The sequence below is a fragment of the Coenobita brevimanus genome, chromosome 70, assembly GCF_032717465.1.
Source record: "Coenobita brevimanus isolate Jiangsu-jjx chromosome 70, ASM3271746v2, whole genome shotgun sequence".
NCBI classification, from domain to species: Eukaryota; Metazoa; Arthropoda; class Malacostraca; order Decapoda; family Coenobitidae; genus Coenobita; species Coenobita brevimanus.
Window position 1 is genome coordinate 45,408,874 of NC_137023.1, and position 221,640 is coordinate 45,630,513.

The window sequence follows — 221,640 nt, forward strand, 5'->3', positions numbered from 1 at the left end:
TTAGTTTTAGTTGTACACAGCATTATTGTCTTCCTTTAATTCCTGTGACCGTGTGTGTGTGTGTGTGTGTGTGTGTGTGTGTAGGAACTTATATAGTGTACAAAAAGAGAAAAAACTACTGTCCTCGCAATTTTATCTAAGGAAGATAATTTCCGACTCGCGAACCGCAACGAATATCACATCGACTATAGTGTGTCTTGGATGGTAATTTTTCAGTTATGGGAAGGTACGGGAGTATATATACTCAGGATTGTTGCGTGAGGTTTTCGACATGGCAAGAAATGTTGGCCACAAAAGCTGAGAAAGAGTGAGAGTGTGTGTGGGGGGGTGGGGGGTGGGGGGAGTAGGTAATAAGCACGCGGCTGGTGTATCCTAACTCTGCAGGGGACTGTACTGTAGTGGCTCTTTAAAAAAAAACTGTCAACGTTGAAATAAAGGAGGAAGAAACTTCTCCACTGAAAACATTTTAGGACCGTTCCACAGTCGTTTGTCTGCATCTCAGTGAAAGGAATCTCCAACATGATAAGCTTCAAATGGAAACCTTTCTCATAATAGGCTACTCAGTCTGATGGTCAGTGTGCTCACCAAATATCATAGCCGAAGAAACATGAAACGGAAACAAACGAATGAAGGGTTCGTTGGCTTGCATTATAACAAAACGGGGCGACTGTGCAAGCGACCTTTAACCACTTCAGTTATATAACGTAGGTTATTTTCATTTCATTCACGTTATCAATAGGCGAATTAATTCATAGTTGGGAGGACTGCTTGCTGTGCGGGGACTATTGAAGGCTATACATAACCTTTTTAGTTCGAAACGTCTGTCTTATGCTGAATAGAATCGTCTCAGGATTGCAAGAATTGAATAGAAAATACAATATCGGAAACAAGGCGTTGACGGCTGCAATACGGTGACGTATTTTTTATTTTTTTCTTACTACCACCATGTGCTTTAATTTTGCCTTAGAAAAACTTCAACCAGTTCTCCTTGGTTGAATAAAACCTTTTGGAGGTAGCAAGAATAAAGGTAACTACCACGTCAATGACAAAACGGGGTTAATTCTTAGACGAATAGAGGCCACTTCAGAGATTAATAGAACTGCTTGGTGGTAACGAGAATACACACACACACACACACACACACACACACACACATACGAGTATATACGTGTATATGCACAGTGTGCCCCCCCAAAAAAAAAAAAAATGTATGCACAGTGTAATGGGAATATATGGACACCTTAATAAGCTCTGCTTCATTCCTAAACATCCCTCTGAGTCATAAGAGATGTGCAAGTAAAATGCTGCCGGCGGAAAGAGGTACTGAAGTGATATTGGAATTTGAGAACGTGTGCAAACGCCAGTGGCAGTGGAGATGTGATGTCTGGACGCGACATACCATTTCACGCGTCCGTGGTAACTTTGAGTTGGACTGCAGTACCAATTTCCGTTGTCACAGTGTTAGAGATAAATCTCCCACGTGGCAAAATGGAAATTCAAGGGTGACTTAGAACTTATTATGGAGTAAATAGCACACTGAAGTGTGCATTCACTTTCCTGTGACGCTCCGAGAGAGAGAGAGAGAGAGAGAGAGAGAGAGAGAGAGAGAGAGAGAGAGAGCAGATATGGTTAGGGTAATATTGCTTTTTTTTGGGGGGGTTTCCCTAATCGCTGGGTTTTACTGTCTGGAGGCGATTAAAGTTTAGTGAGACGTTGATAACTTGTTGTTGTTGTTGTTGTTGCTGTTCCCAGCTGTCTAGCCAAGCAGATCCATCTACCACAAACAAGCAGCCGTCTTCCTGTAGCAGATAGAGCCTCGTAAGAGTTGGAACAACGTTCTTCCACATGGAGAGGTGCAGGGACAATGGAGGAGGCATAGAACCCAAGAGGATGAACTATGTATAAGAGTTTTTTATGAGTAGTAGTCTCAGCCCGGACTATAACTATTAGGGAAAATGTCGTCGGGTCCCCCGCCTGGAGGTGTTGTACAAGGCCTACTACTAGGTCTTAACCCCACCTCATTCCCATGATAGTACCTCCCGGGATGACGGTAATCACCCACCCACTAGCTTTTTTGTGGGCTAACGGGTGCTATATCTCGCCTAAGGGTGACCCGGGACTATGAAGGGCAGGGGCGTCCATCTCCCTGAGCCGGGCACAAGCTCCGACCTCATACCCCAGCAGTGCTGGTGTAGAGCTTGTAGCTACACACACACACACACACACACACACACACACACACACACACACACACACACACGCAGGCACGCGCGCGCGCGCGATATTTCTTTTATTTCGTGCTGGGGTAAAAAGATACTAACTGGGTATGAACATGAAGCAGAAATGCGGTTAAAGATGTAAATCAGTGGTTCCCAACCTGGAGGCCATAGTACTGACTTTCTTCGGGGAGCCATAGAGGCAAAGCAAGATGGTTCCTGGAATTTAGAAGCGATTCATTTGCTCAGGATATATCCATAGAAAATCTTGGAGTTTTGGATGAGATTTCTTTACTACTCTGTTATAGCATACTTGCTATTCGGTTATGAAATTTTCCATTACCTAACTCTATGAAGTGGTCTTTTTCTTTTTCAAGAAACTGAACATCAAATCAAAGAAGCGTACGTAGTTTGATGTTGTCGTGTTGTGTCATTACTATGACAGACACAGATACCTCATTGGTAGGAATAATGCAATTTAAACCTTCTGCCATGTGTAAGTAAACATTTTTTTTTTTTTAGTGTTGATTCAGGTTTATGCAATACGTCCATAACTTTGATAACCCGAGTTGTTATAATCTCATATCCAACATGCGTTTTAGAGCGGCAATTGACCATTTACTTCTTCGCATACAGATGAGGGTCACATAGTTTTACCATATTCTGTCCAGGGAGACACAAAACGGAAAAAGTTGGGAGCCACTGATATAAATGAACTGGTTTTAAGTAAGATTCTTCGGTTCCACGAGATCACATCTCGCCAGTACAGAATTTGACAGTAAAGTTTTCCAGGTTCGTACAAGGGCTGATGCTACACTGCCATGGAAGATAGTTATTCTGTTACTATCAAGTTGGAGATAAAAATATGATTTAGCATCAAGGTCAAGCGGCTGTTAACAGTTATTACTGAATCGGCTTAATCACACACTGTTTCAGCCATGATTCATATAAAACGCATACAAACACTTATATACATACATACATCTATATCTATCTATCTATAGGGGAGAGAGAGAGAGAGAGAGAGAGAGAGAGAGAGAGAGAGAGAGAGAGAGAGAGAGAGAGAGAGAGAGAGAGAGACCTGCGTGGCTCTGCCTCGGGAACTGACACGTCTTAGCTGTGGCAAGGGGTGTGAGGGGCGGAGTTGTATCTATAAAGGATCTAAATCAATTTTTACAAATAAACAAAAAATGCCCAATCCAGCGACATATCACAAACCATTTTATTTTATTATATTTTCCATTCTATTAACTCTTGTTTAATTGTGAAGTGTTAGGTCGCTGCAGGAGTGAAAATGAAAATATAAAAGGTAATTTTATAAACAAACTGAAGAGTGTTTATGAGACCCATTTTTTTCGAGACAGAGTGAAGAACTACTGATCGTAACTGTACAGTGACGGGGAAGAAACGTCACGCAACCTGATATTTAAGGCGTGTCATGGCAAGAGGGGTTGTTACTGATGAGGGACAGAAACACTCGGAGGTCCTTTTATTGAGGTCACCACTTTCTGGATGAGCCTCATCTCCCCAATGCCTGTAACTGTGAAGAAGGTTGGGTAATATTAAATGGAGAAAAGATACACACACACACACACACACACACACACACACACACACACACACACACACACACACACACACACACACACACACACACACACACACACACACACACACTGCTCGGTACCTAAAAATGACGAAACAAAAATGTAGTAGATGTTTTAGGTGTAGAAGCAGTTATGGAGAAAACTTTCATGGACTTATCAAGGCCGGTAATAATAAAGGAAAATGGGTGATTAATTATTTGAGAAAGAATAATAATAGAACAAAAACTGTGTAAATTGGTGCCTTGAGAGAGAGAGAGAGAGAGAGAGAGAGAGAGAGAGAGAGAGAGAGACGACGACGACGACGACGACGACGAAGTATAACCAACTGGATGAGGTACAGTTACACGATGAGAGAAGCGTTACCTCATTCCCTAGGCCTGTGATTGTAAATAATATTGGATAATAGGAAAATGAGAAAGGATATGTTCAGAATAATGACTTTATGCATAACTGGTGTCTGAACATGACTGATTAAATCAACTGCGTGTGGATTTGACGAGGAATGAAAGCATTTAAGAAGAAAATGCAACAGATTTAACAAGAAGCGGTGCCAAGGCACAGCAAACCCGTCCCCCACAGTCATTTTTGGTGCTGATGTATAAACACAACAGGATATCTAGTCAAAGATTTCACATATCAGATTTGGAGTATATCAGGTGAAAATTGACGATTTTATGCCCATTTGAAATTTTAGGCGTGACCCACCTGATATTCACCCCCTACCGCTAACTGGGGAGTGACCCCTCGGATGTAATGAGGTATGTTGAAGGATGTAGATTTGAAAAATGCACCTTTAGGTTTTGGTTTCAGGTCGATATGACGAATCTGAAAGGAGTTATGGTGAAAAAACTTTTTTTTTCTTACATTTTTTGACCCAGTTTGGCCCAGAATTTAATCAAGTGATCAAAAGGTCATAGCCCATCATCCCTGTAATTTTAGTCAAAATCGCAGCAGTAGTTTTCGCATGAAGTTGTTAACTGACAGACAAACAAACAGGCAGACAAACCGAGTGAAAACAATACCCGTCCCCGAGCCCCTTCGGGGCGGGGACGTGGTAACTAGGCCTTTGTTTGTTAAAGAATGCTAGGTAAAGTTGGAGTGAGAAAGGATATCATCATTCATCATCTACTTCAATATTATCCTACAAGGAGCGCAGGAGACCTGGACTAGGCTATTCAGTCCAGACATTTGAGGCCAGAATGATCAGCTGCTTGCCTCAGCGGAATTACGTGACCGAAAAAACCCAGGCACTCTTCGTAAATAGACCAGTACGAATTACATGCCACCTCCAACTGGAGGGTTGTAACCCACTAGATCACGGGACGTCTAAGAATTGCATGAGGGTAACGGGACAAATGCACTACATTGGTAATCATCACTAAGGCCCACTCTTGATCTCCCTACGTGTAAAAGAGAAGTAACCCCTAGAGGGGAAAGTGCTCAAGTAGGACAGGGGGGAGAAATTATGTAAACGGTATAAAAACCAAAAGAGCATCGGTGCATGAAAAAAATATAGACCTAATGGATTTTATGAGCTACATAAGCATACAGTATATGGAGAAAAATGTAATGAATTTAACAGGGCCTGTAATTGCAAAAGCTGCTGGGTAATAAGGATATCGATAGCCTGTAAACTTGATGGATTAGCCGGTGCCTAAAAATGAAAGAGAATATAAACTCTAATGGATGTAAGAAGGTGCGAGGAGGAAGAGATGGAAGAAAAAGGAAAAAAAGTCCTCACCCTCCAGGATGTTAATAACTGTCAATCCAGTATTAAGTTCACAAGAGGTCGTTCTTTCTTTCCAGAACTTTAGGCAGCCCTCACTGTATGAAAGGGACGCTTCAAAATACCACAACTTTTTCATACTACTGATACTGTAAATTGGGCAAACTGGTAAGTCAGCCTTACAGGTAGCAATACAACATTAACAGGCATTTTCTTTTTTACTCTTGTTTCTTTTTCTTCATTCTTTGTTTATTTTTCTTCTTTGTTTCTTTTTCTTTTCTTTTCTACTTATTTTGCAACATGCAGTTCGCTTAATAGGCAAAAATAAGTAAAATAGGGCAAATTTTAACAAGAATTTACTGCATAAGCGATGCTGGAACAGGACACCTTTACGCAGTGGCAACGATATAATCGGGAAGTGGAGCAGCCCGGTCATACAAACGGCCCTCAGTCCCATCCCTGTCCACCAAAAGGGCGAAGGTGGACTGCAGAAGGGCAACTTCGGCTTGCAGTTCACCGGGTTCACGTTCAGATAAGCATGGGAATAAAAACTACTGCTACTACTATTGCAACTACAACTAAAAACTATTTACAACAACAATAACACCACCAACACCACCAACAACAAAAACAACAACAACAACTACTACTGCTACTACTACTACTTCTTCTGTATCAGAAGGGGGAAGATTCACATCAGAAGACAACTACAGTATGTCGCTCACTGACTGAGATGAAGGGAACAGTCTGAAGCATACCATACACAGCAAAATATAATGGATTAAGTTTACGCAAGACTGCACGGACATGAAAAATGCAAAAAAATCTAAATACAATTATCTCAGTCCCTGACTGATGAGTCCCCGGTGCATATGGAAGGGAGTTTTCTTCATCACAGACAGAAATATTACCATGCCCGCCCCTATCCTTCCAAATATCGGGGTATTAACTGAGGTAACCTTATTAGTTTTGCTGTCTCTCAATCTCTGCTGACTAACTCCAGTCTAACTCCAGTTCCTCCCTGTCCATTGCAGTGTTGCATCACAATCTCCTCCATGACACGGTTACAACAAACACTGCTTACGTGAGCTCCCACAAATCAAACATTCCTTCTCTAGGAAAAAGTTGCCGTTCCAACCTGTCAACGAAAGCAGAGCTATCAACAGCGAAATGGATCCTTCCTACATTCACTCATTATTCAAGCTATCAGTGTAGTTATAATTCATGACTCAAACCTTCAACGTGCTCGCAGAACCAGCAGTTCGAGTGCCTGTAATCCCAATAATTCAACATCCAGGCCTACAGATTGCATATAACCTCAGTGAAGCGCTATTCAAACCTTCACAGCGCCAACAGTCGTAATAATTCATCATTCAGAGCTTTTTCGGAGTGTGAACGAACCTAGTAAATCATTATCCAAGTCTTCAGTGTGTCTACAGGAGTACGTAAAATCCCAGTGTTCATCTTTCAAGCTTTCTGTGTGTCAACAAACACCGTGCATCACTGCTGAAGCTTTCGGAGTGCCTACAATCCCAGTAAATGAGCATTCAAATTTTGTGTGCCTGCAGCCACAGTAAGTCACCACACAAGCCTGTATAGTCTACACTACTGGTCAGTCGCTTACTTATAAACCTAATAATTCATTAACCAAACCTTCGCAAGGTTTACAATCATAGTAAATCAACATTCAAACCTACTTAGTGCCAACAGTCGTATACAGTAACCATCCAAACACTAACAGTGCCAACAAACCAAATAACTTGTGAGGGTAAGTGAATGCTGACGGTGTCGAGACAGCCTGGTACAGCTTGACACCACAGCTTCACCTCACCTCACCCTCTCCTCTGGCCCCCTGGCGTTGATCACTGCCACGAAGAGGTTGTTCTCCCCTCCTGCCACCTCCCACTCACTACCTCTCTCCTGTCTCTGTAAATGATCAGAAAAGACTAGGTTTCGGATTCACAAAAAAATCGTAATTAAAATTTGTATTTAATGGAATAAATGACATGAATGGTGTCTGCAGTCTCCTCGTCTTTCCTGAAATAACAAATCATGGTTAAGACAGGAATCTGATCACTGGAGTGTTTGTGAAGCTTAGTCCACATTAAGTACTATATCTTTACTTTTGCCTACTATTAGCATCATAAGATGAAAATTTAATGTAAGAGTTTGAAGAAGAGCCTGAAAGATGATTGCTAGAAGGTGTAGGAGTAGCCTACCGTGTCCAGATTATGTGATGCTGTGATACATTAGTGACAAAAGCCTAAATAACAAAGAGCGATTAGCAGTGACAATGGAACTGCTGAGTAATATATATATGAGTTGCGTATACTGGAGAGGATAAGGTAAATAAATCTGTAAAGATTGAGGGGCTAGAAAAGCTAATGATGGAAGGAAGAGAGTGTGCTTGGATGGTTTAGTTACACAGACAAAATCGTGTAGGGACAATGGTGGTTGTTGTTGTTGCTCTACTCCTGTCTGGCCGAGCAGACTCATAGACCACAAGTAAGCAGCCGCCTTCCTGTGGGAGCCAGCGCCTCATTAGGGTAAGAACAGGGTTCTTCCACATGGCGAAGTGCAGGGACAGTGGAGGAGGCATAGTCCCCAAGAAGATGGATTGTGCATAAGAGATATACTCGTATATGAGTAGTAATCTGAAGCCCAGACTTTTACTATGTAAATGTGGTTGAGTTCCCTGTCTAGAAGCGTTGTGCATGGACTGCTACCGGGCCTTGGCCGCACGCCACCTGCATGGTAGTACCTCCCTCGACGATGGTAACCATCCACCTACTACCTTTTCTGATCCAAGGATGACCCGGGACTATGTAGAGCAGAAGCGTCTATCTTCTCTGAGCCAGACTTACGTTGCGCCTGCATACCCCATGACCATGGTGCTGAAAGGGCATTCGTGAGCTTAGTGGGGAAGGTGTGGAAGGGGATAAAATGGTTTAATATGGTAAGTGAATGTGTGACTAAGTGAGATATGAAAGATTAAATAAACGATCTGACGAGAGCCAAGAATGGCTGGATAAATTTTGTACGGAAATGCACCTGATAGGGGTTGCATTCTTCCTTTACCGTTACAGCCGACGGAATTATTTTATCCCAAAACAACGAGACAGACAATCAAATGAAACCCTTCGCGTGGAAGACATATGTTTACGGGATTGAATTCAGAATTTCAGAGGTTTACTTGATGAAAGAACAGATGTATGGTCCAGTTCATTGGATACTTTGTTGAAAGCTCCCCTGACTTTACACTCCTTTTTCTGTATATAGGCCTATCTTACCCATTCCATTTCACTGTGCAACCTATAGGTAGTGGTGGTAGGTGGTGGGGACCATCATCCACTCATCTGATGTAATGCTGCCTACTTCTTCCTTTACCTTTATCATTTTTTTTTTGTGTCTGACCTCCTCCCTTCCTCCTTCTCCATTTCCTTCCTATCACTTTTATTACTTTTCTTTTCACTTCAAGTGGCTCTACACTGAGTGACATGCCAAATGGTTTCCTGTAACCAAGAAAACCATTTACAGCGCTGGGTAGTAACAACATAACCAAATAACGGGGTGATATGGAGCCTACCAAGGTGCCTCTGTTAACTGAGAGGAGACGGCAAATGCGGCGCCCATCCAGGAATCAAACTTTCACATTTTTCCGAGCGCCTTCCTGTGGTGAAACTCTGTTAATGGTAAGGAAGCACCGCTTCACTGCATGAAACACCCGTACAGGGGCGGTAGCTTGCCTGCGATTGATGGGTTTATTCGGCCAGACGGATCGGGGCTGAAAAAAGGCAACAACCTATAGGTAGTTCTGGTTTTCTCGTTTCTTTATACTATTTCTGGGTCTTGCCCACCCCATTTATCCGTGGAATTAGGGTTAAGATGGCGGCAATCATCACAATTATTGCATTAACACGAACAACCCTGCACAAAGTAAACCCTTGTACTACGACAGCATTTTTACCTGCGCCAAGGAAGTTATGTTTTACTCCACGTTGGTCTGTATGTTTGTCTGTCTGTTTGCAGGACTGCTAAAAAAAGTTATGAGCGGATTTCGATGTAGTTTTGTGGAAGGGTGGGACATGGGCTAAGGAAGAAATGATTAAATTTTGGGGCGGATCCGGATCCGGAGAATCCCGCACAATATCTCCAAAAGTTCTAAATGAATTTCAATGAAATTTTGTGGAGAGGTGGGCCATGGACCAAGCAAGAAATGATTAAATTTTGGGGGCGGATCTGGATCTGGATCCTATTTAATGGTAGTGGCATCGGCGGAGGTATGCGCTGTCTGAACGCATTCTAGTTACTATTCCGACTTCCACCAGACATTTTTTTTTTTTTTGTTAGAAGCTCTCGCAATGAAGAGATCAGAAATGGTCCCCGCTGACCCATTTAATATAACAGATTCAGTTAAATTCCTACAATACCCGGACGACTTTATCTACAGCCTAAGAACAACCTCTTGTAGCGAAGAGGCTAAATGTCTGGATTCACAAATAAACGTGCAATCAATTCCCTTCCGTAACTGAGCATTTTTTTCTGGGAACAGATGTTGTAAGGTTTCACCTATTTTTTTCCTCTCGGGAGACAGAAATCAGATTTACGGCAGAGAATTGATCATAGGTTTGTTTGTGAATCCAGGCCGGTGACGGTGGGAAGTGCCGTGTCACCAGGAATGGTCGTGGAGCAAGACGGTGCCGGTCCGTTACGTGGATAGCGGGAGGTGGTTGGTACTGTCCCCGCCTGGCACTGTTGCCTCGAGCCTCCCTCCATCACACCAACTTCCTCCCTCCCTCCCTCTAGTTCTGCCTCACGCCTCCCCCCCCCCTCAAAACACACACACACACACACACACACACACACACACACACACAGAAAGCTGAACCAATTTTCTTATTTATTATCAAGACAAAACACCTATAAACTCACTAGATTTTGCCGTAAATTCTATAAAGCATCAGCTGACCACGAAAAATTACCTAGGTTTTGTCTAAATATGAAAACGTATATTGAAAAATCTGTTTTCATATTCAAATCATCAAAGCTAAACACAAGAAATCTCCAAATTCTCTCTTAATTTGTAAAGACTACAAAAGAATCACAAAAAAATTCTCTGGATCTTCTTCACATGACAGTAACTTACATTTTCTCTCTGACTCCGTGCCAAGAAGTCGTTTCTAAGCTGAATGAAGTTTGGTAAAACAAAGGAAAAATCGTTGTGATGGAAAAGAGGATGTACTCAGTGGCGTAGATGTCCTCCGGAGAATTTTGGGGAGAAATTTGCTACATACTACAATTTGGAGAGAGAGAGAGAGAGAGAGAGAGAGAGAGAGAGAGAGAGAGAGAGAGAGAGAGAGAGAGAGAGAAATGAAAGATGTTAGGCTCAAAGCCTAATGGCGTTAAAGATACACAAAGGAGGTCGAGTAGTACAGGTACTGTAGTAAGGCACTGCCATGAAGTTAGGGAACTAACGGAAGCTAGGGAAGTCAAAAGAAGGCTAAAAAGAACAATGAGGGAAGGGAAGGATTAACACAGTGAAGACAGCTTTACACAAAACAGGAAGGAATGAAGGTGTGGAAGTAGGCTATAATGAAGATATAAACAGATTAGAAACAAGTGTAATGAAACTGACTCACATTCAAGTGAGATATATCATTAAATTTAGGAAGACGCAGTAAACAAATTACAGAACAAGCAAGGCAGTTCCTCAAATTTTGGTACAGTACCAATGCCTTACGGATTCTTTTTTTACGTATAGTTGATGTGAAGAGTAAAACCCTGAATACTGACATAATATTCTGTAGGTGAATATTCGAGATTCTCAGAGTTTAAGCCCGGTACTGGCGTGAAGAATGTGGGAGAGAGTAAAACACTGTAAACGAATTCGTTACTGCTGTTCCTTCCAGTCTCTAAAACAAATGTTGTCGAATCAGAGACAGTAGGTTAATAATGACATTCGTGTGTTTCAGGTACAATCTTACATGAACTTCGTTGTGACCAGTTCAACCAGAAAGTTCGTGTTTTGTGATTCTCGTCCCATGAAATTTGTATATTGTAGCAATGCAACAGCAAATCGTATACGGCTTGTTTTAACTTTATCAAAGTATTCTGAAGGGATACGCTGCTAGATGGTCACACGGTCAGAAAACACTTATCATGCAAGCAGAAAAATGGGATGGGGGATTCAAAACAGATGATCTTTAAGAGTAAACTTGCAGTCACAAAATTTGACAGGATACTGTTCAGGCTCACAGCGTTAGTACTCAAGATCAAGAGGCTAACAATCAAAATGAGTTAGTCAGCATTCATGATCTTAGGGTTTGAACACAGCCATAGGGCTAGCACTCGGGTTAATGAAGCTACGGACAACCAATATGGAGCTAAGTACGGGTGAAATCTCGGAGTGCCAGTCAAGTGATGTCGGCGACCATGGAGCACCAACTATCCCTCTCCTCCGCCATCCTAATCAAGTCCGCCACTCTCCATTCTCAACCAATATAATCTAATACTGTCCATAAACTTCATTCTCTCCCTTCCCCTTGCTCTTGTTCCTTCCACGCTTGTTCCTTCCCTCAAGCCCCTTAGCTCTAAGTACGTGGTCAACAAACTTCAGCTGCCTCCTTATGCATTTCATAATATCTCTTCCCATTCCTGTCCTTCACAATACTTCCTCATTTGTCACTTGAGCTGTCCATGGAATTCTTAACATTCTTCGTAAAAAACACATTTCCACAGCTTCTGCCCTCTTCTTCATGTTCTTCTTTACAGTCCATGTTTTGCATCCATACATCGAAGCACGGAGATAGTTGAGTAAGGATATTAAAATGTTTTTATATGGTGGAACTTAACAGTACGCAAACCTGTTCTTGGACGATCGCTTAATCAGATATTAGGGGAATTTGGGGGTCTTCACCCCTCATGAAAAACGCTCTAAAATCTACCTACAGCCAGACGCCAAAATCCCGTAATTGGCGGCCGTTTGCCTTCTGAGTTAGTGGTTTTACGGGGATGGGAACTAACCCTCCGCCAACCCACTTCCTGCACATAGGGAATACGAGTGGACTGGTTATGTAGTTACCACCCAGCGTTGCAAATGGTTTCCTGGCTTAGAAAACATTGTCAATCAATGTAAAGCCACCTGAAAAGGAAAGCATAATAAAAATTGACAGGAAAGATGAGAGAAATAGGAAGAGAGGAGGGCAGAAAGAGAAAAAGAATAGTAAAGGTGAAGGAAGAGGTAGGCAGCACAACATCAAGTGAGTGGATGATGGTCGCCACCATCTATCACAAATTTATAAAATCCTGGAGACGACTGTTTATAACACCTTAGCCCTTCACTATGATGATGCCCTTTCTGCTTTATCCTTGCCACGGCCAGACGATTTTGATTCTTTCGTAATGACAATGTTAAGGGAGACCATTCAAATAATTCACGTGCGAGGTGTTTCCTAAGCTAGAAAAAAGAAAAAAAGTTTATGTAGCAACCACGGTGCTCTCACAACCTTCCAGCTGAGGAAATGCCTTCTGCTAAAGCCCTGTCTTCTACCAGTCGCTCCAGGCCATCCACCAACATCTCTAGTCTCTCCTGAAGAATGCAATGAATGAGTCTGCCGCTCACCACCGACGATCCCGACTTTCAACTGCGGGCAAAAATCGACCAAATCCCCCGTGAACTGCTGAGGCTATCCCTGTCAATGCCTTACTGCCTTCTGAAGAAAAGAGTGCACTAATAATGAGAAGACTTACTGTCTCCTGACAGAATTTGAGCGAGCTTACACCTAGGTCTGCTTCGCGCTTCCCCAGGCACGAAGTGTTCGAGGCATGTAACACAACACCACTGCATCAGAGGCGCAGAGTGATTGCCTTGAAGATCACCCTGACACCACAGGACTAGCTCAAAATATCACGGCTGACCTGCTGCCCTCCAGTTTCATGAAATGCAATGATGTTTCACCTGCCACTCCCACGACCCGGACGCATATTTCCGTTCTGTATGCTTAGCCTACTCGTCTCACCACCTGGAACCTTCAGCCAGGAACGACACTCGCCCCGTCGTTTCAAAATTAACCGTAGTTTTTTTCTCGAAAATATGCTCAATGTGTTTCCCAGGCAAAATGACCTCTACTGAGTTATCTAATCTAACCTAACCAAACCTAACCTATCCCACTAGGGCTGCTTGGCTGAGGTGGCTGGCTGTGGTATCGAGACGAATGCCTATACAGAACGGAAATATGCGACCCGGACAGGGTATGATGCATCTGCCACTACCCTTGTCTGTTATTACATCCGTGCTCCGGAAGCGAAAGTGGGAGCTATGTTTTGATCGACCTCTGTCTGTCTGTCTGTCTCTGTGCTTGTGTGTGTGTGTGTGTGTGTGTGTGTGTGTGTGTGTGTGTGTGTGTGTGTGTGTGTGTGTGTGTGTGTGTGTGTGTGTGTGTGTGTGTGTGTGTGTGTGTGTGTGTGTGTGTGTGTGTGTGTGTGTGTGTGTGTGTAAAAACTTAGTTCTGACCCTATTTTAAACAAACTTGGTAGAAAAGCTGAGGGTCAGGCAGGCGGAATAGCTCGCTGTCACTTGGAGGGAAACAGAAGCTGTACTAAGGTTGGGCAAGTATTACACTGGTCTTGTAGTGAAGAGGAATTACATTATAAAGGCCGAGTCTGATGATTACTGAAATCACTGCAGTCTTATTAAATCTCTCTTCTTACTCTCACTGTGTCACTGTTTGCTCGGATCTTGATTAGCACATATTACTAGGCCTTGGACTTATATTCTATTGGATATCACCTGCCCGATATTCTAGTCACTACCACACTGTCACTGCACTGTTCACTGTCACTCAATGTCGGTGGGGTGGCAGCGTGGTTAGTGGGGCGGCGGGAGGACTCGCAGCCCAACTCCTGATGGGAGCTGAGTCCCGCCTGTGGCCACTGTATCCAGCGGCCATGGAATCACTCGTACGGGCGTCCTCTCTCGTCTGGGGCTAGGGGCGGCGAAGGGCCTTGCATTGTCAAGGCTCGGGGTTGGAGTGCGGCCCTCAGGGCTGGGGCCGAACAGCTCCCTGAAATGCACACTCAGGCGCCTGATGGAGGATGAGGGTTGTCGGCACCTGGGTGGTGAGCGGTTGCCCGGGGGTCCTGGGGGCGGCTGTGGGGCCCAGTAACTGTGGCCTCCTGCCGTTGGGGATGCCGTCAGGAGTGAGCTGCGACGTCTTTCGTTGTCAGAGTCCGTCAGGTAGGGTCCCTCCAGAGTTGGCTGGGCAGAGTACAACCCTGGGGATAGCACAGTGCCTCTCTGCAGGTCCTCGGGACTGAGACCCTCTTTCTGGAGAATATCACGTCATGGGGGTGTGGCAGCACCTGATGTAGGAGCGGCTGCTGGTCGCCTCCTGCCATAGGGCCCGGCTACTGGCCATCTCAAGGGCACCTTCGGAATGCCTAACGGCTGTCTCAAGACGAAGGCGGGAGCGGCTACTGGCCGTCTCCTGAAGGAGGGATGAGCAGCTACCAGCTGTCTCAATATGAAGGTGGGAGTGGCTACCAGCCGTCCCCTGAAGAAGGGTTAGCGGCCGCAGGCCATCTCGAGAAGGGCGCGGCTACAGGCTGTCGTTGGGGTGCTGCCTGGAGCTAGAGTAAATAGCTCCACCCCGATCCTGTCGAGGGTCAGCTTGCCCGCAAGGTAGTCTCCTTTTTCTGCTATGGCAGTGACGGGCGAGTTCTAGGTCATAGAGGCGCATGGCCTGGGTGAACTTATGTTTCTGTCACCCGGGGTTGGGTCGTGCTCTGCCTGCCCCTCCGTAAGCTCCTCCTGGGGGTGTTGTGTTGCCCTCAGTCGCTATTTCCGGCATTTTAGGAAGTATCTCACAAGACCAGTACTGAGGTGAGGGCGGTTTATACTTGCTAACTCCGTGCACTCCGTTCCTGACTTTCCCACCATGCCTCTTCTCTCTCCTCCTTCTGCCTTGTCTCTCCCATTTCCCCTGTATATGACTGGTTGGGTCATGGGTGAGGGCACGTCTTTCCACACCTGTGAAGTTTTCCATCAGGCACCACACTGTGCTGTGTGCGAAATTCCCTAGCCAGAATGTGCATTGCTGTTTCCTCTAGATCTCTCAAGCATAGGCACGATTTTCTTCCAACCTCTATATTACATATTAACAATATATACGTCACTATGGTCCATCTATTTTATGAAGAGCGTTTGGGCGTTGTCCTTCTTGGGGAGTCCCCGTCCCACAGCGCTGCCATACTTTGTACTGGGCAACTTAATCGGATTAGAAACAAGGCGCTAATGACAGCTCTCCCTCCCAGCACACCACTCTCTCCTCTCTCTCTCTCTCTGCATATAGAAATTACATTTTTTATAGATTTATTTCTATAAAAAGTCTATATATTTCTATGAATTTTTAGAATTTGAGGAAAAGCCTCCAGACTGACTGTCTGTCTGTCTTGTTGTGCTCTTATTCATTCCCTTTCTCCATGACCTTTCCCTCTACTCTCTGTTTCTGTCTGTCTGTCTGTTTCTCTCTCTCTCTAACATTATTTTTTATTATGACTGATTTTCTCCTTAAAAGTGTGAGGTTTATTTGTGGTATATAATTTCGATTTATTTTCCACACCACCTTTGAGGCTGATGAAAAGCCTCCTGTCTTGCTGCGCTCCTATTCAATTTCCACCACATTCCCTCCCTCCGTCTTGTCTTTTCTCCGGTATAACTTTAGAAGTAACCAACGTTACCAATTTTCATTATATTACGTCCCTGAACTATTCTAACTAAGACTTACCCTTTAAGCCTAGTTTCAGTTGGGGGAGCAAATTTTGTAGGGATAGTGATATAGTGACTTAGGTTAGGCTGTCGCTTAGTAACGGATGAATGTTGCGCCATATTGGCTGGTGCAGGCGTGTGCATTCGGTCTGTCAGGCTCTAGATCAGGCCTAGGTTAGGTTAGGTTAGGTTAGGTTAGTTTAGTTTGGGTTAGTTTAATGCAAAATAGTGTATTTTTAATTAATCTTGATCTTGATTTTGGGGGATAAACCCACTTTTGGAAATCTTACTCAAAATTCCAAAAGGGGGATTTTCCCCCAAAAATGAGGGTCAAAACTAATTAAAGCACAGTATTTTCCATTGGAAACCATAAAAAAAATAATAAAAGAAAACGTTGGTTACTTCTAAAAATTTACCTTTTCTCCCTTATCTCCGGCCTCTCCAACCTCCCTCCCTCACTGTCCGCCTATTCCCCTTATCTCCATTCCCTTTCCCTCCTCTCTCTCTCTCTCTCTCTCTGGATTTACCTGAGGTGGCGCCCGGGAGTAGGAGGGAGGCCTTTCGGAAAGTCCTCCTGCAGGAGGCACTGGATCACTCTCGGGGGCGTCGTGACCCGGGCGCGTGTCTGGTCTGGGGTGCAGGAAGGCCCTTCCTTGCTAGGGCCTCGACCTGGTAGGTGACCCTCGGGACTAGGGCTGAACAGGGCCAGGAGTTGGGCCTGCCGCCTCTCACTCTGGATGGAGGGCTGATGGCGAGTGGGGCCGGAGCAGTCCCGCCTTGGGGTCCGCGGGCTGGCCCTGGGAGACTTGGAACTGCAGCCGCCCTTAGGTTGGGGCGCCGTCAGAGGTTGGCTGTGGCACCTCACCTGGGGGGCGTCCATCAGGAACCGGCGTTGTCCAGGGGCTGGGTGCAGGGCGCGGACCTCGCCTTCAGCGACAGGACCTCGCCACCACTCCTGGAACGGCAGTGCCTCTGGGGAACCACATCTGGAGGGAGAGAGAGATGGGCGTCCCACGCAGCCCAGAGATGGGGGGCGGGCCGCGCAAGGGACCTTCCCCTCCGGGGAAACCCCGAGAGCTGAGAACGAAGGGTGTATGATGGCCGTCCCTTCCCCGACGCAGACGATGGCCGTTGTTGTGGCTCCACAGCCCTCTGGGGTAGCAGCAGAACGACATACGGTGGCCATTCCCTTCCCGGTATGGACGATGGCCGTTACCGCGGTGCTACTCCTGAAGGAGGAGAAGGTGGACGAGGGACGTACGATGGCCGTTCCCTCCCCGGAACGGACGATGGCCATTACCGCGGCTCCACCTCTCCTGCCTTCTTCTGTCGGTGAGCGCTTAATAGCTAACTCACTGACTCCAGGGCTACTCCTGTAGGAGGAGGAAGTGGATGAGGGACGTATGATGGCCGTTCCCTCCCCGACGCGGACGATGGCCGTCATCGCGGTCCCACTCCTCCTTCCTGTGCCAGTTGGCGAGTGCTCAATAGCTAACTTGCCGAGGTGGTCACCAGATGTGGCTACAGCAGAAGGACGTACGATGGCCGTTCCTTCCCCAGTACGGATGATGGCCGTTACCGCGGCGCTGCGGGGGGAAACAGCTGAGGGACGTATGACGGCCATTCCCTCCCCGGTACGGACGATGGCCATTACCGCGGCGCTGCCTGGGACTGTATCTGGGGCAGTCCCACCCCAATCCTAACGAGGGCTGGTCTGGTTGAGAAGTGGTGCTGCACTCCTGCAACGTCGTGGTTGGGTAGGTTGAGGGGAAGAGGGACACAAGGTCAGGGCGCCCCGGCGCCCGTCTTGTTCTGGGCCGGTCCGGCACTCACCTGGCCCGCCGTGGTGTTCTCCTCGGGTGGGGGTAGGGCTGCGGCTCCGTAGCGGTGTGGGGGGTCCGGCGGTGGAGGCGAGCATATTAGTTACAGTGTTTGAATGTAACTGTCACATAACTGTAGTTTTGATTGTAGTAATATTGAAATTGTTACATAATTGCAGTAATACTGTAGTTAATTGTAGTAACTGCAGATGTAATTGTAGAAACTGTAGTAATAGTGAACAATTACACTGTTACATTGTAAATTGTGTGCACATGCATATAATTACGCAAAAGTAACAGAATAAAAAAGTACAGCAGTCAATCGTATTATGACTCGGTCATATAATATTATAACACATGCTGTAGTAATGTTCCACAATATGTATAGGCTTAGTTATGTTGCAGTTATTATTGAACATATGTCACCCCATATTTTGTTATTTTATATAAAAATAAATATACAGTATATACAATACTAACAATATGTAGCCTACACCCACTTGGTGTTCGTTTGTTCCTATGGTGGACAATGTATGTGTCAGCAGTGTGTGGAAATCATTGTCCTCACGATTGTGTGAAAGAGGTAGTTCCTTCTAGTTAACTTCATTAATGTAAGCCATTTTTTTTCTCTCTCTCACTCTCTTCTGGATTCTCCTTGTAATTTAATTTTTCTGGTCCCACTAGATAGCTTTTTAATAACTGCTTAACACGTACTTTATGTATGTGCCAAATGTATAAAGGGTAACAATCATTGGGAATAAATGAATGCTATAATAAATAAGTATATACGGTATATAATTGGTATTGTTGGCGCAAGTACTTAGTGACTGACTTAATGCAGATAACTGAAGTAGGTATATGCACGTAAGTTGTAACTACAAAGCACGTTTTATATTGAAATAGCAACAACAGAGGGTATCACAACACCCCCAGGAGGCGACAACGGAGGGGTAAGTAGGGCGCGCGCGACGTCCGTGCAATATGGACGTATGTCCCATACAGTTGCGCGCCCCTATTCCACGGAGTGCACCCGGCGCGAACATTTCAGTCCGGGTGCATTACCCTCCAACCGATCCAGCCTTCGCCAGGATCAGGGTGGAGCTAATAACATAGTTCCAGGCAGCACCCCAGTGATGGCCGGTAGCCGCACACCAAAAGCAATGGCCTGTAGCCTTATACCTGCAACAGCCTGTAACCGTGCAACCGTGATGGCTGGTAGCCACACAACCAAAGCAGCGGCCTGTAGCCGTGCAATAGTGATGGCCAGTAGCCAGCAGCTGCTCATAGTGCTGCCCACCCCCCTGCAGAACCTGTGACAACCGGTTGCCACACACAGGGAGAGAATAGTACGCCCTCTCTCCTTCTGCAGTTGCCTTCAGGGGCACGACATCGGTGACAGCCAGCAGCCACACCAGTAGACAGGGGACGGCCTGTAGCTGCCCTTCATGCGGGACTTCAGCGACGGTCGGTAACCACTTCGTCTGCGGTCCCATCAGGAAGTCGGGCCCCAGTGATGGCTGATTGCCGCACCGATGGGAAAGGGACGGCCTGTAGCCGCCCTCCTCCCGTTGCCCAAGGAACCTCGGTGACGACCAGTAGCTGCGCCAGGGAGGAACGCCCTAAAAGCCCTCGCCCCCTGCGACTTCACAACCTCAGGGAGACTCCTGCTTGAGCCGCCCCACCAGTGGCAGAGTAAGTCCCACCCCCAACTCCCCAGACTGAGGCAGCCTCCAGAAGAAGAATCTTCTGATAGAGGACTGGTGGAGAGGACCCGTCCTGACCCCGGGGCTGCACCCCATCCAGCCAGCGCTAGAGGAAAACCAGCACCTGTCGGACTCCTGCCACCAGCAACGCCACAGCCCTACCCTGACGGCGAAGCAGCGGGAGCGAGACTGTGGCAGACAGGCTCTCCACAGCGCCCCTAGTACCCCGGGGCATGACCATTCCAGTCCCAAGGAGAAGCGATGCCCTTCCCACACCGGGTGCCTGCAGGAGCGCCTACAGAAGATATTTGGCTTCAGTCCCGAGGGCCAAACCCCTGTACTCAGCCCCTCCAGTGCGAGGCCCTTCACCACACCTGACCATAGCCAGTTCCGGAGGACGACACCTCCACGAGTAGTCCCATGGCCCCTCGACGAGAAGACACCTGAGGGGACGCCGCCGCCACTGGGCCGCCACCTGTGAGCCGCTGACCCCCCCCCTTGTCGGTCCGCTTTCTTGCCCCACATCCCTACAGTGTGACTGTGACTTCCATGCCAGCGAGTTGAAAGTGAAAGTGACTATCAGTGTATAGAATACAGTGACAGTGTTCAGTTACCTTAACTCTACAGAATGTGATACGAGACATAAAAAGTGTTCCACCACCCTACTCCATTCAGTTGTAATGCAGGATATGTGTACATGTATAATTATCATAAGTTCATGCAGCCCTAGAACAAAGTGTAATCCCAATTTCACTTTAAGTATAGTGGCTGTCCGTCTATTCCCGAGACTGTTGGTATCCTGATTGATACCTGTAACAGATACCTGCCAGTTCCAGCTTTTGCCTTTGGATCGAGTCTCGTGGATTGTAAAATGCGTGACTTACAACTTAGTGCCCCCCAGATGGAAACAGAAGAGGAATACCGTAGTGCCCCCGACAACGAGGCAAGTGATATACAGCCCAGTGTGCCCGGGAACGTACCGACACCCCCACACGGACCCCATGGAGTAGCCGCCACCAGTCGGAGCAATCCACAGCAACAACGACATATGTCAGACCAGGCCATGCGCCCCTATGTCACGCAGACGTCGTGCCATCGTAGGAGAAAGACATTACCTTCAGGGAGTGGGATTGTTGAATCAGCTAGGGGTGGAGTTGTTCTCAGCACTCCAGACAGCGCCCCTCAGGAGACGGCCTACTGCCGCTCCCGCCCTTGCCAGACGGCCTACTGCCGCTCCCGCCCTCGCCAGACGGCCTACTGCCGCTCCCGCCCTCGCCAGACGGCCTACTGCCGCTCCCGCCCTTGCCAGATGGCCTACTGCCACTCCGAAGGTGCCCCTGTAGAGACGGCCTACTGCCGCTCCTCCCTCTTGCAGAAGGAGACGGCTTACTGCCACTCCCCTCTCCGGCTGAAGGAGACGGCCTACTGCCGCTCCCGCCTTCGTCAGACGGTCAACTGCCACTCCGAAGGCGGTGCCCTTGAGACGGCCTACTGCCGCTCCTCCCTCCAGCAGAAGGAGACGGCCTACTGCCGCTCCCGCCTTCGTCAGACAGCCCACTGCCGCTCCGAAGGTGTACAGAGGTGCGCTGACTCCCCCACTCAGGCCATGGCCAATTCCCGGACCCCACGGACGAAAGGAGGCAGGGAGTGAGTCATCACCCCGGCAGGAGACAAGAGTCCGGACCTCCTGTACCAGAGCAGCCCAGTCAGGCCTCACAGCCTCCCCTGGCCTCCGCTCCCTACGCCTGGCTCTGGAGCAGACTCACCTGACGGACCCCAGTGTAAGCCAGTGCCGCAGTCCTTCCCTGTCGGCGCCCCTAGACTCTGGAGACCGCAGTCCGCAGTCTCTCCCGACCCTTGCCAGGACGCCCGGGCGTGATCTCCCTACGCCCCCACGACGACGTAAGACTCCCACCTCTGGCCGAGACTTACACCAGAGGTTCCTGGAGCTATTCGGCCCCAGCCCTGAGGGCCATACCCCTGAGCCCAGCACGGGCCCCTTCGCCACCTGTAGCCCGGGACGCGAGAGGACGCCCCTACTATCCCGTGCCCCCTCGGCACGCCTCCCCTTGGCGGTGTCCCTAGCCCGGCAGAATTGCCGCCGGCGTGTTCCTCCCCCGCCCCCACGATGAGTGACTCATAATAAGTGTGGTGATGTCCCAGAAATAGTGCAAGTGATTCAGTTTAAGTGTGACTTTGCCGAACCTAGTGTAATATCATTCAGTGACTTAATATAGTGAATAACGGGGCAAGTAAGATCACACTGAAGGAGTAAAGGACGAGTGTTTAAACCAAGATCTGATGAACTAGACTTACGAGTGACGTCCTTTATATAAAACTAGTAAGACTGTGCCGCCTGGAAATTCCTCTGTAATAATACACCCCTACTACTGTAGGCTCTAAAGAAATAATACGAGAAAGTGTTAGTAATATTCCCCCACTCACGTTACCCGTAAATTCTATATGACACTTCCCCGCCCCAGTACCTAGTGTGAGTGTAAACCAGAAATAGAATCAATTGCCCAAGTCCCTTTGCTATTGGAAAAACATGTAATTCAAATTGTTAATACTTAACCATCCCCAGTATTACCATAACTCTGTCCTGGCCCGCCGCAAGTCACTCCCCCTTCCCCCCCCCCCCCCTCTGTGAGACTCACTACCCGCGCCGCACGCGCGCCTATATTCACTGTACCCTGAATACACTAGACTTAATTGTGTTGGCATTAGTATCAGATAAGCAAGTATCCTGCGAGATACACATATCTTAGATAAAGTTTTACTTCTTTGCTATATATTGTGTTGTAATATCTGCTGACTTTATCCTGTGTCTGACTGTGGTTATATACGTGTAAAGGTTATTGCCTGAAGTTTTTGTGTCTTGCCTCTATTGCACTAAGCTCCGGTCTCGAAAGAGGACCCCGCTCCACGTTAGGTGTTCTAGGAACGAGGAGTCGAGTCTATTTTCACCTAGCATTACAGATTGTCTAGCTTCCCTGTATCTAGAATTTGGTAATATACATGTAAGGTTGTTGCCTTGTGTTTTTATGCCCTGTTCCTCTCACACTGTCTAAGCTCCGGTCTAGAAAGGGAACCCAGCTATACCTTTGGTGTTAGAACGGGAAGCCGACCTAAAAACACCTAGCATAACATATATGTTTGTGCAGAATGTTTGCCTGTCACTGTTTATCACTGTGTATTGTATATAAATGAAGTAAACACTCAACTCACTGATTTTAACCGTGGTGGGAATGGTAAGCGTGATGGTGATGGTTGTGTCAAACAAGGTTTGACTGACATGTTATGGTGTTTTCCAGTAGGGGTACCATCAGATATGATATTCAACTTATGAGTCTCATTTATTTAACACACTGAAGTTCTTTCTCACCTTACTACTGCAAGCAGCACCATTCGTAGCATACTTGCACTGTTACTTGGCAACTGCTGTGATGATGATAAGGTTAATCAACTTGGAGAATGCATGGGAGACATTCAAAGGCACGGGACACATAGGCGAGCAAGATCGTGCCTCAAAGGGTTGGTGCGAACTGCGAAGGCCGCCACCTGAGCAGAGACTTGAGATGGGGTTCTGCGCATGTAAACATTGGGCGGCCATGCTGGCATGTGTGTATCACTACATCTGCACTACATCTGCACGAGATTCTTGGAGGTGGCCGTCGCACTTATCACTCTAGTGCAAATTCATGATCACATTTAACTTGTTCGTCAGAAAAAGGGTCAAGCCTTTAAATTATTGTTACAGCAGTCTGTCACATAATAAACTGATGTACAAGACTTTACTATTGCTGAGCTTTGAAGACATCTTGTATAACAGCTTATAATTGATACGATATGATGAATGATAAGAACCTTCACAAAAACCTTTAACCCTTTAACCGCGGGCATCGTTTTGCCCCGACTGGCCTCTCCCGCGGGGGTTCCAGCCAAATGTAAACAAACCTTTAAACCTTAATAACTCTGCACAGAATAAAGCTAGAGGAAAAAATAAGGTACCATTAGAAAGTACTAACCTTCAGCTTTGTAGTGATGTAGGTTTCATGACTTTGTGGACTTTCACAGGACGGGCAGTACCGTTAGAAGTGAGCGGTGTAAAATCACTATTTTACGCCCCACACACCAGTACCAAATGCCAACCACTCTCTGATAATAGTACTATAAATATATATGAACACTGCACATACGATAAACACCCACTCTGTGTTCACTGAGGTAGGTAAAAGGCACTGTAATTGCCCGCACGTCACTGTGGCATCACACGCTCACTGACGTTTGGTTAGCGGCGATGTTTTCAATTTTTCTAACTTCTATTACTATTTTACATATAATCTGGGCAATATACATTATATTTACACTGCACTTATTACTATATTGCGTCACTGTCGCATCACAGAATTACAGCAGTGCCGCAGATTTTCTTATTACCATATATCACTTATGTACTGGCCATATTTACATAATTTTCTAGGTAAAATATCTCTTATTACTATATTATACAATTATTGGTAAAGCACGTCACTGTCGCATCACAGAATCACAGCAGTGCCGCAGATTTTCCTCTTACCATATCACTTATTATACTGGTCAATATTTACATTGTTTTCTAGGCAAAATATCCCTTATCACTACATTATCCCTTATACAATTATTGGTAAAGCACGTCACTGTCGCATCACTGGATATCACTGTCACTGTCAGTATTTACTCAGAGAGTGGTACTCGGCAAAGCACGGAGTCACACAGAGAGAGACTTGGCATTCCTGGCACTGGTGTGTGCTCATTTTTCTCGCCCGAGGCCTCCGTGTGGTGTTAGGACACACTCTGCAGCGGCCCTGTGACAACTTGCCGCCTGCGGTGAGAGGCAGTTTCACAAGCTGGTGCCGGCTCGTGACGGTCAGGTTGTGTGTCAGAGTGTCGCCTCGGGACCAATGCCGTCACCTGACCAAATCGTGCAAGTAGCTGCTGCACGACAGTCTTGGAGAACTGTCTCAGGGATGGTTGCCTTATGCCCCCGACTTGTGTCTTGTAGAGGAGAAAGGCGTTGAGCATGCACATATCGAGCGTGTGGAGGCAAGCCTTCCTGTACCATCGGGTGTTTCTCCTGAGACAGTCTATCTCGCCAATCATCATGTCCGACCACAGAGTTATACATATAGAGCGCGCGTCCCTGTGTTGTGGTATGGGCGATAAGTGAAGCCAGCGGGCCCGGCGCGGCGGCCATCTTAGGATGCCCACTCTACCGAGTCCCGACCTTCCCGTACAGCTCATCATAATTCACAAATACTAACCTTTCCCGAGTGTTTTTTGCATTATATCCTGATGTAAATAGATAGAGCAGTTATCAGTATAATTACTTTAGCTATTTTAAGCCTTTTCTCCATTACTCTTGCGCTCTGAATGAAGTGAGAAGAAAAGTTATTCCCGGTCCCCTTACCTTGTCTCTACGCACCATTTTACTTTGGATACACAAAAATTAACGATTAGAAGCGAACATATACCAATTTATTAATAGCATTACATTAATTGAGTGGATGGTGAGTGCCCTCACTTACTGGTTCTTAAATAATACTAACTTAGTGTTTTCCTAACATAACAGCCTCTTACTTTAGCAGTGGTTGCTTTTGCAAGATGATGCAAACGTATCTTGCAATATGCAAGCACCACTGCTTTAATAAGAGAAAAAATGTGATTATTATCAGGTGAACATTCAAACATATGGGAGTTATGTGTTTTAAATGCAGTGCTACCAGTCTCTTTCAATACAGAATATGCAACTAGAGAGGAAATTCTGGGAATGTTACGTAGCTCTTTGTCATGACTTTTCAACATTTTCTGAAATATTTTCTCTGTGGATCTGCAGACAGACACAGCACTCATAGAGGGCTTTATCAAGCCGCCTTTGTCCTTAACCAGTATCAATGCACAACTTTTATCATTGTTCTTAATTTCTGTTGCTGTAAGTGCAGACAAGCAGTCTGGACATGAAATATTTCTCTTTACCATTTTAACTGCATATCCGGCAATGTAACCTACTGCAGCTTCCTTATAATCTGACACATCTGTAAAGTTTGGACAGTCTACATAATCATGATCTTCTTGGGCAGGACCGCGAGGAATGATATCATATCTTCTTGCCATCATAATATCTTCAGTTTTATCCTCTAAAGTTTTCTTCATGACACTGCTAGATGTTGCAGATGTGAGCACTTCAGTGAGGTCTTGTGCAGAGACATTCCCGTTTGACGTTTTTATTTCATGCCTCAGAAGGAGTCTCTTGTATGCTGCCATGAGGTTTAACGCAGAAGGGTTATTTCGAAAGCCACCAGATGCTCGAATTGCACAGAAAAAGAGTTCTAAGTTATCCTGTGACAGCTTATAAGTTAGAAAGTACTGGAGTGGCTTATTTACACCTACAAACTGTTTATAAAGTGCCTGAGCACTCTTAATGGCAGCCAAAAAAACAATGAAAGGTGTCTTTCTAGAAGTTTTGTACATGAGGATGTCATCAGAATTAGTGATAGTCATTAGATAAGCAAATGCTTGATCTAAGAATGACATTGAAACTACTTCTGTCTCAGGTTGAAGTGCTGCTTTCATTCCTCTAGCAAATTTGTTTCTCGAGTTCAGTACATCAAAAAGTTTATCAGCCATTTGCAGAAATTTAACTGTACCCTGACAATCCTTAAACTGTGGGAGATGTAATGAATCCCGACAGAAGATTAATGCATCTGCTACACTAGAACTCAGTGTTTGCGCAGCAAGTTTTACTTTCATCTTTTGAGTGTACCATGAAAGATGGATATCCCTGAGTTTATTTCCTAAATGAAGGCCCTCCTCTTCTTGAAGTTGATGCAGTGCTTGAATATATTTCCATTCTATTTTATTTCCTGATCACAGAGAAACGAGAACATCTTACCTGTTTTGAATTGAGCGTGAGACTGGGCATCCCAATATGGCCGCTGAGCCACTTCCGGTTGCGTCACTTTCAAACCAGGGTGGCGCACTCTATATGTATAACTCTGTGTGTCCGACTTATAAACAAGTCTCATGTTGATATATAGTCAATGACGGCATCGGGCTTCATGATTGGCTCTCCCGTCCTGTAGCTGACCTTCCCAGTTCTCTGCAATTCCCCCTTGTGGATGGTGCTGAGTATATTCACGACCTTCTTGTCGTGCCACCTGATCGCCAGAAGCTTGTCAGACTTCTTCAGGTGCACATCTCCCTTGGATGAGGATGATGCTTCAGGGAAACTTGGCCACTCTTTCCTGTGGCTCCGTACAGTGCCAACAGTGCCGATGCCGTGTTCAGCCAGGTATTTGGCGAGTTTCGGTGCTGTGCAGTAATTGTCCGTGTACAGCACATGATTCCCACCAAAATACCTCTCCATCAGCAATTTTACTACGGAGCCAGAGAAGCCAAGGGGGTCTTTCCTGTCCACGTCCATTGTGCTTGCAGAGTAGATAACGAAATCAAGGATATACCCCGTATCACAGCACAAAGAACTTTATCCCAAAGCGGTGGCGTTTGCTGGGGATGTACTACATGAATTTGAGACGTCCTCTGAACAATACCAGGGATTCATCTATGACGACTTTTTGCATAGGACGGAAAAATAAATCGATCCCTAATCTTGTTGAGGAAATCCCTCACTTTCCACAAAGGGTCAGTTTGGGACGGGTTTTCATTGTCAACGAAGTGCAGGTATCCTAGCAGCTGTCGGAAGCGATCTCGTGACATGTATTTGCCGAATGTTGGGATTGAAGTGATGTCATCAACCAGCCAGTACTCCTCCAACTCATGTCTCTTGATATGGGGCATCAAGAACATGAGAGCAAAGAACACATACAGCTCTCTGATCCCTACAGGCAACCAAGACACTTGCTTTGGTGAGCCAATAGGTCCCAGCCCTTCTGTTGCACACTGAGCTGCATACCTATTAGTCTCATCGCTGACAAATTGCACGATTTCGTCATCCATGAAGGCCAGGAAGTAGTCCACAAAGTCATCTCCTTCGCTGCATGGGAAGGCAGACTGTATTCCCGCGTTTGTCATGTCAAACGGCGGATTGTGTGGCTGAAAATCAGCACCGTCAGACCAAACAAATGCATCCACTTTCCCGGTGCGTGGTTCAGTGGCAGTGGCAGGTCGCATTCCACTCTCTTCCCGGTGTAAAGGAGTTGAGGTGGAGGCAATGGGTGAGGCAGGAGGTGAGCGGGAGGGGGGTGAGTGGAGGGGTGGTGAGGGGGAGGGAGCTGGGCGGGTGGCAGGCGGGGGGGTTACTGACCTGGTGTGTGGTGAAACCTGACCTCCCTTTCTTCCCCGCTTATCACCCCGCTTTGCCCTCCGGCTGCCACACATCCCCTTTGTTCTAGGCCGGCCTGCCCGGCCTGCCTTCCCTCGCTGTGCAGGCTCTGGGAATTCATATTCCTCAGATGATGTTGACTGAGGAGAGGGCACGGCAGATGATGATGATGTGAGGGCAATAGGGCTAGGGGAACGGGAAAGTGGTGGGAAATGCTTGCTAGGGCTGGGTGTAGGAGACTTAAGTTTCCGCTTCACTCCCTTCCCACGTGCTACACCCATTTTCCCCAAGGGCGTCTTCCCTTTTCCAGAGTAAGTTGTGGGCGGTGGAGGGGAGACAACATGCTCAATTTCATCAATGTCACTGCCCAATTGTTCAACCATAAACGGTTCCCCAGCAATAACTGCATAGTCATCACTGCTTGCGGTAAGTGTATCACTCTCACTGCCACAATCCAGAGTTGTACTTACAGTTTTATCCAGCTCTGTCCTAATTTCTGGGGTGCTCAACCCCTTCTGCCTCGCCGTCGGGAGTTCCTTCTTCGGTGTAGAGGCCGAAGGCACACTAGCACTAGGAATTTCCGAGGAGGAAGCAAGCGATGATGACTCGGGACGGAGCGCCATTGTCACGCACAGAGCTTGACAGATACTGACTGATGCCTGTCAGGGCAGGGGTGGGGGGGGCCCCCAGGGGGTGGGAGGAGGGAGGTGTGGGAGGGCTGGTGTGAAAGAACTCGACAGCTACTCTTGCATGAAACAATTTGCGCACAGAAAAAACGCGCGGTGTTCAAAATATTCACGAACATTCCAGAATGACACCCACGGTTTGGTCCAGTTTTTTCAATGTCATTCTGGAATGACACCCACAGTGAAAGGGTTAAACTGCTAGTGACATAAACACGTACGCTATTTGTAATGCTGTGGAAGAACAAACTGTCTAATAAGTCATCTGATCCTGTGTTGCCCCATAAGCATAGGAGCCTGAGGCTTGTGAAAGTGACCATCCTCACTCATCCCTGAGTGGCATTATGTGAGCAATAAACCCCAACCATCCTTTGGATATAAACCAACAAGGCTCAATTCGGTTGGAGTGCCTTAATTATCCACTAAACCACCAGGTGCCATAGTTTGGTTATATGGTTACCACCCAGCACAGTAAATGGTTTTCTGGTGTACAAGAAACTATTTGGCTTGTCACTCAGTGTAGAGTTGCCTGTGGACAGAAGGAAGAGGAAAGAAAGAAGGAATGAAGGACATAAGAGGAAGGAAGAGAGGAAAGGGCAGCCATGCAAGAGCAGCACTACATCAAGTGAGTGGATGGTGAGTGCCCCCACCTACCACTGTAAAAACTTTTTAGTAAGCAACAAAGACATTCATAAATAAGGGTCAAATAATAAAACTCTTTAGTTCCAACCAACTTTTACTCTCAAAACCTTTCCACACAACAGCATCAGCATCAAGCAAGTGTACCTTTGTCAATTCTTCCTACAATCACATTCCTATGACTGACTAACCAAGGTGACTGGCAGCAATAGTAACAATAATAATGTAATAATAATAATAATAAAAAAGCGTGCTGAAACATAACTGTTTTCTTTAAATAGTATGATTACATAACATATTTAGAATGATTTTAATATAAAAATGAAGTTGTGAATGAAATACAGTATAACATTAAAGTTGTGAATAATAAGAACTTATATGCAATAAAAAAAGGTATAAGTAATTCATAACCTATGGAATTTCAGTTCAATATTTCCAATGAAATAAAACAATAATTCAGTCTCCAGTCACTTAAATTTTCCAGACTAGTATTTCCACCTCTACATTCCATTCACCAGCATTAGCTATTAAGAGCATTCCTTTTTTCACTCATTACTTTCTTGGCTAACCAGACATTTTCTTCCAGGATATATATACCACAGTGCTTCATTTTTTAATACTATTTTGCAGGAAGAAAGCCATACGGCATCAACAAGTTTCAAATCTTTTGAAAACCAGTCATGTGAAACCTCGAGTCAATGCTGCTTCCACCACTCCTGAACTAGGTTTTGAAAATGATGCTGCAGGCTAATCATCACACAAAATATCTAATTTGGGTATTGATATAGAGCCAAGCCCTGAAGTTTCTTGTGAGTACCTGGGCACATTAAAAAATATCCACAATTAACAAAAACATAATATGATTAATTTAAAAAGGCTATCTACTTCACCTTTAAACAATTGAATTAGCCAATTATGCAATGTTTAATTTAAATTGTATCAATGCATGCAAAACAAAAAATAATGGCACTCTGCAACTGACAAAATAATTCAATAGTACTGGTGACTCTTGTTACTATGATAACAAAGAGTTAGTGCTGAACTTATGCCACCCTGCCTTGCAATGTACTGTTACTCACACAAACACTTCAGGGTCCCAACTGTAGGCTACATATGACATGAAATCACACAACAGAATATCTCCCAACAAGTTTGTCTGAAACCCTTGGAAAAGTTAGTACAGTATTATAACTGGATCATAAATTTTGCTTCTCAAAAATCACTATATATATATTCAAACTTGCTTGGGTTAATAAATATTTCTGCATTGATACAACAATCAGTTTTCACTTAAGATCTGGTGGAAGCAGAACAGGAAATGCTTTTGGGCAATTTGTTAACTTTACTAGTTAAACAAAGATTTCCTAGCATCATTTCCTACACATTATAATACCTTTACCACTTAACAACTTACAGTCCTCTAAGTGCACACAAGACATATAACTGCTTCAGCTGAGGAATAACTAGGAAATTTTTGGCTAGATTAAATTAAACATCTGGATAATCAGGAAGGATCTCTCCCTCAATATAAGAAATGTTACCATAACTGTACTTATAATAATGCCATTCTTAAGTATATACATATGTGGTATGCAAGATCCATCTCAAATTTCATACCTTTAGCAATGCATGATCTATTAAGAAATTCCTTTGTTGTGCATTTCCTGTTCTTCTCTCACACAATCTCACCAATAAATGTTTGTTTTAAGCATAACATCAAGGAGGGGCCCATTCAATAACTGCAAGAAAGAGTTATTCAGCACTACCTATGAAAGGTAGTTTAATATTTACCATAGCACATGTAAATAAAGTCTAACGTACGGTACTTAAAAAGCATTTATATACCTGTAATATGATCAGGACTCCTAGTGTCTTGGGAGGTGCATTAATAATGATGAATGACCATCAGCAAAATATCTTCAGCAATATTATCCCCACTTAAATACATGCTGAACACCATTTCAAGTGTTAAATACCCCCAAAGTATAAACTGAAGTTTTTTTTATATGTAATAATAAAAAAAAATAAAAATAAAAATAAATAAATAAATAACTACAATGTCGATAAACACTCCCAAATAAAGAATACTGTAGAAAATTTATTTTATGAAGAATAATGGTCAATATTTTATTCCATCAAGGGTCATAATTGTTGAGCATTTCAACACTGAGTAGAGAACATACACATAATCTATTTGAAACACCCGGCAAAAAGTATTGCCTTTACTAGTTCTACTTATTATATTTCCTAATGCTATGATGCATGTAGCTATTAAATTTTCATTTGCATGTATATAAAGTACATGTAAGCACCCTGGCATTGATGGCTCAGGGTAAAAACCATAGTTGGGGAAGACAGTGCTAACATCAACCTTCCACCTAAACAATATCTTTATGCACTGCACTGCATACGTAACACTAACGTCACTATCTCTTATTCACTGAACAAACCCTTTTCCAATCCTAAAATGTGTTCATACACTTAGTCGTCCTAATCTTGCACTGTTATTGATACAATAGTTATAAATCATGACATACACAATCTTGTTAGCATTTTGTGTGATTCTTATAGGTTCTCTGATGTTCACAATGTCTTCCTGCCAACTAGGATCATTTAGCTATATTTCCTCCATGTTACTATGGAATCATTTACTTGCTTAATATGACCTCACTCCAATCTGTATGGGTTGTGGGGCTTTTTATACTGTTAAGAAGCAAATGGTAAAGTGCATAATAAGACCGTGAGAGTTCCAGTAGCCGAACATGACACCAAGTTATGACACAAACATGGGCCCCTCACTGAAAACACAGACATGCTGCATGATAATATGACAAAACACAAAGGGCTACTTCCTTTGTTAAATCTGGGAAGTAACTGTCCTTTGTAAATTAGAGTGCCGTTTTCTTTAACAGAAAATTTCATTAATCAAAATTACAACAGGAACCAGAAAATCCTCGAGGGCTTTGTCTGCAACAATACAAAAGCCCAAAAACCTACAATACCTAAATCTTGTGTATCATATTCTGATATACATATATAATAATATTCTAATCATCTTTACCAAGTACAGTATTAACAATAGCTTCAGCTTTTTTTCAACATTTGATATTATGTGAAAACTGTAAATTACACAGAACACTAGTTACCTGGGCTTACATCCAATTCGAGTCCATAAGTACAGCTTCACAGCAAAAGGTGTTTCTAACAGCAAGTGTTTTTTTATTTAAAAAAAAAAAAAAAAAAAAAAAGACATGGGTTACCTGTTAAGCTGCAGGTATGTGATATACTAATATGGTTAAGAGCATCAAGAGGCACAGAATGTACCAAATTTCTGAAAGATGTGTTAAGCATTCATCATGTTCATACAAAGGCCATGGCACAATGAGTACAAGAGTTAAGAATGAGGCTACAGGGAAATTTAACACTGAATAGGGAGCACAACTCTGCACCCCATTTCAATACTTCATAGTTACAAGAAGTATCAGCATTAATAATGTAAAATTGTTATATAAATTCTCAAATGAATTACCAGAGCTTTACTATTTTGTGCCAAGAACCCGGTTAATCTCAAGTATACTTAACTTGGATACGCGTGTACAAGAGTGCACAACTTTCCAAAATATATACTGTATTGTTTAACATTTTAAACTTCAAAAAATTACTTGCACAAACTTAATAATATCTTCTATCTTACAAGTGGAGGTATATTTTGAGGGTTCAAGCACATAACTACAAAATTAAAGCAATATGAATGTATGCATGTAACTGCTCTGATTGTGCTAATGGTATTATTTAAAGCAGGGTAGATACTTAAGCCTTGTTTAACCAAGTCTTGGGACAAACTGAGGATGCTCTGGTTACCTTCAAACATCAACAAGTGATAATGAACAACATCTCTAAAGCATCCAGTACACAAATAGATATAACATTGGCTGGATACAATACCAATTTTTATTATCAACCACTCTAACAATTTATAGGTCCTTACAAAGGTATCCGTGCTCCAAACAAGAGCTTGTATACTGCTTTATGAGCCATGGCTAAATCAGGCTATCAAAAGACCATGGAACTGCTTATTACTCTTTGTTGCAACCATATCATACCAAGCATTGTCCACCACCTAAATGCATTCAATTTTAGCAAATCCTGAAACTGACACTTTCTAGTATAGGGATTTAGTTAAGTCCTGCAAAGCTCTCCAAAACTTGTGAAAATGCTAAAGGGGAAATTTCTTTTAATTACACTGTAACACTTGAATCCCTTCATAAAGCTTTCATTTTATATATGTATACTGCACATCCAAATGCCAGGTTGACTGTGGTAGTAGTCATGTCACTTCCAAAAAATGTCGCACAATCTTTGCCAAATACCATCATCTCATACTCTTTATATATCTTTTTATTTTAAACTCTCTCTCTCTCTCTCTTTCACCACTTTAACAATATAACAGTCATATAAAAATAAAAACTTTTCTTTCATATATACTTCATGTCTAACAGCAGGGGAGGGGGTAGCTGGCACTGTCACGTGGCAAGGACGTGCATGGGTGTCTACAGCTGCCCACCTTGTACTTTCTGGGAGTACATTTGGGATGGATCCAATGATTACAAATACTCAGTAACAAATGGGAGGGGGGATATGAGAAGCCGAGTGCTTTCAGCTTTTGTGATATTTCTGCATGCATGTCCTGAGGATTGTAATCATCTGGCTGCATCCTCATAGAACATCTCTAACATCACAGATCTGACAGGTGTAAATATTTCATCTCAAACTGGGAGCCATGAAGCTATTCTCTGTTTGCATGAAGATGTTACAGAAATGTCCACACAAGGGGAGTCAGTGCATAAGCTCATACTGTCAAGGAAGCAGAGAAAATCAGTGAAATGCTGGCAAACATAAGACAACTGGAAGACTTGACTGATTACAATTTACCAATAAATTATCATTTTTCTTTTCTGTGTCTGTCCTTCTCTCTTTCTATTTCTCTCATCTAGTCTGTCACTTTTTATTACTCTTCCTTGTGTCTGCCCTCCTCTCTTTCTATTTCTCCCATCTTTTCTGTCACTTTTTATCAATCCTCTTTCCTTTTCAGGTCACTTTACATTGAATGACAAGGCGAATGGTTTCCTGTAAGCCAGAAAACCATTTACAATACTGTGTAATAACCATATAACTAACCCATAAAACAACTATCTCAAAGACAAATGACCACTCTTTATGGGATTATGGCATCTAGCTGTAGAAAGATAGATAGATAGATTACTAGCACATACTTAATGTGCACACCAAAAAAAAAAAAAAAAAAAAAAAAAATCAGTCTGACATGCCAAGAATTATGAATTATGTACAAACTACAATCCACTTCATACCATACTACTCTTACCTTAGTTTCACTGATGCCAAACTTATCAAAAAGAAAATGAATGCTTCCATTTACAACAGCATAAACAATGTTTTTCTGACTGCCTCCAAGACATTACTAAGCTCATCACGGATGACTGTGCAGACTCTTTATTTAAAAAAAAAAAAAAAGTAAGGTCATGGTAGACTTGGAGCAGGTGTGTGGGGCAGCTGAATGATATTTGTAGCAGCGGTACAGTAGTGGCAGTGGCAGTGGCACCAGGACTGCCCAGCAGGCAGTAAAAACAGGCAGTTTGTTGTCCTTGGCAACTGATACAGCTACTTCAAACTAAGGGAATTTGTGGCTTTTTCCAAACCCTTTACACACAATTTTAAATGTAAAATTGTGCAAACTTTCTTTACATCAGTTCAAAATAATACAGTATTATAGTGTTGCTGAGGACATGGGTCTTTAATTAAAACTTCATATCAAACCATAACAAGAGGTTTAAGGTACTTACATTTTATTCATGATGTTGTTAGAAACGATGCTAAAACTGGTGAAGCCAAAGACTCTCTTGCTGAAGTAGCTACCTCTCTCTTGGCAGCAGCCAATGATGTCTACTCCTCAACCAAAGACATCTCCCAGCTTGTTAAAATGCCTTACACCCTGTAGGTGAAGATGTCTACTGGTTATGTCATCTACAGGTACAGGACATCTATGGCCATAGATGCTCTGTCAATGACACCAAGGGAGAATATGAAAATAATGCAAATGGGGAGTTATATTATCTTCGAGACAAGTTACCTATGGGGGAAAAAAAAAAAGGGGGGGGGGGGGATTCCTCTAATGATGTAAAGACATCTTTGCTGCAGAGAAATCTATGTGATATTTCAGTGCCAGGATGTCTATTCAAGGATGGAGACATTGACCCCCGAGTCTGGACTCTTCAAGCCACTAGAGGAGTGACCATTGGCAGGGGTATAGGGAGCCAGCCCTTCCCCTCCATCTTGTCGTGCATATCCATTCCCAGGCATCACCAACAGTTCCTTGACTCCCACACTGCCTCTGAAAAATAAGACACCACCACTGTATCAGAATCCTCTCAATAACAAGATATCTCTGATGCAGCTTCACATCATGCATTCCTATCTTCGAGATGCTAAGGGATTGCCTATACTAAGAGGACTCTGGCTGGTGTTGTATGCTGGGTAAAATGACAAGTGCAGTAAGTTAATCATCAAACACTATCAATCAATCAATCAATCTTTTACATTAACATCTTGACCAGGGACCCAAACTCAACCACAATAATTTAATTCTATCACACATTTTCTAGATCTTCAGGCAAAGGATGAAGAGTTATAAGGAGTGAAGATGTGTGGAAACACAAATTTCTTATATGTAACATGGTACTGAAGAGCGAGTGGTAAAGAAGAGAACCTATGCACATTTTTTTTTTTTTTTTTTTTTTTTTTTTTTTTTTTTAAGTGATGAGTTTTCATGAATTGTGATATCAAGGACCTGGTACCAAAGCTCAAGGAATTTTTCATGAAAAATAAAGTGAGATTAGTAAGCAGTGAAACAAGGCATACTTTTCTCTTCAGAAAATATTCTTCGATGGTCAAAATTCGAAGATCTTGACTTAGCAGTGCACAATTGGTTTTGCTTAAACAGATCTAAACGAACATCTATTTCCAGTCCTCTTATACAAGAAAAGGCAAAAAAGAGATTTGCAGTAAAATAAATACCCAGACAGAAGTCCACTGTGATTTTCCTGAAGGATGGTTAAATCTTTTGCTGGTCCAAAAAAGAAAAAGCCAAGCAAGGGTCTATGCAAAACATGGACCAAGTAACTATGCTGTTATGTGCTAATGCAGCAGGCATTCACAGGGTGAAGTTATTCTTGGTGGGTAAGTATGGTAACCCTCGCAGTTGATTTCTACAGTATGTATTGTACATCACACCAGGTATGTGTGGTACTGGTATGGATTTCTACCTAACAGACCAACTCTTAATGTACATCATATAAATTCATCTCAGAAATCATCTGCACTGGTTGAGAAGAGGAAATCTAATTGATAAGAATGAAGGTTTATTTTGTTGGGCAAAATTACTGTGCTTGCAATTCCTATGTCTTTATTCCATTTCTGGCAGAACAGCTGAGAGGCAAATGAAGGGTGGAGTGACTGCAATCAGGTGGCAAAAAAATACATGGATGGACTGTGACTGCATGAGCACGGGAATCATGATAATTCTACAGAAAATATCATCTGATCACAAATAAATATTCAAGAATAATATCTTTGGCTTATCCTTCCATGTTTTCATGTGTAAGATTAAGGAATAATATTTAACAGAATGGACTTACCTTGTGCATTCTGCACCACTATAAGATGCTACAAGCACATGTATCATGTCGATGGGGTGTGTTTTGGAGGAGGTAATGCTTCAATTATCTATTAGTGTGGCCCACGATATGAGTAGTGTGTACTGCATATACTACAATGATATAGCCCTTAAGCCTATGCAGATTTATATCCAAGTGGTGGTTGGAGTTCATTGCTCATGTAATGCCACTCAGGGATGAGTGAGGCTGGTCACTATCATCTTAAATGTCAGGACCAACTTGCCTAGTCCAAGGCTCCTATGCACCTCACAGGGTAACACTGGATTAGCTGATGAATGAATGAATGAATGAGAACTATATATGTCAGAAAATTAAGAAAAATCAATTACTAAGAAGGTAAATTCCCTCAGTTTCCCAGTTAACTAAGACTGTACTGTATCTTGCAGCAAAAAGAATACATTACGACATGCATCATTATGCTGAAGGGACAAAATACAACCTTCATAGTCAGATCAAACTCATTCATTCATTCATTCACTGCCAGACGCCATGTATCCCAAACAGGGTGGCCAAGGGCTTAGAGTTAATTGTTTTACAGGGAGGGGCACTAATCCTCCACCAACCCCACTTGACACGTACGGAGAATGTTATGCCAACAGCATCTGGTGTTCCCAGGCGGTCACCCATCCAAGTACTAACCAGACCCAACGTTGCTTAATTTTGCTGATCGGACGGGAAGCGGTGTACTCAACGTGGTATGGCCGTTACAATTCAGACAAATATTTACTGATTACCAATACTACTGTAAAAGGATATACTGTACTGTACATCAAAACTGAATTCTGTTCAATAAAACAAATGTAACTACAGTGTATTCTCCCCTTGCCTTCATTTTGAAGTTTCACAATGATACAAACATAACCCCCCCCACTGTGTGTGTGTGTGCATGTGTGTGTGTGTGTGTGTGTGTGTGTGTGTGTGTGTGTGTGTGTGTGTGTGTGTGCATGCATGTGCATGTGTGTGTTAGTTTATGAGTTATGGGGCAGGAATGATAGGGACCTCACCTACTGTTTCCTGGTGTCTCCACAGTCACTCCCCTCCCTTTCGTGGCTGGGCGCACCTCCCGCTTCTTGATTGTTCGACGCTTAGCCTGCAAATGAAAGGAGAGCCCGTATCACAATATAATATTTTACAATGCAAGACTAGAAAGCAAATTAAGTGACAGGCATGAAAAAAAATATTGGAAATATGGTGCAAATGAAGATTTAAAATCTGTCATGCATATTCATTTATTTTCTTTATAGTCCTTTAGTAAGTGTGTATATCTGGCGTGAGACAAACTTGGAAGTCCACTGCATTTAGGTGTGAGGAAACTGTCATGATAGCAAACTGACTCCTTACTGTCCACTGAACTTGAGAAACAGGTAAATGTATATATATTACTATTCAGCATCAAGAGTACTCAAACTATGTTTATGAACTTCTTTTTTCATATGATGTTTTCTCATTTTTCTTTTCAATAATTTTTTCCTTTCTTCTCCTAGTAATATGACTACTTGGATAAGTTACTTTCTTTCTACTTTTATGCTTTATCCTGTTGTTGACTTTCATCTTGCCTACCCAAACTATGATGATTTAACCTAACCTAAGATGCCACGGTTGGTGCCTCTGTGGTACAGTGGTAAAGTGTGCTTTTTCGTACACTGGAGAATGAGAGTTCGCGCCCTGCCAAGGTAATAAACTTTGGGAGCGTTCTTCTGGCCACGTACTGCTTTGGCGGACATGAGGGGTGCTGTGGCTGAAACAGTGTCGCATACTATACTATAAAGTATGCTTGCACCTAGTCGGCTTGCGTGGGTCGATGACAATTGGTTCACAGACTAAACACACACATCCGAAGCCACTCCAACACTATGTTCACACTTACAAGCACTTCACACCCTATATACAATCTCTACCAGACAGCCTAAGCCACTTGGTTGAGATACATTGGCTGTATCATCCCCACTTCGGTCGGGATGGGCCGGTCCTGCAGTGGACACTCAAACACCTGATGATGATGATGATGATGATGATGATGATGATGATGCCATGGTTAGGTCTAACTTATATTAAGTTTGGTAGATTGTGGTATTGGTTACTGTGTAAAAGGAAGACATACATGGAAGCGTTAAAAAACTGAGAAAACTTTAAAAGCCAATTAACATGTAACAAGTCATAGGAAAATGGAAAATATAATGTTAATTTTTTTTTTTTTTTTTTTTTTACTCAGCTACAGATTGGACTGTGTATTCCATAAAGCCTGGCAGCAATTTTTTTTTTTTTTTCCATCTCAGGGAAAAAACTTGAATGGCTATTACATATGGCCTGGCAGCCCTCCTATGTGCCACACATCTTCATATGTCTCTACATTGGTACTGATACCTATCATCCATACTGAATACAGTACATTCTAGGGCTGTTTCATTCAAATGGTGTAATGAAACAGTTTCAGCAAATTTTTGCACATCATATCAGTGGGTCTTGTGAAACATCAATAAAGTCTGTTTTAACAAAATTCAAACAATAAAACTGTTCCCTCCTGCCTGAGACTGATATCATGTCCTTTCTGACAGCAGCCAACTTCTCTAAGTATATGCAAGTACTATGATGTAAAGCCAAGTAGTTGGAGGGAGGAGGGGGGGGATTTCGGTGAGATAAAAGAGTACAACATGGAACTTGGGTAGGCTGACAGTGACCAAAATGCTTTTTCATACATACAACAAAATGATGTCTCAACTGTACCCAAACATCACAGTATTAGTGACCCAATTATGAAAATGTTGGAAGGGGAAAAAATCTTTAGGTATATCCTCATTAAAAAGAAAGAAAAAAAAAAAGTACAACCAAACTGACAGAACAGCCTCTATGCAGTACCTATACAGTTCCCATCCATTGGAAAAAAATACAGGGGAATTTCTCACAAACAACAAACATACAGGCTGGGTTGGAAATCACAGATTTAAAAAAAAAAAAAAAAAAAAAAAAAAAAAAAAAAAAAAATCAATATCTTTTATTGAAACTGCATTTTTAACAATTTAAATTGGAATTTTTTAACATGTCATTTATTTTCCAACCCTGTTTGTGCCTCTGGGAATTCTGTCAAAAAGAGTACCATACCGGAATTTTTTTCCTCTCACTTGCTGCAATGTGTCCAATAGATATGATTATACATCACTGTTCAAGTAAACAGACTTACAAAATCGAAAATAACACTGCGAATGGGAAGTGGGAGTAAGGAAGTGCACCACAGGCTAGCACTTCTTGGTATGGGGGAGGTTACTCACACTGTCAGATACTGAAGAAAGTCGCCAACTTGTCTTTTATATTTTGTCAAATTAGGATCATAATCATTAGACTGAATCATGTTACTATGTGTTCAAAGAAGAGTTTAGTTCATATGTTAACACTGAGCATAATCATAATCATTGTTATTATCAAACAGCCTTCTTTCCTCTGTTTTTTAATGTTTGCCTTGTAACAAAAGGCAATCACTGGTGCATGACTTGATCAAGGTCAGTACAGGAAGAGTACAGGCCAAGCAGACTTGATGCATCTGTACAATTCACATCCATCACATTCTCTGTCCTTTTCATTTTTAATGTATTTATATAAAAGAAAATCCATTTTGATTTAAATCATGATATTCTTCACTCAGATTTAAATTGATTTAAATCACAATTTAAATCATTTAAATCATAACAACTCTGCACACAGGTACCCAAAGTCTACATGGTAAATCTGCAAAGTCCTTTATTTTCCCATTAGAAACATTGCCATCTAAGGCTGGGCACACTTACTTTACATATTTAGCCCCTAAAGTGCTAACAGGATCGACCGATCCTTTTTCAGGATTACGCAAGGTACCAAATGTGATCGATAGGGGGGCTTTTGGGAAAAACTGCGAACACTAGGCTTCCGCCTGACTGTGATGTATATCAATGCAAGCCAATGAGAACAAAGTCTTCAGTAGGAAGGAGGGAGGACCCGGGCCTGTACCCATGGTGGGGGGTAAGGAGGTGGGGTAGGGTGGGGGGGGGTTTGATTCCCTCACTGCTCTCTTGCCGCCTTCCTCTATCCCAATACCTTTGTTTCCTCTCCTGCTCCCTCCCTCCCCCTCCCCCACCATCCTCAATCATGGTTCCCCCTTCCCCTTTTCCCCCCCTCCCTATCTCCCAGGGGAGGGTTATATCCCCCCTACCAACACTCCACACCCCTGTACTCCCTCTCTGCCTGTCCTCTTTGTCGTTGGTGTCTGTCTCCCACCTCTATACCCTCGTACCACCCCTCCAGGCCTCTCCCCACCCCATCCCCATCCCCTGTAGTGTGCTGTCTGCTTACAACTCACCCCCACCCCTGCCTGGAGTATAATACGTCATTGTTACTATTCATGTCGTGTGTTTTCATTCAATACCAGATTACTGTTTGTGTAACTGTACACATCGATGCACGAAACACAGAATGTATGTTTTTTTATGAATCACTATGTACAGTATAAACTGTATCGTTTCCTGTAAAAATTAGTAATGCTTGTTTTTTATAATAATAAATTGTGTCAAGTGGGGTTGGTGGAGGATTAGTGCCCCTCCCTGTAAAACAATTAACTCTAAGCCCTTGACCACCCCATTTGGGATACATGGCGTCTGTCAATGGATGGATGGATGGTTTATCTTTCTCTTACACCATTATCATTATTTTGCATGTTTTAGCTTTTTTTCCTCCTTGAAGTTCTTACAGCTACTTGATTTGACAACTCTGAGGGGAGGAGATGGGGGGTGAAGGGGTGAAGGGGAGTGGATGCTGGAGTGTGTGAGTAACACCAAGAAAAAAGATTTTGCATGCTTTTTTTTTTTTTTTTTTTTTTACTACACAGCTATGAGGGAAGGGGATGGGGGGACGGAAGGTGGGGAGGGGAGAAGTGTTGGGGGGAAAGGGTGTTGGAAGTGAGCGAGGAACACCGACATAATTGTTTTGCATGTGAAAAAAAAAAAAAAAATGAGCTGGAATATTCTGAAGAGGGAAGTAGAGGGGTACAGGGGTAGGGAGTAAGGGGGGTAGAGATGGGGGGTGATAGGAGTGGGTGAGGAAGGTCATTGGAGGGGAGGAATGAGGGGGGGAATGGAGTGAGAGTACACAGAAAACTGGAGTTGCCCCACCCGGAAGGCTAACTTATTTCAACTTTGAAAGCCTATAGCTCATGAACTAGTTGGTCTAAAATGCTCTGTTTGTGGCATAAGGTGCATAAATTCAAGCTCTAAACCTTGGGCATAACACATTTTACTTCTGTAAGAGCTAAAAAATCGGCTCCATATACAGATTTTCATGCCAGTATGGTCGATCGAATTGCGTATCCTAGGGATTAAGGCAAATGATTAGGCTACTTAGTCTGGACATTTAAGGCAAATGATTGGTTGATTTCTTGTGAGTGGTATTATGACGGCAATAATCCGTAATAAGCCCTTGAATGCAAACCCACTAAGCCACAATCGGTTGGAATACCTTGACCCGCTATATCGTTACCACCCAATGTGGTAGAAAGATTCCTGGGCTTCAAGACACCATTTGGCTTGTTACTCAGTGTAGTCACTTGAAGGTAGCATCACATAAAGTGAATGGGTGATGGGCAACCCCCCCTACCTCCACCTACATGGCTTGCATTATACACACCAAAGAAGGTGAAAGACAAGTACAATAAAAGTCCTGTAATCCGAAAGACAGGGGACTGAGTGTCTTCCGAACTATTAGTTTTTCAGACTATCGGAAGGGACCTTTGAAAACATTAGAAATATGTACATGATCATTAAATAAACACTTAAAATGATACGGGTTATTGTTTTACTCACCGGAAATGAATACAAGTGTAAATGAACAGTTTCACGCTGGTACAACCAAGTCCACGGGCAAGTCCAAGCCAGATAAATCTTAGATAAAGCCCAGAAAAATTCGGCAGAGAGAAGAAGAAAAAAAAAAAATGCCATGAAAAATTCGATGTATTGAGATTCAGATTACTGGTGGTCGGATTGGGGGACTTTTACTGTACTAGGAAGACAGAAGTTAATAACTGAGGGCAAATCTCCAGAACATAGAATGGATAGTTTTGGCAGAGATATGAGCATAAGAGGACTGATACTCAGTTTGTATTCCATCATATGTTTTCAAGAAGATGGGTTCTGTACAAAAATTCCAGGGAGGTTAAGCCTTTTTTTTTTTTTTTTTTTTTTTTTTTTTTAATGCTTCAGGAAATTAAAAGATAATTTTGCTTTTGTACATGGACAGTAAATCCTTTTTCTAATGTTTCAAGATGGTAGACAGTAATTTGCTTTTGCACACCAACAGTAATTCTGAGTGAAACTTCTGCTGCTCAATGCAGTAGTACATGTTTCTTCTTAATGCTTGTCAATCTAATAAGCAATTAAAAATTCCATTCCAAAAATCTCCCCCCAAACTGATAAGAGATAATTTACACTACATATGACCATTCAGTTTATAAAGGCTCCAACAAGCTTGCAAGCGTTACCCTAGTAAGTATGACTACTGTATACAGTAATTTTCATTCATTCATTCATTGCCAGACGCCATGTATCCCAGACGGGGTGGCCAAGGGCTTAGAGTTAATTGTTTTACAGGGAGGGGCACTAATCCTCCACCAACCCCACTTGACGTAGGGATGCCAACAGCATCTGGCGTTCCCAGGCGGTCACCCATCCAAGTACTAACCAGACCCAACGTTGCTTAACTTCACTGATCGAACGGGAAGCGGTGTACTCAACGTGGTATGGCCGTTGGCTATACAGTAATGTATACATAAAACTGATGTTACTTGTTGAGGACACCACTTATACAATGTGTCATCAGGCATTAGTCAGAGAGATGGACAGACTTATGACACTACTACTACATCTCTACTACAATTGCAACTAATATTCCAGCACCTGAATGTATTATATGCAAATTATTTGAGCTGTACTTACCAAGACAGTAGGTCTGCCACGAGTGCCTCTGGCCAGCCTGTTGCCACCTATGCTTCCTCCAAGCTCCCTACTACCACCACTACCATACTACACCATGGAAAGAAGAGGTTATTTCTCAGTTTCATTTAAAGAAAAAAATAATGAAAATAATACAATATTACTGAAACCAATCTATGATAGGGAGAGATTATATCAGAGACATACAATACTGAATCTACATACCATGTACTGTACTACAAACTACAATCATGTTTTATTTAAAGTTGTCCATTTTATTAGTTTAAACTACCATTTAAGTTCATTAATTGTCAAGCTTCAATACCTCCAATGTTAGTATGTGACAGACCTACTTTATGGCAGGGAAGAAAAAATAAAATTCTTTCAGAATACAGTCAACCCTTGGCTATCACGGGTTTTGCTATCGCGTTTCATGGCTATCACGGACAGGTGAAATGCAACACGATTACCTTTATCGCGACTTCAAATACTGCTATCGCGGACGATGGTCGGCCAGAAACATTCAAATCGCGCGGGCTCCGCCCATGCGTATACTCGCACCGTGATTGGCGCGGCATCACAGGCTACCCGAGCGCTGATTGGCCCAAGACATGGTTACAGCTACCCATCCTTCCCGCCAAGGTTCAGAGAGAGTCAGCGTTACCAGTCGACAGCAGCTATAGCCGTGAAGACCTATTGTTCAACCACAATGGCCACCAATACCCCATCCAACCCTCCTACCATTGGTGCACGTAACGTGGCTAACCCAGGACGGCAAGTGAGGAAGAGAAAGAACCTGCCTTATGCTCAGGGTCCCTTCCAGACTCCTGATGAAGCTGATCAATTCCTAGACGAGATAGAGCGTCGGAGGGGTGGCCAGTCAGGCCCTATCACACGGTACCTCATACCAGGAACGGCCGAGGAAGATTTAAGTGGAACAAAACTTGGACGCTATCACACATGTTCCTCGTATCCTCGGCAAAGGACATGCTTCTCACACTGTTGCCAGAGCCCCGTCTCGCGACTGTGGACAGTGATCGCTGTCGCTGACTCGATAAAGAATAAGGAGAAGCAACTTTTGCTTACAAACTGGTACACACGCGGAACTGCCTCAATTTCTCTATAAGGGCGAATTCAGCTGCCCTTGTCCAGGAAATCGATGATAAAGCCATCAGTACGTTGTTGTTGTGGTGGTGTTTTCAGGTGGCGACTGGTTCGTCTACTCTACCTGCAGTGGAGTCCTCAGTTGTAAACACGTGATAGTTTATCGACATCACAGTTTCCTCGGTGTAGGAAATATTAACTCTTTATAAGGCCTTCAAAAAGATTGATATTTATTATAAAATACAGTATTAATAAGTATTCAGTGTTAGGCTAAATGTTTAATAATGTAGTATGATATATTCTCTGTCGAGTAGCCTGGGTTTTGGTCACACTGTTTTGCCCGTCGTATCGTCGGCAGGAATCCACACAGACGGGTTCCAAATGCCCGTGGTATCGTTGGCAATTTTACCACGTTACCGTTCCGATTTACCATCGTATCCTCGGCAAACCTCGTATGAGGTGCCGTGTCCCCAGCCTCGGAACCCCTTCAACCCACCCAAGCCCCTCATCCTCTCCAAAAATGTTAAGTAAAATGGCTTATTACAGTTAATTCTGTTTTATTTATAACCTTTATGTACTGTACTGTTGTTAATTTGCAGCATTGGTTTGTAATCCCAGGTATTTTAGTGAAGGAGATGTGAAAATAGGGTAAGGTTGGGGTAAAGTTGGAGGTCGGGGAACCAATCAGAATTTTTCCCATTAGTTCTTAAGTATGGCTATCGCGATTTTGGCTATGGCAGGTCGCCTAGGGTACCAATTACTCGTGATAGCCAAGGGTTGACTGTACTGTACATAAAAAATGTCTCATTTAAAGCTGTCAGTTTTATTATGGTGAACTAATATTTAAATTCATTTAATATCATGCTTCACTTTCCCCACTGTTAATAATGTGACTGAACTACTTTATGGCAGGCAAGGTAAATAATAATTCTTTCAGAATACAAATAAAATGACTCATATAATGTTGCCAGTCTTACTACTGTAAACTGAACTAACACTTAAATTTCTTTAACGTCATGCATCAATTCCCCCCACTGTATAAGTCCTTTCAGAATACATATCAAATTAAAGGTGGATTCAAACATACCATATCAAAAGAATCCTGTCAAGTCAAAGAAAACTCAAGAACATGAAATCAAATTATCTATCTATCTATTGCCAGACGCCTCAATCCCGTACAGGGTGGCCACAAACAAATCGCATCCACATCGCCCCATCCCCAGCCATTTCAGTGCCCTGCCCCCATCTCATACTCCCCTCCCTCATATACCTCTCCACTCCATCCCTCCATCTCATCCTCGGCCTCCCCCTCCCTCTCCCCCCCCTCCACCTCACTCACATACAATCTCCTCATCAGTCTCTCACCCTCCATCCTCTCCACATGGCCAAACCGCCTCAGTGTGTTCCTCCTAACGCTTCGTATCACATCCACATCCACACCACAATGCTCCTTTATATCCTCATTTGTCAGCCTCTCTCTCCATGTGACTCCACAGGCTCCTCTTAAATAACTCATTTCCACTGCTCTCACTCTTGACTTGTGTCCTTACCATTAAAATCAAGCATTAATACAGTACTGCACAGTACAATATAGTACTTGAAACTCTGCTGATGCCACTTGTTTAGGACTTATCAACAAGACAGTTCATGAACAAACAGTACATTATACCCACTGTTACCATGAATGGGAGTGTTATAGCCATATCCACCCTCAATACTAAACACGAATGGTGTACCATCCTTCAATATTGATAAGTCTCCAATGAAGTGGTAAATACTGCCAAGATTCACTAAACATTTCTTTCCTATGTGATAAATTGTTATAATGCAGAACTAAAAGGTAGACCCAGTTTTGCAATAACAATGGTGAAATGATGGTGAATTTGCTAGAATGATATTTGTGATGGCCACTTGCAAGAATCCCATGCAGATGCCGAGAAACAAGCAAGCTGACAGACAGATGTTTGACCCAAGATGGCCACCCTGTTTATATATGCAGAACCCCCATCTCAAGACTCAATGCAGGCAGCCTCCTTCACACCACCCATTTGGAGACCCTATCTCGTTCGTCCGCTCGCACGTGTCCTGCTACTGTGATCACCTTCCTTACATTCTCCTAAATATCTAACCTTCTCACTTGTGTAAGTCTGTCAAAACACCATCACTATCCCAAATATCAGTGCAACTGCACAACGAACGATGCTGTGTCATAATATGTCGAGATATAACTTTGTGAGTGTGTGAAATAACTGAAACTTGTAACTCAGAAATCACATCTGGTGCTGCTCCTTGTGGAAAGCATGGTGCTGCTGATGTTGCTGGGGGCAAGGCTATAAGGCCAAGGCATAGCCTTTCCTTTTATGTGAAAGTTGACACTGTTGTGTGCCATACAGAGGGACAGGGAGCGATCAAGACCACCGAGGCCTTACAGCTTCCCTGGTCCATGGTCTCAAAGGTAATAAAAAAATCGGTTGCTCTCCTAGCGTCATGCTTACATGCCTACCCTAATCACTAATGACTAACCAGAACAAGGGAGCCTATAATGGAGGAGACGGAGTACCTCCTAGCTTTGTGGGTTAATGAACTGAACAAGTAAAGCAGTCCCTGCATCCAAGTTTATCTGCATTAAGGCTCCTGATCTGTGGATGGATTTAAGAGACAAGCAAGGAACTGAGGCCATGGAGGAGTCCAAGGCCATCACGGGTTGACTTGAGTGGTTTAAGGCCTGTCCTGGCTTTAGACATGTGACCATGCATTGCAAGGCTGCTAGTCCTGACCATGTGGAGGCTGACACTTTCCCTGTGAAGTCGAAGGCAATCATAGAGGAGTGGGACACTCTCCAAAACGAGTCCTCAACTTTCATAAAACAAGCCTGTTTTGGAAATCTATCTCCTGGAAGACTTACAGTATATAAGCAAGGAAGAATGATATAGGCCAGGGTTTACAGCAGCCAAGGACCACCTCACTCTCCTCCTCAGAGTGAATGCGGAGGGGCCCTGAAGGTCAAACCCCTCCTCATGTATCACAGGGAGAACCCTCGAGTACTGGCAGGAGATGCAAAGTAAAACCTTGGGGTTACCTGAAAGAGTAACTCCAGGGCATGGCTGACCTTCACACACTGCTCTTACAAGGCAGGATACCTGTCCCCTCACTTCTGTGACTATGCTAGCTGGAGCAATTTTCCAACCGTTTCCTCCTGCTGGTTGATAATGTCCAGAGCCACCCTGAGAGCATGGAAAACTAGGTGGAAAATATCAAAGTGGTGTATCTGCCCCACAATGCGTTTTTGTTGTTCCAGCCAGTGTGTTGTCACCACATTCATGGTCTACTATCTCTACTGCACCATGAAGCAAATGGTGAGGGCAAGTGACTCAGGGACAAGTGATGTAATGAGGTGACTCTGGAAGAATATCAAGCAAAGCATCGACTACATCATGATGGTGTGGGAGGTGCCGTGAAGTACACTTAATGCCCATCATGTGAAAAGTATGGCCAGAATGTGTCCACTCCTTCACGGGGTTCCCAGTGGTGGAGAACACCCATTGTGAAATCCTCAACCTGGCCTTGTAATGATACACCAGGCAATTTCGTAAATCCCAACATGGACTCAAACGTGGCAAGGAGTGATGTGGCAACCTACAGCATCAAGCAGCACTTGAGGACATACAGGGAGCTTGTGACACTAAGAAATTGGCAACATGGCGACCACCATGAACTCCTTTTCCCCCTTTGCACCAGCACTGAAGAGGGGCAAAGGCCATCAGTGAATGGTGTGCAAATGCAACTTCCTGCCTCAGCAACATCCATCATGTCTGCTTCATCTTCACTGCCGCTTGGCACACCTATATGCTGTCCCACCACCATGCTCCCCCACCCACACCAGTGCAGCTATCTTTTTTTTTTCTTTCATTCTTTTTTCAATGCAAGAAAGAAGGAACCAAAGGCCAGAAGCCTGCAAATTGTTACCTCCAAGAAAAAACAAAAATAAAGTTGAAAGACAAATTCAAGATCTGCTCGTTTTGAGATACCTGGACACACTGCATTTGAAAGACTGGAGATCATAGGCAGTAGGAAATATAGATAGTGGGAGACATTTCAAGAGCTGACCTGTTGCATACATGATGGACTGGGAGTAATGGTTAACTCTTGCATTAGAGAGCTGGACAGAAAAGGGATGGAAGTTTGCTGCTAGATGGGTACATACTGCAGTAGTGGAGGGATGCAAGCAAACAGTTCAGTGGTGCAGTGAACAATGAAGTTGCAATACAAAAGAGATAAAAAGGAAACAGTGCAGCAAAGAGACAGGTTCAAAGGAGTAAGAGGAGGAGAGTTAATGAGATGAAAAGCCTTTGACTTCATCTTGCTGAGAAGAACTGTAAGTGGGAAGCCTCCCCACATGTGAGTTAAACTATACTCATGGGCAAATAAAACCTGTGTATAAAGTCAACAACTGTGCAGAGGTAAACAAGGCACAGAATCAGCTTAGCACACCTAATCTCTTGGAAGTAGATTTTATAAGAGAGGTGATATAACCTTCCAAAGATAAATCCCGATAGAATGAAACCCCAAGTATGTTTAATGATGATGAAGGATTAAGTTTGATATAGTACCGTCAAAAATTAAAGGATCCTCCTGCAGCAGATCTGTCAGGCTGATAGATGTAGGAATTGATTTCTTGATACATTAAAAACATGATTAATTTTACCCAAATCAGAGATATGAGCAAAGTCAGACATTAGAAGGTTAGAACCCCTTTGAGGGAGTTTGGAAGGGGTACTACATCAGTTTGTTTATGTCACTTTTAGACACCGCCTTGGCTGCGATGTGCCAGAAAATTGAGCTAACTGTATTTTAAAAGACAATGAACATTCATTCTAAAATAGAAACAATACCGAATGAGAGGAACTGTCATGCTCAGCATTTTCTGGCAAAAAATTTTTCTAATCTCTACCTACAGTACATATCCAACATGGCTAACATTATTGAGGTCAGTGTATCTTGTTTCGTTTCATTTTTGAAGGGTCCAACATGCTTGCATACGTGCACCTTGGTTACCTAATGGTGGCTCTCCATGCTACACAATCCATGGCAGCCTCCCTGTTCAGTACCTTAACTCTGAGGTCACATGACCTCGTCCCACGTCTTTCTCGGTCTACCCCTTGCAACCCCATCCCCAATATTAACACTTCTCACCTTCTGCACCCAATTATCATCCCCCATCCTCTCCACATGCCCAAACCATCTCATGCTACCTCTCCTCATCACAACACCAATACACTCCAGTCCCATCCTACCTCTCAACTCTTCCATCGTAAACCGAGCCCCTCCAGGCCTTGCATGCAGGGACGCACAGCACATCCACCTAATCATTGTCATTTCTGTACATTTGAGCCTGTGAAAATCCTCTTCCTTTACTGCCCAGGTCTCATTACCATACAGCATCACACTCCAAACACATGCTACATACAAAGACCCCTTAGCACGTAGGGAGAGTCCTCCAAATGTCAGGAGAGGCAACAGCTCCCTGAACTTCTTCCAACCATTTCTCACCCAAGCCACAGAGCTAGCTCCAGCCCCACCTCCAGCATGTAACATGTCTCCCAAATAACAAAACTATTCCACACACTCAAGAGGCTCCCCAGCAAGTTCAATCCTTTCACGCCTGACAATCTCCACCTGCTCTCCCCAACATGCCGCAAACATAAAATCAGCATTACCTCGCAGTCTACCTCTCATACTACTACATCTCTTGTGCCCCCATTTATCACAAACACTGCACAAGATGGAATTACTTCCCACACCCTTGTGGCAAACTGCACATGGCCACTCTCCCTCTTCTTTGACTGTACCGCCACCTACCCTAGATATCATCACTTTTGTTTTAACTGCGTTTACCCTTAAGCCCTTGTGCCCCGTACCATCTCTCCACTTCCTAAATCTTTCCTCCGCCTCCCTTTCATTTTCTGCAATCAACACCAAATCATCAGCATGCAACATCTCCCACGGGAGTCCGTTTCTGAAGTCATGTGAAAGGGCTTCAAGTACATGATAAATAACATAGGACTCAAAACTGACCCCTGACACACACCAACATTCACAGAAAACTCATCACTCTAATCTCCATTCACTCTTACTTAGGTGCGAGCACCCACATTCATGGCCATAACCACACTAACCAGCCACTCCTCCAACCCAAGCTTTCTCATTGCCCTCTTCACCACCTCTCTAGAGACTCTGTCAAAGGCTTTTTCCAAATCAACAAAAACAAAATACAGATCCCTTTTCTTCACAATACATTTTTCCTGAAGCTGTCGAACAATGAATATGGCATCAGTGGTCCCCCTGCCTGGCATAAACCCAAACAGCATCTCATCAATACTCACTCTATCTCTAATCATACCTTCTAGAACTCCCTCCATTACCTTCATTATCTGATCTAAAAGCTTTATACCTCTATAATTTCCTCTTTGCAGGGCATCACCCTATCCTTTGTACACATTTACAATTACACTCTTCAGCCAATCATCTGAGACAACACTCATACATAATCATATTTATCACATCAATGACTAACCTCACCCCTATATCTCCTGAGGCCTTCAACATTTCGGCAGTCAACCCAGATACACCTGCTGCCTTCCCCACCTGCATCCTGCCTATTGCCTCACTCACAGTAGCAGCATCAATCAAAGGCCAAGGGCCAAACACTGGATCTGCTGGCTCCAAACCTTCCCTGTCCCAGTCAAACTCCTCATTCAACAACTGGCTATAATGCTCTCTCCACACATATTTAATATCCCCACTGTTCACCACTCCCCTTCCTTCATCATTCTTCACACACTGCTCATCTATAATATCCCAATTATCCCTCTTCATCTGATTTGCCACCTTAAATATCACATTTTTTCCTTTCCCCATGATTCAGGTTATCAAGTAAAAGCCTCTGTGACTCAGACTTCATCCTGTAAACCTCTCTTCTAGCCCTATGCTTGGCAGCCAAATATTCCTCCTTGTTACCACCCTTCTTCCATTCCCGGAAAAGCCTTCTTTTCTCCTTCACTGCAGCTTCTACACCCTCATCCCACCACCAAGTTACTTTATGTCTTGGTGGGTCTCTTGTCCATCCGCATATTACATCAGCAACTCTCATGAGGTTGTTCTTGAGGGCTCTGTACTGTTCATTAAAGCCTCAGTCTATGGCTCCCTGTTCAGCCACCACTCTCCTCATCTCGCTATAGAAGGCATCCCATACTGCTTGGCCTTCCAGCTTCCATATTTTCCTCCTAGGTACGTGAGTCCTCTTTTTCATCACTCGTTCTTTAAGCACCATATCACAAATCAACAGTTTGTGCTGCTGCACACACGCCTCACTTCCTCTAACTTTAATATCCCTCACTAACCTCCTATCAGCCTTCCTGACCAGAAAATAATCTATCTGAGTGCTATTTCCCCCAGACTCGTACGTAATTAACCTATTCTCTCTTTTCCTAAAATGTGCGTTGCACACAATCGTGTTCGTTGCCTCCCCAAACTCAAGTATCCTTTCCCCTTCAACAATCCTTACCATACGCACATCCCCCATGTACTCCTTCATAACCTTGAGATGCTTCACCTACATGACCATTTAAGTCCCCTCCCAAAACTACAATAAAGTATGACAGACAGGATCACATTAGTACCTTCATACAATCCCCTGATTACAATTATTACTAGAATGCCAGATTTTGAATGATGTAACTATAAAATGACTATGGTGTATGAGATCTTAAATGAATTCCCAGGAGATGTTAGCTCTGAAAAAGAAAAATCCTGGAAAGATGGCAAGATTAGTATGACTGTGATATACTACCATAAAGTCAAGGCCAAATGGTTATGTTGCCTGGTAAAAAAAAAAAAAAAAAAAAAAAAAAAAAAAAAAAACCTCTATGGAAGTGAAGTTTGAGCTCTGGTGGAAGGACACACGCTTAATGAAGGTGAGAATGAATTATCTAAAAGGAATGTGTGAAGTTATGTGGACAGATACACAGACAAATGAAATAAGAAAGTTTGGTATTGTTGTGGTACGGAATTTGTTGGAAAGCATTAAAAGTACCGAGATGGTCTGCCTAAGTGAATAGGGGTTAGTACCTACGAGAGTGTATGTGACTAAGGTAGAGGGGTAAGGATAGGGAGAGAGAAAGATGATATGGTAGAAGGAGAGGTGTAGATGAATGAGAAGTGAGATGGAGGAAATGAGAGGTTGACACGTAGGCAATTTGTTTATGACCACCCCCTTTGGGATTACAGTTTGGCTACAGACAGACAACTAGGTAAATAGACAGTCCATCATCATCATCTAATCCTGTGTTGCCCCATGAGATGTGTAGGAGCCCAGGGCTAGGCAGTAACTCAATCGGTAGAGAGGTGGTCTGCAGTCCTAATGGACCCAGGTTCAAATCCTGGCTGGGGTAGGGAACAGTGTAAGGATTTGAATTTCATTAAATCAGGCTTTACTGATCTACCAGAGGATCTGCCGACATGTCATAAAAATATCTCCGCTAATACCAATACACCAGTCCTGTATGAGTCAGTCCTAGCATGTATACAATATGAAGGGTGGGTGTTAGTGCCGAAGTGGTGAAAGGTAGAGGTGTATGGTATGTAGGAGGACTGCTGGGCCTTGATAGCAGGCTGTGAAGCCTATGCCCAGAGTTGGGGGGGGGGGGAGTTGGTCCTGACATTTAAGATGAGAATGACCAGCTTCACTCATCCCTGAATGGCATTATGTGACCAATAAACCTCAATCACTCCTTGGGTATAGACACGCACAGGCTCAATCCGACTGGAACGCCCTAATTATCCACTAAACCACCCGGTGCCATAACATGGTTAAATGTTTACCACCCAGCATAGTAAATGGTTTCCTGGGTTACAGGAAACCATTTGGCCTGTCACTCAGTGCAGATCATAAGGCAGCACTACCTTGAGTGAGTGGATGATGGGGGCCCCCATCTACCACAGACAGGTGGAAAGTCATAAAAGCTAATACCCAAAAGAGGTACAGTAAGCCCCCGCGTTTGGCGATCCAATTAGTCTGGCGAAACTACCGCCAAATGCGAATTTCGCCAAACGCGAGTTCTTTTTACCATATAAATTGCCTATAAAGTGCCTCAATCAGTCTTTGGTCATTGCCAAAGTCCCCCTTTTGACCCCTAAAACACCATCTTTCGAGCTGAAATAAAATCTTTTGCCTTCACATATTAATACACATGTAGAAAACAGACCAATAAACAATAAATAAAGCTAATAAGACATGATATAAAGGTTGTAACTAACCGTAAATAGAGTGAAGATAGGCTTGCTTGGCTGGGGATGTCGGAGTGGCAGTGGGGGCAGCTTAGTTGCTACCACCACTTTCCTCATCACTCTCCCCCTCCTCCCCCATAACCCCCTTAGCAACCATTTGTCTCGCTTGATCATCCACTCCATCGAAGCCAGAAAAGTCAGCATCCAGCTTAAAGAGGGCAGCGAAGCTTGGCTGGGGAGGTTGGGGTGGCTGGGGAGGTTGCGGCTGTTCTTGTGGCTGTTCTTGTGGCACATCGAGTGGGGGGGACCGCCAGGGGACCGCCAAGTTCGAATTCAAATCGCCAAGCGCGCATTCGGTGGTCCGTGGCTACCCTACCGCCAAAAGTGAGTTTCGCCAAGTTGAAATTCGCCAAACGCGGGGACTTACTGTACTCTACTTTATCATCATCATCATTCGGACCTCCTTTCCCACCCCAAGGCAAGGTGAAGAGTAGCAACATCCAGACAGCCCAAATTTGCCCAATCCAATGGGTCACACTTCCATTCACTCACCATTCAAGACCCTGGAATCCTGGCTCTATCTGATAAATAAATTGGAAAATGTAGTTCTTCACTGTTCATGACATTAATGAATTAATTTCTGCATAATGATTCCTCTCTGAATATTACAGTACTGTACAGTAATGCATTAATTTTATAACATTCAAATTGAAAAAATGCACTTTGGGGGCAGCCATCAAATATTCCTGTGACTGCACATTTGTGACTAAAAAACGCACTTTTGCAATCTCCGGCAGCAAAAGTTTTGGATTCTCACCATGGTAATGCCAGAGCCAACACACAGTTTCAGCCTGATTCCCACATGTATTCTATGTGACTTCAAGTTGACTGTTACACTCTCACATTCTTGATTAGTTACTGACAGAAATATGCCACTTTGTGCTTCAAGTGGAGCCATAGGTGGACCGGGTGATAATGGAAATGGTGTAAGAAGGCATGCACCTGGAACAGTACACAGTAAAAGAAAGGCCAAATGTGACTACCGCAAGGGGGTGAAAAAACGTAAATATAATGACAAGTTAAAATATAAAATAGAGGCAGAAATGGAGAGAAGTGCTTGCAACTTTGAATTATGCAAAATGTAAAGTCATGGCCCGCAGTGCGAACACTCGTAAAGCGAGAATCCCAAATTACAAGCTTAAGAAAATTATACCATTTACTACTGTTACGAGCATAAGGACTGTGAGAATACGTACAAGTACTGTACTCAAATTTCACATTTCACGGGCCACTGCTAGCCAGCCACATGGGAAACTAAGCCTAATGGGCGGAGTTTACTGGAGAGGATAGCATGCGCGATTCTCCCGCGTCCCGAGTCACTTTCAGTTCCACTTGTGGGTGTGAGTGTACCTGTACTATATCAGTGCTGTCCAGTATCACGATGCCTCCAATGCATCCCATAAGCATCCCTAGTGTTGCCCCTGCTAGGCATCCCAGAGAGTCTATTCTGATCTCCAAGAAACTGGAGATTATTAAGAGGCACGACAGCGGTCAGAAAGTGGCGGAGATATGTGCTTCATTCAAGCTGTCTTCCTCCACTGTGTGTACAATATTGAAAAATATGAGTACAGTGCAGGCTTTGGCTGTGAGTTCTTCTGTGCCTGTTAGTAAGTTCCAGACTTGCACTTGTGACTGTGTCAAATAAAAGATGGAAAAATTGTTGCCAGTCTGGTTGGAAGACCAGAGTCAGGCCCACGTGTCTTTATCTCGAGCCATTATCTAGCAAAAGGGGGAGGCGGTGGCAGAATCGGTAGAGAGGCAGCCTGCAGTCCTCATGGACCCAGGTTTGCATCCCGGCTGCGACAGGGAACAGTTTAAGGATTTGAATTTCTTAAAAAGCAGACTTTTCTGATCTACCAGATGACCCGCCGACATGTCATAAAAGTACCCCCGCTAATACCAGTACACCAGTCCTGTATGAGACAACCCTAGCATGTATTCAATATGGATGGTGGGTGTTAACACTGAAGTGGTGACATGTGGAGATGTAGGAGGACTACTGGGCCCCAGGGAGAACTACTGGGACTTGGGAATAGACCCTGAAGCCTTTGCCAAGAGTCAGACATGTAAAAAAAAAAAAAAGGGGGGGGGGGAGGGGGGGGGCCGGTGTTGTTGTGGGAAAATTGCAAGCAGGAATATGATGAGCGTGTGGCTAGGGGTGAAAGTAAAAGTGAGGGTGATGCGGCAAGTGGTGACGGGAGCTTGGGGGGTGATGGTGCGTGTGCTACTCCGGCCCATTTTAGGGCTATGCCTGCTAGTGACAACTTCCAAGAAAGTGATGGATGGTTTAATCATTTCAAGGGCCATGCAAATTCCATATCTGTATTCAAGGCAAGGCTGCGAGTGCGCACGAAACTGCGGCAGAAAACTTCCCCGAGGAGCTGAGAAAAATCATTGAAGAGGGTGGCTATGATGCAAGGCAGGTATTTAACATGGACGAGACTGGCCTCTTCTGGAAGATGCCTTCCCAGCCTTATATCTCCTGGGATGAAAGAAGAGCGCCAGAATTTAAGGTCAGCAAGGATTGCTTGACTCTGTCAGTGGCAACGCAGCAGGAGGTGTCAAGCTCAAGCCTCTCCTGGTTTATCATTTCGCACAATCACAGGCACTAAAAGGAGTTGAGATGGTGAAGCTTCCAGTTGTTTGGCGGGCTAGCATGAGAACATGCATGACAAGGATTATTTCCCAGGAGTACATTGCTGACTTCTCCCCGTCCTTCGTGGAGAAATACTGCAGGGTACACAACCTCTCCAGCAAGTGTCTGCTGGTCCTCAACAACGCACGGGGCACCCGACGATCATCAATCACGTTTGCCCTTATGTGAAGCTTGTGTTTCTGCCACCGAACACCACCTCCTTACTGCAGCCTATGGACCAGGGTGTAATTGCCATCTTCAAGGCATATTACATAAGGAGGTGTCAGAAGCAGCTGGTGGTACCTATCGAGGATGGGAAGAAGACGGTAAAGGAGTTCTGGAAAGACTACAACATCAAGGATGCCATTGGCAACATCACAGACTTATGGGCGAAGGTTACAGAGGCCAACACGAACGGAGTCTGGAAGGCGCTTTGGCCAGAATGCGTGCACTCTTTCAGGGGCTTCGCCAAGAAGGAAGTCCCTAAGGTCTGTAGTGAGATCGTAGTGCTCGCACAGGACGCAGGATTCGCCACGGTTAACGAGAGGGACGTTGAGGAGCTTCTTGAGTCACACACACAGACGCTCTCGGATGAGGATCTGTTCCAGCTCGACAAACACCATGAACAGGAGAGCCAGGAGGAAGAAGTCTCCAAGCTGAAGGCGCTGACCACCAGGTTCCTGGCAGAAATAATAGACTTGATGAAGGGCTGCACAGATAAGGTTGTTCAGCAAGACCCTTTGTTGGATCATGCACTTGACTTCAAGGCAGGGGTTGCATCTGTTCTGTCCCCATACGAGCAGCTGTACTGTCAGAAGAAAGTGCAGGCAGCACAGACCACACTGGACTGCTACTTTGTCAAGCTGTCCTCTCCTTGCCCCTCCACTAGCACAGCAGCAGTAGATCCAGGCCCCAGCACCAGCAAGGCAGTTGCCAGGACTGTTCGCCGCCCTAAAACCTCCACCCTCCAAGACATCAGCCAAGAAGCCTGCAGCGCCACAAACACCACCATGCACCACACAGCCACCCGCGGTGCATTCACTGCGCCAGCACCCACTGAATCAGCTGCACCCTCTACCTCATCTTTGTCAGTACTTGAAGAGGATCAGAATCCAACCTTCGAGGGGTGTGACCTCCTCCTCACGTCACCAACCTTGGAGGCATCGGAGGAGGAGGTGGAGGTGTAATATGCCCTGCACCGTCCACCAATGCAGCCTCTCAGGCCTCAGAGAGAGAGTACAAGCCAGCCAGAGCGGTGGTTCTGCAAGGTAAGCGCAGCTGGCACCCAACCCCCACCCGCACAACAACAACATTTGGACAAAAGTTCTCAAATGTGGTGCTTTTCATTCAAACTTTTGATGACATGCAGGATACTGTATTGACTGATGCTTTTTAATAATTCAGGTGTATTGACCCTTTATTCTTGTTTAAGGGTTGTGTGGAGGGTCACTCGGATGGTCACAGAACCAATCCCTATTTTTTCCCATACGTTCTTTTATTCGCAGAGCAAGTGGTATTCTCAGTCCCCATTAGTTTGTAATATCGAGCCATTCCTAATGTGCCACAGTCGACTGGACGTAGTATGAGAAAACAGCTGACTAAACTTATAGCCAATCTAGCCATTGCAATGAAGGTCAGTATTTTGAACTAGGCACTGGAGGTTGACGAGTGAAAACAGTGACCAAGTACAGCTCAGTTATGCTATTGGTAGAACATTATTTGCTTCAGTGGTTGAATAGGAGGACCTAGGAAAGCATTAAAGTGATAGGGCCTGAAATTTAAGACCTTGCCCCTCTATTTTAAGATGCAGTTGCAAAGAAATGTAACACTGCGTCACCCCCCCGAGTTCACTGCTTCATGAAGTTGGCTACACAGGTTCAAAGGCAGGGCCAAAGTCAAGCATGTGTTCTACCATAGGGAGGCACAGTCAGCTGATTTGGAAGCCAAGGCCTCCTTCCCAGCTGTAGCCGAAAAAAATTACTGAGGACGCCAATTACTCCTTGGCCCAGGTCTATAACTGTGACAAGACTGGAGTCTATTGGAAGTGATCCCCCTGCCCAATATATATCGACCAAGTCTGAAAAGCAGGACAGGGGTGTCATGATGGTGAAGGACAGATTTACAGCCCTCCTGACCACCAACGCTACAGGAACCCACAGGATGCGCCCTTTTATCCTGTACTACTTGAGGCAGCGATGAGCCTACTAGCACACTGACATGAAGAGCCTAAGGGGGCACATTTGAAAATCCAACTCCAAGGTCTACTTGACCTCCATCATGTCCCTGGAATGGTTTGACAACCACTCTATCCCTGATGCAAAAGTGTTCTGTGAAGAGAACAACCTGGTCTTCTGTGTCTTATTGTTTATAGAAAATGCTCCATGCCATGCCCACTTCCTCGCTGGGTGGGATCTGGCAGCACAGGTGGTGTTTCTGCCTCCAAACACCACTTCAGAGATCAAGCCTCTGGATCAGGAGGTGACTGCCAACACCAAACTAATTTTTTACCAAGACATCCACAACTGGCTTAGGCCGGCCATGGACACGCTACAGGAGCTCCTAGAAATCCAGGGCTCTGAGTCACCTAAGCTTATGACCTCCACGGTGTCTGATTTGGACAGTGAGAGTGACACTGACGACCCTGTCCCTTCTTCCTCCACCATGTTTTTTTGGAAGAAACTTAGCATCCACCAGGCAGTTGAGACATCAGCGAGGGCATGGGAGCCACTCTCTCTGCCCACCTTTACCTACGCATGGAAGTTGCTGTTGCCAAATCTCGTTGCCAGTCTGCCTGGCCGGAACGAGCAACAGCAGCTCTTAGAAGAAACGGTGGAGACAATACAGCAGATCCCAGTTCCCAGGTTTGCCAACGTAACACAGCAGGAAATTGAGGACCTGATCAGACACGCACCTCCACAGGAATCCGCAGAAGAAATGCTTGATAAAGATACGGAGATGGAGCAACATACTGTCCAGAAGCCACAAGGGGAGGTGAAAAGAGCCTCAACCACTTCATTTCTGTCCCACATATTCCACATTAGTATTGCCCGTGAGTCAACTGCTGAGGAGATTGGGTCTTTCTATTTCACCCACAAAGAGAATGCGATCAAGAACATAAAATAAATAATCTCTCTTATTGGTGAAGCGTTCAACAAATGAATCCAGAAAGGTCAACAGGCGTTAATAACTCGATACCTAAAACTAAGGCCCCACGAGGCTTGGGAAGTGGAGGTCCCAGTCTGAGCTGAGGGGTCCTCTGGACATGGCACCCGCCCAGATCCTGAAATTATGGCCAACCTCATGCTCAATGAGGAATTCTCAGGCTTTGTGGAGGAGCAAGAGAGGCAAGCTTCAGAGGCATCAAAGAATGCAACAAGAAAGAACTATTGGTGATGGAGACAAGTGTTGGAGGCAGTGGTGGGGCCCACTAGCCCTATTCAAGGCCTTGGATACCAGCTAGCATTGAGTCCATTAAGCCCTTCAACCTTGTCTTTCTGATGAGTGGTATGTTTGAATGGAGGGAGTGTCTGTGTTACACATGTAAGTAATATTGTTAAATCACATTGTATACAAGTGTATTTTATGATGTTTTTATGTTTTATTGCTAATTTAGTGTTAGTTTATGACAATGTGTTAATAGCAACACATCACATAACTTTAGGACGTATTTAAAGTTGGAAATACGCTAGGGGGAGTGAAATTTCTTACCGGCACGGTCCCTGCTAGCTTATTTCCCATAATGTCAATGCCCCAACTTTGGTGGAATCAACTTTGAAGGCACTTTTCACGGTCCCTACTAGGCATGAAAGCAAGTACCTTACTAACTTGAACACCATCAACTACACTGTGGCACATTAGGATCATGTCAGTAACTGTCACCATAATTACAGTATTACAACACTGGTACCAATAAAATTTTAACAGAAAATTGCACAGCAAAATGCCTGCAAAAGACAACTGGGGATGTCATCTACTGATAAGTAGTTTGCTAATATGCGTACTTTTTTTTTTATTATGTCTAACACTTTAGATACTACTAGTACAGTACTTTAGTGAGTAGGTAAGAGTTAGAAACAGTTGAGAATAAGAGTACTGTAATGAAAACTGGACTCAGAAATATGTGGGTTATAGAGATTGAAGAGGATGACAACACAAGACATTCTTGACAGTAGGAGCAACAATGTTTAATTAGCACAGGGCAAGTGTGAGTATGCTAAATCTGTGTGTCATATAGAGAGAGAAGATACAATACAGAAAGTACTGTACGTGTGACTGGGTATAAGAGAGGGAAGAGGCATGAACAGTAAATGTAATTTGACCTGGTAAGTGAATGCGTGAGAAGCAATACAAGGGTGTTAAATCTTTTTCAGCTTGGCATTAGATGATAAAAATTCTGCCTTTTAGATGCTACTGGAGCAGCTTAACCCCTTCTTCACCGGAAATGTGTTTTGATGTATCCCCTTACGTCATTTGCAAATACCTGTGAGACACCGGAACCGCAACTGTGGTTCACTGGTACATCCTCTAATGAATGGCAGCATATGGGCCTAAGGGTAGCCCGGTAAGGCTGTTTCTAAGGACCATGTGACAGCAACAGCTCTGTGTTTTGACAACAAAGACTGTGACGAAGTTCTGAAGAGGTAACCTCTTTTAGACCAACCATTATTTTATTTATAATTTCTACTATAGACATCGTACTATATTTTCCGCTAACATATGGCAAAATTTACACCCCTTGGCCTGCCTGACAGCGCCAGTTACCATGCACCTTACCACGAGAGAGGGTGTACAGGTTATTTTTCTCTCATGGTGTCTCTGGCGGATTCCGATAGTGATGAGCTTATTCCTCATGAGGATACTTATGTAAATGTATCAGATGATAATGCAACAGTGTCTGTGTCAGTAGATGACAATGATGATGGCTATGATCCTGAAAATCATAGCAAGGTTGATGTGAGTGAGGAGGAGGAGGAAATTAGTAGCGAGCTTAGTGATGCCACCCTCTCGGCAACATGTGGGTCAAGGTTGCCATCACCGTCATATGTCCACACACTTCATGCTTTTGTCTGATCCATTTGGAGATCCTAGACCTAATGTCTTGCCTACTGTGGAAGAGGATTTTGTGGATGTGCATCCAAGAATTGTTGCAAATCATGCATCACATTCAATAACTGCACTTGACTGATTCCAGCTGTTTATGAGTAAAGATGTAATGAACTCACTATGTGTGTGGACAAATACTTGTGCGGCACATTTTTTCAAAGACAATCCCACAAAGAATCCAAAGAACTTTATGGGGAAAAAACGGACAGATGTGACAGTTGATAAATTGTATGTGTTTTCTGCCTTACAACTAACCATGGGATTGAACAAATTACCTCACTTGTCTCCTTACTGGAGCTCATCTTTGTTGTGTCGAGGTCCACCTGTTTTTACCACAGCTATGATGAGCCGCAACAGGTTTTCTCAGATCCTCAGATTTCTTAGGTTTTCACATCCTGATGATGCTGTTCCCAGAAAGCTTACATCAAGGCTTGGAATGTTCTAGATGCTGCATGAGAAATGTATGGAATATTTTTCTGCTGGGGAAAATTTTGCAGTGGATGAACCTCTCATTCTGTACAAAGGACGTCTGCATTTCTGCCAGTATATCAAAACCAAGAGGAAGCATTTTGGCCTGAGACTGTTTGCACACTGCCACAGTTCTCCAAATGTCCAAGGTTAAACGTGGAATATTTGTCTCTACACAACTGGCCTCTATGACGAAATGTTGCAGGATCCTGAGCTTGCAGTTCTCAGCAAGTCTGAATGTGTCCCTGTTTATCTGATGAAGTCTCTGCTCAATAAAGGGCGGCATGTAGTACTAGATAACTGATACAGTTCTCTTCATCTTGCTAAATTTTTACTGAGTATAAAGACACTAACCACTGGGACAATTTGTCCAAACAGATAGGTACCAAAGAACATCTCATCCCAGCAACTTCAAACGTCTCAGGCTATATTTGGAAGAATGTAGGATATTCTTGTCATCAAGCACCGTGATCGTAAAGTTGTGCATGTTATCATAACTAAGCATGAAGCTGGTTATGTGGAGCACACACGTCATCTGAGAGGTGGAAAAGTAGAGATGGTCAAGAAGCCCTTACTTATTCAGAGGTACAACAAGCAGATGGGGGCTGTAGATTCTGTGGATCAAGTACTTGAACCCTACAATCCCACAAGGAAATCCCTTGCATGGTTAAAAAAACTAGGATTACACATGGTAACTAGAATGGTACTGAATGCTCGCATCGTATGCCAAAATCTACATGCATGTACTAGAAGTATTGAGTACTATGACTTCCTGAAATGTGTTATTCATGAAATTTTGTACGAATACAGTCTGGGTTATGTTGCCTTGCTCACTGCAAAGAAAGAAAGAATACCTCCTAAGAAACAACAAAAAAGAACAAGATACACCCCACCTACAGGTACACAACCTAGCACCTCTGATGCTGCACAGCCACAGCTAACTCATGGAATCATGCCCATACCTGCTACTGCAACACGTCGTCGGCCACAATGAAGATGCAGAGTATGTACTGCTGAAAGGTAAACAAAGTGGGCAAGGAAATACTGCCCTGCCTGCAATGAACAGCCTGGCTTTTGTTCTCCCGAACATTTCCAGGTCTGGCACAGCCAGTAGCCAACATGCACTCCTTCCTACCTTCTTTCTCTTCATCTTCATTCTCTTGTTTTTCACTTTATTTTCCTTTTTTCTCACTTTCATAGTTTACTTTTCACCCACTTTATTTTGCTTGTTATTATGGATTTGCTTTTGGTTTATTTTGTTATTATACTTTATATCCTCTTCCTTCTCCATTTTCTATTCTTTTATTCCTATCTTTCGCATATGGCCTGGCTTCACCTGTTTGCGTCTGCCTCGGAGCGCACCACAACACATAGATACTTTATCAACATAATTAGACCATTATTTATCATCCAAAATCAACTGAACTTACAAGGTAAATAAATAAGCCATCCATCTGTGCATGATATTTTTTTCAATCCAATTTGTACAGTAGTTACCTGGGTAACAGTGCTTTAGCATAAGATGTGTAAACTTATATAATGAGTTACTTCATAAATATATTTTTACAATAGCAACATCATGCTGGGTTTATGTGATCATCTGTATACAAACAAATCACAAAGAGTGAATAGTTTTGACGTGGCAAAAAACATACACTATGGGAGGGGGAGCTGTCAGGTCGGTATGGGGGGGTAAACGTAGTGTTTACATTGGGAGGAGGGGTTGGTAAAGAAGGGTTTAATTCTTTGGGATACATATAGGTAGCACCTACATCAGAAAATTTTCTTTCCCACAAACAATAAAACATAGGTGTCACTTCACTAACTAAGCAAAACATAATCCCATAGCAAAATCCCATACTCAGAGAATACTTTAAGCCACTCACCGGGTGCCGAGGTCCACGGGAACGATTATCTCCCCCACTGGAGCCATAGTTCGGACCCCAAGATCCCACTACCACCCCTGCCACCTGCAGCTGTCCACCTCGAGAAAACATCCGCCCACCACCACCTGTTGGCACCAGTCATTTGCAATACATCTTAAATATACATATGTATACGAGGTCTGTTCAGAAAGTATCCAACCGTAGGCTCTACAAAAGTAAACAGCTAGCCTGTTGAGCTAGGACTAGTGCTGTAACCGATATATTGCCAATATTTGCATTTTTTTCCAACACCAAACTGATACTGATATATGCTGTCAATATCATGATACTGGATAAGATAGTGTTTGGAAACTCCCTGTACTGTTGTTTGCAGATGATACTGTGTTGTTGAGTGAAGACGAAGGGGAGCTGCAAGGCTTGGTGGATGAGTTTGAGAGAGTGTGTAAGAAACGGAACCTAAAGGCGAATGTAGGGAAGAGTAAAGTGATGGTCTTTGAGAGAGGTGAAGTTAGTGAATGTACAGCGAGGTTAGATGGTGAGGAATTGGAAAATGTGAGTACGTTTAAGTATTTGGGTAGTGTGATGAGTAAGGATGGAGGTTTGGAGGGTGAAGTGCTTGAAAGGGTACAGCAGGGAAGAAAGGTTGCTGGTTCCTTGAAAGCAGTGATAAGAAACAGGGAAGTGAGCATGGAAGTCAAAAAGTTACTACATGACAGTATTGTGATACCAACTCTAACGTACGGAAGTGAAGCTTGGACATTGTTGGAAGGACACAAGTCAAGAGTGAGAGCAGTGGAAATGAGTTATTTAAGAGGAGCCTGTGGAGTCACGTGGAGAGACAGGCTGACGAATGAGGATATAAAGGAGCGTTGTGGTGTGGATGTGGATGTGATAGGAAGCGTTATGAGGAACACACTGAGGTGGTTTGGCCATGTGGAGAGGATGGAGGGTGAGAGACTGACGAAGAGAGTGTATGTGAGTGAGGTGGAGGGGGGAAGAGGGAGGGGGAGGCTGAGGATGAGATGGAGGGATGGGGTGGAGAGGTATATGAGAGAGGGGGGTGTGAGTTGGGAGCAGGGCAGTGAAATGGCAGGGGACAGGGCGACTTGGAGGCGATTTGTTTGTGGCCACCCCAAACGGGATTGAGGCATCTGGCAATAGATAGATAGATAGATAGATAGGATATGGATGGAAGAAACATTAAAATGACTTTTATTGAATATTCTGGTCACTGTTTTGCCTAATTGTGTGTGAAAGAATGTTGTTACCTTGACACTATTTTGCTACTTAAAAGTCTTACTGAAACCCACTAAAGGTTCACAGTAAATAAAATGTGGGTGAGTGGGAAAGGAGAGAAAGAAAAAAAGAAGGCCGAAAACAACGAGATAAGCGTGTGGCATACTATGTGCTGGTGGTAGGTGTGGTGGCAGTGGGTTTATGTACATAAATAATGTACACTCACTACTAAATTAAGCACAAACTGCCCGCAACCATTAGTTATTATATTCTATGCTTTATATAAAATGTAATATTTAGTCACTCTTCTCACTGTAATTTAAAAAAGATGAGATCTGCTGAATATAATAAGAAGGCAGTACAGTAGATGGGATCAACAAGAGGACAGTAACCCTGAGACAAGGGGATGAACGACTTTTGGCTACTTGATTTAAGCTCGGCTTATACAGTGAAACAATCTTTTTTAGTTGATAGAAAAACATTTCATATAGATCTGGCCTAGAATTCTTCATTACTTCGTTATATGTACAAGGTTTGCAATTTGGTACTCGCGTGTGCAGTGTGTGTATGTACAAGTACAGTAATACCCCAATACAGTATACAATACCCGTAGATGAGATACCCCGGCTTAGCGATGGGGGAACATATACTGTACAACCATGCCCCGATACCCGATGGCAATGCCCTGGTTTAACAATGGGCCTTCTGATGTCGCATCCACAGACGACGGGTAGAAATTTTGAATCACATGCGTTCCCGTGGCTAGCAGGGCCCCCCTGCCTCCCAGGATGTGCAGAAATGCTCACGCAGGCCCCACAGCCATCGCTTACCCTGCGCTCACCCGTATCGCTCTTCTCGCACCAGCCATCTCAAAGTGAGGATCTCCCTTACTCTCACCTACCATGCGCTGTGTTGCGCCACCAACGTTACACAAGCTGCTATCGTAATGCACTGTAACCATGTTCGAGCAGTGCTGTGAGTAAAGCAAAGATACTAATCGTGTGTGGTGTGATATTGTGCGATTTTTGGACCAAATAAGTGTCATAATGTCTGGTAAGGGTGCTGCATGTGGTGGGGCTAGTGGCAGTGCTAGTGGAGGCCCTAGTTGTGGTGGTAAGAGGCCTGCTAGTGGTGGTGCTGGTGATGTTCCCACAAAGAGTGTGCAAGACTGTGTCACTAGAGGTGAAATTGGAAATTCTTAAGTGCCACGACAGAGGCGAAGGTGCGTGTGCTATCACATTGGCTCTCCACCTGGCCCAGTCGACTGTCTCCATCATCATAAAGAAGAAGGAGGCCATTAAGGCTGTTGCTGGGGAGGTTGCAACCTTATCCACCTCCTGTATCACCCGCCAGCAAGAGCCTGCGATGGAGGAGCTGGAGCAGATGCTGCGCATGTGGGTGGAGGATCAGAATCTGCACAAGGCACCCATGAGCCAGGCAATTATATGCACTAAGGCTCTCTTGCTATGGGATGAGCTAAAGGTCAGGCGTGATCTTGGTAAAAGCGAGATCTTCATGGCGAGCCATGGGGGGTTTGACCGGTTCAAGAGGTGAGCAAACCTCCACCACGTGAAGATGTACGGTGAGGCAGCGAGTACAGACACAGTGGCGGCAGCGTTTCCTGATGAACTGAAATGCATCATCGTGGAGGGTGGCTACAGTGAGAAGTAGGTTTTGAATTTTGATGAGACTGGGCTCTTTTGGAAGAGAATGCCCTCAAAGACATATCTTGCAACGGAGGAAATGTCTATGCCAGGAGTCAAGCCCTCGAAGGACTGGCTGACACTGCTGCTGGGGGGCAACATCAAGGGTGACCTCAAGTTGAAGCCGCTCCTTGTCTACCACTCCGTGAACCCCAGGGCTCTGGTGGGGTATGTTAAAGAGAACCTTGGGGTCATCTGGAAGTCGAACAAGAAAGCCTGGCTGACTTAACATATCTGTTTGTCATATTTCCATTCGTACCTCTCTCATGTGCTAAAGAGTTATGCTTTGCGTGAAAATTTGGCGAACAGTTATGTCGTGGTGGTGGACGATGCGCCTAGCCACCCTCTCGCGATGAAGGAATGGGCAAGCAATATTGTGATGGTGTTCCTGCCCCCCAACACCATGTCCTTGTTGCAGTCGATGGACCAAGGGGTGATCGCTGCCTTTAAGGCTTATTACCTATGTCACACTATGCAGCAGATGGTATGGGCCTGTGATAGTGATGACAGGACAACAGCGCAGCAGTTTTGGAAGGGCTATAACATACGCCACATCCTAGAGAATGTCACTGAATCATGGAGTCAGGTTAGCAAAGAGACCATGAACAGTGTGGGGTGGAAGCTGTGGCCAGAGTGCATGCACTCCTTCACCAGCTTCCCCGAGGGTGTACAAGCTCTGCCTGTCCAGCTTGTGTGGCAGGACATAGTGGAATTGTTGCATGAGGTGGGCTTCGGGGAGGTTGACGAGGATGATGTGGAGAAGGTTCTTGAGAGCCTCAGGGAGGAGCTCAGCAATGAGGAGCTCCTCAGTATGATGATCCAACAGGCACACCAGGAGGCAAAGGAGGAGGAGGAGGTCGTCCCTGAGGTCCAAGCTCTGAATATCAAAATCTTAAAGTTGTTAATGAAGCTGGAGGAGATAACTGACATTATGCGGAAAAATGACCCCCTCCCAGGACAAAGCAGGGACAGAGCTAATCGACCTGAGGAGGGGATGAAAGTCTACAGGACGATGCTGGAAGTGAAGAAGAGGGCAGCCAGGCAGACTATGATCAGAGCCTTCTTCAAGCAGACTCTCACCATGCCAGCAAGTCACACAGGATCTGGCCCTCCATGAGCACAGCATCTCCCCAGCCTTCAACCAGCAGAGCATCTTCTCAACCTTCAACCAGCAGCGAAACACCAAGTGACAAAATGCAACACAAAATCCTCTTCCACGGAGCTAACACAGGCAGTATGTCTCACAACACGAGGCAAGCTGAGGAGGATGTGGTGTGGGTAAGAGTGGGCTGAGTGGGGGAGGGAAGTAGGGAGGTTCTGATTGGATGGGTGGCTGGGAGAGCGAGAAAGGAGAAGTGTGGTTGGCGGGTGATGATGTCATGTATTGTGACACACCGCGTCACAGCCTGTCCGGTTCAAACTACCAAGTTATGCTATCAGTACCCGCGTTAGAATGTTTATTTCCTTCCACAAAATTGTGTCATGTTAGAGCAATATTGCGTTACAGCAAACCGCGTAAGGGGAAGACTGATCGTATACACACACACACAAAAACAGTATGTATGTGTGTGTGTGTATATATATATATACAGTATATATATATATATATATATATATATATATATATATATATATATATATATATATATATATATATATATATATATACATTATATATATATATATATATATATATATATATATATATATATATATATATATATACACAGACATACATATATATACAGTGGTCCCTCAACATCCACGGGGGTTACGTAACAGACACCCGCGTATGTTAAAAATCCATGGATATCTGCTGCCCCCCTTAAGAACACCCCTGGACCTCCCTTAACCCTTTGGCTGCAGCGGCTGTGATGACAACGTACTGATGTGCTCATTGTGGAGAAATAGGAAAAAATTTGTGTGTTTTCAACTTGTGTTGTAATCCACTTACAGTTAATCTTGAGAGCTAACATTTTTGTCAGACGAATGTCAATCTTTCTACTATCGTTTGCAACAAACTGCATGTCCGAAGGCACTCCAAGAACAGAGAATGATTTGAGAGAATACAAGGTGTGTTTTGACTGTCTGATGGAAGAAATAGCCCAAGGAGGTGGAAATTTCCACTAAACCACAAGATTTTTTCCATACAAAACAGGGTTACAGCCACATTACCTCATCACAGTAATTGCAATAATAATAAAAATAAAACAATTCTAGCCAATCTCCTATGATTTTGTTATGATAATCCAGTGTTTACGTTTGACTATAGCAAAACAGTAACGATCTGAGGAAAATCATTGCAAACTTAACCAAACTTCATGAAGGACTTTTATTACCACTTTTATAAAGCTTACTGATATATGTCATGAGTCACTTCAAAGCATCGCTGCACAGTTTGCAAACGCAAAAATGTTCGCTAGGAAATGCGCTTAGCATCATGACTTCTCTGATTATCGCAAAAACATTACTAAATCACTTGTATTTTATCACAGTAATTAACAATATAATATAAAATAACACTTTCAGCCACTCTCGTATGATTTCAGTGCGATTTGGGTGTGTATTGCTTCGTATTATTTACAAGAGAGAGAGAGAGGGGGGGGAAGGGCAGCAAACTGGTTTAGACCAGCTCATCGAGGGGTATGAGAGCAAGGGCAGCAAACCAGTTTAGACCAGCTCATCGAGGGGTACGAAAGCGAGGGCAGCAAACCAGTTTAGACCAGCTCATCGAGGGTACATGGAAGAAAAGAAATACTGTACTCCTAGCCTGTCCTAACTGTTCCCCTGATGAATTCTATCTATCTATCTATTGCCAGACGCCATAATCCTGTATGGGGTGGCCATTTGACTTTGAGTTACAGTACAGTATTTGTTTTACAGGGAGAGGCACTAACCCTCCACCAACCCACTTGTTGACATGTAGGGAGCATGTACGATTTGGTTATATGGTTACCACCCAACGTTGTAAATGGTTTCTTGGCTTACAGGAAACCATTTGGCTTGTCACTCAATGTAAAGCCGCCTGTAATTATATATATATACTGTATATATATATATATATATATACAGTACACACACACACACAGTAATAAATGAAGCCGAAATGAGGAAAATCAACTATAATGGGGAAAACAATATACAGTATTACTAATGTACTCTTATCTAATATACTATAGCAGTAGGCATGTGTGTGTGTGTGTGTGTGTGTGTGTGTGTGTGTGTGTGTGTGTGTGTGTGTGTGTGTGTGTGTGTGTGTGTGTGTGTTTTAGGTAACCGAAACTACACACTCAAATCGCACCAAAACTGGAACAAAAATTGTAAAAAATTCACTAATGTGAAAAAACTTGGTCCCATCATAACTCAAAAACTTTCACTATATTTAATGGGCGATCAAAGTTTGACCAAAAAACACCGCTCCCAGTGTAAGTGTGTGAAATTAGGGTTGCGTTTACCGTAGGGTTTTTGATGGCTCTATATCGATGTCGCCTTGACGGCTGATAGTGACGATGTTAGACTAGAACAGCACATAAACATGACTCAGATTACCTGAAATGATCGCAACACATAAGCGAAGCTCGAGGAAATGAGTGAGAAGCACGAGGAAACGAGTGCGAAGCATTAGAAAGTGAGGATGCACTGTGAGAGCCCTCCGCAGGAGCAAGTGTGAGAGGGCCAGAAGGGCCCAAGAGCACTTGTGTTATCAATGAAACAAAAAATATATAAAGGAATCAATCCCCTGATCTTTAGACAAATGCAGAAATACGAAGTTTTTTTTCCCATTATATACTTAATGTTTTCCAAGGATATTATATGCTATACTGACTAACAAATGGAATTCTGTGGGTATAAATAAACACATACTGCAACAGTAAACCTGTGGTTATTTTACCAAAGCAATGACTGATGTGATATCGGTAGTGCATTACTTTAAATTTACTGTAACCAAAGACTTTTAATGGCCATTTCCCCCAATAAAATAACACTGTCCATGGAGGTACCTCTTCCTCGACCTCGTCCATTGTAGGGGCCATAGAGTGGGTAGTGGTGATGAGGATGAGGATGAGGTGGAACCACCTTTGGGTGGTGGTGGTTGTTGCTTATCCCAGTCATGGAAGGGACAGGAGGATGAGCAAACTCCACTCTGAGACCTTCCAGTACAGCCTGCCGACACCGCTCCACCTTTGCCACCAATTCAATTTCCCCTTCACACACCTATCAGGAGAAAAAGGATGACACAGAATTAAGCAAGTCTGAACTACTCTCAGAGACTGGCATTTCATGAAGTTCTAAGAAATTTTTGAATGATCATAAGCTAGACAACAATAATGAGACCATTAAGCAGCTTTGACAAGAAAATCACAATCTGTATAATTATTAAGCCTTTCTGACCTACATGAACTGAATTCTGGTCTTTAAGCACACCAGACAATTAACCCCTCTGTGGCCGAGCCGGTGGAATTCGTCAGGACCCACATGCCAACCTGGGCACTGATTTTTCAAGTTTCGATAATCACTTTTTTTCCCTAGCCACATTGAAGAGAAACATCTGGCGTACCTGGGAAAGCAATATTTTAGCTTCCTAGACCCTTCTTGTGCTTCATAATGAAGTGTGAAATATTTTGCCAGGTGACTTCATACTTGTCAGTGAAAATTAAGCAGAAGAGTGAAAACACTTTACACTATGAAATATCCAAACTTTCATGCCCCCCAAAATTTCAGTGGTGCTGAAATGGTTTGAAATGACTATATATGTGTATTACGAACAAAATCAGTACATAACATGGGAGGTTTCATTAACAAAAATAATTATGATTTTTTTTTTTCACATCTCTTGATGCTCATTGTGTTTATGCAAGTATCGACTTATTTCTGTTGTTCGGGAAGTTTAGTTTGTGCCCAAGAGAGGCGAAAGATATTTTTAGACTCTACCCAGACAAGGGTCCTCCTTTGAGCGCACAGGCCAAATGCACTGTCTAAAAATTCGATATTGATCTCGATTAGCACCATGCATGAGGGAATTAGTGTGAAGGGAAGGGATGGTTTTAAATTCACATATTCACTGAGAGAACACCTCATATGTTGCTGAAATGCTTGTGCAAAACAAGAAATACGTAAAATGAACAAATTCAGAATATATGTCTACTGTACTTAAAAATAAAAATATTGAAATTATGAATGTCTTCTCTCTTTTTTTTTTTTTAGGTTTATAATGTTTATGCCTGTATGAAGATAGTAAGGCTAGGGAACTGACAAGAGATCGAGCTGGCTGGATGAAGGTTGTGAGGGGAAGTGCACGATCAGAGACGTGGCACCCCTTTTTAACGTGGCAGTGGCCGGACTGACTCAATTGGATACGTTTATGTGAAGCTACAAAATGTGGTGAATGTTTTTGGTGTATCTGATAGAGCCAGGATTCCGAGGGCTTGAATGATGAGTGAATGGAAGCGTGGTCCACTGGATTGGGCAAATTTGGGCTGTCTGGACACTGTCACTCCTCACCCTGCCCTAGGGTGGGAAAGGAGGTCTGGATGATGATGATGATGGATTATTTAAACTATGGGTGGTCTAATTCATGTGGAGAGAGAATAAGGATGCTATTTTTAGTATGTGTCAAGATAATGAGTACTGCTGTGTGGGTACAGGCTGAACCATCTCAGATGAGGTTTGATATGACCCAAGATGAGCATCTCGGAAGAGGGAATTAATGTGAGAGGAAGGGAAAGTTTTACATCCATACATTCACCACAGGAATACCTCATATGCTGCTGAAATGCTTATGCCAAACAATAAATATGTAAAATAAACAAATTCAGCACATAATATATGTCTACCTATCTATCTATAGCCCAAAATGCCCTAATCCCGCAGAAGGTGGCCACAGACAAAACGCCTCCAAGTCGCTCTGTCACCCACCATTTGACTGCCCTCCCCCCATCTCACCCCCCCCCTCTCTCATGTACTTCTCAACTCCATCCCTCCACCTCATCCTCGTCTCCTTCTCCCTCCATTTCACCTACATACACCTTCTTAGTCAGTCTTTCATTTTCCATTCTCTCCACATATCCAAACCACCTCAGTGTATTTCTCCTAATTTTCTCAATCACATCCACCCCACAATGTTCTTTCACTTCTTCATTTGTCAACCTGTCCCTCCATGTCATGTCACATGCTCCTCTCAGGTAACTCATTTCCACTGCTCTCACTTTTGACTTGTTCCACCCTAGTAAGGTCCATGCCTCGTCAGGGCAGGGATCACAATACTATCATGCAGTGACTTCTTAACTACCATACTCACCTTGTTATTTCTCATCACTGCTTAGAAACAAAAGTATGTATCCTAATTATGAAAAGCTTCCCCCTTTTTTATAACATTTATTCCTCCCCTCCCTTCCCAGGCCAAAGGCAAACACTGATATGCAGTCACTGTCTTGGAAACAAGACTTCTTTTTTTTTCCCTGCTTTCTTATTCTTACATTAATATTTGAGGAAAGCAAAATAACTGACATCCACTCATGACTGATTCATGAGATTTACTGATTGTCTGAGTGGTTTAGAGGCTAGAATAGGTCTGTGTCAACATCTCCTAGACCTTCATTCCCTCCCCAAAACTGTTCGCAGTTTTTTACAGGTTGCACTACATTGACGCCGCCGGCCATGCTCCGATAAAATACCGTTTAATGCCGACGGCCACGAAGGGGTTAATGTCATATGTGGAAATTATCAGAAAGCAAATAACCTCTACTAAAGATCTGGCACAATTCGCCCTGATGAGCTTGGCATGAAAAAGTTTGCCGTCAAAGAAGAGCCAAGGGCAGCACATAAGCCATGGGACAGGAGCTCCACACGCATCATTGGCAAACAGTGCTGTCTCCACACCCATCATGAAAAGTGCTGCTAGCTGAGAACCTCTTGCTGTTACTAGGGGCAGCTGCAAAGTAAGAAGAAAGAAACAAGTGACAGTAAACTACCACCTTGACAGGGGAGTGAGCTGTTTGGAGAAATTTTGTACATTTGAAGCATATATAACAGGTTTGGCATCCCCACCCCTCCCATTTTTTAATTTGAAAGTTGTTGGGCTGACTCTGTATGATAAGTAATTATGATGGTATGGGTAAAAAAATATATGTCTAAGAGGTGGAGTCAGGATTCTGGAAGGGTTGAGTGGTGAGTCAATGAGTATGTCCCCCATTTTATGGGGCAGGGTGTTGATTAGTTCTCTAACTAACATATTTCTTCCTTTTCCTTGTCTTCTGGACCCTGACCCAACCAACCAATAGGTAGGGAGAGGGGAGGTGGAAGGTTTGAAGATGATCTGATGAATTAAAGATGAATTAAAATGTCAAAAATACAGCAAGGATAATTAGGATGGAGGTTGTTGTTGTTGAGTAAGCCCAGTTTATCCAGCCAAGTAGACCCATCAAGTGCAGGTAAGCAACTGCCTTTGCAGGGTTATCCCATGCAGTGATCCAATGCTCTCTTGCAGTAGACAGCGCTTTCCCACAGAAAGGTGCAGAGAGGAATGTGGAGGTTTGTTTTCTGGACAGATGCTGCATATGAATCTCTTCACCTAGGTAACAGTGGCACCTTAGGAGGTTCGACATCACCCCATTTTCTGGTTATGTGGTTACCACCCACTATTGTAAATAGTGTTTTGGGTTACAAGAAATCATTAGGCTTGTCACTCAGTGTATTGCCCACTGAAGTGGAAAGATAAGTAATAAAAAGTGACAGGAAGGATGGGAGAAAATGGGAAGAATGGAGGGCAGACAAAGAAAATTAATGATACAGAAGGAAGCAAGTAGCACTATATCATGTGAGTGGATGGTGGGCATCCCCACCAACTACTCAGGATGAAGAGCAGTTGGATATGAGCCGGAAGAGACAAATTCATCATGGGGGGAGGGGGAGTAAACTGTTTTTATATATGACAGTCTATGTGTGTGTAAATAGTGGAACTAAAGGGATTGTTTTCTCTCTCTCTTTCTCTCTCTCTCTCTCTCTCTCTCTCTCTCTCTCTCACACACACACACAAATCAAACATTTTTCTGAACCAGGTGTCAAATCCTCATTTAATGGTTTATCAGGGACTATCTATCTGAAATTATTATAGTTCATCAGACTGACCGATAACCTACATAAAATTGGCAGCGTAATAGCCAGGGTCCTATGCCGCTAGCTGTTCATCAGATGGTTGCTGGTGGTAGTAGCCATCATCCACTCACCTGATGTAGTGTTACCTACTTCTTCCTTCCTCTTTCTCATTCTATCTCCTTGTCTGCCCTTCACTCTTCCTACTTCTCCCATTCTTTCCAATCACTTTTTATTACTTTCTTTCCACTCCAGGTGGCTCTACACTAAGTGACAAGCATAATGGTTTCCTGTAACCCAGGAAACTATTTACAATCCTGGGTGCTATCACTTAATGAAATTATGAGGTGAAGTGGAGCCTACTATGGGCCCCTGTTAAATGGGTGGGGAGACGCAACTGTGGCATCCATTCAGGAATCAAACCTCCACATTATTCCTCGTGCCTCTCTGTGGTAAAATGTTCTCAGCTGCAGGGTACATTGGTTCACTGCAAAGGACAGCCTTGCTGGGGCAGTTGCTTGCCTACAATTGATCAATCTGCTTGGCCAGACAGACTGGAATTGATAAACAACAATAACAGTTCATTAGATCCATTACTCAATGGCTTTGTAACAAACAGTTGAGGATGATTCTAAGACAACACAAAATGGGAATCACTATCAAAACTGCAGTTTTAATACTTTAATTACATTTTTTCTACTAAAAACAAAATCAAATGCATACTCACCTGTAAATCTTGTAAGTAATGTGCATTTGTGAGATCAGGAGAGAAGGCTGTTACAAGGAACGCATCTAACTCTTGCTTTCTTAACACTGGTCCACTTGGACTGCTCATAATGTACCTAAGAAAAATTAAATAGATAAATATATAAACAAATAAACAAAAATACCAATTCAAATCTCTTAAATCAGCTAAATACAATAAAGGAAATGCAAAATATGAACATAGCAGTTACTTTACGTTTACAGCCAATGTAAACTGTACCTCATATGACACTTATGGTTTGGTCTATGCAGACCTTCAGTGTGCCTTATATCAGGTCTGCAGCTCGGCAGGAGTTAATGTATTGGAAAACCATATATTAAGGGGGTATACCAGATGTATCACTTACATTTTGGGGAATGACCACTTATACTGGAAAGTTGGGTAGTAGCAAATGAAAGAGGTTAGCAGTATGAATTCGGGGTGGGAGAGAGAAAGAGAGAGAGAGAAAATAGAAAATGGTCTTACTGTTTGTTTTTATTACCTGAGAACAGTGGCCATAATAAGAAGGTGCTGAGGGACATGTGAAGTATGGAGCATTAGAGGTGTGTCAGACTTCATGCAGCTCAGGAAGGCTCGCAAACGCCGTTTCTTGTCATCCACCACCGATCTGACCAAATAAAACACCTTATTTTGAATCTGCAACCATATATGTTAAATGAAGCTCAGGAAAGAAAGACTGAAGGTCTGCAATAAATTGTTCTTCGCAATGAAAGATACAGAAAAGAATGCCATACTCAAGATCCATCCATTTAGAGAGGCCTGGACATCATATTATCCACACCTTTCTGACCTACCCCAAGGTGGGGTGAGGCAGAGTCGGAAAAAAAAAAAAAAAACGAGATACTGTACTAACCAAAGCTTGTCCAACTGAATGAGCCACATTTCCATTCACTTACTATTCACACCCTCAGAATCCTGGCTCCATCTGGTAGGTTTAAAAAACATTCAACATGTAGCTTCACACTCATCATTCTGAAAGTCAATCCAACAAAACAGCGGTGCCAAACCCTGGTCATACACTCCTCTGCACAAATTCATCCAGCCTGTTTGAATGCTTGTCAGTTCCCTAGCATCATTAAATCCTATAACTCTCTTTCACACAATCATTTACCATATCAAAGTCTATCATATCTTCGAAATTCTATCAGGTTAGGACACTCCAATTGGATTGAGCCAGTGCAGGTTTATATCCAAGGGATGGTTGTGGTTTATTGCTCACATAAAGCCACTTAGGGATAAGTGAGGCTGGTCACTCTCATCTTAAATGTCAGAACCAACTTGCCTAGTCCCAGGCTCCTATGCTCCTCATGGGGCAACATAGGACTAGATGATGGATGGATATACCCTTTTTGCCATTCTTATTCAAACCTGCTCTCTCCACATGCCCGTACAATCTAAACAAAATCCCATCAACTCTGATGTCACAGAGGCCTGGGCACTACATTGTAAAGATGAGAGATCAAGGGTAGCTAGAAAATCAGTAATATACAGTACTTATTTAGCTTATTCAAAAAAGATGCCATTGTTTTTCAACTGTATCAATAAGGAATGTAAATAACATGGTAACAGCCAGATATTTTACTTGAAGACTTAACTAGGCCACTTATCATAATAATGTTGACAGTGTTGTACCTAACCTGCTTTGAAGAAACCACATAAGAGGAGCTTCCCACAAGAAGTGCAACCACGTGCCACCTGCTTGATTTCCCGTGTTTGGAGGATTTGAGTAGCCAATATCTTGATATTTTGTGTTGTGTATAATGCCAGACAAATTTTGCCCTCCAAGTGGGTGGGAATAGCGTTCAAAATTGTATGACAACGTTGGTAGCATCATTCACAAACGTTTTTCACAAAATCGTAAAAGCACATGGTCATCCTTACTGCACACAATACCTCTCACTGCTACTGATAGCATTATATAAACAGTGATGGAGTGTTGAGTTTCCTCTCTGGAAAGTGCCAATAACACACCCAGATGAATGGTGGTCAGATGTAGATTTTGTATTAAAATGCTTTGAAAACATCACCACCATCATGTTGACCTCTTTTCTCACCCATAATGGGGTGAGATAGGGTCAAAAAAAAAAAAAAAAAAAAAAAAAAAAAAAGACGAGAACAAATCAACAGCATGAACAATATAATGGGCCACACACTTTTTCAATAATCATTTACATCATAGGAATCCTGGCTTCTCAGCATTACTGTCTATATTCAAAAACAGTATTTCACATTACCTATCAACTAAAGTCAATTCAACAATTATCGCCATGAAAACATTAGGGTGCCAAGCTCCCCACATCATACGAAATTCTTCAAACTGACTTAATCCTCTGTCAGTTCCTTGGCCTCATCAACCTTCATACCTCATTTTAGTATACATTCATTTGCCATATTATTCCTCCTTCCTAGTCTACCATACCTCCTCCCACCCTCAAGCTCCCTTAGATACACCCTTTTCACTATCCTATTTACACCCATTCTCTCCATTTTTTTTTTTTTTTTTTTTTTTTTTTTTTAAATGTGTCCGACTCTGGGCATAGGCTTTACAGCCTGCTATCAAGACCCAGCAGTCCTCCTACATACTATACACCTCTACATGTCACCACTTCGGCGCTAACACCCACCGTCCATATTGAATACATGCTAGGGCTGTCTCACACAGGACTGGTGTATTATTTGCCCATACCATCTATCTGAATTGTACTGTTTGTATCATACTGTTTATAAAGATTCCAGTATGCTTGCATGTGTCAGTCTTGGTCACCTAACAGCAGCTCTCCACATTACATTGGATCTCAGTCACTAAAACATATAACTGTACTATGAAATAAATGCACACCCTAGTAAAAATAACTTTTAAGCCACAAGTGACTACTATTTGTCTGGGTGCATTTTCAGCACTTTCCAGGGAGGAAACTTCGCATACTGACTACTTTAAACATCATATTCTTCCTTTCAGAGCTATTCAAGTTATCCAGTAAAAGTCTCTGAGACTCAGATTTAGCCATGTATACCTAGACCCTCGGCAGCCAAGCATTCCTCTCTGTTACCACCCCTCCTTTTCCATTCCTGGAAGAATCTTCTTTTCTCCATAACTGCAGCTTCCACACTCTCATCCAACCACTATGTTACCTGGTGTCTTGGAGAGAAGGGTCCCCTGTCTATCCACATACTAAATCAGTAACTCTCAAGAGATTGTTCTTGTGACCTCTATACTGTCCGTTAGCACTTCTGTCAACGGTTCCCTGTTCAGCCACCATTCTACTCAACTTGGTATAGAAGGCATCCCTTAATGCTTCGTTTTCAATTTCCTCCTGGGTGCACAGTCCTCTCCTTCACCACTCGCACCTTAAGCACTGTTGTATTAACTGATGAAGCAAGAGTGTGTGTGTGTGTGTGTGTGTGTGTGTACATATACACACATACATACATATACAGAGAGAGAGAGAGAGAGAGAGAGAGAGAGAGAGTTTGAAGGTAGGAGGTGGCATGGAAGGGCCATATGGTGGAAACCTAAAGTAAATGAGAATTTGTTAAGAAGCTGGTCTGGAGGCTGACAAGACTAGAGAACCAATGAGAGATCAAGCTGGTGATTTTGTACAGAAGAATGCTTGACACAGTAGTAACACCCTCAGCATGATTTTTTAAAATTTCTTTAAACATGATAGTTGTCCAATTAAATCTTTGATAGGTAACATGAAGTTCAGGTGTGTGGATGGTAATGTCTATGAGGTGGAGTCAGGATTCTGAGTCTGCTGAGCATGCTGTTTAGTTTTCCCACTGCAATTTTTTTCCCACTTCCTTGTTTTCTAGACCTTACCACACATCACATGTGGTGAAAAAAAGTGGGATTATGAAATGATAAAAGTCATAATTAAGATAACATGTCCTTGTAAACATTATAAAATTTTAACATAAAACTTACTTTGAAAGCAATACTTCTTGAAAACAGAGGAAAGAGAGAGGAGAAAAAAATGCAGGGCTAACAGTACTGTACAATACTATAATTCCAGAAATTACAATACTGTACTGTACAAAAACCAATAAAGACTACACTGTATACATTAAACTCAACAGAATCCAAGGGTATGCAACATGCAAGACAATTTCTCGTACCCAAACCAGAGGCGCTGTACTGTGGGAACAGCCCAGTTGATAGGGGTAGCTTCAACAACGTCTGCCGTACGGTAGGGATTGTTCTTGCTGTACACCCACTCTCGGATCTTCACTTCTGGGATCTCGGTGGCAAGACCCTCTGAAAATTATATGATTCTTAACCCCCTGAATCCAAGTGACATCTTTTTCAGTTTACTCTTGTTACCAGACAAATTTATTCAACTTTGAAAAATGGTTATTTTTGCCAGCTGGGAAGCTGATGGGATACAAGCATATGTGTTCAAATCTTTGTAGAGAAAGCTAGCACCAGTTGGCTTAGGTATCAATCTACGCTGAGGACTGGCACATGACTACCTACGATAGAACCTAAGGTAGGCAACTGTGGTAGCCTAGATGATACAACGGTTTTCTATCACAGGATAGTAGCTGAACAACATACCACAGGCTCAAATGCCTAAATTACTGAGATGAGCACTACAATAAAGTGCATCATGGCATCTGACCCTGCCTTTTTTTTATCTTTGGTAAACATCTCATGAACTAAATGAGCTTATAAAGGCCATATCTAACCTTCTGAGTCTGAAGACTATCCTAAGGTGAACAAAATCATTAACAGAGGGTAATAATTAAATACAGATGACCCTGGTCTAAATGAATTATTAAACCCTGGATAAAAACAGTACATAATATGAAATGCATGCAAGCAGTGGGTGGTCAAAATTGAAACAAGATTGATTCTTGGCTGGGCTAAGGCAATGCTAATGAATTTTAACATTAAACCAGTTATTACTGATATCACTTAGAATGCACCAAAAATCATAAAAATGTCCCCAGCATTACACCAGCCCTGGACAAAACATTCTTTATATTTGTTAATTCTTTGATGGCAGGCTAAACCCCACTCAGCAATATTAGTCCCTGTCCGACATTGCACAATCTAATCACAGGCCATGTTAAATTGCTACAATTTCATCACAAAGCTCTTGAGTACACAGTATTTTACATGGCTTTGGGGGAGGCGGTGGCTCAATCGGCAGAGAGGTGGCCTGCAGTCCTACCGGACCCAGGTTCAAATTCACGTTGGGGCAGGGAACAGTTTAAGGATTTGAATTTCATAAAATCAGAATTTACTGACCTACCAGAAGACCCACTGACATGTCATAAAACACCTCTCCTAATACCAATACACCAGTCCTGTATGAGACAGCCCTAGCATGTATTCAATATGGATGGTGGGTGTTGGTGCTGAAGTGGTGACATGTTGAAGTGCATGGTATGTAGGAGGACTACTGGGCCTTGGGAGCAGGCTGTGATGTCTATGTCCAGTCGGGCACATTAAAAAAAAAAAAAAAAAAAAAAAAAAAAAAAAAAAAAAAAAAAACAGGTTTGAACCCCTTTAGTCTGGAATCTGGTTAATCTGGAAAAAACTGACGCTATATGAATTCCAAATATATGTTTAAAATATTTACAAGACCACTTTAACTAGCCATGCGGAAAGCAATAATAATTTGCTTAGTCTCAGATTAAGCTAGGTCTCCACATGGCAGCCTTTCTTCAAACATGTGCACATATTCATAACATCAACTGGTTAATTGACCTACTATTTTATTATTTGATATTTCTAAAATTAAATTCTCCCTGTGATGGCTCTCAATTCAAATATAGCTTCAGCAAAGGCAGAAAGTGTCCACAGGACGCATGTAACATTATGTATTAGTGATAAAGTGAGACTTCTGGATATATTAGAAGCTGGAAGCTGGTGTTTGTTTTGTTTCATTTTTGAAGGCTCCAACATGCTTGCATGCGTCAGCCTTGGTCACCTAATGGCGGCTCTCCGTGCTGCTCGATCTCTGACAGCCTCCTTGTTCAGTCCCTTAACCCGCCATGTGCTAGCTATTTTTAGCCCTATTGGTCACCCGCGTGCCTGCCATTTTTTGACCTTTTTTTCATTGGCTAAAATGATAGATTTTGATGTGAAAACAACAAATTTCATCATCAAAATACTCACCACAGCTCAGAAATGGGTTTTATTGAGTCCTGCATGCTCGTGTACAGGTATGCCCATTCTCTCATGCTCGCCATGTAGGTAAGAAAGCCGTTTTCTATGTAAGGTAGACTCAGGTATTTATGTTGGGAAGGTATAGCAATGTTCAGTACACTTTTCTGATTACTTATTACTTCAGCATCTGTCACAATTTGCGTGTTGCTCTTACTGTGAATGCACTGTCTTACTCGTACTTTAAGATAGGTACACCCTGACTTCACTATGAACAGTCCTGGCACTTACAAGAAGGTATTTACAGCTTGACATCACTATGAACAGTTCTTACACTTACAAGAAAATATTTACAACTTGATTTCACTATGTATAGTCCCTTCACTTACGTGAAAATATTTACAACATGTCTTCACTATGTACAGCACTGGATGAGGCACACAGGCAGAGTAAGGCAGAGCGAGTGTGAGGGGGAAGTAAGTGGGTGTATGGCCTTGACTGCCTAGGGCTTAACAGAGGAACAGTTAGCATACATGCCTGCCAATTTTTACTCACGAATCTTGACAAATGTGGTCACAATCAATGTTTTAGTTTTAAACCATTTTAAAACGGCACTGGCACTGACCATAGATTTTTGTTAGCCCGTTTTAAAACGGCCCTGGCACGTGGCAGGTTAACTCTGAGGTCACACTTAATGACCTCGTCCCATGTCTTTTTCGGTCTACCCCTCATGAACCCATCCCCAAAATTAAAGCTTCTCACTTTCTGCACCCAATTATCATCCCCCATCCTCTCCACATGCCCAAACCACCTCAATCTACCTCTCCTCATCACAACACCAATACATTCCAGTCTCATCCTACCTCTCAACTCTTCCATCATAAACCTGGCTCCCCCAGGCCTTGCAATCTGGGACACACTGCACATCCACCTAATCATTGTCATTTCTGTATGAATGAGCCTGCGAATATCCTCTTCCTTTACTGCCTAGGTCGAACTACCAAACAGCACTACACTGCTGACACATGCTGCATACAAAGATCCCTTAGCACGTAGGGAGAGCCCTCTCAATGTCACGAGAGGCAACAGCTCCCTGAACTTCTTCCAACCACTTCTCATCCTAGCCACAGAGCTAGTGCCATCCCCACCTCCAGCACATAACATGTTTCCCATATAAAAAAAACTCTTCCACACACACAAGAGACTCATCAGCAAATTCAATCCTTTCACGTCTGACAATCTCCACCTGCTCTCTCCGACACACCGTACACATAAAATCTCCATTATCTTGCAGTCTGCCTCTAACACCACTACATCTCTTATGAACTCTGAACTTCATCCAACCACTTCTCACCCTAGCCATGGAGCTAGCTCCAGCCCCACCTCCAGCACATAACATGTCTCCCAAATAACAAAACTCTTCCACACACTCAAGGGACTCACCGGCAAGTTCAATCCTTTCACACATGACAATCTCCACCTGCTCTCCCCAACACAATGCACACATAAAATCAGCATTATCTTGCAGTCTACCTCTAATACCACTACATCTTTTAAGAACCCACTTGTCACACACACTGCACAAGATGGATTTACTTCCCATGCCCTTGTGGCAAATTGCACATGACCACTCTCCCTCTTCTTTGACAGTACCACCACCAACCCTACATATCATCACTTTTGTTTTATCTGCATTTGCTCTTAACCTGTGGATTGTGAGCCACAGCTCAGGCTGGGTAGCATGGCATTGCGAGCCACAGCTCAGGCAGTGCTGGCCGTGCATCACCGCTAACTACTCCACCCCTACTCAAACTTACCTATGGCGCCACACAAAGACGAAGAAAGATTTTTTTTTTTTTCTTTTCACCAGATGATGCCCTGGATGTTCATCTTCAAGTTTATGATAAATGAAAACAATTTTTTTGTTTGTTTTTTTAAATCATTTTTTTACCACTCCCCTACGTAAATTTACGCAAGGCCCAATGCAACGACGGACAGAGAGAGCTAGAGAGAGAGAGAGAGAGAGGGATTTTTTTTTCACCAAATGATGCCCTGGATGTTTATCTTCAAGTTTATAATAAACAAAAACAAAAAAAAAAAAAAAAAAAAAAAAAAATCTTCATTTTTTGCACACCATGGGGTGAGATAAAAAAAAGGTAATTGCACAATCCACTGGTTAAGCCCTTGTGCCCCATACCATCTCTCCCTTTCATTCTCTGCAATCAACACCAAATCATCAGCACACAACATCTTCCATGGGAGTCCCTTTCTGAAGTCATGTGAGAGGGCTTCAAGTGCAATGAAAAACAAGTGACTCAAAACTGATCCCTGATGCACACCTACGTTCACGGAAAACTCATCACTGAAATCTCCATTCACTCTTACCTGGGTGTGAGCACCCATATACAAGGCCATAACCACCCTAACCAGCCACTCCATCCCAAGCTTTCTCAGTGCCCACTTCACCACCTCTCTAGGGACTTTGTCAAAGGCCTTCTCCAAATCAACAAAAACTGTGTACAGTTCCCACTGGGTTAATAATTTCACACTCACATTGCTTTCCACTGTCACTTCTACATTTCCGCACCTCTTTCCAGAATAACTTGCTATTTTCAGGGTAATTTGCATTCATTTTCTTCCTAGATCATCAAGTACCTCCTCCTTTTTCCTCTTCACTTATCTCTTCACATGCTTCTTGCTCTCAGTATATTCAGTTCTTACTCCCACTTCTGTCTTTCTTTCCTTCATTCTTTCCTCTTCTTTCTGTCTGTGGGTGACTCTGCACTGAGTGACAAGCCAAATGGTTTCCTGTACACCACGAAACCATTTACTATGATGAGTGGTAACCATATAACCAAATTTTGGTGCCTGGTGGTTTAGTGTGTAATTACGATGCTCCAATCAGATTAAACCGGTGAAAGTTTATATCCAAGGTGTGGTTGGGGTTTATTGCTCATGATGTGCCACTTAGGGATGAGTGAGACTGGTCACTTTCATCTTAAATATCAGGACCAACTTCCCTAGCCCCGGGCTCCTACGCTCCTTATGGGGCAGCATAGGACTGGATGATGAATGAACGATGAATGAATTTCAAGTGAAACCCTGTCCTGTAACCACTTTAGCAACTTCTTCCTCTCTTCCTCCACTGCTCTCTTAACCTCTTCATCCCACCATGCCTTACCTTTCTTCTTTGTTGTTACCTTTGCCGCACCACACACTGCTTTAAGATTCCTAACTAAGAAATCTCCATATGCTTTCCACAGGTTGTCCAGATTTATTTTATTCCAATTCACTGATTCCATCTCCTCCCCTACTTAGGTCCTATATTCATCTGCCATTTCTTTGATTCTCAGCTCTTGACTTTCAGTTTTTCTCCCTGACTGCTCCTCTCTCTCCTGGTCCACCTCACTCCTCTCAGCTTGAACTTGCATACCACAATCATATGATCTTACAGACCTTCACATTGTCCTCTCAAGGCCCTCATATCAGCAACCATTCCCAGCATCGATCTCTGTGCAAGCATGTAATCAATCAGGATCCTTTCAACACGATTCCCGTTCCCTGTATATCACGCATATTTATGTTGATCTTTGTTCCCTGCCCTGAGACAAAGCCATAAATCATACCATGTGTGCACTACCCACGATGCACAAAGCAACCATCCCATGACATCTTGCCAAAGTTTCTTTGTTATGATGCTCAAATGCAATTTATGGTGAATATTATACAAAAGTATCTTAAAGCATCATCGGAATCTCTGAGGCTGCGTTTGAAATGACACTCAAAATCGTCATCAGAATCTCAAAGGGTTAATATCTCCACTATTCACCACTTCTGTCTTCATCATTCTTCCCACACTGCTCATCTTATGATATCCCTCTTCTCCCTCTTCATCTGAATTGCCACCTTAAATATCTTCTTCCTTCCCACACTATTTAGGTTATCAAGTAAAAGTCTCCGAGAATCAGACTTTGCCCTGTAAGCCTCTTTTCTAACCCTAAGCTTGGCAACCAAGTATTCCGCTTTGTTACCTCCCTTTCTCCATTCCCAGAAAAGACTTTTTTTCTCCTTAACTGCAGCTTCTACATTGTCATCCCACCACCAAGTTACTTTATTTCTTGGGGGGGCCCCTTGTCCATACACTGAATCAGTAACTCTCAGGAGATTGTTCCTGAAAGCTCTGTACTGTTCATTAACACTTCTTTCAACAGCTCCCTGTTCAGCCACCATTCTACTCATCTCGCTATAGAAGGTATCCCTTAATGCTTGGTTTTTCAACCTCCATACTTCCCTCCTACGTGCACAGGTCCTCTTGTTCATTACAAGCTCCTTAAGCAACGCGTCACATGTCAATAACTTGTGTTGCTGCACAAACTCCTTGCTCCCTATAACTTTAACATCCCTCACGAACCTCCTATCAGTCCTCCTGACCAGGAAATAGTCTATCAGGTTGTTATTTCCCCCAGACTTGTATGTAATCAACCTACTCTTTTTTTTTTTTTTTTTAAACGTGTGTTGCACACAATCATGTTCATTGCCTCCCCACACTCAAGTATCCTTTCCCCTTTCTCATTTCTTGTACCACATGCACATCCCCCATATACTCCTTCATATCCTTGAGCTATTTCACCAACATGACTATTTAACCAGTTAACTGCTCATGGTGGTTCTTTTGGAGGCGTCCGTGGTGTGCAGACATAGGGGTAAAAATGAAATTTCCCAAAGGCCAAACTTTATCTTAGGAATTGAGAGAGCACATGCCAAAGTATTATAGTAATGAAATATTGGCTCAATATTTACCTTGGTAAAGCCATGGATGAACATCAGAGTGTCTGATCCCCTATTCGAATGTATGGTTTTCGTTTTCTTTTCTTGTCTTTTTCTTTTTCGGTTTCGGTTTTGAAGGCTTAAACATGCTTGCATGGGTCAGCCTTGGACACCATGGCACTATATTCGAAATTCACCTGCGCAGCCAGGGCTGCATTGAGCAGTTGCACCCAGAACAGCCCAAGCTGTATAGAACAGTTAACGGGTTAAGTCCCCTCCCAAAACTACAATCTCATCATCCCCCATACCATTTAGTACACGTATTAAATTACCCCAGAATCTATACTTCTCTAACTCATCCAAGCCTGCCTGTGGTGTATACACTGATATAAATGCAAACATTATCCCAACGAACAAAATTTCCACTACTATTATCCTTTCTCTGACTTATTACATACATGACATATTCCACCCATTTCTCCTGAACCAACACCCCAACACACCCTACCCTACCAAAACAACTTGTAATGATATTCCTTCCCAGCAATCATTCTGACTGATCCTCCCCTATACCTGATGTCTTGCAAACATCCCACATCCACCCATGTCCTACTCAATGCCTCAACTACTTCCCCCACTCTACCCCTCAAACTTCCCACATTCCATGATGCCACTATGACCCCTTTGGTGATTTAGTGTCCTCAGGCTTGCTTTGAATTTCTTTCTCTTTTGTCATAATCAGTAATAAATAATGTGGAAAGACATAACACAGGCCCCACCCACCCTCACAGTCCCAGGTCCAGGCATGGCATTTGGAACCCATAGCCCACCAGCTATGACCAGTGGCTGTGGCAGTGGCCTCAGGGCATCCTGCAAGGTCAGCTACAGGGACAACCTCCAAGTGTGCCTTGGCACTGCAACTGATCTACCATTATACACCCACTGATAGGGCAGCTTCCTGGGGCGCTACTACCAGGTATGGGCCCCTCTCTATTGGGCAAAAAGGGCAGCCTGGGAACCGCAATGTCCTGTACCCTCTAGCACAGGCTCGAGCCCCATCCCGTCCCGGCCTCAAAATCTACACTGTCTGAGCCCTTGTCGTGCCTCCTCTCAATAGGTCCACCACTAGGTAGTGGGTGCAAATTTTCTGGCCGCGTGCCCCTCCTGGAGTCAACCCCTGTGACGCAGTGGAGTATGCTGTATGAAAAGTAAAGTGCATGGGGTGTAGTACATGAGATAGTTAGAAGTGTTTGGGAGAGTATGCTGGTCTACTCTCCATGTTAGTGTCACACTGAAAAGGTCAGCAAAAGGGGATGGTCAGTATTCTGGTAGCTAATGAAATGGGATCTCCAGCTCTCCCTACCACCAGCATTTTTATTCCCCTTGGGAGTAACCCCCTGATCTGCTGGCCTTACAGCCTACTCCCGTAAGTTACGAAAAAGATATTTATGTAGAGGAATAACAATATGTACAATTTTGTACAGACACTGCAAAGCGTGAAAAGCAAAGAAATAAAAAACCTGACGTTTACTATTCACACACAGTATTAACCCCTAACCGCTGGCTGACGTGTATACAAGTCATGATTTTGGGCGCGGAGCAACGCCAGTTGACATGTACAGTCGCAAGCATCTTCCCACTACCCTTTGAACTTTAACTTATCCTTCCTCATCGACGGGGATACCTAGAGACGTGGGGATACTTTCATTTGAAAGAGGAAGATTTGATGATACATATGTATCTTTAATTTTTTCTCTAGCTGTTATAGTTTGGCAGATATTAGGGTTTAAAGTAAGGGTATTTTTTCTGTCAGGGATATCCCCCATAGGGAGGAGCATGCAACATCGGAAAACCCCTGGCGTGTAGGGGTTAAGCAGAAACAAAATACCGTAATCCTTCAATTATCCAACAAAACCGAGCCGAAGACATATCCAGATAGGAACAAAGTTCGAATACGGAGCAATATCCTCGACTGTGACCCATACTCTACCTATACCCAACCCTGTACCCTAATCCAACCTATATGCACAGAACTCCTCCTAATTTTGGCAGTGTTCTGAGGTCTTTTTTTGCTGGTTTTAGACATCAAAACACAAATTGGAATATGATGTATAATCATAAACACTAAGAAAACAATGCACAAACAACAAAAAAACACAAAACTCTACCTATGTGCACAGTACCCCTCCTAATGCTGGCAGCATTCTGCAGTCTTTCAGCTGTTTTTAGACATAAAAACACACATTGGAATATGCAATACAATCCTAAACACATACACACACACACACACACAAAAACAATACTTACCACCCAGTGAATGTAAAACAGGCGTTGTAACCCGCAAGGCTCCAACAGGTGTACAGGTATCTCATGTAGTCTAGTGGCTAAAACTGTAACTTTGCAAAGACCAAAGAATTCCTCCTCCTCCATCTTCTGAAGCCAACTGATGAGCAGGGTTGTGGGGCGAGGTAATGGAGCCCTACCCACCTCAGGAAACTCTGAAGACAGCTACAAGCTCATGTCTAACAGTGACTCAACAGCTGTTGATGTGCTCAGTTGTGGGTCTGAGAGTGAAGACTGGGGTCGAGAGGGTAGTAGTGGTGGTGGTGGTGGCTATGAGGAGAAGGGGCTGGTGGGCTTGAAGAAAGAGTCGATATTTGTCTGACGATAGGTGCAGCGATTCTGTCGGAGGATAACAGCGTCCCACACTAATACCTTGTAGCAATGAGGGTGTTTGGTATACATGAGCACCTGCTCGATGCTGGCCTGTAGCACACCAAGGCGAAGGGGTGATGGAGTAGTGGGGTGGCCAGTCAGGGTCCTTGCCCTCGTCATTTTCCTCTGTCGGCCCCACAAAGACAGCAGCAGCGATCTCCTCATTGGACAATTTCTGATAACCTGGATCATCACTGCTGTTGTCCACATCCTCACCTGCGTTCCACAGCTGAAGGTGGAAATCATCTGTGTCAAATCCTTCAAAGTCAGGCAAGGCCTCACATCCCTGAAGGAGACAAGACCAACCACTTTCCAGGGTTTTGACAGACTTCCTTCCCAGCACTGGCCCAGTTGAACAACGCAGACTTGATGTTGTAACACTGCAGATTCTCCAAGGTCTGATCCCCATGTGTGTTGACCCCTTCCTTGTCCTCAAGCACCACCATCACCTCATAGAGGAAACTCCATAGGTACAGTCTTTTGGCTGCCACGATAACACCTTGGTCCATTGGTTGAATGAGAGCAGTTGTACTAGGTGGCAGAAACATGCACCTACTACAGCTGTTATCAGCAACCAAATCCTTCTCTGACAGATGTGCAAGGGCATTATCAAGAATCAGGAGAGCCTTCACCTGGTTGCGAGGGATACCAAGTTCCTCCATTTGATAACGGATAACCTCCTTGACAAAGTGTCTGTGGAACTAATCTCTAAGGATCTTACAGGTAAACCAGGCATTCACTGAATGGTATCACACAACAGGCAGGCTATACATTAACCCTGGGAGACAATGTGGCTATTTTGCGCATCCAACAATTACGGGTTTGAGGTGGTGCATCCCGTTAGCACTAGCACAGCAAAACATCGAGACATGTTGTTTGGACAACTTCCAACCAGACACGGTCTTTTCTGTCTCTTCTGCCAGGGTGTTGGTGAGGAAGGAGTGGTAGAACAGGCCAGTTTTGTCAGCACTGTACACCTGACCGAGAGTGAAGCCCTCCTTCTCGATCAGGCGCTGTACTTTCTGGCAAAATGGCTCAACATCCTCCGCCGCCATGTCCAAAGCTTCACCATATGCCTAACGGCCAGTAAGTCCATGCCAAAGTTTAAGCGGGAAGGTCCAACCCTCAGATGCCTGGAAGCTGTGCACGTTGTGTTGGCATGCAAACTTCTCGGCTGCAGCCTTCAACTTTGTCCCAAGTACAAGCACACTGGAGCCCCGTTGCTGGCAGAGCCGAACCAAAGCCAACGCATTGATGCTGGCATGTCGGGACTGGGACATCACCTTACAGTTGCTTTTTCGAGTGGTATTGCCGTAGTCCTGTCTGTACTGAGCCAGCTTGTCCTGTGATTTCTTGATATCAAACAAGGTTGAACAGGCCATGACATATTCACGCAGAATGCTTGAGGTTGGCCAGTCAGTGTAAGCCTTGCCCAATATCTCACACTTCTCCAGTCATTACAAATGACCCGTGTGGTAAAGCAAAAACCCTTGCCAGTACATTTGCCAGAAATTCTATGTTATAGGAAGACTCAGCCAGAACATCCCAGTACTAGAACTTGACTCTCCAGGAACTGCTCCACTTAACCCTTTGAGATTCCGACGACGCGATTTCGCATCATCATAAATCCAACTGTTGAGATTCTGATGACTCGAATCCTAGTCATACGAAACATTTCTTTTTTTTTTTTGCATGTTTTCCATCTCCTATCTGGCCCTGTTCCACATACATTCTCCTGTTTATCCTTTTCCAACTATTTGTTTTTACAGCGACGAGTACGTCAGATAGATAAGAATAATAAGTAGGTTTTTACCATGAATAATATTGGTATTACCAGCACGGATATTTGCCAGCGTGACAACAAAAGCTTTCGCTTTTCTCTGAGAAAACTAACATAAATTGTCATGACCTATATATCACTAGAAAGAGAATTTACTGTAGACTGACATGGTGCTATCAAATTTCACATAACTCTAATCTTTTTGTTTTTTTTTAACAATATTTTTCTACAGAAGGGTTTGCGATTTTTCCTTTTCAGTTAACTTCTACTCGTCCTACTGGCCTTTTAGCTATCGTATTCACCTTTTTCAACCACACTATGATAAAGAGTAAGTATTCAGTTTTAAAATGGTACCACATTCATTAGTTTACCATAAAAGGTTTGTGTACAGTGGCTGACTAAGTATAAATATCAATGCACAACAGTGCACTCTATGTGCACCCGGCTGAATTTGGCACACACACAATCGGCAGAAGCTCGAAAACCTCAAAGGATTAAAATACAGACCAGATACGTAAAATCCATCCTAGACATTTTACCGACAACAAAGCTCCAGGCCCATATGGAATTCCTACAATTGTTTTGAAAAAGTGCTCCCCAGAATTTGCTTTGTTTCTAGCCAAATTATTCAGACTATGCATATGTGCTTCTTCATTTACTAACTCTTGGAAAGAAGCCAATATCCACCCAATTCCGAAGAAAGGAAGTTCCTCTGACCCCTCCGATTAAAGACCAATAGCTATCACATCTTCTCTTGATAAAGTATTTGAAATAGTAATGAAAAAGCACATAGTTAAACATCTTGAATCCAACAACTTAATCAGTGATTGACAGTATGGCTTTCGCCACAAGAGATCCACCATGATATACTTAATCTCCTGACTCACACCATCCATCAACCAGTTGACCAACATGGAGAAACTCATGTGGTAGCCCTTGATATTTCAAAAGCTTCTGACAAAGTGTGGCACCATTCCCTGCTATCCAAACTCTCTTGCTATGGACTAACGTCTTTTGTTCCTCTGACTTCCTCATATCTTAATGACAAATATAAAAGGTGATGATGTCCCTTCGAATTTCCACCCAATTAACACCAGCGTACCACAAGGATCAGTTTTGGCTCCAACCCCACTCCTAATTCATATTAATGATCTCTTATCTGTCACCCATGATGCCATCCATTCATATGCAGATGACTCAGAACTTCACACTTCATTCACACTTAAACACCCATTCACAAAGTTTAATATCTCTAACTCAACTCAGTACAGCCATCTCCATAAATCAAGACTTATCTAGGACTGTTGAATGGGGACAAAATAACCTTATCTCATTTAATGCTAGTAAAACCAACTATATACAATTTACTAATAGACAGACATTGCCATACTCCTGTAATACCTTCAATGCTATTAATATTCCTATCTCCAAAAGTATTGAAATTCTTGGTGTTTCACTTAAAAAAGACCTCAGCTGGACCTCTCAAGTCAGATCACTTGCTAAAACTGCCACAGAGAGACTTGGATTCCTGTACAGAGTTTGAAGCTTCTTCACTAAGGAGCAGTTGGCTATAGTTTGTAAGAGTCATGTGTGCTCTCAGCTGGAATACTGTTCACCTTTGTGGAGTGGATGTGGAGAGGTTGCACTAAAACAACTAGACAAAATACAGAACAAAGCTGTTAGAATTATTAATAACTCTGCAATTAGAAATCAACTACCTCCCCTACAGGAAAGATGGAATGTTGCCTCCCTTGCATTATTTCATAGATACTTCTATGGCAAATGCTCAGATGAAAGTGCATCCATTGCACCACCTCTCCATGCCTTCCCTTGTGCAACATGGGCATCTGGTAGCACTCATGACTGGAATGCGACAATGCCATACTGCAGAATTTCTGCCTATCAGAAATCTTTTATTCCTTGAACTGCATCTCTTCGGAACTTGCTTCCCCAAAGATGTTTCCCCCTAAACTTCAACTTACAGCTGTTCAAGTCCAACTATTACAGATTTTTAATGAATGGAGGACACCAGGAATCTGGAGTATGGATTATTTTTTTTTTTTATTCATTTGTTTTTCCTTTGTATGGTCTGTTTAACCCGCCCCATCCCAACATTTTTTGGGCAGTGGTACGCCCCAGTCCCGACATTTTTGGACCTTTTTTTTTTTTTTTGGCTCAAACATCCGCTTTTGGTGAGAAACATCGAAAATTCAAAGAGAAATTGCTCACCTGAGGTTTAAAATACTCGATCCAGGTAGGAGTACTTCCTTACCTTACAGGGTTTTCTATCAGGCTGGCTGCAAAGAAAACAAGTTCTATGGGAGGATAACTATTCTACACCACTCATAAACGGTATTTATTTATTTATTTGGTACGAATTTATATGTAGTACGAGAGTATACTGGTTTTCAAACGGTAGTATATAGTCATTATAAGCATTGTTTCACTCACTAACTCATCACCATTCCTGACCTTTTTTTGCCACATTACCTGATCATCATTTCTGACTGTTTCTTCCTCTAATGTTTGTCCTCCACATTGTCATCGATTGGGGAATCACTCTGGCTCTGAATTTCGTACCGTGGCATGACATGGCTTTACTGGCCAGGTCACTGATAACAGGTGAATTGCTGAGAAAAGGTCATGCGGGGGTGGGGGGTGGGGGAGGTCATGCTGGGTAAGGCATTGTCCCTGCCTGGCATCTTGTAGAGGAAGGTGTCCCGTGTATACGTGCCAAAAATCACTCGCGGAAATTGAAAATTGTGCAAATTAGGGACCTTGCAATGTCCTTGCAATGTTGTCGTGTTAATTTACATCTCCGGGATATGAGTGCACATCATATGAGGGTGCCAATTCACGTCTCCGGGATGGGGCGGGTTAAAAAAAAAAAAAAAAAAAAAAAAAAAAAAAAAAAAAACTCCTTTTTCATTTCTCAGGTGGTGGTGGAGCCATCATCACACACATAAGAATACCACAGAGGAAGATTAAGGCCTGCAGAAGGTAGGGCACCACCACAAATGCAACAATAGAAGCTACAGTTGTTTTCCATCGGCCAAGCACGTCCACACGTCGAGAGACAAAGGCAGGAACTGAGGTGCAGTATCGCTGGGGAGTGTAAGGTGTTGTCATGTCTCTACCCATGCTTGGCTACGAGTATACAAGAAAAATGCGGCACACTGACCAACGAGCACAAGGGCCCTTTTCACTTACCCAGGCAAATGTTGCAACATGGCAGAAACACTGGGTGCCCGTACATCAAGGGCATAAGGAGTGCTCGAACAATCCAGGTGGTAATGTGACTTTGACCATTCAGTAAGGATGCAGATGGCTGTGCGTGGCAGGGAGTTTCTGACTAATCTGGCCAGCTTGGGGACTTGAACCATTCAGTTGGGAGCTGGACAGCCATTCTCGCTCAGTTTGTGGGTTACGGTCTGTATTATTCATGCACTGATGGCAATTTCTGAGTTTATAGGGCACCCTAGGGACTTTTACCATTCACCTGGAAGTCAGATAGGCATTAGCACTCAGTCTGCACATTACTCACTTGCTGCCAATATGTAACCGGTGATCGGGTGGGCCGGGGGACTTTGACCATTCAGTAAAGAGCTGGACAGCTTTGTTTGCTCTGCTTGTGGGTTACGGTCTATTACCTGCGCGTGGACAGAGAGGCCAGTGAGCCACCCGACAGACGTTTTTTACTTTGTAGGCTAGCCGGCCGCCAATCCCAGAACCTTTATGTCCAGGTATGGACAAATAAATCCGGATACAGACCTAATAAAGCCAAGGCCTAATGTCCATATACAACCAAACCCATGTTTAACGATGCAATTGGCTGTGCAAAAACCCATCACTTGGTGGGGTATCGTATCTCAGGGTAGATTTAACATGCAAATTATAGCAATGCATTTTTGAGCCTTGGGTTTCCCCCCCTGCCAAGTCCTAAACCCACCCAAATGAGTCAAAAAAATAAAAAATAAAAAAAAAATAAATAAATAAAAAATAAATAAATAAAGCCACTCTAAATGGCCTAACAGCTGTAAATGAAGCTAACCTCGGCCTAAAACCAGTGCCCATCTCGCTCGTACCCAGTCAAAGTCACTGGAGAATGTGATCTCTGACTTACATTCAAACTCAGTTGAGAGGAAGCAGCAGCACTGTATACAATTCCACCATCAGACTGTCCTGGGACAATTAAGTAAACATCTGTTATGCATAATAACAATGTATGAATGATGCAGAATCGTCAAAAGTGCTTATTGTTGTGACGGTTCGCTGATGTTTTGATGGGGAATTCTCTTGACAGGGAATGCAATCGATAATGTGATCGGAACAGCCTTTCCAACAGTCCCTCTTTATGCCATTTTAGGTACTGTTCTGGTTGCTGAGCTCCTTTATATTCTTCTCTCTTATTTTCCAATATTTATTTACAAAATTCCTTTGTATTTTCAAAGCGCTTTCCCTTGAAGAGCCCGAATGTAAACACATGATTTATCAATCATTGTTTTTGTCAATGCTGGAAATATTTTCTTTTTAAGCCTTTCATAATTATTATTTATTCTGAATTATTATTACAGATTCCATGACAGGTCAGATCAAACACGAAACACTGTGATGGAAAATCGTTGATGTTATGATGGAGAATGCAATCGATGACGCGATCGGGATAGCCTTTTCAATGGCCCCTCTTTATCCTATTTTAGATACTGTTCTGGTTGCTGAGCTCCTTTATTTTCTTCTCTCTTATTTTCCAACATCTACTTACAAATACCTTTGTATTTTCAAAGCGTTTTCCCTTGAACAGTTTGAATGTGAAAACATGACTTATTGATGTCACAGTTTTCATCAGTGCATGAAAAATTTACCTTCAAGTCTTTCAAAATTATTAATATTTATCCATCCACCCATCCATCATCCAACCCCACACCGCCCCATGAGGAGCACAGGAGCCCGGGGCCAGGCAGCCGGTCCCGACATTTAAGATGCCTGAGTGGCATTACATGAGCAATCAACCCCAACCACCCCTTGGATATAAACTTTCACCGGCTCAATCCGACTGGAACGCAATAATTACCCACTAAACCACCAGACACCATAATTTGGTTATATGGTTACCATCCAGTGTAGTAAATGGTTTCCTGGTGCACAGGAAACCATTTGGCTTGTCACTCAGTGTAGAGTCACCCACAGGCTGAAGGAAGTGGAAAGAATGAAGGAAAGAAAGACAGAAGAGGGAGTGTAAATTCACCCGTAAGCAGACGGACAAGGAAAGAATGAAGGAAAGAAAGACAGAAGAGAATAGAAGGAAAGAAGGATGGAGAGGAAAGGGCAGACACCCGAGAGCAGCACTACATTGAGTGAGTGGATGGTGAGTGCCCCCACCTACCACATGCACCCCCACCTACCACAATTAATATTTATTAAGAATTATTATGCATTCCATGACAGGCTAGACTTTCAATGGCCAAGCACGAAATATTCTTTGCTGAGTCGCCTAGCTGTCCACACTGTTTTGTACCTTATCTGATGGGCAAGAATCCGTATCCCAAATGACAGTGTTCACTCCATCTGTGGCTAAAACACATTAATCTAAGGCTAAAAACACGAAATTTAAGTCTAAAATATCATCAAAATTGGCATAAAAAAATCAAAACTCATTGCAAAACCAGGGGTAGGCCTACAATAGGTGGGGTAGGGTGGTATTTCTACCCCCATCACTAATCCAGGATATCGCATCTAGGGGCTTCTTAAATCCGGGATTGCCTGTACGGAGCATGACCAGATAACTGAGTGATTACTGTATATCTTGGCAAGGTACCTTTGTAGAATCTTATGAAAAGATTTAGAGCTTTATTCCCCCCCCCCCTCATATCCCTCTTTTGAGCCTAACTTAACTCTTTGACCCCTCTCCATGGGCATCCGGAGAGGGATGGGGGGTAAGTCTTGGAACCCGGGTGCTTCAGTTCTTGTTCAAGGATGATTGATTTGAGTCGATTCATGCACTGTCACCATGCATTTGATGTAAGTCATGTAACTCATGTAAGTATATGCCTATGCCTATTTGGAGTGTGTGTATTTTGGTATATTATAACTGCACATATATGTATAATATATTTTGCCCCCCTTACAAAAAATCCTGTGAACGCCTCTGCCCCTCTCCCGGCTGCTGTTCGTTGGATAAGCAATAGTGAAATATGAATATTGCATTCAAATCATTCCTTGTGTTGGGAGAAATAGTAATCAAATGAACATCAGGTGCTCCAAGATGGTGATAATTTAGTGACTAACTCTATCATTCCTGAATGTCAGAGTTGTCAGGTATTGCCACCTCAAAACATTTATAACCTTACGATTTGTTATTCACAAATATAAAATTTTGTTTGATACAAACTGCCTTTTTCATTGAGATATGGCATGTATAATAAATTAAAGTAATTTCCAATATTTAAACTGCAGAAATCAGCACTGAGAATGAACTATAATCATAAGAAAAACTGATTATAAACCTGGCAGTTAAGTTTGGATGGCTCCCTCAGAAACTTACTGTAGCCCTCTATTATTACATATTTTTCCATGTGGCTCCCTAGAAATATGGCATAGCACCCTGAAGGGCCATACATTTACACTGATTTTGTGTATTAAATAATAATAATCATCATCATCATGATAGCTTGGATTCATTTTTAAGCTTCCACCTACTAACTAAACATGACCAAACACTAGGAACTAGACTGGAACATCTACTTCCCTAAAAGAAATTAGTAACTCAACATGGAAAAGTATGAACTGCGCATGAACTTACTCCAAACCTTCATTCTGGTTATGAGTATCACTGTGTGGCAATAGTGAAAACCAACATATAATCACAGTCGATTACTTAGTGTCTCACTGATATACTCACTCTGCCCTTCCTCTTTGGCTTTGCGTGCCATGAAGGTATGGTGATGAAGGTTGTAAAGGATGGCGTAGACTGACTGCCTCACTGCCCGGAAGAAGAGAACTGCATTGGGAAGTTCACGACTGTTCTCATCTTCCATGCAGACCCCAAACTTTACTTCACCCTGGTAGCCAAAATGGAAGGAAGTGATAACTGATTATTTATAGCACACATCTGGCTGTCTAGCTGGCTAAGACACTCCAACCAGATGAGACCTGTAAGGGTTTACATCCAAGGAGTGGTTGAGGTTTACTGCTCACATAGTGCCACTCAGGGATGAGTGTGACTGGTTACATTTGCCTTATATATTGCAAATAAGCAGTCTTGCTCTTAACTCTTACATACTTGATGGGGCAAAAAAGGATTGGATGACAGATACATCAGTACAATTTACAACAGATTTATCTTAAATTTCTTTGAATTTCTGCCATCTGATACTGATCAGGGTTCAACGATACATTTACTTCCAGACATCATCACTCACAAACATTCACAAAAGTCTGATTAAGTCTGCAAATATCTCAATAATTTGCAGGATGCAGTACAGAACTGAATGCATGTATTATACTTAAAACAATTAATACTTTCACATCCAATACTAGCATCATTCTTAGCTTGAATAACTAACTTTTAATTGGACTTCCTTCTTTTCCCTATTCTCATAAAAGAATAATAACTATGAGGACATAACACACCCAAGTTTCACTCCAGGAACAGTGATACTGAACCACTCATTCTAGCAACCACATATCTTTCATGCCTTTTTATTTTGCTACTATCTCAGCTAACTCTTAACAAAGATCAGCAGTGTTTTTTTGATGTCATACATAAAAATTCCCTGTAAGTCCTCCATACTCATATCACAGACTCCTTCCTCATCTATGTGTTGTTCATGTTGTTTATAATGGCTTCAACATGCTTGCATGCATTGGCCTTGGTCACCAACTGGCAGTTCTCCAAGCTGCCCAATCTCTGGCAGTCACTTATTCAGTCTCTTATCGCTGAGGTCACATTCTATGACCTCGTTCCAGGTCTTTTTCAGTCCGACTCTCACAACCCTACCCCTAACATTCACACTTCTCATCAACTGCACCAACTGTCATCCTCCATCCTCTCAATGTGCATCATTAAAATTTGTCTTTTTCACATGTTATACCTGCAAAAAGTGTACAAGAGTGTACTGTACATTATTTTGTTGTCATAAGAGACTCTTTTGAGCTCTATTTACACTATTAAAATATTAGTCTTTCTCACATGCTGTAACTATATGAAGTACAGAGGACTACTGTACATCACTCTGATAAAACTGTAAATAGTATAAGCAGCACCATCACCAGTAACAGTTTGCTAATAATCCTACACAAGCACAGTATCCCGCCTTCCATACTAGGGACTAATTTCCCTCTTAATGTTAGAGAGCATTCTTCACTCTTGTACTTTTTTGCTGTATGCTTCACACTGCCAACACTTCTGACTGTGAATGTCTGTGAATTAAAGTAAAACAAATTAACATATCAAAAGTGGCTTCAACAGGACACCAAAGTTTAGAGTATGCCTACCTGTGTAAGGACCTGATATATCCATGGGCACATGAGACCCTTCTGGTGTCGCTCTGAGGCTGTGCGCATGACCTCATGAGGAACTGGGGGCAGAGGCAGAGGGTTGGGGTCTATCTGTGGTCCTGGCTCCTCCTTTACACCACCACCACCACCCTCAACTGGACTACTGGATTGCTGTAATGGCAATGGTTATATCTGGTTTACTGAACCATCATGTACATACTTAAAAAAAAATATGGCAGCACAGGAAATGGTGTAAGCACTATTGCAGAAAACTGTTCAGCTGAAAAAAGTAATTAAACAATTATATAATGTCCAACAGTATCTCCCAATTAGAATGACTTGTACCACTGCCTGTCCTTTATTAAACTATGAAGTACAGTATACAACAATCAATAATATTAAAGTTACTACCAACTATGAATAAGTCAACTTACTACTGTACAATACAGTCATGGCTGATCTGTTTCTAATGTGACTGTGTATTGCATAAACTTTTCCAATGCCAATGTACTAATGATTTCATAGTTCTTTATCACTCAAGCTGGCATGATTACTTTTCCATCCAGATCAGTGCCGCAACTAATAACATATATAAAACTATGCTGCAAGCAACCAAATGAGGAAAATACTAGTAGCAATTTCTTTATTCTATCTCTCACAGAATATGCTTAGGCTGTGATTACATTGCTGTGACCTTAATACAGCTCTGAAAATATGACAGCAATACAAAAATAAAAGCAGGTCGACAGAAAGTTTAAGCAATCCAAGACTGCTCCCTTTAAGATCTGATTATGGTATAACTGAAATATAATTTGTACATTAATAAAACGGCAATTTGCTTCAGTTACTGAAATATGGCAATTTTCACAATGATTTAACTTTTTCCTACAGTGTATACTTTAGCTCAAATGATAGCTTTCTTTATGTCATGTCATTCCACTATTTTTTAAACAAAAAATTTTCATTACATGTGCAATGCACTGGATGCCTGGACATGTGGGGAGTCAAGCTACAAAAGTCTATTATGATGCATATGCATATGTGCGTGCGTGTGTGTGTGTGTGTGTGTGTGTGTGTGTGTGTGTGTGTGTGTGTGTGATTCACCGGGTCGGTCAGGATCACTTGATGGTCGTGATCGTCAGCTTTTACCCTCCCGGAAGGGAGCTGAGAGCTCATATAGTCCGATCTAAGGGCAAGGCTGTGACCTTCACACACGCACACACCTGTCCCCTTGCTCAAGGGGGACAGTAACCACCCACTTCGTCAGTGAAACTTTTCGCAACCTGAGCGAGGCGCGAACTCCCGTCTACCAGATGGCAAGCAAGAACGCTACCACTGCGCCAGCGAGCGGTGTGTGTGTGTGTGTGTGTGTGTGTGTGTGTGTGTGTGTGTATGTGTGTGTCTATATATATATATATATATATATATATATATATATATATATATATATACAGTATATACAGTATATATAAGTCTATTATGATGCATATGCGTGTGTGTGTGTGTGTGTGTGTGTGTGTGTGTGTGTGTATATAGTAAAACCTCGATAAAACAGGTTTCAATAAGACAGAATTCGCTTTTATCAGAATCGATGACCCACCAGACTAAATTCTTATAAATCAAAAAAAGTCTGATAAAGCCAGATGAAGTCTTGACTGCCGGACCACTTCAGGAATGTTCACAAGAATAAGGTAAATAAAAGAAATGTTTATTGGTGTACAGTACAGTATTATTATATATAATATACCATTTTACTATTGTAATAAATGTATAATACAGCACAGTACTGCTTTGGCGGCGAAAACGGTTTAAAAACTATTGGTGTGATCCGAACTAATGTCTGATATATCAGAAAATGTCCAGGTTAGCAGGGGGAAGTCCAGATGTCGCTTTTATTGGAATTTCGATTTTTTCGGAATGGCTTGGGCCCCATTTAGTCTATTATAATGAAGTTTTACTGTGTGTATGTATATACAAACATACATATATATATGTATATATATATATATATATATATATATATATATATATATATATATATATATATATATATATATATATATATATATATATATATATATATATATATATATATATATATATATATATATATATATATATATATATATATATATATATATATATATATATATATGTATATATATATATATATATATGTATATATATATATATATATATATATAGGCATACTCTGGTTTAATGATGTAATTGGTTACGTAAAACCCCATCATTAGGAGGGATATCCTATATTGGGGTACTTTTAACATGTAATGTGGAATGTTTAAAAGCCTTGGGTTTCTTCCCAAACCAAGCCCAAAACCCACCCAAATGAGCCCAAAAAAAAATTTAAAGACAATCTAAATGGCCTAACAGCCGTCAAGGAAGCCAATCTAAGCCTAACACCTCTAAATAACTCGCTAAAACCAACAAATAAAATCTGAAAATCGTCAAATATTTCTGGAAATAATCAAGGTTAGTAAACTGTACCCCAATAGGGTGATGTTCACCCCACCTATGGCTAAAACACAATAATCTAAGTCTAAAAACAGTGTATAAAACAACCTAAACATACAATTTTCGTCCAAAATATCAACAAAATCAGCAAAGAAAAAATCAAATCCCATTGTTAAACCGGGGTCTGGCCATTGTTAGGCGAGGTATAGTGGTATTTCTACCCCCGTTGTTAAGCCGGGGTATCGCATCTAGGGGTACGGTATATCAAGGTATTACTGTATATGTATATATATATATATCAATCAATCAATCATTTCCTGTGGCAGCCCATGGGATGCATAGGGCCTCAATGAACTCTCTCCACCAATACTTGTCTCTTGCCATCTCCTTCAGGTCCCACCAACACTCCTCTCCTGCTTCTTTTTTCATTGTCCTCAACCAGGTTTCCCTCGGCCTACCTCTACCTCTTCTTCCTCTAGCAGTCCACTCTGGCACATCCTGAATTAAACTGCCTTCTTTTCTGTATATGTGCCCCAGCCACTTCCAGCCGGACAGTCTCACATATTCATTAATTGGTTCCACTCTCATAACATCCCTTACTCTTTCATTTGTAACTCTGTCTTGCCACTTTACCCCAAGAATCCTTCTCAGTATTATATATATATATTATATATATCCAAGGGATGGTTGGGGTTAATTGCTCGTGATGCCATGCAGAGACGAGTGAGGCTGGTCACTCTCATCTTAGATGTCAGGACCAACTTGTCTAGCCCCAGGCTCCTACGCTCATCATGTGGCAACATAGGATTGGATGATACATACCTATACATACATACATATATATACACACACACACACATACACACACACACACATAATAAATACGGTACCATATCACAAACATCATCATCATCATCATCAGTCATTTCAGTGTCAACTGCAGGACCGGCCTATCTCGACCAAAGTGGGGACGATACAGCCCATGTATCTCTATCAAGTGGCTTAGGCTGTCTGGCAGAGATTGTATGTTGTGTGAGAAGTGCTTGTAAGTGTGACTGTAGTGTTGGAGTGGCTTTGGATGTGTATGCTGTCTGTGGAACGTGTAATCGGGCCACGCAAGTCAGCTGGGTGCAAGCATACTTTACAGTACGTGACACTGGTTCAACCACAGCATCTCTTATGTTCATCAAACCAGTATGCAACCGGAAGAACGCTCCCAAAGTTTATTATCCTGGTGGGGCAAGAACCCTCGTTCTCCCATGTACAAAAACACACACTCTACCACTGTATGAAAGTGGCTCCAAACACTATACACTGTATTATAGAGAGAGAGAGAGAGAGAGAGATATATAAATATATATATATATATATATATAGTAATCTCTGTAGTATCCGGAAACCCACTGTCTGGACTCGCTACTTAACGGACATTTTGGGCCCAGGCCTTTGGGGGGGGGGGGAACGTACTTTGAAATTGGCGTGCAGCGCTGACCAGCTGTGTTCAGCTGTGTTTACCCTCGATGCTTGCTTCCTCCATCCCTCCCAGCCTCCCCAGTTACCACCTAACTACCATCCTGACTAGACGCTCATTCAATAGATGCTGCACGTGCTCGTTTTTGTGAATAAACAGTGAATAAACTGCAATATCTCGCCACTAGACCACATGGGAATTTACAGTGTTGTGCAGTGAAGAAATTAGAATTCAGAGTGCAAAGATTAAGTACTGAGTGTAAACTGGCAGTTGAAACTGGCGTGGTGCAAGCAAGAACAGTATGTGCAGTGTTAAACAATTATAACTTATTGTGCAAAGGATTAAGTGCGGCACAACATTAGATTACTGTATGTGCTTCAAGAGCATTTTCACCACTGCCAGAGCCTTAGAGGATGCGGGTTAACCTTCATAACGAACAGCCACGGATGTGTTGTAAGTACTGTACCCTATACACTGCTAAATATTTTCGATACTCACTTCTAATTCCTCATTCTCTGGTTCCTTTTCATTTATTTCATACTTTCTGCCCCTTATTTGTGTGTACAGGGTCTTAAATAGATGCTATATATGTCCGGCTGAGAGTTATGTAGGTGGCTGTCTGAGTTAGGCTGGGTTTGGGTCCATAAGTACCAGACCAGGAGGCAAGGGGCCCACTATCTGGACGGACACACTTTCCAGACATGCCTTTGACTCTATCACATCGGATAGTGACGGGATTACTGTATATATATATATATATATATATATATATATATATATATATATATATATATATCTATCTATCTATCTATTGCCAGACGCCTCAATCCCGTTTGGGGTGGCCACAAACAAATCGCCTCCAAGTCGCCCTGTCCCCCGCCATTTCACTACCCTGCTCCCAACTCACACCCCCCTCTCTCATATACCTCTCCACCCCATCCCTCCATCTCATCCTCGGTCTCCCCCTCCCTCTTCCACCCTCCACCTCACTCACATACACTCTCTTCGTCAGTCTTTCACCCTCCATCCTCTCCACATGGCCAAACCACCTCAGTGTGTTCCTCACAACGCTTCCTATCACATCCACATCAACACCACAACGGTCCTTTATATCCTCATTCGTCAGCCTGTCTCTCCACGTGACTCCACAAGCTCCTCTTAAATAACTCATTTCCACTGCTCTCACTCTTGACTTGTGTCCTTCCAACAACGCTTCACTTCCGTACGTTAGAGTTGGTATCACAATACTGTCATGTAGTAACTTTTACTTCCATGCTCACTTCCCTGTTTCTTATCACTGCTTTCAAGGAACCAGCAACCTTTCTTCCCTGCTGTACCCTTTCAAGCACTTCACCCTCCAAACCTCCATCCTTACTCATCACACTACCCAAATACTTAAACGTACTCACATTTTCCAATTCCTCACCATCCAACCTCGCTATACATTCACTGACTTCACCTCTCTCAAAGACCATCACTTTACTCTTCCCTACATTCACCTTTAGGTTCCGTTTCTTACACACTCTCTCAAACTCATCCACCAAGCCTTGCAGCTCCCCTTCATCTTCACTCAACAACACAGTATCATCTGCAAACAACAGTACAGGGAGTTTCCAAACACTATCCTCTCTCACCAGGGCCACTCCAACATCCACTACCCTACCTTGTACCTCTTTTATTACCCCATCCATGTACAGATTGAACAACCATGGAGACAAGACATGACACATCCCTGTTTCAAACCAACTTTCAAAGAGAAAAATTCACTTAGTTCACCATCCACACGCACTGCAGCCTTAGCACCATCATACATACTCTTCACAGCATTCAACAACTTCCCATCTACTCCATATATTCTTAACACTTTCCACAATCCTTGTCTATCCACCCTGTCATATGCTTTCTCCAAATCCATGAAAGCCGCATACAACTTCTTTCCCTTCTCTAGAAACTTTTCCACTAAAGATCTAAGAATGAATATCTGATCTACACAACCTCTTCCCTTCCTAAAGCCTCCCTGTTCTTCTCCAACTAATTTCTCTGTTCTTTCTCTAACTCTGTCTATAAGTATCCTACCATACACTTTTCCTATTATACTAAGAAGACAAATGCCCCTATGATTACCACACACTTCTTTTTCCCCTTTTCCTTTGTACAAGGGAATAATTATACCTGACTTCCAATCCTCCGGGACTCTACCTTCCTCCCAGGCCAATCTGCACATCTTCCACATCCATTCTACTACTATCTCTCCCCCATGCTTCAGCATCTCACCACACCTCCATCAATTCCCTGGGGCTTTCCCCGATTTAACTTTCTTCATTGCTTCCACAACCTCTATCCTACTGATTTCTACCTGTCTTCTCACCTCCCTCCTTCTCCCAGCCATTCCCCAGCCACTTATACTCGCATTACTTCCATCCTCTACGTTCAACAATTCCTTAAAGTGTTCTCTCCATCTGCTCACTTTTTCTCCCTTCTCCACTAGTAATCTACCATGTTTATCTTTCACTCCCCTGCTAACTTCACTTCCACCCTGTCTTACTCTTTTCACTTCTCTCCAGAACATTTTCTTACAGTCCCTCCACTTTACACTCAAATTCCTTCCAAATTCCTGATCCACTCTCTTCTTACTCTCTCTTACTAATCTTTTCACCTCTCTCTTCCTTTCCACATATAACTCTCTCTTCTGCCTCTCAACTTCTTCCACGCCCCTATTTCTCATCCATTCATTGTATGCTTTCTTCTTTTGTGCCACAGCCTCTTTCACCTCTTCAGTCCACCCACGCTGTTCCTTGCTCCCCCCTCCGTCTTCTCTTCCCTTCCACACACCACATCACATGCTGCACATATTTCTTCTGTAAATATCTTACACACACCTTCCACGTCTCCCATCTGCTCCAATTCATATTTGCCCAATCGTTCCTCCACTTCTCTCTTATACTCTGCCTTTTTCTCATCCTCTTGTAACCTTTCCACTCTCCTTGCAACTTCTCCTTCCTCTCGTCTTTCCCTTCTTCTATTCCTCCATCTTACTTGCATCCTAATTCTGGCCACCACCAAGTAGCAGTGGTCAGAAAGGCCCACTCCCCCAACCTCTATAAACTCTTGCATCCAATATACATCTTCGCATCCTTTCATCCACACACACATAATCAATCATTGCCTTCCTTTCATTCAGTTCACCACCCACCCTTCTCATCACTCGCCATGTATACCTGTGGATCATTTTATGCCTGAAGAGGGTATTGGCTATTACCAACCCCCTCCCAGCACAGATGTCCACTAACGCACTCCCATTCTCATCTATCTCAGCAGGCACACCCCACTCACCAACTATTCCATCCACCTTCACATTACCAACTTTACCATTCATATCACCGATCAAATCACTCTCTCATTCCTTCCAAACTTTTCCATGCACACTTCCACATTTGTCCAGAACTCTTCTCTCACTCTTCTAGCACGATCTTGCGTTGGCGCATACACACACACAATCGCCCACATTTGTATTCCAACTTTCAACTTTACCCACACAATCCTTGACCCAACTGATCCATACTGTCTTATGCTCTTCTTCCATCTTTTACTCACAACTATACACACTCCTTCCTTTGCCCTCTCATTCTCATCTACTCCTGCACATATACCCCATCCATACTCCCATTCTCTCACACTTTCTCCTCTCCATTTTGTTTCAGTTATTCCACATACATCCACTTTCGCATCCTCAAGCACCTGGACAATCTCTCTCTCTTTCACCTCATCATTCGCTCCTCTTACATTCCATGTACACATTACCAAGTCCTTTGTCCGGTCCTGGGTCCTATATATATATATACTGTATATGTACAGTAAGACCTCACTATAACAGACTAATTGGGGCCCAACCCATTCCAAAAAATACGAAATTCCGATAAATGTGTCATCCGGACTTCCCCCTGCTAACCCGGACTTTTTCCTATACATCAGACATTAGTCCAGATCGCATGAATGGTTTTTAAACTGCTTAGACTACCATTGCAGTACTGTACTGTGTCATAACTTCACTGCATTAATCAAATGGTATCATACATATAATAATACTATATTGTACACTGATAAACATGTCTTTTATTTACCTTATTGTGGTGAGCATAGCTGAAGTGGTCAGGCAGTCTGGACTGCTCCTGGCTTTATCGGACTTTTTCCGATACATAGGAATTTAGTCTGGTAGCTCCTCAAGTCCGCTAAAAGCGAATTCTGGTCTATTGAAGTCTGTTATATCGAGGTTTTACTGTGTACATATATACACACACACATACATACATACATATATATCTATATCTATATACATATATACACACATACATACATATATATGCAGCTAAGGCTGCAGTGCATGTGGACAGCAAACTTAATGAATTTTTCCATTTGAAGGTTGGATTGAAACAGGGATGTCATGTCTCTATAGTTGTTCAATCTGTATATGGATGAGGTCATAAAGGAGATACAAGGTAGGGCAGTGGATGTTGGAGCAGCCCTAGTGAGAGAGGGCTGTGTGTGGAAACTCCCTGTACTGTTGTTTGTAGATGATGCTGTGTTGTTAAGCGAAGATGAAGGGAAGCTGCAAGACTTGGTGAATGAGTTTGTGAGAATTTGTAAGAAAAGGAATCTAAATGTGAATTTAGGTAAGAGTAAAGTTATGGTCTTCAAGAGAAATGAAGTCACTGAATGTTCAGTGAGGTTGCATGAGGAGGAAATGGAAAATGTGAGTGCATTTAAGTGCTTGGGTAGAGTGATGAGCAAGGATGGAAGTTTAGAGGGTGAAGTGCTTGAAAGGGTACAACAAGGAAGAAGGGTTGCTGGTTCTTTGAAAGCACTAATAAGAAACAGGGAAGCAAGCATGGAAGTGAAAAAGTTACAGCATGACAGTACTGTGATACCGACTCTAACATATGGAAGTGAAGCTTGGACCTTGTTGGAGGGACAGAAGTCAAGTGTGAGAGCAGTGGAAATGAGTTATTTGAGGGAAGCCTGTGGAGTCACACGGAGAAACAGACTGACAAATTAGGAAGTGAAGGAGCATTGTTTGGTATGGATGTGGATGTGCTAGGAAACATTATGAGAACACACTGAGGTGGTTTGGCCATGTGGAGAGGATGGACAGCAAGAGACTGATGAGGAGTGTGTATGTGAGTGAGGTGAAGGTGGGGAAAGGGAGGGGGAGACCAAGGATGAGATGGAGGAATGGAGTGGGGAGGTATATGAGGGTAGGGGGTGTGAGCTGGGAGCAGGGCAGTGAAACAGTGGGGGACTGGGCGACATGGAGGCGATGTGTTTCTGGCCATCCCTTATGGGATTAAAGCGTGGGATTAAGGTGTCGGGCAGTAGATATATATATCCATCCATCATCTAATCCTGTGTTGCCCCATGAGGAGCATAGAAGCCCGGGGATAGGCAAGTTGGTCCTGACATTTAAAATGAGTGACAAGCCTTACTCATCCCTGAGTGGCATTATGTGAGCAATAAACCCCAACCATCCATTGGATATAAACCTGCACTGGCTCAATCTGATTGGAGTGCCTTAATTACCCACTAGGCCACAAGGTGCCATAATTTGGTTATATGGTTACCACCCACCATAGTAAATGGTTTCCTAGTGTACAGGAAACCATTTGGCTTGTCACTTAGTGTAGAGTCACCCACAGGCAGAAGGAAGAGGAACGAATGAAGGAAAGAAAGACAGAAGAAGGAGTGTAAAGTAATCCAAAGGGTGAAGGAAAGACTGAAGAGGAAGGGAGGAAGAGAGGAATGGGCAGACACCCAAAGCAGCCACTACATCGAGTGAGTGGATGGTGAGCAAGCGCCCACACTGTATATATATATACATATATATATATATATATATATATATATATATATATATATATATATAATATATAAAATGGGAAAGCAGCTGGGGCTGATGAGGTGTATGCAGAGACGATTAAGTGTAGTGGAAAAAGCAGAATGAAGTGCTTGTTGGAGATATTTAAGAAGACATGGATGAGTAAAGCTGTGCCACCAGAGTGGAGAAAGGCTGTGATTGTGTCCCTGCACAAAAATAAAGGCGAGCGAAGTGAGTGCAAGAATTATCGTGGCATATGTTTATTGAGTGTGGTGGGGAAGGCATATGGGAGAATTATTAAGGAGAAAGTACGAGATATATCAGAAGTCCTAGTGAGTGACAAACTGGGTAGCTTTAGGAGTGGCAGAGGATGCATGGATCAAATATTTGCAGTAACACAGATAGTGGAGAAGGCTTGTGAGAAGGACAATAAGGTGTTTATGACATTCATGGATCTGGAAAAAGCATACAACAAAGTAGACAGTGTAGGGTTGTGGTAGGTTTTGAGCATATACAGTGTAGATGGTAACCTGCTAGGTGACGTCAAGTTTCTATGATGGTAATGAAGCATGCGTAAGGGTTAATGGGCATCTAAGTGAATGGTTCACAATTGGTGTGGGCATGCGACAAGGTTGTGTGATGTCCCCGTGGTAGTTCTATATATATATATATATATATATAGTAAATAGTATATATATATATATATATATATATATATATATATATATATATATATATCTATATCTATATGGATGGGGTGATGAGAGAAGTAAAAACACAAGAAATGGAGAAGGGGATGACATTGGTAAAGAATGGCGATGGATGGACTATCTCAACTTTGTTGTAAGCTGATGATGCTGTACTACTTGCAAATACTGGACAAGAACTTGGTCGAGTAGTGCAGGGTTTTGCTGATGTCTGTGAGTGTTGTGCCTTGAGGGTAAATACAGAAAAGAGTAAAGTGATGGTCAATGTGAGAGAAGGTGAATGTCAGTGCGATGTTACAATGAACAGAGAGAGACTGGAGTTGGTGAGAGAGTTTCAATGCCTGGGTACCGTGACAGAAATGATGGGAAAATGTGCAAAAAAAAGTGGAAAGTAGTGACATAATGATGGAAAGTAGCTGGTGCTACGAAGGCCTTGATAAGAAACAGAGGCTTGAGTGCTGCAGCTGCACGAGGCATACATGAAGGAGTGTTAGTGCCACCTTTAATATATGGATGTGAGACAATGATGTGGCATGAAAATTAAAAGTCAAGAGTGAGAGCAGGGGAGATGGGACTGTTGAGGAATGTATGTGGAATGCAGAGAGTGGATAGGACACAAAATAATGTGATTCGTGAAGATGTGGAGTGAGAAGGTGTGTTTTCACCACAACTGAAGAGTGTATCGGGATGGTATGGTCATGTGGAGAGAATGGATAACAAGAGAGTGGTGGAAAAGGTACATTTGAGCGAATTTGAAGGAGGGAGGAGGTGAGGTAGGCCAAGGAGAAGGTGGAGGGATACGGTGGATGAGTGTGTGTAGAAGAGAGGTTTGGAAGTCGGTGAGGCTTGGGGACTGACAAGAGAGCGAGCTGGCTGGATGAATATTGTGAGAAAAAGTGCTTGATCAGGGATTTGGCACCCCTTTTAACATGACAGCATCTGGACTGACTCTATCAGATACGTTTATGTGAAGCTACAGAACGTGGCGAATGTTTTTGGTGTATCAGATAGAGCCAGGATTCTGAGGGCTTGAATGGTGAGCGAATGGAAGTGCAGCCCATTGGATTGGGCAAATGTGGCTTGTCTGGAAACTGCTACTCCTCATCCTGCCCTAGGGTGGGAAAGAAGGTCTGGATGATGATGATGATGATGATGATGATGATATACTTATTATACCTACACCGTGTATATATATATATATATATATATATATATATATATCTATATATATAGATACACACTGAACCCTCCATTTCCCATAGCCCGATTTCCCGGTTTTTGGATTTCACACACATGGGCTGAGGCCTGGCAATATATGCCAGACAAATGCCCATACAAGTCCGGGATTCTCACAAAAGTCCGGCCATTATTCTCTCATATAACATTATAAACAGTAAGCTGCAAAACACGGTATAATTTTAGCAAGGTTTTGACTCGATAAAGACCATTTGTAACACACACTAGAAGATATTTTGATACATGAAAAGCATTATGGCCACCAACCTGCTTCACCCCACCAGTTCCTTCTAACTCGTGGCAATATCCCATTTGCCTCTTACCATTCTCAAATGCTACTATATATATATAAGTTATTGCATAACAGTAAAATTCAAGGAAGGCTTGGACACAATAAAACTCATAATAAAAAAAAATATTTTCTTAAGGACAAAGTCAATGGGATGCATTCCTACTCACTTAGCTCACCCAACTTGGTGCGACAACGCTGGGTGGTAACCATATAACCAACCCATACATGCTCCCTGCGTGTCAACAACTGGGTTGGTGGAGGGTTAGTGCCCCTCCCCGTAAAACAAATAACTCAAAGTCTAATGGCCACCCCTTACGGGATTGTGGTGCCTGGCAATGGACAGATAGATAAAAATATCAAATCGGCACTTTTCATTAGAAAATATATTTTTTTCACCACAAACGCCCATACACGTCTAATTATTTGAAATCCGCTATAAAAAACTGTACTTAATATAACTTAATTTAAAAATTAGGTTTCAGAGCTAAAATGTGCCAATGTTAGCAGATATTTCCCCTTCTGATCATCAGCACACCTTGACGGACTTCTATTTTGCATCAATATTTTGAGTCCAAAAAAATGTATCTGCATTGTAAATCGATATTTATACAAAAGTCCATCACGGCGAGTTGTTAGGTTAGAGGCAAAATACTTCTAATTTTAAGAAATTTTCGCTCTGAATCCTGATTTTCTATTAATAATTAAATTAAGCACAAATTCTTTACTAATTAGGTGTGCAAACTTATATGGTGATAAAGATTCAACTACTTTCCAATTAAAATTGCCAATTCGGTCCAAGATCAAGATCACAGTCAGTGAATGAAGTTTGTATCTCAGTCAGCTAATGAGTGGCTGGCTCACTTTGTAGTGTTCCATTCCTTGCTCATTTTCCTCTCTTCCTCAGCTTTCTGATCTTCTTCTATCACATCCTCCATATTCTCGTCAACAACTGTCTAACCAACTATTCTTAGGATTGTAGCTAGCAAAATACCACTATTACGTCAGTTATGATTATTGTTATTGTGTCCGTGTTATTATTTTATGTACTGTGTATGTTAGTTAAGTTGAAATAGGTAACCTACATTCCAGAATGCTCTAGAACACTGGAATAATTGCCAGACAATATTGAAGAATTCGGACAAAGTATGGTGAAAGTCTGGGGAATGGCATGTGGGGCAAGACTTTTGCAATTCCCGGACTGGTCTCCCCCCCACCCCTTTTAGTCCAGGAAATGGAGAGCTGAATGGATATACACACACACACACACACACACACACACACACACACACACACACACACACACACACACACATATATATACGGGGTCCTACGCTCCTCATGGAGCAACGTAGGATAGGATGATGGATGGATGGAATATGTATATGTATATATATATATATATATATATATATATATATATATATATATGTGTGTGTGTGTGCTGTAGGTATGTATGTATATACCTGTATATATATATATATATATATATATATATATATATATATATATATATATATATATATATATATATATATATATATATGGAAACATTGAAATTTACCCATATTCTGACCTTGTATGGCAGCTGATATTTTCCAGAGCTGAAGATGACAATGCATATTGCACCTGGTTTATCAGTCCTACAATCTAATCAAAATGTAAAAAACAAAACACCCTACATATAACTGCATACAAATTTTGGAATAACATAGTAGAATAAAACTACTGATCATTCACATACCCAGAGTACAGCACATCTTAGCATTCTGAATAGACAAAATGAAGACATGGCTAACTACTGGTAGAGAACAACAGCCATGTGTGCTGAAACAAAACACCATTAGAGGGGCGGAGGGTGCTTTCCGCAAGAACTGTCCCAAAACACATATAAAAAAAACAAATATAATAAGGAAGGCAAAGTGGTGCAGGCTTTCGCTTTGAAAAAACTGGCGTGACTCAGACAAGAGGCCCAGATGGCAAACTGAACATTGACAGACAGAATGACAGCAGATTTATTGTGCTTGTAAAAGTATAGTTTCATGGGGGAAAAGGGGGGATGAGATGTCACACGCACTTTAATACTGTATATAATTCCCAATCCTCTCATTTCAAGCAATCTTATTAAGCATGCACTCAAACACACGTCTCACAACTCAAACTATACTCACACATACACATGCCCACATATATATATACAGTATACTGTATATATATACAGTATATATATATATATATATATATATATATATATATATATACCAGACATTTACACATAAAGCTGTACCAAGTTCAGATTGTTCATACGCCAGACATACACTCCCTGGAACACTTACCTCACCCAATAAGAATAGAAAAAGGCTATTAACATAATCTGAAAGAAAAGTAAATTGCAAAAAAATTAAAAACATAAATCAGTCACATAAAAAAGTTAGCAGGAATACAAGAGAGAGATAATCAATGCTGTTTTCAAGACTACAACAATTAGTCATTATTAAACATGGATCAGTCTTCAGAATGGCACATCAAAAGAAAATACTTGAATATGAAACTACTACCAGTTCTTACTACACTGACAACAGCTGAGACAAAGGAATGTGGTGACATACTAACAATAAAATTTAATCCTAAAGGTTACTGAATGGGGTAAAATTAATGCCAAAAAGCAGTTGGATACTCTGTATATAAAACTTAATACTGTAATGATTAACCGGAACGATCTGACAAATTTCATCTCAATACCCAACGTTCAACCTGAATCCTTATGAAATAGAGTATAGTATACCAAAGACAAAGATTACAGTCTGGAAATTCTATATTATAATTAAGCTCAATGCATAAGAGAAAATTCTTATTATATATTTCATGCACAAAACTCCTGGCAAAGATATAAAAATAATAACTATTAGCTACAGCACAAAATTTCCCTCGTAACTTTTTCCTCTAAGCAAACATAATATGATTCCTAGTTTAGCTGCCTATTTGTCAAGTTGTTGCCATTACAATGTACATTACGTGCTGATGGCCTATTTTTGACATGCTCTAATTCCTGACATGTTTTTTCATGCAATGCAACAAGGGGTCTAAGGCATGAAAAAAAATAAATAAATAAATAAATAATAATAATAATAATAATAAGAGGAAATGCTGCTTAAGCAGACATACACACAGGCAGACACAGCAAGTGTAACATGTGACAAGTAGCCTATATAATAAATGCATCAGAAATGGACAGAAGGATGGTAGATTGAGTAAGTTCACTGGTACAATATTAGTTTTAGTCATGCAATTACATAACTGCCTTACCAGGTAACCTACAAATAAAAAGGGTGGAACAAAAAGCAATGTTCAACACAGCAAGGATGTCAACTGACCTCTGTAAGTTTATGAATAAAATTAATATAATATCATCACCAAAGTGCTGTAGACATCTCATCAACAAATCTCTCAAGTCTGCCCAATTTAAAAAAAAAAAAAAAAAAAAAAAAAAAAAATCAATGAAGATCATACTTCAAATTTATAGTTAGTGCAGGTAAGGTATGCCAGCTTGAGTGGAGATGCATATAAAATTCTAAACTTCATAGTTTCATTTAGTAAGATTCAAATCTTTCTGTCACTGTATCAAATCTGTCAACAGGTTGGCATCTTAAAAAATAAAAAATATAAAAAAATATAAAAAAATCCTGCTTCGTATAAAAAAGTATTATGCAGTACTTACACACCATAAATCTAACAATGTTCTCTTATGATTAATTTATTTAAGCACTATGATTAGAATATATACTACAATAAATGTCCTGTAATCCAAATGGCAGGGGACTGAAGGTCTTTTGGACTACTGTTTTTTTTGGACTATTGGGAGGGACCTTTGAAAACATTAGAAATATGCAGATGATCATTAAATAAACCCTTAAAATAATATGGGTCATTGTCTTAGAAATTAGAAATGCATAAAAGTGTAAATGAATGGTTGCAGGCATGTACATCCAAGAGACAGTCCAAGCCAGATAAATCCTTAAATAAAGCCCAGAAAAATTCGAAAAATTTTGCCTTGAAGAATTTGAAGAATTAGGATATTCGGATTATTGGTGGTCAGACTGGAGGACTTTTACTGTATTTTACTACACAGTTAAAATGTTTGATAACCAAAGCATAACTGTACTCACACTACTTGCTACATATGATTCCTAGATAAAATGTGTAAAACAGGAATTTTATCTAATGTTTACCTATCTGAAAAATATATTTTATATCTTTCACCAGTCTGTGCATGAAATACACTGCAATAAAGCTTCTGTACATATTAAATCTGCATGTTAATGAACAAAAATAAGATACCAGTACTGTGCTTAAAAAACAAAATCTTGTATCATTATTAAAATTGCTCTGAAAAGAGATAACATACTTACTGTTACCTGGAGTGTATTAACATATGTAACCAAGAGAATAAATACTTGAAGTACAAGTCCAAAATTAGTGATCATGCAACCAACAGTGATGAAACAGTAGTACAGTACATAGCATATTTGTAGCTTCCTGTACCTATAGTGTTGGATAAAGTTGGTGAACTCCATTCAAGTGATCCAAGCTTAAATTTCCTTACATTACATGTGAAGACTGATATACAGTATCAACTTCATTTCAACATACAGCTGCAGACATAAATACTGATCCAGTTCAACAAAGTAAATAACCAGTAAAGTGCGCTTTGTGAGAGTATGACAAGCGAGTGAGCACCATCACAATTTCCCTGATATAAAATTATAGTCAGAATCTCCAATACTTAAATGCTAGAGCTGATGCCAAAAAAACAGTGTTACAGTGGAAAATCTATTAAAACTTGATTTCGTAACTGAGGCGTTCACTGATTGGAGCTGAACACTCCCTTGTAAAACTCGATTCCAAGGTGTTCTTAAGCCTTTATGGGTGAGTTGTTAGTTGATAACAAAATTTACTGAATGAATGTATCACATCCAGAAAGAATTTCAAGTCTATTTCACATAGGAATAAAGTTATTAGCTTCTGCTTAGCATGACAGTCGGCTCGGGCCGGGCTGGTCATTTCCAAATTTAATTGAGGGTAAACATCACTTGCTTGTGATGATACAGTGAAAAATGACTTATGGAATCATGTGATCTGATCTATACAGAATACTATGTTAATATTATGTTAATTTCAAAATCAATTCAAACAAAATGTTGAGCGATATAATTGTGTGCAGCTGTATTCTTACATCAGTGTTAACTGGAGCTGGCTGAGAGGTAGATAAGATAGCAGAAGTATTCTATATAGGAGACTATATCAATCAACTGCTGAAATTACTTTTGGCAATGGCACTTATGAAAAAAATCTGTTGCAGAATAAATGACTGTCTCTGGATAGAAACTAAAGAAACTCTGAAAATAAAATACAGCAAAATAAAATAAATAAATAAGTAAATAACAATGGAATATGTGTACCGAAAGGAAGAATTATGTCCTTAACCCCTTGACTGCATTGATTTCTCTTGGCTGAACAAAACATGTTGATCTTAGTCTGAAAAAAAATCCTTGGTGTACCTATTTCAGAGAAAGGGTTACATGAGATAGCTGTGAAGCTTTTGGTTGGTATAATTTCTCTCAGAAGAAAAAATTAACTGGTGTTTGCAAGACCACCACCATACCAAAGTGCACCAACTTTATACAAGAAGGAGGGAACTTCAGCAAAAGGATTAAACAGGATCAACTACAAGGCATGTATAGTATTTTCATGCACAGTTGGTGGGGCGAATATGAATCATTGAAAATTCCAAGTCATGTTTATGTCAGTCACTTGACTGTCCTTGAGAAAATTATCTATGTACATAATGTCTTCTAAAAACGAGAAGACAATACTGCTCAAGTAACCCATATATACTGCACGGTTTATACTGTACTGAAAAATTCACATACAGCATACGGAGTGATGGCAATCTCATTACAGTAAACAGTATGTTAGATCTTGATATAACAATTAATGCTCATATCAACACTATGAAGGTTGACATATTTTGTACACTGACCCGACGTGAAATAAACATATCAGGTACAGAGAAGAAAGCTGATGTGGAGATGGTTGTTATGGTATGAGTGAACATGGGGGGGCTAGGACTGAAGATGGAGGAGGTAAGCAAAAGGCAGGGGAAAATATATATACAAATATATACATGTAAGTGTTGAGAAGTGACCAAGTATGAAGAAGTGAGGAGAGGTGTGCCACAAGCAAGAAAAACTTGAATCAGAAGTAGCGAGAGGCACAAGACTTTAGTAGTGTGTGATTGAGGTAAGGGATACAGAGGAAAATTCAAAAGAAGGAATGAGGAAGAGTGGAGAACTCGGTGGGTATGGAGGGGAGAAATAAGGTGTGCCACAGTCAAGGAAAGTATAGATATGGCACAAATGCAGGGTAAGGTACAGAAGAAAAATGAGGTGAAACCACAAGCAGGTGTATAGTTGTGATTAACTATACAATATTGGAATCCCTTGGTTATTGCGCATAATTGGTATCAAGTCCAGTATGTGACAAGGAAAGTACAGAACTTACAGGATTTTTCCTACTTGGCACCAGACACTCCACTCATAAACCCAAAATTTCCCTTTTACCGTAATTTATACCAACTAAATACATACACATTGTTATGGTATGTAACAGAAACACATTCAGTATATGCATACTTAGGTTAATAGAAAGCAATAAAAATGTACAATAAGGAAGAAACATGTACCACTGAGACCTGAGATGGGCAAGAGGCAAGGAGTTCCAAGGTCAAAGAGTGTAGAGATAGTGGTCTCACCACCTAGGGTTAACACTTCGAGTAGAGTCTCATCTTTGAATCAATAAGAAACCACAGATACTGCACCATCTTTGTCAGCAGAAACCAGCTTAGGTGCAGGATAATGATATTTTTAAGCCGTAAAACGTGTAATAACAACAGGAGTGCATGTTTCACCTTGCAGTGATAATGAAGACTGTTATAACCAAGGGTGCAATAACCAAGAGATCAGAGTACTTAGTAGTTATGAAGTAAAGACAAACCGACTGTGGACAACAACCAGTCTGCATAACAGCAAAGATCCTTGCCATCACACAGCAAAAAGATGATATTAAGGTAGGGGAAAAAATGTACAGAAGAAATATTGCAGCTAGGACAGATGTGGAGAAGAGATCATCAGCAGTATGCACAAAATGGGATGTGGAGCAGGAGAGTGGGTTGGTATATATATTGTAACATCTGGCTTGCATACACTTGACATGGGTCGGCCTCTCAACTATAAACATTCAAACTTTATTTTACAGGTTCTTAATTGCAACTGATCCACTGGGCCAGCGATTATCACTTTCTGTCACTGGAGACATTATCCACCCCAACCCATTGTTTCACATATGTGTAGGTGTGGAGGGTATTTGTGTTAATGTTGAAATCTGTGTTCATGAACTGAATGTTTGTGAATCACAGCTGGTGTGGAATGCAGATGTGTATACTGTATATATATATATGTATATATATACTGTGTATATATATATATATATATATACTGTGTATATATATATATATATATATACTGTGTATATATATATATATATATATACTGTGTATATATATATATATATATATATCCATCCATCATCCAATCCTACCTTGCTCTATGAGAAGCGAAGCAGGCCGGGGTTAGGCATGCTGCCCCTGACATTTAAGATGAGAGCAACCACCCTCACTCATCCCTGAGTGGCATTATGTGAGCAACAACCTCAACCACGCTTTGGATATAAACTTTCACTGGCTCAATCCGATTGGAGAGCCGCAATTACCCACTAAACCACCAGGTGCCATACTTTGGTTATATGGTTACCACGCAGCATAGTAAATGTTTCCTGGTGTACGGGAAACCATTTGGCTTGTCACTCAGTGTAGAGTAGCCCATAGGCAGAAGAGGAAAAAATGAAGGAAAGAAAGACAAAAGAGGGAGGATAAAGTCACCCGCAGGCAGAAGGACAAGGAAAGAATGAAGTAAAGAAAGACAGAAGAGGAAGGGAGGAAAAGAGGGAGGAGAGGAAAGGACAAACACCCGAGAGCAGCACTACACTGAGTGAGTGGATGGTGAGTGTCCCCACCTACCACCATATATATATATCTTTGTATATACAGTATATATATACAGCAAGCTCACCCCGAACACGTGGTTTCGTTCCAACTGTGGCCCGTTCGGTGCAAAACCGCATAAGTTTTAACTACTCCTTATTTTGCTCCCTAGACCCGTTAAATGTGGCAGTTTGCTGTTATCTGTCACTGGTAATCAATATGAAGCACTTTATGTGGTTAGAAGGTTTATTTAATGCTATAACTTACAAATACAGTACTGCACGGCAAAACTTCAACATACAAATACGTAAACACAAGGCAACATTCCGACGCCAATCAGTTTCGGGACAACTCGCCGTAACAACAATAACAAGACAATACACCATCATTATTGAAGACAGCTATGGGTGACACTAGAATATAATTCAAAGGCGACAACAGTGAGGAAGAAACAAGTTAGGTGTAATTATTGACTAAAGGTGCAACTAACAAATAATATCCAAAGCCTACGTTATTGAACATAGACGTTGATGGATCCCCTTGAAATATAGTTATTAAAGATTAATAATAAATCTATTTACAGAATGATGGGGAATCGTCCAGGGTGCGAATTGTCCTGATGGGGATTCGTCCATGTTTTGACAGGGAATTGTCTGATGTGAATTGACTTGACGGCGAATTGTCTCAAAACCTGCCGATCATGGGAATCGTGTAAATCAGGTTAATTGGTTACAAGGCTTTATTTAATGCTTTAACTTTATTTAAGTGTTTTAACTTACATGTACATACCAGAACAGTAAATATTTAACTTACAAATACTGTACAGTATTGTGGCTGAGTAGTACAGCAAATCTTTAACGAACAAATAACAAAGACAATATTCCGATGCCTATCAGGTAAACTGGTTATAAGACTTTCTTGCTTTAATGTTATTTAATAGTACTTTAACTTGCACATTTAACTTACAAGTATAGTACTGTGGAAAGCAGTACAGCGAATTATATAATCACGTGATCAAAACAAACCATGTGCGATGCACTGATGATCGAGGATTTCGCCTTTCAAAGGCCTCTCTTGCATAAATTTACAGTTTTCGTAACTGTTCTTTAATCTTACGTTGTCTTATACATATCCCAGCACTTACTGCGTATAATAGCGAGCGCGTTCGGGGTGAGCTTACTGTATACAGTGAGTCCTTGATAAATGAAAACCCGAAGTACGAATTGTTGATGTTACGAAAGCGACGAACATAGGACAAATTCCCCAATATGAAAGTATCTGTCTCAATGATACAAAAAGCGATACGAAAGGAAATAAGAAAAATTCAAAAAGGGCGCTCGCTTGTGGCGAGGAAACGAACTAACCCCTCCCTGGTTTACAATTTTTCACATGCTTCTCAGTTGAGTCCACGGTTTCAGGACAATTCGCCGTCATTTATTTACATATCAGTTTATTCAGAAAGTACTGTACAGTATACCAGTTTTCGAGTTATATGAGTTATAAAGGAGATGGTGGTTTATTCTATTTATAATAAATGTAAAATATGGCATCAAATAGCTGGTATCAATGGAAAAAAATATATTAATATATTGAAACGTGAAGCAGGTGACGTACAATGTTTCACTTCACTGTTGAACATAAGGCTACATATGAAACACTGGCATTTATATAAATGCCTTAAAACCTTAAGTGAATGATAGACATACTCTAAAATTATACAAATAATCTTCATATTACGTATACATTCTCAGCTAATCAATCAATCTCAACCTACTGCATCCAAAAATTATAATAAAAATTACTGAAGACAGCTATGGGAGACGCCAGATTATAATTCGAAGTCTACTACAGCGGGGCAGAAGCAAGATAATTATTGACTACAAGTGCAAATTATAATTATCCAAAGCCTACGCTGTTGATAGTTCCCCATGAAATTAGTTATTATACGGTAGTATTAATCAAATAATATTAAATATATGTACAGAATGATGGGGAATCGTCTTGGGTGCGAATTGTCCTGATGGCAAATCGTCCATGTTTTTATGGCAATCATAGCTTCACTGTATGTGAGGATATTTTCGCAGCTCTACACCTTTTCGTACTGTTTAGACATGCCTCCCAAGCGCCCTGCATTATCTCCAGCATTGTGGGAGCCCGCTGCAAAAAAGCAGCAGCACCGTACTCTAACATTGGAGAGGAAATTGGAAATTATAAAATGCCATGAGGAGGGGCAGGAAGTCTCGGAGATTGAGTGTGCTTTAGGCCTTGCAGCTTCCACCGTTGGGACTGTGACCAAGAAAAAGGAGATGTACAAGAAAATGGCCACCTTGTTCTCTACATCTACAGGTATTAATAACTTCTACAGGTATTGCTTACTTCAAAATAGGAGGGGTAAAGTTTAGGTGGGGGGTCCGAGGAGGTCCTGGAACGCATCTCCCCCTTTCTATGTACTGTATATTTAAATGGGGAAATTTGTTCCAATATACGAAATTTTGACTTACGAAAGTTTTTTTCAGTCCCTATCCCTTTCGTTTATCGAGGACACACTGTATGTATATATATAACGGCCATGCCACGTTGAGTACACCGCTTCCCGTCCGATCAGCGAAGTTAAGCAACGTTGGGTCTGGTTAGTACTTGGATGGGTGACCGCCTGGGAACACCAGATGCTGTTGGCATCCCTACGTGTCAAGTGGGGTTGGTGGAGGATTAGTGCCCCTCCCTGTAAAACAATTAACTCTAAGCCCTTGACCACCCCATTTGGGATACATGGTGTCTGGCAATGGATGGATGGATATATATATATATATATATATATAATTCGTGAAATACTGTGTACAAAAATAAAATATTCTAGGCGGTGCAGTGAAAATATACAATGAAAATGAAGAAATAAATATTGTATGCTAGAGAAGAAGGGTATGAAACCAGTGACAAATAGTGTAGTATACAAAAGAATGAAACAAAACAAGCATCATGAAACTGAAAGGCGTGATGAAGTTTCTATGAACACTTTCACTATGACACAGGTTGTCCTAATGTGAATAAAACCAACTGGAAGCAATAATGAAACATAGTCCACTGATCCCTTGGTTACTGCGCATAACTAGTGGCTACTTAACCCCTACACGACAGGCATCATAATGTTTTGACAGGCTCAGGACAGGCATAATCGGCAGGTGCGATATGGTGGGGGTTTTGTGGGGGGGGAAGGTGTGGAGGGGTGTGGGGATGGGGACTGGGTGCTTGGGGGAGGTGTGGGTGGGGGTGGGGGGTAGGTTCGGCATAGAGGATGATGGGTAGGGGTGGTAAGTGGGGGATCAGGAGGGGGTGCAGGGAAAAGGGTGGGGGGAAAAGGGTGGGGATGGCAGTGGAGGTAGGAGGGGTGGGGTTGTTTGGGGGGTGTGGGGGTTGGAGGGGTGGGGTTGTTTGGGGGGGGTGGGGGTTGGAGGGGTGGGGTTGTTTGGGGGTGGGAGGTGGTGGGGGTAGGGGGAGGGCAGTAGGGGGTGGAAGATAGGGGGTGGTGGGCTGTGGGAGGATGGTGGTGGGTGGTGGGGTGATGGTGGGGGGAGTGGGGGATGGTAGGGAAGCAGTTGGGGGGACTGGAGAATGTGGGGGGTGTTGGGGATGGGGGTGGGAATGGGGAGGGAAGGGTTGGTGGGAGGATGAGGGTTAGGGGTGGTAGGGGGCTATGGAGGGCATTCGGGGGACGGCAGGTGGAGTTTGGCACGGTGGGGGTTTGGGGGTGGGATGGTGGGGGGTGGTGGGGGGTAGGAGTGATGGGTGAGGGTGGGGGTGGGTGGCAGGTGGTATGTGGGTGTGGTGGTAGGGGGGTAGGGTGGGTGGCATGGGGTTAGGGGGTGGGTGAGGCATGACTGCATATGCAGACACCTGTCTCTTTTGGCCCTAGTACCCCTGGACAGCATATGTGGACACCCGTCTTTTAGGGGTTAACATGATGCATGATAATGGAATTGCGCGATAACGAACACACAGAACCTATAGGATTTATCCTGACTGGTACCAGGCACCCCAAGTACAAGCCCAAATTATCTCTTTTACAACAATTTAGACCCACTAAATACATACTGTCATAGTAAGTACCGGAAACACACATAGGCATGGTCTCATTAAGGGAAAGTGATGACAAGGGCATGATAAATGATTTAATCTGTTACCAGCTACATGTCCTTCATCAAACCCTCAACCAGCTACCGAATTGTAGACTTGTTGAGGTAAATGTATATATAGTTTTGTTTAAGCAGCAGCAACACCTTACATTTATTTTTAAAGTTTGTTTTCCACATTTTTTTTATTACAGTATTATTATGATGGTAAACTACTGCTGCAATGGTGGCAAACTATGTTTATCCTCAATGATGCCAGTGATGGACGCCATCTTGTAGTGTGCTGAAGATAGACAAACGTCACTTTAGAACGCTATTTTTGCCACAAAATTACTCATCAGTGCTGATACATCCAAAACCCAAATTTTCGTAACAACCCAACTCACTGTTATCCAGCAGTATAGTGCACACTTTCCCCCTAAAAAATTATGCTAAATAACAATAATAACAATAATCATAATAATAATAATAATAATAATAATAATAATAATAATCACTCATTTTAAATGTCAGAACCAACTTGCCTAGCCCCAGGCTCCTATGCTCCTCATGGGACAACAAAGGATTGGATGAAGGATGGATGGATGATCATAATATCTATCTACCTATTGCCAGACACCTTAATCCTGCAAGGGGTGGCCACAAACAAATCCCCTCCATGTCATCCTGTCCCCCACCATTTCACTGCCCTCCTCCCAGCTCACATTCTCCTCTCTGATATGCCTCTCCAATCCATCCCTCTATCTCACCCTCAGCCTCCCCCTCCCTCTCCCCCCCTCCACCTCACTCACATACTCTCTCCTTGTTAATCTTTTGCCTTCCATCATCTCCACATGGCCCAACCACCTCAATGCATTTCTCCTAACACTTTCTATCACATCTACATCCACACCAAAATGCTGCTTCACCTCCTCATTTGTTAGTCTGTCTCTCTGTGTAACTCCACATGCTCATCACCATCATCTGGACCTTCTTTCCGACCCTAGGGTAGGGTGAGGAGTAGCAATGTCCTGACAGCCCAAAATTGCCCAATCCAATGGGCCACGTTTCCATTCACTCATCATTCAAGCCCCAGGAATCCTGGCTCTATTGGATACGCCAAAAACATTCACCATGTTCTGTAGCTTTACACAAACGTATCCGATAGAGTCAATCTGGGCACTGCCAAGTTAAAATGGAGTGCCAAATCCCTGATAATGCACTTCTCCTCGCAACATTCTTCCAGCCAGCTCGACCTCTTGTCAGTTCCCTAGCCTCACCGACTTCCAAATCTCTCTCCCGCACACTCTCATCCACCACATCCCTCCACCTTCTCCTTGGCCTACCTTGTCTCCTCCCTCCTTCAAATTCGCTCAGATATACCTTTTTCACCACTCTGTTCTTATCCACTCTCTCCACATGACCATACCATCTCAGTACACTCTCTTTGATTCTGGTGTCCACAGACTTCCTTACTCCACATCTCTCACGACACATTATTTCTATCCACCCTCTGTACTCCACATACATTTCTCAGTGGTCCCATCTCCACTCCTCTTATTCTTTTCATTTTCATGCCACACCATAGTCTCCCATCAATGGCTTGGCTAAGTTAGGTTAGGTGTGGTTAGACCTGGTTTGGTTGACTGTGGTTAGGGCAGGTTATTTTTGGCTGGGTAGGTTATACTGTTTTGTTAGGTTAACAATTTGGGTTAAGTAAGGCTAGTGTATGAATATGTAACATTAGGCTTGTAATAATAAATTTCAGCAGATCTAAGTAGGTTTTATAAAGTCTACCATTAAACTTGAAAAACAAACACGAGTGAATTGGGATGCGCACTGACATAAGGAACAAGGGAAATTGTCAGTAAACAACCATTTACCACTGTAAAAATGATCTGAATAATACAGAAACAAACCAGAGAGGAAAGGAAGTGAATCAGTAAGGTAGTTATTACGCTTAAACTAACGTCAGAAAACCTGAGACTCTGAGTGGCTGGTTTGGTTGTACACAAAAGTTGATCAAAGAAACATTAGTTATAAACTACTCCTGAGCTTTTGAAAATTTTTGAGTACTTATCCATAATGTTTTTAATATGTTACAAGGTGGGGATGCTCACCATTCACTCACTCGATAATGCTGCTCTCAGGTGACTACCCATTCCTCTCTTCTTTCCTTCATTCTTTCCTCTTCTTTATGCCTACAGGTGACTCTACACTCCCTCTTCTGTCTTTTTTTCCTTCATTCTTTCCTCTTCCTTCTGCCTATGGATGACTCTACACTGAGTGACAAGCCAAATGGTTTCCTGTACACCAGGAAACCATTTACTATGCTTGGTGGTAACTATATGGCCAAATTATGGTGCCTGGTGGTTTGGTGGGTAATTAAGGTGCTCCCATTGGACTGAGTCTGTGCAGGTTTATATCCAAGGGGTGGCTGGGGTTTATTGCTCACGTAATGCCACTCAGGGATGAGTGAGGCTTGTTACTCTCACCTTAAATGTCAGGATCAACTTGCCTAACCCTGGGCTCCTACGCTCCTCATGGGGCAACACAGGATTAGATGATGATGATGATGATGATAAGTTTATCAAGCACAAAAATGAGCCTTACTATGTGTACAAATGAAAAAAGTATTGGCATGAATTTGACCCCGAATATTGCTGTTCACGATTTTGGGATGTGGGCAACACTTCATGGAACTCACCTTCTACCTCAGCTGTGACGACACGGATCAATGAAATAAAAGAATTCATGGCTGCAAAGTCCTGACCAATGAAAACAGCTCACTCAATTGATTTTGTAAAGTGCTGTGCCAATGTTTGCGATTCTTGGGCTCAGCACAGCTCAGGCATGCGATAACAACGTTTTTAAGCCGAAAAATGCGCTATAATGCCAGAAAGGTAGATTTTCATCTTGCAGTGACAACGTGGTGGGTTAGTGCCCCACCCCGTAAAAAGAACTAACTAAAAAAGCAAATAAAGCGCCTCGGACCCGGACGGACCATACGTTGACGACTAAGGAACGGACAAAGGACATTCTGAGAGTAGGAACGTGGAATGTGAGAGGAGTGAATGATGAAGTGAAAGAGAGAGAGATTGTCCAGGTGCTTGAGGATGCAAAAGTGGATATATGTGGATTGACTGAAACTAAATGGGAAGGTGAAAGGATGAGAGAATGGGAATACGGTGTTGGTATATGTGCGGGAGTCAGTGAGAATGAGAGGGCAAGAGAGGGAGTATGTCTAATGATAAGCAAGAAGTGGAAGGAGAATATAAGAGAGTATGGAACAGTGGGTGCAAGGATTGTATGGGTGAGGATGAAAGTAGGTATACAAGCATGGGCGATTGTATGTGTGTATGCTCCAACAGAGGATCGAGTGGCAAGAGTGAAAGATGAGTTTTGGGCGAGAGTAGAAGCATGTATGGACAAGTTTGAGAGGAGCGAGAGAGTGCTGTTGATTGGAGACATGAATGGCAAAGTCGGGAATGTACGAGTGGATGGAGTGGATGGTCAGTGGGGTGTGCCAGCGGAAGTAGATGGGAATGGTAGTGCTTTGGTGGACATCTGTGCTGGTAAGGGGTTGGCAATAGCCAACACCTACTTTAAATCATAAGATGATCCACCGGTATACATGGAGAGTAATGAGGAGGATGGATGGTGAACTTGTTGAACAAAAGGCAATGATAGACTACGTGTGTGTGGATGAGCGAATGAGAAGACAAGTGTTGGATGCAAGGGTGTGGAGAGGGTGGGGGAATGGAGTCTCGGACCATCACTTAGTGATGGCCAAGGTGGAGCTGCAAAGAAAGTGGTTGAGGAGGCGAAGGGGAAGACAGGAGGAAGCAGCTCCTGTGAGAAGAGTGGAGAAATTGCAAGATAGTGAGAAGAGGACAGAGTATAAGAGCATAGTGGAAGAAAGATTGGGAAGGTATGAGCTAGAGCAGATGGAAGGGGTGGAAGACGTATGTAAGATATTCACGGAAGAGATAAGCGCAGCGTGTGAGGCGGTTTGTGGAGTGAGGAGGAGATGCAAGGGTGTGCAAGGGACAGCATGGTGGAATGATGAGGTGAAACGAGCTGTGGAACAAAAGAAGAAGGCATATGGTGAATGGTTGGCGAGTAGAGGTAGGGGAGAAGATGAGAGAGAGAAGAGAGAGGTATATGTGAGCAGGAGAAGGGAGGTTAAGAGACTGGTGAAGGAGAGTAAGAAGAAAGTGGATGAAGAGTTTGGGAGGAATCTGAGTGTGAAATGGAGGGAGAGTAAGAAATTGTTTTGGAAGGAGGTAAAGAAAGTAAGGCAGTGTGAAAGGGGAAATAGTAGGGGAGTGAAAGATAGGAATAATAGATTGTTGGTGGAGAAGAGAGAGAAATTGAGGAGATGGAAGGAGCACTTTGAGGATTTGTTGAATGTAGAGAGTGAGAGCAGTGTGAGTATAAGTGGTTGGGGAATGGCTGGGAGAAGAAGAGATGAGAGGAGGGAGGAAGAGATCAGTAGGTCGGAAGTAGTGGAAGCAATGAAGAAGATTAAGCTGGGAAAGGCCCCAGGAATTGATGGAGTGTGTGGTGAAATGCTTTGGTATGGGGGTGAGATTGTTGTGGAGTGGATATGGAAGTTGTGTAGATTGGCTTGGGAAGAGGGAAGGGTTCCAGAGGACTGGAAATCAGGTATAATTGTTCCTCTGTACAAAGGAAAAGGGGAAAGAGAAGTATGTGGTAACCATAGGGGTATTTGCCTTCTTAGTGTGACTGGTAAAATATATGGTAGAATACTCATTGATAGGGTTAGGCATATGACAGAGGAGCTAGTTGGAGAAGAACAAGGGGGATTTAGGAAGGGAAAAGGGTGTGTAGATCAGATATTTGTTCTAAGATGTTTAGTGGAGAAGTATCTAGAGAAGGGAAGGAAAGTGTACGCTGCCTTCATGGACTTGGAGAAAGCTTATGACAGAATAGATAGGAAAGGTATGTGGAAGGTATTAAGAATATATGGAGTGGAGGGGAAATTGTTGAGTGCTGTGAAGAGTATGTACGAGGGAGCTAGGGCTACGGTGCGAGTGGATGGTGAGCTGAGTGAGTTCTTTGATCTCAATGTGGGACTGAAACAGGGGTGTGTAATGTCTCCATGGCTGTTTAATATATATATGGATGGGGTCGTAAAGGAGGTACAAGGTAGGGCAGTGGATGTGGGGGTGGCCCTAATGAATGAGGGTGAGATTTGGAAGCTTCCGGTGTTGCTGTTTGCTGATGATACAGTATTGTTGAGTGAAATGGGAGTTGCAAGGTTTGGTGAATGAATTTGGGACAGTGTGTAGGAGGAGGAAGCTGAAAGTTAATGTAAACAAAAGTAAAGTTATGGTGTTTGAGAGGAATGAAGTCACAGAGTGTGCAGTGAGGTTGGATGGTGAGGATATGGAGAATGTGAGTGCATTCAAGTACATGGGTAGTGTGATGAGTAAGGATGGAACTTTGGGGGATGAAGTACGTGAAAGGGTACAGCAGGGAAGGAAGGTTGTTGGCACACTGAAAGCAGTGATGAGAAATAGGGAGGTGAGTATGGAAGTTAAGAAGTCACTGCATGATGGTATTGTGATCCCTACCCTGACGTATGGAAGCGAGGCGTGGACCTTGCAAGAGGGGAACAAGTCAAGAGTGAGAGCAGTGGAAATGAGTTACTTGAGAGGAGCATGTGGAGTGACATGGAGGGACAGGTTGACGAATGAAGAAGTGAAGGAACGTTGTGGGGTAGATGTGGATGTGGTTGAAAAGATTAGGAGAAATACACTGAGGTGGTTTGGACATGTGGAGAGGATGGAGAATGAAAGACTGACTAAGAGGGTGTATGTAGGTGAGGTGGAGGGAGGGAGAGGGAGGGGTAGACTGAGGATGAGGTGGAGGGATGGAGTCGAGAGGTATATGAGGGAGGGGGGGGTGAGTTGGGGGGAGGGGAGTCAAATGGTGGGTGACAGAGTGACTTGGAGGCGTTTTGTCTGCAGCCACCCTTTGCGGGATTAGGGCGTCGGGCTATAGATAGATAGACAGATAGTGACAACGAAACAGATATAACCATGGGATCACAGTATAACTTCTCAAATCCAAAATACTTGGGTTCAGAGGCTTTATGGAAAATGGATTAGTTTAGAAAGTTGAGCCATTAAATTTACAGTGACAAAATCATGTAAAAAACAGCGGACAGTGCCATGAACAGTAAATGTAATGAAATACTATGCATTGGTAGTATATCAACCGTTGATGTATCTGTCTGCAAATAAAATTTTGCCTCCAAATGTGCACTGTATGAGGGTAGATAACAGCAAACCCACCCTAGTTTTTTTTTTTTTTTTTTTTTTTTTTTTAAGTGGAGTTTTTTGGAAAATGGATGTTTGGATTTGGTAATTGTACTGTACAAAAATATCATCACAGTCAGTGAAGGGTTTGAGAGAAAAAAAAAAAAAAAATCCTATGTCGCCCCAAAAGCAGCGTGGGAGCCTGGGGCTATGCAAGTTGGTCCTGACATTTAAGATGAGCAAGGAAAAATAAATAAATAAATAAATAATAATAATATTTCCTTCAACCCAAGGATACAGTTTCGATTTCATTCTTGCTCTCTCTCCCAAATTTTAATCAGCTTACAAAAGCCCTGCAGTAAAGAAGGGGTTGATGAGGGATATAACCCTTCCAGTTTAAAGACTCTCCCAAACAACTAAATAAATCTAAAGATGGCAGGAAAAGATATCCTTATACAGTAGTAGTAGTAGTAGTTGTTGTGGCATCACAATCATCTGAACATGAATCTAATGGAGTGCGGGCTAAATATGCCTTTTACCTGCAGTCCACTGTCCTCCTTTTGGGGGACAGGGAGCTGAGAGATGTTTGCATAATTCTATTGGTGTCACTGCATGAAGAGTCCCTCTCCAGCACCTGTCCTCATGGTAAACTGGTTAATATGGACAGATGGTGAGAAATGAGCAAGAATAAATGAGCAAAGGCTTGTATGAAGTTCCATGACTCAGACTCCTACATCTAACAAAGAGTAAAATGGAATTGGTTGTTACTAGAATCATCCTATGAGGATGTAAGTGATAGCTCAAGCAGGAAAGGGTGCCACTGGACCATGTTTACACTGCCTTTGGAATTTACTTAACATCTCTTCCCAAGCAACTTAATTTGTCTATTACAACTTAATTCATTCTTTTAAGTTACTGATAAAAAACACATTGATATTAATCTACATAAGTAAGGGACAGGATTTTTATGTGTAATATGCGAATCTCCAAGGAAGAAATGCTACAAAGTCTCCTCTGTTAATGAGAAAATGACTGGCTGAGAGGGCAGTAACACTGTGGGTCAATATGGTCAACAAGGTATGCACACAAAAAGTTGAACAGTTCATTATTCATAACACAAGAGGTGAGTGTAGAGGAAACAGACATGAAGTGTATACAATGCTTATGAAGAGTCAATAAGATATCTGTGTTGTCAGGAGGGCAAGTGCAACACTGAAAGAACAGCTATGATACTGAGCAAGGGTACCAATACAGTATACTGTGTTTAATGAGACTATGTGATACTGAGTAAGTGAGTGGTCCTCACTGGGCACATACCATGGCAAAAGACTGTATGAATAAAAAAGGGTGCTGGATAAACAGTCACTGTTCAGCATAAGCCAGGTGCTCCACTGCCAGAGCACAAATGGAGTTGACAGGGTGGGTGTGGTGTGGACAATACTTGTGGTGACATTGAGAGGTGCGCTAACTCACTGAGGTGTGGTTGGAGCGGTAGACCTGAGCAGCCCAAGAGACATCTGGGGTGAGACGGTAGGGGGAGGCAGCGGAGCTGTTACTGGAGGAGGATGAAGAGGACAACAGAAGGGAGGCACCTGGTGACCCAGAAGCAGTTGATCCAAGGCAGCCTCCACCTGCAATACACAAAAATATGCTTATATACTGCCTACAGGTTGAATTCCATTTTCAACCAGACATTGCTAGAGCCAAAGATTCATTAAGTGAGATAATAAAAGATCATGCAGCTTGGATTGCTGCCATAAGGTAAACTGCCACTAACACATGCATGAGTGGAAAATGTTGCATACCTAATGTTGAAAAAAAAAAAAAAAAAAAAAAAAAAATCAAGCTCACATCTCTCTCAGTTTAACAAATAGGTATCAGACTCGTATGGCATAAATGAAACTAACACAAATATGAAATGCAGAAATGGGTGAGGGTTATGTAAAGAAAATTTGATATGCAACACTGCAATTTCTCTAAAGATGTGGAGGGAGGAAGTCTCTTCATAACGGGGTAGAAGTGTGCTTAGATGGTATTATGCAATGAAAGCGGTGCTAAGAGAACATGTGAGTTTTAGTATGGGAGGTGTGGTATGTCAAGAAGGTGGATGGTTTGATAAAAGAGCATGTGAAAAAAATAAGGCATGGAATTAATGAAGCTAAGGGAATAGGGACTGAAATGGGAAGAAGTATATACCGATCAGCAAATGACAGGGTTTGAACAACCCTTTTAACTTAGTAGTTGACAAAATGGCTGACCCATTTATGTGAAGTGCACCTATAAAGACAAATGTATAAAAAGTCGAAATGGTGATGCTTAACTAGCGGAGCAAGGATTCGAAAGGGCTGAATGCTTATGTGGTCTATTTCAATGGACATGTTGCTGATAGTTCCCTCACTCTTATGCTGTCTCTGTTTCTGGATCATACCTCACACCACCTCTTTGAGTGGGAGTAAGAGTTGACATCATCATCGAATCATCATATGACGAAGATTACGACGACAACAATGAAGATGATGATGATGATGCTCCTCCATATGGAAAAAGTCAGACCATGTTCATTTGAAAATTTTGTATTAGAAGTAAACTCCACTTGACTATCCAACATATTACCTGTGTATGGGAAATGTTTCTCTCTCCACATGATTATATATACTGAAGGCATCTGCACTCGTACTGACTGCATTGAGAGCTTTATCAATACTTTACAAGAGCACATTAAGTTTCACTATTTCCAAAAACATGAAATCAAGGTAGTATGGTAAACTCTCGATATACAGAACCCTCTTTTAACAATTTTGGTTTTAATGACCACCTTGAGTTGGCCAAAAGTTTAGTTCATTTAACAAATTATATTCAATAAAAAACTGGGTGTACCTACACACACACGTGTTCCTCAGCATCCTGCAAAACGCCGCATCAGTTTTTGGATTACCAGCATCATGAGAGAAGCCATAAGCTGAGCATATAATGAGAAAAACAGCCACTTAGACCTAGCTGTATGCTACTGTGTATGATTGTACAGCCAAAAGATGTTCTATATTTAATGATCTTTGTTTGGTAAAAGCCATGAGGTCAGGGAAATTGCTAAACAGCATGGTGTTCGGTTTGAAGTCAAGGGTGTGGTACCAATTAGTTTGTTATATTGAGGGTGTATTTACTGTAAATATAAACAGCAAGCCCTTGTTTTACTGGAAAGCGAGTTTCATAAAATCCATTGCAAAACCTCTGACTGTATATCGTCAATTTCAGTATCACAGTCATGGGTATCTCTCTACTGAGACCCTGCAATGACTGTGACACAGTAAAGTGCCCAATACTGCTCATTATCAATATCGCTGAAGTCAGTGGGGAAATAATCTCACTTTCATACTCTGGGTGGTATAGGTACTGATTATTTTGCTGACTTGCCAGCGATACTATCATAGTTTGTCAATGAGAGAAATATCATTTTTTATGCTCTACAATATGCAAACTATGGATACAGGTTACAGGCTGGACAGTTATAGTAAGAAGTTTCTTACTGAATGGTTAAGATGATGAATATTATTAACAGACAACTGAGAGTGTAAAGAGCAGATGTGGAACAAGAACTGCATGAAAATACACCATGGTATAAACATACAGTATAATACAGAGTCACTCCCACTTCAACTTATGTTTTCCAATGTGCAAAATAAACTTTTATTTATTTATTCATTTTTTTTATTTTTTTAAGAGCAAGCATTTAACACACAATTAGCATGTCAACTTAGTTACTGCAATCCGAAGTAAGTTTTCAATGTGTCATATAATTAGCATAGTATTTTTAAGTCATCCAAGCCAGCAGGCAAGCCTACAAAACTATTTTCAAAATGACTTTGGCTTTGGGTTTGGCTAAAGCCAACATACGCCTGTAGGTAGTACTTCAATTTAACCTTTTCAATATGGAGATCTGTTCATGGTCTATTCTTGCTATTATTAGATGACTTTTTCAGGTTAGGAGAGCATCATAGTATGGGAGTTAAAGAAATCTGTATCTACCATTCCAGTTAAAAGTCTAGCCTGAACTCAGTGCAATGATCTGGAAATACTAAAAATAAAACTTATAATACATCACTGGACTGAGGATACTGAATTTTCCATACCATCATCACAAAGCTGTCGCTGTCTTCCTGTATAAAAGTTCCACAAGGTAAAGTAAAAAGCCATATCATCATCAACTACAACGCCAGAAAGTGGCAAATGGAAACTTTTAGTACCGTACAGTAATGTATCAATTTTTCTTAACAATGAAACAAGAGGCACCCAATGAAAATTTTACTCATATAAGTCAGTGAGGGGAGCACGGGTCAAATATCAAAGTGGCATACTTTCGCAACTTTAGCTGAGTTTAAAGAAGTTACACTATTATAAATTAAATCATGCTGTGACTCTCATACCTAATATACGTAGTATAATTTCTGAAGATAAAAATCTCATCAATTGCCCTTGAAATATCATCCATTACATGAACTGCAAGAGAAAGAGTGCACACTGTCAATAATAAAAAATAAATCAAACCAATCTATATAATAATGGACCATTGTCTGTCTGGATAAGGGTTTATCCAACTACCCCTCCTAGATGCATGGACCAATTTTGATGACACTTTGCAGGAACAATACCTATGACCACACATTCTGCATAAATGTTTTTGGTTTCAAAGTTTTGAAAACTATTTCATCACCATCATCAATCATCATCATCCAATCTTACATTGCCTCATGAGGAGTGCAGGAGCCAGGGGCTAGGCAAGTTGGTTCTGACACTTAAGATAAGAGTGACCAGCCTCACTCATCCTTGAGTGGCATTATGTGAGCAATAAACCCCAACCATCCCTTGGATATAAACCTTCCCCGGCTCAATCTGACTGGAGTGCCATAGTTACCAACTAAACCACCAGGCGCCAAAATTTGGTTACATTTTTTCTGTAATGAAATCAAGTCCTTCTACTTCAAGCCTTGCTGAATACCTAGCTTATTCATACATATTTAGATAATTTCAAAGTTCCAGAAAATAATCAGTGTGACAGACCAAACGTGTATAAGCTGCCACGGGTGACCTTATGGAAGCAAAGTAAGCCCTCGATATACCACACCCTCTTTTAAAGAACTTTGGTTTTAACAACCACCTTGAGCTGGCTAAACTTTATGCTCATTTAACTAAATCTGTTCAATAAAAGAATGGATGCGTGGGAAACACCAACCAGTGTGGTGTCCATACACACACACACAGAGACACGCATGCACACCCATGCTCTTTCACATCCTGCATGACACCCCATCAGTCTCTGGGCAACTAGCATCGTAAGAAGAACCATAAATAGAGCATTTACTGAGAAAATGAGCCATTTAGACCTAGCTGTATGTTACTGTGTATGACTGTATGGCCAAATGATGCTCTATATTTAACAATCTTTGTTCAGTAAAAGCCACGATGCCTGGGAAATTACCAAACAGCATGGTGTTTGGTTTTAACGTCATGGGTCTGGTACCAACTACAGTACAATCCCAGCAATCCGGTATCCAGACAAACGGAATACTCAGAACAACGGGAAAATTCAAGGGCTGGTAAAAATGTCAGTAAGTTATAACTGTGCGCCAATTTGAATGGACCGCCAAACCGCCGTTTGATTGTGTCACGCAAGGCTGGGGGAAGTCAGACAAAGCGAGGTGAAGGCATTTCCGGCTGATGTAAATCCCTAGCAAATCCTCTTAACCACCCTTCCTCTCCCCCTCTTTCCCCTACTTGAATTCAGTCATCCTCCACACCCTCCAAAAATCACCAGTCTGCGTTTTGCCACCAGACAGTAAACAAGGTCTCTTTCTATTGTGTTCCTCTGACAGACGGTAATTTGTACACTCCAAAATGCCTAAAGTGCAAACTAAATGTAAGCGTATTGTGCTTACCTTGAAACAGAAGCTGGACATATGCAACAGACTTGAAAAAGGTGAACATTATAAAACACTAATGGCTGAATATAAATGTTAATAGGAATGAAAGTTTACTTTGTTGGAAGAAAAATAAATAAACAATATGCCTGCATTTCATAAGTACATCATTTATTTTATTTTCTGCAAAACAGCTGAGTGGCAGGTGAGGGGTGGAGTGATGGAGGTCAGGTAGGGAAGAAGAAGAACAGTCGGAAACGTAAACAAACTCACGTGGGGGCACAGGTGTTGTGATAATTCTACAATGCAGTCTTAACACATCATCAGTTCACTAATAAATGTTCAAGCTTTTATTTCTTTATTTCATTTTTCAATTTTTATGAGTACAGTACATATAATGAATACAGTAATTCGGTAAACAATGGACTGGTGTAATTTGCAGTACTGCAAATTGCGGCGGTGGCTCAATCGGTAGAGAGGAGGCCTGCAGTCCTTACGGACCCAGGTTCGAATCCCGGCTGGGGCAGGGAACAGTTTAAGGATTTGAATTTCATTAAATCAGGCTTTACTGATCTACCAGAAGACCCGCCGACATGTCGTAAAAATACCCCCGCTAATACCAATACATCAGTCCTGTATGAGACAGCCCTAGCATGTATTCAATATGGACGGTGGGTGTTAGCGCCGAAGTGGTGACATGTAGAGGTGTATGGTATGTAGGAGGACTGCTGGGCCTTGATAGCAGGCTGTGAAGCCTATGCCCAGAGTCGGACACATAAAAAAAAAAAAAAAAAAAAAAAAAAAAAAAAAACACGTGCGTTATGACCATGGTGTGTGTTTACAAGGCAGTTTTTCAGGCGGAATCTCTTAGTGTAACCCCTAATGTGACTGGTGAGTACCTGAACTGTATTTACTGCTGTGATAGCCTTTGTATAGATTTGACTTGAAAATCAGAAATACGGGAAAAATCTGTAACCGGGAAGGTAAATTCCCCAAGCCACCCGGTTAACTGGGATTGTACTGTAGTTTGTTATATCAAGGGTGTAGTGTACTGTATTTATAAAACTGAACATATAATGACCTGGTCAATGCCCTAATTTATGACAGTAACTTCGCAAGCATGGGAGGTTATACAGAATACTGTATGTCTAACCTTTCTGCTTCAGTGCTAAATACAACGTAATGTGCGAAGCAGGTATATAAGTGTTCCACAAATGTTAGTTGCAAATTAAGATCTTACTTATCCCTTCACCCACTCTGCTTTAATAGTAAGGGTGTCAGTCCCATATTACTCTCTTTGAGGTGTAGAGGCTGATGACACTACTGTAGTCTACATCACATTTTATGGATATTCAGGCAGTATCAATCAATTTCCCACCTATCAATCAGGTCAATAAAACTTTGCAACTCCTAACTGTAAACTATTTGCAATGCAACATAAAATCATCTCTTCTACAGTTAGGACTTCTAAAAAATAATAATAATAATAATAATAAAAAAAAAAAAACTATAAGCCTAGTTCATGCTCACAGCACATCACTGAAGTACTGTAATATATGTTACTTAGCTACACTCACTAAAGATGATGTACAGGTGAACAGCATATTGTACTGCTTGTACAATATTTATCAAATCATCATCATCATCACGATCATCATCCAGACCTCCTTTCCCGCCCAACGGCAGGGTGAGGAGTAGCAACGTCCAGACAATCAAAGTCTGCCTAATTTAATAGGCCACACTTCCAATCACTCATCACTCAAGCCCTTGAAATCCTGGCTCCATCAGATATGTCAAAAAGATTTCACCACATTCAGTAGTTTCACATGTACCTATCTGATAGAGCCAATCCAAATGCTGTCACATTAAAAAGGTTGCCAAATCCCTGGTTATGCACTTCTCAGCAAAAAATTCATCCATCCAGCACAGTCTCTTATCTGTCACTTAGCCTGACCAACTTCCATACCTCTCTTCCTCACACATTCATTCACCATATCCCTCCACCTTCTTCTTGGCCTACTTCGCCTTCTCCCTCCTTTAATTCACTAAGATATATCTTTTTCACCACTCTATTGTCATCCATTGTCTCCACATGACCAAACCATCTCAGTACACTCTCTTCAATTCTGGTGTCCACAGACTTCCTCACTCCACATCTTTCACATATCACATTATTCTGTATCCTATACACTCTCTGTACTCTACATACATTCCTCAGCAGATACATCTCCACTGCTCTTACCCTTTTCATTTTCATGCCACACCATAGTCGGACATCTGTATGTTAAAGTTAGCACTAACACTCCTTCATGTATGCCTAGCACAGCAGCAATACTCAAGCCTCTGTTTCTTATCAAGGCCTTCATAGCACCAGCCACTTTCCTTCCTTGCGTCACTCTACTTTCCACTTCTTGTGCACATTTTCCTCTCTTTTCTATCACAGTATCCAGGTATTTGAACTGTCTCACCAATTCCAGTCTCTCTCCATTCACTGTAACATCACACTGGGAGTCACCTTCTTCCTCGATTACCAGCACTTTACTCATTTCTACATTTATTCTCAAGGCATGATGCTCACAGACATCTACAAAACTCTGCACTAATCTACTAAGCTCTTGTCTGGTATTTGCAAGTAACACTGCATCATCAGCATACAACAAATTTGAGATATTTCATCCATCACCAATCATTTCCAATGCCATCCCTCTCTCCATTACTCGTGTTTCTACTTCTCTCATCACGCCATCCATATATATATTGAACAACCACGGGGGCAACACGCAACCTTGTCACATGCCCTTACTGATCGTGAACCATTCACTCAGATGCACATTTACCCTTACACGTGCCTCACTACCATCATACAAATTCTTGACAGCACCTAGCAGCTTACCATCTACACCATGCATGCACAAAACCTTCCACAATCATTCTCTGTCTACATTGTCGTGTGCTTTTTCTTGATCCATAAATGCCATAAACACCTTAATGTCCTTCTCACATGCCTTTTCCACTATCTGTCTCTACAAATATCTGCTCCACACATCCTCTGCCACTCCAAAGCCACCTTGTTCATCACTCACTAGGACTTCTGATATCTCTCTTACTTTCTATACAACAATTCTTCCATATATCTTCCCTACAACACTCAACAGACTTATGCCACGATAATTCTTGCACTCACTTCGTTCACCTTTATTTTTGAGTTTATCAAATACTTAAGAATATTAGTCCGCCTCAAAAAGGGCAAATCCAAGACGAGACTCACTATCATATTGCTAAAATTATATTTCTTTTTTTTTGCTTTAATAAGGACTTAAGTTTCCAGCCCATATAAAACTATCAGCTATACCATAGTCCCTCTCAGTCTGAGGGGGAAAAAGTAAGATGAGACTCACAATCATACTGCTAATATTATATTTCTTTTTTTTGTGCTTTAATAAGGGTTTAAGTTTCCAGCTCATATAAAACTATCAGCTACACCATAATCCCTCCTAGTCTGGGGGGGAAAAAAGTGTACTGCCATTTAAACTGACCTCTGTCTGATGAACATCACTATTTTCGCTGTTGCTGAACATGGGCACTCAAGAGTTTCCTGTGCTCAAGGATACTGGTAACATATTCTTATGCCAAGTACTTGTAGTTTTACTGTACACCAGTGAGCCTGGTTACTGAGCCATGACGTAGGACACACTCCCACTGGTATTCATGATCTTAATGCATGTCATGAAAAACAAATTTAAGAGGGCTAGATCATCAGCCAGATCAAGAGAAACTAATTAATTTCACACCTGAATTCTTGTTCAAAAATTCTTATCCAATAAAGTTTACAAAAAGGCCTTTTCTTCCAAACTGTAAATTCAAAACACATTACACACTTGCCACTGAAAAAGTCACTATGGAAACTAGCACTTGACTGAATAATTAACAAGAATTTTTACAAACTCCAAAATCAAACATGAGGAAAGCTTAACCCGGCAGCTGCGACATACATCACATGATTGAAAACTTGTAGGTGCTATGTACATCACATCAGCAAGTTTTTTTTTAAATGGGCGCACCACACATTTCTCCCATATGTCCTCATTACTTCATCACGGCTGAACTCCTATACTTTTCCATGCTCTCTTTAATTTCATAGAGCAAGAATTATTTCTGAGAGAAAAATTTCATCCTGTTCCTTTTTGCTCATGGGGGGGGGGGGGTAGACCAGGAAACCTAATGCCGCAGTTGTCAGATTAAATGACAATTATCCAGCGGTGACAAAATGAATTTATTACCATAACCATCAGTTGGCCATACAGTACATACATACACGGTACTGTACTGTCAATTAAGGGTCATGCATGATGTAACTTAAAGTGGAAGCATCATCATCAAGATGCTGTAATTCTTAATGTTTTGTATTATGATGTGGACGTGCAGAATAGGATTAAGCATAAATTATCATACTTTGACAACTGTAACCTTGCAAAGTCAGAAAACATTAATGCATGGATATCTACCTCTGCATACCATATTCTGTTCAAATAAGTACAGGTAATACCATTGCATTTTAAATGACATTAATTCATCCATATACAAAGACAAAATGAAATGTAACACCCAGGCTGATGCATGCAAGCATGTTGGAGTATTTATAAACAATATGAATACAGTAATTTCCCATTTATCATTTATCCGGATATCCCCTGTCCATACGATACATAACCAGTGCACTGTGATGTGGCTGTATCAAACCATTATATGTACATTCTTCCATATTATCTGGATAATATGCTCGCATCCGAGTGGAAATTATGACCGAACATTTTCGCCCACCTGGGCGGGAATAGCCTGGTAACGCCACTCTGTCTGGCTCTGTAGTTCACCTAATGTCTGCTAGAGACCCCCTCAGCCATTCACAGTTCCCGCATGTCAATTGCGTAGCGAGCACCTCCTCTCATATAGTTGTTATGGCAGCGCACATGGTGGCTTTTGTGGTTGTTCCCTACCTGCTTCAGGCCTTGCTATTCCTTGCATGACTCTTTCTTGGGTGTATGATGATGGCCCCTGCATCACAGAAAAGAAAGAGGGTAGTGATGACTCTGGAGAAGAAGTGATAGATCCTGAGTCGGACAAGCGGGATGGTTGACTTCCCGCATCTTAATGGAGTACAACCTGGCCTGCTCAACCCTCCATGACGCGGTATTTGCTTTGCTGAGGTTTATAGGTCAGCTTGACCAAACAGAGTAGTGTAAAACAAGAGGAACAAATGTTGTAAGATGTACTGTAGTGGCCTTTTACAATGGCTGTCAAAGTTATGTATGAAGGGGGGTCAGGAGAGAAGTCCATTACCCGGATGGATCCACTTTGTGGACATGCCTCTGGCATTTTTATCCCAGATAAACAGGAGATTACTGTACTACATAATAAACTAGTATGTGCACACACACTGAGTAGCTACCAAAGTTTTAAAAAAAAACATACAGTACTGGTATTTGTGCTTAAATAACTCTAGAGGGGAAAAATATTAGTGCCTTTAGTGTTCTGTGCAAGCATACAGTATATGACAACCAATTTCAATGATGAATTAATAATTAACACCAATGAAAATAAAAATATCTAATGGTGATACTGTAATAGTTTTTGTAGGATCAAACAATGTATGGTAAGTGAATAAATCATTCTTTAAAAAGGAAAACTATGCTGAGTCGGAAAAGTACGAAACTAAGAATTTTAAAGTCTTAGGCTGCAAAACTGTACTGCCTGGCGCCACCTGAGTGTGGTGCATGGCGAGGCTACGAGGATGTTGTGATACTAACATAATATACCTGAGTCGTGGTCGTGGTCGTCCAGCTCTGCAGCCTGCACTGTCAGGTCTCCCTTCCTCTGAGGCTCCTCCTCCCCTTCGTCCTCTGCACACCCGCTCTCCTTCTCGCTCACTTTCTCGTCCTTTCCTGCTTCCCTCTCCCTACTGTGGTTATTATCCTTTCCATTCTCCTCTTCCTCCTCCTCCTGTCCTTCATCATCAGCCTCCTCCCCCTCCTCGTCATCCCCTGTGACCACTATAGTGAACCCTCCCAAGCGTGATTCAAGGGCTTGCTCTAGCTGGGCTGCATCTGGCGAGAGGGACCCACTGCCACTGCCCCCTCTACTGCTGCTCTGGGGCGGGCTTCCAGGTCCAGTCACCTCTATCACGATCTGTGGGGGTGCCACTAGACCACACCCTGTGGTTCCTCCTCCCTCTACCACTACATTTCCATTTTTGTTTCCCTCGATGTTATCACCATTTTCTCTCTCTGGGACGACTGCCAAAACAGGAGGAGAGAGACCAAGGGTGCCACTAGCTCCTCCACTGGCCCTTCTTGAAGAATCAAGTCTGCCAGGGCCTTCTGAGTGCTGTAGAAGTCACCCCTTACCTATTAAGCCAGCATTTGCATCCCACCAAATTTACTACACTCAATACCACACAAGTTCACTGCACAAAGCACTACTCCAAGGTCAACCACTCAGAGATAATTAGTGGACCAGTCATAGCATAAAACTGCATACCAGCCACAACTCTAATACACATCAATACACACCACAAACTGTCTATGAAGCTACTGCTTTTCACACACTTTGTGTATTGAAAACACCATAAGAGTAACTTCTTTTACATGGTCTTCTCAAAATTTTCATGCACAACAAAACACAAAACACCTGGCATCAGTGACACTCCACAACTGTTCAAAGCAGCCAATACAGCAACATTTTCAAAACAATGGGGATAATACCTAGGTCCACTCCTATAAGAAAGGTCAGGATTTTTATGCACTTCTATGGGGTTTTCTGAAAAGGTAATATCAATAAGGCTTCATGAAAATGATTAGATTTTACCGCTCTCCTGAGATATGCTAGGTGTTAATTCTGATTTGAAGTCTGCTGCTCCAAATCCTCTTTAAATATTCAAAATGTAAGAACAGTAAATAACCTCAAATGCCACACTTTATATAGTACTAATAACTCTTTGTAAAACCTGCAACACTTTGCCAATAACCTGATTAAAAAGCTGTCCTACAGAATACTACTGGCCACTACAAGCAAGGTACCAGTACTAGTGGAAACACTTTTTTTTTTTTTTTTTTTTAACCAATTCCAGGGACATCTTTTAAATTTTATTCTTGCCCAATCTCTGGTCAATTTTATTCAGCTTAGGACTGACTTTTCAAACTGAAGGAGTTAAATATTGCCTTGATAAACCCCTTTAACACAAAAGACCCCTCCTAAGATGAGTAAAATGATATGATAGAAACAAGAATAAAGTGAAAAGGACATGACCTGGATTCAAGGAGTCAACGATAAAGAATGGAGACATGAATGAATGAATGAGATGTCTGTGGGAAGAATACATTACCTTGTGGTCATGAAGATCTGGCCTGTGCATGATGTGTTGGTGATGTCGGGGCCCACCATCTCTTCTCCCTGCAATTACAACACATGAGCACATTAACTCCTTGAATACCATACTATATTTTTCTCTCCTCCCTCTCATTAAGGGTATGAATATATTCACTCCATTACAATAATGTCTATTATATTCCATTCTTCCTTTCATCCTCTTATATTCTTCATTTATGCTTCTCACATTCCACACTGCCAAATGAAGCTGCCTATTTCTCCCAGGCCTTTGGCAGGCAAAAGGATCTTCCATGGTTCACGGCTGGGTTAAGGGGGGGCAGGAGACAATAATACAGTACTTAAAATCAGACTATAAGGAAAGGATGACTAAAAAAAAAGTACATTGACCAATTTAACATACTTCAGTCAGTGATATGGCTCAGTAAAGAGCTGCCAACTTGTAGCCATGATAAAATGGATTATTAATGCCACAGTAACCATTTAATACTGTACATCTAATTCAGTAAGTTATGTTGTGGCTCCAGACTTTTGTGGACACAAATCCAGTGAACTGCAGGTTGAAGTATTCCTTCACCTGTAATCGACCATCTCTTATTGGGGGAATTGGGAGGAAGCTGAAGGATGTTTGTACTGTGTAACTAGTTGGCAGAGCTGCCAGGTTACTGTGATCTCACATGTATAGGCATCATCCTCCAGCACCAATGAGTTAAAATTGATGGCTAGCAAAGATAAGTGCAAAAATAACTTTATCAGTTACTGATGAATACACAGCAACAGAAAAGCAAAAGCACCCACTAAATTTGTCAAACAGATATCCCCCATTGCCTGTCAGGCTCTGGGAGTAACGTCTCAAGAGGAAGGCACAAATTCTGAACTATTCCTTGTGTTGTAATGCTGCCAATCTGTGTTTAGTTTTTGATGATGGTTAAAAACAGTACAAAAAACTCAGTACAATGTCTAAATTTTTATATATTTTTCTTTGAAAAAATATTTTTATTGTAAAGCAATCTGATTTATCCCCTTCAAATTATGATCGATAATGATCATGATTAAAATCCTTTAATTTCAATCATGCCAACTCTTTTTTTGTACAGCATAAGAAAAATTTGCTAACACTCCACTGTCAGTATTGTCTCCTGCATGCCATATTTCTCATTCCTCCCTAAACGATAAAGTACCATACAGTACAGCTGGGTAATGGTGTCAAGTCTGGGATAACTACGTCACCTATCTGAATGAGTCCATTACACGAGTGGTTGCCAAAATATGTAGTACTTATTAAATACAGACATTTGGAATTTAATCACTACTCTGTGTTCTACATAATCCATAAATTTCATAATTTTTATGTGATTACTATATAACTTTTTAGAGGAAAATGTTTAATATGAGTTTTTTACTGGGAAACACAGCATTGTGGTTCTAAATGAATAAAGCTGCCAGTATACCTCAAAATTCTATCTATCTACTGCCAGATGCCATGATCCCATAAGGGGTAGCTGTTTGTCTTTTAGCCATTTTACAGGGAGGGGTACTGACCTTCTGCCAACCCACTTGTTGACATGCGGGGAATGCTGTCAGTAATTGTGGACAGAATAAGGTATGTTACAGCAAACAAGTGAATCTGCAGCTTTTAGCATTTAGTGTGTCCAAGTACTCCTCAACTTACATAATAAATTGGTTCCTGCAGCTCATATGTAGGTCGAATTTTTACATAAGTCCATCAGACCAAACACATGTGGCACATTACTCATTCTCCCTCCTCTTTATACTCTCTTAACCCCTTAACTACGGGGCGTCACTTTTGTGACGCTCGGGTGCAATGGATCATACCGCGGGGCGTCACTTTTGCGATTCTGTGTTATTTTCAATTCGCCCGGGCTTTCATGTGGTTGCTTGTATCATCTGTCTGTTCTGCCAGTGTCCAACAATAGTGCTGCTAATGTCATCTGCACTCCCATCCATTGTTGACAATTTAGCCATTTCTCCCCATTCTTGACTCCTCTCCCTAACTCCCCTCCATTACCCTCTCCTTCCACCTGCCCCAGCTGTGCCATGCTACGCAAATCTTGCCCAGATTTTTGCACTCATTTCATCCATTGAAATGAGCCCTATGCCCTATTCTTATACAAAATAATATACTGTATATAAAAAAGAAAAAAAGTAATTGATAGTGCCATACACCTGGAATTGGCTAATTATCACCTGGCAACACCCCACGTGCACTCGTTCGCTAATTTTCCCTGTTTATTTTCCCTTGAAAGATGCCGTATGACCTGTTCTCGTAATAAAAATATATATAAAAAAGGAAGGGAGAAGCCTAAGTGATATTTACATTCACCTGGGACTACCTAATTTATTATGTATTGTCTAGATTTCCTTCCAATCATCTCACAGCATATAAATTAGCAGCTGTCACCACGCTGACGTTGTCAACCCTTGGCAGCCCTATATCCGCCTCGTCATTCAGTTCAGTGTTGTCTCCTGAGATGAAACCACGTCGCACTCGCGCCCCTCCATTTCCGCCGCTTCTAGAGGGCCCTGTGACCTCTACCCCTACTAAACCTCGTGTGGGAAGGGGTAAAGGACTAAGTGACTCTGCTGTGGAACGTGAACTGGCTAATTTATCCATGATAATGATGGACAGTGACTACAATCTTTCTGGTGAATCGCGTGATGAGCCAGTGGAGGAAATGGTGATAAACTCCCAGTACCAGTGCTTCAGTGGCTCCATGGGAAAGGAGCCCTTAGTTACTGCAAGTGACAGTGTATAACATAGTGTAAATAAAATAGAAAATGTAAATAGAAATGTAAATAATTACTAATATAAGAATATGAGTACAAATACTTGGAGTAATGACAGTGAAAGTGAATGCTTTGCTCTCTATGCTAGTTTACTGAACGAGAAAGTCAATGCCTGGAGTGAAAATAAACTATTATTGCTGAAGGAAACTTATGGATAAATATCGTAGATATATATAAGTGTAATAAAGTAATAGGAATATAAAGTGTGAGTGTGTTTATGAAAAATATATGACAGAATACAAGCAGGGAAACAGCGCGGGTGGGAGGCTCGTACGCGTTCGTAATTTACAATGCTTTCAGTTTTTTTTTTTTTTTTTTTTTTTTTTTTTTTTTTGAGTATGGATTTCAAACTACTTGAAAATCATAGAATAGTGTTTCTAGTGATAATATCAGGCTGTGGTACTCACATTACGGGATGTCAGGAAATGCAAAGTGGAACCTTTGTTACCCAACTTCAGAAGTCTCCACAAGTCCTACGGTAGTCGACGAAGGCTCAAAAAACATCCCAGGAGAAAGCTGAAGGTATGTGCCATAAGCATAGGTAATTATAATATTCTAGGACTAATAACTGATTTTTGGCAAATATTTTTAAAAAGTAAGTCGGAGCGCAAATATCCCCACGTGAGGTCCACGGACCACCTGTGACATGCCCGCGGTTAAGGGGTTAATGATGTCCACTTTCGTTTCCAATGTTATAGTGTGCTTTTTTGTTGCTGTTCTCACCACCACCACCACTACACTTTCATTTTTGAGACATGCTGAGGGTCAAAATAATGAAATACACAACCGTGTACATCTTGCTACAACAATAACCACATATGTACCGGCAAAACAAACCGTGAGGTGGGAAGTGCACAGACACCACCTGGTGCCTTACTAACGAAGCAGGGTTTGGCATGCATTTTATATTGGTAGAATACGTATTTTTGTATTTTTATCTTTGAAATTAGTTTTCACGTACCTCCGACTTTACGTAACTTGAATTTACGAATGTACAGGAGTACTGTACCTGTACAGTAAGCCCTCCATTTTTGCAAAGTAGTTGGTGCCAAAATAACCTCACATAACACTGTTTTGCCAAATCCAAGGGCTTAATTAAATGGGGAAAATTTTAATTGATTCTAAGGGGTCGATAAAAGGCCTGATTTTTTTCCCTATCCCATTTTTAATCTACTGCTGAGAAGTAATAAGTAATTAGTAAACAACTCTTGAAAACTAACCCGTACACAGAACCTAAGGTGCACTGATAAACTAAACTAGTATCCATGGCTGACAAAGTTAGGCTAACGTCCGACTCCGTGGCCCCTCCGCAGGCCTTTCCTCCATCGCTGCCTCCGTCGCTACTCCCGCCTCTGTCACCATTTCATCGAAAGCTTCAAAGCCAATATCCACTGGCAGGGTATGTTCATCTTCTTCAAAGTCATCTTCCACATTTACATGTTCAGTTGCCTCAATCACTTGCTTGTTTCCTTCTCGTTTGCAGTTGAAACAGCGAGTGATCAGATCTTGTTTACAGTCCCAGGTGACTGGGCTAAAAAACTATGTTGCCAGGTTGGTATTTTTGTATCCAAATATCTCAAATTTGGCTTTTCAAAAACTGTTTGGCCTTAAATTTTTCGGTCTGGCAGCAGTGGCTCGTAGTTCGTGCTCAGGAATTATTCGCCAATTGCATGACTTTACTTGCCACAATTAAGGGTAAAATTCTTAGAAATTTCCCGCCAACAACAAATCCGCCAAACAAAAACCTGCCAAAATGGAGGGCTTACTGTAGTCCCTAATATGCACTAATAAACAGTGCTGTACATCGGCAAGCAAAAGCCAATTAATATCAATACTGATATCAGAGGGAAAAATTATCCGATAATTGGAACCCTATCGGAATCATATAATGATGAAAAATACTGTACATAAATGTTTTACCAAATGTCCCTAGACGCTAGCACTTATTTCTCCACGATTTTAGGCATGAACTATGGCTGTAATTATTATTCAAAGATACGGTCGTATCCCACATTCTGTTGTGAATGGTAAAATGCTTAATGAAATATACAGAATATTTAGAAAAAAATATTATATCGCTGTGGCTAGAAAGAAACTAGAAACAAATACCTACACAGCACCCTTATGTCATGGAGACAGATATAACTTGAGTCAGACACACACACACACACAGGTCGCCGACAGAGACGGAGCTCTTTGTGGATCATGGGGAAATAATCACCAAGCCAGCGGCAAAAAGGAGCCCAGCCTAATGTGAGTATGTGAATGAATACATGAATGGTGGTCCCATCTGGAAAAAAAAAAAAAAAAAAAAAAAACGCAGATTTCAATCAAACAAGAGCACAAAACACAGTGGAAGTAGAAAGTTTTCGTAGGCTGCATCATGGTGGAAGGAGGTAGTTCATTGTTAACATCTGGTGGCGGTGAATTTGCGAACTTATCCGATGAGCATAAAGGTAAAGGAAGTACTAAACCAAACAAGAGTAGCAGGAGTGGAGAAAATGTCAGAGAAGAATGTCCAGGAGTTAAAGAGGGTATGAACAATAATTAGAGAGTTGCAGGAATGGACCTTAGAAGAGGAGAAAGAGATTAAAATACTTCAGAACAAGCTGGTTAACATCTGCACACACAGTGCTGAACAAGAAAGACAAGTTACAGAATTAAAATTGAGTAATGAATCTGCCTCAAATGAAATAAAACAACTCAAAGAGGGAAAATATGAGGTTGGATGAAGAAAGGGACAGGATGAAAAGTAAACTTCTTCAACTATCTTACTTCTTCGATGCAACACATTCTATCCATTTCTCCTTTCTCTGAAATCTTCATTCTAGGAGATTTCAATGTTCACCACCACCTTTGGCTCTCCTCTCCTTTCACTGATCCACCTGGTGTACAAGCCTACATCTTTTCTATCCTTAATGACACAGAGCAGCTTGTACAGCACCCTACCCGTATCCCAGACCGCCTTGGAGAGAGCTCCAACATACTTGACCTCTTCCTTACAACTAATCCTTCTGCTTACACTGTTAATCTTTTCTCTCCTTTGGGCTCCTCCGATCACAACTTTATCACCTTAACCTGTCCTATCACTCTGGTACGGCCTGTGGACCCTCCAGGGAAACGTCGTCTGTGGCATTTTGGACCCGCGGTTTGGAAGGCCCTGAGGCAGTACTTCTTTGATTTTCCCTGGAATGATTATTGCTTCCATGGACGCGAGCCATCTGAGTGTGCCTTGCGCATTATGGAGGTTATTATCTCGGGCATGGAAGCATACATTCCTTTCTCATATCCTTTGATTAATGCAAGAAAACCTTGGTTTAATCACGCTTGTTCTAATGCTGTCCACAACAAGAAAAGGGCCTACAAAAGGTACTGGAGCCAACCCATCCCTGAATCACATCATCTTTACGTTTCTGCCCAGAATCGTGCTAAATCTGTTCTTCGCTCTGCTAAAAATAATTTCATCTGTACTAAATGCTCTCAACTCTCCAACTCGAATTCTTCCCACTCCTTCTGGCACCTTGCCAAAAACCTTTCTAACAACTGACAGAGATGTGTTGGCAACTTTTGCTCATAGCTGTACCTTTGCCAGCAAATAGGAACAGAAGGTGGAGGTCTGCTAACCCATGCCATCCCCTCCCTTTTGCTAAGCCCACAGAATCTAGGAGTCAAATTCTTTCTCCATTACTTCACAGACTGGTTATACAGTTACCAACTAGCAAAGTAAATGGCTTCATAGGTTCCAGGAAACCATTTGGATCAGTTTCAAAGTAGATTCATGGATATGTAACATTACATGAAATGAACTGACAATGGGTGCCCACATCTACAATAAACTGTTAACCTGTGGAGTGTGCAATTACCTTTTTTTATCCCACCCCGTGGTGCACAAAAAACGAAGGAAAAAAAAGTTTTTTTTTACTTTTTGTTTATTATAAACTTGAAGATAAACATCCAGGGCATCATCTGGCGAAAAGAAAAAAATCTCCACGGGTTAACTGAAGCTGTTATAATGTGGCATACACTATTGAAGCTTAGATGCAGTTTTCACTCAGTTCCCAAAATTGTTATAATGTGGCATAAACTACTGCAGCTTAGATACAGCTTTCACCCAGTTCCCAAAATTATACATGTGCAAATCTCAATGGACAGTTCAAGTATAACTTTACCAAAATTCATGATAGGGGAAAAGCTGGCAACACTGTACAGCTTGAGTACAGCATGGATTTAATCTACTATACTAAAGTTTGCTTTTATCATTTGCTAACACATTACTGAGGAACCCCACTATAGTTCTTTTACCTTAACTTGGTCCAGTTATGTGTCCTGTTGCAGCTTATTTCATGTAACTCAATGTCAGAGTAATGTAAGACAATGCCAAGGCGCAACATCCTTTTCACAGCATTTCTATGTGACTAACAACATATTCTGTTGTTGCAACTCAACCTTCAAGATACAAGGCAATTTTAGGTCAAGGTGAAGAGTATAGCAAATTCTACATTAGTAAACTTATAAAACAAGGCCAAACCTGATGGGAAGGGCTTGTAGCGAAGGAAGCCATCCTTGGTGCCATTGAGGAAGTACTGGACGGACTCCTTGAATCTGGCCACACGAGGATCACTTACTGAGCCAAACACTTGTGCACCAATGGTCACTAAGTTGTTGACATCACATCGGTTCACAATGAATTTCACCACTGCTCTGATCAGATCCTCTTGAGCTGTCTGCCGGGGACAGGAGATGAGAAATGTGAAGATCATAAGACAAAAAAATGCCAACCTCAAGCTATCCCTTTCCAAGCATACAGACCCTGAGGTCAGCTTATGATAAGCTTCATACATTGTTTTAAGGGTAGATGATTATTTATCTTTGTGACAACATGACAAAAATATTTTCTTTCAAAATGTGACAACAGTCAGAATGAATCTGCCCACTATTTTAACCTCCTTTTCCCACCTAATGGTGGGGTGAGGTAGGATCCAGAAAGCAAGGAAAGAGAGAGCATAAAAGTGGGGAACAATCAACAGGATGCAGAATGAAATGTACCAGACACTCATTCATACACCATTCAAGCTCATAAATTCTAGCTCTCCTTCATACGCATAACAATTTGTATATGAGGTCTCTCCAAAAAGAAACCAAACTTTTTAAACAGCTCACCAAGGAGCCAGCATAGCATGACTATGACAGCAGTGCTGTGCAGCGGCAACTTTGAGCTTTAGTCTAACACCAGACGCATCATGCCACATCACTTAGTCATCGGCGTATATGTGCTTGAACGATATTGTGTTTAGCTCGCCAGGTGAAATTTCTTATATTATCTGAAATGAATGACCTTTCAGGGTGTATTTAATATTTTTTTTGGCGGGGTGGGGTGGGGGGATGGGGGCGGGGCTGCAGACGCCAAATACGGGAAGTAGGGCAGCTGGGGGACAACAGTCGTCCCATGCTTCACCCTGATGGTGTACTAAGTTATAGCAGTTTTTGTTGCCACAACGTTGGGTCTGGTTAGTACTTGGATGGGTGACCGCCTGGGAACAACAGATGCTGTTGGTATCCCTACGTGTCAAGTGGGGTTGGTGGAGGATTAGTGCCCCTCCCTGTAAAACAATTAACTCTAAGCCCTTGGCCACCCCGTCTGGGATACATGGCATCTGGCAATGAATGAATGAAAAATGCAAAATGGAAATCTTCACTCCCGCTGTTCTAGTGCATTTTTCGGCTAAAAAACATTATCACAAACCTGAGCTGGTTTCTGTTGATAATGATGGTGCAGTGTCTGTGTTTCTGATGGCTTTGAGGAATTCAAAGATGTGGCCCTACTTAACGAATGAATCCCAGGTAGTGGAGACAACCAACTCTCCACCCTCTAGCCTCAGAACCCTTTACTTCAAGCCCATCTCAGGTCTCTCTATGGTACATGTTTCTTCCTTACTGTCATTTTTGTTACTTTCTATTAACCTAACCATGCCTATTTATGTATTTCTGATACTTACCATAACCGTATGTATGTAGTTTGTGGGTCCAAACTATTGTAAAACAGAAAATTTGGGTTGCACTTGGATGTCTGGTACCAATTAGGATAAATTCCATAAGTTCTGTGCTTTCAATATTGTGCAATTCTGTTACTATGCACCATGTTCTGTACCTGTTATGCACGATAACCAATGGATCATTGTGCGTGTATATAGAGTGATCCCTTGGTTATCATGCACTTGGTTATGGCAGTTTTCATTATCACTGCTAAAAGAAAATCTCAACCCCTACTGTTATTGGGCATTAACCTGTACCATCCCAGGCATCTTTGGAATTTTATACCCACCTAATCCCAGATACTTTTTCGCAACATCCTGATGCCATGACAGACAGTGGCCAACTGATGTTACCCACCCACCCAGAACCAAACTCAGTGCTACAAGTCCTTGGGCACAGTGTTGCCAATACGTTACGGTACTCCTTAGCAAAAAATTAGCTAGACTGAAGCAATTTGAGATGCTACAGGGCTTGAATTTTGCTGTCGGCACCATCAGGTCGGTGGGATTAAGTGAGACTTTTTTTACTGTCGGCACTATGCTGACGGCAGGATTGTACGGGTTAAAAAACATTACTGTGCACCTGACTTGGTTTCTGCCAACAACGATGGTGGAAAATCTGTGGTTTCTGATGGTTCTGAGAGATTCAAAGATGAGGCCGTACTGTAGGGGTTAATCCCAGGTGGTGGAGACCACTAACTCTCCACCCCCTTGCCTCAGAACTCCTTACCTAAACCCCATCTCAGTTCTCTATATATGAATTTCTTTTTACTGTGCCCTTCTCATTATTTTCAATTAAACTTACTCATATATGGCTCACCACGTGCAGCACCCTTACCAGACATTATCTCATTTATTTGGACTCAAAATCACACAATACTGCACTCCACACACGATTATAGTCGCAGTGCACGAGTCTGAGGTTGTCATTATCGTACCCTGGCAACCATCCATTCAAAAGTGCGTCCGAGTTCATATCATATTATACACGAATCATATCATTATGCACGAATATATTAAACCTGAATATTATTATACACGAATCACTTGTGTCTCATATTATACACGAAATCAGGTTGCCAGGCATGGTAATAACAACCTCAGAGTCGTGCGCCGTGACTATAGTTTCACTACTCCAATACACCAATCCTGTATGAGACGGCCCTAGCATGTATTCAATATGGATGGTGGGTGTTAGCACAGAAGTGGTGACATGTGGGGGTGTAGGAGGATTACTGGGCCTTGGGATAGGTCACTGTCCCCGAGAAATAGGCCCTGAAGCCTTTGCCCAGAGTCGGACATGTAAAAAAAAAAAAAAAAAAAAAAAAAAAAAAAAAAACTCACGGCACTGCTTGAACACAGTTATGTTGCCCTGCCATAGCATCTCATAATGTTGGCGGTGCAACACGATGCGTGGCGGGTGAGCTCAAGGGAGATCCTCACTCTGAGATGGCTAGTGCGAGAAGAGCGATATGGGTGAGCGCAGGGTGAGCGCAGGGTGAGCCATGGCTATGGGGTGTGCGTGAGTATTTCTGCGCATCCTGGGAGGAGGGCGGGCTCAGCTGGCCGCGGGAATGCGAGCAATTTAAAATTTCGGCCCGTCGTCTTTGGACGCGACATCAGAGGGCCCATCGTTAAACCGGGACTCGCCCATCGGGTATCGGGGCCTGGTGCAATTTGTACCTCCACTGCTAAGCCGAGGTATCACATCTAGAGGTATTGTATATCGGGATATTACTGTACATATACAGTAATCCCTCTAATATCCGAACGCCCAATATCCGAACATCCCCACTAACCGGACATAATCCTCCTGGGATCCAATATTCCCAAAATGGGCCAAAAACCGCAAAAAATTCGAAAAAAATCTGACTTTTTTCCCTCCCATAATTTGAAATTCCCGCCTGGCGCCAAACAGCTGTTACACCATGGTCCCTTCACCCCTTCCTTCCTCCCCCTCCCCCCTCCCCTGTCAGGTTGCCATTTGGTATTTTTCATTACCAATTGTGAGCCAATTTGGTAATGAAAAATTCGTTTGGTAATGAATTAGAATAATGCATTACCAAATGGATTTTTCACATGTATGAGGATACACAGGATGGAGATGGTGGATTGTTTGCTCTCTCTGATTAATCTGCTACCCTACATAGTGTGAAAATAATCAACATGGTGTTAGTTATAAGGAGAGTGATTACATGTATTTCCACTTGTATATATAATTAGTGAAGAATATATGCTAGCTTTACGAATTTGGTAATGAAAAGTTATATTTGACAATGAAAGTTGAGGAGATTGGTAATGTGGCTGTTGCGATCTGGCAACTCTGTTGCCCCACCAACATCAACAGTCACAGCTTAACTCCGATGGAGAGCAGATACTCATAACAGTGCAAGCTACAGGTGCTTGTTTTTTGTGAATAAACAGTGAATAAACTGCAATACCTTGCCACTAGAACACACGGGAATTTACAGTGTTGTGCAGTGTTAAGAAATTAGAATTTAGAGTGCAGAGGATTAACTGTGGACTGCAAACTGGCGGTTCAAACCAGTCCAAGAGCAAGGGACTTGTAAGTACCCAGAATGTTTAATATTGTATAAACTCACCTCTAAAACCTCATTTTATGGTTCTTTTGCATTTATTTCAGTCTTTTATGTCCCTTATTGGTGTGATTTGGGTCTTAAATAGGTGCAATGCATGTCCAGAGGGAGTTGTATAGGTGTTTTTCAGAGTTAGGGTCCATAAGTACAAGTCCATAAGCTGGGGCCCAATATCCGGACAGGACCACTATCCGGACCTGCCTATGGCTCTATTGATCCGGATATTGGAGGGGTTACTGTATATACGTTATATATATGTTTTATATATATATATATATATGTATATAGTATATAGAGTGCATATATTTATACATTTGTATACAGGTCTGTGGTAGGTGGGGGCACTCACCATCCACTCACTCGATGTAGTGCTGCTCTCGGGTGTCTGCCCTTTCCTCTCCTCCATCCATCTTTCCTTCCATCCTCTTCTCTCTTTCTTTTCTTCATTTTTTCCTTGTCCTTCTGCCTATGGGTGGCTTTACACTCCCTCTTTTGTCTTTCTTACTTTCATTCTTTTCTGTTCCTTCTGCGTATGGGTGACTCTACATTGAGTTTCAAGCCAAATGGTTTGCTGTACACCAGGAAACCATTTACAGTACTAAGCTGGGTGGTAACCATATAACCAAATTATGGCGCCTGGTGGTTTAGTGGGTAATTGCGGCATGCCAATTGGATTGAGCTGGTGAAGGTTTGTAACCAAGGGATGGTTGGAGTTATTGCTCACATAATGCCACTCAAGGATGTATGAGGCTGGTCACTCTCATCTTAAATGTCAGGACCAACTTGCCTAGCCCTGGGCTCCTACTCTCCTCATGGGGCAATGTAGGACTGGATGATGCATGGATAGAGAGAGAGAGAGAGAGAGAGAGAGAGAGATGCAATGGAACCAGCATATCGAATTCCAGTCTGAACCAGAACTAGCCGAAATGTCTGAAAAGTTCCTGCCAGAACCACAAGTGAACATTTGGAATAAAAATAATCTTGACAATCAAACACAGAAGTACTATGCAATAACTTTAGGACTATTTTTTGTATACATTTCCAAATTATTTTTCAACTAACCTTTTTAAACCAAGTTCAAGTAAGTGATTCTGTTTTTATATTTGTGATTCTATCACATTTTATTCCTTCCATCCATTCATCACCCAATCCTATATTGCACCGTGAGAAGTGTAGGAGCCCGGGGCTAGCCAAGTTGGTTCAGACATTTTAGATGTGAGTGAACAGCCTCACTCATCCCTGAGTGGCATTACAGGAGCAATATACCCCAACCACCCCTTGGATATAAACCTACACATGCTCAATCCGACTGGAGTGCCTTAATTACCCACTAAACCACCAGGTGCCATAATTTGGTTACATGGTCACCACCCAGCATATTAAATGGTTTCCTGGTAAACAGGAAACCATTTGGCTTGTCACTCAGTATAGAGTCACTCATAGGCAGAAGGAAGAGGAAAGATTGAAGGAAAGACAGACCATGGAGTATAAAGTCACCCAGAGGCAGAAGGAAGAAGAATGAAGGAAAGAAAGACAGAAGGAAAAGGAAGAAAAAGAGGAACTTTAATGGAATACATTTACTTCTATGCTTCAAGGTAAGATGAAATTACACATATCTTTTATTTTCAAATGTGTAAAGTATATAAAATTATCACAAAATATGTTGTTAAAAAAATATAAACCAACCAATCATAAATACTGTATCATCATTATCATCATCTGAACCTCTTTTCCTACCTTAACCCTTTCGCGCCCATGACTATATGCTTACAGTCGCAAAGTGCAGAGTAATGCCCCCCATAACGTGGCCTATTACGTTCCATAACATCTGTATGTATTGGGATGCACTTTATTGGCTTATATGCATTCTCTGAGCCTGGTATACCTCACTGGGAAAGAAAAATAAGTTCCACCCACCAACCAATGACACTGCAGACAAATGATGTCATCTGAAACATCACAGCTCACCATAGAGTTTTATTGGTTCCTACTTTGTACTTGGCTCTCAGTTTGTGTTTGGCACTCGAGGAGGTAGGATTACGTTGATAGTCGTATCTATGCATTGCCATATTGAGAATTTATTGTGATTTTTTTCTGTGACTGTTTTCACGAATATAGAGCCATGTCAGACATTAGTGATGAATATTCTGATGAATCATATGTGCCAGGGGAGTCCAGTAAGGATGATAGTACTGACAGTGAGTTATCACTAAGTGATAATGAATTATGGAGGGAAGATGATCCAATTGAGGAGAGTGGGTGGAGGTTTCTGGAGGACATTTTTGCAGACCAATGGCCAGAAGCCATTCCAGCCTTCAGTGACGGTGCTGCCCAGGATATGATGCCCTCTACTTTTGCTTCCCCTGGGGCTGCTTTTAGTCATTTTCTTAATGATGAAGTGATATCAAAATTGTGTTCATGGGTGAATGAGAGGGCTGATGTGTACTTGGCTGTGAATCCTAGTAAAGTACATGGCCTGAAATGGAGACCAGTTACAACTGATGAAACGCATGTGTACAGTAAGTGTGTGTATGTAATGAATATATATGTTATATATACTGCATTTATAGAGAAAGGTAATGTATGACTCTTTACTGAAGACGAAATAAGTATTTTCTGTTAAGTATTCTTTATGCACGTTTATGGTCGGAAGCGGGGGGTAGGATGGCAGGCTACGTGACGCCCTGCAGCATGGGTGTAATGAGGTTACGGCAGGGTGAAGAGTAGCAACGTCCAGACAGCCAAAATTAGCCCAATTCAATGGGCTACACTTAAATTCACTCATCATTCAAGCCCTTAAAATCCTGGCTCCATCAGATAGGTAAAAAAAAAAAAAAAAAAAATTATCATCTTCTGTAGCTTCACGTTTATCTATCTGACAGAGACAATCCGAATGCTGTCACGTTAAAAAGGGGTGCCAAATCCCTGACCATGCGCTTCTCTGCACAATATTCATCCATCCAGTTTGGTCTCTTGTCAGTCCCTCAGCCTCACCATTTTCCATACCTCTCTTCCTCACATACTCATCCACCATATCCCTCCACCTTCTCCTTGGCCTACCTCGCTTCCTCCCTCCTTCAAATTCACTCTATACCTTTTTCACCACTCTATTCTTATCCATTCTCTCCACATGACCATGATACCATCTCAGTACACTTTCTTCGAATCTGGTGTCCACAGACTTCCTCACTCCACATCTTTCACGAATCACATTATTTCGTATCCTATCCAATCTCTATACTCCTTATACATTCCTCAGCAATCCCATCTCCAGTGCTTTCACTCTTGACTTTTCATTTTCATGCCACACCATTGTCTCACATCCATATGTTAAAGTTGGCACTAACACTCCTTCATGCAAGCCTCGTGGAGCTGCAACACTCAAGCCTCTGTATCTTATCAATGCCTTCATTGCACCACCTACTTTCCTTCCTTCTATCACTCTGCTTTCCACTTCTTTTACACATTTTCCTCTCTTTTCTATCACTGTACCCAGGTATTTGAACTGTCTCACCAATTCCAGTCCCTCTCCATTCACTGTAACATCACACTGGGAGTCACCTTCTCCCTCAATAACCATATCCTTACACTTTTCTATATTTACTCTAAAGGCATGATGCTCTCAGACATTTGCAAAACTCTGCACTAGTCTACCAACTTCTTGTCCGGTATTTGCAAGTCGTAATGCATCATCAGCATACAACAAATTTGAGATAGCCCATCCATCACCATTCATTACCAATGCCATCCTTCTCTCCATTACTCCTGTTTTGACTTCTCTCATCATCCCATCCATATATATACTGAACAACCATGGGGACACCACACAACTTTGACAAACACCCACACCGAATGTGAACCATTCACTTATATGGCCATTAACCCTTACACATGCTTCGCTACCATCATAAAAATTCTTGAAGGCACCTAGCAGCTTATCATCTACACCGTACATGCACAAAACGTTCTATATACGGTACATGTATATAAAATACATGAAAATACCCAAACAAAATTTGTTTGTAGTGTTGTATTATGTAGATGTATGGGCCAGGCAAGGAACTACGGTGTAAATTAGGGTCAATAAAGGAATAAAGCTCATATAAGTTTTGAAAGTGGTCTACACACCATTATACACTGCACTATTTTCAGGCCAATCTTTGCATAAATGAGCTAATGTAAAGAATTAAAAAAAAAAGTCTTGTGATGGAATCTGCTATAACCAATGTTTGTTTGTATGATTGTCATCATGTGGTTGTGTGGATGAATCAGTCATGCATGCTGCTGGTGAGTCTTCACTGAGAACCACCATGGGCCAACCCCCTCCAGTTTGTTCTATATCCTCCTATTTTCAAGGTGGTAAATGACCTTTTTCTGATGAAAATTATCCCTGTTATTATCATCACGTTCCTTAACCCCTTAACCATGGAGCGTCACTTTCGTGACACTCAGGAGCAATGGATCATACTGCGGGGTGTCACTTTTGCGATTCTGTGTTATTTTTAATTCTCCAGGGCTTTCAAGTGGTGGCTTGTATCATCTATCAGTACTGCCAGTGTCCAACAATAGTCAGCACTGCTGATGTCATCTGTACTCCCATCCATTGTTGACAATTTAGCTATTTATTCCCGTTCTTGACTCCCCTCCCTACCTCCCCTCCATTACCCTCTCCTCTTGCCTGCATGGCCGCGCTGCGCTGAGCAAATCTTCCCTGGAATTTTCCACTGATTTCATCCATTGAAATAAGCCCTATGCCCTACTCTTATACAAAATAATATATACCAAAAAAAAATAAGGTAACTGATAGTGCCATACACCTGGAGTTGGCTAATTATCACCAGGTAACACCCCACGTGCACTCGTTCGCTAATTTTCCCTGGTAATTTCCCCTTGAAATATGCCGCATAATCTATTCTCGTAATAAAAATATATATAAGAAAGGAAGGGAGAAGTCTAAATGATATTTACATTCACCTGGAACTACCTAATTTCCTGCCAATCATTTCACAGCATATAAATTAGTCGCTCTCACCTCGCTGACGTTGTCAACCCTTGGGGGCCCCATATCTGCCTTGTCATTTAGTCCATTGTTGTTTCTTGAGATGAAAGCATGTAGCACTCTTGCCCCTCCATTTCCGCCGCTTCTAGAGGGCCCTGTGACTTCTACCCCTACTAAACCTCGCATGGGAAGGGGTAAAGGACTAAATGACTCTGCAGTGGAGCGTGAAATGGCTAATTTATCTATGATAATGATGGACAGTGACTACAATCTTTCCGGTGAATCGTGTGATGAGCCAATGGAGGAAATGGTGATAAACTACAGGTGCTTCAGTGTCCCAAGTTCATCCTGGCTCCAAGGGAAAGGAGACCTTATTTATTGGAAGTGAGAGTGTATAACATAGTGTAATAAAATAGAAATGTAAATAATTACTAATATAAGAATCTGAGTACAAATACTTGGAGTAATGACAGTCAAAGCACTGCTCTCTACGCTAGTTTACTGAACGAGAATGAAAATAAACTATTATTACTAAAGGAAACTTATGGATAAATACTGTATATATATATTAGTGTAACAGAGTAATAGGAATATAAAGTGTGAGTGTGTTTATGGATAATAAATGACAGAATACCAGCAGGGAACGAGCGCAAGTGGGAAGCTCTTACGAGCTCATAATTTTCATTGCTTTCAGCTTTTTCTTTTTTTGGTGAATGGATTCCAAACTATTTGAAAATGATAGAATAGTGTTTCTAGTGATAATATCAGGCTGTGGTAATCACATTACGGGGTGTTGGGAAGTGTAAAGTGTAGACTTCGTTACCCAACTTCAGAAGTCTCCACAAGTCCTACAGTACTCGACGAAAGCTCAACAAACATCCCAGGAGAAAGCTGAAAGCATGTGCCATATGCATATGTAATTATAATATTCTAGGACTAATAACTGATTTTTGGCAAATATTTTTACAAAGTCTGTCGGAGAGCAAATATTCTTGCGGGAGACGCAAGGAGCGCCAAAACAACCCTGCCATTTAGGGGTTAAGGGGTACCAACGATTGTTTGTTTATAGCACAATGGAAGGAATGTACTAAAAGGACAATTTTGTTTCCCATTTCCCAACTGGAGGTTAGGTTACATTAGGTTTGGTTAAATGATTAAGTACAGTTAAACTAGGTTAGGTTGGGTTTAGTTAAACTGTTATGTTAGGACAGTGGCATTCGGTGAAAAGACCGACCCCACGCAGCTGCCTCACACCAGACAGACAGATTCATAGACCTCCACAACTTATAAACTATCTTTGTATGCATACTGAAGGCTGAAGTTACCACTCCATCGCAGTTATTTTATGACACAGTCTTAGCAAAGTACTGCTAAGCTGTCATGTATAGCAAACATCTTTGTGTTTAACAAAGAAATGAAAAGCTTAAGCATTATAACATCCACTTCACTGTGGTGCTCTGCCACATGGACATCGTATGACAAGGGGTGGGGGGGTTGCTATGGTAATCAAACATATGCCTCACCAGACAGGCTAAGTTCACTGATGTTTTCATAATCTATGATTTTTTTTTTTTTTTGTACCAAGAATTACTGTCTGACCATCAGAATGTGCTAGAATCTGTTTAAACCAAAATTTATCAAGTACTGTAGGGTAATCATCAACAATGAATTTTTTTGGCACAAAATTACAAAACTGGGATGTGACAGCAACAGGTGGCTAGTGGTCCACTATGTGGTGACTGAGTAGCACTCATGCCTTGCACTCAGCAGAGAAGGTCTGCTGAGAGTTTACTAACCCCTCTCCAATTTATGAAATAACCGTCCTGTACTCACGTAGAGCATCTCACAATCAATCCTGTATATACCATTTATAAACATTCTTCTAGTTCAAGTTGTGTCTGATGGCAGTTTTAGTTTTTCTTTTACTTTCACCACATTCACTGTAATCACAATTTAAAGCTAGCTACCTAATTTTCCTTTTGTTTTTCTTGATGCCTGATACACTTTGTTTGGCGATACCAAACTTTTACTATGAGTTTTCCTGCAAAAGCACCAGCTTCTAACTTAACCAGAATTTTCACTACCAGCATTACGTCATGTTACATGCTTCCTGTTGACATCTTTAGTCTTCCCAGAGGATCCACTTGCATTAAGAGTCATGGTAAGGAGAAGTAACTTTTGAAATGTGTAAAAAAAAAAAAAAAAAAAAAAAAAAAAAAAAAAAATAGTCGATGGTATGAATGCCTGTGTGTGTTTAAACAAGGGGACCCTCGCTGCGACCTAGCATGATCTGAGACCAAGCAAATGACAGTCGCTTTCTGCTCTCTTTGTGAAAATAGTTTTAGAATTAAACATATTTTCGGAATTCACATTTTTAAAACTTTGTCCAAATTAGCTCAAATCCAGACTAAGGGGGTCCGAACCAAAGAGGTTCTACTGTATTTTACATATGTATGTGTGTATATATTATATATATATATATATATATATATATATATATATATATATATATATATATATATATATATATATATATATATATATATATATATATATATATATATATATATATATATATATATATATACTGTATATATGCAGAGTATATACTGTATATATATACACACACATATATATATATATATATAAATATATATATATATATATATATATATATATATATATATATATTACTGTATATATACATATATATATATATATTAAACTACTAAATGTGGTCTGAATGTAATAAAGTAACATATCTTTTCAAGACTCAAACACACATACAGTGTGTTTGTCTGCTTTGAAAGCTCATTGTATTTGTTTTATGTCCAAAGACAATTTATGAGCCTAGTAGTTATATGGGGGACAGTGTAGATCATAGGAAGCATAATACAGTATTTATAATATTTCGAACGGCCATACCATGTTGAGTACACCGCTTCCCGTCCGATCAGCGAAGTTAAGCAACGTTGGGTCTGGTTAGTACTTGGATGGGTGACCGCCTGGGAACACCAGATGCTGTTGGCATAACGTTCTCCCTACGTGTCAAGTGGGGTTGGTGGAGGATTAGTGCCCCTCCCTGTAAAACAATTAACTCTAAGCCCTTGGCCACCCCGTTTGGGATACATGGGGTCTGGCAGTGAATGAATGAATATACTGTATATATATATATATATATATATATATATATATATATAGTCAATCCTCGTAAATCGCGGCAATTTGGGTTTGGACTACTGCCGTGATTAATTTGGGTCTGGACCTTGGCCAACTCGCCCTCCACAGCACCCTACCTACACCTATCTAGGCACCATCAAACACAATCATACAAATTTAGGAATATTCAGTATATGTACTAAGGGATCTCACCTTAATCCTATGATGAAATTGCTTAAGTGAATGGAGTGGGGTGGTGTTGGGAAGAACTTAGAACCTCTCAGCACTTGCTCTTCCTAAACTCTTTCACCAGCTTTGAAAACTTCTCTCCCCTCTCAACACGACAAATGAGCTCCAAACGTTGACTGTACGACAACTGCGGCAGCTTCTTGACGCCATACTGCTTAGAGCGCTTCATTGGGGGGTCGGGAGGGGCCATGGCAGGTAGGAGGCGGGGGGAAGTTGCACAAAAAAGGCAGGTAACTCTCGTACTCCACGGCGACGGTCAGTAGTGTGCGGACTGGCGGGACAAGAACAACAACAACATGGCGGCATTAGTATGCACATATGCCACCAGGGATGCGCAGTGATTGGTTGTTGGGTCGCGATTTTCAGTTTGAATGCCGCGGTTTATGGTTCTCCTCAGAAAAGGCCCACTTGGATGCCTAGATCCGCAATTTTTGTGACTTAACAGTGATTTAAGGTTGCCGGCAGTCTAACGGCCACCTAGCCATGATTTACGAATCCGTGATTTATGAACGCGATTAACAAGGATTAAGTGTGTATATTTATATATATATACTGTATAGAGATAATTACCTGTTGCTTGTCATAACCTGGGATGAGGGAATTATAAAAGTCTTTAAGGTCCGCTTCAGTCAGAAGGTAATTCCCTAGAAGAGCTGCCAGTAAGCAGAAGTAGTTGCGCTGGAGACCCAAACCCTTGGCCACCTCATCTAAGATAAACTCTTTGGTCTCTAGTGAACCCTGTAAGAAATGTTTAATTAGTTAAAGATAAATTTCAATCATCTTAAAAAGTACAAACAGCAAGTTTCCATTATGTGCCACCTTTTTTTTTTTTTTATATATATTCTTATATGTGATTTAATCCATAATTAATCTGAAAAAGATTTCCTGATGATGTTCCACTGCCACCGACATTTTTTTTTTTTTTCAATAACATAAAAGGGGAACAAAAAACAAATGAATAAAAAAATAATCCATACACCAGATTACTGGTGTCCTCCATTCATAAGAAATCTGTAACAGTTGGACTTGAACAGCTGTTAAGTTTGGGGGTAAACAACTCTGGGGAAGCAAGTTCCAAAGAGATGCAGTTTTGGGAATAAAAGATTTCTGATAGGCGAAAGTTCTGCAGTCTGGCAGTGTGACATTCCAGTCATGAGTGCTACCACACCAGATGCCTATGTAACACAAGGGTAAGCATGGAGAGGTGGTACAATGGATGCAACGTTGTCTGAGCATTTGCCATAAACGTATCTATAAAATAATGCAAGTGAGGCAACATTCCTTCTTACCTGTATTGGAGGTAGTTTATTTATAATTGCAGGGTTATTAATAATTCTAACAGCTTTGTTCTGAATTTTATATAGTTGCTTTAGTGCAACCCCTCCACATCCATTCCACAAGGGTGAGCAATATTTCAGCTCAGCGTGCGCAAGACTTTTATAAACTACAGCTGACTGCTCGTCAGTGAAGAAGCTATGAACTCTGTACAATAATCCAAGTTTCTTGAAGGTGGTTTTAACAAGTGATCTGACATGAGAGGTCCAGCTGAGGGCATAGTTAAGTGAAACAATGAGAATTTCAATACTTTTGAAGATAGGAATATTAGTAGCACTGAAGGTAATGCAGGAATCTGGCAATACCTGTCTACTGGTAAACTGCTTATACAGGCAGCCCTCCACATTCGGGATTCAACTTTCGCGGGTCTCACAGATTTGTGGATTGCCCCTCTGTGAGCCAAGATTCTGTTCACGGTCACAAAGTGTAGCAGTACGGACGCTCGCGGGTCATTTTTCACCAAACCACCACGCTCCCGCTCTCCTCTATCTCTCCCTCAGTCTGTGTCCTGCCACTGTCGCTGAGCAGCCTGCATCTGTGCTTGAACCTCAACCCATGTGCGACCCTGAACCTGTTCATTTTGACTTTGACGATGCATCATCCTCTCCACCTGACTCTGAGGGCAATATTGATGATCCACCACCACTCAGCAATGAAGCCAGCAGTGGAGACGTGGACTCTTGGCACATGTAGACTCCTCGTGCCATGCAGTTACACTCCACATCATCTCATCCAGCCATCTGTCATCAGTAACTACATGGCTAATCTTCTTCATCATCATCAATGTCATGCTCATCATCATCAGAAGTCGTCAGAGTTCGTCTGCCAAAACTGCAGGGACAATGGTGAGTTAACTCTGCATTTAATGGGTATGGTTGTATGAAGTTGGGGTAAATATGTAGCTGATGATTTGCTCACACTCAAGTGGATGTGCATGAGACGCACTCAGACACAGGAGTCTGTGGAAGTCACCAGGTACATATTTACCCTAACATGGTACAGCCATACCCAATCAAAACGTGAAATTTTATGCTGTGATTAGGTCCAAGATATGGCTGATTAGGTAAGTATGTGCACACTTGCTCACAGGAGGTGATTTGCAGCTGTAGAGGCATTTACGGGAGAGCGCACCAAACGTTCGTGGAAATTCCACATTTGCAGGGGTCTGTGTCCCCTAACCCCCGCAAATGTGGAGGGCTCCCTGTATTTGGTTTTACCAACATTAAATAAGACAAGGTTATTTTGTCCCCATTCAGTGATCCTAGATAAGTCTTGGTTTATGGAGATGGCTGTACTGAGTTGTGACTTAGAAATATTAAACTTTGTGAATGGGTGTTTCAGTGTGAATGAACTGTGAAGTGTTGTGTCATCTGCATGTGAATGCACGGGATTATGGGTGACAGATAAGAGATCATTAATATGAATTAGGAATAGGGCTGCAGCCACAACTGATCCTTGTGGCAAGCCTGAGTTAACTGAATGGAAACTGGAATACACAGTATCTACTTTTATCCGTGTCACTGAGATATGAGGAAATTTGAGGAACAAAAGGCGTTAGTCCATTGGAAGGGAGTCTAGATAGCATGGAATGGTGCCACACACTGTCAAAAGATTTAGAAATACAGTGCACCCCCACACAATGCAAACTCACATGGTGTGAATCACCTACGATATGAGGTCAACCCAGAAAATGCTACTTTTATTGAATGTGAAATCTGCGAATCGAACTTCCCAACATGCAAATCAGCTGAATGATTCCAAGGCAAAAATGGACTTCCCACCATTACTACAAGTGTCGGGCTGGACAATGCGAGTCAGTCACACGAAGGAAGGTGGCTGGCAATGAGCCAGATTCAAAATAGCGGGAGGCTGGCCAGCTATCTGCATGCCATCTACTGACTTTCCTGGGTAAACATACACCTCTCCTCCATATTGCTGCAAGAACACATGTTGTACCTCGCACCCTGTTGTCCATTTTAGCATTACGGCAGTACCTACCTGTCATCATGGTCTGAGCTGTCGACTTTGAAGGCTTTATGGCACCTCCAGGAGACCTCAGCAGTGACAGTGACTGACAACAGGGTGACCCGCCCCACAGGGCAAGAGTAGACATCCCGAGCCTCGGATACCCACTCCCCTCCCTTCTTAAGAAGCCCAAAAGTCACTTAAATAAAGGTACATGATGTTCTATTTGTTGGTCACACTAGAAGTACAGTAATACCCACACTATCCGGATGCCCACTTTCCGGACACCCCACTTACCGGACATTGTTTGTCTGGACCTCTGGAACCCAAAAATGGCCAACAAAATGAAAAAATCCCCCCAAAATCCGAATTTTTTCCCACCCGTAATTTGAAAATCCCGAGTGGCACCGAACAGCTGTTTACACCACGGCCCCTTCGCCCCTTCCTTCCTCCCCCTCCCCTGTCAGGGTTGCCATCTGGTATGTTTCATTACCAAATGTGGGCCAAAATGGTAATGAAAAATTCGTTTGGTAATGAATCAGAATAATGCATTACCAAACGGATTTTTCACATGCATGAGGATACACAGGACGGAGATGGTAGATTGTTTGCTCTCTCTGATTAATCTGCTAGCCTATATAGCGAGAAAATAATCAACACGCTGTTAATTATAAGAAGAGTGATTACATGTATTTCAATTTGTATATATAGAGAAGAATAAATGCTAGCTTTACGAATTTGGTAATGAAAAGTTAAATTTGGTAATAAAAATTAAGAAGTTTGGTAATGTGGCCAAGTTGCGATCTGGCAACCCTGCTTCCCCCTCACCAACAGCTACTGCTTAACTGCGATCGCGAGTAGATGCTTATCGCAATGGATGCAACACGTGCTCGTTTTTGTGAATAAATAGTGAATAAATTGCAATACCTCGCCACTAGACCACACGGGAATTTACAGTGTTGTGCAAAGGTAAGAAACTAGAATTTAGAGTGCAAAGGATTAACTGTGGAGTGCAAACTGGCAGTTGAAACTGGCGTGGTGCAATTAACAGAATGTGCAGAGTTAAACAATTATAACTCACAATGCAAAGAATTACTGTAAGTGCAGCACAACACTGGATTACTGTACACGCCTCAAAAGCATTTTTACCACTGCCAAAGCCTCAGAGAAGGTGGCCACAGACATGCTGTATGTACCCTGGATGAGGTACGAACACTTCTAATTCTTCACTCTTTGGTTCCATTTCATTTATTTCATGCTTTATGTCCATTATTGGTGTGAAAAGGGTCTTAAATAACTTTAAATAGGTGCTATGCATGTCCGATAGGGAGTTATTTAGGTGGCTTTCAAAGTCAGGCTGGGTTAGGGTCCTTAAGTACAAGTCCAGGAGGCTGGGGCCGACTATCCGGACGGGACCGCTTCCCAGACATGCCTTTGGCTCTACTACGTTGGATAGTAGAGGGATTACTGTACTATTAGACAAAGAATTAGCAGGGTAGAGTAGGCTGGAAGGGGACCCAAAGACCAAGCCCTGAGTAAGATGTCCACAATATACCACTTTCCCCATAAGTTCTTTGGTTCACACAAAGCAAAATCGTAGAATGTGAGGGTTTCTGCCGCCCATAAACTTGCGTTGTGTGAAAGTGCACTGTATCAAGGGCTACTGCAAGAGTTTCTCCATGTTGATCAACTGATTGATGGATGAAGTCAGGAGAGTAAGTATATCAATGATGCATCTTTTACGGTGAAATCCTGATTATTGCTAATTAAGTTGTTGGATACAAGATGTTTAACTAAGTGCGTATTCACTACAATATCAAATACGTTGCCAAGAGAAGACTTGATAGCTACTGGTCTGTAATCAGAGGGATCAGAGCAACTACCTTTCTTCAGTACTGAGTGGATATTGACTTCTTTCCAAGAATTTATTGGCTTCTTTCCAAGAATTAGGAAATGAAGAAGTACATATGCATAATCAGAATAATTTAGCTAGAACAGAAGCAAGTTCTGGGGAGCACTTTTTCAAAACAATTGGAGGAATTCCATCTGGGCCTGGAGTTCTACTGGTTGGTAAATTGTCTGGGATGGATTTTACGTATCTGAATTGTAAATGGAGCAACTTCAGGAGAGTCAAGTTCTAGCACTGGAATATTCTGGCTGATTTCCTCTAACACAGAATTTCTGGAAATGTACTGGCACGAATATTTGCTTTACCACGCAGGTCATTTGTACCGTTACTGTCTGAAGATTTTATTGGGGGAATGGGTGATGAGTTGTTAAAGCTATCATAGAAAGAAATGAGAGCTGATAGGAATATTCTATTGTCATTAGAACTGTTTAGTAGTTTGGATGCCTGGTTGTGAAGAAAGTTTGATTTAGAGAGATTTATTAATACTTCTGCATGGTTTCTTGCAAACTTAAACTGACTGAGTGATTCAGATTTTTTTTTTTTTTTTTTTTTTTTAGGTAAGAATGATATGCTATTGACTTTTGGGCCATTGCTCCGGCACAGTTGCTATCAAACCATTTTGGGGAGTCTGATCTTTTAGTGAACTGCTCACTTGGTATGAACATATCACCTTGTATTAAGTCATTAATGTGGGACTGAGTAGAAATGATGTCACTAGAGATAAACACCACCATGGAATGTCAGTAAGATAATTTCTGAATCCATCCAAGTCTGCCCTATCAAAGTGCCATCGGGTCAATTTGACAGGTTCAGAACGGGGAAGTTTGGGGAAGCCGACTAATGACGCTTTCATGAGATTATGGTCAAAGGATCCAAATGGTAAATGTGTTTCTATCCTATACTGATTTGGATTATCTGCCAGGAACAGATCCAAAAGACAGGCATTAGGGTCAGGATTATCTGGTATTCTGGTTGGTTGCTTTACCAACTTGTGTGAGATTAAGCGATTCTGCAAACAGCTCACATTCAAGGCCAATATCATCAGTCCCTGCAGAGTGCAATAACCATTCTACATTATAAGGTTAGGCAACTGTGTGGATATGGCTGAGTTACCCATTTCCCCAAATATGTTCAATCAATTCTGTGAAAAAAAAAAAATGCAATATTTTAGTTGGATTCCTGCCCATGTGGGGATGTCCATGAATGAGTGGGCTGATCTGCTGGCTAGTGATCAGCTCACTCTCCTGCTGGCTGGAGATCAGCTCACCCTCCGACTATGGTTGGATCACGTCGCCTTCTGCATCAGCAGCATGCATATGATTTTTCCACTTTTACCACTGGACAGATGACATTCTTGGCAAGACTGCTGGGATGTGGCAAGGCCTAACAAGATGTGTGCTGTTTGTGGCAAGCTGAGGTCCTTCGCTTCCCGAGGCTTGTCTCACTAGTATGAGATGGCTTGATGACAGTTGTGAATTGGCCACATCCGGCTGTCTCGTGAATTTTTAAATGAAGGGTGTTCCCCCTCCTTTCTGTGAGGATTGCTTGATCCCCCTAACTGTTTGGCACTTGCTGATGGAATGTCCATCTTGGGGAATCATGCAGCCCAACACTCTGTGATCCTTCATCAACTGCTTTTCCCATTCATCAGCTTTTCAAAATATTCTTTCCATCTACTCCTTACTTAACTTTTATTTGTTCACACCTTATCCTTTCATATTTAACCTTCACACTTTCACGTTCTTTTCCACCCTCGTTACTTTTTAAACCTCCTTACAAATTAGTTTTGTATTCTCCAAATATAGTACAATAAACTTGGCTAATCTGGACAAAATGGAGGATAGCCAGTTAACATTAATCAATTTTCTGGATGAACCAGGTTCCGGAGGAAGGGAAAACACACACACACACACACAACTCTGGACATTGTTAACAGATACCCAAACAGTCTTAAGTACAGTGCTGTACATTACTTAATCCCTTTGTCCATGGTTTTCTGTATGGCATAATACACCATGCAGGGAAATTATTAAACCAGCAATTACTCATGACAAATCTGAAATGTGGCTAAGGCCAACCAAAGGCATGCTTCATCTTAAGATTTGTGGTGCATTCAGAACTGCTGTTTTGATCATTTCTGTAACTGCTGTTTTGATCATTTCTTCACTGTTCATATTGTAAATTTAACAGGAATTATGACTGGTGTTTGTTGTGAACTTCAGAAAAGCCACAGGCACTGGAAAAATAATGTTCAGTATGTACTGTATTTAAGACTTTCCAAACATTTATCTACAAGACTCTGTTTGTGGCTAAAGCCCATGTGTGTGTTTTCATGACTAAATCTGCATATGCCTTTTGACCTGTGAATGTCAATTACTGTATATGAAAGAAAACTAATATTCATTACAGTATAGTTATGACTATGTTGTAGGTTTGTGATTTTACAAGGATATTTGTAAATGAAAAAATATAGGTGGGTCAGACTGCAGCTAGACTCTTCTAGTTTAAGCACATTTTTATATTTTAATTTAAATAAAAACAGTAACAGCAGAAAGAAGTGTCAAAGTGTGAAGGATGTACGTGGTAGATTATTAACCCATGGAGTTGAAGGACCAAACGGAAAGAATATTTTGAAAGCCTGATGAATGGGAATAGAGACAGCAGAGCCACTGTAAACATGATTGGTCTTGGGGGTGTGCAGAGAAAGCATGCAGTGCTAGGAAACGTGACACTCGCACAGGTGAAGAACACCGTGAAGCAGCTGAAAAATGGGAAAGCAGCCGGGACTGATGAGATGTATACAGGGATGATTAAGTGTAGTGGACAAAGTGGAATGAAGTGCTTGTTGGAGATACAGTATGTGAGAGGGCATGGATGAGTGAATCTGTGCCACCAAAGTGGAAAAAGGCTGTGATTATACTCCTGTACAAAAATAAAGGTGCCAGTGAGCAAAGTGTGTGCAAGAATTACTGTGGCATAACTTTATTGAGAGTTGTTGGGAAGGTATATGGAAGAATTATTATTGAGAATGTAAGAGAGATACCAGAAGTCCTAGTGAGTGATGAACAAGGTGGTTCTAGGAGTGGCAGAGGATGTGTGAACCAAATATCTGCAGTACGACAGATAATGGAGAAGGCTTGTCAAAAGGACTGTATGGTGTTTATGGCATTCATGGATCTTGAAAAAGAATACGACAAAGTAGACAGAGAAGGATAGTGAAAGGTTCTGCGCATGTACGGTGTAGATGGTAAGCTGCTAGGTGGTATGAAGCATGGGTAAGGGTAAATGGGCATCTAAGTGAATGATTCACAATCGATGTGGGCGTGAGACAAGGTTGTGTGATGTCCCAATGGCTGTTCAACATATATGTGGATGGGGTGATGAAAGAAGTAAAAACAAATAATGGAGAGAGGGATGGCATTGGCAATGAATGGTGATGGATGGAATATCTCACATTTGTTGTATTGGAAAATGTGAGTACGTTTAAGTACTTGGGTAGTGTGATGAGTAAGGATGGAGGTTTGGAGGGTGAAGTGCTTGAAAGGGTACAGCAGGGAAGAAAGGTTGCTGGTTCTTTGAAAGCAGTGATAAGAAACAGGGAAGTGAGCATGGAAGTGAAAAAGTTACTACATGACAGTATTGTGATACCAACTCTAACGTACGGAAGTGAAGCTTGGACATTGTTGGAAGGACACAAGTCAAGAGTGAGAGCAATGGAAATGAGTTATTTAAGAGGAGCCTGTGGAGTCACGTGGAGAGACAGGCTGACGAATGAGGATATAAAGAAGCGTTGTGGTGTGGATGTGGATGTGATAGGAAGCGTTATGAGGAACACACTGAGGTGGTTTGGCCATGTGGAGAGGATGGAGGGTGAAAGACTGACGAAGAGAGTGTATGTGAGTGAGGTGGAGGGGGGAAGAGGGAGGGGGAGGCCGAGGATGAGATGGAGGGATGGGGTGGAGAGGTATATGAGAGAGGGGGGTGTGAGTTGGAAGCAGGGCAGTGAAATGGCGGGGGACAGGGCGACTTGGAGGCGATTTGTTTGAGGCCACCCCAAACGGGATTGAGGCGTCTGGCAATAGATAGATAGGTAGAGATGTTGTATGCTGATGATGCAGTACTACTTGCAAATACCAGACAAGAGGTTGGTAGACTAGTACAGAGTTCTGCTGATGTCTGTGAATGTCGTGTCTTAAGAGTAAATGTAGAAAAGAGTAAAGCAATGGTAACTGACAGAGAGAGTGACTCTTAGTGTGATGTTACAGTGAATGGAGAGAGACTGAAATTGGTGAGAGAGTTCAAATACCTTGGTACAATGATAGAAAAGAGAGGAAAATGTGCAAAAGAAGTGGAAAGTAGAGTGACATAAGGAAGGAAAGTAGCCGGTGCTATGAAGGCCTTGATAAGACACAGAGGCCTGAGTGTTGCAGCTGCATGAAGCTTACATGAAGGAATGTTAGTGCCAACTTTAACATATGGATATGAGACTATGGTGTGGCAAAAAAATGAAAAATCAAGAGTGAGAGCAGTGGAGATGGGACTGCTAAGGAATGTATGTGGAGTACAGGGAATGGACAGGATAGGAAATAACGTGATTCGTAAGATACATCGAGTGAGAAAGGCTGTGGACACCAGAATCGAAGAGAGTGTACTGAGATGGTCTGGTCATGTGGAGAGAATGGATAACAATACAGTGGTAAAAAAGGTATTTCTGAGCTAATTTGAAGGAGGGAGGAGGCGAGGTAGGCCAAACAGATGGTGGTGTGATATGATGGATGAGTGTGTGATGAAGAGAGGTATGAAAGTCGGTGAGGCTAGGGGATTGACAAGAGCTTGAGCTGGCTGGATGAATATTGTGAGAAGAAGTTCATGATCAGGGTTCTGGCATCCCTTCTTAACGTGACTGTGTCCAGACTGACTCTATCGGATATGTTTATGTGAAGTGACAGCTTGTGGTGAATGTTTTCTGACATATCAGATAGTGCCTTGATTCCTGGGGCTTAAAAGATGAGTGAATGGAAGTGTGGCCCATTGGACTGGGCAAACTTGAGCTGTCTGGACCCACCCTGCCCTAGGGTGGGAAAGGAGGTCCAGAAATAATGATGACGATGATGATAAAAAAAAACGCAATACTTTACAAAGCATAGAAGAAATAACTTGAGCATAAAACAAACAAATGCCTCACAAAAAAGAAATTACCTTGTACGTAAGTTTGAGCTGGTGTGAGGAGAAGTAACGCGGGGGGTCAAAGATGATATATTCTGCATCCTCTGCCATGAGTCCATGGTAGTTGTTCTCACGACAGAAGGCAATCACCTCCTGGTGGTGGTCATCCATGGTGCACAACTGAAAAACAGTTCCATTTTCAGCATAAGAGGTCTCATCTCATTCATTCATTCATCATCCAATCCTACGTTGCCCCATAAGGAGCGTAGGAGCTTGGGGCTAAGCAAGTTGGTCCTGACATTTAAGATGAGGGTGACCAGTCTCACTCATCCCTGAGTGGCATTACTATCTATCTATCTATCTATTGCCAGACGCCTCAATCCCGTTTGGGGTGGCCACAAACAAATCGCCTCCAAGTCGCCCTGCCCCCCGCCATTTCACTCCCCTGCTCCCAGCTCACACCCCCCTCTCTCATATACCTCTCCACCCCATCCCTCCATCTCATCCTCGGCCTCCCCCTCCCTCTTTCCCCCTCCACCTCACTCACATACACTCTCTTCGTCAGTCTTTCACCCTCCATCCTCTCCACATGGCCAAACCACCTCAGTGTGTTCCTCATAATGCTTCCTATCACATCCACATCAACACCACAACGCTCCTTTATATCCTCATTCGTCAGCCTGTCTCTCCATGTGACTCCACAGGCTCCTCTTAAATAACTCATTTCCACTGCTCTCACTCTTGACTTGTGTCCTTCCAACAACGTCCAAGCTTCACTTTCGTACGTTAGAGTTGGTATCACAATACTGTCATGTAGTAACTTTTTCACTTCCATGCTCACTTCCCTGTTTCTTATCACTGCTTTCAAGGAACCAGCAACCTTTCTTCCCTGCTGTACCCTTTCAAGCATTTCACCCTCCAAACCTCCATCCTTACTCATCACACTACCCAAATACTTAAACGTACTCACACTTTCCAATTCCTCACCATTCAACCTCGCTGTACATTCACTGACTTCACCTCTCTCAAAGACCATCACTTTACTCTTCCCTACATTCACCTTTAGATTCCGTTTCTTACACACTCTCCCAAACTCATCCACCAAGCCTTGCAGCTCTCCTTCGTCTTCACTCAACAACACAATATCATCTGCAAACAACAGTACAGGGAGTTTCCAAACACTATCCTCTCTCACCATGGCCACTCCAACATCCACTACCCTACCTTGTACCTCTTTTATTACCCCATCCATGTACAGATTGAACAACCATGGAGACATGACACATCCCTGTTTCAACCCAACCTTCAAAGAGAAAAATTCACTTAGATCACCATCCACACGCACTGCAGCCTTCGCACCATCGTACATACTCTTCACAGCATTCAACAACTTTCCATCTACTCCATATATTCTTAACACTTTCCACAATCCTTGTCTATCCACCCTGTCATATGCTTTCTCCAAATCCATGAATGCCGCATACAACTTCTTTCCCTTCTCTAGAAACTTTTCCACTAAAGATCTGAGAATGAATATCTGATCTACACAACCTCTTCCCTTCCTAAAGCCTCCCTGTTCTTCTCCAACTAATTTCTCTGTTCTTTCTCTAACTCTGTCAATAAGTATCCTACCATACACTTTTCCTATTATACTAAGACAAATGCCCCTATGGTTACCACACACTTCTTTTTCCCCTTTTCCTTTGTACAAGGGAATAATTATACCTGACTTCCAATCCTCCGGGACTCTACCTTCCTCCCAGGCCAATCTGCACATCTTCCACGTCCATTCTACTACTATCTCTCCCCCATGCTTCAGCATTTCACCACACACTCCATCAATTCCTGGGGCTTTCCCCGATTTAACTTTCTTCATTGCTTCCACAACTTCTATCCTACTGATTTCTTCCTGTCTTCTCACCTCCCTCCTTCTCCCAGCCATTCCCCAGCCACTTATACTCGCATTACTTCCATCCTCTACGTTCAACAATTCCTTAAAGTGTTCTCTCCATCTGTTCACTTTTTCTCCCTTCTCCACTAGTAATCTACCATTTTTATCTTTCACTCCCTGCTAACTTCACTTCCACCCTGTCTTACTCTTTTCACCTCTCTCCAGAACATTTTCTTACAGTCCCTCCACTTTACACTCAAATTTCTTCCAAATTCCTCATCCACTCTCTTCTTACTCTCTCTTACTAATCTTTTCACCTCTCTCTTCCTTTCTACATATAACTCTCTCTTCCGCCTCTCAACCTCTTCCACGCCCCTATTTCTCATCCATTCATTGTATGCTTTCTTCTTTTGTGCCACAGCCTGTTTCACCTCTTCAGTCCACCACGCTGTTCCTTGCACCCCCTCCGTCTTCTCTTCCTTCCACACACCACATCACATGCTGCACATATTTCTTCTGTAAATATTCTACACACACCTTCCACGTCTCCCATCTGCTCCAATTCATATTTGCCCAATCGTTCCTCCACTTCTCTCTTATACTCTGCCTTTTTCTCATCCTCCTGTAACCTTTCCACTCTCCTTGCAACTACTCCTTCCTCTCGTCTTTCCCTTCTTCTATTCCTCCAACTTTCTTGTACTTTAATTCTGGCCATCACCAAGTAGTGGTCAGAAAGTCCACTCCCCCAACCTCTATACACTCTTGCATCCATTACACATCTTCGCATCCTTTCATCCACACACACATAATCAATCATTGCCTTCCTTTCATTCAGTTCACCACCCACCCTTCTCATCACTCGCCATGTATACCTGTGACTCATTTTATGCCTGAAGAGGGTATTGGCTATCACCAACCCCCTCCCAGCACATGAGGAATAAACCCCAACCATCCCTTGGATATAAACCTTCATCGGCTCAATCTGACTGGAGGGCAGTAATTACCCACTAAACCTCCAGGTGCCAAAATCTGGTTATATGGTTACTACCCAGCATAGTAAATGGTTTCCTGGTGTACAGGTAACAATTTGGCTTGTCACTCAGTGCTGAGTCATCCACAGGCAGAAGGAAGAGGAAAGGATGAAGGAAAGAAAGACAGCAGAGGGAATGTAAAGTCATTCATAGGCAGAAGGATGAGGAAAGAATGAAGGAAAGAAAGACAGAAGAGAATGGAAGGAAAGATGAGTGGAGGAGAGGAAAGGGCAGACACCCGAGAGCAGCACTACATTGAGTGAGTGGATGGTGAGCAACCCCACCTACCACATAGGTCTCATCCCAACAAACTAAAACTGTCTGGGGGCACCAGGAATAAAAAAAATGTCATTATCATACAGGAGTTAACAAAAAATGTAAGTTAAAAATGAATGCAACAGTAAAAAAAAAAAAAAAAAAAAAAAAAAAAAAAAAATCATTCATTCATTCATCATCTACTAAGGATTTCAGGGGCAGTGTCCAACTGTTTTTTTTAAATAACGTCTCAACAAAGCGTCGGACAAGGATTTAACTTTGGCAGTGCATGTTTGAGACCCCGACCTAATTTGTAAAATTATGCTTTTGTACCAAATGTGTATGATTACGGCATTTATAAGAGTAAATGTAGGGTAAACTTAGCTAAAATCGTCAGATGCATGTAGCGAGGCTAGCTTCGGTCACGATACAAGCCCCGCCCACAATTCGGAACGTGACGTCGGTGTGACGTAGTAGTAATCACCGACGCAAGTGGCAGTCCTGTCTTTATGTAAGCTGCTTCAGATTCAATGCCTCAGGGTTACTCATATTTCTGAGCTGCGGCTGATTTTTAGAGTGACTACATCCCTCCAGACTCCCTATTAGTACATAGTATATGCATCGCCCTCTTACACATATTGTGACGTCAACATGACTTATTCACTTCTGAAGAGTAGTAATCACTGCCTGAGCCGGCACCGCTGGGCGAGGTGATGTGGCGGCCGCCGACAGGCGTGACGTTACCAAACCGAAACTTCAGCGATGGCGAGCATAGATAGATTTCGCAAACATTCTTCTCATATAAGGACCATACTGAATGTATACAGTAGTAGGGGTGAAATATTACTTCGGTGTGTGTGTGTGTGTGTGTGTGTGAAAGAGAGAGAGAGAGAGAGAGAAAGTACAGTATGTGGGGGGGGGGTAGAAAGATAGAAATGCCACTTGCGTCGGTGATTACTACTATGTCACACCGACGTCACGTTCCGAATTGTGGGCGGGGCTTGTATCGTGACCGAAGCTAGCCTCGCTACATGCATCTGACGATTTTAGCTAAGTTTACCCTACATTTACTCTTATAAATGCCTTAATCATACACATTTGGTACAAAAGCATAATTTTACAAATTAGATCGGGGTCTCAAACATGCACTGCCAAAGTTAAATCCTTGTCCGACGCTTTGTTGAGACGTTATTTAAAAAAAACAGTTGGACACTGCCCCTGAAATCCTTAGTAATCCTACGTTGCCCCATGAGATACGTAGGAGCCAGGGGCTAGGCAAGTTGGTCCTGACATTTAAGATGACAGTGACCAGCCTCACTTATCCCTGAGTAGCATTATGTGAGCAATAAACCCCAACCACCCCTTGGGGAAAAAAAAAAAAATTAAAAAGCTCTTCACAGTTTTCGTTATCACAGCTACTGGTACAGTATATAAAAATCTCCACTTCTGCTACTATCATGCATTTTTCTTGGCTAAGAAAACTTCTGATATCGTGCACCTGAGATGATTTCTGCTGACAACGATGGTGCAAAATCTGTAGCTTCTGATGGCTTTGAAGGATTCACAGATGAGGCCCTACTCAAGGAGTTAACCCCAGGTGGTGGAGACCACTAACTCTCCACCCCCTAGTCTTAGAAACCCTTACCTCAAGCCCACTGCAGGTAGGCTTATGTATTTCTTCCAGGTGTGTCCTTTTCATAATTTTTTATGAACCTAACCATGCCTGTGTATGTTTCTGATACTACTTTACCGTAACAGTATGTACAGTCGTGGTCATAAAAAAATCACCTACCCTCTGGTACCCTGTGCCTCAGGGTGGCACCTTTATGTGCAGCAAGTCACACTAGAGTAAGAGGGACTGAGAGGGAGGGGCCAGAGAGAAAAGGGTAGGTGGGTGAGGGGACGAGTGATGGTGGGGGGTGGAGTGAGGGAGGGGAGGGAGGGGAGGTAGAGGAGGGAGAATGAAATGTGAAGTTGTGGTCACACTGCTTGTCTATTTTCTTTCATTCAGGGCATGATATAATGGAGCTAATATTCGGTAGGCAATGCTGCATTATGCCTTGAATCGCGGCATCAGATAGCAAACTTTAGATAAGTGGTGATATCAAAGGTTGGCTCGCGATAAAAATATACTGACGTGACAGATCAAACATCAGTGCAGTGCCATCGAGACTGCGTGGGCCTAGAGAGCCAATGCGTGGGAGCCAGAGAACGAGAGGACACGTGTCCATCTCCTCTGGCACACCAAGGACTAGTGGGAGTTGTTCAGACGAAATCAGCAAATCAACAACAACATTGTTTCCTCGAAGCTGCAAAAACTGCAAGAGGTTATTGAGGCAGGAGGCCACTGGACCATGTACTAAGGCTTTCCTGGTTACTTTGGCTTGACCAATGTCAGTAAACAATGACACAGATATATTCCTGGAGTTTAGGTTGGATTTTGTTTCACTTTTCTTCGAACAGATTATGAGTGACATCGTTATTATATCCACCCATGTGCACAGACATCAAATTTATTTGCCTATTATGCACTTCCCTTCTAACTGATTATGAGAGATATCGTTATTATACCCACCCATGTGCACAGACATCGGATTTATCTACTTTTTGTGCACAATTATTTTAAATAGTCTTTTCATATAGAGATGCCATAAAGAAGCTGACATGATGGTGACTGTATAGAGGAAGTGTATACTGAATGATCATATTTACTGTGGACACAGCCATGTCAAAGGTTGCATATGACATTTAGTTCAAAAAATTAATTAAATGTAAGGGTAGAGGAGCTTTTCTTACACAAACATTACGGAAGTGAAAGCCATCCAGATTCCATTCTGCTTCCGAAGTCAAAATACATTGATAAACACAAATACGGCATCTGGCTCTGCACCAATGTTTGATCTGTCACATCAGTATATTTCTCTTACAAGCCAGCCCTTGATTTCTCCACCTATCTAAAGCTTGTTATCTGCTGCTGCTACACAAGGTGCAATGCACCATTATCTACCAAATATCAACTTCTTTATATCATGCACAAAATGAAAGAAACCTGACAAATTATATGACAACCACTTTGCATTTCATTCTTTCTCCTCTACCTTCCCTCCCTCACTCCACCCCTGCACCATCACTCATCCCCCCACCCACCTTTCCTTCTCCTTCTCTCTCTGGCCCCTCCCTCTCAGCTCCTCTTACTCCATTGTGACTTGCCATCCATAAAAGAGCCAGCCTGAGCCACAGGGTACTGGAGAATAGGTGATTATGATCATAACTGTATGTATTTAGTGGGTCTACATTGTTGTAAACAGGAAAATTTTGGTTTACAAGTGGGGTGCCAGGTACCAAACAGAATAAATCTCATAGGTTCTGAGCTTTTGTTATTGTGCAATTTCGTTAACGTGCACTAGAAGCAGTACCAATTACTGCAATAACCAAGACACCACTACACTGGACATTAAAGACAGAGTGTTGAATAAATACTGGACAAGACACTTAAGAGTCAACATGGAAAAAGAGCAAGAACACACCACTTGTATGTTGAGGTGCCTAAGGGCCATTCGGAGGCAGGTACGTAGTCCAACTGGTGCCACCCACCATACCTTGGGAGGTGGCGTTCCCTTCACTGTCACATGTTTCAGCACCTGAAATTATGAATCAAGGTGAGGCACAGATTAAAAATTATATTAAGATATCAACAAAACCAACAATGCTTAGTAAGTGCTTAAAAAAAAAAAAAAAATCTACTACTAATAACATAAAGGTGGTGAAAATGTATTACGAAAGGAAGAAAAAATCACTTTCTTCTCCAGCATTATGCTACAAACTTCAAATCACCTTCTATCAATACTGTACTTGTCAATCAATCCATTAAAAATTAATGTACCTATTATTCATACAGTACAGCATTCATTAACCCCTTAACCGCGGGGTGTCACTTTCGTGACGCTTGGGAGCAAGGGATCATACCGCAGGGCGACACTTTTGTGACTCTGTGTTATTTTGAATTCACCCGGGCTTTGAAGTGGTGGCTTGTATCATCTATCCGTACTGCCAATGTCCAAAACTAGTCAGCACTCCTAATCTCATCTGTACTCCCATCCATTGTTGACAATTTAGCCATTTCTCCCCATTCTTGACTCCCCTCCCTACCTCCCCTCCATTACCCTATCCTCTCGCCTGCCCGGCCATGCTATGCTAAGTAAATCTTCCCTGGAATTTTTCAATGATTTCATCCATTGAAATAAGCCCTAAGCCCTATTCTTATACCAAATAATATATACCAGAAAGAAATAAGGTAAGTGAGAGTGCCATACACCTAGAATTGGCTAATTATCACCTGACAACACCTCACATGCACTCGTTCGCTAATTTTCGCTGTTTATTTCCCCTTGAAATATGCCGTATAATCTATTTTCGTAATAAAAATATATATAAGAAAGGAAGGGAGAAGCCCTGAGCTGAGTGAGTTCTTTGATCTCAATGTGGGACTGAAACAGGGGTGTGTGATGTCTCCATGGCTGTTTAATACATATATGGATGGGGTTGTAAAGGAGGTGCAAGGTAGGGCAGTGGATGTGGGGGTGGCCCTAATGAATGAGGGTGAGATTTGGAAGCTTCCGGTGTTGCTGTTTGCTGATGATACAGTATTATTGAGTGAAGATGAATGGGAGTTGCAAGGTTTGGTGAATGAATTTGGGACAATGTGTAGGAGGAGGAAGATGAAAGTTAATGTAAACAAAAGTAAAGTTATGGTGTTTGAGAGGAATGAAGTCACAGAGTGTGCAGTGAGATTGGATGGTGAGGATATGGAGAATGTGAGTGCATTCAAGTACTTGGGTAGTGTGATGAGTAAGGATGGAACTGTGGGGGATGAAGTACGTGAAAGGGTACAGCAGGGAAGAAAGGTTGTTGATACACTGAAAGCAGTGATGAGAAATAGGGAGGTGAGTATGGAAGTTAAGAAGTCACTGCATGATGGTATTGTGATCCCTACCCTGACGTATGGAAGCGAGGCGTGGACCTTGCAAGAGGGGAACAAGTCAAGAGTGAGAGCAGTGGAAATGAGTTACTTGAGAGGAGCATGTGGAGTGACGTGGAGGGACAGGTTGACGAATGAAGAAGTGAAGGAACGTTGTGGGGTAGATATGGATGTGGTTGAAAAGATTAGGAGAAGTACACTGAGGTGGTTTGGACATGTGGAGAGAATGGAGAATGAAAGACTGACTAAGAGGGTGTATGTAGGTGAGGTAGAGGGAGGGAGAGGGAGAGGTAGACCGAGGATGAGGTGGAGGGATGGAGTTGAGAGGTATATGAGGGAGGGGGGGGTGAGTTAGGGGGAGGGGAGTCAAATGGTGGGTGACAGAGTGACTTGGAGGCGTTTTGTCTGCGGCCACCCTTTGCGGGACTAGGGCGTCGGGCTATAGATAGATAGATAGATATTTCCCCTTGAAATATGCCGTATAATCTATTTTCGTAATAAAAATATATATAAGAAAGGAAGGGAGAAGCCTAAGTGATATTTGCATTCACCTGGAACTACCTAATTATTGCAGGCCACCACACTGTATTCTACGCTAAGTAAATCTTCCCTGGAATTTTCCACTGATTTCATCCATTGGAATAAGCCCTATGCCCTATTCTTAAACCAAATAATATATACAAAACAGAAATAAGGTAAGTGATAGTGCCATACACCTGGAATTGGCTAATTATCACCTGACAACACCTCACATGCACTCGTTCGCTAATTTTCGCTGTTTATTTCCCCTTGAAATATGCCGTATAATCTATTTTCGTAATAAATATACATATAAGGAGGGAAGGGAGAAGCCTAAGTGATATTTACATTCACCTGGTACTACCTAATTTATTATGTATTGTCTTGGTTTCCTGCCAATCATTTCATTGCTATATATTAGCAGGTCTCATAGGGCTGAAGTTGGTAGTAATGCACCTACCCTAGCCAGGCGGCAGGAGGCCACCACTATCAGTTCACTGTCGTCTTTGAAAGTGGGAGTATGTCTGATTTGCTCTTGCTAACTTCCGCAACTTTATAGCCCCATGCAAAGGGCCCTGTGACCTTTACCCCCTACTAAACCTCGTGTGGAAAGAGGTAAAGAGCTGACAATTGATAAAGAGTGACTATGATCTTTTTCTTCAGTAAAACAGTATAAGTGGAATTGTAAATAAAGTGTAAATAATGTGCAAACAGCAAGAAAGCAATGAATGTAAATATACGTGAACAGTGGAAAACAGTTTTGTAAGTTACTTCAAGTGACAGTGCATAACACAGTGTAAATAAAATAGAAATGTAAATAATGTAAATACAGTAAAGAACGTAAATAGAAATGTAAATGAGTGGTATTATAAAAATACGAGTACATATACTAGGATTAATGAAAGTGAAAGTTTCACTCTAGCATGTATGAATACTAAGAGTTATGAGAGTGATGGTGAAAGTGACATTCACTCTCAATGCTAGTATACAGGATGAGAAAGTGAATGATACGTATTTTACTGGAAGAAATTGAATCCCTACAGTGACAATAAACTACTATTACTGAAGGAAACTTATGGATAAAGACTGTAGATATATATAAGTGTTATATAGCAACAGAAATATAAACTGTGAGTGTTTTTATGAATAATAGACAACACTAGCGGCGAACGATCGGAAGAGGGATGGTCATACGCCCTCGTAATTTGCACTGCTTTCACAGTGTTTTTTTGGGGGAGTATGGATTCCAAACTATTTGAGAATCATAGATTAGTGTTTCTAGTCATAATATCACGCTGTGGTAATCATATTACGAGTTGTCGGGAAGTGTAAAGTGGAGACTTCGTTACCCAACTTCAGAGTCTCCACAAGTCCTACGGTACTCGACGAAGGCTCAACAAACACCCAAGGAGAAAGCTGAAGGTATGTGCCATAAGTATATGTGATTTTAATATTCTAGGACTAATAACTGATTTTTGGCAAATATTTTTAGAGAGTCTGTCGGAGCGCGAATATGCCCGCGGGAGCCGCAAGTCAAAGCAAAACAAGCCCGTGGTGTAAGGGTTAAGGGTTAATAACATATCTTAGTAAAAAAATAAAAAATAAAAAAAAAATAAAGAGTAAGGAAAGGCTTAATATGGCAATCAGTTTACTCTTACTGAAATAGTTTGTCCCACTTGGACATAGTTCATACCTGTAGATACTGTATATTGTAATGTGTAAAATGAAAATGGAACTTCTACGCTAAATATCACTCCGACAATAGTTTCTGGCGAATGGTTTAGTTTGGTTGTAACTCCCCAAATTTACAACCATTCAAACAAAAGAATATACACTGTAAGAAATTCCTCAGGTAATCAATTAGCTGGACATGCATTATTCAGGTTAATAGGGAACTTACAGCAACATTAATTTCAAATTATAACATGAATACGGTGAAATCTAAATTGCGGCTTTAAGGGGGAGCACATGCCACAATTTGAAAATTCCACAAGTTAGAAATAACCAATCTTAAGGGGAAAATTGCTTATGCGTCCGTCATCTCGGAAAAGTTGCCCCCCTTACCCCCAAACCTACATCAAGCTGTCATCAGCAGACATTAACAACCTGGAAAAGAAATAAGTAAAGCATATTTTATGTAAATAAACAATATTGTAAGATTCTTACCTCTGACTGATGACACTGTTTTAATGGATGTGGGAGGGGAGAGGGGTTCTGAGGCTTGAGGCAGACTATGGCCTCTCAGCATGAGGCGAGTGTGCTGCTGCCTCATGCTGCCGCTTTCTCCTCATCAACCTCCCTCAGGAACCCCTCCAAGTCCAACATGACGACAACGGAAGTGGTGTTTCATCGCCTTCAGCTGCCTCCGTGTCATACAAGTCACCAATTCGTTGCGATTAATTCTTTACCAAATGGGTGCGGTCTTTCCATATTTTTTAAAAAATGAAATGAGTTTTTCACAGGTTACCTGTCATTATTACTGGATTACCACAGCTACTGGGCATTTTTATAAACTTACTTCTGCAAGCTATAAATGAGAATTTAGAACGTGTCCAGTCAGAGCAGAAGTTGGTAAACAACACAGCTAGTTGGACAGATTGTCATTAAACACTGCTGCGAGAGACCTGCCCATTTCCTTGACCCCTACGCGCTGGCTGACATGTATAGCTGTCACAATTTTGGGCGCGGAACAACACTGGTTGACATCTACAGCCGAAGGCGTCTTCCCGCCACCCTTTGAACCCAAGACCATTTTCTATGACAACCATAGGATAGGTAGATACCCAAGGTACCCCACTGATGTGTGGCTCTGTCTGTACAGTACACGGCACTGGTAGAGTGTAGAGTGATGTCTTCCTCCTCCTCCTTCTCCTCCGATTCCATTCCCCCACATATGGGGCCAATTGCATCATCAACCCCCAAAAATGTTCTGCCCTTACCACTAGAGAAAGTGCTTTGTGAATGAGCAGGTGTGTGGGAAATTGTAAATAGTAAACAGCTATGCACGTGTGTTTTTTTTAATACATGAGTGAAGTGTAAGATATAAATTATATCTAGTGTATGTTATATGCGTTTTATAATAAGTTTTACAACTGCAATGCAATATGTGTAATTGTTTATGGTTATTATGAAACTGATCAGAAATACCTTGAGTAACCCTATCTGCTGCATGAAAAACCAGGAGTGCGCAGGTGAGAAAGAAAATGACCAGGTTGGGTATAACTAAATTTTTTCCCTCGTTACTCAGATAATAATGGTGAAAATGTGACAATAAACATACTTGAGATGTGAAGTACAAAAAAATGTAAGTTGTGTATGACATTAGTAATATTTCCACAATGTCCCACATTAAAACAAATTACAGTAGTCACAATTTTAGTACAAGTAATTACCTCATACTCAACCATACTGCATGAAACAGCCACAGCATTTACTTCTCAAAGTGCAATTACCCATAATCATGACGTCAAGTGCAAATACAGTAAAACCTCGATATAATGGACTTCAATGGAATTCGCTTTTATCAGACTCGAGGAGCTACCGGACTAAATTCCTACACAGTAATCCCTGTACTATCCGGACACCCACTTTCAAGACTCCCCACTTACTGTACATTGTGGGCCTGGACCTCTGGAACCCCTGCAAAAAAAAAAAAAAAAAAAAAAAAAAAATCCGAATTTTTTCCCAACCGTAATTTAAATTTGGCGCGCAGCACTGCGCAGCGCCGAACAGCTGTTGTTTAGGTACGGCCCCTTCACCCCTTCCTTCCTTCCTCCCCCTTCCCCAGTCAGGGTTGCTATTTGGTATTTTTCATTACCAAATGTGGGCCGATTTGGTATTGAAAAGTTCGTTTGGTTGTGAATCAGCATGATCCATTACCAAACAGATTTTTCACATGTATGAAGATATAGAGAATGGAGACGGGGGACAGTCTGCTCTCTTTAATTAATCTGCTAGCATACATAGCGCAAAAATAAACATGCTGATGATTGTGAGTGATTATTTCCATTTGTACATATAATTAGTGAAGAATAAATGCTTCCTTTAAGAATTTGGTAATGAAAATTGAGAAGTTTGGTAATGTGGCCGAGCTCAGATCTGGCAACCCTGTCCCCAGTTACAGCTTAACCACCATCAAGGGTGGAGGTCATCACAATGGATGAAGCACATGTTCGTTTTTGTGAATAAACTGCAATACCTCGCCACTTGACCACATGGGAATTTCCAGTGCTGTGCAGTGTTAACAAATTAGAATTCAGAGTGCAGAGGACTGTGGAGTGCAAAGTGGCGATTGAAATTGGCATGATGCAATTAAGAACAGAATGTGCAGTGTTAAACAATTATAACTCACAGTGCAAAGAATTAAGTGTAGCACACCACTGGATTACTGTACATGCTTCAAGAGCATTTTCACCACTACCAGAGCCTTAGAGGCGGCAGCCATAGATGTGAAGTAAGTACCCTGTACACTGCTAAGTATTTTCCATACTCACTTCTAATTCCTCATTCTCTGGTTCCTTTTCATTTATTTCATGCTTTATGTCCATAATTGGTGTGAACAGGGTCTTAAATAGGTTTAAATAGGTGATATGCATGTCCGGTTGGGAGTTATTTAGGTGGCTTTCAAAACTGGGCTGAGTTAGAGTCCATAAGTACCAGTCCAGTAGGCAGGGGCCCACTTTCCGGACATGCCTTTGGCTCTATTACATCGGATAGTGGAGGGATTATTGTATATTGGAAAAAATCCGATAAAGCCAAAAGCAGTCCGGACTGCCTGACCACTTCAACTATGTACACCACAATAAGATAAATAAAATCCGTGTTTCTGTGCGTACAGTAGAGATTATTATATACTGTATATTATACCATTTGATTAATATAGTGAAGTTATAATGCAGTACAGTACCACAATGGTAGTAAAAACAGTTTGGAAACTGTTCATGCAATTCAGACTAATGTCTGATATATCAGAAAAAGTCTGGATTAGCAGGGGGAAGCCCGGAAGTCGCTTTTATCGGAATTTCACATTTTTTGGAATGGTTTGAGCCCCAATTAGTCCGTTATAGTGAAGTCTTACTGTATAAGTGCCGTAGTAGGTGGAAATTATTATAACTGACACAAGATGTGAGTACAAAAAATTAAAGCGCTATTCTTTTCCCACACACCTACAGGGCATAGTGGCACTATGAAATGAGTGGAAAACCCTACAAGGAACCACATGAACAGGGTGATGACATCCTTACAATGGTGAGTAAGGAAAAGTTGAAGACTGAGTGGAAAATTCCATTTTTTTTTAAGGAAGGCCAGCCAATGTTACAACCACCACTCCAGTCAGCGCTGCCAACACTAGCCAGCGAGTCCAAGGTCACTGGCAGTGACACACGCTCGGAAACAGCCCACCAAAGCAGGGAGAACTAGTCATCTTTAACTTATCCTTACTAATCAACGGGACCACCTGGAGACCTGGGGATACTTTCATTTGAAAAAGGAAGAGTTGATGAGCCTCACTTATCTTTAATTTTTCTCTAGTTTTTCTAGTTTGGCAGACATTAAGGTTTGAACTAAGGGTATCCTTCCCAAAATCATGGAAATCCTCCGTAGGGAGGAGTGGGCAATATCAGAAAACCCCTGGTGTGTTGGGGGTTAAATACCCCAACTAGGAATATTTTGTTTTTTTCCACTCACTTCTTATGGTCATAATTCAGCACTTAACTATCTGTGTTGCATATGTACCAAAATTACTCAACTAGAGATTGTGAGTTTGTTAAAATATTGGTGGGACTGCTGCGCCTGTTTGGTAAAGAATTATCTTGTTGGGTCTATAATGGTGGGCAACTTTAACTTTCTTCTCATCACTGCCAATCCTCCTTATTACATCTAACTTTTAGGTGTATGTTAACATTGGCTTCTTTTTCCACCTCCTCGAAGAAGCTATCGGCTTAGGAGGGTTACGATTGGCCATGGTAACACTAGGCAGGCAGAGGAAGCACAGGGAGAAAGAGAAAATCCTCTTGTAAACCACACTGGAACTACACACTAACAATGAAAAGGAGACAATGCACTGGGCCAGGCGCCAGGGCGTCAAGCACAAGCGTCTTTCACGTCTGGCATGGGAGGGAAGTGCTGTGATTGGCTTATGGTAAGTGCTATGCTTAAATAGGATTGGTTTGGTTTAGTAAATGCCATGCTTAACTACAACTGGTTTAAGTCTGGCTACATGTGAGGGTTTGAGGTAATGGTGGCAGGTATTGAACAAGGAATAGAAAAGTGTAATTCTTGAGGCTGCATTCATAAATTTTGTATAGTTCCCATGAGTTACTGATACTACAAACTGCTGCATGATGTTGCCGTGTATTAAGAATCCACTATTTAGGAGATTCCACTGTATATTCCCACAAAATGCTATACACTGATGTACTGTGTTCACCTGTACCAGCAAATTATAAAGTTACTGCAACATAAATAATTAGACATGGACAAGAATGAGGTTAAAGAATGGAAGAATGGTTCTGATATCTGGCAGGAGGATGATAAGGCTAGAACTGTGGCTAACCATATCCCAGCACTCCAGCTCTTGAAAGTTCTGTCTCTAAACTTTACAACAGCTATGAAGGTAGTTTTGCTTACACTTCAAAACCACACTGCAGTTTAACCCTTCCCAAGCTACAGACCTCATATGACGCACAATGAAGGTCTGCACATGCCATACTGAAAGCCTCGTTAGAGGTGCAATTTACACTGGTTATGAAACAATGACTCTGGGGAGGTAAACTATGGTACCTTATAAAGAATCAGCTCAGCATGGGTTAGCAACTCTTTCCCAGACTCTGGCCCGTCTAGTTAGTAAGAGTGTGTGTGTGTGTGTGTGTGTGTGTGTGTGTGTGTGTGTGTGTGTGTGTGTGTGTGTGTGTGTGTGTGTGTGTGTGTGTGTGTGTGTGTGTGTCCAACCTTAGGCTCTAAAATAAAATAAATAGCTAACTTGTTGAGATAGGACACTAATCCTCTTCAAAGTAAGCCCCTTCTGACTTGACACATGTAGCCCAGCATTATTTCCATTGCCTGAAACATTTTTTAAAGTTGGTTTTCGGTATCTCTTGCAGGTGCTTCATTGCACTTGTCATGATCTTTTCTCTCATCTCAAATCGGGAACTCTTCAGCGGAGTTTTGAGCGTCAGGAACAACCAAAAGTCACACAGAGCCATGTCTAGTGAGCAGGGAGCCTGCTGGATCTGCGGAATGTTGTGCTTAGCCAAAAATTCCTGAACCAACCGAGACAGCTGCACTGTCATGATGCAGCTTCCAACTTGCCCCTTTCCAAGGGTCTGGTCTCTTCCGCCAAACTGCATCATAAAGACAACAGAAAACATAGAGACAGTGATGTTTGTTGACAGTCTTACCTTCTGATGCATATTCATGATGCACAACACCACAGTAGTAAAAAATAAACTATCAACATGCATTTCACCTTGCTGCAGGCCTGCCATGCTTTTTTTTTTGGTCAAGGCGACCCTGCATGCATCCACAGAGATGACAGTGCTTGGTTTCTGGGTTGTACCCATACACTCAAGTCTCATCTCCAATGATAAGAGTCTTCAGAAAGTCTGGATCGTGCTTTGCACACTCCAATATGTCTTGAGCAACATTCATGAGCAGAGCTTGTTGTTCACGGAAAAGGAGCTTTGGAACAAACTTGGCGGCAACTCTTCGCACGCCCAAATCATTCATTGAAATTGTGTGTGCTGATCCATCACTGATTCCAATTTCATTAGCATTTTCTCTGACAGTCAAATGACGATTTCCCATGGCCGAATTGCAGACTTTCTTCACTTTTCCAGCACTCTTGCTTGATGATGGCCTCCCAGGACACACATCTCTCTCGAATGACATTCGGCCACTTTTAAAGTGATTGTACCACTCCTTTAACTGCATTATCTCCATGGCTTCGTTCCCCAAAACTTGTTGGATCTTCCTGATAGTTTCAATTTTGGTATCATCTAGTTTTTGGCGTAATTTGTTAAACTAATGTTGTTCGACATTTTCGGTCATCGTGACGAGTACAAGAACACGGTGTAAAGTGCATGACAATAAACACAGGCTGACTGACAGTCACTGAGTCACTCGTGGCAGTTGGCATTACTTATGCATGCACACAAAGGTCCTGCACTGCGCTACAAAAAACCCCACCTTTATCCTCCAACTGGCTGGTGAGAAAAAAATAAGGTCTGATACTTTCTGAACAGACCTCTTACTTACCCATTATGCGGTAATCAGGATTGAGCCAAACTCGTATTGTCCCATCTTCTTTCCTTATTTTATCATGTTTCTTTAAACCTGTGAATATTTTTAGCATACAAAATTTTGTTCAGCAAACAGTTCCATGTACCAACAGATCTTACTAGCAAACAGTACTTCTTCACATTCTTAGCTCCTCTCATTTTCCGTAATTTCCTACTATGACCTCTTGATCATCTAGTCACTGGTACAATATTACATAGTTTTCCTTGCCAATGACTTCCTATCAATTACACATTTGTATATCATCATCATATCTCCTCTTATTTTTCCTCCAGTCATGGTAAATCCAGAATTCTTCGTCTCTCATCATAACTTTAAGTCTTTCATGCTTGGGACCCATTTTGTTACTGCTCTCTGAACTTTCTCAATTTTAATTTTTTGTTTTATTTTTTAAACACGGGGACCAAATAAATGCTGCATATTCATCTTTTTTTTTTTTTTTACTTCTCACTTATCTATCTATCTATCCATTGCCAGATACCTTAATCCTCTAAGGGGTGGCCACAAACAAATTGCCTCCATGTCATCCTGTCTCCCACTCATCCTCGACCCTCCCCCTCCCTCACATCCTCGGCCTCCCCCTCCCTCTCCCCCCCTCTGTCTCACTCACATACACTCTCCTTGTTGGTCTCTTGCTCTCCATCCTCTCCACATGGGGCAAACACCTCAATGTATTTCTCTCCCATCTACATCAGCAGAACAATGCTCCTTTAAAAAAAAATCATTTCCACTGCTCTCACTCTTGACTTGTGTCCTTCCAACATAGCTATTTTCAAATTAGCTAACAGACAATACATTTTCCTCACCCTGTCATGTATGTATCTTCAGGTGAAAGCTTTAGGTTGATAATCAGTCTAAGATCTTTGGTCTTTTCAGAGTTTTGCAGCTTGTGATCGCCCAGGTTATATTCCCAAATGAGTGGCAAGTGATGAGAAGGTTGGGTGGTGAACTGAATGAAAGGACGGCAATGATTGATTATGTGTGTGTGGATGAAAGGATGCAAAGATGTGTAATGGATGCAAGAGCTTATAGAGGTTGGGGGAGTGGACTTTCTGACCACTACTTGGTGGTGGCCAGAATTAGGATTCAAGTAAGATGGAGGAATAGAAGAGGGGCAAGACGAGAGGAAGGAGTAGCTGCAAGGAGAGTGGAAAGGTTACAAGAGGATGAGAAAAAGGCAGAGTATAAGAGAGAAGTGGAGGAACGATTGGGCAAATATGAATTGGAGCAGATGGGAGACATGGAAGGTGTGTGTAGGATATTTACAGAAGAAATATGTGCAGCATGTGATGTGGTGTGTGGAAGGAAGAGAAGACGGAGGGGGGTGCAAGGAACAGCGTGGTGGACTGAAGAGGTGAAACAGGCTGTGGCACAAAAGAAGAAAGCATACAATGAATGGATGAGAAATAGGGGAGTGGAAGAAGTTGAGAGGCGGAGGAGAGAGTTATATGTAGAAAGAAAGAGAGGTGGAAAGATTAGTAAGAGAGAGTAAGAAGAGAGTGGATGAGGAATTTGGAAGGAATTTGAGTGTAAAGTGGAGGGACTGTAAGAAAATGTTCTGGAAAGAGGTGAAAAGAGTAAGACAGGGTGGAAGTGAAGTTAGCAGGGGAGTGAAAGATAAAAATGGTAGATTACTAGTGGAGAAGGGAGAAAAAGTGAGCAGATGGAGAGAACACTTTAAGGAATTGCTGAACATAGAGGATGGAAGTAATGCGAGTATAAGTGGCTGGGGAATGGCTGGGAGACGGAGGGAGGTGAGAAGACAGGAAGAAATCAGTAGGATAGAAGTTGTGGAGGCAATGAAGAAAGTTAAATCGGGGAAAGCCCCAGGAACTGATGGAGTGTGTGGTGAAATGCTGAAGCATGAGGGAGAGATAGTAGTAGAATGGATGTGGAAGATGTGCAGATTGCCCTGGGAGGAAGGTAGAGTCCCGGAGGATTGGAAGTTAGGTATAATTATTCCCTTGCACAAAGGAAAAGGGGAAAAAGAAGTGTGTGGTAATCATAGGGGCATTTGTCTTCTTAGTATAATAGGAAAAGCTTTGTCTTCTTAGTATAATAGGAAAAGTGTATGGTAGGACACTTATTGACAGAGTTAGAGAAAGAACAGAGAAATTAGTTGGAGAAGAACAGGAAGGCTTTAGGAAGGGAAGAGGTTGTGTAGATCAGATATTCATTCTTAGATCTTTAGTGGAAAAGTTTCTAGAGAAGGGAAAAAAGTTGCATGCGAATTTCATGGATTTGGAAAAAGCATATGACAGGGTGGATAGACAAGGATTGTGGAAAGTGTTAAGAATATATGGAGCAGATGGGAAGCTGTTGAACGCTGTGAAGAGTATGTACGATGGTGCAAAGGCTGCAGTGCGTGTGGATGGTGAACTAAATGAATTTTTCTCTTTGAAAGTTGCGTTGAAACAGGGATGTGTCATGTCTCCATGGTTGTTCAATCTGTACATGGATGGGGTAATAAAAGAGGTACAAGGTAGGGTAGTGGATGTTGGAGTGGCCCTGGTGAGAGAAGATAGTGTTTGGAAACTCCCTGTACCATTGTTTGCAGATGATACTGTGTTGCTGAGTGAAGACAAAGGGGAGCTGCAAGGCTTGGTGGATGAGTTTGGGAGAGTGTGTAAGAAACGGAATCTAAAGGTGAATGTAGGGAAGAGTAAAGTGATGGTCTTTGAGAGAGGTGAAGTCAGTGAATGTACAGCGAGGTTGGATTTTTTTTTTTTTTTTTTTTTTTTTTTTTTTTTAATGCGAGGAAGAAGGAACCAAAGGAATTGAAAAATGTGAGTATGTTTAAGTACTTGGGTATTGTGATGAGTAAGGATGGAGGTTTGGAGGGTGAAGTGCTTGAAAGGGTACAGCAGGGAAGAAAGGTTGCTGGTTCTTTGAAAGCAGTGATAAGAAACAGGGAAGTGAGCATGGAAAAGAAAAAGTTACTACATGACAGTATTGTGATACCAACTCTAAAGTATGGCAGTGAAGCTTGGACGTTGTTGGAAGGACACAAGTCAAGAGTGAGAGCAGTGGAAATGAGTTATTTAAGAGGAGTCTGTGGAGTCACATGCAGAGACAGGCTGACGAATGAGGATATAAAGGAGCGTTGTGATGTGGATGTGGATGTGATAGGAAGCGTTATGAGGAACACACTGAGGTGGTTTGGCCAAGTGGAGAGGATGGAGGGTGAAAGACTGACGAAGAGAGTGTATGTGAGTGAGGTGGAGGGGGGAAGAGGGAGGGGGGAAGAGGGAGGGGGAGGCCGAGGATGAGATGGAGGGATGGGGTGGAGAGGAATATGAGAGAGGGGGGATGTGAGTTGGAAGCAGGGCAGTGAAATGGTGGGGGACAGGGCAACTTGGAGGAGATTTGTTTGTGGCCACCCCAAACGGGATTGAGGCGTCTGGCAATAGATAGATAGATAGATAGAGTCTACTAATACTTTTCCCAAATTCCATTTTTCTGTATTAAACTCTACCTTCTATTTTTTACTCATTCCAAGAATCTAGCAATGTTTTCTTGCATTTCTCTAAAGGAATCATTACCCTTGATAGATCTTAAAGTTTCTGCATCATCAGGATATACTGTACATTTATATAGCTGCCTGTGCTAACATTTTCCAATGCATTCTACTGTATATATAGACTAAGAATACAGTATTCATCACCATCATCATCATCCGGACCTCCTTTCCCACCCTAGGGCAGGGTGAGGAGTAGCAATGTCCAGACAGCCCAAAATTGCCCAATCCAATGGGCCACACTTCCATTCACTCACCATTCAAGTCCCCGGAATCCTGGCTTTATCTGATACGCCAAAAACATTCACCACATTCTGTAGCTTCACACAAACACATCCAGTAGAGTCAATTCGGACATTGTCACGTTAAAAAGGGGTGCCAAATCCCTGACCATGCGCTTCTCCTCAAGATATCCAACCAGCTCGATCTCTTGTCAGTTCCCTAGCCTCACCAACTTCCAAACCTCTCTTCCTCACACACTCATCCACCATATCCCTCCACCTTCTTCTTGGCCTACCTCACCTCCTCCCTCCTTCAAATTCGCACAGATATACCTTTTTCACAACTCTATTCTTATCCATTTTCTCCACATGACCATACCATCTCAGTACACTCCCTCTGATTCTGGTGTCCACAGACTTCCTCACTCCATATCTTTCAAGAATCACATTATTTCATATCCTATCCACTCTCTCTACTCCACATACATTCCTCAGCAGTCCCATCTCCACTGCCCTCACTCTTTTCATTTTCATGCCACACCATAGTCTCACATCCATATGTTAAAGTCGGCACTAACACTCCTTCATGTACAGTAGGCCTCGTGCAGTTGTAACACTCAAGCCTCTGTTTCTTATCAAGGCCTTCACTGCACCCGCTACTTTATTTCCATGTGTCACTCTACTTTCCACTCCTTTTGCACATTTTCCTCTCTTTTCTGTCACTGTACCCAAGTACAGGTATTTGAACTCTCTCACCAATTCCAGTCTCTGTCCATTCACTGTAACATTGCACTGGGAATCGTCTTCTCTCTCAATAACCATCACTTTACTCTTCTACATTTACTCTCAAGGCATGACACTCACAGACATCAAACCATTACCAGAGCTAAAACCAATACTCGAGAGACTCCACTCATTACCTTTCTCCAATCTGAGTAGTTTCCTCTTATCACTGTTCTCTCTCTCTCTCTCTCTCTCTCTCCCTGCACATGCATGCATTGTGTGTGTGTGTGTGTGTGTGTGTGTGTGTGTGTGTGTGTGTGTGTGTGTGTGTGTGTGTGTGTGCTTATATTAATACCACAAGCTGTAGCTACTACAACTTATGTCCCAGAATGACTGACTGCAGGAGCAAACATTTGTTACTATGGACGACTAACAAGTGAAACTTACCGAATTGATATTTTTCCGCTGAGCGGCCTCTCGGCGTGCCCATTCACCCAGCCGTTGCTGTTCCAGAGCACCATTAAAGAAAACTGCAAGCTCTATGTTATTGTTCTGGACTGTCTGCATAAGCACTGCCAAAAACTGCACCATGCGATTCCACTGGCCCCCACATACCCAGTCTAAAGGAGAAAAAAAATAATATTGTAATTAAAAACTGCCAAACTCCTACTATCCATCCATCATCCAATCCTATGTTGCCCCATGAGAAGCACAAGAGCCCAGGGCTTGGTAAGTTGGTCCTGACATTTAAGATGAGAATGACCAGCCTCACTCATCCCTGAGTGGTATTATGTGAGCAATAAACCCCAACCATCCCTTGGATATACACCTACACAGGCTCAATTTGACAGATGCCCCTTCATTACCCACTAAACTACACAGCGCCATGAGCTAAATTTTTCTATCATGACATTGTCACTGTTAAGCCTACATGTGGTGGCATTGTGCACTCCGGGTGGAGCAGCTATGGTGTACACCCGGGTGCAAAAGCTTCCGTACTGTTGATAATCCTACCTAGGGCCTCGTATTGATTCTAAGTTTTCTTTCTCATACACCAACTGACATCCTTCCCTAACATATCCAGCCCAACCCAGGAAAATGACTGTAGTTGTGCAGACAGGATATGTATACGAAGTAAGCTCAGGCCAAACTTCGTGTAAATGTAGCTGGGTTCCCTGCGTGGAAGTCTTGCTGCTACTGGGTTTAAGGGTAGCTAATGAAAAAAATCCCAAGTATTTCAGCCTGTGTTAGATTTCATTCATCAACCAACTGATCCTTTAGTGCCCCATGAAGAGCATAAAGCCTGATGTAATGTTACCCAGTCCAGGCATTTCAAGCTAAAGTGACGAGTCTTTCATCATGAGCAGCAAACTCTCAGGAAAATATTTAAACCCTTCTGAGCCACATACAGTTTGAGTGCCTTACCTGATAACCAGGCATCAATTCATGATTTAAACATTACCACACAACATAGTTTTCCTGTAACCTCACCTAGCTTGTCCGAAGAATTACCTATCTATCTATCTATCTATCTATAGCCCGACGCCCTAATCCCGCAAAGGGTGGCCGCAGACAAAACGCCTCCAAGTCACTCTGTCACCCACCATTTGACTCCCCTCCCCCCAACTCACCCCCCCCTCCCTCATATACCTCTCAACTCCATCCCTCCACCTCATCCTCGGTCTACCCCTCCCTCTCCCTCCCTCCACCTCACCTACATACACCCTCTTGGTCAGTCTTTCATTCTCCATTCTCTCCACATGTCCAAACCACCTCAGTGTACTTCTCCTAATCTTTTCAACCACATCCACATCTACCCCACAACGTTCCTTCACTTCTTCATTCGTCAACCTGTCCCTCCACGTCACTCCACATGCTCCTCTCAAGTAACTCATTTCCACTGCTCTCACTCTTGACTTGTTCCCCTCTTGCAAGGTCCACGCCTCGCTTCCATACGTCAGGGTAGGGATCACAATACCATCATGCAGTGACTTCTTAACTTCCATACTCACCTCCCTATTTCTCATCACTGCTTTCAGTGTACCAACAACCTTTCTTCCCTGCTGTACCCTTTCACGTACTTCATCCCCCAAAGTTCCATCCTTACTCATCACACTACCCAAGTACTTGAATGCACTCACATTCTCCATATCCTCACCATCCAACCTCACTGCACACTCTGTGACATCATTCCTCTCAAACACCATAACTTTACTTTTGTTTACATTAACTTTCAGCTTCCTCCTCCAACACACTGTCCCAGATTCATTCACCAGACCTTGCAACTCCCATTCATCTTCACTCAACAATACTGTATCATCAGCAAACAGCAACACCGGAAGCTTCCAAATCTCACCCTCATTCATTAGGGCCACCCCCACATCCACTGCCCTACCTTGCACCTCCTTTACAACCCCATCCATATATATATTAAACAGCCATGGAGACATCACACACCCCTGTTTCAGTCCCACATTGAGATCAAAGAACTCACTCAGCTCACCATCCACTCGCACCGTAGCCCTAGCTCCTTCATACATACTCTTCACAGCACTCAACAATTTCCCCTCCACTCCATATATTCTTAATACCTTCCACATACCTTGCCTATCTATTCTGTCATAAGCTTTCTCCAAGTCCATGAAGGCAGCATACACTTTCCTTCCCTTCTCTAGATACTTCTCCACTAAACATCTTAGAACAAATATCTGATCTACACACCCTTTTCCCTTCCTAAATCCCCCTTGTTCTTCTCCAACTAGCTCCTCTGTCATATGCCTAACCCTATCAATGAGTATTCTACCATATATTTTACCAGTCACACTAAGAAGGCAAATACCCCTATGGTTACCACATACTTCTCTCTCCCCTTTTCCTTTGTACAGAGGAACAATTATACCTGATTTCCAGTCCTCTGGAACCCTTCCCTCTTCCCAAGCCAATCTACACAACTTCCATATCCACTCCACAACAATCTCACCCCCATACCTAAGCATTTCACCACACACTCCATCATTTCCTGGGGCCTTTCCCAGCTTAATCTTCTTCATCGCTTCCACTACTTCCGACCTACTGATCTCTTCCTCCCTCCTCTCATCTATTCTTCTCCCAGCCATTCCCCAACCACTTATACTCACACTGCTCTCACTCTCTACATTCAACAAATCCTCAAAGTGCTCCTTCCATCTCCTCAATTTCTCTCTCTTCTCCACCAACAATCTATTATTCCTATCTATCACTCCCCTACTATTTCCCCTTTCACACTGCCTTACTTTCTTTACCTCCTTCCAAAACAATTTCTTACTCTCCCTCCATTTCACACTCAGATTCCTCCCAAACTCTTCATCCACTTTCTTCTTACTCTCCTTCACCAGTCTCTTAACCTCCCTTCTCCTGCTCACATATACCTCTCTCTTCTCTCTCTCATCTTCTCCCCTACCTCTACTCGCCAACCATTCACCATATACCTTCTTCTTTTGTTCCACAGCTCGTTTCACCTCATCATTCCACCATGCTGTCCCTTGCACACCCTTGCATCTCCTCCTCACTCCACAAACCGCCTCACACGCTGCGCTTATCTCTTCCGTGAATATCTTACATACGTCTTCCACCCCTTCCATCTGCTCTAGCTCATACCTTCCCAATCTTTCTTCCACTATGCTCTTATACTCTGTCATTTTCTCACTATCTTGCAATTTCTCCACTCTTCTCACAGGAGCTGCTTCCTCCTGTCTTCCCCTTCGTCTCCTCAACCACTTTCTTTGCAGCTCTACCTTGGCCATCACTAAGTGATGGTCCGAGACTCCATTCCCCCACCCTCTCCACACCCTTGCATCCAACACTTGTCTTCTCATTCGCTCATCCACACACACGTAGTCTATCATTGCCTTTCGTTCAACAAGTTCACCATCCATCCTTCTCATTACTCTCCATGTATACCGGTGGATCATCTTATGACGAAAGTAGATGTTGGCTATTGCCAACCCCTTACCAGCACAGATGTCCACCAAAGCACTACCATTCCCATCTACTTCAGCTGACACACCCCACTGACCATCCACTCCATCCACTCGTACATTCCCAACTTTGCCATTCATGTCTCCAATCAACAGCACTCTCTCGCTCCTCTCAAACTTGTCCATACATGCTTCTACTCTCGCCCAAAACTCATCTTTCACTCTTGCCACTTGGTCCTCTGTCGGGGCATACACACATACAATCGCCCATGCTTGTATACCTACTTTCATCCTCACCCATACAATTCTTGCACCCACTGTTCCATACTCTCTTATATTCTCCTTCCACTTCTTGCTTATCATCAGACATACTCCCTCTCTTGCCCTCTCATTCTCACTGACTCCTGCACATATACCTACACCGTATTCCCATTCTCTCATCCTTTCACCTTCCCATTTAGTTTCAGTCAATCCACATATATCCACTTTTGCATCCTCAAGCACCTGGACAATCTCTCTTTCTTTCACTTCATCATTCACTCCTCTCACATTCCATGTTCCTACCCTCAGAATGTCCTTTGTCCGTTCCTTAGTCGTCAACGTATGGTCCGTCCGGGTCCGAGGCGCTTTATTTGCTTTTTTAGTTAGTTCTTTTTACAGGGTGGGGCACTAACCCACCACCAACCCTTTTAGTCGCCTCGTACGACAAGCAGGGATACTGGGGGAGTATTCTTGAAACCCCCCTACCCCCAGGGGGGGTAGCAATACCTTGAATGGACTGGTGAAGGGGGTCCCCACATATTACCTGTCCCACGACTGGGTAACATGGAACTTGTGAGATAAATTTAATCATCACCATCATCGTCTAATCTTGTGTTGTCCCATGAGGAGCATAGGCACCCAGGGCTAGGCAAGTTGGTCCTGACATTTAGGATGAGAGTGACCCGCCTCCCTGAGTGCCATTATGTGTGCATTAAACCCCAGCTATCCCTTGTAAATTCAATCCTAAACATAATTAAGGATTCCAAAACCTATCAATGACTCTAACAATCAGCTGTGACAAATTCTGGTCAAATAAGGGGGTGGAGGGTTGGGTGGGGGGATAAAAAATGTCTGACATTAATACTGTAAAATAGATGGTGTTGACAGAAAAGTTCTCCAACAACATAAGTAAGTTAGGTGAACCATTTATTGGTGAAAGCGCTGACAAAGGAAGGATGTGTGGAGGATGTAAGGGAGATGTGGAGAAAGAACAGCAGGAAGACTCGTCACCACAGGACACCTCTGTGGTGAAGATTGTGACTGAAGGCAGGTGTCACTGAGATATGGCTGGGATACAAAACTTACAGCAGTAAGCAACAGCATGATATGAAACATAGTACAGTACCCTCGCGTCCAACACGGTAATATTGTTGTGCACGGGTCCCGTGTTGGACCAAAAACGTGTTAGACAAACAAGAGAGCTTATGGGGAAAAATGAATTATATCAGCAACCTTAGGAAAAGTCACCTTAAATACCTGCCATATACCTATAAATATACTGGTACTACTGTAATTATAATAAATGGTACTGTACTATGAATGATAACTAACCTTGTAGGATAGTGTTGGTGGGCTTGCTGGGAATGGAAAGTGGTATCCGAAGCTGTAGGTAGTCCTACTGGGTCCCCAGAGGATGGCAGCTGGCGTCACTAGTGGGTAATGGCTGCTGCTCCTCCCCAACTTCCCTCATAAATCCTTCGAAATCACACTCAGAATCACTATCCTCGTCCACATCCATGGAAGGTCCTGCTTCTGCCTGTCCTTGCACTCCATAAGCCTTCACTGCCGCCAGGATCTTGTCTTGGTTTTTTTATTATGGTCCTCATGCTGGCTTCATTCGTGTCATGGGCCTTGGCGATGACCCCATTCCTCTCCCCTTTCTTCTTCCTCTCGATGATTGCTAGCTTGGTGGTCTGAGGGAGGTGCCGCCGCTTCTTGGGGTTCTCAGAAGGCTTCCTAGGCATCGTGAGCAGGGAAAAATGCAGTAGCAAGGGCAGAAAATGCAGCAAGAAAAAAGCACCGTCCAATGTGAATTATGCAACTGAATGGTGCTGTGGCGGAAGAAATTTAAACATCACATGAGAGCAGAAGCATTTTTAATTGGGCACATCACGATCACGTCACGATAACAGGCAGGGGAGGCTAGTTGATTGGAAGTTCTGATTGGCTGTCAGCATCATGGGAACGTCCAGTATGACCGTGTTGGACCTGGGGTGATCGTGCTAGAGGCGAACTCTGCGGATTTCGCCCACTTCTCAGAGCTCCGTCTGTGTTATGCTAATGCATCCATGATACAGTAATTACAGTAAATCGTATTAAATCGGACTAATTTTTTGCTCTCCGTGCTGGACAAACATGTGTTGGATGCGAGGGTACTGTAACTGAGTGTCATAAAAGACTTTGTATAAACTTGTAGAGAAGTTTTGTAGATCAGTTATATATATATTGAACTTGTGGACGAGCGGTTGTTATACGTGAGTAGTTTGCAAGTAGATAATCTTCGTTCCCATTTGTCATGCAATGACAGGAGAGGTAAAGAATAGTATGGGACTATTTTTATTTGTCTTGGAAATATTAACAAAGTCTCTCACACACGAGTGAAGTATAAGTACAGACCCGCGAGCTACCTCCCTGTCTCGCTCTCTCTCTCTCTCTCTCTCCCATGTTGCTAAGCCCTTCTCCCTACTACCTGCCGGTTCTATGGCCTGTCTCCTTCTGAGCTCTGCTTCCTAAATTCTGGTGTAGCAGGGGTCGTGTCACGTGTGTTACACTGTGGTTGGAAAGTTCTAGAAACCTGTGTGTGAGTATGTATGTATGTGTGTGTATGGTCACTAGGCTTTGTTCGTATGCTGTCTCGCTGACACACTACCTACATCATCCCCTGACTTGCTACTTCCTGTGTACTGTCAACATTTCCTCAGTTAACTTGCAAGATCATTTCCCTTTCCCAGGCTTGCCTGGAGTTCTGTCTATCTATTTATTTATCTATCTATCTATTATGATTTGTAATTATAATATGGAGTCCTGACATTGCTCGGCCGCGCCGCTGAAGGTCCTCCGACAGCAATCATCACTGACATATGCTAATCTATTAGTACATAATATTGATTATAATATTGTACACATACAATATTCATAGTAAATTGCAATGATCTAGTAATATTACATTTTAAACAAGTTGTATACATATCTGAATAAATGCAATGGTTGTTGTATGACATTTTGTAAGATGTGTATGTATAACAGACATACACATATAATTGTGCAATGGTAATACTGCTAGGTTATTACATTACATATTGAGTTATCCCTTTAGTCATGTCTAATATTTCACCTAACTTGTATGATGATTCTGGTAATACAGAATTGTGGTATAATTGTATGACTTATAATATTATAGTAACATTATGGTAATACATAATTGTAACACTGTGAATTGTTACATAATTATATTGTAACTGTTACATTGTAGTAATATTGTAGTAATACATAATTGTAACATTTTATGAATTGTTACATAATATTGTGGTAATGCATAATTGTGTTGGCCTTATAATTGTAGTTACCAGTACATTTTGTTAATGCAACTGTTACATAATTGTGTTGGCCTTATAATTGTAGTTAAAGTTACATAAAAGTTACATCTTGTTAATGCAACTGTTACATAATTGTGTTGGCCTTATAATTGTAGTTAAAGTTACATAAAAGTTACATCTTGTTAATGCAACTGTTACATAATTGTTACATATTGTTTGTAGTTACATAATTGTAGTTAAAGTTACATAAAAGTTACATCTTGTTAATGCAACTGTTACATAATTGTTACATATTGTTTGTAGTTACATAATTGTAGCAAGAGTAACATAATGCAATCGTTTGTTGTTACACAATTGTTACATATCGTTTGTAGTTACATAATTGTAATAATTGCAGTCCTGACATTGAATCCGGTCATGCTGCGGTCGATGATATGATGTGCCATGCCACTAGCTGGTGGAGACAACAATTTGCTTTTTTTTTGTTCGTAGTTTATGTGGTATTTTGGCATTTGTAGTAACACTTACACTTATTTTCATTTGTTTGTTATGTGATCTTACTCTATTTCTTTTTCTTTCTTTCTTTCTTTTTTTGTAAGTATTGATTTTCTACAGTTTGTTTTTCTTCGTTTGTCTACGCTTTTTCAGTGTTGATCGAGGTTGCATAATTGCTGGTTAATTCCCTTGGAACCCTTTTTTAAGGTTTAGTTTATATTGAACAGATATTACTGAAAATGATATTATATAGTCCCATATTTTGTTATTTTATATAAAAAATATATATACACTATATACAGTATTAACTATATACACTGACTTGTTCTTCACTTGTACCTATCGTGGGCAATATATGTGTCAGCACTGTGTGGAAATCATTGTCTTCACGATTGTGTTGAAGATGTTCATTCTTGCTAACGTCATTTGTGATGGCCATTTTTTTTTTTTTTCTGGTTTTCCTTGTAACTTAATTTATCTGTTTCCACAAGGTAGCTTTAATTAATAAATGTTTAATACAGTTCTTTTAATCGTTCACTGAGTAACTGTGATGGTATATTTTCTTTATTACTTTGTAGATGTAATAATGTATAGCTGTATGTATGCAACACGTGTTTTATGTAGGTATAAATGGTAACACTCGTTGGTAGTAAATAACTGTTATAATAAATGAATGAATATATACAGTGTAGAATATTTATTGTTGGTGATTATTTAGTGTTTGAGTTATGCAGATAATTGAAGTAAGTATGTGTAAGTAAGTTGTAACTATACAGCACGTTTTATATGTTTGTGCAGAAGTTTTTTGTCTATCACTGTGTATTGTATAAATGAAGTAACTATGTAACTCACTAATTTTTACTGTGGTGGAAATGGTGTGAGTAGTGTTGCACGTGGTGATAGCGTTGTTCTTCACGGGTTGATTAACGTGTTGTGGGGTGTCAGATACACGGCTTGGCGTCGTCTCAGCACACGTAGGGTGACGTCGACTTCTCACACTGGTAGCTGTGGTGAGTAAATGAGTAGCGATGAGTAACTTGAGTGAAGATGAGTGAGTAAGATGAGTTGTGAATATGGGCTTGGTATTTGCTTCGTTGTCTTGACCTCTTCACTCCTGCGTCAGCGGTGGAGGTTGGGTGGATGTAGCAGAGAGAGGAGGGTGAGGTCTGGTGGTTATGAGTTGAGTTGTGCCTCACTCTTCATTTGTTTGTTTTGTTTTTTCTTTCTTGATGTATTCTCGGTCCTTTTTTCCTGTGATTTACTCGTTGTGGGATGAAGACTGCCGCTACTTTTAGGTGCGTGTAGAAGATTATACAGACGACTCGTAGAGTTGTTACTTGTAGTTGATTGTAGATGGTTGTAGTTCGTTGGTTCGTCGTAGAAATTGCAAGATTGTTTGTATCAGTACTTTGTTAAACTACTGGCAAGGCGTCATGTGACCTCTCACCTCTACATCAGCATGATGATCGGGGAGACGGAGGGGGCTGGTTGGAGAGAATACTGTCAGGAGCTGGTTGTGAGTTGTTGGTTGTGAGAGGTATTTTTTGTTTTCAATCTTGATATTTTGTAGGAATTCACTGTAGATTCGTAGACGAGGTTCTTACGTTCGCTGCCACCAAATGTCACAAAAGACTTTGTAGCTTCTTGTAGGGAAGTTTTGTAGATCAGTTATATATATATTGAACTTGTGGATGAGCGGTTGTTATACGTGAGTAGTTTGTAAGTAGATAATCTTCGTTCCCATTTGTCATGCAATGACAGGAGAGGTAAAGAATAGTATGGGACTATTTTTATTTGTCTTGGAAATATTAACAAAGTCTCTCACACACGAGTGAAGTATAAGTACAGACCCGCGAGCTACCTCCCTGTCTCTCTCTCTCTCCCATGTTGCTAAGCCCTTCTCCCTACTACCTGCCGGTTCTATGGCCTGTCTCCTTCTGAGCTCTGCTTCCTAAATTTTGGTGTAGCAGGGGCCGTGTCACGTGTGTTACACTGTGGTTGGAAAGTTCTAGAAACCTGTGTGTAAGTATGTGTGTATGGTCACTAGGCTTTGTTTGTATGCTGTCTCGCTGACACACTACCTACATCATCCCCTGACTTGCTACTTCCTGTGTATTGTCAACATTTCCTCAGTTAACTTGCAAGATCATTTCCCTTTCCCAGGCTTGCCTGGAGTTCTGTCTATCTATCTATTTATCTATCTATCTATTATGACTTGTAATTATAATATGGAGTCCTGACATGAGTACGGTACATACAGAAAAACCTCAAGTCACCAATTATATATTCTTCATATATATATATATATATATATATATATATATGTGTGTGTGTGTGTGTGTGTGTGTGTGTGTGTGTATTTACCTATTTGTAGTATACAGGAATTGAGTGATGCTCGTGTTGTCCTGTCTCCATATCCACATTTAACTAGTTTACTTTTCCACACATGAATGTTTTTCTCCTGCACCACCTATTTGTCGATGTCGTTCCAAATACTTATGTATTTACATAATATACCTAATTGTGATACACACGAAATATGCTATGTTCGTGGGTTCCCATCGCTGTTTCTCAAGTCAAATTTAGCTTTAAACTCGTTTAAGTTTTTAGACTGGATGATCTCTTTGTCCAGGCTATTCCATAAATCTATACTTCTGTAAGGAAAGCTATATTTCTTGACATCCTTCAAGCAGCTTGACTTTTTCAATTTCATTCCGTGTCCTCTTGTTGCTCTCTTATCCCATAAAAACAGATCTTCTTGGTCAATTATATCTACTCCCACCATGGTCCTGAACACTGCAATCATGTCTCCCCTCTTTCTCCTTTCCTCTAAGGAAGGCAAATCCAGCTTTTCCAGCCTCTCTCTGTATGACAGATCTGCCAGACTGGGGACCATTTTGGTTGCTGTTCTTTGTGTGTGTGTGTGTGTGTGTGTGTGTGTGTGTGTGTGTGTGTGTGTGTGTGTGTGTGTGTGTGTGTGTGTGTGTGTGTGTGTGTGTGTGTGTGTGTGTGTGTGTGTGTGTGTGTGTGTGTGTGTGTGTGTGTGTGTGTGTGTTTGTGTGTGTGTTTGTGTGTGTGTGTGTGTGTGTGTGTGTGTGTGTGTGTGTGTGTGTGTGTGTGTGTGTGTGTGTGTGTGTGTGTGTGTGTGTGTGTGTGTGTGTGTGTGTGTGTGTGTGTGTGTGTGAATCCTAGTAAAGAAAAACTGTTTCAAGTTTCACTGTTTATCAAAATGATTTACAAAACTTCTTCCAATATACACTGGCAATTACAGTATATAAATAAGCAAAAAGATGTGATATTTTAGAAAAAATCCCTTACTCATAAAAAGTACTGCCCACAGCTACTTAAAAGTGCACTTCAAATTAGAATTAGCTACACTTGTTCAGAATTCATACCCTCTTACACCTGCTCATATTGTCTCACTTTAACTCCATTACCTGCAACTATAAATCTAATCTGGAATGGATCATAGTTACATGTGATGGAGTTAGAATGGGGAAGTATGGGCAGTATGGATGAGCGAGCTGTGGCCATGTATAATTCTGATTTGGAATGGACTATAATTACTGTCCACTTTAACACAATTTGCACTGACCTGAGAAGAACCCCCCATAAAGTCTGTCAAGGCAATACTCCCCATCCACCACCAGGGTGAGGGGTGCTGGACCATAACCCCCTCTTGGAATTCCTCTCTGGTTGGCTCGACGGATACCCACGCTTTTGGCAATCTTGAGGAGGTCCACAGGAACACATGCCCCTGGCACTTGTGACTCAAGGAAGCGTTGTAAATCTTGGATCACCATCTTGATTGGTTTAAGAAATTTTGCTTAAGTGTTTAACTTGAAAATTTTGTCATTTAAATTTACAGGACTGGGTTTCATTATTTCACATGGTTTTCTGATTTATGTTTTCATGGTTTTAGTAGAAACACCTGCAAATAAAAACATGATTTAGTCACAACAGCTTATAAAAACATTTAATTACAGCAACTAAAATCATCATGAAATACGGAACATCTGGAATGAATTTATCAGAAATTATCACAACCTGAACATTCACTAAGCAAAGGTAATTTGTGATAGAGAAATGCTTGTTAACCCATTCAGTCAAAGAATTTTATTTATTCTTTCTACCAGTCAATTTTATTAAGATAAGAAGGCCCCAGTAATGATGGGAATAATGACAGCTATAACAAACCTGTCCAGTTTCAAAAACCTCTTCAGAACATAATATACCTGTTTGGTGTCTGAAGTTTGCAAGAATAAAAACATACGTGACATGTTGAAGATGTTCGTGACCATCTCTGTGCATTACCATCTTCAGGTTATGGTGGTGTGGGTGTGCTGGTCGAGGAGAAATGGGTGGAATGTGTCACGAATGTATAGTAATAAGTGAAATGATTATAGCAATGAAAATATTTTTCAGTAAACTCATGATTTCAGTTATACTGGTCTCTACTGACTGGCTTGCATAATGAGAAAAAAAAAAAAAAGTGGGATGACATGATCTGTGTGGTTGGTGGTCTGGGAATGATGAGACTGTAGTTTTGGGCGGGGGATTTAAATGGTCATGTAGGTGATGCTGCTCAAGGATATGAAGGGGTGAATGGGGTATATGCATATGGTACAAAAAATGTGGAAGGGGAAAGGATTCTCAAATTTGGGGAGGCAATGAACATGTTTGTGCGCAACACACACTTCAAGAAAAGGGAGAGAAGGTAAGTACATTTGAGTCTGGGGGTAACAGTACCCAGACTGACTATTTCCTGGTCAGGAGGGCTGATAGGAGGCAGATGACGGATGTTAAAGTTACAGGGAATAAAGAGTGTGTGCAGCAACACAAATTACTGACATAGGACACGATGCTGAAAGAGCAGGTGGTGAAGCAGAGGACATATACACCCAGAGAAAAATATGGACCGAAAAATACAAGAATTAAAGGATGCCTTCTACAGCACGAGAAACAGAGCAGCAACAGAACAAAGAGCTGTAGACATCAGTGTTAATGAGAAGTACAGAGCTCTAAAGAACAATCTCTTGGGTTACTGATCCAGTGTGAGGATGGTCCTCCAAGACACACGGTAACATGGTGCTGGGATCAGGGTATAGATGCCACAGTTATGGAGAAAATACTTTTCTGGGTATGGAAAAAGGGTGGTAACAGAAAAAAATACAGTACCTGGCTGCCATGTACAGAGCCAGAAAGGATGTACACAGGGCAAAATCAGAGTCTCAGACACTTTTACTGAATAGGATACCTAAATATAGAAGTGCTGAAAAGAAGAGTACGGTATTTTAAGGTGGTATATCAGATGAAGAAGGAAAACAGATATCATAGGCGGGCAGCGTGTGAAGTATCATGAAGGAATGGTAAAGGTGGACAGTGAGGATATTATAGACACCTGGAGAGACCATTATAACAGACGTTCACTTTAACGGATATAGACAAATTGGATACTGGATTTAACAGGCCCTAAGAAGGCAACCGAACTTCCGTCAGCTACTGCATAATGATTAATTTCTGTTAAATGGGACTCAGTGGGTTGCAATACACATGCTTCATATCCTTTTTATTTCAACCTGGCCTGAAATTGCCCTCTCCCCATCATGACTACCGAGTTGTAGTAACTGAGTATGGTAATAATGTACTGTGTTATAGTTGCGGAGCGTGAGTCTGAAGGTGTCATTATCTTGCCCTGGCAACCTACCCATCAACAGTGCACCCGATTTTGTATGTAATATGATACGCGTGTGATTATTGTATACTGTATGTTCTTGTGTACTTGTAATAATATTCGTGTATAATAACTCGTGTAACAGTAATATGATACATAACACCTTCAAACTCAGGCACCACAACTACAGTCAAGAGGTGCTACCATACAACAAGGGTGTGAAATAACCTGCAAAAAGGCAAAATTATGGGCCAAGTTACTGTAAAATGGGTACAGTTTTCATTTTTAGTACTAAAATATGCTCTTGTACTCATTTATTTTCAAGCATATGCTTGAAATCCCATCTCTGTGGGGGACCATTGGGCATAAAGGAGTATGTTTCAATGGATCAAGCTTATTCCCAACTAGTCCATTATAATGAGGGCCTACTGTGTAATAGGCTGCTGAATGAGGAGACTGACTGGAAGAGGGAAGGTTTGGAGAAAGCTGATTCAGTGCTTGGCTCTTGGCCTTTGATTGATGCTGCTGATGTGAGCAGGGCAATAGGCAGGATGCAGCTGGGGAAGGCAGCAGGTGTGTCTGGGCTGATATCTGAAATGCTGAAGACCTCAGAGACATAGCTGTGGATTTAGCTACTTGTATGATAATTTGATTACATAAGAGTGTGCTGTCTCAGATGACTGGCTGAACAGTACGACTGTAAATGTATATAGGGGGAAAAGTGATGCCCTCGAAAGTGGAAATTATAGAGGCGTAAAATTTTTTGGACCAGATAATGAAGGTAATGGAGAGAGTTCTTGAAGCTATAAGAAAAGAGTGAATATTGATGAGATGCAGTCTGGGTTTATGCCAGGCAAACGGACTACTGTCCTGATGCCATATTCACTGTCTGACAGCTTCAGGGAAAAAAAAAAATACCCCGTAGGAAAGAATAGTGAGCTGTGCTTTGTTTTTGTTGATCTGGAAGTCTTTGACAAAGTCCCTAGGGAGGTGGTGAAGTGGAGAATAAGAAAGCTTGGGACTGGGGAGTCCCAGGTTAGTTATGGCTCTGTATGTCAGTGCTTGCACCCAGGTGAGGAGAGTGAATGGAAGTTTGAGTGATGAGTTTTCTGTGCATGCTGGTGTACATCTGCAGTCAGTCTTCAGCCCTGTATTGTTATGTCACGGTGCCTGAAGCTCTCTCACATGACTTCAGAACTGGACTCCTATGTGAGATGTATGCTGATGACTTGGTGCTGATTAAAGAGAATGAGAGGGAGGTGGCATAAAGATTTAGGAAGTAGAGGGACAGAATGGGGTACAAGGGTTTGAGAGTAAATGCAGGTAAAACAAAAGTGATGATATCTAGGGCAGATGGTAGTGCTGTCAAAGCAGGGAGAACGTGGTCGGATGCAGTCTGTCACAAGGGTGTGGGAATAACTCCATATTATGCAGTGTTTGTGATAAGAGGGTGCATAAGAGATGTACTGCAGTGGTATTAGAAGTAAGCTCTGAAATAATGCTGACTTTGTATGCGTGGTGTGTCTGGAGGAGCATGTAGAGATTAACAGGAATGAAAAGATTGATCTTCCAGGAGAGTCTCTTGAATGAAAGTTTTGTTATTTGGGAAACATGTTATAGGGATGGAGATAGAGCTGTGTGGCTAGAATAAGAGGTGTGACTGGAGGAAGTTCAGGGAGCTATTGCCTCTCTTAACAATGAGAGGACTCTCCCTCCATGCCAAAGATACCTTGTATGTGACGTGTCAGGAGTGTAATGCTGTATGGTAATGAGACCTGGGTCGTAATGGAAGAGGATATTTGTAGGCTCAAAAATAAATGACAATGATTATATGGATGTTTAATACATCCTTGAATGTGAGACCTGGGGGAGCAACAAATGCAATTGAAGAGTTGACTGGAAGGATGGGACATGAATGTACTGGTGTCCTGATGAGGAAGGGTAGACTGGGATGGTTGGGGAATGTTGAAAGCATGAAAGATGACAACTGGGTGCAGAAGGTAACAGGTGTGAACATCCAGGATAGGGTTGTGAGAGGCAGACCAAAAAAAAAACCTGAGATGAGTTCACAGAGTGTAACCTCAAAGATAAGGGACTAAATAAGAAGCCTTCCTCAGATCGAGTTGCATGGACAGCCACCATAAGGTGACCAAGGCTAACACATGTAAGCATAAACAATCCAATAAAAGCTTTTCTTAAACTTGCAACCTCTGGTAGTGAATGGGTTTGATATACTCTGTACTGACCCCTCCAGGATTAATTCTACCATTAAAATGATTCTTTTTGCTGCCAGACAGCTATTGTCAGATTAATTTCACATTTTAGAACAGACCTCTGGGGGTAATGAAATCAGATGTAATCTTGAATGGCCCTCCTGACATCATGATGTCTTTATGATTTATCATTTCTGCAATCAATTTTGTTCAGATTATGTCACCTCTGCTAATGAATGGGTCAAACCTATCATAATATCTACAAGTACTCTACTGTAAATAAATGGACCATACTTTCATCTAATTTGCATGGACTAAGTTGACACTATTTGGGAAAGTCCTTCCCATTTGAAAGTATCTGAACAGAGGTATTCCAGTTATTCCTCATTTAGTAAACTACAATACTCACATATTAATCACTTTTAAGTGTTATGTATGTAGGAAGATGTCCAGGAAACACAAGACAATATGTAAGGGAGTTCTCATTAATGAATGATAAAAATTTTATAACAGGGAGTAAGTCTCATAATTGTGTGATTCATTTTTGACACCCAAATTCTGCACAAAGAGCTAATGTAATATTAAGAACATAAAGGTCAGACCGGCTGACATCTGTGGTAATAACAGTAACCTGCTGATGGCAACAGGTCAATTCAGAACCAAAATCTGTTAATCTCAAACGTTAGCTATTCTGGTTAGGTTAGGTTTGGTTGGATTAAGTTAGGTTGAGTTGGATAAAATTAGGTCAGGTTAAGTGGCTAAGGTTTGTTTAAGTTAGGAAGGACAATATGACTGTGACAGACTGACTGTGAGCCCAAATCAGCCTGATAGCCCAACATGCCAAGTGATTATTTGCCATAATGTGTAAAACTGACGAGGATGTATAATGAACAGCTTAAAAATTACACATTTCTGCAACTTCTCAGAGCTATCATTATGATAATTAGGCTTTACTTTATATACTGTATATAAAAAATTGGATATTCATGGGAATGATACAACATTTCCACCAACACATTAATGTTCATCTTTGCTGCAGCACAATACACCATTTTGCATCATCTTACATATCCATTTCACTTCTGACTTGCATGCTTTGCCATACAGCTACCTGGGAGGAAAAAAAAAAAATCAGTCACTGGAGCTCATTGTTTCGTAAAGTTTCAGTGCCTGACACTCATCTTTCAACAACTCTGGCACATAACTTTTTTTTTATTAGTGGCACTGAAGTGAAGACGAATTTCACTTCATGATTTATACTGATGTACTGTTATACTTGCTGGGAACAAAAAATTTCTTGCAACCTTAAGCACTGTCACTGGCTATCTATAAATCTGATGGGCAAGGGAATAAAGTTAAAACAGCATTCTCCTACCACAGATAGGCCATCAACCTGATGCATTACTAAACATGTTAGGCTATACTTTGCAAAACTCAAGTGCAGTGTATGGTTACATCCACCATGTGCTTGACACTGATTCAATGGCTTTGCCTGGGTGCGCACCCAAAATTTAATTTCTGACCATAATAATAATACAAGAGTCAATACTAGGGCACAGCTAGGTAGGCCTACCGTAGTTAACAGCTGAGAGAGAGTGGTGAACATGTTACCACTGGTGTACAGTACTCTCTTTGCCCTTCCCAGCAACCCTTGGCACACCCAGCTTACTTGGCCAGCATGTTTTACTGTCTCCAGAATACCTTCCTATCACCCAGAGCCAACTACTGGAATGGTTACCTGGGCGTGGGTCCCGGGGCCTAACAGACTCTGGCTGCCCTCACAGCTGCTTACCACTGCTACCCCTTCCGCTTCTGCTCCTGCTGCCGGGCTCCCTCGCGCAGGCGGCATAAACACCACCTGAGCGGGTCGATTCCTCCCACTGATATTTCCTCCCCTCGCCCGTACTGACAGCCTTAATCACCTACCTGCACTGCTCAGGCACATGTACATTCGAGTTTCTAGGTAGGTTAAGAGAAAATTAGGTAACTAAGTTACCTAGGTCATATAATAACAATTGCTGCTCTTGACTGAGGATGGTGGTGACGTCAGGCCACACCTCGCTGTAGATGGCGCACAGACCCGCCAATATTTAACTCCCTAAACAAGCCCAAATATCATCATTTATCAGTCAAGTTATATGCATCCCCGCCAATTTAATGTCTTGCAGCTGTACAGTATGAGGGAGGAGGTGAAATAAATGTACTACAGGACATAAGTTAATATTATTGGGAATCTAAACGACAAACTGATTGCCTGACAGTGGAAGTTCTTTTCACCCATATAGTCTTTATGATCTCTTCGATAATCCTTTCCGATTGAGCCACTGAGCTCTCTTCTTCAAAAAGACGGTACCTCCTTTACGACACTATTATTGCAGGTAGCTTGATTTCTTTTACACCAATGTCGGTCTGAGTCTATTGTCTAGCTTCTTTTTCATGTATATTACTCTGTTCACTATTTTAACTATTCTTTATCTTCATATGCATTACTGCATAGGAATGATCAACTTCTCTTACACATTAGAACACACTATACATAAAAGTGCAATATTTCTTTTTTTTCTTTAATCCACCGTTTAGTTAATCACGTATACACTTTGGGAATGTTACTAAGATCTAAATAAAGACAGAAATTCTCTCATGTCCGGACGCCTTTGGCAAATAGCTCATTTATTTGATGTCCGGAAGTCTTTGACAAGTAGTTTATGTGATGAGACATGAAAAACAAAGAAGCAAATGTCCGCTATTATTGCAAAGATAGAGTACGAACTTGGCACTTGCTATCTAGGACAATTGGCAGCGACCGCTTTACTGACCTACTTTCTCAAGGCTTTAGCCTATTGATTTCCAGGCCGCCCACCTTCCTCGTTCACCTGCTGGCGCTGCTTCCCTCATGCTGATGATGCCCAGAGACATATGCAGTTGAGAAATTAATCTATTGATTTAATGATTCATTTAGCAAGGATTTCGTGAAAGTGTAAATCGGATGAAGTAACCGGAGACTTCACTTTAGGGGTGTAAATGAATCCATAACAGTATTTTGCAAACTAACATTGAGTGCCACCGAAATAGTTGTTCCCAGATATCTGATAATACAAATGCCACGTTAGCCAAAACTGTCGTTTCGCTGACCTGTAATGACTTATCACTTCAACGAAGCGAGGATATTGTTTCTCATATAGCATATACGCCGCTGTGTAATACATCATCCTTCCCTCTGCAAACCAAAGATATCTTGCGTCAGAGCCCCAGAAATGGTACCGCACATTCCCAGTGACGTTTTCCCTTATGATTATCTCTGGATCACGATATGTTCTGGACCATTATGTGACTGATTTCTCATTAACTTTAGCAGTATTAAAACCTAATCAACTGATTCACTCACCTGACTGTCAAATGACGCTACTCTTTAATCTGATTATATAGAAATATAGCTGATGTATCATGGACAGCAATACGTTCTCTGTATTTTACTTGCTTTTTTTTTAAGTTTCATACCATGTGGTTATTGCTTATACTGTACTTCCTTGTTCTTGAATCCTCGAACTTGAATATTTTCCATTTTACAGGTACTCTAGCTCTGACTATCTTGTTTGTCTAGCTATAATTATAAGTGCTGTGCACAAACTTTCAAAGGGGCAAATGCTCAGACAATAAAGGGGCACGTTGTTCGTGCTTAGGATTAATAATAATAATTAAAAAAAAAAAAAAGCTTTTACCGCATGTTATGAGCACTTATTTATTATGATAAACTGTTGTCATGGTACAGTATGTTAGTGGCTACATTAACTTTTGTCTGTGAAATGTGACATGAGAGCGAAAGGTCAATAGTAAGAGCAATGGAATTGGGAATACTAGATACAAGGAATAAGAATGGATTGCACTGAAGGAATATAATAAAGCATAGTGATATTCGAATAATGTACAGTAAGAAAGTTTGTTGATAAAAGGGTATATCGAAGAGATTATGACAGCCAAATGGAGAGAATAAGTATACGAGTAGAATGGAGGAAAAGGCATGTTATGAGTGAGCCTCAAGGTGGGAGGGAGTTTAACAAACCAAGAAAGTGGATGGATATTGTAAGTACGTGTTTAAGAAAATTAGATATAAAAAGTTCATTAGGTTGAGGAATTAACAGAGGATAGAGTTGGCTGGACGAGAGAGAGAGAGAGACTGTCAAAGCCTGGAACCTCTCTTTCAGCTTGAATTTTGCTGGACTTACTCTGCATGGCAGTATATGAAGCGCAGCTATAAAGAATATGTTGGTACAATATGTGTGTTTAACATGGTTAGGCCTACGAAGTAAAGTCAGGGTTCTGGACGTTTGGTTGGTGTGTAAATGAGAGTCTGGCCCATTTCACCGGACATGATATTCATTATTCTCCCTCTTTTGTGTATTCATTCCTTGTTTTCTGGATCCTACCTCACCACATTTTTAGGTGGAGAGAAGGTTACAATGATGATGGCAATGATGATGATGATGACAAATTTAACATCTGACATCTAAAAATCTACATAATACATCAGACTATCCCCGATAACACTCCCCCCCACACACACACACATAGTTTTCTGACACTAGGATTTTAAAACAACGATGTGAATTTCTTGTGTATTTAGAAAATAATTTTCATTATCTCTGTGTGATACTTTCTTGGATAATATTATGTAGCAGCAAAAGTCTTCTGAGGAGCCCTGATTTGTGTGTTTCACAAACCTAAATATGATTCAGAAAGGGCCATCAGTGATAGGTCAAGACGATTATGAAGTGTTTGAACTTGTTTAAGTACAGTACTGTTGTGCCATTATATGTCTCAGTCAATGAGGGCATGAGGAATTAGTTAAGATAGTGGCACAGGAATAGAGTTTGCCGTGCTCCCTCTCTAAAGCAAATTCTGCCTCATAAAGGGCGCTTCTCTCAAAAAGGGCATTCGGGCAGATGCTCAGGCATTGGTCAGGTTCAATCTGTGCATGTGCCTGGCTATAATTATATGTTCTGCCAATCTCTCCCTTAATTCTGCAATAAAAAAAAAATAATAAAACTCATTTCAAGCTCTGAACACAATTATTACACCTGCTCTTCTCAGATCTTTTCATCTGAAAAGATTTCGTTGAGAAGAAGGAGCATCAGAGTGCAGCACCAGATCCTTGCAATAGGTTTAAGGCAGAAGCTTTGACCCTGCTATGTGCCCTCGACTTCTGACTGACTAATCTTCATATCGAATTACTTTGTCCTTACCTGACCCTCATCCTCTCCATTAAGTTTTGTCGAAATCGGATCAAAAGTGTTTAAGCTGACCTTACTCTGTGACCTTAAACATGGGCCTATATTGTTCTGAGACAGATGTTCATGGCTTAGCATACCTTAAACCATATGTTTGACCCAAACTGAATAAAAACTATTTGAGTTATAGGACAAAATTTTACCTTCTCCTGTGACCTTTACTCCTGACCGATTGTTCTCAAAATTGAGTCATCGCACCATTTCCTGTCCCTCAACTCTTCAACCAGGCTTGAACAATATCGAACCAAATTGGCCTGACTTTGCCCTTGGCTTATGACACAATCTTTTCCAGTTAAAAATTAATATCCTGTTCCTTTGATGGTGCTCAGCCACTATCCCAAATTTGGTGCAGCTCCATCCATTAGTTTTTCCATAATCTTGCCAAGAAGCTGACAGAATGACAGGCAAAAAGACAAATAAGCAAAACTAAACATAAAACCTTCCCCTTTAAGCTTTTGCAGGAGGGTGTAATTACCACCACTAATAAATCTCTCCATTCCCTGATTTTGAATTACGATTCGACTGGACAGGAAAGGAAAGGAGAGTACAGAATTTTCCTGTGTATCCTGTTCTTACAAAAGCAAATCCCACTTACGGCACGGAAATGATCGCAAGTTTCTGAATCCAGCCCTTGTTCTACTAACTTACTTGTACAGTATATCTCCTTGAATGACCCTGAAAACCTTGAATCATAATTTTTTAAACAAATGATGAACAGAGGAAAGAAAAACAAATGAAATGAAAAAAATTATCCATACACCATATTACAGTGTCCTTATTTAAAAAAATAAGGGGAGATGGAAATAGAAGGCGTGAAATTTAATGTGCCTGTAGTATGGTGTAGACAGTTGGAAGTAGAGGTTTATGAGAGTGTGCTGGTCTACTCTCTGTGTTGATGAAAACACTGAAATGGTTCAGCAAAGGAAGATGGTCAGGAACCGCTTCTGAGGGCTGGTGAAACGGGAGCGCTCCAGCTCTCCCAGTCATCAGCTTGCCATCCACCTTGGGAGTACCGCCTCGTTCGACTAGTGCTAGAGTCTACTTCCATGAGGAAACAGGACTATTTGTAACGAGTCACATGGAACTAATCATAAGTTTGTGAATCCGGCCTCTGTTCTATGACGTAGATCTCATTTCTCCTGAACGACCTTGAAATGAGTCACATACTGGAAACAAAACCATTAATATCCGTAACCTAGGGAGCCCTCAGAAGTATGCAGAACCCATTAAGGTTCATCCCTCGGATAAGAAAGCAATCATCCTGTATTTCTTTTTCTTAATGCGGTGTCACAAGTGGTTTTTCTGGCAGTTATCTGCATGTAACTCGATATTAATGGGGACTTTTTCGGGGTTGCTTGTGACTTTTCCACTCAACTGCGACTGTAAAAGCTCGTGTGACAGAATTTCTTTAAAACCTGGCAAGATAATGTCACCACGATAGAGTTGCCAGGGAAGGGTTGCCTATGAAAGCCGAACGTGGACACAGCCTTTACACACTCTGACCGAAGCCACACTTGCTCTGAAGCCTAAAGGTGCACACTAACAAAATAGCTTTAAAAAATAAATGCGCCGTGACACAAACCCTATACCTCATATAGGCCTAATTTGATTTTACCCTAAATTATACAAGCATTGAAATTTAACTTTTGCTAAACAACTTCGTTTGTTTTAAATGTAATAAACTATCTAAATATAGATTTCTCTGACCTTTGTGGATATTATCTATACATTTTTCCAGCGATTCTGATTCCTCTTCTCATCCCTATACTGTCCATCCAAATGCCTCCGTTGCTGTCGCTTTGTCTGAGAGGACTGAACTCCCTGAAATTTTGCTTTCGATTTTACCTCAACTGTTCCTCGTAACGCGAGTACTATGCTTATTTCTTTCCTTTCCACCCCCCTCCCATCTTTAAATTTCAGGTCTACTGTAACTGAAATTTTTTGTTATCGTGATAATTCTAATAAATGGGGTGGGTAAGAACCAGACATAGGAAAAGGATGCACATATAATCTGAAGTATCATCAGACTGTCTAGAGCAGTGGTTCTTAAAAATTTTCAGCCCCAGTACCCCCAGATTCACTTGCCAGTCAACCCGATACCCCCTCTCAGATATTGTTACTCCTTCCACTTTCAGTTTCCTGTAAAAAAGAGAGAGAGAGAGAGAGAGAGAGAGAGAGAGAGAGAGAGAGAGAGAGAGAGTAAGAGGAGAGAATGGCTACGAACAAACAGTTGAATTCTATTGATTCCTTTATTTATATTTTCAACAAAATAACATTCATACACAGATTAGTTAGTCGTAGTTATCATACACGATTTTTTTTTTTTTAGGATACCTTTCTGGATACCCCAAGAAGCCATTTCGATACTTCTTGGGAGTATCGAGGCACTATACTTTAAGAACACCTGGTCTTGAGCAATGAACCTTGCATCCATTCACTCATTGTCCAAGCTTTCATAATTCTCACAGATAAAACCCTCTACAATTAATGTGCTTCATGTTATCCAGTTGCTATCGTAACACTCTTATACATACTAATAACTCTACCCAGCGTTATCCATTGTCAAACCCTTCTTTTCCTCATGGCCGATACATCGTTTTCTTACACAGTCCACTAGGGGCATATTGGAGGGGAAGAGGGGAGGGATCATGGGGAGGACACCCCTAAATTTTAGAAAGCTGTCATTCAGACATGAGCTTATATTACCAGTAATAATTCCCTTTCAGGACCATGCGTGTTAAATAGCAAGTGGGGCTTGTGATATAAACCTACCCCTGTATATCAGTATGCTCTACAAGATTACAGTACTATGCTTTCACACACAGGGGAATTTAATCAAGCCTTTGAATCCTGCGACGCATTCTTTAGTTTATTCTTGTTATTTTTGAAAGAATTTATTCTTATTTGGATAGACTTTTAAACTGATGGAGCTAGATGTAGTCCATCTTAACCTCCTCTTTATTAAAAGACTGTCTTACGTTGAATAAAATCGTATGCTGGATGTATGATAACAATGAAAATATACTGTATGTCGTTGGAGTGAAAGGGTTAGCATACCATCGAAAAACTTACGTACTCTTCAAGTAACTGACAACTTCCTTACTGCATTACTCACAAATACAATTCTGTATTTTTTTCCCCTGCTTAAGCTACACGACTCATATATAGTTTCAAAAGCTCTGTAATAGTCTACACCAACTGCTCCCACTCTTGACTGAGGCTGGGAAGGGAAGCCTTCACGTGGTGGCACCGATATAACCGGGCAGTGGAGTTGCCCGGCTATACTAACTTTCCCCAGTTCCCTCCCTCTTCTCCGAAAAGGACGATGGTGGGCTGCATGAGAGAGGAAAATTCAACCTGCAGTCCACTGGATTTGCATTTAGATGAACCTGAGGCTACATCTAGTACTGCCACTCCTGACTCTTCACACTCATAGTAGGCTATACAAGTCTGAGTGCACCCTCATGCAGCCTCTGTAGGTTACTTGTTTTTTATGTTTCGCGTTGGACCATCAGAGCGCTAACCACTTATTTTCCCTGTGCCATGGCCTCTGCTGACTACTTTTGAATGGTGACAAGTGTAACTGCCAAGGAAAGTACCCGACAAACATTCTCAAAGGCTACGACACGCAACTTTCCGTTTACAAATCTAGGTATTTATTTCATTTCTAGGTGAGAACAGACTGGAATAAATGAAATATCCTGCAGACTTATATACTGATGGAAAACCTGAAAGCTTCAGTAGAGTCGATGGCCCTTATACTCTCTTGGCCTGGAGAAGGCAGCAACACTCATCCTTCCCCTGGCCCCCTGTGCTTTGAAATGAGATAAAGCTTCTAATAATGGTCAAATACGGGAGAAAATGGTAAATATTTATTAAACAGTCTCTGCAGTACACAAAAATGGCCATTACACTACTCCAACCTTCTCGTGCATTATTCTCATTACAGACATCTTTTGTACAGTTCTTTTTTGCCAGCTTGAATACCGTTAATTCTGGCCACTACTCTTTCTCCGAGGAGAAAGTATGGTCCGGCAATGAACTTCATATGGACTGTTAAGAAGTACACATCAGAATTTGTGTTCATAAGAAAATTTACTTACCACTGATTACAGGCTGTAACACTATACGAGTAAGTTGTCGCTGAAGACCAAGCTGTAATTGATATAATATACTGAGTAAACATAAAATAGTAAATATGCATCGAAACAACAATCATAAACATAGTAAAAGAATGATACAAGAAAAATTGATTCCACATAGGAGTACGTAAAGATAATGAGTACTGAGTACTGTTGAGTGATAAAATTAGTTTTTTGAAATTATAAGGTTTCAGTGGCTGATAGAATAGGGAAAGAAAGAGAGAATGTCCCACAAAACATCAGGACGAGCAATAAAGTATTTACGCAGACCAACAACTAGCGGATCAGGGGGTCGGAAGAGGTCGATGACTGCGAGTAACATCATGGTGGAGGGTAGGGAACGGGGGGAGGCAAGATGTTGACATGTTCCACAGCCTGCAGGGAGTGGTCGCTGCCGACTACCTTATAACCTTATAACTTCTTGTCACGAAGCA

The 221,640-nt window shown here is 42.0% G+C and overlaps 1 protein-coding gene and 4 non-coding genes across 5 annotated transcripts; 2 read left to right on the forward strand and 3 right to left on the reverse strand.

Annotated features, from left to right (window-relative positions):
- Positions 1–35,662: 35,662 nt before the first annotated feature.
- LOC145406484 (constitutive coactivator of PPAR-gamma-like protein 1 homolog) lies at positions 35,663–207,695 on the reverse strand. Its single transcript, XM_080277639.1, has 22 exons — positions 207,488–207,695; positions 196,311–196,483; positions 181,138–181,251; positions 174,467–174,613; positions 164,629–164,796; positions 151,551–151,746; positions 144,213–144,280; positions 142,639–143,215; positions 132,396–132,553; positions 100,382–100,555; positions 98,787–98,946; positions 80,631–80,769; positions 76,996–77,121; positions 76,476–76,590; positions 74,397–74,588; positions 71,655–71,872; positions 67,515–67,543; positions 64,719–64,843; positions 63,795–63,797; positions 44,181–44,267; positions 38,235–38,320; positions 35,663–35,888 (listed from the first exon to the last, which is right to left on the reverse strand). Exons 1-22 carry the CDS (start codon positions 207,693–207,695, stop codon positions 35,729–35,731), a joined length of 3,423 nt encoding a protein of 1,140 aa, XP_080133765.1. The 3' UTR covers positions 35,663–35,728.
- On the reverse strand, positions 37,821–37,939 carry LOC145406486 (5S ribosomal RNA). The gene has a single exon (XR_013898529.1). It is a non-coding gene; the product is annotated as a 5S ribosomal RNA (ribosomal RNA).
- Positions 43,878–43,996, reverse strand: LOC145406525 (5S ribosomal RNA). Its single transcript, XR_013898549.1, has one exon. It is a non-coding gene; the product is annotated as a 5S ribosomal RNA (ribosomal RNA).
- LOC145406546 (5S ribosomal RNA) lies at positions 123,089–123,207 on the forward strand. The gene has a single exon (XR_013898568.1). It is a non-coding gene; the product is annotated as a 5S ribosomal RNA (ribosomal RNA).
- LOC145406542 (5S ribosomal RNA) lies at positions 163,562–163,680 on the forward strand. Its single transcript, XR_013898565.1, has one exon. It is a non-coding gene; the product is annotated as a 5S ribosomal RNA (ribosomal RNA).
- Positions 207,696–221,640: the final 13,945 nt, after the last annotated feature.

What these genes read in the sequence shown, in the direction of transcription:
- LOC145406484 (XM_080277639.1), bottom strand. Translation starts at nt 207,695, where the DNA reads ATGGTGATCCAAGATTTACAACGCTTCCTTGAGTCACAAGTGCCAGGG. An exon ending in CAGGTTATGACAAGCAACAG is followed by an intron (nt 151,747 to 164,628) that starts GTAATTATCTCT and finishes TGTCCCCGGCAG; the next exon opens with ACAGCTCAAGAGGATCTGAT. An exon ending in TACATCTTCACGTGGTGGAG is followed by an intron (nt 64,844 to 67,514) that starts GTTTGCTCACCT and finishes TGGTGCCAACAG; the next exon opens with GTGGTGGTGGGCGGATGTTT.